At 48.2% G+C, this 273,812-nt stretch overlaps 20 protein-coding genes, 1 long non-coding RNA gene and 1 other non-coding gene across 80 annotated transcripts in view; 10 read left to right on the top strand and 12 right to left on the bottom strand.

The window, feature by feature from the left end:
• F11R (F11 receptor) overlaps positions 1–5,016 on the bottom strand; it is a 23,859-nt gene extending 18,843 nt beyond the window's left edge. The window contains exon 1 of one of the 2 annotated variants that reach the window (XM_063649733.1): positions 4,729–5,016. In XM_063649733.1, coding sequence (XP_063505803.1) covers positions 4,729–4,792 — 64 coding nt within the window. In that variant the 5' untranslated portion in view covers positions 4,793–5,016. The remainder of the gene's footprint in view (positions 1–4,728) is intronic. The other variant, XM_063649729.1, reaches the window with a different exon arrangement.
• A 15,266-nt stretch (positions 5,017–20,282) lies between these two features.
• TSTD1 (thiosulfate sulfurtransferase like domain containing 1) lies at positions 20,283–21,755 on the bottom strand. Of its 5 annotated transcripts, XM_054435571.2 has the most exons (4): positions 21,527–21,755; positions 21,199–21,321; positions 20,561–20,723; positions 20,283–20,480 (listed from the first exon to the last, which is right to left on the bottom strand). In XM_054435571.2, the coding sequence occupies exons 1-4, from the start codon at positions 21,600–21,602 to the stop codon at positions 20,429–20,431; spliced, it is 414 nt and encodes a 137-aa protein (XP_054291546.1). In that variant the 5' UTR covers positions 21,603–21,755; the 3' UTR covers positions 20,283–20,428. The 5 variants fall into 5 exon arrangements, with proteins under 5 accessions (XP_054291546.1, XP_054291528.1, XP_054291536.1 ...); XM_054435553.2 differs by having other exon boundaries at positions 20,283–20,723; XM_054435561.2 differs by having other exon boundaries at positions 20,283–20,723; positions 21,199–21,282.
• A 142-nt stretch (positions 21,756–21,897) lies between these two features.
• Positions 21,898–28,623, bottom strand: USF1 (upstream transcription factor 1). 4 transcript variants are annotated; one of them, XM_054435525.2, is made up of 11 exons: positions 28,483–28,623; positions 25,907–25,999; positions 25,458–25,507; positions 25,180–25,295; positions 24,741–24,842; positions 24,280–24,475; positions 23,953–24,040; positions 23,444–23,502; positions 23,206–23,300; positions 22,833–22,961; positions 21,898–22,640 (listed from the first exon to the last, which is right to left on the bottom strand). In XM_054435525.2, exons 2-11 carry the CDS (start codon positions 25,912–25,914, stop codon positions 22,551–22,553), a joined length of 933 nt encoding a protein of 310 aa, XP_054291500.1. In that variant the 5' UTR covers positions 25,915–25,999; positions 28,483–28,623; the 3' UTR covers positions 21,898–22,550. The 4 variants fall into 4 exon arrangements, with proteins under 4 accessions (XP_054291500.1, XP_063505770.1, XP_054291514.1 ...); XM_063649700.1 differs by having other exon boundaries at positions 25,892–25,999; positions 28,483–28,618; XM_054435539.2 differs by having other exon boundaries at positions 25,211–25,295; positions 25,892–25,999; positions 28,483–28,618.
• A 945-nt stretch (positions 28,624–29,568) lies between these two features.
• Positions 29,569–51,385, bottom strand: ARHGAP30 (Rho GTPase activating protein 30). Of its 4 annotated transcripts, none has more exons than XM_054435480.2 (12): positions 50,944–51,385; positions 42,013–42,115; positions 38,781–38,925; positions 37,166–37,248; positions 36,908–37,015; positions 35,824–35,951; positions 35,191–35,362; positions 35,005–35,108; positions 34,852–34,929; positions 33,926–34,327; positions 32,044–32,309; positions 29,569–31,954 (listed from the first exon to the last, which is right to left on the bottom strand). In XM_054435480.2, the coding sequence occupies exons 1-12, from the start codon at positions 51,038–51,040 to the stop codon at positions 30,338–30,340; spliced, it is 3,303 nt and encodes a 1,100-aa protein (XP_054291455.1). In that variant the 5' UTR covers positions 51,041–51,385; the 3' UTR covers positions 29,569–30,337. The 4 variants fall into 4 exon arrangements, with proteins under 4 accessions (XP_054291455.1, XP_054291465.1, XP_054291481.1 ...); XM_054435490.2 differs by having other exon boundaries at positions 38,781–38,921; positions 50,944–51,317; XM_054435506.1 differs by lacking the exon at positions 42,013–42,115 and having other exon boundaries at positions 50,944–51,024.
• A 1,032-nt stretch (positions 51,386–52,417) lies between these two features.
• On the bottom strand, positions 52,418–70,967 carry NECTIN4 (nectin cell adhesion molecule 4). Of its 4 annotated transcripts, none has more exons than XM_054435437.2 (9): positions 70,633–70,967; positions 61,002–61,361; positions 58,863–59,153; positions 57,770–57,890; positions 56,025–56,173; positions 55,634–55,790; positions 55,139–55,214; positions 54,644–54,718; positions 52,418–54,304 (listed from the first exon to the last, which is right to left on the bottom strand). In XM_054435437.2, exons 1-9 carry the CDS (start codon positions 70,709–70,711, stop codon positions 54,083–54,085), a joined length of 1,530 nt encoding a protein of 509 aa, XP_054291412.1. In that variant the 5' UTR covers positions 70,712–70,967; the 3' UTR covers positions 52,418–54,082. The 4 variants fall into 4 exon arrangements, with proteins under 4 accessions (XP_054291412.1, XP_054291403.1, XP_054291422.1 ...); XM_054435428.2 differs by having other exon boundaries at positions 55,634–55,793; positions 70,633–70,952; XM_054435447.2 differs by lacking the exon at positions 54,644–54,718 and having other exon boundaries at positions 55,634–55,793; positions 70,633–70,952.
• Positions 65,244–72,142, top strand: LOC129006121 (uncharacterized). Its single transcript, XR_008491922.1, has 3 exons — positions 65,244–66,213; positions 66,339–66,431; positions 68,315–72,142. It is a non-coding gene; the product is annotated as an uncharacterized LOC129006121 (long non-coding RNA).
• Positions 72,143–79,773: 7,631 nt separating this feature from the next.
• KLHDC9 (kelch domain containing 9) lies at positions 79,774–81,750 on the top strand. 3 transcript variants are annotated; one of them, XM_054435418.1, is made up of 5 exons: positions 79,814–79,894; positions 80,079–80,475; positions 80,760–80,919; positions 81,012–81,210; positions 81,465–81,750. In XM_054435418.1, the coding sequence occupies exons 4-5, from the start codon at positions 81,039–81,041 to the stop codon at positions 81,626–81,628; spliced, it is 336 nt and encodes a 111-aa protein (XP_054291393.1). In that variant the 5' UTR covers positions 79,814–79,894; positions 80,079–80,475; positions 80,760–80,919; positions 81,012–81,038; the 3' UTR covers positions 81,629–81,750. The 3 variants fall into 3 exon arrangements, with proteins under 3 accessions (XP_054291375.1, XP_054291393.1, XP_054291384.1); XM_054435400.1 differs by having other exon boundaries at positions 79,774–80,475; XM_054435409.1 differs by lacking the exon at positions 81,465–81,750 and having other exon boundaries at positions 79,826–80,475; positions 80,993–81,205.
• Positions 81,751–81,954: 204 nt separating this feature from the next.
• PFDN2 (prefoldin subunit 2) lies at positions 81,955–99,400 on the bottom strand. Its single transcript, XM_054435385.2, has 4 exons — positions 99,295–99,400; positions 83,683–83,771; positions 83,444–83,567; positions 81,955–82,257 (listed from the first exon to the last, which is right to left on the bottom strand). Exons 1-4 carry the CDS (start codon positions 99,367–99,369, stop codon positions 82,081–82,083), a joined length of 465 nt encoding a protein of 154 aa, XP_054291360.1. The 5' UTR covers positions 99,370–99,400; the 3' UTR covers positions 81,955–82,080.
• Positions 99,401–99,403: 3 nt separating this feature from the next.
• On the top strand, positions 99,404–102,416 carry NIT1 (nitrilase 1). Of its 3 annotated transcripts, none has more exons than XM_054435248.2 (7): positions 99,404–99,521; positions 100,130–100,225; positions 100,478–100,732; positions 100,853–100,956; positions 101,163–101,296; positions 101,451–101,576; positions 101,849–102,416. In XM_054435248.2, coding segments are annotated over exons 1-7 (984 nt in total). In that variant the 5' UTR covers positions 99,404–99,519; the 3' UTR covers positions 102,116–102,416. The 3 variants fall into 3 exon arrangements, with proteins under 3 accessions (XP_054291223.1, XP_054291215.1, XP_054291231.1); XM_054435240.2 differs by having other exon boundaries at positions 99,449–99,552; XM_054435256.2 differs by lacking the exons at positions 99,404–99,521; positions 100,130–100,225 and adding an exon at positions 99,842–99,894.
• DEDD (death effector domain containing) lies at positions 102,326–113,763 on the bottom strand. 8 transcript variants are annotated; one of them, XM_063649657.1, is made up of 7 exons: positions 113,615–113,741; positions 111,881–111,913; positions 110,549–110,613; positions 105,187–105,575; positions 104,888–104,995; positions 104,438–104,584; positions 102,326–103,887 (listed from the first exon to the last, which is right to left on the bottom strand). In XM_063649657.1, the coding sequence occupies exons 4-7, from the start codon at positions 105,509–105,511 to the stop codon at positions 103,511–103,513; spliced, it is 957 nt and encodes a 318-aa protein (XP_063505727.1). In that variant the 5' UTR covers positions 105,512–105,575; positions 110,549–110,613; positions 111,881–111,913; positions 113,615–113,741; the 3' UTR covers positions 102,326–103,510. The 8 variants fall into 8 exon arrangements, with proteins under 8 accessions (XP_063505727.1, XP_054291279.1, XP_054291290.1 ...); XM_054435304.2 differs by having other exon boundaries at positions 110,549–110,608; XM_054435315.2 differs by lacking the exon at positions 113,615–113,741 and adding an exon at positions 113,455–113,541 and having other exon boundaries at positions 110,549–110,608.
• Positions 113,727–141,614, top strand: UFC1 (ubiquitin-fold modifier conjugating enzyme 1). Of its 5 annotated transcripts, none has more exons than XM_054435359.2 (8): positions 113,727–113,850; positions 114,533–114,679; positions 136,648–136,842; positions 139,715–139,782; positions 140,019–140,082; positions 140,382–140,458; positions 140,885–140,975; positions 141,176–141,614. In XM_054435359.2, the coding sequence occupies exons 3-8, from the start codon at positions 136,720–136,722 to the stop codon at positions 141,263–141,265; spliced, it is 513 nt and encodes a 170-aa protein (XP_054291334.1). In that variant the 5' UTR covers positions 113,727–113,850; positions 114,533–114,679; positions 136,648–136,719; the 3' UTR covers positions 141,266–141,614. The 5 variants fall into 5 exon arrangements, with proteins under 5 accessions (XP_054291334.1, XP_054291325.1, XP_054291317.1 ...); XM_054435342.2 differs by lacking the exon at positions 113,727–113,850 and adding an exon at positions 114,334–114,408; XM_054435350.2 differs by lacking the exon at positions 114,533–114,679 and having other exon boundaries at positions 113,737–113,850.
• LOC129022019 (small nucleolar RNA ACA64) lies at positions 123,763–123,887 on the bottom strand. Its single transcript, XR_008496194.1, has one exon. It is a non-coding gene; the product is annotated as a small nucleolar RNA ACA64 (small nucleolar RNA).
• Positions 141,615–142,119: 505 nt separating the features above from the next.
• On the top strand, positions 142,120–148,486 carry USP21 (ubiquitin specific peptidase 21). 3 transcript variants are annotated; one of them, XM_054503972.2, is made up of 13 exons: positions 142,120–142,437; positions 143,125–143,265; positions 143,379–143,999; positions 144,797–144,856; positions 145,029–145,149; positions 145,374–145,485; positions 145,678–145,833; positions 146,314–146,378; positions 146,637–146,740; positions 146,924–147,010; positions 147,291–147,705; positions 147,792–147,906; positions 148,120–148,486. In XM_054503972.2, exons 3-13 carry the CDS (start codon positions 143,400–143,402, stop codon positions 148,208–148,210), a joined length of 1,926 nt encoding a protein of 641 aa, XP_054359947.1. In that variant the 5' UTR covers positions 142,120–142,437; positions 143,125–143,265; positions 143,379–143,399; the 3' UTR covers positions 148,211–148,486. The 3 variants fall into 3 exon arrangements, with proteins under 3 accessions (XP_054359947.1, XP_054359968.1, XP_054359957.1); XM_054503993.2 differs by lacking the exons at positions 142,120–142,437; positions 143,125–143,265 and adding an exon at positions 142,460–142,525; XM_054503982.2 differs by lacking the exons at positions 142,120–142,437; positions 143,125–143,265 and having other exon boundaries at positions 143,638–143,738; positions 143,881–143,999.
• Positions 148,487–148,595: 109 nt separating this feature from the next.
• On the top strand, positions 148,596–153,943 carry PPOX (protoporphyrinogen oxidase). 3 transcript variants are annotated; one of them, XM_054504014.2, is made up of 13 exons: positions 148,596–148,653; positions 149,601–149,695; positions 149,861–149,995; positions 150,132–150,247; positions 150,733–150,865; positions 151,175–151,319; positions 151,736–151,926; positions 152,390–152,450; positions 152,636–152,754; positions 153,134–153,244; positions 153,345–153,494; positions 153,632–153,674; positions 153,759–153,943. In XM_054504014.2, exons 2-13 carry the CDS (start codon positions 149,609–149,611, stop codon positions 153,899–153,901), a joined length of 1,434 nt encoding a protein of 477 aa, XP_054359989.1. In that variant the 5' UTR covers positions 148,596–148,653; positions 149,601–149,608; the 3' UTR covers positions 153,902–153,943. The 3 variants fall into 3 exon arrangements, with proteins under 3 accessions (XP_054359989.1, XP_054359981.1, XP_054291094.1); XM_054504006.2 differs by lacking the exon at positions 148,596–148,653 and adding an exon at positions 149,143–149,434; XM_054435119.2 differs by lacking the exons at positions 148,596–148,653; positions 149,601–149,695; positions 149,861–149,995 and having other exon boundaries at positions 150,133–150,247; positions 151,156–151,319.
• A 91-nt stretch (positions 153,944–154,034) lies between these two features.
• On the bottom strand, positions 154,035–160,676 carry B4GALT3 (beta-1,4-galactosyltransferase 3). 8 transcript variants are annotated; one of them, XM_054435144.2, is made up of 9 exons: positions 160,132–160,225; positions 159,624–159,818; positions 159,146–159,291; positions 158,515–158,802; positions 157,705–157,940; positions 156,599–156,789; positions 156,345–156,467; positions 154,952–155,056; positions 154,035–154,814 (listed from the first exon to the last, which is right to left on the bottom strand). In XM_054435144.2, the coding sequence occupies exons 4-9, from the start codon at positions 158,765–158,767 to the stop codon at positions 154,541–154,543; spliced, it is 1,182 nt and encodes a 393-aa protein (XP_054291119.1). In that variant the 5' UTR covers positions 158,768–158,802; positions 159,146–159,291; positions 159,624–159,818; positions 160,132–160,225; the 3' UTR covers positions 154,035–154,540. The 8 variants fall into 8 exon arrangements, with proteins under 8 accessions (XP_054291119.1, XP_054291136.1, XP_054291129.1 ...); XM_054435161.2 differs by having other exon boundaries at positions 158,515–158,781; XM_054435154.2 differs by having other exon boundaries at positions 159,624–159,815; positions 160,132–160,213.
• Positions 160,677–172,228: 11,552 nt separating this feature from the next.
• Positions 172,229–181,536, bottom strand: ADAMTS4 (ADAM metallopeptidase with thrombospondin type 1 motif 4). 2 transcript variants are annotated; one of them, XM_054503894.2, is made up of 9 exons: positions 180,458–181,536; positions 179,022–179,345; positions 178,636–178,768; positions 177,936–178,106; positions 176,416–176,702; positions 176,121–176,307; positions 175,698–175,873; positions 174,553–174,728; positions 172,229–174,052 (listed from the first exon to the last, which is right to left on the bottom strand). In XM_054503894.2, the coding sequence occupies exons 1-9, from the start codon at positions 181,088–181,090 to the stop codon at positions 173,626–173,628; spliced, it is 2,514 nt and encodes an 837-aa protein (XP_054359869.1). In that variant the 5' UTR covers positions 181,091–181,536; the 3' UTR covers positions 172,229–173,625. The 2 variants fall into 2 exon arrangements, with proteins under 2 accessions (XP_054359869.1, XP_054359880.1); XM_054503905.2 differs by having other exon boundaries at positions 173,438–173,891.
• NDUFS2 (NADH:ubiquinone oxidoreductase core subunit S2) lies at positions 179,862–196,951 on the top strand. Of its 9 annotated transcripts, XM_063649589.1 has the most exons (16): positions 180,652–180,709; positions 183,715–183,862; positions 184,586–184,919; positions 185,863–185,969; positions 188,875–189,065; positions 191,687–191,807; positions 191,977–192,089; positions 192,351–192,425; positions 192,605–192,682; positions 192,822–192,907; positions 193,109–193,228; positions 194,879–195,008; positions 195,926–196,021; positions 196,198–196,281; positions 196,413–196,470; positions 196,710–196,951. In XM_063649589.1, exons 3-16 carry the CDS (start codon positions 184,825–184,827, stop codon positions 196,745–196,747), a joined length of 1,392 nt encoding a protein of 463 aa, XP_063505659.1. In that variant the 5' UTR covers positions 180,652–180,709; positions 183,715–183,862; positions 184,586–184,824; the 3' UTR covers positions 196,748–196,951. The 9 variants fall into 9 exon arrangements, with proteins under 9 accessions (XP_054359904.1, XP_063505653.1, XP_063505659.1 ...); XM_054503929.2 differs by lacking the exons at positions 180,652–180,709; positions 183,715–183,862 and adding an exon at positions 179,862–179,951; XM_063649583.1 differs by lacking the exon at positions 183,715–183,862 and having other exon boundaries at positions 180,535–180,709.
• An 828-nt stretch (positions 196,952–197,779) lies between these two features.
• On the top strand, positions 197,780–201,713 carry FCER1G (Fc epsilon receptor Ig). Its single transcript, XM_054491724.1, has 5 exons — positions 197,780–197,924; positions 200,460–200,551; positions 200,715–200,750; positions 201,177–201,197; positions 201,347–201,713. The coding sequence occupies exons 1-5, from the start codon at positions 197,876–197,878 to the stop codon at positions 201,407–201,409; spliced, it is 261 nt and encodes an 86-aa protein (XP_054347699.1). The 5' UTR covers positions 197,780–197,875; the 3' UTR covers positions 201,410–201,713.
• Positions 201,714–204,740: 3,027 nt separating this feature from the next.
• APOA2 (apolipoprotein A2) lies at positions 204,741–206,106 on the bottom strand. Its single transcript, XM_054497402.1, has 4 exons — positions 206,040–206,106; positions 205,796–205,871; positions 205,362–205,494; positions 204,741–204,971 (listed from the first exon to the last, which is right to left on the bottom strand). The coding sequence occupies exons 2-4, from the start codon at positions 205,845–205,847 to the stop codon at positions 204,875–204,877; spliced, it is 282 nt and encodes a 93-aa protein (XP_054353377.1). The 5' UTR covers positions 205,848–205,871; positions 206,040–206,106; the 3' UTR covers positions 204,741–204,874.
• Positions 206,107–208,428: 2,322 nt separating this feature from the next.
• On the top strand, positions 208,429–213,163 carry TOMM40L (translocase of outer mitochondrial membrane 40 like). 4 transcript variants are annotated; one of them, XM_054497361.2, is made up of 10 exons: positions 208,429–208,568; positions 208,787–209,036; positions 209,312–209,379; positions 209,681–209,773; positions 210,059–210,160; positions 210,306–210,411; positions 210,603–210,725; positions 210,848–210,924; positions 211,136–211,238; positions 211,374–213,163. In XM_054497361.2, the coding sequence occupies exons 2-10, from the start codon at positions 208,922–208,924 to the stop codon at positions 211,511–211,513; spliced, it is 927 nt and encodes a 308-aa protein (XP_054353336.1). In that variant the 5' UTR covers positions 208,429–208,568; positions 208,787–208,921; the 3' UTR covers positions 211,514–213,163. The 4 variants fall into 4 exon arrangements, with proteins under 4 accessions (XP_054353336.1, XP_063505631.1, XP_054353352.1 ...); XM_054497369.2 differs by having other exon boundaries at positions 208,482–208,568; positions 208,887–209,036; XM_063649561.1 differs by lacking the exon at positions 209,681–209,773 and having other exon boundaries at positions 208,444–208,568.
• NR1I3 (nuclear receptor subfamily 1 group I member 3) lies at positions 212,100–220,823 on the bottom strand. 7 transcript variants are annotated; one of them, XM_054497340.2, is made up of 9 exons: positions 220,370–220,823; positions 218,789–218,928; positions 218,177–218,307; positions 215,597–215,766; positions 215,235–215,374; positions 213,744–213,889; positions 213,532–213,660; positions 213,231–213,336; positions 212,100–212,190 (listed from the first exon to the last, which is right to left on the bottom strand). In XM_054497340.2, the coding sequence occupies exons 2-9, from the start codon at positions 218,893–218,895 to the stop codon at positions 212,100–212,102; spliced, it is 1,020 nt and encodes a 339-aa protein (XP_054353315.1). In that variant the 5' UTR covers positions 218,896–218,928; positions 220,370–220,823. The 7 variants fall into 7 exon arrangements, with proteins under 7 accessions (XP_054353315.1, XP_054353314.1, XP_054353322.1 ...); XM_054497339.2 differs by having other exon boundaries at positions 213,231–213,351; positions 213,532–213,648; XM_054497337.2 differs by lacking the exon at positions 212,100–212,190 and adding an exon at positions 212,215–212,344.
• Positions 220,824–240,762: 19,939 nt separating this feature from the next.
• Positions 240,763–265,982, top strand: PCP4L1 (Purkinje cell protein 4 like 1). The gene is made up of 3 exons (XM_054497335.1): positions 240,763–241,024; positions 264,200–264,254; positions 264,870–265,982. The coding sequence occupies exons 1-3, from the start codon at positions 241,016–241,018 to the stop codon at positions 265,010–265,012; spliced, it is 207 nt and encodes a 68-aa protein (XP_054353310.1). The 5' UTR covers positions 240,763–241,015; the 3' UTR covers positions 265,013–265,982.
• The last annotated feature ends 7,830 nt before the right edge of the window (positions 265,983–273,812 follow it).

Below are 273,812 nucleotides of genomic sequence, written 5' to 3'. Positions count from 1 at the left end.
GAGGTCAGCAGATCGAGACCATCCTGGCGACAGAGCCAGACTCCATCTCAAAAAAAAAAAAAAATATATATATATATATATATACATATATATATATATATATATACAAAAATTAGCCAGGAATGGTGGTGCACGCTTGTGTCCCAGCTACTCGGGAGGCTGAGGCAGGAGAATCACTTGAACCTGGGAGGCAGAGCCTGCAGTAAGACAAGATCACACCACTGGACTCCTCCCTGGGCAACACAGCAAGACTCTGTCTCAAAAAAAAAAAAAAAAAGGCTGCAGTGAGCTATGATCATGCCATTGTACTCCAGCCTGGGCAACAGAGTGAGACCCTGTTTCAAAAACAACAACAACAACAACAAAACAAAACTCCATGAGATATATATATATAAGCAAGATGTAGAATATATGTAGTATGCCTCTTTTTGTGTCAGAAAGGGGAGAAAAAACAAGTATTATTTATATATACTTGTATCTGTAAAATGAAACACTGAAGAGACATAAGAAACTATTGGGGTTTGGGGTGAACAGGAGCAACATGGGAACGAGATACCCCACCCCTTTGATATCATTTTAATCATAAAACCATGTCAATTAACCTATTCTAAATAAATATTTTTTTAAAAAATCACAGTAGCTCTATCTTGAATCAGAACTGGGCTGGAGACTCCACAAGCCATGATCACAAACGAACTGAAGAGCAACATGGTGAGGTAAAAGTGGTCTGGAGTGGCCAGGTGCAGGGGTTCACGCCTGTAATCTCAGCACTTTGGAAGGCCTAGGCAAGAGAATTATTTGAAGTCAGGCGTTCGAGACCAGCCTGGCCAACATGGTGAAACCCCGTCTCTACTAAAAATACAAAAAATTAGGGGCCAGGTGCGGTGGCTCACGCCTGTAATCCCAGCACTTTGGGAGGCCGAGGCGGGCGGATCACGAGGTCAGGAGATCGAGATCCTCCTGGCTAACACGGTGAAACCTCGTGTCAACTAAAAATAGAAAAAATTAGCCAGGCATGGTGGCGGGTGCCTGTAGTCCTAGCTACTTGGGAGGGTGAGGCAGGAGAATGGCATGAACCCGGGAGGTGGAGTTTGCAGTGAGCCGAGATCACGCCACTGTACTCCAGCCTGGGTGACAGAGCGAGACTCTGTCTCAAAAATAAATAAATAAACAAAAAATACAAAAAATTAGCCAGGCGTGGTGGCGCGTGCCTGTAGTCCCAGCTGCTGGGGAGGCTAAGGCAGGAGAATCGCTTGAAGCCAGGAGGTGGAGGTTGCAGTGAGCCAAGATCATGCTACAGCACTCCAGCCTGGGTAACAGAATGAGACTCTGTCTCAAAAAAAAAAAAAAAAAAAAAAGTGATCTGGAGCCAGAAGGCAAAGACTAAAGGGCACTGGAATTCCACTGCCACTCATTTCCTAGTTCCAGGTAGAACTAGGAAGTGCCAGTCACCAGTTTCTAGTTTGGAGGGAACAATTCACTCCTGGGAGTAGAGGGAGAGGAAAGGAGGAGTGACTCACCAGTCTGCGGTTTTGAGGTATGCCTGCCCCTGAAAGGGCAAAGCTAGAAGGGCTTGAGTCAGAAACATCAGTAGGAAACAGTGGGACTCAGAGAATGACCCAGATGCAGGGCAGCAGGGCAGCAGTTCTGCCCTGCCCACCCGGAACTCTTCAGTGATGATACCACACTCAAGGAAGGGCAGGGGAGCAAATGCCAGCATTCCAACCCAGGTTTCCCTCTCTCCCCTGTAGTTACAGTGTAAGTTGACCTATCCACACTCACCTCCACTGTGTCTCTCCCTACCTGGTAGACAGCTGAACCTTTTCTAAGGGACAGGTTTCCTAGGGAAAGGGAGGCTAGTACTCTGGGTCATCAGTTTTACTTTTCCCAAGTCCAGCTCTCCCAGGGTCTACCCTCTGGATCTCTGCCCCGCAGGGTCAGGGTTTCCCCTCCATTAGGTTCCCCAAGCTGGGGCCAGGCCTTTGCCTGACTTGTCGGTCCTATCTTGCCTATTCTACTTCCTCCCTGACAGCAGAGCCCACAATGAGGAACAGGGAGAACATATGGGCAACCTATCCACGCCTCTCAGGGACAGTGGACAAGCTAGACACCCAAGAAAAAGCTCCTGCTTTTTGATTTCTGACTTTGGCCATTTGGGATCTCCCTGCTTCCTTTTTTACCTACTCGGCTAGGGACAGCATTCTGGCATTCTTCCATCCTCACAAAATCCATAGGGGATAATAGCTGCCCAAAAATAATCCCTTCATGTATATGTAATGTAACTATTATGCTGGTTGATCCTCATGACAAAGGTGGGACAAGTATTAGTCCTATTTTACAGATGAAAAGACTGAGCCTAAGATCACAAACAAGGCAGAGAGAAAGCCAAGCTAGAACACAGGTGTGGTGGCCCAGCTCCCATTTCCATCCTCATTTGCACTAACCAAATCACTCCCCTCCCCCAACCCAACCCCAGATCTAGCCTGATTTAAAAGTTACAAGGTCAGTTCCTCCATCCCCTGGACATGTCACTTCCCAGGACCCACTGTCCTAACAGGCTAATGCGACATCATCTCAGGTTCCCTCTGCACTACTGTGACTTGGTTCCCTGAAGGCACCTCCAAGCTCAAAATGGTGTTATCATGACCCTTCCAGTGCCAGTATATGATTATTTTAGGATTATCATAAATAATATAGGAAATTAGAAGGAGAAAAAAGAAAGGAAGCAGTGGCAAAGGATAGGGAGGAAGCAGCTCCAGGAAGCTTTTAAGCCTGACAAATACTGTCACAGACAAACACTGTTACAAATACAGTCACTCACCCAGAAGAAACTTCTGGGCTTAGGGGAAAAATACTGGCACAGTACAAAGGTTGGAAAAACCTTTAGCACCAGAACCACATAACCAAAAATTGACTATGGGTGTCACTAGCAGTTCTAAAATACGGGCAGAAGTAAAATAGGCAAGGGGTAGAGAAAAAAGGGAGATTAAAGAAAAGGGAACTCGAAGAGTAGAATAAAAGGGAGACATAGCCAGGCGCGGTGGCTCACACCTGTAATCCCAGCACGTTAGGAGGCCGAGGCGGGTGGATCACCTGAGACCAGGAATTCAAGACCAGCCCGACCAACATGGTGAAACCCCGTCTCTACTAAACACAAAAAATTAGCCGGGCGTGATGGTGCATGCCTGTAATCCCAGCTACTCGGGAGGCTGAGGCAGGAGAATCGCTTAAACCCGGAAGGCGGAGGTTGTGGTGGGCCAAGATGGCGCCATTGCACTCCAGCCTGGGCAACAAGCGAAACTCTGTCTCAAAAAAAAAAAAAAAAAGAGGGAGACATGAATGAAGAAGCTAGTGGGAAAGTAAATTTAAAGGTAAGTAAGACAGTAGATTCTGAAGCAGTATCCCAAACAGTTCTTGTGCTATAGGGTCCCTGAGATGCTGGATCCAAGAATGGAAAAAGGCAAAGCAAGTCAAGAGGGTTTGGTTCCATTCCCAGGTTCCACCCCTAACTCTATTGTCATTGAAGTCATTTCCTCTCTTGGACCTGTTTCCTTATCAGTAAAAGAGAAAGAGGACGAGATATGCCTCTGGTCCAATCTCTCCCAAGGGTTTATGTTGTGATAAGGTAGAAATGAGAAGTCAATCCATCTAAGGGCAGGGAATCTACATACACCAAACTGATTGTAATCATTCATTTATTTAACACTTTCTAAAACAAGAACCTTGGGGGTGGGGGGAGACTCATGTAGAACACATACTGACACAACTACTCACACAACGACACGCACACTCAAGAATCAGACAGGTAAACACACAGGTGCTGCCACAGGTTGACTAACGCACAAACCAACCGACTAAACGCTCAGCCCCACACAAACACATCTAGAGACAGAGGCATGCCCTAGCAAGTGAGCCTCATTGTTCCTCAGGAAAGGGAGTTTACAAAGGAAACAAAAACTCTCATACACAGCCAGGGGGAGGGCAGAGCTCTGGCTCTGATGAGAATCCAGCCAACCAAAGATACACTCTGCCCCAGGGAACAGTCACTCAGTCAACAACACGTATTAAGTACTCCTGAGGTAGTTATTCCAGAAAGGAACTTCGCTGGGACCTCTGCTGCGCTTAGAGAAATTTCAGGTTTCTATTGCATTTCCTCTTTAGACTGTGCACCCAGACATTTTCCCAGAGCAACCGCCGCAATTCAAAGACTCAGAGGAGCCAGAGACTCCTTCAGCGAAAGCTAGGGAAAGAGACTTCCACCCCAGACCACCTCCATTTGATTTTCTCCGAGGACCCTTAAAGGAGCCAAGGCTCCCGGCTGCGCAGCGGGGTTTGTGGATGCTGGGTGGGCGTTGGAGGGGCAGGCTGGCCCTTCCCAGGTGCGTGTGGAGCGCGCGCTGGGTAGATGAGTGTGGAAGGGTCCTTGGCCCGACGGCCCTCTCCAGTGAGGACGAGGAGTGTACCTCTGGTGTGTGCAGATGGGTCAGCTCCCTCCTGGTGGCCGTGAGGGGTGCGGTCACAACTCACCAGTGTGGGGGAGGAGAGCCAGCCACTCACCCAGCTGTGAGAGTGGTGAAAGACGGACCAGCCAGGGGTGGAAAAGAGAATTAGGAACGATGTAGGAAGGTTTCTGAGCTCCTCCCCTCCCGCGGGCTAGAGGCGTGGGGAGAGCCTTCCTCCAACCTCTGACCCGACCAGCCGATTCCTCCCGAAACTCTGGGAACTTACACGACAGGATCGCCAATATGAAGAGGCGCAACAGTTTCCTCTCGGCTTGCGCCTTTGTCCCCATCGCGATCAGGCTCCCGACACAACAGCCGCCGACGGGCTCCGGGGAACAGACACAGCTCCGCAGACTACAGAGCGGGGACGGAGAGCCAGCCGCCAGGTGGAACCCCGCCCGGCCCCGCCCTCCGCGCCTGATTGGCCAGCTCCCCACCCTTGCACGTTCCGATTGGTGTAAGGAACCGCTGCTCTTCAGAATGAGTCACCTCGGCCAGGTGTTACCCCGCCGCCACTCCTCGCCTCGGCGCACTGGCGCCTTTCCCCACAAGAGCTGCCTCTGATTGGCCCAGGAGACTGTCGCGTCAGGAGACGATTTCCGCACCTTCAGCAGGTGACGGCCCCCTGATTGGTTGGTGTTCCTGAAGTAGCGACTTCCTGACTGGCTGGGTTCTCAGTTGGAGCTGGAGGGCTGAGAAGTGCCTCTAAGGAGGAAGCAGGAAAGGCAGTCGTGGTGTGGGATTTACGGAGACCGGCTTGGCTTGGGGTTTTGTGTTTGTTTGAATGTAAGCTGCTTGGTGCAACTGCACCTGCAGTTTGGTGCTGCAGAAACTTTGGTCCTGTCTCTTGGCAAGTAAAAACCACATATTAATATGGGAGGGTAGGGGAGAAGACCCGGAGAGAAATGGAATGTTACTTTGACACCACCTCCAAACTGTTCCTCTGTCCACCCCACCGGCTTTGAGAGATTAGCTACGCTGGGAGGAAGAAAGGGAAAAAAAAAAAAAAGGGAAAGGGAGCACTCAACTGAAAAATGGGAGCCTGGGCAGTATAGTCCCAGCTACTTGGGAGGCTGAGGTGGGAGGATGGCTTGAGCTCGGAGGCAGAGGTTGCAGTGAACCTAGATCGTGCCACTGAACTACAGCCTGGGCGACAGAGCCAGACCCTGTCTCAAAAAACAAACAACAACAACAAAAAATTTAAAAACCCACCCACAACAACACAACTTGGGAAAAGCAGAATTACGTTATCTCAAGAAAAAAGTTAAACAGATGTACGCAAAACACACCCAGATGATACAAACTGAGCTGAACATGCTCTAGAAACATCTCTGGGTGACTGTGGATATGTCCTTTACGCATATTTGATCTGTGAACAGGTCCCTACATTTCAGAATTGTTTGTTTTCTCACTGTGACTAATAGTTGTGTGCTAAGCCACCTTTTTTCTATAGACAATGTTGATACTCAAACTTTGTTAATATTTATATTGCTAAATCATTTTTAATTGAAATTCATGCTCAACACCCTTGCTAGCTGTAGTTTCTTTTTTACGATGATTTAATTTTAACTGTACTAAGCATATGCAGACTGTGGGAAAAAAACTTCCTTAGCATTACCTCATTGCAAGGGAAAAGACCACATTTTTATCCAAAAGAATGATATTGTTTGACATTTTGCCTTTTTCACCTTTGCTCTTATTCCTTTGTCCCCATCTCTTTGGCCAAAGTTCTGCTTCTGGTTCCATTCAATGTAAACCACCTACTGGGTGCTTAATAGTCTTGGCCGGGTGCGTGGCACACGCCTGTAATCCCAGCACTTTGGGAGGCCGAGGCTGGTGGATCACCTGAGGTCAGTCTGACTAACATGGTGAAACCCCGTCTCTACTAAATACAAAAAAATTAGCCGGGCGTGGTGGCACATGCCTGTAATCTGAGCTACTTGGGAGGCTGAGACAGGAAAATCGCTTGTACCTGGGAGGAGGTTGCAGTGAGCCGAAATCGCGCCATTGCACTCTAGCCTGCCGGGCATCAAGAGCGAAACTGTCTCTAACAAAAAAAAAAAAAAAAGAAAAAGAAAGAAAAGAAAGAAATTTAAAGTCTTGGAGAAAGGTATATACACTGAACTGACAGCTGGGCTCTGTGACGTGTGCCTGTAATCCCAACTACTCAGGAGGCTGAGGCAGGAGGGGAGGATCACTTAAGGCCAGGAATTTGAAACCAACCAGGGCAACATAGGGAAAAGACTCTGTGTCTAAGAAATTTTATTTATTTATTTTTGAGACGGAGTCTTGCTCTGTCGCCCAGGCTGGAGTGCAGTGGCGCAATCTCTGCTCACTGCAAGCTCCGCCTCCCGGGTTCACGCCATTCTCCTGCCTCAGCCTCCCGAGTAGCTGGGACTACAGGAGCCCGCCACCATGCCCGGCTATTTTTTTGTTTTTTTTTGTATTTTTAGTGAGACGGGATTTCACCGTGTTAGCAAGGATGGTCTCAATCTCCTGACCTCGTGATCCGCCCGCCTCGGCCTCCCAAAGTGCTGGGATTACAGGCGTGAGCCACCGCGCCCGGCCTATTTATTTATTTTTATTTTTATTTATTTATTTATTTTTTTTTTGAGACGGAGTTTCACTCTTGTTGCCCAGGCTGGAGTACAATGGCGCGATCTCGGCTCACCGCAACCTCTGCCTCCCGGGTTCAAGCGATTCTCCTGCCTCAGCCTCCCTAGTTGCTGGGATTACAGGCATGAGCCACCACGCCCGCTAATTTTGTATTTTTAGTAGAGACGGGATTTTTCCATATTGGTCAGGCTGGTCTCAAACTCCCGACCTCAGGTGATCCACCCGCCTCGGCCTCCCAAAGTGCTGGGGTTACAGGCATGAGCCACCGTGCCCGGCCTTTATTTATTTATTTTTGAAACAGGGTCTTGCTCTGTTGCCCAGGCTAGAGTGCAGTGGTGCAATCATGGCTCACTGCAACCTCCACCTCCTGTGCTCAAGCAATCCTCCCACCTCAATCTCCTGAGTAGATGGGACCACAGGCGTTGCCACATCCTGCTAATTTTTTCTTTCTTTTCCTTCCTTCCTTCCTTTCTTCCTTCCTTCCTCTCTCTCTCTCTTTTCTTTGTTTTTGTTGTTTTGTTCTGTATACACGATGTCTTGCTATGTAGCCCAGGCTAGTCTTGAACTCCTGAGCTCAAGTGATCCTCCCACCTCAGCCTTCCAAAGTGCTGGGATTATAGGCGTGAACCACCATGCCCCGCCAGAAAATTAAATTTAAGTTTTTTTTAAAATAAAAAATTAGCTGGGTATGGTGGCGTAACTTGTAATCGTGTACTCCGGAGGCTGAGACAAGAGAATCACTTGTGCCCAGGAGTTCAAACCTGCAGTAAGCTATGATTGTACCACTGCACTCCTGCCTGGGCAAAGGAACAAGATCCTGCCTCTTAAAAATATAAAAATAAATAAAAATAAATTTAAAAAGCATGCATTCACAAATATAATAATAGCCATGTTACACTATTGAGTTATATTCAATTTACAGCATACTAAAATGGGTAAGCCCTTTATTTTCACTTGAACTACTATTCAGTTGGGTCTCCCACATCCTATACTTATGCATTTTTTTTTTCAGATGGAGTATTGCTCTTGTTGCCCAGGCTGGAGTGCAATGGCACGATCTTGGCTCACTGCAACCTCCGCCTCCCAGGTTCAACCGATTCTCCTGCCTCAGCCTCCCAAGTAGCTGGGATTATAGGCCACCACGCCCCATTAATTTTGTATTTTTAGTAGGCGGGGTTTTTCCATGTTGGTCAGGCTGGTCTCGAACTCCCGACCTCAGGTGATCCGCCTGACTTGGCCTCCCAAAGTGTTGGGATTACAGGCATAAGCCACCGCACCCAGTCACATTTCTTTCTTAACCAAAGTACATTTTGCATTTATTCAATTTTATATTTTCTGTTTTGAAAATATTAATAATGGACAAGTATACCTGAAATATTGTTAATAACTAAAATGAAAAAAGTAAATACAAATAGTGTGCACCTCAGTTATTACTATATAAAACATCTGCATATACAGTTACAAAGCATGAAGGTATTTTAGAGCATGCAAGTAATTTGATGTTCATCAGATTCTTTCTCCCATAAAGTTGCTTAAATGTATAATAAATGTTAAAATTTCATTGTCATTGACATTTGTTTTCTATAGTCCTTCAAAAAAGCAGATTTGCAAACTACAGACTGCTGAGTTTGTCTGTAAAGTAGAAAATTATAGAAGGAATTATTCAACAGCCCCACACACTCACAAAAAAATAGACTGTGACTGTAGACAGTTCAATAGAAATTCTGCAGAGAAGGCCAGCAGAGAAAAGGAGTAACAGCTGTAAGGGGTGTTGAATAAACGCAGAGTAGATATTTTGTTTAGATGGAAATACTTGTATGCTAATAGCAATGATCCAGTAAAGAGCAAGAAATTAATCATGTGTGGAAAAGAGAGGCCAGGCGCAGTGGCTCATGCCTACAATCCCAGCGCTTTGGGAGGCCAAAGAGGGAGTATCGCTTGAGCCCAGGAGTTCCAGACCAGCCTGGGGAACAGAGACCCCTGTCTCTACAAAAAAATAAAAATTAAAAAATTAGCCGGGCATGGCAGTGCCTGTGGTCCCAGCTACTCCAGAGGTTGAGGTGGGAGGATCCTTTGAGCCTGGGAGGTGGAGGCTGCAGTGAGCCATGCTCATGCCACTGCATTCCAGCCTGGGTGACAAAGCAAGACCTTCTCTCAAAAAGGGGGTGGGGGAAGAACAGTTGTGGTATCAAGTAATAGAGGAGAGAAGAGATGGCATCCTTAGCTCAAGTTGAGGGTTAAAAGAAAGCAGAGAAAACTAGCCACCACAACAAGAGAAGCATGTGGTACAGCTTGTAGATTTGTTGGTGAGAAGATAATGGCAATTTCTTTGATTTCTTCAGAGGTAAACTCATTAGCTGAGAGTGCAGAGGAAAAAGGAAGTTTAGGAAATCTAGAGAGTAGGGAGAAGTGGAGACTGAAAAGGTACACACTAGTGACTGGGCTCAGTGGCTCACACCTATAATCCCAGCACTTTGGGAGGCCAGGCCAGGCGGATCACTTGAATTCAAGACCAGCCTGACCAACAAGGCGAAACCCCATCTCTACTAAAAATATAAAAATTAGCTGGGCATGGTAGCTCATGCCTGTAATCTCAGCTACTTGGGAGGCTGAGGCACAAGAATCACTTGAACCCAGGAGACAGAGGTTACAGCAAGCAGAGATAGCACCCCTACACTCCAGCCTGGGTTACAGAGTGACACTCTGTCTCAAAAAAAAAAGGATACACACTAGAGAAGTGTGTTAGAAGCTGGGTGTGGTGGCTCACATCTGTAATCCCAGCACTTTGGGAGGCCAAGGCAGGCGAATCATGTCAGGAGTTCGAGACCAGCCTGGCCAATATGGTGAAACCCCCGTCTCTACTAAAAATACAAAAATTAGCCAATCGTGGTGGTGGGCGCCTGTAGTCCCAGCTACTTGGGAGGCTGAGGCAGGAGAATCACTTGAACCCAGGAGGCGGAGGTTGCAGTGAGCCAAGATCGCGCCACTGCACTCCAGCCTGGGTGACAGAGGGAGACTCCGTCTCAAAATAAAAAACAGAAAAAAAAAAAAAAAAACCCAGAAAAAAAAACAACAAAAAATTGCATATCTCTTATTACAAGTGACCTGAGCATCTCCCTGGATTAAGAGCCAGTTGTGTCCGGGTGCAGTGGCTCACGCCTATAATCCCAGCACTTTGGGAGGCCGAGGCAAGTGGATCACCTGAGGTCAGGAGTTCGAGACCAGCCTGGCCAACATATAGTAAAACCCTGTCTCTACTAAAAAATACAAAAATTAGCTGGGCATGATGATGCATGCCTGTAGTCCCAGCTACTTGAGAAGCTGAGGCGGAGAATCACTTGAACCCGGGAGGCGGAGGTTGCAGTGAGCCGAGATCATGCCACTGCACTCCAGCCTGGGTGAAAGAGCAAGACTGTCTCTCCAAAGAAAAAAAAGAGCCAGTGGTATTCTGTGAATTGTCGCTTCATATGCCTTGCTCATTTTTTAATTAGGATAGTTGTTTTTTCCTGATCCATTTGTACATGTTCTTTATATATCCAAGGAATTAGCTATTTGCATATGCTCTGAATTGATTTCCCCAGTTTGCTGTTTCTCTTTTGGCTTGACTTCTGCAGACGTGTGTGTTTCCCATGCAGAAGGCTTTGGCTTGTTTGTTTTGTTCTTTATCAGCCTTTTATGGCTTCTAAATTTTGAGTCATAGTTAGAAATATTTTCACCACTTTAAGGTAATGAAAGAGTTTGTACTAGTTTGTTCTCATGCCGCTAATAAAGACATATCTGAGACTGGGTAATTTATAAAGGAAAGAGATTTAATTGACTCACAGTTCCACATGGCTGGGGATGTCTCACAATCATGGCGGAAGGCAAATGAGGAGCAAAGTCACATCTTACATGGCAGCAGGCAACAGAGCTTGTGTAGGGGAACTCCCCTTTATAAAACCATCAGATCTTGTAAGATGTATTCACTATCATGAGAATAGCATAGGAAAGATCTGTCCCCATGATTCAATTATCTCCCACCGGGTCCGTCCTACAACATGTGGTAATTATGGGAGCTACAATTCAACATGAGATTTTGGTGGCGACATAGCCAAACCATACCAGAGGTCTTCTTAATAGTTTACATTTTTTGCTTGCTTTTTTTTTTTTTTTTTTTTAAGATGGAGTCTCACTCTGTCGCCCAGGCTGGAGTGCAGTGGCGCGATCTCGGCTCACTGCAAGCTCCGCCTCCTGGGTTCATGCCATTCTCCTGCCTCAGCCTCCCAAGTAGCTGGGACTACAGGTGCCTGCCACCATGGCTGGCTAATTTTTTTTTTTTTGAGACAGAGTCTCACTCTGTCACCCCGGCTGGAGTGCAGTAGTGGGATCTCGGCTCACTGCAACCTGCACCTCCCGGGTTCCAGCAATTCTCCTGCCTCAGGCTCCCAAGTAGCTAGGATTACAGGCGTGCACCACCACGCTCGGCTAATTTTTGTATTTTTAGTATAGATGGGGTTTCACCATGTTGTCCAGGATAGTCTCGATCTCCTGACCTCGTGATCCCCCTGCCTCAGCCTCCCAAAGTGCAGGGATTACAGGTGTGAGCCACTGCACCTGGCCTTTTTTTTTTTTTTTTTTTTTTTTTGAGACGAAGTTTCACTCTTGTTGCCCAGGCTGGAGTGAAATGGCGCAATCTTGGCCCACCCTTCCACCTCCCGGGTTCAAGCAATTCTCCTGCTTCAACTTCCCAAGTAGATGGGATTATAGGCATGCGCCACCATGCCCAGCTAATTTTGTATTTTTTTAGTAGAGACAAAGTTTCTCCATGTTGGTCAGGCTGGTTTCGAACTCCTGACCTCAGGTGATCTGTCCGCCTCATCCTCCCAAAGTGCTGGGATTATAGGCGTGAGCCACCATGCCCAGCCGACATTTTTCACTTTTGATCTTTCACCCGTTTGAAATTTATCTTAGTATAGAGTATGGGGTACAAAACCCATCTGTATATCCATTCACGTTGTTTTAATTACTAAGAATTTATTTCATTTCATTCATTTATTTATTTAGAGGCAGGGGTCTCACTATGTTGTCCAGGCTAGCCTCAAACTCCTGGTCCCAAGCAATCCTCCCACCTCAGCCTTCTGAGTAGCTGGGACTAGAGTTATGTACCACCAAGCCCAGCTAATGAATCATATATTCAGGGGAGTCAAATCTTTTGGCTTCCCTGGGCCACACTGGAAGAACTGTCTTGGGCTACACATAAAATACACTAACACTGGCTGGGTGCAGTGGCTCACACCTGTAATCCCAGCATTCTGGGAGGCCAAGGCGGGTGGATTATTTGAGGTCAGGAGCTCGAGACCAGTCTGGCCAAAATGGGGAAACCGTGTCCCTACTAAAAATACAAAAATTAGGTGGGCATTGTGGCAAGTGCCTGGAGTCCCAGCTACTCAGGAGGCTGAAGCAGGAGAATCACTCAAACCCAGGAAGCAGAGGTTGCAGTGAGCCAAGATTGTGCCACTGCACTCCAGCCTCACACACACACACACACACACACACCTCTTATAATGTTTTAAGAAAGTTTATGAATTTGTGTTGGGCTGTATTCAAAGCTGTCCTGGGCCATGTGTGGCCCACAGGCCGTGGGTTGGACAAGCTTGATATATATGAATAGCTGGTGGGGCTTGCTGCCCCTCATTGATGTTCTTTTTCAAGCTTTTCTGGTTATTCTTGTTTTCAACTAAATATCACGATATATTTACAAAGTTAAGTCTTCCTATTCAAGAACCTTTTAAGTCTTTTCTTTTTTTTTTTTTTTTTGAGACAGAGTCTCGCTCTGTTGCCCAGGCTGGAGTGTAGTGGCACGATCTCAGCTCACTGCAACCTCCACCTCCTGGGTTCAAGTGATTCTCTTGCCTCAGCCTCCCTAGTAGCTGGGATTACACGCACGCACCACTACGCCTGGCCAATTTTTGTATTTTCAGTAGAGACAGGGTTTCACCATGTTGGCCAGGCTGGTCTTGAACTCCTGACTTCAAGTGATCCACCCACCTCGGCCTCCCAGAGTGCTAGGATTACAGGCGTGAGCCACCGCACCCAGCCAAGTCTTTTCATTTTTACCAGTCTAATTTTAGGTATTTTTATTGTATTTTTACCATTGTCTTCATACAGGTCTTGAACTTTCTTAATAAGTACATTCCTAGTTATGCAAAGGAATGATGACAATTACGAATCATGTATAGAATCTATACTCAATTAGGAGGAAAATATGGGCATGAGGAAAGTTGTAAAAATTTGGTAAGGTCAATTAATTGAAGGATTTGATAGGTTCAAGCATATGATTAGGAATGGAAATGCTAGTAGAATGAGCTGGAAGGATTTCTTATTGGGAAATACCATTAGGCCTAGTTTCTTAGGACTTCCCATTTTCTTGGCTTATCTTCACTTTAAAGTCTCTGGCCATGAGCTCAACATGTAGTTTCTTTGAATTTTAAAAATCTGTTTTCCTGTAGTCTACTTCTTGTGTCTAACTGTGCTTAGTGGGTTTTTTTTCCTTTGGTTAATATGAATTTCAGGAGGCATGATCTATTATTTCTCATGTAGCTACTTACCAAAATCGAAGTGGTATAGTTGTACTAATAGCAGATAAAATGGATTTGAAGGTAGGAAGCATCCCCAGGGATAAAGAGGGACACAGTGAGAAAGGGATCAATCCAGGAGGGAAGCATAACAATTCTAAATTTGTATACATCAAATAACATAGCCTCCAAAATATATAAAGTAAAACTGACAGAACTAAAAACAAAAATGGACAAATCCAAACCATAGTGAGATATTTAAATACACCTCTGTAAGTAACTGGTAGAACAAGCAGAAAAAAACAATCAGTAGAGAGATAGATTTGGGCCAGGTGCAGTGGCTCATGCCTGTAATCTCAACACTTTGGGAGGCCGAGGTGGGAGGACTGCTTGAGCCCAGGAGTTCAAGACCAGCCTGGGCAACATAGCAGGACCTTGTCTCAAAAAAAAAAAAAAAAAAAAAGAGAGAAAGAAAGAAAGAAAAAGGGAAGGAAAGGGAAGGGGAGGGGAGGGGAGGGAAGGGAGAAGGAAGGCCAAAAAAAGGAAAGATAGATTTGAACAACATCATTTAGTAAATTGGACCTAACTGACATATATAGAACACTGCACCCAAAAGCTGCAGAATACACCTTCTTTTCAAGTGTTCAGTGACCATTTACAAAAACTGGCCATAAAGCAAATCTCAACACATTTTAAATGATTCAAATCATACAGTATATATTTTCCTACTGAGTACCTTTCATATGCCAGGTTATAGTTTTACTGTTGGCCATACAATAATAAAATAAACAGTCCCTCCTCTTAGAGAGCTCAGGCTATTTTGCTACCCCTCACCCCCACCCACTTCAATAAGCTGGTCTAGAAAGCTCAGTCTAAAGTGGGAAGAGCCATGCAATGTGATAAGTGCTACAACAGAGGTACATACTTTATCCATTTTTCCCATGTCTTATGTCCTTCATGGAATTCAGCTATATAATTTTATCTGGTTATTTTTCTCCCCTCTCCTTCAGTTTAAAAGCCATCTTGATGAGAACAACAAGTCTCATGCCAAAAGAATTCTGCTAATTCTTGTGAAATTCAGAGTGGTACAAAGGAGACTGGAAACTTCCCAAACAGGGAAAATGGCAAGTAAAGGCCAGGGTCAGGAAGGAGTAGGGCCTACTTAGGACACGAAGAAAACCAGCTTGTGGGGAGCAACCACTGGAAGATAAATTTGGAAAGGCAAGGTGACACCAGATCTAGACTACAGATTGCTCAAAAGGCCAGGCTGAGACAAGTGCTTGAGCCACTAGACAACAAGGACCTATTATAAATTATCAATTCTGACTAAGATAAAAATGTTATTTTAAGATCAGGCAGGCAGTGATTCTTCAGAAAGGCTGAAATTAGAAGACTCTGAAGGTTGGAAGGTTAGTGAGGCTCAGCAGACACCTACTGAGAAGTCATGTTTGAGGCACTGGAGGTAAGAAAGTGAAAGCCAGTCCCTGCCTTTGAGAAACTCACAATCAATTAGGAGAGACAAACAAATGAACAACAACAATGTGGTGTAATAGAAATGATGACACAGGTTTGTGGTAAATATAAACCTGGGAGAGATACAGGATGAAAGGGCAGAGTTTAATTTAGTATGAAAAGGAAGGTGTAAGGCAAAAGAGGTGCATATAGCTGGTAAACTCCAGGACTTCAACCTCACCTGCTGAAATAGTTGTGAGAAAAGGGAAAGAGAATTTTAAAAGGCAAGGTAATGGCTTGGAACAGCCTACCGGGGTTATGAACCAAACAGCTAATGAAGGAGAAAGAGGAATGTTCTCTTAATGTTGATCAAGCCAGAGGGCATGGTTATGTAATGAGCCAGGTCCATTTACTTCCAGGATTCTCTAAACCTCATCAGTTATAAAACTGAAGAAAGCAGCTGGGCGCAGTGGCTCACGCCTGTAATCCCAGCACTTTGGGAGGCAGGCGGATCACAAGGTCAGGAGCTCGAGACCAGCCTGGCCAATATGGTGAAACCCCATCTCTACTAAAAATACAAAAATTAGCTGGGCATGGTGGCGGGTGCCTGTAGTCCCAGATACTCAGGAGGCTGAGGCAGGAGAATAACTTCAACCCGGGAGGTGGAGCTTGCAGTGAGCCAAGATTGCACCACTGCACTCCAGCCTGGGTGACAGAGCCAGACTCCGTCTCAAAAAAAAAGACAAAAATCCTGAAGAAAGCAAATGGTCTAAGTTGACAGGCCAAGAAGGGGGCTTGAGAGCTACCTTTTTTTTTTTTTTTTTTTTTTGGAGACAGGGTCTCACTCTGTCACACAAGCTGGAGTGCAGTGCATAATCATGGCTCACTGCAGTCTCAACCTCCTGGTCTCAAACAATCTTCCTGCCTCAGCCTCCTAAGTAGCTGGGACTACAGGCGTGCACCACCACATCCAGCTAATTTTTTGTAGAGATGAGGTCACACTATGTTGCCCAGGCTGGTCTTGAACAATTTGCCTCAGGCAATCCTCTTGCATCAGCCTCCCAAAGTGCTGGTATTATAGGCGTGAGCCACCACACCTGGCTAAAAACTACTTTATGGTGATAAAAGATAAAGTGGTTACCTAGAAAGGGGGTAGGGTGGGATTGACTAGAAAAGGCCACCTAGAGATATTCTAGGGATTTCGGTGTTCAAGATTGTGTTTAGGATGGTGGTTACAAGTGAGTATATTCAAAATTCAATGAATTGAATGATTAAGAATTGTGCATTTCGGCCGGGCACGGTGGCTCACGCCTGTAATCCCAGCACTTTGGGAGGCCAAGGCGGGCGGATCACCTGAGGTCGGGAGTTTGAGACCAGCCTGACCAACATGGAGAAAACCCGTCTCTATTAAAAATATAAAATTAGCCGGGCGTGGGGACGCATGCCTATAATCCCATCTACTCAGGAGGCTGAGGCAGGAGAATCACTTGAACCCGGGAGGCGGAGGTGGTGGTGAGCCAAGATCGTGCCCTTGCACTCCAGCCTGGGCAACAAGAGCGAAATTCTGTCTCATAAATTAATTAATTAATTAATTAAAGACTATTCCAGTCGAGTGCGGTGGCTCATGCCTGTAATCCCAGCACTTTGAGAGGCTGAGGTGGGCGGATTACCTGAAGTTGGGAGTTTGAGACAAGCCTGACCAACATGGAGAAATCCCATCTCTACTAAAAATACAAAATTAGCCAGGCGTGGTGGCACGTCTGTAATCCCAGCTACTCGGGAGGCTGAGGCAGGAGAATCACTTGAACCCGGGAGGCAGAGGTTGCAGTGAACTGAGATCGCCCCATTGCACTCCAGCCTGTGCAACAAGAGCGAAACTGTGTCTCAAAAAAAAAAAAAAGACTATTCCAACTGGCCCACTATCCTCAATGGATACCTCAATGGCGAGTTTGTGGGGGGCTGTGACATTCTTATGCATATGTACTAGAATGTATACCTGGTAGAAGAACTGAAAAAGCTGGGGATCTGTTCTGCCCTTTTAGATGAAAAGAAAGACCAAGACTCCAAGTGAGGGCACCTGGGCCTCACTGAACAGAGAGGGGGCAGTTCATGTCAGAGACTCCCTGCCAGAAAAGCCTTACCGATTTTGGTTTTCATTACTGAGACAACAACTGCTTGCACTGATCATTTCAGTTCATGAGCAGTCTAGTGATTTTAGTTTGTCTGGTGTTTGGGTTAGGAATATTTTATTGTGAACTTAATTACAACCACTGCACTGTAATAATTAATGCTATATTATGATATTGTTGCAAACAAAATTCATTCTTATATTGTCATTTATTCTTTGCCTGATTCAGGAGTTAAAGTAGGAGCTTTGAAATCATTATTATTCATGACCCCTCTTGCAGACTGTGTCAGTCTGCAAGGACAGTATCTTCCTCCAAATTTTGTGTAGCTTCTTTTGTTATGGAAAATGGACTAAAAAGAAACTGTGATAAATGGGGTGTTGTTTTCTTAAAATAAACTGCCAACCACAGGATTAAAAAAAAAAAAAAAAGAATTGTGCTTTTTTTTTTTTTTTTTTTTGAGACAGAGTCTCGCTCTGTCGCCCAGGCTGGAGTACAATCTCGTGACCTCGGCTCACTGCAACCTCTGCCTCCTGGGTTCAAGCAATTCTCATGCCTATGCCTTAGCCACCAGAGTAGCTGGGACTACAGGTGAGCACCACCAGGCCCAGCTAATTTTTGTATTTTTAGTAGAGACAGGGTTTCGCCATGTTGGCCAGGCTGGTCTTGAACTCCTGGCCTCAAGAGATCCGCCCGCCTCGGCTTCCCAAAGTGCTAGGATTACAGGCATGAACCACCATACTGGGCCAAGAATTGTGCATTTTATTGTTAAGTAAATTATGCCTCAATAATAATAATAAAATGCTATAACCAAATTATAATAAAGACCTGTGGAGGGGAAAACAGAAGACTAGAAGAGTTAAGACAAAACAAAGAAGGAAACAGGCCCCAGAAGAAACTTCCCAACCTTTCTGAAAACCAAAACGTTTTGGGTATTTGGGGAAAGGGTAACTGACACTATTTGCCAGGCTCTTGGTTAGACTCTTTCATGTATTTCAACTTTATCTCCAAATTCAACAATGTCTGGCTAAACTCAGACAGTAACGTGGTAAGATGAGCCCAGGGAGAAAGTGGGATAGCTCTGTGACAGGGAAGCTGGAGAGGCCAGAGGAATAGCAGATTTCATTGTGTATGGAGTGCATACTGTGAGATAAAAGATGTAGGAGAGGCCAGGTACGGTGGCTCACTCCTGTAATCTCAGTACTTTGGGAGGCAGAGGCAGGCGGATCACCTGAGGTCGGGAGTTCAAGACCAGCCTGACCAACATGGTGAAACCTCGTCTCTACTAAAAATACAAAATTAGCTGGGTATGGTGACGCATGTCTGTAATCCCAGCTACTCGGGAGGCTGAGGCAGGAGAATTGCTTGAACCCTCGGGAGGCAGAGGCTGCGGTGAGCCGAGACTGCACAATTGCACTCCAGCCTGGGCAACAAGAGCAAAACTCCGTCTCAAAAATAAATAAATGAATGAATGAATGAACGAATGTAGGAGGGCTGGGTGTAGTAGAGAAGGCAGAAGGGAAGAAAAGGAGGTGAGAGACAGGCAAGGAATGCAGGAAATGCCTGAAAGAAGTTCTTCAGAGGCATGAAAAATCAGAAAACCGGATTCATTTCTGACTCAATCTTCTCTTCCACAGATTAAGGAATACATTTTCCAAAAATCAAACTTAAGAAGTGAAAACTCTGCCACGAAAATATTTAAAATGTGTTATGCATCAAACTATACACTATACTAGAAGGAAGTCATATACCTACTGTGTAGTGCTGAATTTTGTTTCAGTAAGCATGTGTAATTTCATCTTTTTAACCAATTAAATTTTGGTTTTTTTGAGACTGAGTCTCTCTCTGTCACCCAGGCTGGAGTGCAGTGGCACGATCTCAGCTCACTGCAACATCTGAGTTCATCTCCTGGGTTCAGGCAATTTTCCTGCCTCAGCCTCCCAAGTAGCTGGGACTACAGGTGTGCACCACCACACCTGGCTAATTTTTTTATTTTTGGTAAAGATAGGGTTTCACCATGCTGGGCAGGCTGGTCTCAAACTCCTGATCTCAGGTGATCCGCCGCCTCGGCCTCCTAAAGTGCTGGGATTACAGGCGTAAGCCACGGTGCCTGGCCAACCAATTAAATTTGTTAAATCCAGTATAAGAGCTCAGTGTTGATAAACACCGAAACCTGAGGCCAGGCGCAGTGGCTCATGCCTGTAATCCCAGCACTTTGGGAGGCCGAGGCGGGCGGATCACGAGGTCAGGAGATCGAGACCATCCTGGCTAACACAGTGAAACCCCATCTCTACTAAAAAAAATACAAAAAATTAGCCGGGCGTGGTGGCGGGCGCCTGTAGTCCCAGCTACTCAGGAGCCTGAGGCAGGAGAATGGCGTGAACCCAGGAGACTGAGCTTGCAGTGAGCCAAGATCGTGCCACTGCACTCCAGCCTGGGCAACAGAGCAAGACTCTGTCCCAAAAAAAAAAAAAAAACACCAAAAAACCGAAACCTGGTTTTGGTGGAACAGGAAAGGCTCCTCACACCTGTAATCTGTGCATGACACATCAGTAGGGATGAAGGGTTCCATCCATTCCCTCACCCAAAGGTCTGGGATTGCCCTTTCACCTCCTCAATCCATGGACAAAGCAGCCATAGACAATAACCAAAGTTCACAGCAGCACAGCCAGTTGGGGCCATAGTTTGCTGACCTCTGGTCTACAGCAGTGGTACCTGCTTCTGGCTATATATGAGAATCACCCCAGGGGCCCATAAAGCCACTAATGCTCAGGCTCCACCCTCCATATTCTGAATTAAAAAATAAAACAAACAAACAAAAAAACCTACTAGGTGATTCTGATGTGCATTCTGGGCTGAAAACAGCTATTCTAGAACTGTACATCGTAGCCTCTCAGGAAACTACTAGAATGTTGCATGTGGGGAGTGCTAGGGGGAAGCTGATGAATGCTGCGAAATGATGATCCAGGGCTGAATTGAGGTCTAAAGATTAGAACTGTTTTCAGTCCACCTGACACATTAAGCGCTTCCAATACTTTGATCAAATGTTCTTTATTTGATGCTTTTGTGTGCACAACACTATAAGGAGTTGCCCAATTCACCAAGTCAGCCCTTTCACACCCTTAGTTAAGGTGGCCATTAAGGGGCCGGGGGTGGCAATCAGTAAGCTGCCTCCTGCCTAACCCTCTTTCTCCAACCATTCTCTATAGGCCCCAGCGTAGTTGCGAGCCCTGTGGAGACAAAGAAGCGTGAGACAGGAATGACAGGCAGTCCCCAACACCTCCCAGCTAGCAGCCACACCTCCCCGTACCCAGTGTATCCAAGAGTCCGGGCCAGCTGCGTGGCCTGCAGGCCCCGCTTGCCCATCTGACAGAAGAAAACGAGATGCTCATCTTCCAGCTTTGGCTTCTCAGCAGAGTATAAAGCCTGGAAGGCAGCTGGCTCCATCTGCAGAGCACTCTCCAACTCGGACACTGGAGGAGTGGAAAGGGTAGAAGGGAAAGCCAGCAATTTGGCACTCGGGTTCAGAAGCTGGGCCTGGAAAGGCTGGGTCCTGGGGGCCCCCAAACAACATATGATAACCATCCCCTACCCCCACCCCAATTTCAAGGACAAGAAACCGACAACTTTTGAATGCAAGCCACTCCCCAAGCTGTGAGGAGGCGGGGCGGGATGCCCCCTCAGGTGTTCAGACTTGGGGAGGTGAAGAGAAGCTGGTCTGCCCCTCTCCTCTCCGCCTGCTGTCTTCTCAAACTGGATGGGCCAGTTCCGATGCCAAGATCCGCCCCCCATCAGTCCTTCCTACGGAAGCTGAGAGCTGGCTTCCGGGAATGCAGGGCCCTCATAATCAGTGCCTTCCCCATTCCACCCTAAATGAGGTCCCATTGGCAAAGAACCTCCTGAACGGTCTCTATTCCACCATCTGGGCGTCCCGTCTCCACCCTATACCCGGGATGTTGAGCGCCCCTGGGATGGTCCCAGCTGCCGCCTCCTCGCGAGAGCGCACGTCGAAGAGCCGGGCCCGGCCAGAGGCTAGGAGTGAACGGAGTTCAGGGAGCGAGACCGTGGGCGCTGAGGAAGGGGCGCGACAGCCTTCAGGAGAGGGGGCCTAGGAGTCACGGCCGCCATGGCATCCCCTCACCTGGCAGCGCCCCTCCCCGCTAGGGTGTGCACAAAGACCCCTCAGCCACGCCCCTTCGCTCCTCCACCCCACTCCCTGCCACGCCTCAACCCAGGGGACCAAGAGGACCGCGGACCCAGGAACCCCCGCAGGTACCTCCAGCCATGGTGCGCGTAGCAACCGCGAGCCTCCGAAGTGCGACCCTGGCCCGCCCTCTCGGCGCCTGCAGCATCTCCCGCTCCCACGCAGAGCTGAGACCGGATCCGGAAGCAAGGGCACCGCCTCCCGCGCCGCCCCCGCAGCACCTGTTCGCGGCGCCTCTAGCACCAACCCACCGCAGAAGCCCTTAACAGTCTCTAGCGTGGGCCAAAAACGACACACCGGTCTGGCCCAGGAACCAGGACTCCGGGTAATAAATGCATGAGCAGCACCCCACCCTTAACTTGGCACAGCCCTTACTGGTCAAAAAGCAATGTGCCCCTCCCTTCCAGCCCGTGGCCCACAAAAGGAAGAAAAACAGACAACTGTGGCTTTCAACAATTTTATCTTAAAAAAAAAAAAAAGAAAGAAAGAAAAAAAACGACCCCCACAAGGGGGAAGGCCCCAAGTGGGCCCCTGCCTGTTGTTCTCTCTGGCTCCAGAGATGTCTGCATAGGCCTCAGCTTCTCGCTGGCCAATCTCCTCTTCATGGGCACCAGCCACTGCTAAACATCCTTCCCCCACTTCTTGTGTAAGCTTGCTCCCCTGAGCCGCAGGGTGCACATCTAAACCTCAGCTCCAGGGAAAGGAAGAACCAATGGAAGTGCCAGAGTCCTGGGGCAAGCCAGAGCATCACCTGTCAGCAGACCTCTGCTGGGCACTCTAAGCAAGCACAGGACAAGCCCCCCAGTTTAGTGTGTCCAGTATCCAGCACGGAGACAGCACATGCAGTGTGCAAGAGGAGCACAAGGGCCCAGGGGCTGCATGGTGGGTGTGGGCAAGGCTGTCAGTGCACGTCCACATTGTGTGTTTCACACCACTGCAGGCTGCCATATCACAGGGCCTCAATTCAAGGACACACCTTCTGAACTTCCCCCTGTCCCATGCCAGAAGTGGGGCAGTGAAGGAAGGGGCACGGGATTAGGCTGTTGCTCCTGGGCTATCTGCAGTTCTTGGGCCCAAAGCCCCTGAATCCCCATAGTTAGTTGCTGTCATTCTTGATGACGACCTCTAATCCGTGGTGCCGCAACTGAGCTCGAAGCAGCAGATTCTTGTTTTTAAGATCTTCCACCTGACATGGGAAGGAGGCAGTAAAGGGAATGGGTAGTAAAGTTGGCACTTCCAAGCCCCTGAATGTATTCAGACATCCACTGGTGAGGGGGAAAAGATGAAGCCCTCTCCATGGAGAACAAAGTAGAGGGTGTCAAACTGGGTCAGTGGCTAGCAGAACTGAGAAGGGCTGCACTGGGGGTAGGAGTCTGACCTGTTGTCGAAGCACGTCATTGTCCAGCTGCAGCTGGTCAAGTCCCTGCAGTTCTTCAGACAAGCGGTGGTTACTCTGCCGAAGCTCCTGGATATAATCACAAGCTTTGGATAGAATCCCACCTTTACTCTGCAAGATAAGGTTAACAAAATGAGGACTAGGATTTCAGATACCCAGCTTGCTTTCCAAAAGTAGGTTCACACTTTGGACCTCATTTTCCTCTAAGGAAGGTGGTATAATATCTCCCAGGGATACAGGAACCTCAGGGAGAGATAAAACTACTGTCATGTGCGCCCCTCTCTCTACCATTTCTGGAAAAATACCAGGAGACAGAATTCAGGCATCCTGCCCACTACCAGGGTCTTTCCATGACCTGGCCAGACTTGGTGCTCTCCATAGAGCAGTCTGGGATTATCTTGGAGAGCTGCACGATCCAGTTGTTGATCTTATCTCGGCGGCGGCGCTCCACTGTGGGGCAAAGTAGAGGACAAGGTGACTCAGTGAAAACTCGCCACAAGTCCCGGGGTAAAATTACCTAATCCCTCCTCCCGTCAGACATCACTGCTGAGATCACACCAGACAGCTTCTAGCTCCACCCGGATCATACCTACCTTCATTATGCTGAGCCCTGCGTTTCTCATCCCGAGTCGTCCGGGGAGCTTCTGACTTCCTGACAACAGAGCCCAGGGTGGCCAGAGTAAGAAGACAAAATACATGATTGAAGTTTGGGGTTAAGGAATTATACATAGATTTAGCAGGTATTAGGACCACTTATGGTAGCTGGGTGTGGTGTCTCACACCTGTAATCCCAGCACTTTGGGAGGCCGAGGCAGGTGGATCACTTGAGGTCAGGAGTTCGAGACCAGCCTAGCCAACATGGTGAAACCCTGTCTCTACTAAAGATACAAAAATTAGCCAGGGGTGGTGGTACATGTCTGTAGTTCCAGCTACTTGGGAGGCTGAGGCATGAGAAACGCTTGAACCCTGGAGGCAGAGGTTGCAGTGAGCTGAGATCATGCCACTGCACTCCAGCCTGGGTGACAGAGCAAGACTCTGTCTCTAAACAAACAACAAAAAAAAAACCACTTACAGAATCTGAGAAGAAACAAGGGTCACTCACGGGGAATAAGGGTGAGTCCTAGGGGCAATTGAGCGCTGGCTTCCTCCCTGCAGTACTTCTTGTGGTGACATCATCACAAAGAATTGACCTGTGCAGATGCAGGGTAGGTTCTGTCAGGACATGGGTAGGAACCTCACCAAGCCCTGAGGTGAAGACCCTGGGCCCCTCCTCTAAAAAGAACATGCTAATAGAAGAGCAGCCCCGGACCCACTGCCTGTCCAGGTCTTAATGATCATTAAGAGTCATGAGTGAAGGCTCACTGCCTACCAGTCATGTCCCACAGCCTATTCTAGCCCTTTCAGCCAGCATCCTTATGCAATATCTCACCAGTGCCAGGAGGGGTCGCCTGCCCCAGCAGTGCCTCTGAGCCCTGGGTAGTAACAACAGCAGCTGTACTCCCTGATGTGGTACCCCCTGCCCCATCTCCCACTGCCGTGCTGGGGAAGTAAGTATAGTGCGTCTCAGCAGCTGTCCCCTCCGTGTCAACTGCATCATCACTGGTGAAAGCACCCTGGATCACCGCCTGGGAAGGGGAGCAAGAAAACTGATTCTGGTAACAGTCAAAAACTTCTTCCCACTACACCACTCTGCAGCTTCTATCCCTTGGGGTGGGAGGTAGGGTGGAGAGAGAGAGAGAGAGAGAAACATCCAGAAAAGGAGAGCCTAGTGCTTTGGGACAAGGCAGCCTTAGATGCCTCACTGTTCCTAGCTCCACCCCCATCCTACTGATTCCCTTCTTCATCTTACTTCTCAGAACTCTAGTCACCTCCCCAGCCCATATCCTGTACCTGGGTCATGGATTGAGTGGCAGGGTAGCCACTGATGGCGCCAGTTCCCTCAGTTTGGCCATCCAGCTGCCCCTCAGACACCTGGATCACCCTGTACATCACCTAGAAGTGTAGAGGAAGGCAGAGGGAGGGAAGAGAGAAGAAAAGATTAAGTGTTGGGAATCCTAGGGTCCCTCATAAAGCTTCCCTTGGATAAGGCCCCAAAACAAAGTCCTTCAGAGACATGGATTCAGCCATTCTCCCTTCTTTCCCCACACAGAGGTTTCAGCATACATCTAACCTCACACCAGTCTCTACTCCAGTATTAGCACCCCCCTCCCCGGCAACAGTCCACTCTTTCAACTCATCCTCCAAGCCAGGTCTCCCCAAGACATGTTCAATTACCTCCCTCAATCCCAACCCCAAATAACACCTGCAGCCACCTGGCCCCCTCCCTTACCTGGCCCCCATTCTCAGTTCGGAAGACGTACTTGACGTTGGGGTCAGGAAAGGTGGCAGCTGACTGGATGCTGGCAATAGCCACACTGGTTGGGTCTTCCCCAGTAGCCACTGCACCTGAATTAAAAGAACAAAGGAAAAGTCTGTGAGTTAACTGCCTTTCTCCCCCCATTCCATTTGCATGTCACAGAAGGAGGAGGATGCACAGGAGATGGTCTGGTGGGGAAGGAATGGAGGCCATGATGGGTTCTTAGTCTTGGTTCTGTTTCTAGCACTCACCTTCCTGAATCTGCACTGTCCCCTCTTCCGTTTCAGCTGTTTTCTGCTGCCTGTTTGTGGCGAAAGGACAAAAGGAAGAGTATGAGAAGAAGTCAGTGAGAAGCTCACTGACCTAGTAACATATGGCTGCAAACTCATTGGCATTCCCAACAGAAGCTGGGTCAGGTTAGAATAAACAACTAGTGTTTACTGTTTACTATGTAAACAGTAAACACTAAGCTAAGTACATCACATGTACTCTTATTTAATACTAAATAATACTAAAAACAGCACCACCAGATAGATAGCACTACTTCCATTTTACAGATGGAGAAACCAAATCACACAGTAAGTGATAGAGTAGAACCTGAATCCAGGTCTGCCTGACTCCAGAGGCAGTGCTGTTGGCCATTTTGCATTTTTCCAGGCCACCCATCTTTCATCCCAGACCCTACCTCTTCTTCACTCACCCCTTCATCTCTCTGTGAGGGGGCACATCCGAGGAACTGGTCCTTTTTTGGAGGTCTTTGTATCTCCTGATTCACAGGCCTGAGTGCTAAGTCCTGGTAGAAATCATGAAGTTTGCAGTGAGTCTAGGAAACGGAACAGTATCTCTGGTTCTAGAACTTAGGTTCCATGAACACATAGCCAGGAAAATAACCCAGTCATCTGCAGGGGACCATCAGCCTCCACCATACTGATGTTGAGGACTGGCCTACAGTGATTGAAAAAGCAATGCTACAAATAGTGCTCCTCATCCCTCCATTATCACTCCAACTCCTGGTGGAGAGTGGATAATTATACTGGAAGACAGAAACAACACTTTTTTTTTTTTGAGACAGAGTCTCACTCTGTCACCCAGGCTGGAGTGCAGTGGCGCGATCTCAGCTCACTGCAACCTCTGCCTCCCGGGTTCAAGTGATTCTCCTGCCTCAGCCTCCAGAGTAGCTGGGATTACAGGTACACACCACCACGCCTGGCTAATTTTTGTATTTTTAGTAGAGATGGGGTTTCACCATGTTGGCCCGGCTGGTCTCGAACGCCTGACCTTGTGATCTGTCCACCTCGGCCTCCCAAAGTGCTGGGATTACAGGTGTGAGCCACCGCACCTGGCCGAAACAACACATTTCTTTTTTTTTTTTTTTTTTTTTTTGAGACAGAATCTTGCTCTGTCACCCAGGCTGGAGTGCAGTGGCACAATCTCGGCTTACAACCTCCATCTCCTGGGTTCAAGTGATTCTCCTGCCTCAGCCTCCTGAAGAGCTGGGATTATAGGTGCCCACCACCACGCCCGGCTAATTTTTGTATTTTCAGTAGAGACGAGGTTTTACCATGTTGGCCAGGCTGGTCTGGAACTCCTGACCTCAGGTGATCTGCCTGCCTCTGCCTCCCAAAGTGTTGGGATTACAGGCATGAGCCACCGCACCCAGCCAATAACACATTTCTAAATGGATCATTAAAGCTATTATGACCTGCCATGACGGCAGCTTCATGGGAATCAGGAAGGGCCATGTATTGGCCCCACCATCAAAAAATACAGTGTCATGGACACTGATGCTTCTTCCAGTTTCTCAGCCACATATTGTCCACCAAGACATTTCTGTTTTCAAACCTAGGAAGAGGAAATCTGAAGTCCACTACCACTGGAAGAATGTCCCTGACCACAAAGACTAGACTTGGCATTTGGGCCTCATTCTATGACAGGACTCTTGTTTTGGGGTATCCAGATTTATATAATCTGTTAGAAACCCTAAAGCCCAAGTGGATGCTCTTCAAGCACCCTCTATTTTATCCATCAAGCCTTCCTGTAGAACAACACTGTTGCTAAAATGTTGCTATGACAAGTCCAAATCAACTAAGCCTGAGCAAGAAGCGGTAAAAAAAAAAAAAAAACAGGGTTCTAAAGAAAAGACAAAGGGGAAGAATCCACCTACAAGCTCTGCCTTAGGACCCTGACACCCAGCAAGAGGGCACGAAAAACAAAGAGCTGGGCAGACATGCCTCCAGAAAGAAACAGCTACACAGTACAAAGCAGTAAGATAATCCCAACACAAAAGGGGCAAGATTTTTAGAAATTCTCTACCCATAAGGTCCTCCAAACCTTTCCTATCCATGGAAAATTTTCAGTGGATAAGCCTCAGAAAGACCGCGTCCGAGAAAAATATTGAAAAAGGAACTGAAAGTGAAACCGTCCAGAGGAAGTAACGCTGCAAGGAGATCCCAGTCGATAAGGGGAAGTAGCACTAGTGTTTTGGGACCACCTACATTTCCATCTTCAAACCTGAAGAGGAAATGCCCTGCGAAGCTTGCCGCGCTGACTGCAGGGGAAGGCAATGAAATAGAGGGCCCAGCACAGGAGGCATCTCTATTGGCCACAGCTGTCAGCCGGGGCAGTCTCTGAGGTCACCCAGCAACGGGGTCAGGGTACTTATTCAAATCTTAGTTGGACATCCGGAAGCATTTCCTAGGCATTAGGGATCGGTGACACGGAAACAGGGATGGGACGTTGTGGTGTGCACACTCAGGCCAGAAGGGCCCAATAAGAGCCCTTGCTAAGTCTGGACACAAAGGGAAAAAAAATCAACTCCCGAAAGAAGTCAGGCGCCTAGACCTTGCCTTAGAATGAGGCGTCTCCCTGCAGGCTCACCAACCAGAAGGCGCTTACGGAGCTGAGCGCCCGCCAGGCGCGAGCCCGGGAGCCTGCGCCGTGACCCCGCAGCCCCGCAGTCTAGCCCCGCGCCCCAGCTGCTCCGCGGAGGAGGCAGGAAAGGGCCTCGGGGACTAGGGAGCTCAAGCGCCCGGTGCCGGCGGCTGCGGCGCGCAGCTGGACAGCGCAGCAGGGCTGGGACGCTCGCGCTCTGGGGAAGGGAGAGAGTTTGGCCCACAAAGCAGGGTAGGAGATAAAGAACCAGCACAGCCCCCTCCCCCAAAACAAAGGCTTCCTCCCCAGCAGTGTTCTCTAACCTGAAAAACGGAAACAAAATCAAAGCTGCCCTGCCTTGCCAGTCCACCCAGTTTCCAGACTTCTGCCTGGTCCTACACTCACCGGCCAAGGCCGTCTCAGCTGCCGATTTTCTCCAACTGTGTTCTCCCTCTCCCGACCTAGGTATCCCCATAGACAGCTGCTCATGCGCACTTCCAGCCAGCGGCCATGTTGGTGAGGGGCGGAAGTGTCGCTCTCGCCCCGCCCATAAACTCAAACTCAGAGCTGCCCCACTTCCGCTCACCCCATCTTTATGGGAGTTGATGTTTGTGGGTTATCTGTGAAGCCGGAAAGAAGCCGTGTCCTGGAGAATGTAGCTGAAGGCCTGGCCACTTTCGACAAGAACGGGAAAGAGACGACTAACTTGTACTAATATCTTAGTGCTTGGCAGGGCATTTTTTCATTCCAGGAAAAAAGAGAATCCAGCTGAGATCAAGGGAGGGACGTCCGACGGAGGCGCCATCTTTAACAAGGGCTATTTGGGAGGCCATCTTGGCTCAGGGCGTCTTTTTGAAAGGTTACCTGCTAGAGATTACGACCTATCAGGGCATGCATAGAATTGGATATGTTCCTTGTTATTCGTGTCAGCAGTCACTCACCCAAAGACCCCAAAGCTTCTAGTGTTCTAAAGGCTCACACCTTCTGTGACAGGAATCTTGATTCCCATTCTTCTCAATCAAGACCTACCCTGAATGGATTTGTAGTAGTGTGGTATAATGGGAAGAATTCAAGCGTGGGGGCCAGGCAGATCCAGGTTTCAAACCCATCTCTGCCACTTCTTACCTCTGAGACCTTTGGCAAACATTTTGACTTAATTGAGCCTTAGTTTCTTCATCTATGAACTAGAGATGCTAGCACCAACCTTCCAGAATTATGTGGATTAAATAAAATCAAGGACATAGATTTTATGAGCACAGGATACTTAGTCCAGTTCCTGGCACATAATGAGCATTATGTAAATATAAGTTTCTCTTCCTTATTTCCTGACCACCATGAACCTAGCTCTAGTTTCTAGCCACTAGTCTCCATGACAACAACTGAGGAAGAGCACCCAAACAACAAGAAGAAAAAGAATGTTTTGCCAAATATGTGAAGATATAATACCTATCACCGAAGACTTTAATAAGAATAATGAGACTCCACACTATGTGTAAAAATACAGCTTTTATTCTGAGACATTGACCTTCACTAGAGTGGGACCTGTGGCCCCAGCCTGTCTGGAGAAGCAGTCCCAGGGCCTGAGTGACACCATTTCCCTTTCCTGAAATAGGAAGAAGTTATTCTAAAGGAAAAAGGAGAGCCCAGAGAGATCTATACAGGACCTCTCTTGCACATGGTGATTGGAGGCAGAGGGTGGGGAGCTGGAGAGGAGTCCAGTCCCTCCAACAAATACTGAGGGCTTCAAAGAGCTCTTCCTGGATGTTTCTCTTAATCTGGATTTAAAAGGGATAGGAGGTATCTAAGGGTCCAAGAACATAACAGGAATGGGCAACTCTAGAAGTGTTTGTATGTGGAAGGCCCTAACCTGGCCCTGTCCTCCCTGTCTCTACCTTTGGCTTTGATGAAGAGAGATTCACAGCTCAGAGGAAGGGAGGAATTTCTCCAGTCTTCACTTTAACAAACTCTTTTAAGTTTTCTGCCTACCTTATGTTGCCTTTGGCCAATGACCCACTCCCTGGTAACAAGATCTTGTTGACTTTCTTGGGAATCTCCTAAGAGATAAGTGCTTTGTGTCTGAGACAAGTTCAGGTAAACCAACCAAGGCAGTGCCTCCCACAGTCAAACAGAGAAGCTGGAGAGCCAAAGCCTATAGAGTTGGGCACTACAGCTGCTCATGCTGCAGAAGAGACAGCTAGTCAGGAACCATGGAGATTCAAGACAACTTACTGGTCCCCTTTGCCCAGGGCTGTGGTCCTAATCACAGTCCCTCACCTTTCCCAGGGTTAGCCTGTGTTTCAAATGCATATGAGCTGCGCTGAGAGGACAACAGGGGATCAGAAACCTGGGGTTCTCTGGGGGGCAGACTAAGACGACTCCGGGATCCAGACCCTTCTGCACCTTCAGATGGGAGCTCCAGGCAGCTAAGAGGCCGAGGAGAATGGGCAGAGATCATACTACAAGGGGAGGTTCTGGGGATGAGGCAGTAATCCCCACCCTCAGTACAGGTCTGGGTTCGCCGAACTCCTTGAGCCTCAGTCCTTTGGCGGTCCCGGGCTAGGGCCACAGCAGCATCAAAGGAAAGACTACCCCCATTCCTCCAAGAGGATCGAGAAGCTCGGGACCCCCAAGCCCTTTCTCCAGGAGTCCCATCAAGCCGGCCAGGCCTCGGGCTTGGATTTGCAGGTGCCACATGAATCTTGCTACACATTGCACTGGGCATCTTGGCAAACTGTGGCTTTGGGGGCACCACAGGTACAGAGCGGACCTGTTGGACCTGAACCAGAGTGGAAGCTAGACGCATGCCCACGCCACCCAAGCCAAGGGAACAGGGGCATAGACAGCCGTCTGGACTGGGCTGCCCCTCAGGCTCCATCTCCTCTGGCTGGGGTGGCTGTGGGGCTACCTCTTCCATCTCAGAAGAGTGAGGATTGCCCTCTTTGGCACAGTCAACCTCCAGGGACTCTACACCTGAACCTTCAGAGAGGGTGTCCTCTTCTAAATAGTCCCCTCCAGCCCTCTGGTCTCCCTCAGCCTCTCCATCCCCACTCTCCCGTTCCTGGCTGACCTCCCCTGCTCCTCCTTCAGTTGCTGCTTCTGGGCTTCTGCTGTCTTCACCATCTCCTTGGTCTTTTCTTGCATCATGGTACCCCTTCTCCCTCTGTCCTTTGTCCTCATCCTGGCTGACTCCCTCGGCCTCTTGTTTGTGTACAACTTCCCATTTCTCCTCAGCAACTTGATCTTCCTGGGCCCCTTGCTCTAGGTCCCTTCCAGCTACCTGGGCTTCCTCTCTTTGTTCAGCCTCTTCTCTCTCAATTTCTTTTTCCTTCTTGTCTGTATACTCCTCTCCTCCTGATTCCTCCACATCTTTAGCCTCCATACTGTCAGCCTTCTTCTGACCTTTGGACTTCTCTTCCTTGGCCTCTGTCTCTTCCCTACTCCCTTCTCTCAAACTGACTTTTGTCTCTTGGCTTCCCCCAGCCTCCCCTCTATCCTCACTGGCCTTTCCAGCCTCCACCTTGGTCTCTGGACTTCCCTCTCCCTCTTCCCTGATGTCTAGCCTGCCTCCAGGCTCAGCTTGCTTGTCCTCCCCAACTTCCCAGCATGCCTGCTCTTCCCTAGACTGTCCCAGAGCCTGCCTTCCACATCCTGCCGCCTCTCCCTCCAGACTCCCTGAACCCTCCCAGATTGGGGGTTTAGGTCCCAGAAGGGGACTTAGGTCATCATAGGCACTCAGGAAAACTTCCTCCCCATTTTCCTCCTCAACTTCAGGCCTGGGGCCAGCGGAGTCCAGGGAACAGCAGCTGGGGGCCAAGACAAACTGTGCCTCATCCAGAGACAGGTCATCCAGGGGTGGCTCCACAGAGAACTCCTCCACCTGTAGGCACAGCATTGTGACTCAGGACCAGGAGGCCCTGTCCACCCTTGACTCCATGCCACCCCCAAACCCAGCACGGCTCTCCTTACCTGAGGCCCAACTCCCAGGAGCTCTTCCAGGTAGCCCATCCCAGGGTCGTCCTCCCCAGGGGAGAAGGCTGCTCCTGCTGCTTCTGCCTGGGCCACCTCCCCATCCTCTGCCCCCACCCACTCAGGTTCTGAGCTGCTTGAGTCCTCTAGGAAGGAGAAGGAGTCCTGCACCTCCTGGGACAGGGAGTCCTCCAGGGCAGGAGCCAAGTCGTCTGGGCCTGAGTCTGCCAGGGGACTTGAGGCTGGACTTGCTTCCAACTTTTCATCTGTTGGGGGAGAAGTAGTCCCAGGAATACAAAGGTCAAGCCCTGACCCTTTTCAGTGTGAGTCCTCCTAGCATTGATATAGCAGGGGCCCAGGACTCCCAGCATTGCTACTCTGCATGACTGATCCTTTCAGACCAATGTCCCTAGTTATTGGCTTGCTACCTTAACTGAGACCCTACCAGGTGCCAAGCACTGTGCTATACATTTTACAATGCATTGTCATTTTTTCCTCCAAACTATTTTGTGGGGTACTGTCCTCATTTTACATGTGAGGAAACTGAGGCTCAGAGAGATTAAGCAATTTGTCTAAGGTCATGTAACAAATAAGCAGTACAGCCAAAATTTGAACCCAAGTCTACTTAACTCTATAGCCCATGTTCTTACCCACTATCCTATCCTGCCTCAGGACTTCTCATGAGTGACACTTCAGGAACTGGAGTCAGAGCAAGGATCAGATCCTAGCTCTGCTACTTCTACCTAAATCAATTGCAAATTGATTAACCTAAGTCTCAGTTTCCACTGCTGTAACATAAGGCTAACAATACCTATGTCATAAGATTATGAGAAAATGAAACAAGCTAATTGCTGCAATCACAGCACTTAGACCTTTTTTTTTTTTTTTTTGAGACAGAGTCTTTGCTATGTCTCCCAGGCTGGAGTGCAGTGGCGCAATCTCAGCTCACTGCAACCTCCACCTCCTGGGTTCAACCAATTCTCCTGCCTCAGCCTCCTGAGTCTCTGGGATTACAAGCATGCCTCACCAGGCACGCCTGACTAATTTTTTTTGTATTTTTTTAGTAGAGACGGGGTTTCACCATGTTGACCAGGCTGGTCTGAAACTCCTGACCTCCAGTGATCCACCCTCCTCAGCCTCCCAAAGTGTTGGGATTACAGGTGTGAGCCACCGTGCCTGGCCTAGCACTTGGTACTTTATAAACTCTTTTTTTTTTTTTTTAATTTGAGATAGAGTTTTGCTCTTGTCACCCAGGCTGGAGTGCAGTGGCGTGATCTCGGCTCACTACAGCCTCTGCCTCCTGAGTTCAAGCGATTCTCCTGCCTCAGCCTCCCAAGGAGCTGGGACCGCAGGCACCTGCCACCACACCTGGCCAATTTTTTGCATTTTTAGTAGAGATGGGGTTTCGCCATGTTGGGCAGGCTGGTCTTGAACTCCTGACCTCAGGTGATCCGCCCGCCTAGGCCTCCCAAAGTGCTGGGATTATAGGCATGAGCCACGGCGCCCAGCCGGTACTTAATAAACTCTTGATAAATGTTAGCTGATAGTATTGATGTTACTATTATTGTTACCCATCCATCTATTATATATTCCCACATTTGTCCTTAGTAATCCCTGCTATATGTTTCTGACACAGGCCCCTATTCTTGGGTACATCAGTGTTCTGAAGGCTGCTAGAGATCTCCTCTCCATAGATTTCACATAGCCTGATAATATTACTGGATTTCCCTAATCCTGAATCTAGGGAGGCAGCTGAAGGTAACCACCCCAAAGCCCAAGGGCTGAGGCCTCTGCCCTTCCTAGGGTGGATCTTCCAGCATCAGAGCTTCAGCCTGGAGTTCTAGTCCCTTTTCCCAGTCTTGGTCAATCAATGGGTCCTCACCTGGGGGGCCAGGGCCGAGGCCAGGGCCAGGGCCAGGGCCAGAGGCAGGGCTTGGCCGGTGCTGTAGAGCAGGGCACTCAAGGCCACGGGTGAGCCTGGCCAAGGAAACGTTAGAGATGATGTTCGGGGGCACATTGAGGATAGAGGTGATGTGTAGCGGGAGGTTGACATTGTAGGGGTCTGAGATGTGGACACCAGCACAGCGCTCTGCACGGCTGCTGCCCCCAGCCCGGATGGCTGACCGCCCAGCTCGTGGTGTGCCTGGTTCAGAGTTTGTGCCACCCAATGCTTCTGCCTCAGGCTCCTGTTCACCCTCTGCTGCCTCTATAGAATCGTTCTCCAAGCTCTCAGGCAGCAATGGGCTTGGCCGGGGGCTGCTGGGCCCCACCAGCCCCTCTGGCTCTGTGGAGGAAAAAGAGGGCCAGGTAGGCAATGGCCTAAGCTCCAAGGGGCCTAGACATCTCAAGAAGGCTCTGGAGAATGCTCTCTGCTTTCTCAGGCCTGAAAGCAACGATAGCCTGGAAGGCACCAGGCCCAGCTTCTTTTGATCACTACTGCAAACTTTTCACTCAGCCAGTAGGTCAAAGATCAACTCACCTTCACATACCTAGGGAACTCCCTTCCTTCCCTGCAGATACAGTCACTGGCCATTGTCACCATCACCACCACCACCACCACCACCACCATCACCACATACCCATGCTGTCCCTTCCCATACGAACACTCATCAACAAACTCATAGATTAGACAATGAACTCACCGTAGCATTCAGCTACACTTACAATGTGGCTGGTATATAATAGGCACTCATTAAATATTTTTTGAAATTATTGAACACAGTTGGCTGCATGTACACACACACACACAAGCCCATGCTGGTCACATAGCACACACACATACACACAGAAATGCACCCCTATACTCACCATCACTGGCCCCAGCTGCAGCACTCAGTGAGTCCATGCTTTTGGCTGGCCGCAGTGTCCCCTTGTTGGATTTATCCTCTGTAAGAAGGGATGTGGGTACAGCCAGGGCCTTGTGCACCCTCAGCAGAGCTCCCCCCATCTCCCCAGACTTACCCCTGTCTTCAGCCCCCCGTGGAAGTTTACGCTTAGTCTCATGGCCAGAGCGACCTAAATTGAAGATAGACCTCCACTTCCTGACCTTCAAAGACCCCTTCCGCCTACAAAGAATGGAGGGGCATAATTGGAGGTTGGAACATGATGGTCAGTGCAGGGGAGGAAGGCCCAGGAAGGAGGCCTTACTTGTGCTCGGCAATCTCAATGATAGTATGGTAGGGCCGCATCTGTGGGGGTCCATCGCCAGCCTGAAGTATGCTAGGCAGGTGATAAGGCAGTGGCCTGGGCATAAGGTCCTCGGGGCTGCCTGATGCCCGGGTCCCTGGAAGTGATCGCCATCCACTCTCCACCTCACCACCTGGGAAAAGAAAAGGAATTGGCCAGCCAGGAACAGAGCTAAGAGAGAGACCTCAGGCACCCAATCTTTCATCACCCAATGCCAACTACAAGGTTAGGGATACATTCAGAAGCCCCTGAAGACAGTGCCTCCATGTCCATCACCTCAAAAGAGTGCCCTCATGGACAAAGAGGGCTGGGAGATCCCACGACGCTGGCCTGGTGGGCTGGGGGTGGGTATGAGCCATCACTAGCCTTGGGAGCCAGGATGGTGACTCAGAGGTCAAGCCATGCCCTGGACTGACAGCAGAAGAGGTCTTCTGAAGTCCTGACTGCACAATTATTTCCCCAGGGTTCTCTCCATGTGGCCACTACCAACATCCGTGTATGAGACTCAACTGAACTAGGTGATCTTCAAGGCTCTCTGTAACTAACTTGACTCCCCAAACAGTGGGATATGTGGAGGGCAGGAAGGACACTGACCAGAGAGGGCAGCACCCGCAAAGAGCTGGTCCACGTGTGTGAGGATGAACTCCACGACGATGGATTGTACCCGCACCTCCATGAAGGCCGCTGTCCCATTGAAGCCTGAGGCCTCTATGTCCTTAGACCTGTGGAGATGTGGAATTATTCTCCCCCTCAGCCCCACCAAACTTCCCAATCCAGATTCTCCCTGAAAATACCTTATTCTCTCTCTCTCTCTCTCGAATGACCTTAACCCCATCTCTACCTCTTAAATTGTATGCATAATTCTTCCAATTCTCAAATGCCACTTGAAGACTTCCAGGAAGGAAGCCTTCTTGGACACCCTCCTCAGGATTAATCTCTATTCCCTTTGCACACCAGGGTGTCTAGTTTATAATGAATTTTATAATGAATTACAGGACTTCTCATAGTCTGTCTTGGACCACAGTGAGTGATATGCACAGTGAGCGCAGCCAACAGACTGCAAGACGTTTTGCTCAACAAACATTTGGCATGAGGCCGGACACAGTGGCTCACACCTGTAATCCTAGCACTTGCACAGGGAGGAGGTGGGTGGATCACCTGAGGTCAAGAGTTCAAGATCAGCCTGACCAACATGGTGAAACCCCTTCTGTCTACTAAAAATACGAAAATTAGCCAGGCATGGTGGCTCATGCCTGTAATCCCAGCTACTCAGGAGGCCGAGGCACGAGAATCACTTGAACCCAGGAAGCGGAGTTTGCAGTGAGTTGAGATCGCGCCGCTGCTCTCCAGCCTGGGCAACAGAGCAAGACTCTGTCTCAAAAACAAACAAAAAAAATTGACATGGAACTATTATGTTCCAGTCCCTGAGCTCAGTGACACACTGTAGGAAAACACAAAAGTCCTGCCTTTTAGGGACTTTATTTGATCGCAGAGAAGGGACTAAAATGGATGGGGCCCATCCGACCCAACATGATGTTGAACCTTCTTTGCTCACTGGGCTTCGTGAGCGCCACACCCTTCTCCAGTGTACCCACACAGTCACACCTCATCCTGGGAGCAGCCTCCCAGAGGCCAGTGTCTCACAGGATCCCCATACACTGCTCACACAGGCACCTACCTCAGCAGGTTGGGAGCCCACACGATGGCCAGGTTGCGAGCATGCATGTTGGTCTGGGCACTGAACGAGGCCATGTGCACCAGGTGCCTCATGAGGAACTCCAGGGTCCTGCAGAAAGCAGGGGCAGGGATCACGCAGGGAATGCCCGGGGCAGGCATTAGGGCTGGGACCTGGGATCCAATAGGACCCAGTTAAGGCTCCAGGCAGCGAGTGAATGAGTTGTCTCAGGTTGCTGGGCAGATATGGAGTGCCACATACCTGTAGTTTGGGACAGGGAGTTCTCGAAGCACCTCTAGGATCTTGACCAAGCGCTCAGGTTCCAATTGCACTGCTACAGCCTCCTGATTGAGAAGAGTGCAAGAAGCAGGAATCAGTGACCCAGCAATGCCCCTGCTTACTCCCCAGAGCTCCTAACCAAGTTCTCAGGAACAATGTGCACTGGACTCTGTGCTACCCCATCCTACATCATCTGCAGTGCACTGACTTGGTAGAGAGAGCTCAGAATTTGGGGTCCATGAAGATGGCAGCTGAATTTTGGTTATGCCACTTAATAGCTTTTGTGAAGTTGGCAACTCGCTGTCTTACCATCCTCCATCTATAGAGCTCTGGTACTGGGATACTTCAGTGGTGCCACCTTGTGGGTGCCCCAGGGACCACAGAATTATTTCAGTGTGTCCAGGAAAGCTGTCCCCCACCCCAACCTAGCCGGTGTGGACTGAGCAGGGTGCTGCTAGGATTTAGGGTCTCTCAGTGCTGTTGTGCTCAATACAGTGCAACTTATTTTTAAAGTGTTACTCAATTCAAAATAGCATATTTTTCATGTGTTTTCGCATTTAAAAGATGTTCAGGCTGGGCACAGTGGCTCACACCTGTAACCCTAGCACTTTGGGAGCTGAGTTGGGAGGATTTGTTAAGCTTAGGAGCTTGAGACCAGCCTGGGCAACACAGCAAGACCTTGTCTCTACTAAAAATTTTAAAAATCAGCCAGGCGTGGTGGTGCACGCCTGTAGTCCCATCTACTCAGGAGGCTGAGGTAGGAGGATCACTTGAGCCTGGGAGATTGAGATTGCAGTGAGCTGTGATCACACCACTGCACTCCAGCCTGGGTGACCGAAGGAGACCCTTTCTCAAAAAACAAAAAACAGGCTGGGCGCAGGGGCTCATGCCTGTAATCCCAACACTTTGGGAGGCTGAGGTGGGCGAATCACTTGAGGTCAGGGATTCAAGACCAGCCTGGCCAACATGGTGAAACCCTGTCTCTACCAAAAATACAAAAAATTAGCCAGGCATTGTGGCGGGCTCTCCAGCTACTGGGGAGGCTGAGGCAGGAGAATCACTTGAACCTGGGAGGCGGAGGTTGCAGTGAGCCGAGATTGCACCACTATACTTCAGCCTGGGCGACAGAGTGAGACTCCATCTTAAAATATAAAATAAAATAAAATACCAAAGATGTTCAACACATAATTAGAGTGAATGGAGAGGCATCCTTGAAAAAATTTTACTTCTAAAAAGTATTCTCATTCTCTTAAGTGTAGGGAAGCTCTGGTCTACGTGTGCTTTCCAAGGCTCTTCCAGCTACAACAATCTGACCTCTACCTCCCCAAGTCTCACCACTGTGCTGTGTGCAATCTGCAGGCCTTAGGAGAAAGAAGGACATAGCAGAGGGAGAGTGAAGAGAAAAGGGATGAGGGAGGACAAAGGTAGTAGGGGCTAGGAGATTTGGGGAGGGGGGTCTTTTCCCCAGTAAGTTTTTCTGTGGTCTCTGTCATTCAGGATCGCTAGGACTCTGGCTGGTATGTGGCACACCTGGGATGTCAAAATCAGACTGTCCACCCCTGAGCCCTGTCTTCCACCCCTCCGCCTCTCAACTCACGGCAAACTTGTCATAGAGCCGGTAAGTGAGCAGGGGATCCGGCAGTTCTCTGAAATAGGCCTTGCACAGGGAGGAGACGCAGTGAATGTCTTGGAGGTAAACATCCCGACGCAGGTCTGGCTTCCGCTCTGACTCAAATTCCTGCCTGGGGAGGCGCAGTGTGGTCAGGAGTGGTAGGGGTTGGGGTGATGTGGGGAGAGGTAGGTCACTATAGAGATGGGTCCCGGCATGGTCATGGGTCAACATGTGTGGGACTTGGAAGGAGAATGTTGGGACATGTACACATATAAGCCAGTAAGTATAAGGTATTGCATATGTTGACATGTAGATGTGAATGTGAGGATGGGTACAGGTACAGGTAAGTGGATCTATGCATGAACAGGGATATGTTAGGGATGTAGCTGTAGATATGTGTAGCAATACAAGGGTATGTAAGAGTCAATAGGGTATGGTCCTAAATCTGTGCCACTGGGTACGTGTAAAAATGGATGGGTATAACTTTTAGAAAGAAAGGTAAGTGTAAATCTTTATGTTCTAGGATTAGGCAACAGTTTCTTAGATATGATACTAAAAGCACAAGCAAACAAAGAAATGGATACATTGAACATCAAAATTAAAAAGATTTGTAGCCAAAAGTCACCATTAAAAAAGTGAAGACAACCCACAAAATGGCAGTAATGTTTGCAAACAATATATCTGATTGAGGGTCTAGTATTCCAAACATATAAAGAACTCTTGTAATTCAATGACTAGAAAGACAAATAAGCTAATTTTTTTTTTTGAGACAGAGTCTCACTCTGTCGCCCAGACTGGCATGCAGTGGCACGATCTCTGCTCACTGCAGCCTCCGCCTCCCAGGTTCAAGCGATTCTCCTGCCTCAGCCTCCTGAGTAGCTGGGACTACAGGCACCCACCACCATGCCCGGCTAAACAAATAAGCCAAATTTTTAAACAGGCAAAGTCAGCACCATAGGAAAGAGGGAAAAAATGGGCAAAGCATTTGAATAAACATTGGTATTGCTCCAAAGAAGATATGCAAGTAGACAATAAGCACAGGAAAAGATGTTCAACATCATTACCTATTACAGAAATGCAAATATAGGCCAGGGGAGGTGGCTTATGCCTGTAATCCTCACTACTCAGAAGGCTGAGGTAGGAGGATCGCTTGAGCCTAGGAGGTAGAGGCTGCAGTGAGCCATGACCATGCCACTGCACTCTAGCTTAGGTGACAGAGTGAGACCCAGTCTCAAAAAAAGAAAAGAAAAAGAACAAAAGTAACTCAAATATAAATCACATTGAAATATCAGTTTACATTTACAGGGATGGCTATAATAAAAAAGGTAGGCCGGGCACAGTGGCTCATGCCTGTAATCCCAACACGTTGGGAGGCTGAGCCAGGTGGATCACCTGAGGTCTGGAGTTCGAGACCAGCCTGACCAACATGGTGAAACCCTGTCTCCACTAAAAATACAAAACTGTGGGCTGGGCGTGGTGGCTCACACCTGTAATCCCAGCACTTCGGGAGGCCAAGGCAGGCAGATCACCTGAGGTCGAGAGTTCAAGACCAGCCTGACTAACATGGAGAAAGCCCATCTCTACTAAAAATACAAAATTAGCCAGGCATGGTGGCACTCGCCTGTAATCCCAGCTACTCAGGAGGCTGAGGCAGAAAAATCGCTTGAACCCGCAAGGTGGAGGTTGTGGTGAGCCAAGATTGTGCCATTGCACTCTAGCCTGGGCAACAAGAGTGAAACTCCATCTCAAAAAAAAAAAAAAATTAACCGGACGTGGTGACATGTGCCTGTAATCCCAGCTACTCTGGAGGCTGAGGCAGGAGAACTGCTTGAACCTAGGAGTCAGAGGCTGCAGTGAGCTGAGATCACGCCACTGCACTACAGCCTGGGCAGCAGAGCAAGACTCCATCCCAAAAAATAAATAAATAAATAAATAAATACACAGGCCAGGGTGCGGTGGCTCATGCCTGTAATCCCAACACTTTGAGAGACTAAGGCAGGCAGATCACTTGAGGTCAGGAGTTCAAGAGCAGCCTGGCTAACATAGTGAAACCCCGTCTCTACTAAAGATACAAAAATTAGCTGGGTGTGATGGTGCATGCCTGTAGTCCCAGCTACTCGGGAGGCTGAGGCAGGAGAATCACTTGAACACAGGAGGCAGAGAGGCTGCAGTCAGCCAAGATCGCAACACTGCACTGCAGCCTGGGCAACAGAGGGAGACTCCATCTCAAAAAAAAAAAAAAAAATTGAAAAAAAAATATTAAGACCAGCCTGGCCAACATAGTGAAACCCCACTTCTACTAAAAATACAAAAATTAGCCAGGCATGGTGGTGTGCATCTGTAGTCCCAGCTACTCAGGAGGCCGAGGCAGGAGAATCACTTGAACCCAGGAGGCAGAGGTTGCAATGAGCCAAGATTACACCACTGCACTCCAGCCTGGGCAACAGAGTGAGACTCTATCTCAAAAAAAAAAAAAAAAAAAAAAAAAAAGAAATGTCCTGGAATTAGATCATGATGATTATTGTACTTCGTCACTATCTAAAGTAAATATACTATGTGAATAGTATGTGAATACACTAAAAACAATGGAATTATACATTTTTTAATGGTGAATTTTTTGACATGTAAATTATATCTAAGTTTTTTGTGTTTTGTTTTGAAACAGAGTCTCACTCTGTCACCCAGGCTGGAGTGCAGTGGCACAATCTTGGCTCACTGCAACCTCTGCCTCCTGAGTTGGAGCAATTCTCCTGCCTCAGCCTCCTAAGTAGCTGGGATTACAGGTGTGTGCCACCACACCCAGCTAATTTTTGTATTTTTATAGAGACGGGGTTTCACCACATTGGCCAGGCTGGTCTTGAACTCCTGACCTCAGGTGATCCACCCACTTCAGCCTCCCAGAGTGCTGAGATTACAGGCATGAGCCACCGCGCCTGGCCCAAGTTTTTTTTTTTTTTTTAAGCCGGGTGTGTGTGTGGGAATGGTGTATGTGAGAGTGGAGTTTGTGTGTGTGTGTGCTAAGTTTGGGGAGGGACCATGGTCTCCACCTTCCCTGAGGAGTTGTTAGAGCACCTCCCTAGGACCTTACCTAGTATCTGTGTTTCCTTCTCCCCACTGCCTCTCACTCTCCATCTCTGCTGTCCTCAGCAACTCTTACTATGACCTTCTGCCTCCCTGGCCTCCTGGTCACAGAGCCCTCCCACTCTGTTTGACTCACCGAAGCTTCTGGATGTTGGAGGAGACCCCTGAGAGGCGGTAGATCCCATCCACCACTCCATACTCCTCCACAAATTCTGCACAGCTCTTTAGCACCTGGGGCACTGGGGACACAGACGGGGCAGAGACACAGAAATCAGAGGATCTGGGTGGTCAGAGACTGCACTGGGTCTGAGAAATGGAATTTCTCAGAGAAGGGAATTTGGGGAGACCACGAGCAAAGCTCATGGAATAAAAACTTGTCAGAAAGATTCTTACAGATCATCTTCAGCTTCAACCTGCCAACCCCTCTACAGTATCTCTGCTTAGTGGGTCCTAAAGGTCCTGGGAGCTCACTGCCTCTCCAAACTACCCAATCAGCTCTTTGTTAGAAAGTTCTGCCTTTGTTAAAGTGAAATTTGTCAGGCTGGGTGCAGTGGCTCACCCCTGTAAGCCAGCGTCTTGGGAGGCCAAGGCGGGTGAATTGCTTGAGCCCAGGAGTTCAAGACCAGACTGAGTAACATGCTGAAACTCTGTCTCTACAAAAAATACAAACACAAATGGGGTGTGGTGGTGCATGCCTGTAGTTTCAGCTACTCAGGAGGCTGAGATGGGAGGATCACCTGAGCCCAGGAGGCAAGGGCTGCAGGAAGCCACACTCTGGCCTGCTAGGTGACAGAGTGAGACCCTGTCTCAAAAAAAAAAAAGAAAGAAAGAAAGAAATTTGTCTCTCTTGGGCCAGGTGCGGTGTCTCATGCCTGTAATCCCAACACTTTGGGAGGCTGAGGTGGGTGAATCCCCTGAGGTCAGGAGTTTGAGACCAGCCTGACCAACATGGTGAAACCCTATCTCTACTAAAAACTACAAAAACTACCTGGGCATGGTGGCAAATGCCTGTAATCCCAGCTACTTGGGAGGCTGAGGCAGGAAAATCACTTGAACCGAGAGGTGGAGGTTTCAGTGAGCTGAGATCACGCCACTGCACTCTAATCTGGGTAACAAGAGGGAAACTCCATCTCAAAAAAAAAAAAAAGAAAGAAAGAAAAGAAAAGAAAAGAAAGAAACTTGAAACTTGTCTGAAATTACTAGTTATTTTTAAAGGGGCAACAATCTGGTTGTAGAGGAGGCAGAGTCAAGGACTTTTTTTTTTTTTTTTGAGACGGAGTCTCACTCTGTTGCCCAGGCTGGAGTGCAGTGGTGCAATCTTTGCTTACTGCAACCTCTGCCTCCCGGGGTTCAAGCGAGTCTCCTGCCTCAGCCTCTCGAGTAGCTGGAATTACAGACGCCCGCCACTAAGTCTACAGCTAATTTTTTTGTATTTTTAGTAGAGACGGAGTTTCACCATGTTGGCCAGGCTGGTCTTGAACTCCTGACCTCATATTTCGCCCGCCTCGGCCTCCCAAAGTGCTGGGATTACAGGCGTGAGCCACTGAGCCTGGCCAAGGACTTATCTTAAAAGTGCATTTACTTAACACTCTACATAAGGTGAAGGAACATTAGTTGTCCCAACCCAAATGGAACAGGACTGTTGGGGATTATTTTGAAGTACACCCTCTGGTAAGAAAGCTCATGGCTATTAGTTCTTTGTTGTTGTTGGGTTCTGTTTGTTTGTTTTTTTGTGATGGAGTCTCACTCTGTTTCCCAGACTGGAGTGCAGTGGCACAATCTTGGCTCACTGCAACCTCCACCTCCGGGGTTCAAGCAATTTTCCTGCCTCAGCCTCCCAAGTAGCTGGAATTACAGACACGCGCCACCACGCCCAGCTAATTTTTGTATTTTTAGTAGAGACGGGGTTTCACCATGTTGGCCAGGCTGGTCTCATACTCCTGACCTCAGGTGAGCCTCCCAAAGTGCTGGGATTACAGGTGTGAGCCACCGCGCCTGACCTGCTTTATATATGTTCTATCATTTAATCTTAAAAATTAGATATTCTGAATGACAGACCTTTGGCAATCAAATACAAGAATATCTGAAAAAAAACTTTAACAATGAGATATTCTAGTCCCCATTTTACAGATAAGAAAACTGAGGGTCAAAGAAGTACCGAGTGCCCAGCAGCACCCAGCTAGAGCCAGGACTCAAATCAAGAGTGCAAAAACCTGTACTATCTTTCCCAACCCTGGGCCCCCTCCTGTTACTAGACTGTAGCTTTTTAAGGACAAAATCTAAGTGTGATCCATCTTGGTATTCCTTATATTATCTGACATGGTGTCTCATACACGATAGATCCTCAAAAACGGCCAGGCGCGGTGGCTCACGCCTGTAATCCCAGCACTTTGGGAGGCCAAAGCAGGTGGATCATCTGAGGTCAGGAGTTTGAGACCAGCCTGGCCAACATGGTGAAACCCCGTCTCTACTAAAAATACAAAAATTAGCTGGGCGTGGCAGCGCATGCCTATAATTCCAGCTACTTGGGAGGCTGAGGCAGGAGAATTGCTTGAACCCGGGAGGTGGAGGTTGCAATGAGCCAAGATTGTGCCACTGTACTCCAGCTTTAATGACGGAGCAAGACTCAGTCTTTAAAAACAACAACAACAACAACAACAAAAAACCATGTATTGAAACACATCTCCACAAGGCCATGTAGCTATCTTTCCAAAGCACTTCCCTACTTTAGATCCTTTGCCTCGTATACACCCCACTCTGCCCCACGTTAATCCCCATTGCTTACCTTACAAATACAAAATAAAACATAAACTCCTCAACCTGGTATATAAGACCCTTCACAAACCAGGTCCAGACACCATTTCAGCCACAGCTCCAGAAAATTCTTTGATAAATCCTATGATGCAGCCCTTTGCTAGTCCATTAACAAGCCTTGGTACCATCACTCATATTATTCCCTTGCCTGGAATTACCCTCCCTCTGACTCTGCCTGGTGAACTTCTATGCATTCCTTAAAACACATCTTAGGCCAGGTGCGGTGGCTCATACCTGTAATCCCAGCACTTTGGTAGGCCGAGGTGGGCAGATTTAGAGTTTGAGACCAGCCTGGCCAACATGGCAAAACCCCGTCTCTACTAAAAATACAAAAATTAGTCTGGTGTGGTGGCATGTGTCTGTAGTCCCAGCTACTTGGGTGGCTGAGGCCAAGTAGGTTCAAGAATTGCTTGAACCTGGGAGGTAGTTGTTGCAGTGAGCTGAGATTGCACCACTGCACTCAAGCCTGGGGGACAGAATGAGACTCTATCTCAAAAAAAAAAAAAAAAAAAAAAAAAAGCACATCTTAAATATAACCTCCAATTCCAAACCTTTTTCTTATATCTATATTATAATTCACCACAGTCTTTGTTCTTTTTTCTTTTTTCTTTTTTTTTTTTTTGAGATGGAGTTTCGCTCTTGTTGCCCAGGCTGGAGTGCAGTGGCACGATCTCGGCTCACCACAACCTCCGCCTCTCAGGTTCCAGCGATTCTCCTGCCTCAGCCTCCCTAGCAGCTGTGATTACAGGCATGTGCCACAATGCCTGGCTAATTTTGTATTTTTAGTAGAGACGGGGTTTCCCCACGTTGGTCAGGCTGTCTCGAAGTCCAGACCTCAGGTGATCTGCCCACCTCAGCCTCCCAAAGTGCTGGGATTACAGGCGTGAGCCACCGCACCCGGCCATTCATGTTTGTATTATACCACTTCTTGCAGTTTGTTGTGATTATTTTGTATTTATATCTCCTGACATATAATAACATCCTCCCAGCATCTGGCACAATGTTGAAACAGAGCAGGTGCTCAATGAATGTTTGTGAAATGACTCAGTGAATTAATCAATTATGAGAATCAATAACATCCCTTGGAGATTTAACAGAGAATATTGCCAATGACAGAACACTGGGTCCTATTAACTAGGACTCATCAGAGAAATTCGTCTCACATATCAGTGTCAGAAAAAGCTGTGTTTGGCATGGCAGCTCATGCCTGTAATCCCAACAGTTTGGGAGGTCAAGGCAGGTGGATCACTTGAGGTCAGGAGTTCAAGAACAGCCTGGGTAACATAGCAAGACCTCATCTCTACAAAAAATAAAAAATTAGCAGGGCGTGGTGGCTCACACTTCTAGTCCCAGCTAGTTAGGAGGCTAAAGCAGGAGATTGCTTGAGCCCAGGACTTTGAGGCTGCAGTGAGTGATGACGGCACCATTGCACACCAGCCTCAGCAACAGAGTAAGACAAGAAAGAAAGAAAGGAAAAGAAAGAAAGAAAGAAAGAAAGAAAGAAAGAAAGAAAGAAAGAAAGAAAGAGAGAAAGAAAGAGAAAGAAAGAAAGAGAAAGAAAGAAAGAAAGAGAAAGAAAGAAAGAAGGAGAGGAAGGAGAGAAAAGAGAAAAGAGAGAGGAAGGAAGGGAGGGAGGGAGGAGAGAGGGAGGGAAGGAAGAGAAAAGGAAAGGAAGGGAAGGGAAGAAGGGAAGGGAAGGGGGAAAAAGCTGTGGTTCTCCTAAACCATCTAACTTTTTTTCCTTATGGGCCCATGAGTCTTGCACTTGATTATGTTTATTTATTTATTTATTTTGAGTTGGGGTGCGTTCAAGCAGTTCTGGTGCCTCAGCCTCCTGAGTAGCCAGAACTACAGGTGCGCGCCACCATGCCCTGCTAATTTTTGTGTTTTTTAGTAGGGATGGGGTCTCACCATGTTGGCCAGGCTGGTCTCGAACTCCTGACCACAAGTGATCCGCCTGCCTCGGCCTCCCAAAGTGCTGGGATTACAGGCGTGAGCCACTGGGCCTGGCCTATGTTTACCTCTTTAACCACTAGGAAGCTCAGAGCCCACCTCTAAGAACCATATAGAACCATGTAATATGCATTTCTGGGTGCTGATCTTTCTCTTCCTCTTGTTTTTCCTTCAACCCAATTCCTTCAATCATTTATTCTAATTTTTTGTAAAGTTTTAGGTTTTGAAAGTCATTCCAAGCTCTTTGTTGAATAAAGTATGACAGAAATATGGAATGAAGAAAATAATCAATAAATTCATCAACCCCAATCTTTCCTTTTTCTTTTTTCTTTTTTGTTTCTTTTTCTTTTTTTTTTTTTTTTTTTTTTTTTTTTGAGACGGAGTTTCACTCTTGTTGCCCAGGCTGGAGAGTGCAATGGCGCGATCTCGGTTCACTGCAACCTCTGCCTCCCGGATTCAAGAGATTCTCCTGCCTGAGCCTCCCAAGTAGCTGGGATTACAGGCACCCACCACTCTCTCTGGCTAATTTTTATATTTCTAGTAGAGACAGAGTTTCTCCATGTTGGTCAGGCTGGTCTCAAACTCCCGACCTCAGGTGATCTGCCCACCTCGGCTTCCCAAAGTGTTGGGATTACAGGCGTGAGCCACTGCACCCGGCCCCTTATTTATTTATTTATTTATTTATTTATTTATCTGAGACAGAGTCTCACTTTGTTGCCCAGGCTGGAGTGCAGTGGTGCAGTCTTGGCTCACTGCAGCCTCAGCCTCCTGAGTAGCTGGGATTACAGGCACACACCACCATGCCCAGCTAATTTTTGTATTTTTAGTAGAGATGGAATCTCACCATGTTGGACAGGCTGGCCTCGAACTCCTGACCTTAAGTGATCCACCCGCCTTGGCATCCCAAAGTGCTGGGATTACAGGCGTGAACCACCATGCCCAGCCAATCACAATCTTTCAACTCTTCTCATACAACCTGGCTTCCAGACCCTTCATCCTCCTGCACACCACAGCCAGGAGTTGGGTGGGATTAGGGAAGCATCTAGTGTGCAAAATTTAAGGAAGCACTTATTCTCAGGGCCATGCAGATGCCAACCATGCCCATGCATGGTCTTGAGTACCTCCTTGAGAATGAGGCACCTAGGGGCCTGGCGTGGTGGCTCACACCTGTAATCCCAGCACTGTGGGAGGCCGAGGCGAGTGGATCACCTGAGCTCAGGAGTTCAAGACTAGCCTGGCCAACATGGCAAAACCCCGTCTCCACTAAAAAGTACAAAAATTAGCCAGGCGTGGTGGTGCGTGCTTGTAGTCCCAGCTACTCGGGAGGCTGAGGCAGGGAGAATTGCTTGAACCCTGAAGGTTGAGGTTGCAATGAGCCAAGATGGTTGTGATGCACTCCAGCCTGGGTGACAGAGCAAGACTGCATCTCAAAAAAAAAAAAAAAAAAAAGGCACCTAGGGCAATTGTACAACACTGAAAGTGAGCGCTTCCTTAAATTTTGCACCCTAGTCATGTCTCTTGCCTCGTCTTAGTCTCAGTCCTACAGTTCACCATCCATCCTTTCAGTACCTACTCCCATTTTCTAGGATCCTACTGACCTCAGGTTCCCAGCATTGAATGCAGAGATAGGCCCCTCCTTGTTGGAGCTGCTGCTGTACTCTTGGGTGCCTAATGCTAAGCCAACTCTTTTGACTCATAAATAGTCTGCTGTCACCTAAACCACCAGGTTTTTGTCACATGAGCAGCATCCAAACCAGGTCTTCTCTATCCTATCCTTCTCTGCTGATTTAGAACCTCTAGAGTCCTTTAAAGAGGACACTCAAAAGCCTAAGGAGTCACAGCCATAGAAGAACTGGGTCAAGGAGATAGGGGAAGAGAAAACAGGGTCACAGAGATGGGGAGTTAGGGAGATAGAGATCAGAGAGATGAGGTCAGAGATAAAAGCTACAGACAGGATTGGAGGGACGAAGTCAAAGGGATGGAGACATCGAGGAAATGAGAGTAGGGTCAGGGAGGAAGACCCAAAGCTTAGGGACCTGAGAATTAGAAACCTGAACAATTGGCCAGGCGCAGTGGCTCACGCCTGTAATCCCAGCACTTTGGGAGGCCGAAGCGGGTGGATCATGAGGTCAGTGTTCGAGACCAGCCTGGCCAACATGGTGAAACCCTGTCTCTACTAAAAATACAAAAATTAGCTGGGTGTGGTGGTGCCTGCCTGTAATCCCAGCTACTCTGGAGGCTGAGGCAGGAGAACTGCTTGAACCTGGGAGGCGGAGGTTGCAGTGAGCCGAGATCACGCCACTACACTCCAGCCTAGGACAGAGCAAGACTCCATCTCAAAAAAAAAAAGAAAGAAAGAAAGAAGGAAATCTGAACAATCTATCAAAGATTAAGAAAAGAAAGAATTCAGTACATACAGGGCTTAGGGAAGGAAGAGACCCATGTGGGGGCAAAGAGCTGGAGACAGGGCTGAGATGGAGCAAGGTTGTGAGGTTGGGGGAGACCAACGTGATCAGGGAGGATAAATTAACCAAAAACACAGATCTCTCTGCTTTCATTTTTTTTGGTGGATGTTGGATTAAAGAGAGGAACCATCACCAGCCTCTCTCGGTCCTTCCTTCCACTTTCCACCTCTCTGTACCAGGAAGACCTGAGGGATAGGGAAGGAGCCACCACTGCTACTCTGGTGCCCAAGATCAACCCACCCTTGGGTTCAGGAGAGGTTTTGGTCTCCTGCTCTGGGATTCACCTAGGATCAGGATTCAGCAATCAGATGTCTGTCCCCTCTAGAGAGCGTGCCCCTTCCCTGCTAGGAATGCAGGAAGAGGCCGGGAGGGTTCTAGGAGCAGGGTCTGGGCTGGCTATGGGTTCAGTGTTTCAAGATAGGGTTGGTTGGTTGACCACAGGAAAGGGCAGTACCAGGAAAGGCTGAACTGAGGGTTTGCATTGAGCTGGGAGGAGAACATCATCCCCAATTAAATCTCATGGTCATTGGCTAAGAATCATAGCTTTTGAGAGGAGTCCTTTAGAAAGGAGTAAGCCCTGCACTGATAGCTGTGCCACCTCCACTCTGCCCAGTGAGAAGAGGAAGGCTCAAATAAGCTCGCTTCAACTGTTTAACACTCTTCCTTGGGGTCTGGGCTTTCCCTTAACAAAGGGCAATGGAGATAGGGGTCGTCTCACTGGAGGAGAAAAGGGGAAGGAGGTGTCTGGGGATGCAGGGGCGGGGCTAAGAGCAGGAAATGATCTGGGAACCACCATCACCCTCCCTCCGCTGCAAGCACCACAGCCCAGAGCAGAGGAGGGGACAAAGAGGAAATGACAGATTGGGGTGGGGTGGAATGGGGTGGAGTGGGGAAAGAATTATGCCCTTCTCTAGGAGGAGCTTGAAGTGCCAAAAACAAGCTGGGCTGGGCAGCCAGGATACCTGGGTTCAATTTCAAATTGAATCAAGAAATTATTTTGAGTGGCTGCTCCATGCCAGGCCCTGTTGTGAACCAGATATTGTCCCTGGTCCTTCTGGCTTCAAAGCCCACTCTAAGGTAATCCAGGGAGGGAGCTGGGTGAGCTCCACAGACAGCTCCACACCCACCCTCCTTTGCACCCTCCACCTCCAGCTTCAAGCCAGGCCTCACACCCTCTCTTTCATTCTTCCCCATTTCAGCCACTTCTCCCCTTGCCCCCGACTTTGAACCTGTTTCTCTTTTGCACAGGGAGAACAAGAGAATCACAAAGACTGGGGGCAGAGGCTGTTTCCAGCCCCACATCCTCCCTTGCGGCCCAGCAAGGCTGCAGTGGGAACAGAGCCCATGACCTTGTCCTTGGGTGTTCTCCAGCCAGGAAACCACCCGCCTCAAGGGCCATCTTGAGACCCTTCTGGGGCCATTTCCCTGTCTCCTTTCATTCAGACCTAAGGATAATCATTTCCCCTTCAGCCACTCCTCTCCTGACCCTGTCGCCTCACCCTCCCTCTCCTGTTCCCAGTCACCTGCCCGCTGTTTCATCCACTCCTCCTTGGTTTCCAGTCTCTCCATCCTCCCCCTCACTGCTACCTGGGTACTCACATTCTCATCCCCTCAGCCACCCCATCCCCAGAAAGTTACACAAGGGAGCCGCCCTGCCTTCTTCACTGAGCCACATTTCCTGTCTTGCCCACTTACAGTTCTCTTGAATGGTGACCCCAGGCCACTGCCCCTTCCCCAGGAGCACTGGAAACTGCTTTTGCCCTTCAGGCTGGATCGGGCTGCAGATGCCCAGTGCCTCCCCACCCACCCCGCAGAAGCTGAGCCGGCCTCCTTACCCTCCTGGCCTGAGTGCTGCAGGTGCTCCTGCAAGTCGCACCCAAAAACCCGCTCCTTCGCACCGCCCTTCTTCTTTCCTTTCTGCCGAGACTTCATGGCCAGAGCCCCAGGGCACTGGCCCGGTCACCTCTGTCCCCCAAGACCTGTGCCCTACCAGTCCCCCATGGGATCCCAGCCAGCTGCTGGGCTTGGCCCGGCCCCAGGGGGGCAGGGCTCCCAATTGGGGGTGGAGGGTGGCCTGGGCAACGGGCAGCAGCTCCTGCCCCTGGGGCCCCGGCCACACGGAAGTGGCTGTTGAAGAGGAAGCTACCAGGACCCTGGCAAGAAATTGTGTCCTGTGTCTCGTGGCCCAGCCTGGCACTCGCCCTCCTCGCCCCGCGCAGCTTTAGGGGGCAGGAAGCAGTGCAGCTCCTTAACCCACTTCCTGTTAGAGCATCTTTGCAACCACAGGGCCTAGGGTGGGGGAGGTAGCTGACATTCACATCCTCACCCATTGCTTGGACTTCGTTCATTGGTCAGGGGAGGTGATGTCAGAGCCCTGGGGTGGGGTGATGGTGTCTGGGGTGTGAGCAGGTGACTGACTCCCTTAGAGACCAGAATTCTTGGGTCCAAGGTAGAGACCTGGGGCTTGCCTGGGAGCAAGTTGACACAGGGCTGTAAAAAGCACACTCACAAGGGAGGATGCCTGGGTTCTGCCTCTGATGGATCTAGCACCTCAGTCAAATCACATTACTTCACTGAGCCTCAGTTTCCACACCTAGGAAAATGAAGGGAGCAGACTAGAGGACCTTTAAATCCTCCCACCTCTAAGAGTCTGTAAAACTCATTTAACTTGAGTTTCAGTTTCTTTACCTGTAAAAAAGGGTACACTGCTGCCTATTTCACATAGCTGTTGAGTTTCCAGTACAATAAGGAATTCAGGCTGGGCGCAGTGGCTCACGCCTATAATCCCAGCACTTTGGGAGGCTGAGGCGGGTGAATCACCTGAGGTCAGGAGTTCGAGACCAGCTTGGCCAACATGGTGAAACCCTGTCTCTACTAAAAATACAAAAACTAACTGAGCATGGTGGCCGGTGCCTGTAATCCCAGCTACTTGGGAGGCTGAGGTGAGAGAATCGCTTGAACCTGGGAGTCAGAAGTTGCAGTGAGCCGAGATAGTGCCACTGCACTCCAGCCTGGGTGACAAAGCAAGACTTCATCTCAAAAAAAAAAAAAAAAAAAAAGGAATTTAAAACACTTTGCAAACTAAGGCATTGGCCATCCTCGAAAGGGTTCTTAGCTCCACTTTCCTACCAGGGGACTCTCAGAGATGGCCAAAGGCCTTGTGGAGGCCAATTCTTTCCCTTTCCCTCCCAGCTACAGGCATCCTAAGTCTTCCCCTACTTGGGACTACAGGAAGGATGGTACCGAGACAGAGAGTATGTGACTCAGAGTTTACACAGTTTAAGGGGCAAGACAGGAACCAGACAGAACAAGTTTTGTCTGTTTATTTAAAAACAGAGTATCATTTTATGTACAAATATGCACATATTTACATAAAATGTACATATTAGGATCTTAGATCTTCAGGCTCCACATTCAAAGTCCTCGGCTGGCTGGGGAACGAAGGATGGGAGCCTCTCCCTTAGGCCAGAAATCCAGCAGATTTCAGACTAAGAAGAGTTCGGGTACTAAATCTAGGTATTCTGGCTGAGTGTATCTGGGTGGGCCAGCTAAAAATAAACCTCATTGAACTCCAGCCCCAACCCAGAGAAACATCCAGAAGAGCCTTGAATTAGTGATCCAAAACCCAGGGGGAAAGGCGACATTCTCACCCCTAGCACCTCCTTCACCTCACCTGAACTCCTACTCTCTTGGTCTATAATCACTGCTCTCTCTCTCCCCAACACCACCATTGAACAGGAGCCCTTGTCACCAGGTCCAAGCAACTCCCCAAGGTATCACAAACAACGGTGGATGCAACTTTACCTTACCCAGTAACCACGAGGCTCACATCCCTAATTCCAGACTCCACCAGCTCTCAGGTGCCCTCCCAAGGGGCCGCTTGCTTGAAGATGCCTTGGAAGGAGCCCCTTTCACAATCACAGGAATTAACCCCCTGGTGTTGGAGGGGCCTCACTTTAAGTAATCCCAGTAGTAAACATTGGATAAATCTAAAGGCTTTCTTTAATTTTTTTTTCTCTTAGTAAAGGATTCAAAGCAGACACAGTGGTGTACACCTAAAGTCCCAGCTACTAGGGAGGCTGAGGCAGGAGGATTGCTTGAGCCCAGGAGTTCAAGGCCAGCCTGAGCAAAATAGTGAGACTCCATCTCTAAAAAAAATAAAAATAAAAATAAAAATAAATAAAAAATACAACTAATGGAAAGGGCAAGAAAAAAAAAGAAAAAAATTAAAAGTGATTTGGAGCAGTATTCCTGCAAGAAGCTCTCGGCGCATGTATATTTACAGAAAATATGTACATGCAGCAGGCCCAGAGGCCACCAGAGGGCAGAGGGCTTCTGTAACAGTTCGAGCCTCTGGCTGACCCGGGGCCTGGCTGCTTCACACTTGCCCCCACGGCTCCGACGTGGTAGGAGACAGGTTCCCTCACACCGGAGGCAGATTCCAGCTCCAGCTATGCCCGCACACCTGGGTCTGACCCACAGTCTCCACCTCTCACCTCCAACCTCTGCATCATTAATACTGCTCTGGGGTCTGAGAAAATACCTGCTTTTTCAGGCAGAGGTCACACACAGCCACATGACACACACGCCAAACCCTGACAGTGTTGCCCACGCAACCACTCAAATCCTGTGGCACATACCCCACAGTTCACTTGACTCTGATATGACAGCATAATACACACCACGGACACAGTCACCCCTCCAAGGACACAGTCACCCCTCCACACACACAGTCAGTCAACACTCACACAGGCACACATGCACACACACAGTGACCTGCATGCATGGTGGGAGAGACTCAATCGGTGGAGCCCTCCCGATGAACAGAAGGGTTGGAGGTAAAGGTCAAGCAGTCAGTGGGATGGGGAGCGTCTTCCGCAAGAAATGGGGGTGTTTAAGGAGGCCCCCAAGATGAGCTAAAATCTCCCATGTCAACAGAAGGAGCCAGGCCTAGGGAAGGGAGGCAGGCCTGGGTCAGACCAGGTGTCCCCGCCCATTGATATAGATGCCATTGCCTGTGGGCTTGGCCCGTAGGGTCCCATTCTCCTGAACAAAATGGTTCATGGCCTGTTTGATGCCTTCATCCTGATCCTCCTCCTCGGCCCGCCCAGAGCCTGGAGACAGCAGTTCAGTCTGCGTTTCTATCTCCCTCACCGTGGTCAGCGTGGAGTAACTGCGGCCCTCGGGCTCTTCACTCTGGAGACCAAGGGCAAAGGGCAAGTCAGGAACAAAGGCAGGGCAGCTGGACGTGGTGGGGCACGGCTGGGTCATGGTGGGATGAGAGGCCAGGCATAAGCAGGGGTAACGGTTGCCTCAGAAGCGTAGGGGCCCAGAGGTCGGGGACCAGGAACAAGTGTTAGGCATGGGGAGAGGGAGGCGGGAGAACAAAGATGTAGCAGAGATGCGGTGCTGGGCTGCATGAGCCAGGGCTAAGGCAAGAAGGACTGGTAAGGGGGCTGCTGACGCACCATATCTGGGACCAGGACAGGGGCCCGAGGAGAGTGGTGGGGACACCGGTGGGGCCGGGGGCCTCACCATCACAGAGCAGCTACTGTTGTCCTTGAGACTATCAGGGTGGCCCTCGGCTCTCAGCCCTACACTCTCCTCCGGCTGCAGGGCCCAGACACGGGGCAGTTAGAACAGGGCTCAGCCTCCTCCCCTCAGCCTCTTCCCCTCTTGTCCTCCACCAGCCTCCTCCCTACTTGCCTGTCCCCCAACCCAGCAGATCCATTCGCTCATGGAAACAAACATCCTCATTTCCCCACTGTGACCACAGACCCACCCTGGAAGCAGAACTGATGGTGGCTTCCCAGAGAAGGCCCTAGGCCAATGCTGAAGGGGGCCTTCTGGAGCAGCCCTAGCAGACCCAAAGCAGCTACACCCTCTCAACTCTACCCCGGCCAACCCCAGCTGTGAGTCAGTGGCTGACCCAGCAGAGAGCTGTGCTCCTGGTCTGCAGAGGGGCCCAGGCACAAGCAGACCCCAATGCGACCACACCCCTGCATGCATACACCCAACCTTGGCACACACCTGGCTCCTGGGGTCCGTGTGATGGGAATGCAGCCGCCGGATGGAGTTCTCCCTGGTCAGCGTCAGCTCCTCCTCACTGGGAAAGACACACCCTTGTCAGGAGCTGAGGGTAGTTGCAGCCTCCCAAGGTGAGCCTATCCTGGCTGAGCCTAGTGAGACAGGCCTGGAGGGTGTGGGTGCCGTGCTGGCCCTGCAAGTGTGAGTGTGTGGCTGCTGGTGGCAGTGCGGCTGGAGAGCGTGTGTGCTGTGTGCATGTGCATACTTGGCAACATCCAGGCACAGGGATCTGACCCTCACTAGGGTGGAAGGATTGAGTGCTCCATCTGTGCTCCAGACCCTTAGCTCCTCCTCAGCCCTAGAAAGACCCTGCCCACCTCTAGTCTGAAACTCCTCAGTTTTCAGCCCACCCAGCCTCCTCGGTCCCGGCCCACCTCCTGCTATCCTCTTCTTTGTTCTCAGCTTAGTTCTACCCACCCAGGAGTGCCCAGTACTCACTATTTCTGGGTCATCTGCTGGGCCTTGCGCCGATGGTATCGGGACATGAGCACCACCACCACCACCAGAAGGCAGAACAAGAGTGCGGCGATCACACCCACCACCACCACCGAGGCTGACACTAGGTCCACCTGCTTCCCAGAGTCTTCCTGGGGGTCTGCTGGAGACAGGCCACTGTCTGAGGTGGAAGCCTGCAGCCACAACCCACCCCAGACCTCACAGCTCCCCCGCAAAACATCTAAAACCACACCTCAGTTTGATTCTCTGCAAGACACACAGCGCAGCCCCCTCTGAATAAACACTTTCCCAATTCACTGTCTCTGTCTTGCTTCCTGCTGCCCCCACCAAGCCCTTGGCCCAGGTCCCTTGTCCCTTCTGCCCCAGTGCTTACCAAGAACATCCACAGTGACCTGAGAATCCCTCGAGGAGAACTCATTGCTGACATGGCAGACGTAGATGCCGCTGTGCTCAGTGGTCAGTGGGGGAAAGCCCAAAGTGTCCCCATCCACTTGTACCCCACTGGGCAGAGGCCCATCCAGCCTGGAAGACAGGGAAGCTGAAGGGTGCCAGCCAGGAAGGACTGAAGCCACCACCACCCAACGTGTCCAGACAGCTCTCCACCCTCCACCCCCATGACGTCACCCAGAGCCGCCGGCTGTTCCCACGGTGCCCCTCCCTCCACCAGGCAGGTCTAGGCAGAGGTCCTTTCTCCCTGCTGCCCAGCCTGACCTGGGCACTCCACACACACACCCGGGGAAGATCCAAACGTGTGCCATCCCACATGCTTCCACAGGCATCACGTCATCCAACACTGGGTACCAGGTACACATGTTATAAAGTCCACACAACAGGACAAATCCACTCCTAGCTGGGTGTAGAGATAATTGGAAGATGTGACTGCCTGCTCCAACACCCGTGATGTTGCATGGCAGGATACATGAACATAGCCCCAGGCACAAGACCACAGGCATCGCTCATATACTCACATGTGAGAACATGCCCGTCATGGGCTCACATACATGTGTACCCAACCTCTCCCTGACTCTCTAGATATTTCAGACCTTGGAAAAAGGCCAAGGATGCCTTGAGGGAACTGGAGGTAGTGGGTGTTTTTGAGGTGCTAGCAATATCGTGGTGGTTATAGGAGTGTTGGCTTAACAACAATTAGAAAAAGACACAGCTGTCTTGTGCATTTTATGCACTCACATAAATATATAAAATATTAATATCGAAATATTGTGTTATATTTCACAATTTAAAAGTCAGACAAGGCCAGGCACAGTGGCTCACACCTATAATTCCAGCACTTTGGGAGGCCAAGGCGGGCGGATCACCTGAGGTCAGCAGTTCGAGACCAGCGTGGTCAACATGGTGAAAGCCCATCGCTACTAAAAATACAAAAAACTAGCTGAGCATGCTGGCACACACCTGTCATCCCAGCTACTTGGGAGGCTGAGGCAGGAGAATCTCTTGAACCTGGCAGGTAGAGGTTGCAGTGAGCCAAGATCGCACCACTGTACTCCAGCCTGGGCAACAGAGTGAAACTCCATCTCAAAAAAATAAAAATAAAAGACAAGGGCCGGGCGTGGTGGCTCACACCTGTAATCCCAGAACTTTGGGAGGCCAAGGCGGGAAGATCACGAGGTCTAGAGATCAAGACCAGCCTGGCCAACATGGTGAAACCCTGTCTCTACTAAAAATACAAAAATTAGCTGGGGGTGGTGGCGTGCACCTATAATCCCAGCTACTCGGGAGGCTGAGGCAGGAGAACTGCTTGAACCCAGGAGGCGGAGGTTTCAGTGAGCTGAGATCATGCCACTGCACTCCAGCCTGGCGACAGAGCAAGACTCTGTCTCAAAACTAAAATAAATAAAATAAAAGACAAAAAATTTAAGGGCTTATCAATTTATTCCCTATTAATGACCATGTATCTTAGATTCCCTGGGCAAGCCAATAATATTTGGTGACCATACATATTCTTGTATGATGAGTGTAATAATACAAGAGATCTGAACACATACCCCAATTTATTTGGGGGCTCAGAATATATTGTCCCATTCCATAGTGGTATATCCTGGCCCTGCGAGGGGAGGAACCTAGTCTCAAGTTAGGCCTTCCCCAGGCTCGGGCCCTTACCGCGTCCAGTTGTATGAGGGAGGGGGCTGCCCTTCACTCAGGCACTTGAGCATAGCTCCTTCTCTGCCAACGTGCCACAGATTTTGGTCTTCAAGGCCCCTCACAGAGGCCTCAGCAAGGACTGGAATGGGAAGTGGGAGGAGAAAGAATGGGAATGATGCCTTTGATCATGTGGTACCTCAAAGGGCCCTACCCCCACCCCACCCTGCCTGAAATACCCTCCCCTTGCCCTTCTCCATCCTACTCCTGCTGCCAAACCTAGCTCAGCCCCACCCTGCTGACAGCTCCTGGCCACACTGTTCCCTCCCGTCTCTAAGCTCAGAGAGTCTATATTGGTTTACCTGTACAATGAGACCATAACTCCCTCAAGGTAGTGATCCATCACACATTTTCTGGATGTCCTGTGTTGCCTAGCATAGTGCTAGTTATAGAACAGGTGCTGAATAAATGTTGCCTGATTCTTCAAAGGTGTAACAATCCTACTAGTTCATTCATTTCTTCAACAAACATTTGTTGAGGTCCTACTTTGAGCCAAATGCTGAAAACAGTCTTATCCCCTCCAGAGGCTTGAAATCTAACACTGGGAAAACAATATCTACCATTTACCAAGAGCCTTCAATGCGCTAAGCACTGTGTGAGTTGCTCTGTGTTCATAGTTTCTAATTCCCATCAAAACCCTCTAAAGTTGGTATGAGTTATAAATAATTATACCCATTTTGCTGATGAAGAAAATGAAGCCTAACAAGATTGAATAACAGCTGGTAAGTAGAACTAGGGCTTGTCTAAGTTTATCTATTTCCAAATCCTAAACTAATATTTTAGAAAGTGCTTTCAATTCCGTGTTTATAATTGATTCTCCCAACAACCCTGTGAAACAAGGCAATCTCTTTTGTAAAGATAAGAACACAGAAGCTCAGAGAGGTCTATCCTCTGGGATCGGGCTCCAGGTCTTCCACATTTGGACTAGTGCTCTGTCATACTATAGCCTCCAGGACCCAGGCTGGCCAGCCTGGCATGGCTTAGGGACCTATGGCATCTTACCAATCTGCTGAGAACCCCTTGGGCCTCCCTACCCAAGCATCCAAGCACTTACAGGACACGTGGAGGATGTGGGTGATCCTTTGGTCCTGGAGCAGGCCAGGATGAGACACCACACAAGTCAGTGGCTGGCCATTCATGCTGCGGCTAGGCACCAGGTGGAACTCTGAGGTGACAGCAGCAGAGCGGGAGTGCTTGAAGGAACGGCTGGACGTTGTGCCTTTGACCTCCGTGTCCCAGGTCACGCTGGGGGCTGGGCTGCCCTCAGCTGTGCAGGAGGCTGCCAGGGTCAGGCCCTGGCCCTCTTCTAGTGCTGGACCAGGATTCAGTGAGGGCAGGGGAGGCACTGCAAATGGGGAAAGGCAGGGGTCACAGGTCTGTACAATCCCTGTCAGGAGGCTCACACTCATCGCATTTCAGTCTTGCGCAAGTACAAACTTTCAGGCCTGCTTTCCTTCTCTTATTTCGTGGAGATGCAGATGAATGGTAGAAATTCAGGTGACTTTGTATCCTTCTCTACTGTGTGAATTTTTTACAATGAACATAAGTTATTTTAAAAAATAAAATAATGAAGTAATTAAAAAACTAACCAGATATCATCTACCTAATAATAATAACCACCATCTAGTAAGAATTTACTATGTGTCAACTATTATGCTAAATACCTTATAAATGTTATCTCAAATTCTGTCAACAAACAGGGAGTTAGGTATTATTACCTCTATTTTCCAGATGAGGAAACCAAAGCACAAGGAAGTTAAGTGACTGTTCCAAGTCATCAGCTATTAGGTGACAAAGCCTAGATTTACACTTGGGTTTTTATTTTTACTCCAGGGCTGATATTATTAACTTGTATGTGAGTAAAGGGAAACTATAAAAACCTTTATTTATTTATTTATTTATTTATTTATTTATTTATTTATTTACTTTTGAGACTGAGTCTCCCTCTATCACCCAGGCTGGAGTGCAGTGGCACAATCTTGGCTCACTGCAATCTCCGCCTCCTGGGTTCAAGCAATTCTCCTGCCTCAGCCTCCTGAGTAGCTGAGATTACAGGTGCGCACCACCACACCCAGCTGATTTTTGTATTTTTAGTAGAGATGGGGTTTCACCATGTTGGCCAGGCTGGTCTCAAACTCCTGACCTCAGGTGATCTGCCCACCTCAGCCTCCCAAAGTGCTGGGATTACAGGGTGTGAGCCACCTCACCCAGCCAAAAACCTTTATTTTTACCTTCAAAATATTAACACAGAATGGAAAAGACTTAACTTGACCATAAGTCCAGAGTTCACCACAAGTGCCCACAATATAAAGTGATGGTTTAAAAAGTGATTGTGGCTGGGCGCGGTGGCTCACGCCTGTAATCCCAGCACTTTGGGAGGCCAAGACGAGCGGATCACGGGGTCAGGAGATCGAGACCATCCTGGCTAACACGGTGAAACCTTGTCTCTACTAAAAATACAAAAAAATTAACTGGGCGTGGTGGTGGGCGCCTGTAGACCCAGCTACTCGGGATGCTGAGGCAGGAGGATGGCATGAACAGGGAGGCGGAGCTTGCAGTGAGCCCAGATCGCGCCACTGCACTCCAGCCTGGGCGACAGAGCGAGACTCTGCCTCAAAAAATAAAAAAAGCGATTGTGATCTCAGACCACATTCACTGAAGGTCCATATCAAGGAAGGTATTAGCTCCATTGATCGTGTATGGCCACACCATAGCTGGGCCTGTGTTCACAATCAGGACCCACATTGTAAAAAATACCACGGAGCACAGGATGGTGAGAGAGGCTTTGAAATTGTCCTTGGTGGAACTGTGTCAAGAACCAGTAAGTTTAGCTTGGAGAAGAGTAGATTTGGGTGGGGCATGACAAAGGGCCTCTGCTTTTGGAAAGGTTGTTGTGCAGAAAAGAGAATAAGCCAGTGCCACATTGCCACAGGGCAAAAGTAACTGAGGGAGTTTCATGTCGTCGGAAGGAAGAACTTCCCAATAAATGGATTCTTCCCCAGCTTTTGGGGTTACTTGGAGAGAATTTCTGGATTGGGTGCGAGGATAGCTAGCTGGATGAAGCTCCCTCACCTGAACATGACCCCACTTTTTATTCCTGTTCTACTTCTGCCCCATCCATCTCTGCAGTCCCCATCTCTGCTTCCCCCTGCATCCACAGCGGCTCAGACCATACCCAGAGATCCCCTCTTACCCAGCACTCGGAGCCGCAGCCGCGCCTGGAAGCTGCCGGCGGGGAAGGTGCTGACCCGGCACTCGTACTCGCCCTCGTCCGCCTGCACTGCGTTGCGCAGGAGCACTGAGCCGTCCAGGGGGTTGCGTGGGGGCGGCGGCTGCTCCACGCGGCCCTCGTAAGCCGGGCTCACATGAAGCCCGTATTTGGAGTGCAGTAGCGCTAGTTCCTGGGCGCCTTCGCCTGCGTCCACCCGAGCCCATGCCACTTGACCCACTTGCTCGCCGGAGTCCCCTCGGTAGAAGCAGGGCAGTTTTGCGTCCTGGCCCAGCACCACAGTTACCACGTCTGAGGTCTCCAACTCACCCGCGCGGCATCGGCCTGCAGGGGGCAGAGAGGGACAGCCACCATTAGGGGTGCTGCCAGAGCTGGGGGAGCACAGTCATAATGATAATGACAGCAAAGGTGGCGGGAACTCCTGGAGCATTTTGTGCTTGCAAAGCACATTCAGTTCATTACCTTATTAAATCTACAAAACATTCCCAAGAGGTAGGCGTTATTATCACCATTTAACAGATGAGAAAACTGAGACCCAGAGAGAGGAAGTGGCTTGCCTAAGGCCACACAGACGATTTATGGAAGACTCACACCCTCTTGCAGCCTAGGATTGTATCCTGAGTAGTTGCAAGCTAGGAAGCTGTAACAGAACAGGAGACCCAGCCTCTGCACTCAGGGAGCTCACAGTCATCAGGGAAATGGAATTTATGCACAAAGAAACAGGGAAAGCCGTGAACAAACTTTCAGAGGAGGTTCAACCCACCAACCGGGAAAAAGTGGATAGTTTCAGAAAGTGTAGCCGGGAGCCACGGCAAGAATCCAAAACTGCTGGTATCTGGAATGGGGCACATAGGGTAGGAAGGGTCTATTCAGTAGGCCCTTTGGAACATTCTTTTCATGGCTTGAAGATGAGAGACCTGGATTCCCATAGCGCAGGAAGTGTTCCATGTGGGAGGAAAGGCATGAACCAAGGCTCAGAGGCAGGAATGAGCAAGCCACTAAAGACAGAAAGGGCCCAGGTCAGAGGCCCAGAGAGATGAGATCAGGGCAGACACACAACAACCGGGTCAGAATTGTAAGCCAGAATCGGAGGACAAGGGACAAAGGGCTAGTACAAAGGGCTAGTATTTAGCATATTAATGAAGCCCTCAGGGATTCTGGAATCAGAGCTATCCATCATGTTACTTTATCTGCAAATAAGGATCCACTCCCTTCTCTCATGGGACTTGAGTTCTGCTCAGGAGCAAGAGATACATATGGAGACACATATGGAAACATGTGATGATGGTTTCTGATTTAGTGCTCAGGGGTGTGTTACAGGCCAACTGCGGGATGGGGCAATCACTACGGGACTGAATCATTTGGGAGGGCCCCATGCATGAGTTGGGTAGGATTAGGAGGGAGAGAGAGGCCTAGAAAGGCATTCTAAGTCAGGGACCACGGTGAGCAAACACCAAGGAGATGGAGAAGGTGGCTTGTTTAGGAAGCAAAGAGGAGAGGACCCAGCCTAAGACAGGGTGTGTGCGTTGAGCAGGAGTGGAAAATATGGTTGGGGCAGGGTGGGGCCAAATCACCAGGGAACTTCCATACCAGCAACGGAATTCAGACTTGGTCAAGAGGAAATGGGGAGTCACTGAAGGTTCCTTAGCCAGGGAGTGCCATGAGCAAGTGGTGAGGGGCAGTCACTGAAGGCTGCAGCTGCAGCCTGGGTGCAGTAGTGCTAGGGTGGAGAGGAGGGGACAGTTCTGGGGGGAGATTTGACAGGGATTTAGTCACTGACCAGAAAGAGAGATGAAGGAGAGGAAAGACTCAAAGGCAGCTCCTACATTTCTAGGATGAGTAACTTATGAGGGAGACAGGGCCTGAGGATGTTCATTGCTGGGAATAAATAAATCTGGAGTCATGGAATCAAAAGTGAAATATGGGGATTGGGGCCTGGGGGCAGAGCAAAGGAACATGCTGGGATGGCAGGAGCTCCTTGCCTTGGAACGCGTGCCCCAGCAACCCCCAACAGTGTGTTGTCCGTGCCTCTGCCCAGCAAGCCACACACCTTGTTGTTCCTCACCTCTGCTCACACCGTACTCCCTGCCTGGAATGCCCTCCTCCCTATGTCTGGTAGCGCCTACTCATCATTTAAGACTCTGCTTAGACATCATTTCCAGCAGGAGTCCTCCCTCCTCCCACCCCCACCCCAGGCAGCATTAGGTGCCCTTCCTCTGTGCTCCCCAGCACCCTGCTTTCACTCCTGTCACAGCACTTTATCCCTGTTTTCTGGGCCTGACATCACATATGGAACCATTGTTTCTGATCTAGTGCTCAGTGGTATGTGGGTTCCGTCAACACTTATTGACCAAGTGAATGAATGAACCGGTGAATTAATAAATGAGAGAGACAGAAGGAAAGTGTAGAATGAGGAGGAACAGGCTGGGCACAGTGGCTCACACCCTAATCCCAGCACTTTGGGAAGCTGAGGCAGGCAGATCACCTGAGGTCAGGAGTTTGAGACCAGCCTGGCCAAAATGGTGAAACCCTGTCTCTACCAAAAATAAAAAAATTAGATGGGCTTGGTGGCGGGCGCCTGTAGTCCCAGCTACTCGGGAGGCTGAGGCAGGAGAACTGGTGAACCCAGGAGGTGGAGGCTGCAGTGAGCTAAGACCATGCCACTGATCTCCAGCTTGGGCAACAAAGCGAGACGCTGTCCCCAGCCAAAAAAAAAATGAGGAGGAACAAGCATTGGGCTGGCCAGGGAGGAACATTACATGGTAACCTTGGGGTGGAGGCAGGATAGGCTGGGCTAGCTAATTGGGTTCACTGCCAAAGGGAGCACCTCCAGACTGGACAGAGGAAAAAAATAGGGATGGAAGGAGGCAGGCATGGAGGGAGGAAATGAAGCCCCACCAGAATGGATCAGAGTTTTAGTGAGGCAGCACATAGAGCACAGGAAGGGGTTCCTGTGGCCCTGCTACCAGAAGGAGAGGGAAGAAGGATGCTGTTGGGTGCTGAGAGGGCCCAGATGGGACAGGATAGACCTGCAGGGCCAGATACCAGGGCCCTGACCTGCCTAAGCTAATGTTGGTCCCACCCAGCCCAGCCTGGGAGTCTAGCTAACCACCCGCACCCCTCCCAGGCTTCTTCTCCTCCTGGCACTGGAAAGAACAGGGCTGCCAAGGAAGGGCTGTGAGTGAGCTTGGGTAGGGGATCTCCAGCACAACATATCCTCTGCTTCAAACGCTGATGTCTGTGAAGGTCACAGGGATCCGAAGACCTGCCCCATTAGGACACTCAAACCTTTCTAAAGACTATTTCTGAGACAATATCAGATGGCATATTTTCCATCCCTATTCCTATACTAGCCAACCACCTGCTGCCTCCCCACCACTAATCACCTATATTTCCCTTGGAAAATACCTTCTTAGGGTACAGCAGGCATTAGATACCCAGCACATGCCTGAATCTCAATCCTCCGTGTTCTCACCTGTAAGTCCACGATCCCCACCCCTAGGGGACAAACTGAAGCTTCACAGACCGAGGAACCCAGTAAAACAGGAAATTCCCTTCTGGATATCTCCCACAGATCCTCATTGTTCTAAATCCACTATTTAGTAGGAACATCTCAGCCTGAGGCAACACCCTCCTCCAGCTGCGTACCCCCCTACTACCCTAGGGTACAAGAGAAGAGAAAATAGAATTTGGGCCCTAGAATCCCTGTCCTTGTCTAAACAGACCCAGAAGTCCAAGTTTCCAGGCCAGGGCAGGCCAGGACTGCCTCCTCCTTCTCTCCTCCACCCAGTGTCAGCCTGGCGTCAGCATGATGATGTCATCAGACCAAAGGAGACACATTGCCTGCCAGGTGAGGTCACCTTGAGGGCATGTGGTGGCCAGGCCAGGCCAAGCCCACGGACCCTTCTATTGCAAATTGTTTACTGAGGCTGGTGGACTCCGGCTGGTTGGACACTCCTCCCTCTGACCCTCCCACCCCTCCTCCCTGGAGCACCAGGACGCTGGTCAGGAGCCTTGGTGACTCAGAAGCTGCCTCACAGCAGCAAGCCTAGCCACAGCCACCACCACCTTGCGCAAGGGAGAGAACAGGCCCAACTGGCCAGACGGGATCCCTGCCCTTGGCCTCCCCCACCCTGGCTAGGCCCCCACGGGCCTCTTTGGAGCCCAGCCCTTTGTGTACCCCGCCCGCTCCCAGACAGGCCCTCCATTCCAGGTTTGGGCTGGCTGGCTGTTCCCCACCCTATGCCTGGGTCTCAACTTCCTTTCTATGTGAGCCTGGCCTCTGATCTCAGGAGGGGAAACTGAGGCTGTCACTTGCTGACACCCAGCCATCAAGAACATCTTTAAGGAAGTATCTTTTCTTTATGAGGGGCCTTTCTCCATCAGTATCCCCTGCTGGGACTTACAGGTGTGAATGGAGGGGATCCTAGAGGTGGGTCTGTGAGAAGGAGGAAGGGAGTAAGTATGAGTTTTTTGTGTATGGGGAGCTGCGGCTGAGGGCCTGGCCAATCTTAGTGCTGGTTCAAACGCATGTGAGGCTATCTCCTTGCATAAAATGGTGGGTGTTTGGCACATATATGTGTTCATGTCTTATCTTAGGGGCATATACGTACTTACTTGTCTGTGTCCAGAGGGAAAAGCTGTGTATCAGTATGTGTGAATGCGTGTGCACACTTGATTCCGTGTGCGTGTCACACCCTCTGTATGCATGGAGTGCATTCTTGTCTCGCGGAACTCTGCACACATAGTAAATATTTTGCTGTCAGTTTATCTTGGCTTCCACATGTCTCTCTGTCTCAGCTGCCCTTGGTCAGTGGTATGTGGCTGTGAGCCTTTGCCTCTGCATCCTGCCGGGAATGTCACCCCCAGCATCCTTCCCCACCTTACCCCAAGACTTGAGGACATATTCATCTCAGGCTCAAGGTGAAGTCACTGTCCCTCCAGGTGATGGGAACTTGCCATTAAGGACTCCCCAGAAGAACAAAACAAATGTTCCCTCTCCCCTTGCTCCTCAGGTTCCTACTAAAAGGACTCTCAACCTTCTCACCACTACCCCCAGCCACTCCCCTGGGCCCCTCAGCAGCTCTGGCCCCCCAAGGAGGCCTCTCCCTGGGAATCTCTGTCAGGGCTCTGCTGCTGCCACCACCAGAAAAACCAGCTCTGGCTCCAGGCCTGGGTAAGGGTTGTCTGGTGTGGGTTTGGGAGGGGTGAGGGGAATCCTGCCTGGGGCTAGGGGGAGGGGTCCAGGCTGTCTAGGGTCTCATGCTCCTTTGTTAACTCCTGCCTCCCCTTACCTGACAGCAACAATCTCCACCCAAGAGCTGGAGTATGCGGGTGAGTCTGGGGTGAGAAAGGACCTAGGAGGGACGCACTGAAGCTCCCCATCCAGGACAGGTGACACAAACAACCCAGCAAACCCCTTTCCATCCACTCTTTCCCCCGTAACCTTGGCCTTGGAGTGCTAAGGAACTTTAAAATCCAGAAGATTCCCTCTCCGCCTTCATCCACCTCCCTCACTTACCCCCCATTGTCCTAAGCCCCCCAGCTTAGTGAGAGCTTCCCAGCCTGGGCAAAACGCCCACCCACAGATTAGTGTCTGGGGAGGGGGGCCACACAATCACAAAGGGAGATGAGAACAATGGGGAGGACAGGCCTTGAGGCAGCCCCACTCTGGCCCAGACACAGCTCCCAGCACAGATAAGTCCCCTAAACCCCCCGGAGCCAGAGTCTGAGCCTGGCTGAGTCACCACAACAGCCACACTGTGGGTGGGAGAACCGGGATTCAGCTTCTCCCAAACTCCTGAGATCCTAACCCCTGCTCCACACTGCCTCTCCACCCACCATGGTCAGCTGTGCCCCATCCCAAATCACAGCCTCAACTCCAGCTCTCAAGACACACCAGATTTAGAGGGAAGGGGGTGGGGGTGGCCAGAAAACTATGAGAAAATCTCCTGAGGCCAGAGGCTGCCTGTTCCAGTGAAAGAGTGACCTCAGCCGCCTTCTCCACAGCCTTCCTTCAGGAGGCATGGCAGATGCCTCCCCAGTTCTGAACTTCACCTCCTCTTTTTTTTTTTTTTTTGACACAGAGTCTCACTCTGTCACCCAGGCTAGAGTGTAGTGGCGCGATCACGGCTCACTGCAACTTCAGTCTCCTTGGATTCAGGCAATCCTCCCAAGTAGCTGGGACCACAGGTATGCCACCATGCCTGGCTAACTTTTGTATTTTTTGTAGAGACGGGGTTTTGCCATGTTGCCCAGGCTGGTCTCAAACCCCTGGCCTCAAGGGATTCACCTGCCTTGGCCTCCCAAAACGCTGGGATTATAGGCATGAGCCACCATGCCTGGCCCCCTCCTCATTTAGATTCTCTTCCCAAATTAAGACCCTAGGCTTCTCTACTCCCTTCCCTTCTGACTTCGTTCCCCACATCACCTCCATCCCTTCTCTCTGCCTAGACTTCGGTCAGAGCAAGGGCAAGTTTTTGGAGGCTAGAACATCCAATCATTCTCTCCTCACTGGGCTTCTGCCCCAAAGTAGCTAATCCCCATTCACTTTGCCTAGAGGACCCCCAGATCCTGAGGCTGTGGTCCGGCTGATGGAATCATGAACTCTAACCTCCTCATCTCTGTAGCTAGGGTCTCCTTGGCCCGGCCTCCTTAAACACTAGGGTGGGAACAGTGTCACTGGGGTCACAGGGCTTCCCTGGGATTCTCCCAGTTCTCACCACCTCCCTTGCTGGCTTCCCTGGGTTTGGGTAGGTCCTACAGGAAAGGGCCTGCCCCCCTCTGTAAACAGGAGTAGAAAAGTAAGGATGGGCCCCTCCCTTTTGAGGAAACTAACTTCAGACAGAAAGCTGATCCTAACCCCCAGAAGGCAGACCTCAGAATGCAGAGCACCACTTGCCCTCTGGTCCTGCAGGGCTCCTGAACCCGACAAAGAGCTAGGGACTAGGATCCTAAAGGGGGGAGGGGTGTCTTGTGGATTTGGGTCCCTCAGCCCCAGGGCAAGAGATGGGGGAGGGAGAAGGGAGGAGACCTCACCCGGAAACTCAACCCATTAAGGAGAGACAAAGAGCTGTGGTGCTGAGGCGCCTCCCAAGCCTGGGCTCCTTTCCCTGTCAGGGGTGGGGCAGGGCCCTGGGGCTCAGAGCTCTAATGGCCCAGGATTTGGGTGGGGGGTGAATTTGCAGTAGGGCCAGGAAGTCAGTATCCTGGGGAAAGGTACTCTGGTACCCTCTGAGAGATGGGACCAGAACCCTTTCCTCCTCCTATCTCCACAGCCAGACCCACTGATCCTTCCAACACCCCAGCACCCCACTTCAGCCAGCGCTGGACCATCACAGAGTCATTGTATTTCAGAGCTGGAAGGTCAATAGAGATCATCTGGTCCTAGCTCTCGGTCTACTGAAGTCTGGTTTCATCGCTGCCCAAGGTTACTAAATAGATTAATAGCAGAAACGGGATCTGGACCCAAGACTCCTGACTTCCCAGTCCAAGGATTTTTTCAGAGACATGAAACATTCCAGGTTCCTGGGAGCCATTAAGGAGAGTCTACACACAGAAGAGCCAGAATGCGGGTGGTAGTGGAGGTAGGACCATCTGATCCTCAGGCTAGGAGTCTCCAGCCCCCAGAGCAACCTCAGCTCTGTGCAGGTTGTAGCTGCAGCAGCGGCAGAGTGGCCTCCTACCAGGTGCCAGCTTCCTGGGGCAATCTGGAGCCAGGCTTCCTCCCTTACTGCCAGGCATTGCACGAGGTCTAACTAGAAGGGGGTCTCCTTTCCCCTTCCCTGGGCCTCTCTTAGTAAGAACAGTTTTGCCATCATGGAAAAGGAAGGCAAGAACCATGTGATGCAGTCACCATTGCATCCCCAGCATCTAGTATCCAGGTTGTACCCAGTGTGCACTCAAATGTACTATTCTTCAATGAACTTAGAGTGAGAACACCAAGACACTAACCCTGGTTATGCTCCTAACACTGAGCAGAGGTAATCAGGGATTCCAGACATAGTGACCTGGCCTGGGGGCTGGGAGGGAACATGAAAGGGAAGGGCTACACTGGCTCTTCTGAGGGTACTGCTGGAAGCTGGGGGTGGGAGAGAGAGATTGGCTCCTCAGTTCAGAGTCAAAGGAAAGAGATGTTTGTGTGTGTGCGTGTGTGTCTACTCCTAATATTGAGTAATCTTGCAGATCTCACTTGCTTATCTCTCTCAGTTTTTTCATCTGTAAAATGAGAGAGTTGGAGTAGTGATCTCTTTGATCTCTTCCAAGTCCTGAGATGGCATGACTCCACTCTTTAGGTGTGGGTAGATCCCACAGGAAAGTGACTGCTGCTTCCCCAACTCCAGCAACTAGACTCCACCTTTTTGGCCTAAACAAGTGAGAAGGATTATCTGGAAGATGGGAATTAAAACACAGGTGGTAGGGGACTGTGAGGGGATGGCAGGGGTAGGAGCTCAGTATCCTATGACTGGAGGCTGGGCCCATGACCTATAATAAAATCAGAGTTGGAGCAGCCCATACCTCCACCAATCCACACATCTAGGCCTTATTCTCCTCCTCAAAGCTTTGGCTGGAGACAGAAGTAAGGGAATCACTGCCAGATCTTGCTGGGGAACAGAGGCTCCCTTGCTACTGCTCCTGGGCCTGAGAATCAAACTGTCCTGTCCAGATCAGGCCCTATCTTTTGAAGGAGAAATATTTCTGTTACTCATTACCCTAGGAACAGCCTATGGAATCCCACTGAGGTCTCACTGTGCACACACACGCACACACACTCTCCTCCACTCTGAAGATGATACATTCCTATAATTCATATTTGCTCTATATGCATTAGACAGATAGGAGGTAAGGAGTAATACAAGGCATCTAGTTAAGAAAATGGGGGAACAGGAGATGAACAAATGGGGACCACACCCTATCTAGAAGGTTCCCTTCCTTAGACCCCCACCCATCTAAACCCCCTTATTACCACCCTGGCACCTAATACTGTGCCCAGGGAAAGGGAGGGGTCAGAGTGACAGGCATTCTCAGCTCTCCTATAGTCCCCAACAGGTGCCCCAGTCCTGGTGCTCTAGAACATCATGGAGAGATGAGAAGGAAATAAAAATCCCCCATCCACTCTCTGGGCATCAGGCTTCCTGCACTGTGATGACTGCAGAAACCAGCTGAGCCCTGAGTCAGCCCCAGTTCCAGGCAGCCGTTCCAGAGCCCAGGGGGTAGGCCAAGGCACCTCCAGGAAACCCTGGGGTGAACAGGATCCTCACAAGTCCCACCTGCCTGCCCACCTGCACTGGGTCACCATGTCTATTCCCCCAAGACAGCTCAGGCCTAGGCAAGGCTTTGGCAGAGGCATGAGGGATCCCAGACATAGTGACCTGGCCTGGGGGCTGGGAGGAAACAAGAAGGGGAAGGGCTATACTGGCTTTTCTGGGGGCACTGCTGGAAGCTGGGGGTAGGAGAGAGAGACTGTCTCCTCAGTTCAGAGTCAAAGAAAGGAGAATATGTGTGTGCGTGCGTGTGTGTCTATGTGTTTGTGCATGTGTGTCAGTGCCAGGTTGGTCTCAGAAGCAAGTGTCCTGATGGTTCAGGCAAGTCCTACCTGTAAATGATGCCAGCAGTAGCAGCAGCAGCAGCCAGGCCTCAGGCCCCCACATCTCGGCTCCCAGGGACAGGGGCATGGTTGAAAGGCAGACTGCCCAGCGTTTCTGAAGTTCCACAGAGATCTCCCTGGGAGCCGGCTGCAGACTTGAATAAGGAACTGACCCAGAAGGCAGGAAGCTTCAGAGTTCTTGCCTCTCGCACTTGGATCTCCACTAGGGGACCCAGCCCCGGCCCCGTTCTACCCACCCAGCCGTAGCTACCCCCAAGAAGCCGTGATCGGGAGCTCCGAGCTCCCCCAGAGCTGCTTCCCACGCTGTGGCCAACAACGACGGCAGAAACCTGGGAACCTGCTCAGCAGGTCAGAACAGGTGCGTCTCTGGGGGCTGGGCCTGGCACGGAGACTCAGCAGCCACCGCCCCCATGGCCTGGGCTAGCTAATGGGCGCCAGCGAGGGAGGGAAGGAGGGAAGGACCTGGGTGCGGGCGGTGGGGTCCCATCCTCAGCTCCAGGCTTTACCTGCGAGTATGTGGAAGGGGCTATGAAGGGAGAGGCAAGGGTGGGGGCTAAGGGAGGCCCAGGGCACCAGGCCAGGCCAGGATGAACAGGGGCAAGGCCCTTGTGGGTAGAAAGGAACCCAAGCGTCCCACACCCCAGCTAGCCTTGGTACCTCCTGGGGGCCTTGACAAGTTCCCGGATCTCCTGGAGGGTCTCAGCTTTGGAGCCACAGAATCGGAGAAGGCCAGAACTGAGGAGGAAGGAGTCTGTTAGTGCTGCGCTGTATACTTCATTCTTCAGAAGAGAAAACCAAGGCCCAGAGAAGGGGAGGGACTTGCCAGAGGACACACAACTTAGTCTCATGGTTTGCTCAGACACTTCTATCCCTGAGGTAGGGAAGTAGTTCAAAGACCCCTGAGAAAGAACTTACGTAACTCCTCTAACTCCAACTCCATATAGAAGAGGCCAAGGAAGTAGCCAAGGAATTAGCCCTAGGGGTTCCTGGCTTCCCTATCCGGGCCCTCTCTCAGCTTCAACACCTTGTTACCTGGCCAGGAGTCCCAAAAGCACGGCAGCACAACTTGAATGGAGAGAGGTTCCTCTCTACCCTCTCCATGGTCATTTTACCCAGTTTACTCCAAGGGCATTGGACAAGACCACATGTCTGGACTTTGCAAGGACAATCTTAATTTCAAGTACTCTGGCCCTGTATTCCTATAAGTACATCCTTGTCAGACCATGTGTTTCCATTCTGAATGCATAAAAAGTGACCGCCAAGTTACACAAAACCTTCCTGGCCTCCCTGGGATAGCCAGAGGAAGAGGGCATATTCTGAGCCCACTGAATATTTAGTGAAGGGGAGGGGCAACATCACTTGCAGACTAGGGCTAAAACAAAAACCAGGTAAATATAGAGATAGACATGGGAGAAGAAAAAAATCAAGGTTAAAGTTTTGCAATAGGACCCTTCCATCTGGAGAAGGCAGAAAGGAGGAATAAAGAAGCCATAAGGAAGAGTTGTTCTATGTAGATTTTCTACCACCACCATCCCCACCAACTCTACCTGTCAAACTCTTATTCATCTTTCAAAGCTGACCTCAAATGCCACATCTTCGTGAAGCCTTCTCTGCTCCTCCCAACCCAAATTAATCTTTCTTCTATTCTTCCTCAGCCTTTGCTAGTCCTTTTATTATAGCTTATGTGCTCATAATTTGTGCACATCTTATCTCCTAAACTAAATTGTAAGCTTCAAGTCAAAAAAACATTGATTGAGGCCTGCTGTGTGCCAGGGATTCAGTAAATGTATTAAATTGCGGGACAGGGCAAGAGTTGTAGCCTGTGAACTCCTTGAAAGTTGGGCTTGTTTTATGATCTTGTCTCAGTCTTCCATGCTAGGACAGGCCACAGCATTTCATGGGAACTGACTACATTTTGGTGAAGGCATGAATTTCTGAATAAATGAGTTGTCCGGATGGAAAGGGTGGTGAAGTAGGATCAGTAAAGCAGAGATCCTGACTGGCCATGAGTTACTATCCTGAACTGGGCTTGTGACCTGGACTTTACTCCTGTCGCTGGACTATGACCCCAGCTCTGGCTCTAGATGCCAACTGTCAGCAATGACCACGGCAGTGACCTCTTCTTCAGGGGCTATTTCCTGCAGGTCAGAGGCCCTTAAAGGCCAGGCCGGATGCCAGAATTCCCCAGTTTCTCTCCACCTCCAACCCCTTCCCTTCTTCAGGTCCCCACCTGTGCCAGGGGAACAGCCCCACCCAGATGCTGCTTTGAGATCCACTGTGGCAGGGGTGGAGTAGGGCCAGCGGGAATGGGAGGGGGAGCATCCTGTGTTATAATTATAATTATCACACCTTGGATCCTATCGCATGCTTTCGGAGGAGCTGCTTTCCTTCCCACGGATTCACCCCTCCAGGTCCTGGAAGCCACAGGAGAAACTGAGGCACAGGAGTGGAAAAGCAGTTAGTTCTCAAGATGGATATCCAATCTCCTTCAGCCTATCCATTCACAGTATACCCCTGTGAAAGTACTACCAGTCAGGATGTCTCTGAACCCCTGGTTGGGCCCCTTAATCACTCACCCTGAACTCTAGCCATATGGAGCATGGAAGGGGGGCAGAACTGTCCAGAGGTGGAGTTAGGGTATGGCTATACTCATTTTTTCATGGGTATGATGCAGCCTTGAAGTAGGCTAAGGGCACCACAGTGCCTGAGAGGGAGCACTAGAGTCCAGTAGCCCACTCCAGGCCTTTGACGGAGGTAGGGATCTCTCTCCTCATTTCACAAATACCTATCTCAAGTCCCTCTCTCCCCTCCTTCCCCTCAGCCCTGTATGTCTCACAAGGGCCATGCTCTTGGAGAATATGCCCTCAAACTTAGGCCTTTTCTACCCTCTCCTAGGATGAAGGCTGGGGAAGGCATATTCTAGGATTGAGGCTGGAAGGAAATATTGGATGAGGAAGATTTTCAAGACCAATGCCTGGTATCCTGGTTCGGTTCTCCCTTCCATATTGAATTCCCATTCCCCACATGCTCACTCCTACCCTCCTCCTACCCACATTGTGGTCCCTAAGAATGAGAACCATTCAAGCCATGATAGTGTCTTTATCATGTGTGTTTGTCTGAGTGACATTGCTGCGTGCGCGCCTGCACCCATGCATTCCTTCAACAGACATAAAGTGAGTGCCACTATGTGTCAGGCTCAAGGGAGGAGACCGAGACACATAACACATAGTCCCTGCCCTCAAGGAGCCCTCAATCAGGAGAGGCAGACACAGAAACAACTGTAACATGCTATATCCCACCATCATGTGTTCTCTACGTATCTCTGTACACATACATGCTATGCACATATGTGGGACTGTCTCTGTGTGCACAGCAGCGGATGTTCTTCATGATCTGCATGCATCCAAGCATCCGCTTATACCTGTCTCTGTCCCCATGACAGGCTGCACGCCTCAGCCAAACCGGTTGGAGTGGGTTGTGCTGAAATTTTTGTTTGTGTCAATGGGACTTGAGGTGAGTCAGAGAGGGACAAGGATGGGTGGGGTGGTGTGGGGGAGAAGAAGAGTGAGAGTGAGGGTCAGATTGAGTGGGGGAGGGAAGGAGTGGGCCCATGTTGGAAGGGGTGGGAGTGAGAGTGGGGTGCAGGAGGATGAGTTGGGGGTAGGAGTAGATGAGAGAGCTCCTTGGTGAGTAATATCCTGTCTGTCTGCAGTGAGGTCCCAGGTCAGAGAAGAGTCAGAGGCTGGGGGAGAGTCCCTTGTGCTTAGGGAGAGAGGAGGGTGAAAGATAAATCAGAGTAGAACTAGTTGGAAGCATGAGTGTGGATAAAATATTTGTGATCCATTTCTGTACAGCTTTGTCTCTGTGATAAGCTATTCCTAATCTGCTCATTGCAAACTTTCTGCAGTTTGTACAGAAAGGTGTTGGGGAGCTGATGACGTGGTGAAAGATTACCAATATGGGCCTTGATCTCACCCCCCAGGACCAAGGCTTCAAAGTCACTCCTCCTGCTCCTCCCTAGGATCACCCCTGCTCCATCCATGGAGGTATGGGCATACCCCCATACAGAACACAGGGGCTCCAGCAGCTTTTCTTCCCCTAGAAAACACCTTTACTCCCCTCCAGATGGAACTTCACTATGCTCAATATTAGGATGGTGGCCTCCTGTTTTCTAGGAAATTACATCGAAACATTGCCATGTGCTATGTTGTTCTTTGCCTATCCTGCAGGCCCACTGATTCCCCAATACCCAGCCCCCAGCCACATCCTTTAATGATAACCACATTTCTTGGTTGCCTAACAACCCTTGGAGCTCAGGGGGCTGAATTTGCTTGTTCCTTGAGGGCCCTAAAGCTGGAGTGTGCCATCCAGGGGAGGAGGCAGCTAAATGCAAGGCATATTCAGATCCTATTTCTCAGTAGGTCCAGTTGTGTGCAGAGCCCCATCCTCCTTGCTCTCACCCCATGAACTTCCCAAGTTTCCATGAACACACTACCTCGAAATCCAGGACCAGAGTATGGGTTAAGGGACAAATGTCTTTATTTTGACACTAAGACCCCACTGTGGGGAAATTCTACTCCCTGAAAAGGCCCTACGTATTGAAGCTCACTCAGGTCCTCATCAAAAATTGAGACTGTGCCCGGGGACCCCAAACTGGTGCTATAGTTCTAGAAAGCAGCCAAAGGGAAGAAGTCTGGCCACTTCTGGAAAGTTCTAAAGCTCCTTGCAGGAAAGTCAGATGGCTGGCTCTGGTCAGCAGGAAGAAAAGGGCAGTAACCCAGAGAGAAAAACACAGAAGTCGAAACAGTGAGAGACAGATCTCAAGGCGCAGTGAGAAAAATGGAAACTTAGAGACAGAAAAATATACAAATGCTCCTTGACTTTTATGATGGGGTTATGTCCTGATAAGCTCATTGCAAACTGAACATATAAGTTGAAAATGCATTTAATATGCCAGTCGCTAGCCCTAGAAAATATCAAAATTCAAAATTCAAGTATTGGTCCTACCGAACACGCTATCATTTTTGCATCACTGTAGTTAAAAAATTATAAGTTGGGTCGGGCATGGTGGCTCACACCTGTAATCCCAGCACTTTGGGAGGCTGAGGCGGGCGGATCATGAGGTCAAGAGATCGAGACCATCCTGGCCAACATGGTGAAACCTCACCTCTACTAAAAACTCAAAAAATTAGCTGGGCTTGGTGGTACGTGCCTATAGTCCCAGCTACTCAGGAGGCTGAGGCAGGAGAATCGCTTGAACCCAGGAGGCGGAGGTTGTGGTGAGCCAAGATTGTGCCACTGCACTCCAGCCTGGTGACAGAGCAGGACTCCGTCTCAAAAAAAAAGAAAAGAAAAAGAAAAAGAAAAATTGTAGGTTGAACAATCGTAAGTCAGGGATTGTATTGGAGACACACACACACACACGCACACACACGAGTTATTGAAGGGGGAGAATTCAAAGAGACAAAGTGGCTGAAGTGGCCAAGATAAAATCTGAAACAGAGACAGAAGGACCCGAAGAGAAATTTCTGGATGCCATGATTATCAAGTCTTTCCCTCTTCTGCCCTCAATTCCCACCACTCAGCAATGACCCAATGATACTTTCCTACTCAACATTGCCTACTCTCTCAACAACATGAGCTCCTCCCCATCCCTATCCCACCTCTCCATCATTCTCTAACTTGGCTGATTACCACTCCCCTCCACCCTAAAGCCTGCTTACAATTTCACCTTTCTCTCAATCTCCTTCTAGCTCACATCCAGTCAAAGGAGCTCTCAAGATCTGACCTCATGCAGTCTCTTTGCCTGGTCATTTCTCTGTCCTTTTGTCCCTGTCTTTATTCTAGCTGAGCTGAAAGCAAAGAGTCAGAATTGAGGACAGGATGGCATAGGGCCAGGAAGTCAAGCAGCCAGAATGAGCTGTGTGAGAAATAGAGAAGGGTCAGCGTACAGCAGAAGAAGAGTCAAAGAAAGGGCCTGAAGGATGGGGACAGCCTGGGAGACATGGGCAGAGGGAACTGTGGGAGTCTTGAGTGCGACTAAGACCCTTTGGTGCAATTGTTGGTCTCTTTCTTTCTTTTCTTTCTTTCTTTTTCTTTCTTTCTTTCCTTTCTTCCTTCCTTCCTTCCTTCTTTCTTTCTTTCCTTCCTTCTTTCTGTCTTTTTCTTTCTCTCTCTTTTTCTTTCTCACTCTCTCTTTTCTTTCTCTCTCTCTTTTCTTTCTCGCTGTCTCTTTTTCTCTCTCTCTCTCTTTTCTTTCTTTCTCTCTCTCTCAGTCACCCAGGCTGGAGTGCAATGGCACAATCAAGGCTCACTGCAACCTCAGCCTCCCAGGTTCAAGCGATTCTCTTGCCTCAGCCTCCAGAGTAGCTGGGACTACAGGCATGCACCACCACGGCTGGTGAATTTTTTAATTTTTTTTTTAGTAGAAATGGGGTTTCACCATGTTGGCCAGGCTGGTCTTGAACTCCTGGCCTCCTCAAGTGATCCACCAACCTTGGCTTCCCAAAGCGTTGGGATTACAGGCGTGAGCCACCACACCCAGCCCAATTGTTGGTTTTCTGTATGTACTGAATAATGCTAAGAACCAGAGATGGTTCCAGGGTCAGAAAATGGGGTTAAGGAAGGGAGAAGATAGAGTAAGAGCTTTGTGAAAGTTTGAGGTAAGGGGGCGTAGATTTGGGGCTGGGACAGACATCTAAGGCTAGGTAGGAAGCTGAGTGCTTGCTTGCTAGAGATCACATAGACTCTTGGCCAACTGAGACAGAGCCAACGTCAGAGGATCACATCAAGATTACGAGACTTTCAGGATATCCAGTCCCTGCTCTCATTTGTGGACAGAGGTTGTCCCTGGGTATTATTAGCAGGTGAAAGCAGGTTCACAGCCCTGGCTGCCCTTTTCCCTGTCTCTCACAATTTTCTCTCAGTTCCCCCTTTCACTTATCTTAATGCCCTTTCAGTTTGTATATCATTGACAAGGACATTATAGACCACTGCAGATGCTGTCCTGTGGTGTGAAGCATGTGTCATACAAGTCCAGGTTGGCTGGTTTGCTTTCTTCCTCTCTCTGTTTCTCTCTTTCTGGCTTCTTTTCTCCCTCCTCCAAAATATAGATTTGGTTCAAACTAACCTAAGAAGGTAGGAGTCCTAGGCAGTTCCTCTCCCAGGGTCTTGGGATGGCAAAGCAATGGACAGATGCTTCCAGCTCTTAGGAGGAACTGGAAGCATCTAGGTACAGAACTGGAGAGGGCACAGCCAAGGAGTATGTGAGGTTCAAGCTCTATGTCTAACGAAGATGCCTACTGCTAAGGACTCAGAGTCAGAGAGGAAGCTGGGAGAGAGGAGCTGGAAAGGCCCGTGGGGTGGGGAGTTCCCATTTCTATCCAGGAGAGGCAGAAAGTAAGTCTAACAGAACAGCCAAGACTTAGGCAAAAGCAAGAGCCTAAAATGGACATATAGGCCAATAAGGTTTAAGCAAAATTGCCCCACCCCTGAGGCAAGCCCTTGCCTAATCCTAGGAGTATGACAGATCTGAATCCAGCTGTTGGGAGGTTAGCCAGTGAGAAGCTTGAGGGGAAAGACTGACTTTTAAATTTCAGCCAAGGACAGTAAAAGTTAGTGACTTTTTAGAGATTCTTACCATGATTTTGGAAAACTGAGAATACTGCCTGTCATACTCAGGGAAAGCTATAGGTGGGAGGGCAGAGACTTTCAAAGCTATTGTTGAATCTTGGCTTTAAGGTACAGGTGGGGAACAGGTCCTGGTAATCTTCCAGTCTCTATAACTGTGGCTTTCCTGCCCATGCCATCCCCATGCTGTGTTCTCTGAGGACCAAGAGTTGGGAAGAGGAGGGGAAAGCCCTGCTGTGCTATCAGACCCTGCATTACATGCCCATCCTCACTGCAGCCCTGGCCACTGTCTCCTTTCTTCCTTTCTTTATTTCTTTTCTATTTTTCTTTCTTTCTTTCGACAGGGTCTCACTATGTTACCCAGGCTGGTCTTGAACTCCTGAACTCCCGGCCTCAAGTGATTCTCCTGCCTGGCCACTTTCTATGATCTCAGTATCTCAGGTATGATGGGGAGCAAGGTGATGTGTAGAAACCAAAGGCCACAAGTGGCAGTCATCATTCCCACTTACAGCCCAGTCCCAGAGGACACAGATCCTGTTTTTGCCCCACCCCAGCTGTGTTGGGAGGAAAATTCTGTCTGTATTTCCTCCTTCAGCTGAAACCAGAAAGCTTGCATCTGGGCCTCTTCAGTTATCACTTGGTCCTGGCGGACAGAGTTAATATCTGGAAACTGGCTTAAATAAAAGATATCAGGGAAGGGTAGGAGTCTGTTTTTCTCATTTTCTCACTTTTCCCCCACTTTACCCTTCTAAGGCTGCGTGGGTTCTCTCTCTCTTTCTCTCTCTCTCTCTGTGTCTCTGTCTGTCTCTCTCTCTCTTTCTCTCTCTCTCTCTCTCTGTGTGTGTGTGTGTGTGTGTGTGTGTGTGTGTGTGTGTGTGTGTGTGTGTGTGTGTGTGTGTGTGTGTGTGTGTGTGTGTCCCCTGAGAGACTGGGTTCTGCTACCCTCTAGTGGCCAGAGCTGAAAGGACTCTCCCACCCAATCAATCGGGACCTTCAAGCCTTTGGGAATAAACCAACAGCCTATTTGATGAATGACAAAGCTGAGAAGGCCTAGAGAGAAACAATGCCTTTGAGGGTCAGGGTCATAGTTGGGACTAGAACCCAGGTCTCCTGTCTCTCGGGCCAGTGCTCAGTCCACTTTCACTTCCCCACCCTCTGACTTTTGCTTCTCCTTCCTTGCTCATCCCTGAGGTGGTTAGCCCGAGTAAGACACCCTGAAGCCAAATGATCCCTCCCGGCCCTAGTGGAGCAGCACCTGCACCTCAAATGTCAAAATCGCAAATCAGTTCACAGCTGAGATCACAGGGGTTTATTCTGAGGACCCGACTGTCCTCCGACTTTCTGAGGTTAACAATCTTGCAGGATTTTTATTGACCTGATACAGCTCCCGTAGCCTTGGTGGCACCACCATACGGTTCCCGATAGTCACCCAGGTGTCCTGTCTCCACGGTAACTGCTGCTTTGCGACCTTCGGTTTGCAGCGGTCGCGCCGCAGCCGCTGCAGTGGTTGCTGGGCGACCACGGAGAGAAAGCCGGGACTTGAGGTGGGAACCCTGGCTGGCGTCCGGTAGGGGGAGGTTCCCGGGGAAGCCCGCGGAAGGCGAGGTGCCTGGCCCGCCATGTAGGGGCTCGTTCCAAGCCGCAGACCCCACCGCCCTCCCTCTCCCCGGGGCCCATGGCGGTGGCCGTGCCCCCGGGTCGGGCCGCAGGTTCAGGCTGGGCCTGGAGGCCAGTGGCGCGGGACGCGCTTTTGGCTAGGGCTTTCCATTCATGCACCGAACTGCGGGGACGGTTCTATCTCGTAGGTGGTCTCCTAGCAGGAAGAGCGAGAGAGCCCAGCAGCGATACGGTGGTTTTCGACCCGGCTAGGGGCCAGGCCGTACGATTGGGAGCCCGGGGCAGCCCTCCGCGCAGTCACCACGACGCGGCACCCGTGGGCGGGCGTTGGCTTTGCGTGGTGGGCGGCTGGGACGGGTCTCGCCGCTTGGCCACAGTGACCGCACTGGACACAGAGCGCGGTGTGTGGGAGGCGTGGACAGCGACCCCTGGTGACTGCCCCCCCGCCGGCCTCAGTAGTCACACCTGCACCCGCATCTCTGACCGAGAGCTGCAGGTGGCTGGCCGGGAGGGCGGTATCCACACTCAGCGACGCTATGGAAGCATCTACACATTAAGGCTGGACCCCAGCGCCCGCACCTATTGGTATGGCCACCCCCTGCCCAAAACCTTTCACTCTCATCTACACTCTGGAAAAACAAAAGCCTAAGCAGATTTCTCAGGCAATTTATCCACGTCCTCACTCTAGCACCCTCCTCCCAGGGGAACCTACCATGTTTAAGCTAGCTGAGCTCTCTACAGTATTACCCTCCCTCTTATCCCACCTACCGCACTGCCCTATGCCTCTTCTCCATCCATCCTTGGCAAGGGCGGTGGCATTTACATTTTCCAGAAAACCCACTCAGCCCTGAATTTCTGCATGTCCACAGCTACAAGCAAGAAGGCTGCCACATAGCCTCACGCTCAGGTCACTGTGCGGCCCTGCTCCAAACTCCTGGACCCCATCCAGGTCATCAGCTATTGCTCTTTGGAGGTTGCAACTTAGCTGAACCAGAAGTAGCTGGGCATTGGAGTCATGGGAAAATTAAGGTATTAGCTCCTCACACATCTTGTTTAGGATGGGAAGAGGCTAAAATTGTGATGCCCAGGTCTCTTTGGACAGTCCTTTCTTTCTCCCCAAGGAGGAACCACCTGTTGCTCCTCATTTGATGGAACAGCTTGCAAGGCTTGTGAACAGTGGGCAGGGGTCCCAGAAGGGGCCCCATGGACTACGGCATCACTCATGTTCTGTGGTCGGGCCCTTTGCTGTGCTGTTTGGTGGAGAAACTCTGACCAGAGCTAGAGACACCATCTGCAATGATCTCTACATCTATGATACCCGTGAGAGCCAGACTAATGGCTGAAGGGGGGAAAGGTGGGAAGATGGGGGAATCTGAAGATTACAGAAAGAGGATGGAGTGATGGGGTAGGGAGGAGGAAAAATTAGTTGACAGGAGTTAGAGTACACAGAATATTAAGCATTTGAAGAGGCCTACAAATCAAGTGAGAAAAACAATGGGCAAGCCCTTGTGTTGAGTTCTGTGAATGACAAAGTGCTACTGCCTCAATAACCACCCTCTGCCCGTATCCAACAGGCACATCTCCTCCTCTGTGGTTCCACTTCCCCTGTGCAGATCGCGGGATGAAACGCGTGGGCCATCGCACCTGCCTTTGGAATGATCAGCTTTACCTGGTTGGGGGTTTTGGTGAGGATGGCAGGACAGCCAGTCCACAGGTTTGCATCCTGGACTTTATCTAAATAATGCCAAGACACATCACTAAGCCTCGTTTTGTTTTGCTTTGTTGCAAACCTATAAAGCGTTATCACCAGAGCTATCTGCTTCACTTCAAATGCTTATTAAATTTCAATCTGAGACTCAAGATTTGTCTCTGAAATTTTTTGGGGGAGGGGGAAGGGCAGTAAATAAGTGGACATACCTTTATTTGCAAGGAAAGGATAAAATAAATATGGGTCCTACTCTCATGAGTCATTAACCTGATGGAAACAAAAACCACACATCATATGCTGTTCCGTGTCTCAAAACAATTTCCACCCCCAAGTAGGAGAAAACTTCAGGCTACAGCTAAGATTCTGACCAAAACATTTAATTAACAAAAAATATTACAATAGCAGAGAAAATAATAATAATAACAATAAAGAGAAATTAGAAGTGGGAGTCAGGGTAGAAAAAAATGCAAAGGCCTTGGTCCCTAGGAGACCAACACTCCAGCTGAGCTGGCCTTAGCCCCAGCCCCTTCTGAGTTTTCCTTGGCTGCTGGCTTCTCATCTTCTCCCATGAGACGAATGTTGTGCTTTTCCCGGAATTCATTTAGTTCTTTTCCCTTTGCCTGAAGCTGCTGTGTCAGTGTCTCAATGATCTTCTGTATCTAGAGGACAAGTAACAGGGATTATATAAGGAATTCAGGAATCCTTTCCCCCACCTGGAATGGACTATGGTTGGAGGAAGTGTTAACACGTTTAATCTTACCTTTAACCAAGTAGAGGAGCCCAGACATTAAAATTATTCCTTTCTTGAACACAGTGGTTTATACACTTTAATGTACTTAGAATCACCTGGGCTGCTTATTTTTTATTTTTTACAGAGACAAGTTCCTACTATGTTACCCAGGCTGGTCTCAAACTCCTGCCTCAAGCAATCCTCCTGCCTCGGTCTCCCAAAGTGCTGGGAATACAGGCATGAGCTTATTTTTATTTTTTCATTTATTATTATTTTTTTTTGAGATGCAGTCTCGCTCTGTTGTCCAGGCTGGAGTGCAGTGGTGCGCTCTCGGCTCACTGCAAGCTCCGCCTCGCGGGTTCACGCCATTCTCCTGCCTCGCCCTCCCAAGTAGCTAGGACCACAGGCGCCCACCACCATGCCCAGCCAATTTTTCATATTCTTAGTAGAGACGGGGTTTCACCATGCTAGCCAGGATGGTCTTGACCTCCTGACCTTGTGATCCGCCCGCCTTGGCCTCCCAAAGTGCTGGGATTACAGGTGTGAGCCACTGCAACCTGCCTAGCTTATTTTTAAAATGTCACTTCATGGCACTCCCAAAGGTTCTAATCCAGTGGGTCTGGGAAGCTGCATTTATAAATTAGTCCTTCAGATGATTTTGATTCATGTATCCGTGAAACACACACTATGAGAAACACTACTCTAATCCCACCCAATCCTCCCACCCCAATTCAGCCAGGTCACAGAGCCCACAGCAGTCAGCAATTCCTCTTGTCTAAGAGTTGGACTTAGCATAGCATAATGAGCATAGGCTATTTTATGCTGCCCTCTTTTTTTTTGAGACAGGGCCTCACTCTGTCACCCAGGCTGGAGTGCAGTGAGGTGATCACAGCTCACTGAAGCCTCGACATTTTAGGCTCAGGTGAGTAGTTGGGACTACAGGCACATACCACCATACCCAGCTAATTTTTTGTATTTTTTGTAGTGATGTGGTTTCACCATGTTGCCCAGGCTGGTCTCGAACTCCTGGACTCAGGGAGTCCACCTGCCTTGGCCTCCCAAAGTGCTGGGTTTACAGCCACTGTACCCGATCCTATTCAATGATTCTTGCTCACCTGCTCCTTGTTGTTCTCCAAAGCAGGCAGCACCTCTTTGACAGTTCGCTCCACCAGCACTCCTCCAACCATGCGGTAGCACTTACGAGTTTCATCTACCTCCTTCAGTGTATCGATCACTAGGCTGGGATAGGAGAACAAGGCAGGACCTGAGGATTCAGCCCCACTCTACTACAAATCCCCCTCACGGAGTAGCCCATACAGCTGTCCTACTGTTTGCCTCTCCCTGACTTTCTCACCTGTGCTCATTCAACTCCATCTCCAACTCAGCTGCTTTGGATGCCAGGCCTCGCTGTTCCTGCCGAAGGCGGTTGAAGCCAGCAATTACCTAACAAGGTGAGAGAAGAGGTGAAAGAGGGGATAGTGGAAATGGCAGAGGGTCCAGACAGCACATAGGGTGGCAGGCTTTACAAAGGTGCAGTAGTGGGCACCTACCTGGAAAAGGAGTAGAACCACAAGTTTGCGATTTCTACCTAAAATTTTTCTGGAATTCCATTCACCAAACATGGAGGGCCTACTATTTTTGAGATATTTGAGGGCCTACTGAGGGACATCACAGAATAGATTTGGCCTCTGACTTCTCGTAGCTTATAGTTTGGTGGGAAATAGGCATTTAATATAAGAATGGGGGCCAGGCGCGGTGGCTCACGCCTGTAATCCCAGCACTTTGGGAGGCCGAGGCGGGTGGATCACGAGGTCAAGAGATTGAGACCATCCTGGCCAACATGGTGAAACCCTGTCGCTACTAAAAATAGAAAAATTAGTTGGGTGTGGTGGTATGCGCCTGTAGTCCCAGCTACTTGGGAGGCTGAGGCAGGAGAATCATTTGAACCCGGGAGGCGGAGGTTGCAGTGAGCCGAGATTGCACCACTGCACTCCAGCCTGGCGACAGAGCAAGACTCCGTCTCAAAAAAAAAAAAAAGAATGGGGTTGGAAAGCTACTGGAGTACCTACAGGGGAGCCTAGACTTGCAGTGAGGGCTGTCAGGAAGGGCTTTGTAATGAGTAACTTTTGTTTGGGTCCGCTCAGTATCCCATCCACTGGGGAACTGCCCCTCCTTAACTTGGTGTGGTTCTTTTGGGGCTACTAACCACATGACCCCTGACCCAGGGGCAGTGACCTACAGAGTCTCTCTACAGGAACTGGAATTTTGCAGACAAATGGGTATAGAAGACAGCTGGAGTTAAGATTCCTATTGGTTCTGTAGAGATGACCTTCCATTCCTATTCCTAGATTCCCTAAAGCTGCCCCAGTTCTTGAACTTTGTTCAGTCTAGTTATTTAGCCTTTTTTTTCATTCTGTTCAATTCTGTGAAATACCCACTATTATTCAAAAATAGCCCTTAAAAAAAAAAAAAAAGGGCCAGGCATGGTGGCTTACGCCTGTAATCCCAGCACTTTGGGAGGCCGAGGTGGGCGGATCACCAGGTCAGGAGATCAAGATCATCCTGGCCAACATGGTGAAACCCCATCTCTACTAAAATACAAAAAAATTAGCCGGGCATGGTGGCATGTGCCTGTAGTCCCAGCTACTCAGCAGAGGCAGGGGAATTGCTTGAACCCAGGAGGCGGAGGTTGCAGTGAGCCAAGATCACGCTACCGCACTCCAGCCTGGCAACAGAGCAAGACTCCGTCTCAAAAAAAAAAAAAAAAAAAAAAAGAGAAAGTTGGTCAGAGTTGGTTTCTGTAGCCTATAAACCCTAACTGATACAGAACTGATACAGGCTTCCTGAGGGATAATGTAATGGTCTTAAATGAAACCTGAAAAATCAGAGTGTGGGGGGAAAAAAATGAAAAATATGAGGCTCAGAGACAAAAGCCAGGTTTCAGGTTCTGCCTCTGCTACTTTATTGGCTCTATGGCCTGGGACAGACATTTAACCCTGTGGTTCTTAACCATGGCTATATGTTAGAATCACCTGAATCATTTTAAAAACATGAATACTGGAGCCTCAGAACAACTACACAACCACTGGGGGTAGGGCCCAGGCCTCAGTATTTTTAAAAAGATCTCCCACATAATTCTAACGTGTAGTGTGAACTGAGAACCACTGGATTAACCCCTTTAAGCCTTAGTTTTCTTACCTGCAAAATGCAGATAATGATTCCTACTGCATAAGGTTGTTGTATCATGTGAACCAATGAGTGTGAAACATCTTTGTGAACAGTGAAGTACATTAATACTATCATGGACTTCTCTCCAAGTCCAGAATTGTCCCTTTAGACTCTCTCCTGGTCATCTGACAACAGTGGACTCAATCCATTCAAACCATTACCAAATACGAGTGTATTTGCAAATATCATCTCCAGTCACACAGCCAGAAATTTTGCCCTAATAAAGATGATTAACCACTTCATCTTTACTAGGGCCCCATCTCTTTTTTTCCTTTTTTTTTTTTTTTTTTAATAAAGGTCGCACTCTGTCACCCAGGCTGGAGTGCAGTGGCACAATCACAGCTCACTGCAGCCTCAATCTCCCTGGGCTCTGGTGATCTTCTTGCCTCAGCCTCCCAAACAGCTGGGACTACAGGTGCACACCACCTGATATTTTTGTAGAGACAGGATCTTACTATGTTGCTCAGGCTGGTCTCAAACTCCTGGGCTCAAGTGCTCTGCCTGCCTCAGCCTCCCAAAGTGCTGGGATTACAGGCATGAGCCAACATGCCTGGCCTGGCCCCTTAGCTCTAGTGTGCCCTCTGCAAGGATCACATACAGCAAATATTATCCAAATGGCCGACCTGCACCACCCTTATATCCCTTCTACTGCTAATAAACCAAGGAATAATACTTCACCAAAAACTTGTCATTCCAGCAACCTCCTCCTTTCTCCCATCTATCACCCCTTCATCTCAATCTACTTTAGCCACTCATTTCAACAAATGCCTTGGAAATCTAACTTATCTACAAGCTGTTTTTCCTTAACCTTCATTGCCTATCTCAAAACCATCCCATTTATATTAGCTTTTTCTCCACTGTTAATATTCTAGATCAAAATAATTCCATCTAAAAAAAAATTATGACTAAAGCAGAGTCTAGATGTTCCCTTAGCACCCAAATGATCCACTTTTCTGGATGTATGTTGTTAAATACATCAAAGAAATCAGCTTAAGTGTCTAAAATTTCTGATGCCCCAACTTTTAACTCCTGGGCTCAAGTGATCCTTCTGCCTCAGCCTCCCAAGTAGCTGGGACTACAGACATGTGCCACCACAGCAATTATTTTTATTTATTTTTATTTTTTGTAGAGACAGGGTCTCACCATGTTGCTCAGGCTGATCTTGAACTCCTGGCCTCAAGCAATCCTCCCACCTTGGCCTCCCAAAGAGCTGGGATTACAGGCAGGAGCTACCATGCCCAGCAGAATTTATTTTCCTTAGTAATTAATAGGAGTCTACTTTTCTTTTCTTTTCTTTTTTTTTGAGAGGAGTCTTGCTCTGTTGCCCAGGCTGGAGTGCAATGGCATGATCTCAGCTCATTGCAACCTCTGCCTCCCGGGTTCAAGCGATTCTCCTGCCTCAACCTCCCAAGTAGCTGGGACTACATGTGCACACCACCACACCAAACTAATTTTTGTAATTTTAGTAGAGATGGGGGTTCCACCATATTGGTCAGGCTGGTCTTGAACTCCTGACCTCCAGGTGATCCACCCACCTCAGCCTCCCAAAGTGCTGGGATTACAGGCGTGAGCCACTGCACCAGCCTGAGATTTTTTTTTAATTCCAACTTTTCTTCAACATTCTTGCTAATAACTAATTTCCTCTTGTTCCATTTTATGAACTTTTAATCAAATACCAAACTAAAATCTACTTAAACATGTTGAGTTATCCACAGTTATTATGGAAAATTTCAGCCATAAGTGCACTTAAAGGAAATGAAATCTCTTAGCAGCTGATATAGTTTAGGTGTCCCCTCTAAGTTTCATATTGAAATATAATCCCCAACCTTGGAGGTGGGGCCTGGTGGGAGGTGTTTGGATCATGGGGGTAGATCTCTCATGAATGACTTGGTTGCCATCCCCTTGATGATAAGTGAGTTATTGGTCTGAGTTCACACAAGATCTGGTTCTTTAAAAGTATGACACCTACCCCTCTTTATTCCTCCTGCTCCCACCATGCATAAGACACCTGTCCCCCCTTTGCCTTTCATCATGATTGGAAGCTTCCTGAGGCCACCCCAGAAGCACATGCCATGCTTCCTGTACAGCCTACAGAACCATGAGCCAATTAAACCACTTTTCTTATAAATTACCCAGTCTCAGGTAATTATAGCAACACAAGAACAGCCTAATACAGCAGCTAACTGCAACTTAACTGTAGACTATATGAAAATAAGCCAATATTAAGCCATTTCTGGGGTCTGCCAGGTAATGAAAACAGAGAAGCTATCCTCTATTCCCACATTTTTCCTTTTAAAACAAAACTTTTCTAATAGTCTTCTCCCCTATGGCTAGGACCTAATTATCCTTCTCTTTCCTTATTCCTTATTCTCTTTAAGTTGTCTGCTGTAAGCACAGATTGACACGTCAGTGTTGCATCTCTCAATCCTATTAAATCATCATCTATGTACAAACAATTTTTTTCTTTTCTTCTTGAGACAGGGTCTTACTTGAACTCCTGATTCATCTGTTGCCCAGATGGAGTACAGTGGTGCAATCATGGCTCATTGCAGCCTTGAACTCCTGGGCTCAAGTGATCCTCCTGCCTCCACTTCTAGAGTAGTTGGGGACTATAGGCACCCATCACCACTCCTGGCTAGTTTTTTTAACTTTTTGTAGTGATGGGGTCTCACTCTGTTCCCTAGGCTGGAGTGCAGTGACACAATCATGGCTCAATGCAGCCTTGAATTCCTGAGCTGAATGAAGCGATCCTCCCACCTCAGCCTCTTGAATGATGGGACCATTGGCATGTGCCACTATGCCCGGCTAATTTTTGTATTTTTTTGTAGAGACAGGGTTTTGCCATATTGCCCAGGCTGGTCTCGAACTCCTGGGCTCAAGTGATCCTCCCATCCTAGCCTCCCAAAGTGCTGGGATTACAGGCATGAGCCACCAGGCCCATACCCTATTGATATATTTTTAAAAACTGCTTAACTAGGGCCAGGCATGATGGCTCAAGCCTGTAATCCCAGCACTTTGGGAGGCTGAGGTAGGTGGATCATGAGGTCAGGAGATCCAGACCATCCTGGCTAATATGGTGAAACCTGGTCTTTACTAATAATACAAAAAATTGGCCGGGTGTGGTGGCACATGCCTGTAGTCCCAGCTACTTGGGAGGCTGAGGCAGGAGAATTGCTTGAACCCAGGAGGCGGAGGTTGCAGTGAGCCGAGATCATGCCACTGCACTCCATCCTGGGTGACAGAGCGAGACTCTGTCTCAAAAAAAAAAAAAAAAAAAAAAAAAGCTTAACTAATCCTCTGCTGTTAGAACATTTAGGTTGTTTCCAATTTTTCTGTAATAAATAGTACCAATATAAAATCTCTTTGGACAGGCCTGGCACGGTGGCTTATGCCTGTAATTCCAGCAGTTTGGTAGGCCAAGGCGGGCAGATCACTTGACGTCAGGAGTTCACAACCAGCCTGGCCAACATGGTGAAACCCCATCTCTACTAAAAATACAAAAATTAGCCGGGCGTGGTGGTGCACACCTGTAGTCCCAGCAACTCGGGAGGCTGAGGCAGGAGAATCGCTTGAACCCGGGAGGTGAAGGTAGCAGTGAGCCTAAGATCATGCCACTGCACTCCAATCTGGGTTACAGAGTGAGATTCTGTCTCAAAAAAACAAAACAAAGGCCAGGCGTGCTGGCTCAAGCCTGTAATCCCAGTACTTTGGGAGGCCAAAGCGGGTGGATCACCTGAGGTCAGGAGTTCGAGACCAGCCTGGCCAACATGGTGAAACCCCATCTCTACTAAAAATACAAAAAATTAGCTGGACGTGGTGGCGTGTGCCTGTAGTCCCAGCTACTTGGGAGGCTGAGGCAGAAGAATCGCTTGAACCCAGGAGGCAGACGTTGCAGTGAGCTGAGATCACACCACTGCACTCCAGCCGAGGCAACAGAGCGAGACTCTGTCTCAACAAAAAACAAAAATTAAAATTAAAAAAAAAAAAAAAAGGCTGGGTGCGGTGGCTCACCCCTATAATCCCACCACTTTGGGAGGCCAAGGCCAGCAGATCATTTGAGGTCAGGAGTTCAAGACCAGCGTGGCCGACATGGTGCAACCCTGTCTCTACTAAAAATAATACCAAAAAAATTAGCTGGGTATGGTGGTACATGCCTGTAATCCCAGCTACTCAGAAGGCTGAGGCAGGAGAATCGCTTGAACCCAGGAGACGGAGGTTGCAGTGAGCCAAGATCGCGCCATTGCACTCCAGCCTGGGCACAAGACCGAAACTCCGTCTCAAAAAAAAAAAAAAAAGGAGAATCACTTGAACCCAGGACATAGAGGTTGCAGTGAGCTGAGACTGCGCCACTGCACTCCAGCCTGGGCAATAGAGTGAGACTCCACCTAAAAAAAAAAAAAAAACCTCTTTGGTCTTTGGACAAATAATGCACAATTTACAGCCACTTTTCTTGAATTTCTTGAATCGTATTCAAAAGTAAGATCAATGAGTCAAAAAGGCATTAGCATTATTATAGCTTCCATTGCATGTCGCTAGAAAGCTCTCCAAGATGACCAGATTAATTTATACTGCTACCAGCAATATCATGATTATATCTCTTTCCCCACAGCCCTAATGGTAGCTTTTATTATTTTTGTTACTTTAATAAATTTTAGAGTTGGAATGTAACTCCAGAAACCCTGGAATCATCCTTGATTCACTATCCACATCAAATTAATTACATCTGTACTACTTATTATACCCTCCTGATTTCTATACTGCCTCCTGATTTGCCCCCTTTAATCTACTCCCCACACTGCAGCATAAGTGACCAAAAATATAAATCTAACCAATTATTCCTATGCCTAAAACCTTCTCGATGCTCACAGGATAAAATCTGAACTCCTCAAAAAGTCCTATAAAGACTGGGTTCCAGCTTACCTCTCCCAATCAGTCGTTCCCTCCACATCTTAACTCAGCACTCAGTGTCCTAAGTCACTGGTAGTTTCCCTTAACAGCTGTCTTCAGGCATCTGCATAGAATCTTCACCCTACCTTTGGTATACTTTCCCAAACCTCTCTCATTCAGTTTTTCTCTGCTTAAGTCTAATTCTTTCTTCAGGTTTCAACTTAGATTCTTCTGGGAAGCAGAAGAATCTGGCCATCTTCCACTCCCATATGTTAACCCTTCATATGTGCTCACATAAAAATGCATATTAGTTACTTAAATAATTTGACAAAATCTTTTCTATTTATATTGTGTTATTTTCCACCATGCAGACTGCCTTCTATTCTTTATCTTCTTTTAAAATGTTAAATATGCAAATGCAACCTATTTTAAAATATCTATTTCTTTCATAGTCCTACTATAATCTGCCTTCCACAGTCTCAAGAGTAAAGGAACACCTACTATATGCCACGCACTGTGCTAGACTATCTCATTTAATTCTAAAAAACAAAAAAGACTGTAAGACCTGTACCTTCAATTTGTAAATGAGGAGACCAAGGCTGGTGGAGTGTTGTGTGGTGGTCAAAATAACATAGTGTGGGTCCAGGCACGGTGGCTCATGCCTGTAATCCCAACACTTTGGGAGGCAGAGGCGGGCTGACCACTTCAGGCCAGGAGTTCCAGACCAGACTGGCCAACATGGTGAAACCCTGTCCCTAATAAAAATACAAAAGTTAGCTGGGCGTGGTGGGGGGGTGCCTGTAATCCCAGTTACTCGGGAGGCTGAGGCAGGAGAATCGCTTGAACCTGGGAGGCGGAAGTTGCAGTGAACCCAGATTGTGCCATTACACTCCAGCCTGGGTGACAGAGCAAGACTGTCTCACAAACACAAAACAAAATAGTGTGGGATGGGCGCAGTAGCTCACGCCCGTAATCCCATTACCTTGGGAGGCTGAGGCAGGCAGATCACTTGAGCTCAGGAGTTCGAGACCAGCCTGGCCAACATGGTGAAACCCCATCTCTACTAAAAATACAAAAAATTAGTCGGGTAGGGTGGCTTATGCCTGTAGTCCCAGCTACTCGGGAGGCTGAGGCAAAAGAATTGCTTGAACCTGGGAGGTGGGGGTTGCAATGAGCCAACACCACACCACTACACTCCAGCCTGGGTGACAAAGCAAGGCTCGTCTCGAAAAATGAAAAATAAAATAACCTAGTGAACTGCAGAAATCATACCTGTACCCAGGTTTGTCTAACTCTAAAAATCTATCTCTGTTAATATATTATTCCTGGCTTGTCAAATATTAATTTCTTATAAAAGTAAATTTATATTCCTGTTTTCTTTTTTGTTTACCATATAGTTTTAATAATTTTAGGAAAAAATCTATAATCATTACCTTTCTCTCCAAAATGTCCTAGGGTCTTCTTACATGACATTTACTCTTACTGGTTTCAATAGAAGAATAGAAGAGGTAGAGAATTATGATCGGATGAACCTGGAAAAACATGATCTGGGATACTGCTCCACTAATTACTTTCTTTTCAGTTCAGTGCCCCCTTTTCTGAAGAACATACTCAACTCTCTGTCAAAGAAAACTTCTTTGACCTTATTCTCCATCAAATAATAGTACTCATCCCTTCTCTTCATGAAATTTTTATTTATTTTTTTTTTTTTTGTAGAGACATTTTTTTTTTTTTTGAGACGGAGTCTCACTCTGTCACCCAGGCTGGAGTGCAGTGGCATGATATCGGCTCACTGCAACCTGCACCTCCCAGGTTCAAGCAATTCTCCTGCCTCAGCCTCCCAGGTAGCTGGGACTACAGGTGCCCGCCAACACGCCCGGCTAATTTTTTTGTATTTTTTAGTAGAGACGGGGTTTCACCATGTTAGCCAGGATGGTCTCGATCTCCTGACCTTGTGATCCGCCCGCCTCAGCCTCCCAAAGTGCTGAGATTACAGGTGTTAGCCACTGCGCCCAGCCTGAGATGGGGGTCTTACTATGTTGCCCAGGCTGGTTTCAAACTCGTGGCTTCAAGAGATCCTCCTGCCTCAGCCTCCCCAAGTACTGGGATCCAAGTAGCAACATAGTAAAGTGGAAAGAACCCAAACTTCTTATTCTGACCTGGGTTGAAATCCCAGTTTTGCCATTTACTTGCTATATGACTGAGTCACTTAACTTTCCTTGTTTCCTCATTTATGAAATGGACTTAATATAATATACCACAGGGCAGGGTTTCTCAACATTGTCACTACTGACATGTTAGGCCAAATCATTCTTTGCTAGGAGGGCTGTCTCAGGCATTAGAGGATGTTTAACAAATCCCTGGACTATACCCACTAAAAGCCAGTAACAACCCCTTTTACTTGTGACAACCAAAAATGTCTCCAGACACTGCCAGATGTCTCCTGGGAAAAGATAATGCCAGTTGAGAATCACTGCTATAGGGTAACAATGAGAACTAACTGAGATAATAGGTCAAGTGCCCGATACAATGTAGATCTTCGACTCCCCTTTGGTTTCCAGGTCCCTTCAGTTCTCCTTCCTATCTCAAGCCTCCTTCTTTCTCCTTTCTGAAAGTTCTTCCTCTTTCACTCCCACAATGGCCACAGGATCTAAGATTCTATTCATAGCACTTCTTCATTACCTATATTATTTTTGAAACTATATTTTATTGATTCATAATCATTCATATTTTCATGGTATATGTGATAATTTGATACATTCATATAATCAAATCAGGGTAACCTATACTATTTCAAGTGGCATTCTTAGCTACTTCTATAGTTCCAGCAATTGCCTTTATTCTACTTGCCTGCAAAACCAGGCCTTTTCAGAAATTCTAGTCCCACATTTACAAGTTAGAGGAAAGAGCTTTTTTGTGCCTGACAGAAATGGCTTAACGTCAGACCATGACAAGTTACTTCTTTTCTGAATGTTTCTTCACCAATAAAATACAGATTAATACCTGCCTCACAGAATGTATAAGGATTAATTACTTCTTTTCTGATGTTTCTTCACCAATAAAATACAGGTAATACCTGCCTCACAGAATGTTGTAAGGATTAAGTAATTACATCAAGAACTTAGGACAATATCTATCATATAACAAGTTTTCAATAAATAGCTGCTATTATTACAGATCATCTCCACCTAAATGTCCCATGGATATCTTAAACTCATGTTGTTCAAAGCTGAAGTGATCTTATCTCTTCTATTTCTGCTACTGACATCACTCTAGCCCTCCTGGTAGGAAACCTTAGTTTCATCTTTTGTTTTGTTTTTAAAGATGGGGTCTCCCTATGCTGCTCAGACTGGTGAAAAGTGGTTATTCACAGGCACAATTACAGCACACTATAGCTTCAAACTCCCAGACTCAAGTGATCCTCCTGTCTCAGCTTCCTGAGTAGCTGGGACTACAGGCACTTGCCACCATACCCAGGTTCATCTTTGAACATACCATAATCCCATGAACTGCCAAATGTACTGCACTTAGTATAGCAATTTCTCTCAGGCTCACTGACATAACCCTAGTTCAGATGTTCATTACCTTCTTGTCTGAATTACTACAATAGTCTTCTAAATGATCCTATTTTTAGACTCCCCAAACCTACACTACACACTGCTAATTTAATCTTCCTAACACTTAGATGACATAGAAAAATGTTCAACATATACTATTAGGCTTAAAAAAACAGATTACAAACCAGTACATACTGTAGTATAATCCTAATTTTATAAAATATGTAAAAAAAAAAAAAAAAAGGCTCCCCCTTCCATCCACACATATATACACAAAAAGACAAAGGAGGGGGGAAAAATCTCTCAAAGGATATACTCCAAAATGGCAAGAAAAGTTATCTCTGGATAGTTGGATTATGGGCAATTTATTTCCTGGTTTGAACTTTTTCCTTTGTTTTCTACAGTTCTGACAATAAATGTATTATTTTATATAAGAGTTAAATATTTAATAATATAACATATATCCTTCTGTGACTTCCTCACTGCTTATGTTAAAAAGTTATAAATTCTTTGCCATGCACTCAAAGACCTCTATGGCCTTATTCAACTACTCTCCTCTTATCATATTCCCTACTTTCTATTCCCACTGCTACCTGTTCAAATCCATCCACTCCTTCAGGGTTCTGCTCAAATATCTCTAATATAATCATGGCATAAGTGGAAAAAATAGGTCTGCCTGATTCTTAAGTCCCTTATTTAAAAATCCTGCTCTTCCAGTTACTGACCTTGGGCAAGTTAACTAAAGCCTCTGAAATTAAGATGTCCTCACCTATAAATGGAGGACAATACAACCTGCTTCAAATGGCAGTAATTAAATAACAGAAGGTAGGCCTGAGCGGTGGCTCAGCTCATGCCTGTAATCCTAGCACTTTGGGAGGCCAAGGCAGGTGGACTGCTTGAGCCCAGGAGTTCAAGACCAGCCTGGGCAACATGGCAAAACTCCATCTCTACAAGAAATACAAAAATTAGCTGGGCAGGGTGGCACACGCATGTAGTCGCAGTAACTTGGGAGGCTGAGGTAGAAGGATCACCTGAGCCTTGGGAGGTTGAGGCTGCAGTGAGCCGTGATCACACCACTGCACTCCAGCCTGGGCAACAGAATGAGACCCTGTCTCAATCAGTAACAGAAGGTAAAACAAGTGTCTAACACAATGTGTTATTTGCTTCCATCTTGTTTGTAAGGGACATATGTGGCTCAAATTTGCAGCAGTGATAAATCTTGTAATGTTTTACCCAGTGTTCTCTCCAGAATAAACAAAGGCAAGAGAATGTTAATCAAGGAACAGCCTCAAAACTCAATTATCACACTTCCTCAGTTTCCTGAGGGAAGTTTGAGGGCTTCTCTTTAGCTCCCCTAAAACAGTGGTTCCACTCTTGTTCTACTTCTTTTTTCACTTTCTGTACAAACTATGGAAAGCGATCATTTTTATCCATAACCATGGCTTTATCATCCATAAACTCAATTCTCAAATCTGTATCTCCAACTCATTTCTTACTGTATCTCAAGATTTAAAAATCAAAGTGTCTACTGAATGTTTAACCTGGGTGTCCCACAAGAAACCTAAACTCAAAATTCTAAAATAAACTTATATTTCCCCTAAAATTGTCTGTGTCTTCCTACATTCCCTATGGCACCATTATCCACCGAAGACAGAAACCTGAGAGACATCTTATATTCCTCTTTTACCCCCTTTTCTCCATATTCAAGTTCTGTAATCCACCTCAAACATTAAGTCCCACCTGCATCCCAAACATGCCAGGCAGTTTCATGCCTTAGTGTTTTGGAACACATTATTCCCTCTACCTAGAAAATCTTCCACTTCCTTCTTTGCTTGACTAACTTCTCTCATCCTTTAGAATTGAGCTGAAGGATTTTTCTCCTCTAGAAAACAAAAGCTAACTAGCATTTACTAAACACACACTATATTCTCATCACTGTGCAAAACACTTTGCATGCATTGTCTTGCCTAATACTCTAAATTCAGTGATGAGGTAGGTACTGTTATGTTTCTACAGATGGGGGAGGCCAAGATGTAACTCATGGGAGGTCATATATAAATAGTAAATAGTAGAAATGAAATTCAAACTTAGGTCTGACCCTAGTGCGTAAGAATGCTCTTAGCCAGCCTACTATACCACAGCTTCCTTTTTCCAGCCCCTACCCCCACAATCCTACAACCTCGTGATTAGTTAGGGGTCTCTCCTCTGCTGCCATAATGAAGGGATTGTGCAGCACACTATAAATCTTTATTGTTTGGTTTGTTTTTTCTCAAATGAGTCTGTGAGTAAAGCAATTTGAAGACAAAGTCTGTTTCATTTACAATAGTCTCTCATTATCCAGAGTTATCCAATGTCTGAAAATAAATGGAAAATTCCAGAAATAAACAATTCATACTTTTTGTGTGTTTGTTTTTTGAGACAAGAGTCTCGCTCTGTTGCCCAGGCTGGAGTGCAATGGCACAATCTTGGCTCACTGCAACCTCTGCCTCCTGGATTCAAGCGATTCTCCCTGCCTCAGCCTCTTGGGTAGCTAGGATTACAGATGCCCGCCACCACACATGGCTAATTTTTTTATTTTTAGTAGCGATGGCGTTTCGCCATGTTGGCCAAGCTGGTCTCGAACTCCTGACCTCAGATGATCCACCCACCTCAGTATCCCAAAGTGCTGGGATTACAGGCGTGAGCCACGGCACCTGGCCAACAATTCATCAGTTTTAAGTTGCACACTGTTGTGAATAACGTAATGAAATCTCGAGCCATCCTGCTCAGGATGTGAATCATCCTTTTGCCCAGCCTATCCATGCTGTATATGCTACCTGCCCTTTAGTCATCAACATCTCCTGCTCAACATTGTCATGGCTCAATGATCTGAGATCACCTAAAGCAGATGATTCTCTTTCTGACTTATCATCAATAGTGGCCTAAGGCTATATCACAATGCTGTCATTCACCTTACCTCATCAGGAAGGCAGTTTATCATCTCACATCATCACAAGAAGGGTGAGTACAGTACAATAAGATATTTTGAAAAAGAGAGACCACATTCATGTAACCTTTATTATATTGTCATAACTGTTCTATTAGTTATTGCATCTATTATATAAATTAGACTTTATCACAGGTATGAGAAAAAACATAGAGTTCAATACTATCCCAGGTTTCAGGCATCTACTGGGGTCTTGGAATATGTCCCCCTCAGATAAGGGGGAGCTACTGTATCTGTATCGCTGTACCCAGCAGAGTGCTTGGCCCATGGTAGCCTTAAAAATTATTAGGGGGAGCCAGGCAAGGTGGCTCACACCTGCAATCCCAACACTTTGGGAGACCAAGGCAGGTGGATCACCTGAGGCCAGGAGTTCAAGACCAGCCAGAGCAACAAAGTGAGACTCCCATCTCTACCAAAAAAAAATTTTTTAATTAGCCATTCAAAATGGCTTATGCCTATAGTCCCAGCTACTCAGGAGGCTGAGTCAGGAGGATGGCTTGATCACCCAGGGATTTCAAGGCTGCATCAGGCTATCATCACGCCACTGCACTCAGCCTGAGCAACGAAGTGAAACTCTGTCTCTAAAAAAAAAAGTATTGTGGCTCATGCCTGTAATCCCACCAGTCTGGGAGGCCAAGGCAGGCGGATCACTTGAGGTCAGGAGTTCGAGACCAGCCTGGCCAACATGGTGAAACCCCGTCTCTACCAAAAAGACAACAATTAGCCAGGTGTGGTGGTGCACCTGTAATCCCAGCTACTCGGGAGGCTGAGGCACCAGAATCGCTTGAACCTGGGAGGCAGAGGTTGCAGTGAGCCGAGATCACGCCACTGCACTCCAGCCTCGGCAACAGAAACTCCGTCTCAACAACAACAAAAAAGTATTAAAAAGTATTAGGTTCCTTTTCCATTCCCCAACCCCAAGTCAGAAACCATATTCCATAGCACTTTATACTTCTCTTAGGACACTTATCTTCTGCCTCATATAAGCATTTTGCTTCTCTTATTTACCCCACTAGACTATGCTCTTCGAGACCAGCATGGGCAACATGGTGAAATCCTGCCTCTACAAAAATTAACTGGGCGTGGTGGTGCGGGCATGTAATCCCAGCTACTCGGGAGGCTAAGGCAGAAATGCTTGAACCCGGGAGGTGGAGGCTGTGGTGAGCCCACATCCCGCAACTGTACTCCAGCCTGGATGACAGAGTGAGACTCTGTCTCAAAAAACAATAAAAATAAAAATCTTTATGCTGATACATCTGCTTGTATTAATTGTTCAACAAAAACTGAACCTATAATTAAGACAGCTGTAGGCCGGGCGCGGCGGCTCACGCCTGTAATCCCAGTACTTTGGGAGGCCGAGGCATGCGGATCACTAGGTCAGGAGTTGGAGACCAGCCTGGCCAATATGATGAAACCCCGTCTCTACTAAAAATACAAAAATTAGCCGGGTGTGGTGGCGGGCGCCTGTAGTCCCAGCTACGCGGGAGGCTGAGGCAGAAGAATAGCTTGAATGAACCAGGAGGCGGATTGCAGTAAGGCGAGATCGCGCCACTGCATGCACTCCAGCCTGGGCGACAGAGCGAGACTCCGTCTCAAAAAGTAATAATAACAATAAAATAGCTGTTAACTGTTTTCATTTCTATTGTGTAGCTTTCCTCCCACTCCTATTTTTCCACTTAGCAAAACACGGTTCCCAAGCCACAAAGGGTTTTCTAACTAACTTAGCAAACGCTTCCTGATGCTAGGCACTGGGGAAAATGCAAACTCGGATCAGAAAGGGGTTTCTGGTCTCTAAAGAAATTCGATCTAGTAATGAACTCCCGAATGAAAATAGTATATAGAACACTAGGCTGTTCGAGTATGAGAGTCACGTGGCTCTGCAGCGTGACGGCGATTGTCAACGTGGGTTCAGGATCACGTAACAGACTACACAGCCAGCCCGTTAACTAATTCTCTAGGGTTAGTTTCGAGCTGTCTTGCCCAGCCATAACCTGTTTGGAGGGGCTGAGGAGAGAGAGAGAAAGCAGCAAACCATCTCCCCTCAGACCTGTGCATCTTCCCAGACCCTGCATGTCAGGGCTTTCCCCTTGCTCAGGCTCACCCACCACCCCACGGAGGCGTGGCTCTCACCTACCCACCCGTCTACCTCTCCGAAGGGGCTCGGCTAGCTTTTCCGGGGACCCTTCCCTCTCTAGCTGCCACGCACATGTGGTACTGGAGTAAAGGCCTGCACAAGCCACAGGCTCCCCCTTCTCGCTAGTATTCCAGACCCAGGTGGGTGCCCTCCTTCGCGTTAGCCACTCCTCACCTGCTCTGCGGACACCGCCCCCTTCCCCGCGCCGCTCCCGCTGCTCTTGCCGGCGCGACCGCTGTTCTCCGCCATCTTCGCCTCCTGCTGGGTTTCCGGCCGGCGCAGCTCAGCCCCCGCCTTGCGTCACGTCCGGCCTGCGAGTTACCGCCCACTGGCTGCGGCGCTGCTGGCTCCAGGCCGCCCTCCGGATCCGATCCTGCGAATGGTTTTGGCCACATCTTCATGTAGGACCTACTGCCTATCCCGTCGGCCGCGGTGAATCCCACCTGCGGTGCTTTAACTTGTGCAACAGAGATGCTGCCCCTGGGAGAGGCGGGGAGGGACGGGCCAACTGGAGCGGGCGGCTGGAGGGTGGAGGGCGGGGCGCGGCTTGGGGCCTGGGTTCCTTTGCCCCTTGCCCACCAGGGAGGGGTGGGAGACGAGGGAGGGTGAACTTTCCCCTGAGAGATTCTTGTGAAAGGGGAAATATGCTTCGAGTCAGTAAAGCTGCGCAAGTGCACAGTCAAGGAGAGAGTCTTGGGAAAACCAAGGATAGTTCCCGGAGATGACTTTTGGACTGCGGAAACGTTTGTCAGAGGAAAGAGGCTTCAGTTTAATGTGAGATCATTGGAAGTTGAACTATTCAGGCGGCGAGCAGAGCCCCTTCCTCCATCTTCCCACTGTATGATCTTGTCCCTTAGCCTATAATTTCTTATATAGTAAAGAGCGTTTTGAAGACTAGGTTTTTACTGGCAGGGCCCTGATTCAGGCTCACAGTATAAAGACAGAAGTCAGAGAATCCTAGAAATTTATTGAAGAAGGGGTTGGTGTCCTCATGTCTCACCTTCCTCAGGCTGGGCTTCATCACCAGGCCTCCTCACAGATTCCTGTCCCTTCTGTGTCCCGGACTCCGGATACCTCGACTCTCAGTACTTTGTGCTCAGCCCAGGTAACACGTTTTGTTGTGCCCTCAGTGCCTGGCAGTTAGATGCTCAGTTTGTTAAATGGATAGTAGGAGACACAGGAGTGTCAACTATCCACACATTTGATTGGTGAGCCCTACTAGCCCTGGGTCAACGTGCCCTGTAAGAGCATGATCAAAAGGAAGTCCAGCTTTCCTGCCTCTCCACTTGCACCCCTTAGCATTAAATTTCTTTCCCCGTGCTGTGAAATCTGAGAATCCTGCCTATGCTATTCACAGGCCCAGAGCCATGGCTATCTCCTCTTCCTCCTGCGAACTGCCCCTGGTGGCTGTGTGCCAGGTAACATCGACGCCAGACAAGCAACAGAACTTTAAAACATGTGCTGAGCTGGTTCGAGAGGCTGCCAGACTGGGTGCCTGCCTGGCTTTCCTGCCTGAGGCATTTGACTTCATTGCACGGGACCCTGCAGAAACGCTACGCCTGTCTGAACCACTGGGTGGGAAACTTTTGGAAGAATACAGCCAGCTTGCCAGGTATCAGGGAAAGAGCGAGGGAGAGGTAGAATCTCTGTTGGACGGTGTCCCTGGGTTGCCAGATACGAGGGTAGAGCCTTGAGAAGTCAGTGAAGAGTTGTCAGTGTCCCTTCCCCCCAGGGAATGTGGACTCTGGCTGTCCTTGGGTGGTTTCCATGAGCGTGGCCAAGACTGGGAGCAGACTCAGAAAATCTACAATTGTCACGTGCTGCTGAACAGCAAAGGTGAGACTTTATAACCCTTTAGCCTGCCTCTTCCCATGCTCTTCTACTTAAACTTAGATTCTCCAGAATTGTTTCTCAACTCATTTCCTTGACCCAAGGATTTAGGGGTGTTCCTACTTCAGTTCGTAGCCTATAATCTCCTCCTTGGGAGGAGTAAGCAAGGCTTCTAGAACACCAGCACTGATATTCCTTCTTTCTTACTGTAGGGGCAGTAGTGGCCACTTACAGGAAGACACATCTGTGTGATGTAGAGATTCCAGGGCAGGGGCCTATGTGTGAAAGCAACTCTACCATGCCTGGGCCCAGTCTTGAGTCACCTGTCAGCACACCAGCAGGCAAGGTGGGAGTTGTGAAAGGATGAGGGAGGGGAACAGGAATACTTTGAACTGGCAGTAGAGGATAGAAAGCCCTAAGAAAGGGGGTAATGGAAATATGACTAGATGCTGTGACAAACAGAGCAGGAAGACTACTAAGTAGGCTGTTTTTCATTCCAGATTGGTCTAGCTGTCTGCTATGACATACGGTTCCCTGAACTCTCTCTGGCGTTGGCTCAAGCTGGAGCAGAGATACTTACCTATCCTTCAGCTTTTGGATCCGTTACAGGCCCAGCCCACTGGGAGGTAAGACGATGCCTTTTTAAAACATAAGAGCCTTTTCTTAACCTCATCTTCCCCCCTTGGCCCTACCAGTTAAATTCTTTCCCCTTTCCACCTAATGGGAAAACTCATTCCCCAGATATTTCTCTCATGTTACAGAACAGTTAAAATAGTAAATCATTCCTAGGCAATTATCAAAATAGTCACAATGGGTAGATTGGTCTGTAATGTCCCTCACCTGTCACTTCCCCACTATTTCCTACATGTACTTAAGTGAACACACATCTCATGCCCAGGTGTTGCTGCGGGCCCGTGCTATCGAAACCCAGTGCTATATAGTGGCAGCGGCACAGTGTGGACGCCACCATGAGAAGAGAGCAAGTTATGGCCACAGCATGGTGGTAGACCCCTGGGGAACAGTGGTGGCCCGCTGCTCTGAGGGGCCAGGCCTCTGCCTTGCCCGAATAGATCTCAACTATCTGCGACAGTTGCGCCAACACCTGCCTGTGTTCCAGCACCGCAGGCCTGACCTCTATGGCAATCTGGGTCACCCACTGTCTTAAGACTTGACTTCTGTGAGTTTAGACCTGCCCCTCCCACCCCCACCCTGCCATTGTGAGCTGGTGCTCATGTGACTTGGAGGCAGGACCCAGGCACAGCTCCCCTCACTTGGAGAACCTTGACTCTCTTGATGGAACAAGATGGGCTTCTTGGGAAAGAAACTTTCACCTGAGCTTCACCTAAGGTCAGACTGCAGTTTCAGAAAGGTGGAATTTTATATAGTCATTGTTTATTTCATGGAAACTGAAGTTCTGCTGAGGGCTGAGCAGCACTGGCATTGAAAAATATAATAATCATAAAGTCTGTGTCTGGACATTGCCTTTGGGAACTAGAAAGGGAGTTGGTATTGTACCAGCTGGATTAAGCTCCAGTTCTAGACCACCTGGCTCATTCAACATGCCTCCCTACCTAAATAAAAGTGCAACACTCAGTGCATGTCCCAGCCCCATTCTCCCAAGCATGGGAGTGGGCGTAGGAGTGGAGGAGGGGGAAGGAAAAAGGAATTACTTCACTTTCACCTATGATGCCCTTTGCGCAAGCCAGAAGAAAGCAAAGGGGAAAAGGGCTGCAGGGTACATTATTTATTTTCACTTGAACATGGAAAGAAAGTGTCACACTCCCCCTTCCCCTTTATAGGGGGAGTGTATTTTAATCAGCAACCTCTTCTCCATCCACCCTGTGTATGTGTGTACACATATACCACCACAGTTGGGAGGCATGACTAGGCTGACCCAGTCTTCTTATCTGTTCCTCCTTTGAAGAGGGTTTGACAAATGGGGAAAAGGAAGGAGCCACACATCAGGCAGAGGTTTCAAGCCATGGAATGGAGGAAAGGCGGCAGAGAGGAGCAGCACCAGAGGCCAGGAGAGAGTGGAAAGGGCCACAGCTTCTTTGTTTTTAAAAAATTCTATAATTTGGAAGAGGGTGGTGATTAATTTTCAAAATACACTTCAGAGTCCCACTTTCCACATAGCTCCCTTACTCACAGCCCTTTGGTTTTTTAGACAAAATTTAAGAGCTCTCATAAAGCCAGAAGTATTGATAACTCCTTAGTGCATCCAAAAAAAGTGTTCACATCAATCCCTTAACAAAGACTATGTGCTGTAGACTTTGCTTCTCCCTATACATTTGTCTTACGGCTCAGTGGTAAGGTAGCTGTTGAGACACACAATAGGGGGTAAATGGAAAAGGGAAACAAAGGGGAAGCCCAGGCACATGGGTGCAGGGAGGGGTGGGGAATACCACTTCCACTTTCTTTTGTCTTTTTCTTTAAAAAAAAAAAAAAAAAAAAAGGCAGGGGTGTGATTGTTTGGAAGGGTAGAGAACAAACCCCAGAACAGTGTAAGCTCCAGAGGTGGGTGATGGGAACAGTCCCCAAAGTGAGAAGAGGGAATAGGTCAGGGCAATGCTTGCAGCATCAAGTTCCTCAGGAGTTTCTGTCGGCCCAGCTCATAGTCCTCCTCGTCTACATTTACCAGCAGCTTGATGGCTTCATGGCCCACAGCTTGCTTGAGGGAGTCTGTGATGAAGACACCTTTAAGTGCCTCTAATAAAGAGCCATTGATGTAGTCGCGCCAGAATGCGTCGAGGTAGGTGAGCTCAGAGAACTTGATGTCACAGATGATGGAGCCCAGGTCCCGGGACTTGAGGATGGTGTTGGCCTGGTTAAAGCGCTCAAACTGGCGCTCAAGTGGGTCCTGCTTGTTAGAGAAGACATTGCCCTGCAGAGCAGTCTCATGCTGGCAGTATTCAGCCCGAACCCGCAGTCTGATGTCTGTTGGAAACAGAAGATACAGAGCAGAAGAGGTTACAGTAAGGGATGAGTTTACAACCCAAGCTTGAAAAGTGAAAAGCACAACAGAATAAAAAAGTAGGGAATATCACCTGACAGCTTCTCTACTTCTTCCCCAGGACTATTTCTATGTATCTCTGAAATCCTTGCCTGAATGCAGGAGGTTCCCTTAAACGGGACATGCCGAGGTCAGCACTGTTCCCATTACTCACAGGTAGCAACTTGTTTATAGGAGATATTTTCCTAATTACCAGGCATAGAAGTTCATTTTAATACTCGACTTGGCTCATCCTACAATAAGGATGTCATAACAACATCCCTGTGATGTAGTATTAACTAAGAAGAGTTGAAATGTACCCTGCCACAATTATAAAGAGCAGTTCTTCCACCAGACACCAACCATTCAGCCTCACTTTGCAATGGCAATCAAAGTGAATCTCACACTGAATAGCATAAACTGCCCAGTGTCCCAGCAGTTCTTTATATTCTCCTCCAAGTCTGCTCCATCTCTGGAACCCTTGAACTTCCTCACCACATGTCTGCTTTTCCTTGGGATCTGGTGTCACTGACTTCCGGCGTTTTCGCTGGCTCCCAAGTGTGGCTCTCCCTCGGGCTGGCCGCTTGCTACACATCTGAGGACCCGAAGTGGGGCAGCACACCACAGGATAGTGGGGAGGCACTGACCAGAAAGTAAAAGGGAAGAAAACACAGTAGGGTAAAGGCAGAAATTCAAATACTTCTCTTGGAATGAGGAAGGAATCATTTAGACTTAGCACTAAAAGCAGTGGAAATAATGTGACTTGAAAAGACATGTGAGAGCAAATACGGGACCTAGGAGAAATGTCACCTCACCTGATTTTTTTTTTTTATGGGGCACGATGTGGGGGCACAGCATCCTTTAAGCTGGCAAGGCCCAGAATGTGATGGGATCAGTGTCCTTTTACTTGATGATGGAAAGTAGGGGGAGTTAATATCTTCTCACCTGTTTTAGAGGGCTGGGGAGGCCTTGGTTCTGGATCACTGAGGGCTCTGGGGGTCACATAGCGAACTGATGTCTCCTCCAGATACTTGTCTACAAGATCAGGGCACACTGTAGGAGGAGAAGTAATCATTCAGGAAAATATACACCCTTCCCTTCTGTCAGTCCAAACCCCCAGTGGGCCTCACAAGTTACTCTAAGTACTCCCCAGGATCAATGTGTCCTCCCCTTTGGACGCCTATGTTGCTGCTTCCTGGCCTCCCACAACTCTTCCCTGATTCCAGCCCCTAATACTTCCTCACCAGCCCGTCTCCTCTTGAGGGTGACGTAGGGCAGCAGGTCGTGGCGAGTGATGATGCGCAGCAGCTGCAGCACCTGGCGAAAGTTACTTTCATCACAGCGGCCCTGGCGCTCCAGTGCCAATAAGAAGTCACGTCCATTTCGGATGAGTCCACGCTCGTGGTCATCAATGACATCAACAAAGAGGAAAGAAAGCACGCGCACATCTCTGTGTGTCAGATGAGTGCCCACGATGTCAAACATGCGGTGCAGGCTGTACAGCCCATGTTCCTGCTCACCATGCTCTTCTGGCCACACCTGGCTTGCCCGCCGCTTTAGGCCCGCCATGCTGGGGGCTCAGGTACGCAATGCTTTCCAGAATCCCTGCTCAGCAGCTGCAATCCCCACCGTACTGAAAGGGCAGGGAAAGAACCGATGAGACACTCAAGGGCAGGAACTAGTCTTATGCATTCCCATATTCCCAGTCACTAACAATGCCTGGCACAGTATAGTGCTTTATACATGTTTATTAAATTTTTAAAGTGTTTGTTTAAAAATAAACACTGGCTGGGCACAGGGGCTCACACCTGTAATCCCAGCATTTTGGGAGGCCAAGGCAGGAGGATCACTTGAGCCCAGGCGTTCAAGACCAGCCTGGGCAACATAGGGAGACCCCTCTTTCTACAAAAAAAGAAAAAATTAGCTGGGCTTGGTGATACACGCCTGTAGTCCCAGCTGCGCAGGAGGCTGAGGTGGGAGGAAGGCTTGAGGCCAGGACTTCAAGATCAGCCTGGTCAACATAGCAAGACCCCATCTCTACAAAAAAGAAAAAAATTAGCAAGGCATGGTGGCATGCGACTGTAGTCCCAGCTACTCAGGAGGTTGAGGCAGGAGGATCACTTGAGCCCAGGAGTTCAAGGCTGCAGTGAGCTATAATCCTGCACTGTAGCCTGGGTGACAGAGTGAGTCCCCCATCTTGAAAAAAAAGAAAAGAACTAGTTTACACTGAAAGGCTGTGTAGCTGTGTGACCGTAAGCAAGTCACTTAACTCCAAATTCTCAGTGCTGTCATCTATAAACAGGGATGAATGAAGCTGCACCTCAGAGTTGTTAAGAATCCAATGAGAAAATCACTGGGTAACCCTTATATAAATGGTTGTGAAACAGATTTCAAAGATACAAGCATCCTTGGCCTTTGCAGCCCAGAATCATCCCTCCACATTTTTCCTACAATCCAACCACATCGAGAAACAATAACTGCTCAGAAAGTTTATCAATATTTACCAAAACTCATGGATTTAAAATAAACATTAAGTTTCTACAATAAGCATTCTTGTAATTCTATGCCATTTGTACTCCCTTGATCTTCACACTAATTGGCAATACCAACTTTTATTTATTTATTTATTTTGAGATGGAGTCTCACTTTGTCACCCAGGCTGGAGTGCAGTGGTGCAATCTCAGCTCACTGCAACCTCCGCCTCCTGGGTTCAAGCAATTCTCGTGCCTCAGCCTCCCAAGTAGCTGGGATTACAGGCACGCGCCACCACGTCTTGCTAATTTTTGTATTTTTAGTAGAGACGGGGTTTTACCATGATGGTCAGGCTGGTCTTGAACTCCTGACCTCAGGTGATCCACCCGCCTCGGCCTCCCAAAGTGCTGGGATTACAGGCGTGAGCCACCGTACCTGGCCTTGGCAATACCACCTTCTAAGCTTTCCTCATGGATGTCATTTACCAATCCCCTATCAATGACCAATCACAGCCCCACATTCATTATATAGCTTGGCTCTTGATTCACAAAGTTCCTCCATCATTATGGGCTATGGGTAATACTAATGACGCAGCCATTAATCAATTCTCAAATTCAACAATTTTGACTCCACTCAAGTCACTCATACTTACTACTCCACCAGATAGTACCATCCTATACTGTGCACTCTCTGGTCACAATCTCCAATCACACAATCAATCCTAAATTCCTGTTAATGCTACTTCTAGATATTTCTTAAATCTATCCTACCTTTCCACCTCCACTGCCATGGTTCAGATTACAATAATCTCTCACCTGGACTACTGTAACTTTAAAAGTTCTCTGCAACACCAATCTTAACCTACCTAAATCCATCCACTGCCACATCTAGTTCAGTTAGCTGTCTAAAGTCCACAACTGACCAAGTCACTTTCCTGCTTCAGACCCATTGATAGCCCCATCATTATCTATAAGAACACTCCAAACTAATTTTTTTTTTTTTTTTTTTTTTGAGACAGAGTCACTCTGTCGCCCAGGCTGGAGTGCAGTGGCGCGATCTTGGCTCACTGCAACCTCCGCCTCCCGGGTTCAAGCAATTCTCCTGCCTCAGCTTCCCGAGTAGCTGGGACTACAGGCACCCACCACCACGCCCAGATACTTTTTGTATTTTTAGTAGAGACAAGGTTTCACCATATTGTCCAGGCTGGTCTTGAACTCCTGACCTTGTGATCCGCCTGCCTCGGCCTCCCAAAGTGCTGAGATTACAGGCGTGAGCCACCACACTTGGCCGAACACTCCAAATTCTTTATACACACATCAAGCCTTCTGAGATCAGGCCTACCTTCCCAACCTCATCTCCCATCACATCCGCTTTTTATTCTCTAATATTATCAGTTTGTTTATGGTTCACATACATCATGCAATTTGTTTCTCTATACCTTCTTCAGGCTCTTCTCTTTGCCTGAATGCCCCTCTCCCTTCTCTATTCCACACCCCCATCATCACTCTTTTTCAGATGGCTAACTCCTACTCATTCTTTAAGAGTCAGCTCAGATGCCATCTTCAAAATGCATTTTCTACACCCCCATGCTGAGATAAGTAGTCCTCTTCTGTGCTCTTATGGAACAGTATGCATATCTCCTTTACACCGTTTATCACCATGTACTAACATTATTTGTGTATTTATTATCCCATTAGATCCTACTCAACTCATAGAGAGGGACTATGTCATATTCATCTTTATATCCCTAGTGCCTAGTAACGGACAGAGCCTCAAATATAGTAGGAGCAACCCACTGTTGAACTGAACTTAATCTCCAAGAGATCACCTCAAGCAATTCCAATTAAGAAACAAATTCACAAAAGTCCAAGAGAGGACCCCATTAAAAACAGATACAGGTAATTCAGTTACCATGCATATATTCTAACTAGCCATAGCCTCCTCTGCAATGTCCAGAACTACCCACACCATACCACACCACTCTACCCTACTCAACAATAAGACAGGTTGCTCTGTCCATTTTATACAAAAAGGAACTGAGGCTAGACTAGGAAACAGAATAAAATAATAAGCTTCTTTGGAAAAACAAAGCTGATAGAGAAAGTTGAAGAGTAAGTAGGAACTGGTCCTTTCTTCCTCAGATGAAAAACTAAAATGAAAGCACAGAGGAACTCATTCCCTTAAGAAAAGGTGAGGTACACTCTGGGATCACTTAACCCTATACCATGGGTTCTTATATGTAGACAGGAAATGTAATCCATATATAGTTTTGAGAGCCCAGATGCCCCCACTCAAAGCATGGGAAATAGCTATTCACCTATAGACTGGTATTCCTTGTCTCTTCCTCTCGATTCACCTGTTGCTGTCACTGGGTACAAATGAAGGTGCTAAAGGAAAATAAGTTCTTACTCATAGCAGGCAACATGAGAAAACTGAGCCTCCTCAGAGCCCCTGCAACTTCTCTTTGTTCCCTATCCCACCTGTTCCCTTGGGCCAGCTGTTGATTATGAGGCTCTCAGATAAAGCAGATGGGTAGGTTTCATATTAAACCAACCAGAAGAGCCGGTTGCTCCACAGTTCCCTAATTTAAAGTGTGCTTAAACCCCAGGAAATGAAGAAACACTGTCTCCACATACCCTCACAATGGAAAATAAGGCAAAATACAGGAAAGCACTGTGGTCCTAATTATGTATCAATGGATGTAATTCTATAAGCTTCAATCCCTTGAAGTTAACTCCCTACATTTGAGAGGAAACAAACACACTAGCCACCTTTAAGTCCTAGATCCCAGGCTGGATCATCAATGTACTAGGAATTATAATAGCTTTTAGGTCAGTGGTTCTCAACCAGGGGCAAATTTAACCCCTGGGGAATATGTGGCAATGTCTGGAGACATTTCTGATTATTATGCCTGGTGGGGAAGGGGACTGCAATCAGCATGTAATGAGTAGAAGCCAGGGATATTTAGAAACATCCTACAGGACAGGTGCAGTGGCTCACGTCTGTAATCCCTGCACTTTGAGAGGCCAAGGTGGGAGGAACACTTGAGCCCAGGAGTTTGAGATCAGCTTGGACAACATGGTGAAACCCCATCTCTACACAAAATATAAAAATTAGCCTGGCATGGTGGCATGCACCTGTGATCCCAGCTACTTGGGAGGCTAAGGTAGGAGAATTGCTTGAGCCTGGGAGGTCAAAGCTGCAGTGGGATGTGATAGCGCCACTGCAGTCCAGCCCAGGTGACAGAGTGAAACCCTGTCTCAAAAAAAAAAGAAACATCCTATAATGCACAGAACAGTCTGCCACAACAAAGAATCATCCAGCACAAAATGTCAATAATGCCAAGGATGAGAAACCCTATTCTAGGTGGAGCATGGTGAAGGGTCAAAAGAATGCATGTCACTTTCCACACTAGATCTAGAAAAAGCCATTTGGTCCCTCCAATCCAAACCCATCAAACAACATTCCAGAAGAAAAGAAAAGCCTGTCAGACATACATGTTCATTTAACTCCCAAGTCCAACTGCACTAAGGTGTTTCATGCCACTCCAACCTTGGGTCCTCTGTCACCTGCTGTTGCCATTCAGCTAAGGAACAGGTGGTAGTTCTACATCCACTTCTGCCCCATCCCAGGAGGTCTACTTTGACCTAGTTCAATCTGGAGTTCTGTGGGGATATTAGAAATGTAATCCTCTGCAAGACAGACACAAAGGATCCTGCTCGTAAGCCTCAGGGTCATCTTTAAAGTCTTGGAACTGGATGAGCAGCAAACTCTCCTTGTTAGGTCACTAATCAGACTTTTATTGCTTATTCAATGAAGCAAAACATAGAAATATGTAAGTTCCTCAAGGCCATGTCCTTGGGAGAAATATGAGGATACTGTCATGCAGGTTAAGAGGCAGCCCTCTCCACTTAATGCAACGCAGATAAGGGTTCCAAGAATCTATCTAACTTTAACATTAAAAGAATGTGATGAGGCCTGGCATGGTGGCTCACACTTGTAATCTCAACACTTTGGGAGACCAAGGCAGGAGGACTGCTTGAGCCCAGGAGTTTGAGACCAGCCTGAGCAACATGACACAACTCCATCTCTACAAACAATAAACAAAAATTAGCTGGGCACAGTGGGACATACCTGTGGTCCCAGCTACTCTGATCGCGCCACTGCACTCCAGCCTGGGGTACAGAGTGAGACCTTGCCTCAAAAAAAAAAAAAAAAAAAGTGATGAAAGTTCAGCTGATTAGTAAAATTAGAAAAGAAAACATGACCAATTTCCTCTAAAACCAAAATATACTCATATTTCTGTGGCAGCGAAGCAAGGGAGCTCAACTTAAAACATACAGAGATTCTAGATGACAGGTATCAGAATGGTGAGGAGAATGTAACCCTCTGAACAGAAGATTAGAACTAACTCAAGTCTTGGTATCTGAAACACTGCCAAATACCAAGAGACAGAACTCCAGCACACAGAAAGTCCTGATCTCACTGACTGGTCTGGTTGTATTTGAGATAGTAACACATGAATTCTCCCCTACAGTTTCCCAAGAATAATTGATTCTGAGGAATTGTATTTCCTGGAGTTTTGCTTTTTTCTTTAGAGAAGTCCAAGTCAGCCAAGGGCCAACAGTCTATAGGTATCTTCAGGATTTCCTCCTGATTGGTCCTTCTCTACTGTTTCTCCTTCCAAGCAAAGTCTGGTCTCATCCCAACCAGGAATATCTGTAGTTTTTGAGGTACTTGGCTCTCTCAGAAGCCCTTAGGGGAAAGCGACGTGAAAGAAATAAAAAAGAGTGCTGTCTTGAAATGAAAATGACAGTCATCTTTTCTGAACAGGGATGATATTTGTAATTTCATAGAATCAGAGATATCTGACTCTCTCAGAAGTCCTCAGAGGAAAAGTCATGCAGAAGAACTACAAAAAAAGTGGTATCTTGAAACTTGAAATGAAAACTACATAGAAAATCTTAAAGATGGTTAAGAGAACATTCTTGCTGGTGGGACTAGGAAATGTAATCAAATATCTGGAAGTCAGAATTACATAGTATGTTTTCAAAAGAAAGATGCCAGGAACCCCCCAACAGCTGGAAGAGAAAGTTAGAGGAAAAGTTTCCCATGGAAGGAAGGTGTCCCAGCAACCCTCCAAGGGCAACATTTAGTAGACAATGTACTAGAATACAGCCTTCCATATGTTAAAAAAAAAAAGTTTCAGAGCTGACCAAGAAGACTAGACAATAACAAACCAAAGCTGGGGGATTGTCCCAAGACATCTAAATCTCCTTCTCTTTCACCTCCTATCTCCAATTAACTAAAGACAGTGATTACAAGAGATCTCATGCACTCGGATGAATGATAACTCATTTTCCCTGGCATTCTCCTCCTCATTAATGGACCCAACCTCAAAATAACTCCCATGCTATTTCCATTCCCTTCCATTGTTTTAAAACAATAAACAAGTTCCAGACTTACCTCCGCAAGAAACTTAATTTCCCAGGTCTCTTCCTAGCACAAGTTTCACAGCCAGCAGCAAAACAAAAACAAATAAGGAGGGGAAAATAATTAATTTTCAAGTTTTACTTTGAAACCTCAAAGGCCCATAGAATTAGACAATCTCGTTGCAAAAGTACACAGACAAGCCTAAAGCCATTTAGAGAACTCACCCCCAACAAGTCTCCAGGCTTCCCTAACTCTCTATTAGTCAATTTACAAAAACAATACCAACTCCAAGAATTTCCAGTCTCAATGGCTTGCGGCAAGACAGCTCCCAAATTTAAGAACTTCTGGGAAAACCAGTTACCCTCTGGCAGCTTCTCATCTTCCTCCACAATTCCTTATTCCTATTTTGTTACAATATTAATGTTAACTTTCATCTTTAGAAAAAACTGGGAGGAAAGTGGCTACAGCAGACCAGCACTATCCTCCAAATTCTACCTTTGGCCCTTTCCCGTAACTAGCACACAATGAGAACAAAGTATCTAATGGCGCAGCATCCACTCATACATCTATGTTTCACCAGGGAAAGTTTTTCTATATACAGTATCCATGTTACCCCCTCCCTTCTAGACTTAAACAGCAAAAGGGTCTGGAAACTACAGCACTCATTTAATTAACCTGTCTAGATGCCACTCTATCTTTTCTGTTTCCCTCCTCAGACTTCCAGAGCCTCCACCTTAGCATATAGGGTTCCAATATAGCCATGTCTGCTCCCCGACTCTTGTATTGCTAATGCTAAAAACTAGAAAAGTCCTTTGCTCCTCCACACTTGGGCAACACCGGCTTCCCCATTTTCCCAAGCAGGAAAAACAAGGGAACAGTAAGCTAGGGAGTCTTTTGGAAAACAAACCCAGTTGAATTCTCATCCAACCCCAATTCTGCAAACCCACATGACCATTCCCTTCTGCCCTTCCCACCCTCTTAAAAGCTAAGGGCCTGGCAATTAGAATTGGCTGCAACTGATGCTGCTTAACTCTGTTCTCTCCTCCTCTCCACCGGGGAAAGGGAAACCCCCGAACCTCTATCACCCGTGCAGCTCCACTGTCCTATCTCCCATTCCACTCCCCTTCCTCCCAAACTTTCTTCCTCCCAGTCTCTCACTTTCTCCATTACCTCCTCCCACCGACACTCTCTCCATTCCCCAAGCCTCCGTTCTCTCCTTTTCCACCCAAATTCTCCCCTAGGCCCTTCCCCCTCCCACCTTGAATTTAACACTTTCGAAGTCCCCCAGAAACGTCTTAACTCCAATTCTGACCTTTCCCCACCTCCTCGCAACACCCCTCATCAGAGTCCAGTCCTCCCTCCAACCACATGCCACAGCCCCCTTCCCCTTCACACCCTCAGCCTCTCCCTCCTGCTCCTACCCCCTTCAATACGAGCGGATCGCAGCCCCACTCCCCACCTCGGCCTCTCTAATACCCCTGGCTGGGCCCAGTCTCAGCCCTTGTTTACGCCCCTCCCCATGCCCTCACTCCTCCGTCTCGACCCCTGCCCTCTCCCGCAGTTGCCATCTCCCCTGCACGCCCCCCTCGGCAGCTCCCCTCCCCCACCTCTCAGCGTCCCGTCACCTCCCTCTCTTGAGGTTCTCAGGCTGGACGTCGCCACCGCCTCCCCCTCCACTTTCCTTCCCCAAGCCCTTTGCGGCCCCGCCCGGCCCCGCCCCGTCCCGCTCGACTCCCTCTCCCCACTCCGGCCGCCCCTCCGCCTCACTCTCGGCTCAGGCTCGGCGCCGCCATGTTGGATCCATCCGCGCCGCTCTCCCGGGCCTGCCTCACGGCGCCGCATCCGGGCTCCAGCAGCAGCCGCCGCCGCCGCCGCCGCCGCCGCGGGCGTGGGGGAGGGGACAGGCGGGCGGGGGTGGCTGCATCCTGAACGGCGCCTCCCGGAACCCGGCCGGTTAGTGGCGGCTTCGAGGCCATAGTGAGACATGAGCCGGAGTAGCCATAGTAAGTGAGGGCAGCCTGGCAGCGGCATTAAGTGGGGAGTGGATAGCTTCACTTCGGGAGGAGAGCTAGAGATTGGCAGCCATCTTGCTTTGGGGCAAGCTGGCAACGCCGGTTTTTCTTGACGGCTGCTTAGGGCGGTAATAAGGAATCGGAGAGGATAGCATTCTTGAATGGGAAACATTGGTGGCGCCACAGCTGGCTGGTGGCGACTTCAAGACCCACTGAAAGGCTGGGATTAGCAGCCATGACTCATAAGGGCGGAATACCACAGGGATCGGTTTGTCTGGCGAACTTGAGTGAAGGGTCAAGATCTGGATTTCACCTTTCCTCTGAGCTTCCTGATAACCCGGACGTTCCGTAAACCCGGATCCGGAGCCGAAAGCGCTGCCCAGATCCCGTCTCGGAATTCATTCGTTCAGCATTTACCTTTTGAACGCCGGTTTCCTGTAGGAAGTGTCGCCTAGCTGATCCGCGTAGGGCTGTTGGGAATTGGGGGTGGGGAGGATGGTGCGGGTACATTCTGGAGCTGCCAACAGCCTGGTGTGGCTAAAGAAAGAGGTAATAGATAGGGGAAGACCAGATTATGCGAAGGCTTGTAAATTAATTGAATTTTATCCTTAAGGCAATGAAAAGTCTTTGAAGAATCTCAGCAGAGGTGTGAACAATTTTATTTGCATTTTAGATCGCTGCGTGCAGTGTGAAGGATGAATTGAGGGGACAAAGTGAGAATCAAGGAGAGCAGTTGTGAGGCTCTTTTCCAGGCAAGGATGATGATGGTCTGCCTGTGGAAGGGAGAGTGCGGATGGGGAGATACAGATTGGTTTAAGAGGTACGAATGTTGTGACTTGGACAACTGGGGAATAATGATACCATTTTCTTTCTCGTTTAGTGGGGAGATAATGAGTTTTAGGTGCCCCTGGGATATTAGCTAATGTGGGTTGGGAACCCAAAAGAAAGGTTTGAGGTGTGTGTGCGTGTGCATATAGATAGCTGTTGAAGCCATGAAGTGGGCTAGAGAGGATACCTGCATTTGCGGGATAGGATGAGGGAAGCCGAAAAGAGAACACTGAGAAGGGGCAAACCGAAAGGAAAGAAGAAAACCATAGAGAACTATCAAGGAAACTGGTTAAAGCGTTTAGTGTAACAGAGATAAAGTAAAATGCTAACTAAAATATACCCATCAGGGCCGGGCATGGTGGCTCACACCTGTAATCTTAGCTTTGGGAGGCCGAGGCGGGTGGATCACTTGAGGCCAGGAGTTCAAGACCAGCCTGACCAACATGGTGAAACCCTGTCTCTACTAAAAATACAAAAAAAAAAATTAGATGGGTGTGGTTGCACATGCCTGTAATCCCAGCTACTTGGGAGGCTGAAGCATGAGAATTGCTTGAACCCAGGAGGCAGAGGTTGCAGTGAGCCGAGATCGCGCCACTGCATTCCAGCCTGGGCACCAGAGCAAGACCCTGTCTCAAAAAAAATAAAATAAATAGGCCGGGTGCTGTGGCTCATGCCTGTAATCCCAGCACTTTGGGAGGCCATGGCGGGCAGATCACTTGAGGTCAAGAGCTGGAGACCAGCCTGGTCAACATGGTAAAACCCTGTCTCTACTAAAAATACAAAAATCAGCCAGGCATGGCAGTGCGCGCCTGTAGTCCCAGCTACTGGGGAGGCTGAGGCACAAGAATCGCTTGAACCCAGGAGGCAGAGGTTGCAGTGAGCTGAGATCGTGCCCCTGCACTCCAGCCTGGGTGACAGAGTGAGACTGTCTCCAAAAAAATAAAATAAAATAAATAAAATGTATCTATCAGGTATTGCAACAAGGGCCAGGCACAGTGGCTCACACCTGTAATCCCAGCACTTTGGGAAGCCTAGGCAGGTGAATCAGTTGAGACCAGGAGTTGGAGACCAGTGTGGCCAACGTGGCAAGACCCCATCTTTACAAAAAATACAAAAATTAGCTGGGCATGGTGGTGCGCACCTGTGATCCCAGGTACTCCGGAGGCTGAAACAGGAGAATCACTTGAACCCAGGAGGCGGAGGTACAGTGAGCCGAAATTGCACAACTGCACTCCAGCGAGACTTTGTCCCCCCAAAAAAGATACTGCAACAAGGAGGTCATTTAGGAAATTTGGAGAAAGCTGTTTTGTAGTTATGGTGGATAGAAACCAGATTGCATTGAGAGGGCACAACGTATAAAGACGGTTTTTTCATGGTGTTGATGTAAAAAGGAGACTAGTGGTAGGGTGTTGCAGGAGGGAGAATTCCAAAGAAAAGGAAGAAGTTTTAGGTACCTGTGAGATAGCTAGATAGATATGTCCTAGTGGCATGTTTAATATACAGATCTAAAACTTAACAGAAAAATATAAGTGGAGAAAAAAAGCAAGCACAGAATAAATATGACACATTTACACATGCATTAAAAAATTATGAAGAGTGGGCCTAGGAGGGATAAGACTTACTCTTTTCATTTTACATCTATCTTTATTGCTTGAAATTATTTTATTATGCACATATTATTTTATAGAAAGCTACTTTTTTTTTTCTTTTTTGAGACAGAGTCTTGCTCTGTCACCCAGGCTGGAGTGCAGTGGCACATCTCAGCTCACTGCAACCTCTGATTCCCAGGTTCAAGCAATTCTCCTGCCTCAGCCTCTCGAGTAGCTGGGACTACTACAGGTGCACGCCACCATGCCTGGCTAATTTTTTGTATTTTTAGTAGAGACGAGGTTTCGTTATGTTGGCCAGGCTGGTCTCAAACTCCTGACCTCGTGATCCACTCGCCTCGGCCTCCTAAAGTGCTGGGATTACAGGCGTGAGCCATGGTGCCTGGCCAGAAAACTACTTTTTAGAAAGTCCTGTGATATATAGGCCAGAAATTCTGAAACATCAACATTTCAGTGGTAGTTGAAGCCATAGATTTGGATAAGCTCCCCAGAAAAGGGCAGAGGGCTAAGAAGAGTGCTCTCAGAAATTCCAACATTTAAGGCACAAGTAGAAAAAGAGCTTTTGGAGAATCTATGAAAAGGAACAGCGAGTGAAGAAGAAGAAAACCTGGGAGATAATTGTCACAGAATCAAAGGGAAGAGTATTTCAAGGGGGTGGATGTTGAAAGTGTCAGATGTCCCCAGAGAGGCAGCTAATAGGAAAGGTGCTCTTACCTCTGAACCTAGGTTTCTTGGAAGCTTGGCACAAGAGTCAAATCCAGATCTTGAACCTTTCCCCAAGTATCACTGGGCAGTACAACCCCCAGGCTATTCTGCCCTTATGCATCATGGCTGCCAGTCCCAGTCTTTCGGTGAGTCTTCAAGTCAACACCAGCCAGTGCTGGCACCATCAATCTTACTACACTCAATAATGCTACCCTGGCTGTGTGTGGTGGCTCACACCTGTAATCCCAATACTTTGGCCAGGAGTTCAAGATCAGCCTGGGCAACATAGTGAGAGACCCCATCTCTACAAATTTTTTTGTTTTAATTAGCTAGGTATGCACTTGCCTGTAGTCCCAGCTATTTGGGAGGCTGAGGTGGGAGGATCACCTGAGACTGAGGAGTTTGAGGTTGCAGTGAGCCCTGATGGCACCATTGCACTCCAACCTGAGTGACATAGCGAGACCCTGTTTCAAAAAAAAAAAAAAGAAGAAGAAGAATGCTACCCTCTCCCAGTCCTTACTATGGCCCTGAAGCTGCCATCAACAAAAACCTGTTTTTCTAGAAATGGTAAAATTAAGGAATTGAAAGTGGGAGTATTCGTTGGAGTTGGAGGTCAGGAACTAACTGTATTTTTCATAGGTTTTTCTGAAACCTCCCAGGATGATAGTAAGGGTTGGCACAAAAAGAGGTTAATAGGTGCTGAAGGCTGGGTTTGGAGGATCACTTGAGCCCAGGAGTTTGAGGCTGCAGTGAGCTATGATTATGCCACTGCACTCCAAAAAGAAAAAGAAAAAAAAAGGTGCTAAAGGGCAGTAAAGCCAGATGGCATAAGCTTCAAAGGGAGAAGAATTTTTGCAAGAGGATGGAAGCACAGTGGTCTAAAAGTAGCAGTGGGTAGCAAAGAGAAAGCTGATACCTTGCCACCCCTTCCTACAGGAGCAAGAATAAACGGCCTGTAGAAGGTTGAAGGGAAAAGGTGTTCATTAATTGGGAAAAGTAAAAAATTTCTACCTCACCTCTGACCATTTTTTCCTCTATACCCACTGGAACACTTTTCTTTTGTAAACAGTCTCCCTTATGTATTCATTGTCTTCGCAGATTGCTCCTTAGCTTTTCCTAGAGGAATAGCCATCAGGACAGAGGTAGCTGTGATGTGTGGAATGCAGATGTAATCCACATAAGCCCGCAAAAAAGGCAGACACAGGCACTACTTCTTAAAGGAGAATAATATTCTCCCTCCGTATCCATATTCTGAAGTGGTTTGACACCTAGTAGTCTTGGCACCATGATGGTAATTCCTTTGCATGAACCCACCTCTCCTCTCCAAACCTAACCCAATTCCATTCAGAGGATTAGAGAAAGCTGAGGATTGCCTTTTCTAGTTATAGTATGATGTCCAGTCTGCTCATTGCAGCCAATGGGGAAAAGAACAGATCACTTTCTTCACTGAGAATGGAAAGCTTAGCCAGGCACGGTGGCTTTTGCCTGTAATCCCAGCACTTTGGGAGGCCGAGGCAGGAGGATCACTTGAGGTCAGGAGTTCGAGACCAGCCTGGCCAACATCTACTAAAAAATACACAAATTAGCTGGGTGTGGTGGCATGCACTTGTAATCCCAGCTACTCGGGAGGCTGAGGCAGGAGAATTGCTTGAACCTGAGAGGTGGAGGTTGCAGTAAGCCGAGATCACGCCACTGTACTCCAGCCTGGGCAACAGAATTGAACTCTGTCTCCAAAAAAAAGAATGGAAAGGTGAAGGAAGGGCTGAGATTTGCCTTCATTAGGCCTTCTGAAGTAATCTCTCTTCCCCTGCAGGACTCACAGAACTCAGTTCTTTTCCCTGGGGCCAGACTTCAATGACCAAATTTTCCAAATTCCAAACATTGGGACAGTTGCCTGGCCAGCTGTTCCTAAACTAGTCAGTTTATTTGGAGGGATATTTTCTGCTTGGGGAGCCCTGGAAGTTCACTCTTTCAACATGAAGTCCTAAGATCATAATGCCAACAAAGAGAGCTGTGCAGATTTCCTGAGCTAAGCCAAAGGGACCTCCTGTGTAGAGATGGGCACCCTCATGTCCATCACTGAGAAAAAAATATTTCAAACAATTTAGAGTTTTTTGTTAGCTATAGCTAGACTGCTGTTCCTCCTTAGCTTAAACTATACATCATCTGTACAGTTAAAACAAAAACTTCATCTCTTGCCTTATGAACCACCCTCCCCTTGATTCAACTAAAAACTTGGGGGAACTTCCTCTGAGAAGATTGAGAACCCTGTGTAGAACTCTCTTCCTTTACATTAGTTCCTATCCCTTCCTCGGCTGAGAAAACATCCCTCCAGCTTTCAAAGACTGGCCCCTTCAGCTCTATCCTGATGACCATCCTTTTCTACTTATCAAAACACTACTCCCACAGTTACCTCTTCCTTCACTGGAATCTGTAACCTGGAACCCTTCAGCTATCTCTCCACAGGCTCACATTTCCACTGTGTCCTTAACTGTAGTTTTCAACTCCCTGTAATTCACAGTAATTAGAAAGGCCTTTTTACTATCCTTAGATAAATCTCTTTGTAACTTCCATTTATTGGTTCTGTTTTTTCTCTCTGGGTCAATACATCATAGCCACATGTCCCTACTAAATATTTTTTTACAAGTCAGTGGTAGTACCAGTTTAGAGTAAAGCAGATCTGTTCTCTTTCTTGATGTGAATACTCTATTAAGGCTGCTTGTCCTAGTCCATGTTCCTTCCCAGGTCTGCCAGATTAATCTTTTCAAACCAGATATTCCCTTAAGAAGTCTATATCTTGCTAGCACTAGCCCCTTGTCACAAGTATCCTCTTGACTCTTCCAGGGCCACTCGGATCCCTGTGTCCCTACCAGGGCTTTACTCTTCTGCTTTACCCTGCAGGGCCTTGCTGACCTGATGATCTGCTCTATTCTTGGTTTCCTATTAACTCTAAGCTGCCCCAGTTACTCATTTTCATCCAGGCATTATACTACTGGCTCCTCCTAATTTCAGTTCAGCTTGGAACCTAGCTCTAAGTCCTTAACTAGAATTCTGGCTTCTATGGCTCCTGAATAAAAGAGTAGGGACCTCGGCCACGCATGGTGGCTCATGCCTGCTGTCTCAGCACTTTAAGAGGCTGAGGCGGGTGGATTGCTTGAGTCCAGGAGTTCAAGACCATCCTAGGTAACGTGGCCAAACCCTGTCTCTACAGAAAAAAATACAAAAATTAGGCATGGTAGCATGTGCTTGTAGTTCCAGCTACTCAGGAGGCTGAGGTGGAAGGATCACTTGAGCCTGGAAAGCGAGGTTGCAGTGAGCCAAGATCGCACCACTGCACTCCAGCCTGGGTGACAGAGCCAGACCCTGCTGCCTCAAAAAAAAGAAAAAGAAAAAGAAAAAAGGAGTAGGGACCACAATCAGTTGCTGAATCCTAATGATCTGCTGTTCAAGTCGCCTCAACCTGTTCCCTTTTCTTCATTCCCCAGCTCTGACCCTCACTAATATGACAGGCAAGTTCCTTAACTTCTCTAAACTTGTTTTTTTATCTGTGAAAGAAATATAACATCCACCTTACAGATCATTGTTTTAATGATTATATTAAATGATGTATAGAAAGTGTTGCACAGGGCCTAGTGCTCGATAAATGTTACCTAATATTTATTATTGTATTATATATAACAAGTTTCACCAGGTTTCAGAAATTCAGCAGGCTCTTTATCAATGACTCTCTGCTGCCCCCATGGGGATGACTTTTTCCAAGTCATTGGTTATTCCAAAGACCGTAACATAAAACAACCCTGTCTCACCAATCCCACCAGTTAATTAGAGAATTAACCAATTTTTCTTTGGGTGGTTGTTCAATTAAGTAAAAATGCTCTTATATTCCAGACCATTCTTTTTCAAATAACATAACAGGCTGGGCGTGGTGGTTCATGCCTATAATTGCAGCACTTTGGGAGGCCAAGGCAGGTGGATCTCTTGAGGTCAGGAGTTCGAGACCAGCCTGGCCAACGTGGTGAAACCCTGTCTCTACTAAAAACACAAAAATTAGCTGGGCGTGGTGGCAGGCGCCTGTAATCCCAGCTACTCCAGAGGCTGAGGTGGGAGAATCACTTGAACCCGGGAGGCAGAAGTTGCAGTGAGCCGAGATCATGACACTTGCACTCCAGCCTGGGCGACAGAGTGAGACACTGTCTCCAGAAAAAAAAAAAAAAGATACACCGCATCTATGATCTTCTCCTGATCTGTTAATCTAGTAACACTGACAAGAAAGGAAACTCATTCAGTCATTTATTTTTATTTTATTTTATTTTATTTTTTTATTATTTTTTTTCCAAGACAGAGTCTCACTGTGTCGCCCAGGCTGGAGTGCAGTGGCGCAATCTCGGCTCACTGCAAGCTCCACCTCCTGGGTTCACGCCATTCTCCTGCCTCAGCCTCCCGAGTAGCTGGGACTACAGGTGCCCACCACCACGCCCGGCTAATTTTTTTGTATTTTTAGTAGAGATGGGGTTTCACCGTGTTAGCCAGGATGATCTCAATCTCCTGACCTCGTGATCGTCCCGCCTCGGCTTCCCAAAGTGCTGGGATTACAAGCTTGAGCCACTGTGCCCAGCCATCAGTCATTTATTTAATAGATATATATTAAGCATTTACTAATGTTAGGTATTGTGATAGACATGTAGGATAGGATACACAGTGGAGAACAAAGCAGAGGGTGCATGTCTTCATGGAGCTTACCATTTACATGAGTAGACAGATATTAAGGAATAAAATAACAAATACATAATTCTAAATTGAAATAGGTGCTATGAAGGAAAATAACTGAATGCTATGTCAAAAACCAGGGAAAGCCTCCCTTTGAGGAGGTAACATATAATAGAAGCCAAAAGACATGAAGGAAGGGCCTGGTGCAATGGCTCACACCTGTAATACCAGCATATTGGGAGGCTGAGGCAAATTTGATACCAGCCTAGGCAAGATGGTGAGACCCCTGTCTCTACAAAAATAATTAAAAATTGGCTGGGCTCACGTGGTGGCTCATGCCTGTAATCCCAGCACTTTGGGAGGCCGAGGCTTGTGGATTACGAGGTCAGGTGTTCAAGACCAGCCTGACCAACATGGTGAAACTCCATCTCTACTAAAAATACAAAAATTAGCCAGGCATGGTGGCGCACGCCTGTAATCCTAGCTACTCCGGAGGCTAAGGCAGGAGAATTGCTTGAACCTGGGAGGCGGAGGTTGCAGTGAGCAGAGATCGTGCCACTGCACTCCAGCCTGGGCGACAGAGGGAGACTGTCTCAAAAAAAAAATTAAAAATTAAAAATTAGCTGAGTGTGATGTCATGTGCCTGTAGCCCCAGCTACTCGGCAGGCTGAGGTAGGAGGATTGTTTGAGCCCAGGAGTTCAAGGCTGTAAAGAGCCGTGATTACACTACTGCACTGCCCTCCAGTCTGAGTAACAGAGCAAGACCATGTCTGTCTTTAAAAAAAGAAGAAGAGGAGGAGGAGGAGAAGGAAGAAGAAAGAAGAAGAAGACGAAGACATGAAGGAGACATCCGTTTTGTGGAGAATGGGGAGGAATGTCCTAGGCTGAGAAAGGATACCTGCAAAAGACCTGGAAGAAGAGCTGACAACTGGGACTGAATCATATCCTGATGAAACATTGCAGGCTTCTGGTGATCACTGCTTTTTCATCTCACTGTTCATAAATTACTCCTTTTAAAAAATAATAATAATAATGTGGCCAGGTGTGGTGGCTCACGCCTGTAATCCCAGCCTTTGGGAGGCCAAGGCGGGTGGATCACAAGGTCAGGAGTTCGAGACCAGCCTGACCAACATTGTGAAACCCCGTCTCTACTAAAAATACAAGAATTAGCCGGGTGTGGTGGCACGTGCCTGTAATCCTAGCTACTCAGGAGGCTGAGGCAGGAGAATCGTTTGAACTCGGGAGGCGGAGGTTGCAGTGAGCTGAGATTGTGCCACCGCACTACAGCCTGGGTGATAGAGGGAGACTCCGTCTCAAAAAAAAATTTTTTTTTTAATAAATAACAATAGGCTGGGCGTGGTGGCTAACGCCTGTAACCCCAGCACTTTGGGAGGCCGAGGCAGGCAGATCACGAGGTCAGGAGATCGAGACCATCCTGGCTAACAAGGTGAAACCCCATCTCTACTAAAAACACAAAAATTAGCGGGGTGTGGTGGCGAGTGCCTGTAGTCCCAGCTACTCAGGAGGCTGAGGCAGGAGAATGGTATGAACCCAGGAGGCAGAGCTTGCAGTGAGCCGAGATCGCGCAACTGCACTCCAGCCTGGGCAACAGAGCAAGACTCTGTCTCAAAAATAAATAAATTAAATAAATAAATAAATAAACAATAATAAGGTTATCAAAAGGTTGAAAGTAAAAGTATAGGAAAAGATAAGCTATGCAACATAAACCAAAAGAAGCTTATATTAAAATCAGACACAGTTGACTTGAAGGCAAAAAGCATTACTAGAAATAAGGACATTTTATACCAATAAGTTTAATTCACCAGGAAGTTAAATTATTTATTTATTTATTTGTTTATTTATATTAGACAAACAGCTTTTTTTGAAAGACGGGGGACAGCCGAGTCCCCCTGACCCTGCGGTCCTGGCAACGTCGGTCTCAGGCGTGGGAGGACCAGTGTCCTGTGGTGAGAAAAATAGGGTTGGGGTCTGCAGCCGGGGTCTGGAGTCAGGGGTCAGACCACGCGAGCGGCCGCACCCTGGGGGAGGCCGCGGCGCCTGTCGGGGCCTGGGTTTCACTGCCACACATGGGGCAGTGCGGTGAGCTGAGGCCCGCGGAGGCTCTGGGCGCCAAATCTCACCCGCAACCACGGCCAAAACCGGGGGTGATTTTCAACCAACGCCAGAAAACATTTCTAAATTTGTATGTACTTAACAAAACCTCAAATAATATACAGCACCGAGCTACAAGTTCACAATCATTGTAGGAGATTTAGCACACCTCTCTCAATTAATAGAGTATACTTCTTTCAGAACTGATAGAAAAAGTCAGTAAGGGCCAGGTGCAGTAGCTGATGCCTGTAATCTCAGCACTTTGGGAGGCTGAGATGGGAGGATTGCATGAGACTGGAGTTCAAGACCAGCCTGGGCAGCATAGGGAAACCCCCATTTCTACAAAAAAAAAAAAAAAAAAAAAAAAAAATTAGGGCCGGGCGCGGTGGCTCACGCCTGTAATTCCCAACACTTTGGGAGGCCGGGGCTGGCAGATCACCTGAGTTCAGGAGTTCGAGACCAGCCTGGCCAACATGGTGAAACCCCGTCTCTACTAAAAGTACAAAAATTAGCTGGGCGTGGTGGCAGGCACCTGTAATCCCAGCTACTCAGGAGGCTGAGGCAGGAGAATAGCTTAAACCCAAGAGGCGGAGGTTGCAGTAAGCCAAGATCACGCCACTGCTCTCTAGCATGGGTGACAAGAGCAAGACTCCATCTCAAAAAAAAAAAAAAAAAAAAAAATGCTGAGCGTGGCGGTGCATGCCTGTAGTCCCAGCTACCCAGGAGGCTGAGGTGGGACAATTACATGACCCCAGGAGGTTGAGGCTGCAGTGAACTATGATGGCACCACTGTACTTCAACCTGAGAGACAAAATGAGACCATCTCTTTCTCTAAAAAAAAAAAAAAAAAAAAAAAGACAGAGAAAGAATAAGAAAAAATCAGCAAGGATATAGAAAATTTAAATAACACGAGCAGCAAATTTGATTCAACAAGCGTATAGAGTCCACTATACCCAACGACTTCAAATTACAAATTATTTTCAAGCACATTTGGAACATTTAAGAAACTGACCAGATTGTTCTATAAAGCAAGTTTCAACAAATTTCAAAGGCTTCAAATGATACAAAGTATGTTTCTTGCCTACATTACAGTGAGGCTAGAATCAGTAACAAAAAGGTAACTGGGAAGTCCCTATGTTTACAAGTTAAATACAGCCAGGCACAATGACATATGCCTGCAGTCCCAGCTACTTGGAGGCCAGAGGATCCCTTGATTCCAGGAGTTTAAGACTGTAGTGTGCTGAATACATTTTTAAATGACCCACAAAATAAATCACAATTGGAGTTAGAAAATATTTTGACCTGAGTGATAATTTAAAATGTCACAAAGCAGGCCGGGCACCATGGCTCAAACCTTTAATCCCAGCACTTTGGGAGACTGAGGCAGGTGGATTGCTTGAGGTCAGGAGTTGGAGACTAGCCTGCCCAAATGGTGAAACCCTGTCTCTACTAAAAATACAAAAACTTAGCCGGGAGTGGTGGTGGGCACCTGTAGTCCCAGCTACTCGGGAGGCTGAGGCGAGATAGTCGCTTGAACCTGGGAGGTGGAAGTTTCAGTGAGCCGAGCTTGCTCCACTGCACTCTAGCCTGGGTGACAGAGCGAGATTCTGTCTTAAAAAAAAAAGAAAGAAAGAAAGAAAAAAGGGCTGGGCGCGGTGGCTCATGCCTGTTAATCCCAGCACTTTGGGAGGCCAAGGTGGGCAGATCACAAGGTCAGGAGTTTGAGATCAGCCTGACCAACATGGTGAAACCCTGTCTCTGCTAAAAATACAAAAATTAGCCAGGTATGTTGGCGCGTGCCTGTAATCCCAGCTGCTCGGGAGGCTGGGGCAGGAGAATCGCTTGAACCCAGGAGGCAGAGGTTGCAGTGAGCGAAGGTCACGCCACTGCACTCCAGCTTGGGTGACAGAGTGCGACTCTGTCTCAAAAAAAAAAAAAAGAAAAAAGAAAAAAATGTGCTCAGAGGAAAATATATAGTCTTAAGAGCACATAAGAAAAAAGAGCCTAGATGTGGTAGCTTACACTTGTAATCTCAGTGCTTTGGAAGGCCAAGGAAGAAGGATTGCTTGAGGCCAGGAGTTTGAGACCAGCCTGGCCCACATAGGGAGACCCCTGTCTCTTTTAAAATAAGTAAGTAAATAAATAAAAAAAAATTTTAGGATGAAAGAAAAGCTGAGAATTTGTGAGTTCTGCATCCATCTCAAGAACCTAGAACAGTAAATTAAACTGAAAGGATTTAGAAGATTGGAAATGTATACATACAGATATCTGGAAGAATATATACCTAAAATGATAGTGGCTTTTTAAAATCTCTTGGGGTGGTATTTTTGGGTTAATTTTATTTTTCTCTATTGTTCAAATAAGCTAAAACAAATAATAAAGCCATTGTAATTTTTGGGGGTAAAAACACAGAATTTTTTTTTTTTCTAGACTGAGTCTCACTGTGTCACCCACGCTGGAGTACAGTGGCACAATCTCAGCTCACTGCAACCTCTGCCTCCCAGATTCAAATGATTCTCCTGCCTCAGCCTCCCGAGTAGCTGGGACTACTGGCACCTGCCACCACACCCGGCTAATTTTTGTATTTTCAGTAGAGACGGGGTTTTACCATGTTGGCCAGGCTGGTCTCGAACTCCAGACCTCAAGTGATCTGTCTGCCTTGGCCTCCCAATGTGCTGGGATTACAGGCATAAGCCACCGCACCAGGCCTGAGGAAAATTTTTAAAAAATAATCGAGATTGTTATGGTGACACCACCACCAGAAGCTACAAGCAAAATACTGATAACCTCATATGTGAAAATTTTTCACATTGTTTAAAATACTATGAACAAAAGAAAAGACAAATAACAAACTGGGAAAAATATTTACAACTCATCACAAATGGCTAATCTTTTTAATATTAATATTTAAAAAAAATACAAATCAGGTCAGGCACAATGGCTCATGCCTGTAATCCCAGTACTTTGGGAGGCTGAGGTGAGAGGATCACCTGAAGTCAGGAATTTAAAACCAGCCTGGCCAACATGGAGAAACCTGTCTACATTAAAAATACAAAAAGTAGCCGGACGTGGTGTGGGCACCTGTAATCCCAACTACTCGGGAGGCTGAGGCAGGAGAATCGCTTGAACCCGGGAGATGGAGGTTGCAGTGAGCTGAGATCGCACCACTGCACTCCAGCCTGGGCGACAGAGCAAGAATCTGTCTAAAAAAAAAAAAGGCTGGGCATGGTGGCTCACACCTGTGATCCCAGCACTTTGGGAGGCCGAGGCAGGTGGATCACGAGGTCAAGAGATGGAGACCATCCTGGCCAACATAGTGAAACCCTGTCTCTACTGAAAATACAAAAATTAGCTGGGTGTGGTGGCAGGCACCTGTAGTCCCAGCTACTCAGGAGGCTGAGGCAGGAGAATCGCTTGAACCCGGGAGGTGGAGGTTGCAGTAAGCTGAGATTGTGCCACTGTACTCCAGCCTGGGCAACAGAGCGAGACTCCATCTCAAAAAAAAGAAAAAGAAAAAAACATGGCATGGTGGCTTACGCCTGTAACACGCCCAAATCCCAGCACTTTGGAGGCCAAGGCGGGTGGATCACCTGAGGTTGGGAATTCGAGACCAGCCTGACCAACATGGAGAAACCCTGTCACTGCTAAAAATACAAAATTAACTGGGCGTGGTGGTGCATGCCTGTAATCCCAGCTACTCAGTAGGTTGAGGCAGGAGAATCGCTTGAACCCGGGAGGCGGAGGTTGCGGTGAGCTGAGATCGCGCCATTGCACTCCAGCCTGGGCAACGAGTGAAACTCCGTCTCAAAAAAAAAAAAAAAAAAAAAAGCAAATCAGTAAGAAAAATGAATAATAGGCTGGACGCAGCGACTCACGCCTGTAATCCCAGCACTTTGGGAGGTGGAGGCGGGCGGATCACAAGGTCAGGAGATCAAGACTATCCTGGTTAACATGGTGAAACCCTGTCACTACTAAAAGTACAAAAAATTAGCCGGGCATGGTGGTGGGCGCCTGTAGTCCCAGCTACTCAGGAGGCTGAGGCAGGAGAATGGCGTGAACCCAGGAGGTGGAGCTTGCTGTGAGCCGAGATCGCGCCACTGCACTCCAGCCTGGGCAACAGTGCAAGACTCTGTCTCGAAAAAGAAAAAGAAAAGAAAAGAAATTTTGAATAATAATTTAAAAGGGGGAAAGGAGGTAAGACTTTACAGAACAGAGCTGGGTGTAGCATGCACTTGTATGTAGCTGCTTGAGAGGCTGGGTCCCTTTGTGCCAAGGAGTTCGAGACCAGCCTGGGCAACATAAGGAGATTCCATCTCTAAAATAAATGAATAATAATGAAATATTGTACAGAACAGGAAATACGGATGGATACTAAACATCTGAAAAGATAGTAGGCCAGGTGCAGTGGCTCATGCCTATAATCTCAGCACTTTGGGAGGCTGAGGTGGGCAGATTGCTTGAGCTCAGGAGTTCGAGACCAGCCTGGGCAACATGGCATGAAACTCCATCTCTACAAAAATATACAAAAATTAGGCCAGGCGTGGTGGCTCACGCCTGTAATCCCAGCACTTTGGGAGGCCGAGGCAGGTATGAGGTCAGGAGATCGAGACCATCCTGGCGAACACAGTGAAACCCCGTCTCTACTAAAAATACAAAAAATTAGTTGGGCGTGGTGGCGGGCGCCTGTAGTCCCAGCTACTCGGGAGGCTGAGGCAGGAGAATGGCGTGAACCTGGGAGGCGGAGCTTGCAGTGAGCCGAGATCGCGCCACTGCACTCCAGCCTGGGCCACAGACTGAGACTCTGTCTCCAAAAAAAAAATATATATATATATACAAAAATTAGCTGAGCATGGTGGCATGTGCCTGCTGTAGTCCCAGCTACTCGGGAGGCCGAGGTGAAAGGATCACTTGAGCCCAGGAGGCAGAGGTTTCAGTGAACTAAGATTGCACCACTGCACTCCATCCTGGGTGACAAGAGCAAAACTCTGAAACATAGGTTTCACTGTATATTCTTTTGTCCTTTTTAAATTTGGGGCAGGTGCATGTATTATCTATTCAGAAGTAAATATTTTAAAACCAAATATATGTAAAAGTTTGTTCTCATTTTATCATATTTGTGCTTTCCCTGCTCTCTCCTTGCCTGCATGTTTAATGTATTTATCCTAAGAGTTCCAGTTCAAAGGCCATCAGCCATATCTGATTCTCTCAGGCATAGTTACTCAGACAGTACTTTGTTTATCTCCAGAATAGGGATTTCTTATTTTATGGTAATTGTCACCATATTAGTTTCTCCTACCCAAAGGGGAGGTAGAGATGAAGTCCCATTAATGGTTAAACGCAAAGTCTGTAGTTCCAAAATCCCTAAGGGTGATACCAATACCACAGAAGGTGCTGCGCATACCGCAGCCCATTCAAGGGAGGGGGTGGTTTAGAGTCCCTGCAGTTCTACTGTGCTTAATGCAGAACCACGAGGCTCTCCTTGTGTTTTCAGAAACAGGTTCATTATTGATCACTGTCTGCCATTTAGGGCCATCAATAGCCCCCTGCTACTGCTCCTAATCCCTCAGATCCCTGCTGCTAATTTTATATTGGCCTAGAGATGGTAGAAAGGTATATCAATTGGTTAAGTGTGTGACTTCTAGAGCCAGGCTGTGCTTGGATTGAATTCCAGGTCTACCATTTAATTGCTGTGTGATAGGGCTTTCTTTCATTCAACTTGTGCTTCAATTTCTTCACGTGTAAATGAGGATAATGAGAGAACCCACCCCAGGGTTATAACCAGAAATAAAGGAGCTGATGTTTGTAAAATGTTTAGGACAGTGCCAAACACATAATAAGCACCGTATTATTATGTGCACGTTAGCTTAACATTATAATTCTTTTTACCAAGTGATTCTAAGTGTGAACCCAGTTTCTCATAGCATAAGAGACCAAGCTATAATTTACCATAATTCTTTGTTGAAGTCTCCAGGATAATTAAAGGTAATAACAAAAGAGAATAACTTCCAAAACTGGCTATCCATCTACACTAATCTTCTATAACGTGGCTTCCTCCGTATAGCAGAGCCATCATTTCTTTCACCGTTCTGAGTTATTTTCCAGCATATTGGAGTCCAGACCAATGCCTTAAAGAACAGAGGAGCTGGGTGCGGTGGCTCACACCTGTAATCCCAGCACTTTGGGAGGCCGAGGCAGGCAGATCACGAGGTCAGGAAATCGAGACCATCCTGGCTAACACAGTGAAACCCCATCTCTACTAAAAATACAAAAAATTAGCCGGGCGTGGTGGCAGGTGCCTGTAGTCCCAGCTACTCGGGAGGCTGAGGCAGGAGAATGGCGTGAACCCGGGAGGCAGAGGTTGCAGTGAGCCGAGATCATGCCACTGCACTCCAGCCTGGGCGACAGAGCGAGACTCCGTCTCACAAAAAAAAAAAAAAAAAAAAAGAGAACAGAGGAAAAGCTTCCTCTTTTTTCCCTAATCCAAGATTTATTTCTCTAATCCAGTATTCACTTCTCTTTCTGTCCCAGGAGCTGCCTTTTCCCATGATGACAGACAGTGGGGCTTTCAACTACCTTCAGGGGTTCTCCGATGCACCCAACTGTCCTATTGCATTGCCTACATTTCCTAGAATTGAGCTATTTAATCAATCCTTTTCTATTCCTTTTTTTTTTTTTTTTTGAGATAGAATGTTGCTCTGTTGCTGAGGCTGGAGTGCAGTAGTGCGATCTCACCTCACTAAAACCTCTGCCTCCTGGGTTCAAGCAATTCACCTGCCTCAGCCTCCAGAGTAGCCGGGACTACAGGCACACACCACCACACCCTGCTAATTTTTTGTATTTTAGTAGAGATGGGGTTTCACCATGTTGCCCAGGCTGATCTCAAACTCCTGAGCTCAGGCAATCCACCCGCCTCGGTCTCCCAAAGTGCTAGGATCACAGGCGTGAGCCACCACGCCTGGCTGAATTCCTTTTTATAACTATTTAAGGATAATTTCCATGAAGACAGGGAGTCCACCTGCCTATGCACTACTGTATTTCCAATGCCTGGAACATATTAGGAACTCCATAAACATTTGCTCATGAATGAGTTCTTCCTCTGAAAAACAGTGAGGCTCAGGCCTGCATACTCTTCCTTCATTTTTTTTTTTTTTTTTTTTTTGAGACGGAGTCTCGCTCTGTCGCCCAGGCTGGAGTGCAGTGGCGCTATCTCGGCTCACTGCAGGCTCCGCCCCCCGGGGTTCACGCCATTCTCCTGCCTCAGCCTCCCGAGTAGCTAGGACTACACACTTTTTTTTTTTTTTTTTATTTAAGAGATGGAGTCTCTCTCTGTCGCCCAGCCTGGAGTGCAGTGGCGCGATCTCGGCTCACTGCAAGCTCCGCCTCCCGGGTTCACGTCATTCTCCTGCCTCAGCCTCCCAAGTAGCTGGGACTACAGGCGCCCACCACCACGCCCGGCTAATTTTTTTGTATTTTTAGTAGAGACAGAGTTTCACTATGTTAGCCAGGATGGTCTCGATCAGCTGACCTCTTGATCTGCCAGCCTTGGCCTCCCAAAGTGCTGGGATTACAGGCATGAGCCACCGCGCCCAGCCCCAGTCTTCTCAATTTTAGTTTCTTGTCTCATGTGAGCATTACTTAATAGTAAGTTAAATCCATAGTTTAAACCTTTCTCTAAAAGAGGCATGTCCTACTGAGATGCAACTATGCCTATAATAGAGGCAGGCCTATGTTTATAACAGAGACAGTGCTTTGTATTATCATACATTATTATGTGCTATGCTTTACTGAATGGTTTAATAAGGTGGTTTTCCGGCCCGGTGCAGTGGCTCAAGCCAGTAATCCCAGCACTTTGGGAGGCCGAGGCAGGCGAATCACCTGAGGTCAGGAGTTCGAGACCAGCCTGGACAATATGGTAAAACCCATCTCTACTAAAAATACAAAAATTAACTGAGTGTGGTGGCGGGCGACTGTAATCCCAGCTACCGGGTAGGCTGAGGCAGGAGAATTGCTTAAACGCAGGAGGCGGAGGTTGCAGTGAGCCGAGATTGAGCCATTGCACTCCAGGCTGGGCATCAAGAGTGAAACTCTGTCTCAAGGAAAAAAAATAAAAATTAAAAATAAGGTGGTTTTCCAAAACTATGAAACAAAAACAACATGCAGCTTTATAAAGACAGCTTTTCTGGTGCTTACTTTATGTATCAAGATACTCATTGATGTTAAAAATATTGATTGAACATTTAATCTGTGGCAGACGCTATATTAGGTTTTAGAAGCACAGCGTTGAACAAGATAGATACACAATCCCTACCCTGATTGAGCTTCCAGGCTATCAAGACAATTATACAATTAATAAAGTGTGATGAGTAGTTACCATAGAAGTATTCTCAGGGATAGATGTCTTCTGCCTGCACTTGAACAAGAGCAGCGCTATATTGATTATTTTTATAATTTGGTACTCCCGGTAAGATTTTGTTTGTAAACCTGGCTTCACTACCATGTAAAAGTTTGAATACTGCCATTTATTTATCTGAATTTCATCCTGACAGCCTATTATGTAAATGAATGGCCATTGCGTATATAGTTATAACTATATAAGCTTTTTTTTTTTTAAACTGAGACAGAGTCTCACTCTGTCACCCAGGCCGGAATGCAGTGGTTCAATCACGGCTCATTGCAGCCTTGACCTCCCAGGCTCAAGTCATCCTCCCATCTCAACTTCCCAAGTAGATGGGGACACAGGTGCACGCCACCACATCCAGCTAATTTTTAAACTTTTTGTGGAGATGGGGTCTCTCTGTTTTGCCCAAGCTGGTCTCGAACTTCTGCGCGCTCAAGAAATCCTCCTCCCTTAGTCTCCCAAAGTGCTGGGATTATAGGTGTGAGCCACCATGCCCAGCCTTATAAGCCTTATTATCCTCATTTTATAGTTGAGAAAATACAGTTACCAGAGTTAAAGAACAGAGTTAAAGTAACTCTTTTTTTTTTTTTTTGAGATGGAGTCTCGCTCTATCGCCCAGGCTGGAGTGCAGTGGCCTGATCTCGGCTCACTGCAAGCTCCGCCTCCTGGGTTCATGCCATTCTCCTGGCTCAGCCTCCCGGTAGCTGGGACTACAGGAGCCCGCCACCACACCCGGCTAATTTTTTGTATTTTTAGTAGAGACGGGGTTTCACCGTGTTAGCCAGGATGGTCTCGATCTCCTGACCTCATGATCCACCCGCCTCGGCCTCCCAAAGTGCTAGGATTACAGGCGTGAGCCACCGCGCCTCGCCGGCTAAAGTCTTACAACAATTAAATTGCAAAGCCTCATTCCAAAGCTCTGCTCTCTATATCACACCACAGTGCCCACACCCAAAGTGGAATAAATCTTATTTCCCCTAGAAGAGAGATCTCTAGTTAAGAAGTACAAAGCTTTGCCTTAGCCTTATCCAATATCCAATTTTTTTTTTATGAAAGAGATATATAGCATGCTAATAAAAAACAAAAAACACACCATCATCTCAAATCAACATGGAAAAAGCATTTGAAAAACTCCTTTATAAGGCTGGGCGCTGTGGCTCATGTCTGTAATCCTAGCACTTTGGGAGGCCGAGGCAGGCAGATCACCTGAGGTCAGGAGTTCAAGACCAGCCTGGCAGACAGGGTGAAACCCCGTCTCTACAAAAAACGCAAAAATTAGCTGAGCATGGTGGCCTGCGTCTGTGGTCCCAGTTACTGGGTGGCTGAGGCAGGAGAATCACTTGAACCCAGGAGGGGAGGCAGAGATTGCAGTGAGCCGAGATCACACCACTGCCCTCCAGCCTGGGTGACAGAGGGAGACTCCGTCTCAGAACAAAAATCAAAAAACAACTCCCTTTTGAGAAAAACCGTCAACGCCAGAAGGGAACTTCCTCAACCTGACAAGGGCATCTGTGAAAAATCTGCAGCTTAACCTCATATTTAATGGAGAAAGACAGCTGGGCGCGGTGGCTCACGCCTGTAATCCCAGCACTTTGGGAGGCCGAGGCGTGTGGATCACGAGGTCAGGAGTTCAAGACCAGCCTGGCCAACATGGTGAAAGCCCGTCTCTACTAAAAATACAAAAAATTAGCTGGGCGTGGTGGCGGGCGCCTGTAATCCCAGCTACTCCAGAGGCTGAGGCAGAGAATTGCTTAAAACCTGGAGGGGCGGAGCTTGCAGTGAGCCGAGATCGCGCCATTGCACTCCAGCCTGGGCGACAGAGCAACACTGTCGCAAAAAAAAAAAAAAAAAAAAAAGGAGAAAGACATTGATTTTCCCCCTAAAGGCAGAACGAGACAAGGATGACTGCTGGTAACACTCTCTTTTTTTTATTTTGAGACGGAGTCTCGCTCTGTCGCCCAGGCCGGAGTGCAGTGGCGCGATCTCGGCTCACTGCAAGCCCCGCCTCCTGGGTTCACGCCATTCTCCTGCCTCAGCCTCCTGAGTAGCTGGGACTACAGGCACCCGCCACCACACCCGACTAATTTTTTTGTATTTTTAGTAGAGACGGGGTTTCACCATGTTAGCCAGGATGGTCTCGATCTCCTGACCTTGTGATCTGCCCGCCTCGGCCTCCCAAAGTGCTGGGATTACAGGCGTGAGCCACCGCGCCCCGCCAACACTCTTACTCAGTATTGTACTGGAGGCTGAGCACGGTGGCTCACGCCTGTAATCTTAGCACTTTGGGAGGCCGAGCAGGGTGGATCACCTGAGGTCAGGAGCTCGAAGTCAGCCTGGCCAACATGGTGAAACTCCATCTCTACTAAAAGTACAAAATTAGCCGGGCGTGGTGCTGCGTGCCTGTAATCCCAGCTACCCGGATGGCTGAGGTAGGAGAATCGCTTGAACCCAGGAGGTGGAGGTTGCAGTGAGCCGAAATCATGTCACTGCACTCTAGTCTGGGTGACAGAGTGAGACTCTGTCTCAAAAACAAAACAAAACAAAACAAACAAACAAACAAAAAACTTACTGCCACAGGCTGGAATGATTCACTGGATAAACAGTGAAATAAACATAAATAAAATAATATATTTTTTAAATTTTTGGTCTTACTTTGACCCCCAGGCTGGAGTGAAGTGGTATAATCTTGGCTCATTTGCAATCTCGACCTCTGGGGTTCAAGAGATCCTCCTGCTTCAGCCCCCAAAATAGTTGGGACTATAGGTGCACACCACCACTCCGGCTAATTTTTGTATTTTTTGTACAGCTGGGGTTTTACGACGTTGCCTAAGCTTTTTCGAACTCCTGGGCTCAAGCCATCTGCCCACCCCGGCCTCCGAAAGTGCTGGGATTACCTGCGTGAGTCACCGCACCCGGCCAAACAAGATATTTAAATCTATAATTAACGTGTTTAGGTTTTATTTATTTTTTGAGACGGAGTCTTGTTCTTGTTGCCCAGGCTGGAGTGCAAAGGCAGGATCTCGGCTCATTGTAACCTCCGCCTCCCGGGTTCAAGCGATTCTCTCCTGCCTCAGCCTCCAAGTAGCCGGGACTACAAGCGTGCGCCACCATGCCTAGCTAATTTTGTATTGTTAGTAGAGACGGGTTTCACCAGTCAGGCTGGTCTGGAGCTCCTGACCTCAAGTGATCCACCTCCCTTGGCCTCCCAAGGTGCTGGGATTACAGGCTTGAGCCACCACGCCAGCCAAACAGGATATTTAAATTAAAGCCAAAAATTGCCGGCGTGGTGGCTCACGCCTGTAATCCCAGCACCTTGGGAGGCTGAGGCAGGCGGATCACCTGAGGTCAGGAGTTCAAGACCAACCTGGCCAACATGGCGAAACCCGGTCTCTACTAAAAATACAAAATCAGCCGGGCGTGGTAGCACATGCCTGTAATCCCAGCTACTCCGGACGCTGAGGCAGGAGAATCAATTGAACCCGGGAGGCGGAGGTTGCGGTGAGCCGAGATCATGCCATTGCACTCCAGCCTGGGCAACAAGAGTGAAACTCCATCTCAAAAAAAAAAAAAAAAAGCAAAAATTAAAGTGTTTAGATTTTAAGACCAACTGGAGTTTATTTATTGTTTCTCCACAAGTAATCCCAGCACTTTGGGAGGCTGGGGCAGGAGGATCGCTTGAGCCTGGGAGATGGAAGATGCAGTAAGCTATGATCGTACCACTGTACTCCAGCCTGGGCAACAGAGCGAGACACTGTCTCAAAAAAAAAAAAGTCTAGGACTCAGTGAATGGCTAGACTAAGACACAAATCTTGCAGGGATTTGTCTTTTGATTCTGCATGGTTTCTAATCTTTATCAGGAGTTAAACATCCTTCTACAGGATAACTGCGTCTAGAGGCAGGACTATATATAAGCAAAGGAAAAATTCTTCGAAGAGGAAACACGAATCGCTTGTTTTAGGAAGGCAGTGCCTTGAAAAGCGCCTTGGGGTTGGGGGCTTGGGGCTGGGGGAGGGATAGCATTAGGAGAAATACCTAATGTAAATGACGAGTTGATGGGTGCAGCAAACCAACGTGGCACAAGTATACCTATGTATCAAACCTGCACGTTGTGCACACGTACTCTAGAACTTAAAGTATAATAAAAATAAATAAATAAGTAAAAATGCCTTCAGCAGCCTTAAGTTCTAAGAGCTTTCCAAGTTTGGGAAGGTGTCCGGGTTTTCTGCGATTACTTCTCTGAGCATGAACGGAAGTCACCCTTTGTGCCTTATGCGGTGATTTTAATGACAGGTGTCATATATAGGACGGAGTAATCTGTTTATATTCTGTTTTTCTCGATGCACTCACGAGCGGGTAACTAGGTGACAAGAAAACAAAGATCTTATTCAAAAGAGAAGTCTTACAGCAACCCAACGTCTTATCTTCCCACAGTGAAGATGACGGCGCCTTGAGGTAAGCTACAGGCAACACCACTTCCGCGTTTCTCTTGCGCCCTGGTCCAAGATGGCGGATGAGGCCACGCGACGTGTTGTGTCTGAGATCCCGGTGCTGAAGACTAACGCCGGACCCCGAGATCGTGAGTTGTGGGTGCAGCGACTGAAGGAGGAATATCAGTCCCTTATCCGGGTTAGTTGTGTTTCTGCAGTCTAACGCGTAGCATAAGGGTTGGGAGAAATCAGGTGTCCTCAATAATAGGCTCCGTGTGGAAGCCGCTTCCGGTTTTTAAGTTTAACGCCCAAATTCATAGAAATGGGACTGTTGTGGGGCTCGGGGACTAAGGAGGGATGGTGGGGAGAGGGCAAAAAAGACTCAGGTGAGGTGCACAGTGGGGCCAGACCTTGCGGCTAAAAGCAGCAGTTATTTTAGGGATCCGCTTCCCCGGAAGGTGACGTGTCTCCCTGGCTCCAGGTGTTTGTTCACCTGGATGTGAACAAAAATCCTCAGGGCGCCAACTCCCAGTCCGCATCTGTCTGCCCCCTCCTTCACTCTTCACTCTTTTGTTTGTTTGTTTGACGGAGTCTCGCTCTGTTGCTAGGCTGGAGTGCAGTGGCGCGATCTCGGCTCACTGCAACCTCCGACTCCTGGGTTCAAGCGAGTCTCCTGGCTCAGCCTCCTGAGTAGTTGGGACTACAGGTGCGCGCCACCACACCCAGCTAATTTTTGTATTTTCAGTAGAGACGGGGTTTCGCCGTGTTGGCCAGGATGGTCTCGATCTCCTGACCTCGTGATCCTGATCCACCCGCCTCGACCTCCCAAAGTGCTGAGATTACAGGCGTGAGCCACCGCGCCTGGCCTCACTCTTCACTCTTTCAAACCACATTAGGGCTGAAAATTCAAGTAGGTGTTAACTACAGAGATTTGGGGAGTTTAGCTCATAGTTAGAAACGGGCTGTCTTCTCAGCTATCTCTCTACTGTGGAAGGTGAAAAAAGTTTGTCTTCCTTATAGTTTCTGCCTGCTTCAAAGACCAGCAGTTCTAGTTCTCCTACCTCATGTATTCATTCACCAAAGAAAAAAAAAAAAAAAAAATTACTGTGCATATAGAACCTAGGGAGGAGATACCAAGCCGAATAAGGAGGAACTTACTCAGGTAGACAAAACCAGATCATTATAATACAGTGTTTAAGTGGAGAGAGACTGAGACAGATATGGACAGATATAAAGCGAGAAATGGCTAGGATGTTTTGAGAGCATAAGGGGAGACATCCAGTTTGCATTTGGTCACGGAAGGTTTCCTGGAAGAGGTAATGCTTGAGCTGAAACTTAAAGAATAAACATAAGTTAGCCTGATAAAACATAAGAGTAGAAGGACATTCAAGCCAAAAGGGACAGCATGAGCAAAGGCATAGAATCTAGAAAGGGCACAGGCACCGGCATGATGTGTTTGAAGAAACAAAGTAGCTCGGAGTTGTTAGAGCATCAAATGTGAGGCAGGGAATGGTAGACAAAGCTAGGAGACATATTTGAGCACTTGAATTTTCTCTTGGAGGCTTTGGGATGCCGTTAAAGGTTTTTAAGCTGAGGAGTAACATGGCCAGATTTGGGTTTAGATCAGTCACATTGGCAATAAGGGGAAAATACAATTGACAGGGACAAGACTGAAGGTAAGAGACAAGTTAGGAGGCTGTCATTAATCTCAGCGAGACAAAAGGCAATCTAAACTAGGCAGTTGTGAGGATAAAGAGGAGAGGTAGATTTGTAGAATATTCAGAAGGTAAAATTAGCATGACATCATGGATTAGTGTAGTAAGGGATAGGGAGGGTCAAGGATGATTCCCAGGTTTTTGCCTTGGGTGAATGCTCATACTGCCACCTGAAATTGATAATTCAGGAGGATAATTCAGGAAGTGTATCCAAAGGAATATTATAAATTCCAGATGGAAATGCTGAGTTTGAAGTACCTGTGAAATGAAGGTCAAAATGTCAATATACAGTTGGATACTAAAGGCTGAAGTTCTGAGGAAAGATCTGGACCAAAGATAAAAATCTGGGAGTCATTAGCCTGTGGGTGCTAGTTGAAACCAGGACTATATGAGGCTAGAAGGAAGGGAGTTACCCAGGGAAGGAGTCTACCATTAAATGAGTTGTGGGCTGAGGGCAGACACTATCAGAGAAGTGAGAGGAGAATCCAGATGATATCTTCAGGTCTTTTGTGCTTGCTAAATTGAGTGGAGCTCAAACATTCTATTCTCTGTTCTGGGCAGACCCCCACTGACCAGTATAGCCTTGTCTTCAGCTTTGCTAATGTTAGAAAAATTAGGTAAACATATTAAGAAAAAGTAGGCTGGGCGCGGTGGCTCACGCCTGTAATCCCAGCACTTTGGGAGGCCAAGGTGGGCTGATCACGAGGTCAGGAGATCGAGACCATCCTGGCTAACATGGTGAAACCCCATCTCTACTAAAAAAAAAAAATACAAAAAATTAGCCAGGCATGGTGGCGGGCACCTGTAGTTCCAGCTACTTGGGAGGCTGAGGCAGGAGAATGGCGTGTACCCAGGCAGTGGAGCTTGCCGTGAGCCGAGATCGCGCCACTGCACTCCAGTCTGGGTGACAGAGTGAGACTCTATCTCAAAAAAAAAAAAAAAAAAGTAACCGGCTGGGTGCAGTGGCTCATGCCTGTAATCCTAGCACTTTGGGAGGCCAAGGCAGGTTGATCATCTGGGGTCAGGAGTTCGAGACCAGCCTGGCCAACATGGCGAAAACCCATCTCTACTAAAAATACAAAAATTATCCGGGCATGGTGGTGCACACCTGTAATCCCAGCTACTCAGGAGACTGAGGAAGGAGAATCGCTTGAACCTAGGAGGTGGAAGTTGCAGTGAACCCAGATCGCGCCACTGCACTCCAGCCTGTGTGACGGGAGCGAAGAAACTCCATCTCAAAAAAAAAAAAAAAATATATATATATATATATATATAACCACATACTTTTCTTTCGAGGAGAGAGGGACTGCCCTTGGCCCCAACTACTCTCTCAAAGACCTCATTCTCTGCTTTCAGTATGTGGAGAACAACAAGAATGCTGACAACGATTGGTTCCGACTGGAGTCCAACAAGGAAGGGACTCGGTAGGTAGACCCTCTTGGGAGGTGTGGGGTGGGAGTCTTATATGAGTTAGGTAATTTGGTATCCTAGCGCCCACTACCAAAGCTGCCCTGTCTCATGTTAGCTGTCTCCACTCCCACAGCTCCAGAGTTCCCCAGTTCTCATCCTATGAGTTTCCCAGGTTGGTGGCCTAAGCCAAGATGTCATTTGAGTATTGGAAGAATAGGCAAATTGGGCTAAGGTTTGGTCTTTGTTACAGGTGGTTTGGAAAATGCTGGTATATCCATGACCTCCTGAAATATGAGTTTGACATCGAGTTTGACGTGAGTGTGATAGAGTGGGAAATATGAAGGTTAGTAGAAGGGGAGGGATTAGATGATTGGTAACAAGCTATCCTTTCTTGAAGGGACCAAAGAAAACTTTAAAAATGGGAGAGAAAAGCTGAGGTTTGAGGCAAGCATAAGTTATATTTACTCATCTTCACATCCAGAATCCTGGTATGGATGTGCTGCTTGGGGAGTTTTACTTAACATTTCAGTTTAACCAAGAAATATGTATGTATGATTATATTAGTTCCTTTCTATCCTGATTCTGTTTTATTAAGGTTTTATAATTTCTCCAGATTCCTATCACATATCCTACTACTGCCCCAGAAATTGCAGTTCCTGAGCTGGATGGAAAGACAGCAAAGATGTACAGGTAGGACTGAATAGGAGATGGCAAAGAGTCAAAGAAGGCCTTAAGGAAGAACTTCATGGCGGGAGGGAGAGCATCAGGAAGAATAGCTAATGGATGCTTGGCTTGATGTCTGGGTGATGGGATGATCTATGCATAAATCACCATGGCACGTTTACCTATGTAACAAACCTATACATCCTACATGTGTACCTCTGAACTTAAAAGTTGTAAGGAAAAAAAAAAAAGGAAGAACTTTGGAGGCAGAGATTTTCCCAGGGTCTGCTGGCCTAGTGGGGTGTCAGGCCCTCCTCTGCTGAGCCTAAGCAAAGTACTTAGCTGAACTTGTTCTCAATTCTGATCACTAGTAGTCTTCCTATGCCCCCAAGAGGCTGCTGTGCTTTATGGTAAACTTTGCATGTCAACACTTTCTTCATGTCCCTCTCATAGGGGTGGCAAAATATGCCTGACGGATCATTTCAAACCTTTGTGGGCCAGGAATGTGCCCAAATTTGGACTAGCTCATCTCATGGCTCTAGGGGTAAGTTTTGTATATTTGGCATAAAAGGAGAAAGAGGGACTCAGGCCCTGAGCAGTACAAGAAAAGCAGCTAAGAATAAAAGGAATAACAGTGATGTCCCTTAAGCATGTTCCCCCAGAATCTGTCTCCAGGAGGGAGCTTCTAATGGAACAAGAAGCATTGACTGGTAATAATCTCACAGGATTTTCCTTGTATTGCAGCTGGGTCCATGGCTGGCAGTGGAAATCCCTGATCTGATTCAGAAGGGCGTCATCCAACACAAAGAGAAATGCAACGAATCAAGCCATTGAGGCAGGGCAGAGGGACCTTTGATAGGCTACAATACTATTTTCCTGTGCATCACACTTAACTCATCTAACTGCTTCCCCGGACACCCTCCACCTCTAGTTGTTACTAAGTAGCTGCAGCAGGCATTGCTGGGGGAGAAACAAACAAACACCAAACAGTATTGCTACTTAGGTTCTAAGGCTGCACAGGGAAGGGAAAGACTGGGCTTTGAACAATCTAGAGGTAATTTATATCCGCCCCCAGGTGGAGCAACATGCGATCCTGGAGGCATAGAGGGTAACTGAAAGTGAGTACATATAGTCTTTCTGGTTTCTGGAGAAAACCCATCAATAAAAGCTGCTTCCTCTGGTAGCCTGTGGTTCTCATTGGGAGCTGTTAACAGAGGGCAAGTGGCCTAAAACCTGAGGCACATGAACAGCTACGCCGGGTCGGGTTGGGAAGGAGTCGGAAATAGAGGATGCTGTGGTCAGGAGTGGGAATGAAATGTTGACTGTTCCACCTGCTGCTCAGATCTGCCTTTGTCCTTTAGTGGTGAGCCATGCTTCGCCCTACCGTGTTAGCCTGCAAGAAGTGGTTTTGCCGGACCAGCACTTCCCGCCCTCCAGGGATCTTCCCAGCCCTCTGTGAAGTGCTAGATGCTTCTCCACTGGTCTGCGGGCTGGACCCAGGCCTGCAGCTTGCCATACTTGCACCCCTGCTGTTTGGGAAGGATCTGTGCTGTAAGCCTCGCGACTGTACTATGATTGTCAGATCTCCATCCCTATGGGCTATAGGATGGGGCGACGGCACCCTATACCTCAGTGACTTGCTGTGGAGTCATGGATTAAAGACCACTCTGGGCAGCGTTGAGAACCAGCGACCCTAAACTTGGCTGCGTTTCCATGGTGTCGATCGCGGAGCCGTGGGGGCGGGCTCACGCAAGCGCCAAGGGACCGAGTGGGAGGAGTTCGGGTGTGGCTGCGCAGGCGCTTTGAGAGACGGTGAAGCCGGTGGCCGGTGGCCGGGCGGGACCAACAAAGATGGCGGCGGCCCCTGCGGCGGGAGCGATCTGGGCAACGGCTGCGGCCAAAGCTGCAGCCGGGCCCACGGGGGGGCTGCACGGGGGTAGTAGGGGGTGGCCCTGAACTGGGGCCTGGCCCCGGCTGGCCTCTCCCGCCGCCTCACCGGGGGACAGGTACGGGCCGGGGCGTTATGGCATGGCGGGGTGTGGGGGGGCGCAGAAGGAAGACTGCTCCAGACCCGAGAGGACACTCTCCACAAAGGCGCGTGGGGCCCGGCGGGGCCTGGGAGAACTGGGCTGGAGGGACAGCATCCCTGGACCGCGGGGAATACGCCGCCGGATTCCGTAGCCAATCAGCGGTCTCGGCCTTTCTGCCCTCGAGGGGGGCGGACCCGGCTAAAGCCCTGCTGTGGTGGGAGAAGTGCAGAGATTAAGGGTCAAGGAGTTGTTCGTTCTCCATCCCCGACCACTGCTTCCTGAACCTCGACACCATGTCGGAGGTCGGAGGTGGGGGAGGGAATGGATCGTAAGTCACCCATATAGTCTGCTGCATTTGCAGCCCAGAGAGGCAGGGATTTGAGGATGGAGGGCTGTCTTTTGGGCTGTTATTCTTGCATCTACACTACCATTTGGCTAGAGGTCTTAAGTGACCCGAGGCACATCCTACTTTACTAGCCGGGTATGGGGTCTCATGTTACGTTAGAGCCGAGATAGGAGTTATCACTGGCTTTTCAATAAAGCTGTATTCTGCAGGGAGGGGACGGGAGTATAGAAAGGGTCAAAGCCATGGGCTGTTATCTTTCATTCATTTGTTTACCCAATAGATACTAAGTATTTACTTTGTACCAAACACGATGCCAGGTACTGGGGATACGATGGCTGATTCGATAGATCTGGTTCCTGCCCTCAGTGCATATACTGCTCCCCACTTTCGTTGATGTGGTAGTGGTGATGACTGAGCCAACCATCTAATGTGGAAATGAGAGGACAGCAAGATTGTGGGTATGGAATGGGGCAAAGCAATAAGGGAAAATTAGTGTGGCAGGGTTCAGTACAGCAACCTGGCTTCCCATTTCCCCCCATATTCAAATGCTGACACTCTCTTCTCCTCCCAGGTCCAGCCTGTGGTGTCCACAATGCCCCAGGCCTCTGAGCACCGCCTGGGCCGGACCCGAGAGCCACCTGTTAATATCCAGCCCCGAGTGGGATCCAAGCTACCATTTGCACCCAGGGCCCGCAGCAAGGAGCGCAGAAACCCAGCCTCTGGGCCAAACCCCATGTTACGACCTCTGCCTCCCCGGCCAGGTCCCCCTGATGAACGGCTCAAGAAACTGGAGCTGGGACGGGGACGGACCTCAGGCCCTCGTCCCAGAGGCCCCCTTCGAGCAGATCATGGGGTTCCCCTGCCTGGCTCACCACCCCCAACAGTGGCTTTGCCTCTCCCATCTCGGACCAACTTAGCCCGTTCCAAGTCTGTGAGCAGTGGGGACTTGCGTCCAATGGGGATTGCCTTGGGAGGGCACCGTGGCACCGGAGAGCTTGGGGCTGCACTGAGCCGCTTGGCCCTCCGGCCTGAGCCACCCACTTTGAGACGTAGCACTTCTCTCCGCCGCCTAGGGGGCTTTCCTGGACCCCCTACCCTGTTCAGCATACGGACAGAGCCCCCTGCTTCCCATGGCTCCTTCCACATGATATCCACCCGGTCCTCTGAGCCTTTCTACTCTGATGACAAGATGGTGAGGACTTGCCACACACATGGCCTTCATGCCCATGGTCCTCTATGCTTTCCTGCCATCCTCTGCCTTTTCTGTCCCCCATTTCCCTGAAGTTCCTTTCTCAGCCCTACATTACAGCAGTTTGGACACGCCTCTCCCTTACTTAAGTACCCTTGAGCCTCCTAGACCCTTTTTTGGGTTGTTGGTGACTCTTCAGCCTGGTGTGCCATTTCGGTCCCCAGGGAATTAGCCCAACTATTTAGAATTCTTCTTTGGGTCCCCAGGCCCTTCCTTTCCCTTGCTTGCACCTTCTCTACTGGGACTCTGCCTAGGCCGAATTAATCTCTGGAGCTAAAGAGAGGCAGGCACAGAACATCTTAGCAAACGTGTTTGCATATTTTCTGAGCTAAGTAAGCTAGGCTGATTGCAATTGGAGCCAGCAGGAGAAGGGCAAGAAGGGGCCACGGGGGCAGGAGGGGGTTTTGGGGGCAGAAAGGTGGGAGTGGTGAGCACCTGGGCAACCATGCCAGTGCTGGGGGAGTTGCCCCAGCAGCTGCAACGTCAGCTAGCTGAGCAGAGGAGTAAGTGGGCAACAGGTGGGACAGCCATGGCTGAGTCCGTGGTACATTCAGCTGTGATGGGCTTACTGCTCATGACCAGTGAGGTAGGGAGACTAGAATACCTAGTGAGGGGAATAGGGTAGAGTTTGGGGATGAAACATGCATGGGATGGGGGAGGCAGTGGGCAGCATGCTGTTGAAAGGTTAAAGTGCCAGGTAGGATATATAGGAACTTGCCAATTGTACTCTGACCTTCCAGGCTCATCACACACTGCTTCTGGGCTCTGGTCATGTTGGCCTTCGAAACCTGGGAAACACGGTGAGAGCCATTCTCCTATCTTTCCTCTCTAAAAGGAATGTGAAATGGTGCTGGGGGTGGGGAAAACCCACGAGCTTGGGGAAGGCATGTGGAAGGAGAGCTCTGAAGCTCTTCTAAGGCTTCCTGAGCAGTGGTCTGGAGAGATAACAGCAGTGTCCCTACTGCTCCCCAGTGCTTCCTGAATGCTGTGCTGCAGTGTCTGAGCAGCACTCGACCTCTTCGGGACTTCTGTCTGAGAAGGGACTTCCGGCAAGAGGTGCCTGGAGGAGGCCGAGCCCAAGAGCTCACTGAAGGTGAGGCAACAACTCCTGCTCCCTCTGTTCAAGTCCCTTTTTCCCCAACCACTTGCAGGTCCATCTGCCAGTGCTGGTGGCCCCCAACCCTTAAATCTGGCAGTTGTATCTACTTTTCCCAGTGCCTACTTTCCTAAAGGTTATTTTCTACCCTCTGAGCCACCTCTTGCTTGCCTCTTCCAGACATTAACCTTTGTTTCCCTTCCCCACTCCCATCCCAACAGCCTTTGCAGATGTGATTGGTGCCCTCTGGCACCCTGACTCCTGCGAAGCTGTGAATCCTACTCGATTCCGAGCTGTCTTCCAGAAATATGTTCCCTCCTTCTCTGGATACAGGTGGGAGAGCTGGAAGCTATGGGATTTCTCTCTGGCCGTGTCTGGGGGTAGGGCCAAGCAAGGGCCCTGGCAGCATTGTTCTGAACCTTGAGATGTTCTTCATCCAGGAAGTGGGCACCAATATCTGGGCAGGGAATGGTGTCTGTGGACTAGGAGAGGAGTCAGTTGCCCATACTCTTTGTCTGGCTGTAGCCAGCAGGATGCCCAAGAGTTCCTGAAGCTCCTCATGGAGCGGCTACACCTGGAAATCAACCGCCGAGGCCGCCGGGCTCCACCAATACTTGCCAATGGTCCAGTTCCCTCTCCACCCCGCCGAGGAGGGGCTCTGCTAGAAGAACCTGAGTTAAGGTAAGGGTCGTTCCCTCTACCACCTCTCCCCAGTAGTTTATCAGCATCATTCACACTTCATAGAACTGAACTAGTAAAGATTGAAAATGTAGGGTCCAGGGAAACCCTTTAGTATAGAAAATAGTGTGAGAAGCAACATAGAAGTAGAAGGAAGGAAGGAAGAGGGGGAGTCTAAGGGAGCAGATGGAGGCAGAAGATCATGCTAGGGATGTCACCAAATTGAAGAAGGGGATAATTCATTTATAGGTAGAGGAAGACAGCATATTCTTCCCTTGTGTACATTCCTTTCTTTTCCTCTCACCTCGGATTTCCCTAGAAAGTTCATTGAGGCATTATTCCTTTGACTTTTCTTGAAATTTAGGGAAGGAGCAGGGGTGTGGGTGGGGAGTAGGGTTCTGTGGGTTGTTTCAGTGGGTGTTGGGGGAGCCCAGTGTTCCTGCTGTCTCATGGGTGCTCCCCACTTCGTTTGATCTGTGGTAGTGATGATGACCGAGCCAACCTAATGTGGAAACGTTACCTGGAACGAGAGGACAGCAAGATTGTGGGTATGGAATGGGACAAAGCAATGAGGGAAAATTAGTGTGTGAGGGGGGTACAGGCTTGGGGGGGGAAATCGATACTATCAAGGGGTATGGGAACAAGACTGGATGATGCAAATGTGAAGTTGTGTGAAGAGTTGATTAGGAGTGTTGGTAGTGGGAAAGGAAGGGTCAGGCAAAGGGGCAGGAAGAGATGGAAATCCAAGAAATCATCTCATAACATCCAACAATGACCTTTTCTCCTGTCCCTGTGCTTCTGTCTAGACCTGTTTGTGGGCCAGTTGAAAAGTTGTCTCAAGTGCCAGGCCTGTGGGTATCGCTCCACGACCTTCGAGGTTTTTTGTGACCTGTCCCTGCCCATCCCCAAGGTGGGATTCCAGAGGATTCCGGGGTGGACAGGACAGGGGCTCTGTGACCCAAGCCTACCCACCCCCAGAGTGTGGGCGGGAACCCTGTGGATTTCTGGAGCAGAACTGAAGCCTGGATTGATTGAGAAGAGTTGGGAAAAGGAAATTCAGAACATGTTGACCTTTCTTCCCTTTTTCCCCCAGAAAGGATTTGCTGGGGGCAAGGTGTCTCTGCGGGATTGTTTCAACCTTTTCACTAAGGAAGAAGAGCTAGAGTCGGAGAATGCCCCAGTATGTGGAGGTTCACAAGGGATACAGTAAGGGTGGGAGACCTGGGGGGACTCCATGTGGATAAAAGGGATTGCATGATGCCTTAATATGGGGAATAATATTTAATGTATCTGGGTTTGTGTTGGAGTCTCAGATATGTTCTAGTACTCCTAGAGCAAAGGGGAGAAGCCAAGAGGATCCAGCCGTAATGAAGAGCATACCAAATTTGTGGATCGGGGTGTCAGAAAAGCCAATTGAGGTTAGGAGCATATTAACCTGACACTGTTTGCCATTTATTCAGGTGTGTGACCGATGTCGGCAGAAAACTCGAAGTACCAAAAAGTTGACAGTACAAAGATTCCCTCGAATCCTCGTGCTCCATATCCTAATCTTCAGATTCTTACTTCTCTTAGGATACCTCCCATACATTCTCTTTCCTCACCCTCCATGTTTCCAGAGAATTGAATTTTCCTTAGGAAAAGTCTGCCACCCACTTTTCCACAAGCTGCTCCCAGTGTGTCGGGAGTGGGGAGAGGACAGCTTTCAGGATAGAAGAAGTCCCCCTCAGAGGCCCACTGCCTCCCAAATGCTCCTTAACCAGGGCTTAGATCTGAATCGATTTTCTGCCTCCCGAGGCTCCATCAAAAAAAGTTCAGTAGGTGTAGACTTTCCACTGCAGCGACTGAGCCTAGGGGACTTTGCCAGTGACAAAGCCGGTGAGTCTGGTGGGGAAAGCCCTAAGGAGCCAAAGGAGTGGGGGCACAGCTCTGATTATAGAACTTGATCATCTCCAACCCCGCAGGAAGTCCTGTATACCAGCTGTATGCCCTTTGCAACCACTCAGGCAGCGTCCACTATGGCCACTACACAGCCCTGTGCCGGTGCCAGACTGGTTGGCATGTCTACAATGACTCTCGGTGAGAATAGCCTCCTATTTACATCCTGCCCCATTCCCACTCAGCCCTGACACCCTCCCCTTCTATGAAGCTCCAGGAGAGCAGAGTGCCAGGTGAAAGGAGAGGTGGAGGTCTTGCCTGATCATTTCCTGGATACTCTGAGGTTCGGTCTTGTAGGGAGAAGGGAGTAAACAGGAATGACCACAACCCTTTCCCGATCTCCCTTTTTCCTAGTGTCTCCCCTGTCAGTGAAAACCAGGTGGCATCCAGCGAGGGCTACGTGCTGTTCTACCAACTGATGCAGGAGCCACCCCGGTGCCTGTGACACCTCTAAGCTCTGGCACCTGTGAAGCCCTTTAAACACCCTTAAGCCCCAGGCTCCCCGTTTACCTCAGAGACGTCTATTTTTGTGTCTTTTTAATCGGGGAGGGGGGAGGGGGTGGTTGTAGCTCCATTATTTTTTTTATTAAAAAATACCCTTCCACCTGGAGGCTCCCTTGTCTCCCAGCCCCATGTACAGAGCTCACCAAGCCCCTGCCCATGTACAGCCCCCAGACCCTCTGCAATATCACTTTTTGTGAATAAATTTATTAAGAAAAAATGGTGTGCTTATTTGTATTTTTGCTTAGGGGGTGATAGAGAACTGGGCCAAATTGGAGTCTTCTTGGGACCCAAGTTCCCTCTCTAACAGGTGGGGGCGCTCTCAGAGCCGAGGGGGAAGGTTTCGGGGATGTGCCGGATCCGGACCTGTGTCCCCCAGCAGTGAAGGTTAAGTACTGGGAGGAAAAGAGGAAAGGCATACTTGAGTGAGGCTGCGTGCAGGCTCTGGGGCAACTGGTTTGGTCGGCGATGGGGGGGTGCCGCTGTTGACAAACACTGGGTACGTTGCCGGGCGGCTCTAGCTCCCGTAAGCCTGGTCTGTTGCTAACATCAAGGAGCTGTTTATGGAGCCGCCTCCCCGTGGACTGGCCTCCAGTGTCCCTATCTATTCTCCCTACGACCAAAGCTCCTGGGGCCTTCCCTCTAGGGTTATCACCCTAGCTGGACCTGGGAAGCTTGTGCTGGGGAACGCTAACTCCAGCATTAAGCGCTCGCCGCCTCAGTCCTGACGAGGGCAGTGCCGGGCACGGCCTCTCACTCCCAGCTCGGCGCTGACACGGTTAAACTCCAGCTCTTACAGCGCCGTCGCTGCGCCTCTGCCAGTTCAATGTTTTCATTGGTGAACGTGATCCGGAGCCTTCCAGGGCCCGCCAATCCAGATGTAGGAGAGATAGGGTCAGGCGCGTGCCGCGAGAATAGAGTGGACGGAGAGTAGGAGAGACCGAAAAGTCTGGGGGTGGGAGTAGCGGATTTGAGGCGCTTGTTGGCCTACAGCGGTGTGGCAAGCAGAGCGCCTCAGAACTCAGGCGTACTGCCCGCCGCCCGAGCCCTGCGAGGGCCGATAGCGAGGGTGTGGCCCTTATCTGCACCCAGCAGAGCGCCGGCGGGGTACGGTCTTAGGACCTCGACCTCCTTCTCCCTCATTTTCTCTCATCCCTACCTCTTGTGGGTGAGTCCTGGCCCCTGGACGGGGACCTCACTTTCCACCAGCCCATCCGTGCACACTTAGTTTCCCCTAAAGCAGTGAGTGGCCGGGACAGAAGGCAAAACAGGCGGGGCTTCTGGAGCGCAGGGTGTCCCCGGTCTGCCTGTCCATATCGCCCCCTTTCCCCCAGGTTTCCCCATGGGCCGGACCGTGGTCGTGCTGGGCGGAGGCATCAGCGGCTTGGCCGCCAGTTACCACCTGAGCCGGGCCCCCTGCCCCCCTAAGGTGAGTGCTCCACCTGTGCCAGAGGGAGCTTCATTTAATGCTCTTCCCATTTCCATCAAAAGCTAGATGGATCCTGGCCCTCTGAATGTGCCTCTTCCCCTCCCCTCCTGACCTCTCGCCGGCGGCTACAGGCGGTGCTGCAGTGTCTCTCCCTCTTGTCGCCAGGTGGTCCTGGTGGAGAGCAGTGAGCGTCTGGGAGGCTGGATTCGCTCCGTTCGAGGCCCGAATGGTGCTATCTTTGAGCTTGGACCTCGGGGAATTAGGCCAGCGGGAGCCCTAGGGGCCCAGACCTTGCTCCTGGTGAGAGGCTTGTGGGATGTCTAGGAGAGGTTGTGGAGGGGGCTTCCATTGGGGTATAGAGTTTAGGGGAGGAAGTATGTTTGGTGGGTCAGAACTTCCCTTAGTTTCTCCTCTTCTGACGGCATGTGGAGAGCAGGTTTCTGAGCTTGGCTTGGATTCAGAAGTGCTGCCTGTCCGGGGAGACCACCCAGCTGCCCAGAACAGGTTCCTCTACGTGGGCGGTGCCCTGCATGCCCTACCCACTGGCCTCAGGTAACACCAGGACCTCTGCTCCTTTTACTGTGCCCTCATCCTCATATGCCTTCCATTTCTTTCTTTTTTTTTTTTTGAGACGGAGTATCGCTCTCGCCCAGGATGGAGTGCAATGGCGCGATCTTGGCTCACTGCAACTTCCGCCATTCGGGTTCAAGCGATTCTCCTGCCTCAGCCTCCCGAGTGGCTGGGACTACAGGTGCCCACCACCACGTCTGGCTAGTTTTTGTATTTTTAGTAGAGATGGGGTTTCACCATATTGGCCAGGCTGGTCTTGAACTCCTGACCTTGTGATCCGCCCACCTCGGCCTCCCAAAGTGCTGGGATTACAGGCGTGAGCCACCACGCCCGACCTACCTTCATTTCTTCATGTCCCTGTCAGCCTTCCCAGCAAAAGGAAGCCAAATGAGTGGAAATTACCCCAGCGCCTGGAGCTGGGGAGGTATGTCAGGAGCTTCCCCCTCACTATGCCTTTCTCCATGCAGGGGGCTACTCCGCCCTTCACCCCCCTTCTCCAAACCTCTGTTTTGGGCTGGGCTGAGGGAGCTGACCAAGCCCCGGGGCAAAGATCCTGATGAGACTGTGCACAGTTTTGCCCAGCGCCGCCTTGGACCTGAGGTGACACTTGCCCAGAGGCCCCAAACCTCTTCCCTCCTAAACCAGCTGCAGAGCTCCCTGTTCAAATCTACCACCTAGGGGCTCTTCTGTATCATTTGGGGATGCCCTCTTTCTCTTCATACCCCACCCCCTCATAATTCCCAAAACTCATTATTGGGAGTGAAGGCCTTCACTTCCATCCTTCTGTCATAGTGGGAATGTCCCCCAACCCAAACCCTATCCCACCCTCATTCCCTACCAAATAGGGGCTGTGGAAATCAGTCAGTGTAGATTATTTTTTGGCTCCTTAGTCCTAGTCTCACCCTTAAGGTGGCGTCTCTAGCCATGGACAGTCTCTGCCGTGGAGTGTTTGCAGGCAACAGCCGTGAGCTCAGCATCAGGTCCTGCTTTCCCAGTCTCTTCCAAGCTGAGCAAACCCATCGTTCCATATTACTGGGCCTGCTGCTGGGGTCAGGTGAGGGGGGATTGATTCAAAGGGTGAAGATATTAAGGACTGCCAAAGTGAGGGAGTGGGGACAAGGGATGCTATTCAATTATTCTTTTTTTCTTTTTTGAGATGGAGTCTTGCTCTGCCGCCTAGGCTGGAGTGCAGTGGCGCAATCTCAGATCGGCTCGCTGCAACCTCCGCCTCCCAGATTCAAGCAATTCTCCTGCTTCAGCCTCTTAAGTAGCTGGGATTACAAACATGTGCCACCACTCCCAGCTAATCTGTGTATTTTTTTGTAGAGATGGAGTTTCACTATTTTGGCCAGGCTGGTCTCAAACTCCTGACCTCAAGTGATCCACCCGCCTCGGCCTCCTAAAGTGCTGGGATTACAGGTGTGAGCCACTGCATCCAGCCTCAATGATTCTTGTTTGCTTCCTCTGCAGGGCGGACCCCACAGCCAGACTCAGCACTCATTCGCCAGGCCTTGGCTGAGCGCTGGAGCCAGTGGTCACTTCGTGGAGGTCTAGAGATGTTGCCTCAGGCCCTTGAAACCCACCTGACTAGTAGGGGGGTCAGTGTTCTCAGAGGCCAGCCGGTCTGTGGGCTCAGCCTCCAGGCAGAAGGGCGCTGGAAGGTAGGGGAACCCCTGGAGTGTAATGAACCTGTCAGTGTTTCCATCTTTATCCAAGTAGTTTAGGCCAGGGCCGATAGGACTGGAGTTCCTCATTGTTTTTGTGCCTTAGAAGCTACTTAGACATGGGCTACCCCAGAATCCTAGGCCCTATTTGTGAACCTTCCTCAAAGAGCCTATGCAAGTCTGTGGATAGAAGTAGTACTTATAAGTGGCTTAGAGGTAGGGGAAAGAACCCAGCTTCACTGAACATTTCAGAACAGCCACACTGGCCTGTCTGGTCCACTTCCTGGAGTACACAGACGAATGATTTTTTGTGACGTCTACATAGTCACCCAATCTCTTCATCCGGGGTCAGTACACAGTCTCCCTGGCCACATGGGTGCCTGGGAAACTGAGAGTGAAGTCTATTTTCACTCATCAAATTCTCACTTTCTGGGTCTCTCAAATGTTTTCATGCTCTCAGGTATCTCTAAGGGACAGCAGTCTGGAGGCTGACCACGTTATTAGTGCCATTCCAGCTTCAGGTAATGGGATAGCCACCTTCCCCTTCCCCAACCCCTACCAGTGAGAGGCAAAAGCTGTACCTTCCTGGGTCAGCAGGACCACACCATGCCCCTGAACTGGTCATCTCTATGGGAGTCTAATCCCAAAGAGGACTGACAACTGTAATGGGAATGCCTTCTGAGTCAGGCCTCTGCCTGATCTCTAGTGCTCAGTGAGCTGCTCCCTGCTGAGGCTGCCCCTCTGGCTCGTGCCCTGAGTGCCATCACTGCAGTGTCTGTAGCTGTGGTGAATCTGCAGTACCGAGGAGCCCATCTGCCTGTCCAGGTATGATAAAGGGACGGAGAGGCTGCGCATGGTGGCTCACACCTGTAATCCCAGCATTTTGGGAGGCCAAGGTGGGCAGATAACAAGGTCAGGAGTTCGAGACCAGCCTGGCCAACATGGTGAAACCCCATCTCTACGAAAAATACAAAAATTAGCCAGGTGTGGTGGCTTGCACCTGTAATCCCAGCTACTCGGGAGGCTAAGGCGGGAGAATCGCTTGAACCCAGGAGGTGGAGGTTGCAGTGAGCTGAGATCTCGCCATTACACTCCAGCCTGGGTGACAGAGTGAGACTCTGTCCCCCCCCCAAAAAAAAAACGGGAAGGAGACAGGCTCAGCTAGAGCCCTTTCCTTCTGACGCATGAATGTCCTTCTCTCCAGGGATTTGGACATTTGGTGCCATCTTCAGAAGATCCAGCTGTCCTGGGAATCGTGTATGACTCAGTTGCTTTCCCTGAGCAGGATGGGAGCCCCCCTGGCCTCAGAGTGACTGTGAGGAGGAGGAAACTTTGCCTAGTGGCATTTCCAGAGGGCTCCTCTGTGCTCCAGTGTAGGCAAGGCCAGACTGATCAGTGCTATATTCCCTCCTTAGGTGATGCTGGGAGGTTCCTGGTTACAGACACTGGAGGCGAGCGGCTGTGTCTTATCTCAGGAGCTGTTTCAACAGCGGGCCCAGGAAGCAGCTGCTACACAATTAGGACTGAAGGAGATGCCGAGCCACTGCTTGGTCCATCTACACAAGGTAAGTTGGGATAAACTTCCCTCAGCTCTCCACTGAAGGCCTTGAAGACAGGGACTGGAACATTTGTCACTGTATGTCAGCCAAGGCCTAGGACATCAATAATAAACTTTTCCCTGCATCCTCTCCTCTCTTCTCAGAACTGCATCCCCCAGTATACACTAGGTCACTGGCAAAAACTAGGTAAGTTGGGAAAACAGCTGGGCTGAGGAGGGCCAAGGGCATCAGACCCCCAGCTAAAACATACCTTTCATCCTTTCCTTCCAGAGTCAGCTAGGCAATTCCTGACTGCTCACAGGTTGCCCCTGACTCTGGCTGGAGCCTCCTATGAGGGGGTTGCTGTTAATGACTGTATAGAGAGTGGCCGCCAGGCAGCAGTCAGTGTCCTGGGCACAGAACCTAAGAGCTGATCCCCAACTCCCATTCATGAAAATAAAAACTGCTGGAGCTTGGCTTGGTCTGGCTGTTCTATCACCTATAGGCATAAGAATGCACGGCAGCAAAGAGGCAAAGTGTGCCTGGGATGCAGAAAGCAGGAGCAGATGCGAGACAAAGTCCTTTATTAGAAAATATATCAAAATCCCAGCCCCCTGAGCCAGGACCAGAAGAGGGAGCTATTCCAGCATGGGCAGAAAATGCCCAGGGAGGGGCTTCCTTCACCAAACAACTTCCCGGGAACCATAAATAGAATAAATATTCACAGAGGTCCCAGGAGAAGCCAGATCACTCTTCTCTCCATGGAAGAGGGAGGGGCTTGGGGTCCAGCTGTGCTCCTACTCTAGGGGCAGGGACTCCCAGGAATCGTCACATAAAATCATGACATCAAGGATTCACAGTCATAAGCCCTACAGGAGACCCTAGAGAGAGGGACCCCTCAGGTCTACAGGAGCCCAGCTCCAGTCCAGCAGTGAGGGAGAGGCCCCTGCCCCCTAGCACGGCACCACAGTTCAGTTCCCCCACATCCGTCTGAGAACAGTGAGGAGCTGAGGGTGGGGAGAATGCAACCCCATGAATTCAGTTTCATGATTAAGGTAGACAGGAAGGAGGAGTTAATGTGAACCTCGGAGGGCTGTGTGGTTGGCAGTAGGTGGAGGCCCAGGCCTGGCTGGGGGCCGGCGTTGCAGCATTTCTTGACGGAAGGCTTGGGAGGAACCAGGTGGGTAACGGGGCCCAGAAGGAGCCCGAGGACCCCGAGGGTCAGTCCCAATGTCTGCTGTGATGTTGGTATAAAGAGGCCCCAACTCTCGAGCCAGCAATTGGTATGTCAGTGAGTTCATCCCATCTTGCGTCCAGGAATTCTGGGTACGGACCAGGAGGTCAAATCTGAGGGTTAGAGGTTGGAGACTAAGACCCAGAAAGGAACAGCCAGAAATCTAGGGACCTTTAGGATTTTCCTGGCTAGGGGTACAGAACCCTGAGGATCCAGTAACAATTCCCAGGCAGTCCTTCCTTCTTCCTACCTGTGGGGATTTTCCTCGTTGCCCTTATCTCCTCGGTGCTTCACCATCTTATAGTGTCCTACAGATGTGGGGGGCCGAGAGATCTTCATCCCAGCCAGGCGCACCCTATGGGAAAAGTGAGGGGATCATGGGGGATCCAGAGTAGAGAAAAGCAAGGAAGGGATTAAATGTTTCTGTACACACAAAAAAAAACAACTATTACTTAGTAGGCAAAAGAAAAAAAAAAGCCCAGGATGGAAGTCAAACAGAAAGAAAGAAATGGCTGAAGAGAACATAAAAGCTGGATGTATCCAAATCCTCAGGGCCCAGTGCCAGTCACCCTAGGGCCTTTAAACAGTTGGCAACCTACTCCCTTGGCTTCCTAAAGGGCTCCTAGGAGCTGCCCTTGCAGTCTAGGAAAGACGCAGAGAGAGGCCATTCTGTCAAAAGAATAAGAAAAGACTGGGAGTTGCTGAGAATCTTAGTTAGAATAGTGACTGAGCTACCCCAGCTTCTCTCCCACATCCCCCATGTTAAGAAAAAGGTAGGCCAGGTGCAGTGGCTCACACCTGGAATCCTAGCACTTTTGGATGCCAAGGCAGAAGGATCACTTGAGGCCAGGAGTTCAAGACCAGCCTGGGAAAATAATGAGACCTTGTCTCTAGAGAAAAAGAAAAAAAAAAAAAAAAAAAAACGAAAGAAAGAAAAGAAAAGGGTAGAACCAGGTAATCAGGACCCTAAAAGAAACAAACTCCACCTCTGACACACAGAAGCATGGAATGCAGATGGCCTGGGAAGGAACTAGAAGAATACTTATGTATATTTACAATTCACTGGGTATTTCACACACATACAGAGGATGAGAATTCACAGAGATGTCATCACAGAGGACACAGGGGGAACGGAAGCAATTGGTCCCGCATACCAAGCCCAAACATTCATACCACAGACATGAAATTGGGTCAGCTGAGGCTGAAGGTCAGAATGTTTCACATGCCAAAAATGAGTTGGCCCTGTGCCAATGGCACAGGCCTTTTACAAAGTGATTCTGGGAACATGGAGCAGAGCCCCTCTCTCCTAACCCCATAGGAAGTGGCCTGACTGGAACCCCAGCAGAAGGCAAGACTAAGCTGTCTCTGGGCCCCTTTCCAGTTCTGGAATCCAACGATAGTATTTCCTATTGGATCTTATGTCCTCTCCCAAGAACAAACTAACCAGGAGACTGAAGGATGACACAATGGGCAATAGCATGCAAGCCTGACCTGGGTATCCTAAAAAGACTAAGGGAAAGGAATGGGCTCAGTGCAGGACCAGGGAGCTAAAGGTTAGTGTTGAAGGGCTATGGCCAAAGGTGGTCTTAGAGGACAGGGATCCAGACTGGGGTCAGGAGGGAGGAAGTGGCAGGAAGTCTGACCTGGTAGCAATGTCATCATCCTCACCACCCCAGCCCCAGTATTCATTGGGGAAGCCATTCATCTTCAGGTACTGGTCAGGAGTAAGCGCCGAGACTCCTCCGAAGTACTGGGGGTACGGGAGGCTAGGGAGAGAAAGATCCTTGCATACCCCAAGTCTTCTGGGGAGACATCCCCAACCACAATCCCCTTGGCTCTCCTCCTTCCACAGGATAGTAGGCTTCCCTGTCTCCCAGTACCCTTCCATGCCCTCTACCTGTATCCAAACTTGTTCATAGCAACGGCAACATGGCGGGGTCCCCGGGGGTCACACACATACAGATTGTGGTCATTTTCTGGCAAGAGGTCCACATCATGCAAGAACAGGCAATCCCACTCTTCATCACGCAGGGCCTCTCGCACCCCAACGTTCAACAGTTTTGCCCTGTTAAATGTTCCATTTCCAGCCTGGAAGATAATGGAGGGGGACCAGACTATGTCTGTAGGTGGCATGGAGAAAAGGGGGCTAAAGAATAAAAGTGAAGGCCGGGCGCGGTGGCTCACGCCTGTAATCCCAGTACTTTGGGAGGCCAAGGCGGGCAGATCACAAGGTCAGGAGATTAAGACCACCCTGGCTAACACGGTGAAACCCCATCTCTACTAAAAATACAAAAAATTAGCTGGGTGTGGTGGTGCATGCCTGTAGTCCCTGCTACTCAGGAGGCTGAGGCAGGAGAATGGCGTAAAACCCAGGAGGCGGAGCTTGCAGTCCGCCGAGATCGTGCCACTGCACTCCAGCCTGGGGGACAGAGTGAGATCCCAAAAAAAAAAAAAAAAAAAAAAGAATAAAAGTGAAAAGAGGGAGAGAATGAAAAATAAAGACTATCTTTTTCATTTTTCCACTTAGTCATTTGACAAATCTTGCTTGTGTATTGGTATGGGCCTGATACTTAGATGCTGCTGTCTAACATTTAATCCTGACAATTGGCAACCAACAATGGTGTGGTGTGGAACAGGTGGTATATTAGTTATCTTTTGCTCTTTCCTCACGTTAGATGTTTAAGTATCTTGCTCAGAGTCATAAATGTAACAAGTGACGGAACTAGAATTTTAGCCCTATTGTGTCCAATTCCAACTCAGCACAAGCCATTCAATAAAGAAAAAATCACAGAAGAGTGTAGGACAGTGGGAATAACCTAAGCAGATTAAGGAGAAGTATGGGACTAACAAAGTTGGAAGAGCAGTGCCAGGTGCTTCTCCACACTCTAGCAGTCTGGCCTTCTTAAAATTATTCTAGGGACCCATTAGATGAAAGTGGAGTGGCATGTGCTTGAGGCTTCCTTAGAAGAAAGTAAGTCAAAATGAGGTGGAGATTGGGGGTACCTGGTGGATGACATAGATGCCATAAGCAAGCTGCTGGCGCTGCAAGAAGGGGTGCAGGTGGTAGAGCAGCAGGCGCAGGTGGTGCTCCCGGGCACGATGAGGCACAATGATGGCTGTTCGGGAGCGGGGCTCACAACCTGCAGGGCGGTACCGGCCCCCTGGTTCTACCCGGGGATTCCGCTCCACAATCTCTGCCAGTGATGGCACTGGGCTAAAGGACACCGACACAGGACCCACTGTTGGGAAGGAATGGCAAGTAGAGGGATCAGAGGGGCAAAGAGAAAAGAATCAAACTAGGGTCTGGGAATACCTCTGGCACTGGCAGTCTGATTCTGGGGCTTAGTTCTCAGGGCTCACTCAGAAATCTCACATGCCTTGGATTACCTATCACTGGGACAGCTCTACAAAGGCTGGAAGGTGCAGGATCCTTACCTAGCCTTCTCTTCTTATTTTAGGGTTGCATAACTTTCTCCTCTCTTACAGGGTTGGAAGCTATAGTTGAAGGCTGGAGAGACTTGCAACTAATTAAACCAGGGCTCATCTACAAGGAAAACAATTCCTAGCCTGGGGCAGGAAGAGCCCATAAAGGGGCAAGCAGTAGAAAGTGGAAACCCAATAGTCTAGTCTAAACTCCAAATTCAGAGTCTACTCTATCTCAACCTCAGCCCTCTATCTCAACCTCAGCCTACCTGCAGAGTCCATTATCCTCTTCTAAGTTCCACTTCTGCCACTCCATGCCTCCCTATCCCCAAGCCTCCCTGTCCCTGCACCTTGTCCTTCCTTTCACCACCTCCTTCCTCCTGCACTTACCTAAGAGAGGAGATCGTTCTGGACAGTAGGGCAGACCTTGAGGAGCTGGAGGACCCCCTGGGGCCCCAGGCAGGTGACTGAGGTTACTGTAGACATCACGAGGGTGAGAATAGTCAAATGTCGGCCCCTGATCTCGGCCAAATAGGGCACTGAGACTTCGGAAGCCCCCCAGTGACAGGTACATCATGACAGCCAGCTGGGAGCCCACAAGCAGGGCCAGCGTGCAAGGCCGCTCCAGCAGCCTCCGCAACATCCTGGGGGTGAGATCTAGGGAGGGAGAGGGGAATTCTGGGGGTAGGCAGGAAGAGAGCAAGCCAGCAGAGAGGTCAGTAGGTAGGGTTGAAGGTGGTGCCAGGGGTAAAGAGGAAAAAGCAGAAAACAAAGTCACAGAAGGGAGCACACAGGTGCACAGTCACGCAAGGAAACAAAATAGAATGTAACCACCAGTAACCCTACCACCTGTCACTTCAGCCCAAGTTTCGCTCTCCTCTACCTCCCCCCAAACCACTCCCACCATCTACTGTCAGTCCTCACCCCCAAAAATGTTTACATCATTCAAATCTCATGTTCATTTCAGAAGAGTCTCTAGAGAACCCCTCTTCCAATTTTAGAAGGGAAGAGATAGACTCACCTAGGTTCAAGCTGTCTTCTTAGGGATCATGGGGGCTCCAGGGGGTCCCGGGGGGACAGAGATGTGAGGCATTATCTAAAATTGGAAATGTCACAGAGGGCAGAGAAAGGCTCCATCCAGCACTCCAGCAGCGAATCTGGGACCAGCTGGAACAGAAGTGGTAAAGGATAACTAGCTACCTGCACCGCCAGAGATCAGGATCAGGGTGAAGCCGGTTTCCTAGCAGGCGAAGTGAAGGAAAGTGGTTGGAAAGGAAGAGGAGGAGCAGGAGATGGTAGGTCCCTCGCCTGTCTCCCGCGCTACCCTGGAATGATAAGTGTCAGGTTCATACTTAACCACCCCCGTACCCCCACCCCAACAGGACAGATTGGGGAGTGGGGACAGGACAGCTAATGGAAACACTGTTTTCCCCCAGACCAAGAACCAGTTGAAGTGGCGACAGAGTCATGACAGGACCGTGGAGTGGCCTAAGGAGTACCCAGGGCGAAGTAGGAAACAGGCTCCTTCTATTCTTCATGTGCCTGGGTGCCAGCTCCTCAGGTGCAGGGACCGTGACCACCTGGGGGCTGTAAGCGAACAGCCCCGGAGCTCGGCGGAGAGTAGGGTGGGGGTGGCGTCCTCTACCTTTTCTACCTTTCCCCTCTTCTAGCGGGGGTGGGGACGAGGGTTACTGCTGAAGAGAAAGGGAAAGGGAGAGCAGGGGCAGAGACAGTCAGGGGTGGCTGGAAGGGCTCACCTGGAGAGGCGTGGTCCGCGCTGTGGAGGGGGTTAAAACCCAGCTCTTTCGGAGCACGCCCATCCTATCCCAGTCTCTTGCTTTTGCCCTACCTAGCAACGTGAGCCCGCCCGGCCCCGGTCCATACTTCCACCTAGGCCCCCGTCCCTGCTCAGGCTTGTCTCCAGGCGTTACCCAAAACTTCTCACTCTCTCGAATGCCCAAACCTTTATCCCAGGCCTCCGTGCCGACGCGTCCCCAGCGCACATACCTGGTCTTTTGCTGCCTGTCGTCACCGCCACCCCAACAGCCGGGCAGGCATCGCTGCCGCCATCTTGGAAGCGGGCACTGCGGGGGCGGGGTCCGCGTCATGGGGCGGGGCCTCGGGGCGGAGCCACCCGGGCTGACTAGGCACCGGGTCCGAGACACCGCGTGGCCGGGGGCTTGTGAGGGAGCTGCGCTTGAGCCTGCCCGCCTGGAACGCGTTGTAGGCGACCCCTTGGGGAGCGGGTGCGAGTGCTCAACTCCACTACGCAGACTGCTAGTGGGATTTAATTTCCTGCCCCTCAGATTTGTAAAAGCAGAAGCTCAAGCCCTTCATTTTCCTCTGGGCCGAGACTGATCAGGAGGCTAGTGAGCCGGTTTCTGGTGCTCCGCTGACCTCGTTATCACCTTGTGGTTGGCTGAGCCCTCTCCTAGTGTGTCGGTGGCACCCCCTGCAGCCTAGTGCCACTTAGTATCAATTGTTCCTTACGCAGGCTACAGCGTTGCGGATCGCTCTAGCGCATTTTTGTATTCCCGTGGTATCCCGCAGGCCTGGAAATAAAAAGCGATTAGTTAATAAAACAATGAAACATTGAATGTGGAGGGAAAGACAGCGTCTTCTTTAAAGTCAAATGGTGTTTCCCCAGATATTAGAGTAAAATGGATGCTCCGTTAACATGCAATATGTTTACCTTACGACAAACACTACCCCCTAGCATACTGTGTTCCTTAGAAGCAGATGTTCACGCTGAAGAAACAATCAGAGACTTGAATAACTCACAGAATCTGCCCCAAAAAGCCCATGGTCTTGTGTATCTTGTATGGAGGGAGGGATGTAAACAATATAACGTGATAAATATGCTGGCCTAGAAGTGGCAACTCATTCATACGTGGGGATTCTAGAAAGGCTTCCCAGAAGTGACGGCTAATGGGAAACCTGAAGGACTTGTCTATAGCATATCCTTCTGCTTTAAAGATTCTGTTTTCATGGGAGTTATTTTACAATTCATGTAGGTAACTGATCTGTATGCAAATTCTGTCCTGTCTGGTAGAGGTTCAATTAACCTGCTATTCCCCACACTGTGGGGGAAAAAGCAGTTTTGGCGTCCATTTTCATCTTCATTTCTGTTTTCCTGATCCATAAATATGTCCGTTCTCTAGATTTTCTCTTGTATTAATTATAACATCTGCTAGTTTCTTCATGAGTTAAGTAAAATCAACACGTGTTCATTTTTTTCTTAATTTTTTTCTTTACTTTTTTTTTTTTTTTGAGAGGGAGTTTCCCTCTTGTTGCCCAGGCTGGAGTGCAATGGCGCGATCTCGGCTCACCGCGACCTCTGCCTCAGCCTTCCTCGGTAGCTGGGATTACAGGCATGCGCCACCACACCCGGCTAATTTTGTATGTTTAGTAGAGACAGAGTTTCTCCATGTTGGTCAGGCTGGTCTGGAACTCCCGACCTCAGGTGATCCACCCACCTCGGCCTCCCAAAGTGCTGGGATTACAAGTGTGAGCCACCACGCCCGGCCTTTTTCTTTACTTTTTTTTTTTTTAATTTAAAAATTTGTGACAGGGTCTCACTCTGTCACCCAGGCTGGAGTGCAGTGGCAAGATCACAGCTCACTGCAGCCTCAACCTCCTAGGCTCAAGGTATCCTCCCACCTCAGACCCGCGAGTAGCTGGGACAACAGCACATCCAGCTAATTGTATTTTTTGAAGACACAGAGTTTCGCCATGTTGTCCAGGTTGGTCTCCAACTCCTGGGCTCAAACTGTCTGCCCACCTTTGCTTCCCAAAGCGCTGGGATTTACAGACGTCAGCCACAGCATCAGGCCTCTTAATTTTATTTCTCTTTTTCCTTCCTTCCGTCCTCCCTCCCTCCCTTCCTCCCTTCCATTCCCTTCCTTCTTTTTTTCCTTTCCTTTCCTTTTTTTTTTTTTTCCCAAATACCCAGTCTTCAAGGATAATTTTTTTTTTTTTGAGTCGGAGTCTTGCTCTGTCACCCAGGCTAGAGTGCAGTGGCATGATCTCAGCTCACTGCAACCTCCGCCTCCCGGGTTCTAGTGATTCTTCTGCCTCAGCCTCCCGAGTCGTTGGGATTACAGGCTCCCGCCACCAAACCCGGCTAATTTTTGTATTTTTAGTGGAGACGAGATTTCACCATCTTGGCCAGGCTGGTCTTGAATCCCTGACCTCATGATCCACCTACCTTGGCCTCCCAAAGTGCTGGGATTATAGGCATGAGCCACTGCACCTGGCCTATGTGTTCATTTTTATGTTGGTATTGACAAAGACCATCTCCTTAACCAAACTTTCAACAGGCTCCTCTAAGACCTCTTTTTGGCTAGGTCTTGTCCTTATGCCCTGTCTTGGGCCTGCCTAGCCAGTTATAGCAAGAATCTTGCCAAGTCAGTTTAGGGATAATTCCCTGCCCACTTCTCCACCCTTTATAGCTGATCTATCTGATCACCCTCATCTGCCTTCAGGAAAGATCCTGTTAGGTCAGTTTAGCAAGAATCCTCCTAGCCTTAATGTAATTTTCCTTCCATCCACTGACTCTGATTCTGCTTATTGACTATTGCAATAGTCTTCCTTACTGTTTTAACAAGTGTCAGAATAATTTTTTCTTCAACAGTTTAAGGGTCATAATTTTACCTTCTTCTGAAAATTACCTTTTTTTTTTTTGAGACAGAGTTTTGCTCTTGTTGCCCAGGCTGGAGTGCAATGGCATCATCTTGGCTCACCGCAATCTCCACCTCCCGGTTTCAGCCAATTCTGCCTCAGCCTCCCGAGTAGCTGGGATTACAGGCATGTGCCACCACACCCAGCTAGAAAATTAACTTTTAACAGATGAATAGTGTTCCAGGCAGAGGAAACCATAAGTGCAAAATTCTGGAAATGAGGAAGAAATTAGGGAGTTTGGGAAATTAAAACTGGGCCCGCAAGGCTGGACAGTAGAGTGAAGGGAATGTTGAGATATGAGACTGGAGAGGTAAGCAAATGCCAAATAATGAAGGACTCCACAAACCACATTAAAAGAGTTTGGGTCTTATCCAGAGGGCAAGAAGAAGGCATTAAAGTGCTGTAAATAGAGAGTGCTATGATCAGAACTTTAGGAAATGTGGAGCACTAATTGAAGTAGTCAAGACCGGAGGCAGGGAGACTATTTAGAAAGTTACTGCAGAAATCCAGGAATAAGATGAAGCTCATGCAGAATAGGTAATACCCGTGGGACTGGAGGGAAGAAAGTAACTTTGAGAACTTTCAGGAGGCAAACAGGACTTGAAGATTGACTGAATGTGCCAAGTTAGGGAATTGGACTCCAAGAGGACACCCAGATTTCTAATTTGGACCACTGGGTGGTGCCATTTAATGAGAAACAAAACTTAGGAAGAAGCACATTTTGGGGAAAGGGTAGAGATGACAAACTTTAGACATAATGAGTTTGAGGTGCCTGTGAAGGCTCAAAATGAGATAATGCTGGGTTTAAATACAATACCAACTTTGAAACCCTTTGGCTGTGTACTGAGCAATACGTTCTCTGGATTTCATCTGTAAAATGAACTCTAGTCTTAAGGAGTTTTGTGATCATTAGTGAGAACTATGGAAAACTTTTGAGCACAAATAGAAGCCAAGACAAAGCCTTGATTTTTTTTTATTATAATTTTTTTTTTTAAAGAGACAGTCTCACTATGTTGCCCAGGCTGGTCTCAAACTCCTTGGTTGAAGTGATCCTTCCGCTGTGGCCTCCCAAACTTGATTTTTTGTTTGTTTGTTTTACTTTTATTTATTATTATTATTATTTTTAGCTTCTGATATAGTATAACTCAAAAAGCCTTGATTTTTTAAGAATCTCACTGTGTAGTGGAAAAGACAGACTTAAACAGATCATTGAAATGTGGTTCTTGGCCTGGCATTATGGCTCACGCCTGTAATCCCAACACTTTGGGAGGCCCAGTTAGGTAGATCAGTTGAGTTCAGGAGTTTGAGATCAGCCTGGGCAATATGGCAAAATTCCCTTCCAAGAAAAATACAAAAATTAGCTGGGCATGGTGGCTCATGGCTGTAGTTCCAACTACTCACGGGGCTGAGGTGGGAGGATCACTTGAACCCAGGAGTTCAAGGCTGCAGTGAGCTGTGATTGCACCACTGCACTACTCCAGCCTGAGTGATAGAGCCAGATCCTGTCTCAAAGAAGAAAGAAAGAGAGAAAATGTGGTTCTCCCAGAGGACCTTTCCTTTAAGCCTCTGCTCCTCCATCGCCTTCTGTTTTACAGCACTGACCCTCACTTTCTTTTTCTTTCTTTTTTTTTTTTTTTTTTTTTTTGAGATGGAGTTTCTCTCTTGTTGCCCAGGCTGGAGTGCAACGGCATGATCTGCAGCTCACCGCAATCTCCGCCTCCCGGGTTCAAGTGACTCTCCTGCCTCAGCCTCCCAAGTAGCTGGGATTACAGGCATGCGCTACCACGCCCGGCTAATTTTATATTTTTAGTAGAGACGGGGTTTCTCCATGTTGGTCAGGGTGGTCTCAAACTCCTAACCTCAGGTGATCTGCCCACCTCAGCCTCCCAAAGTGGTGGGATTACAGGCTTGAGCCACCGCGCCCAGTCTTCACTTTCTATTTCCTTCTGTATCTAACCATCTTCTTTTTTTTAGAGTCAGAGGCTCACTCTGTCACCCAGGCTGGAGTGCAATGGCATGATTATAGCCCACTGCAGCCTTGAACTCCTGGGTTAAGGTGATCCTCCTGCCTCAACCTCTCAAGTAGCTAGGACTACAGGTGTGTACCCAGCTAATTTAGTTTATTGTGGAGATGGAGTCTCACTCTGTTGCCCAGGCTGGTCTTGAACTCCTGGCCTCAAGTGAGCCTCCTGTGAGCCACCACAAAGCCCTATCTACTATCTTCTGACCATTCCCTTACATTAATTTGTAAGCTCCCTGTTTTCAAGAACCTTCCCTTCTGCTCTGTCTCACCCTGGCCACACCCTGGACTTAGTCATCACCTAGAACTGTTATGTTTCTGAAAACTTAAATTTTAATATGCTGGTTTCCACCACAACATCCTGTCTTTCTATATTCTGAATAAATCCTGGGGCCCACACTGGCCCAGTCATGACGCATAACACAATAGAAGAAACCGAGTTTAGTAATCAAAAACTAATTTAAATCTCTACTTAATTTCTCAAGGAAATATCAGAGACAGGGGAAAGGGGCAGTGGATTAGGAGCACATTTTAATGGACAGCCCAATGTCTTTAAAATCCTCTGTCTCGGCCGAGCGCAGAGGCTCATGCCTGTAATCCCAGTGCTTTGGGAGGCCGAGGCAGGTGGATCACCTGAGGTCAGGGGTTCGAGACCAGCCTGACCAACATGGTGAAACCCTGTCTCTACTAAAAATACAAAAATTAGCCAGGTGTGGCAGCACATGCTTGTAATTCCAGCTACTCGGGAGGCTGAGACAGGAGAATTGCTTAAACCCGGGAGGTGGAGATGGCGCCACTGCACTCCAGCCTGGAAAACAGAGTGAGAGTCTGTTGCAAAAAAATATATATATATATTCCTCTCCCTCTTCCATTCAACATTTTCTACTTGGATGTTATTTCTCCCCAAAACTATCCCTTCCAACTCCCTTCAGCCCACACTGTTGTTCCAGATCTCTCTCCCACTGAGCTCTTTCTGTTGCCATATTATCCTCCAGTTTCTGGTTTTCTGGTCTGTTCTCTTTACCTCTTTACCTCACTTTGGTTTTGTATAACATAGAAGAACCTGAACCTGACCTAGCAAACAGAAATCATGCCCCCCTGACACCCTTCCACCATCCATGGGTTCCCTGCAGTCTTCCAGCTTTTTTTTTTTTTTTTTTTGGAAACAAGTTCTCATTGTGTCACCCAGGCTGGAGTGCAGTGGCACAATCACAGCTCACTGCAGCCTCCACCTCCTGAGTTCAAGTGATCCTCCCACCTCAGCCCCCGTCCCATTCCCTGAGTAGCTGGGACTACAGGCGTGCACAAGCACACCTGGCTAATTTTTTTTTTTTTTTTTTTTGAGATGGAGTCTTGCTCTGTCGCCCAGGCTAGAGTGCAGTGGCGTGATCTTGGCTCATTGCCACCTCTGCCTCCCAGGTTCAAGCAATTCTTCTGCCTCAGCCTCCCAAGTAGCTGGGATTACAGGTGCCCACCACCGTGCTGGCTAAATTTTGTATTTTTAGTAGATATGGGGTTTCATCATCTATCTACTAGTAAGGCTGGTCTCGAACTCCTGGTCTGATCTCAAACCAGAGACCAGATTCTCAAACCAGGCTGGTCTTGAACTCTGACCTCGTGATCCACCCGCCTCAGCCTCCCAAAGTGCTGGGATTACAGGTATGAGCCACTGCACCCTGCCTTTTTTTGTATTTTTTGTAGAGACCAGGTTTCATCATGTCCCCCAGGCTGGTCTTGAACTCCTGCCCTCAAGTGATCCTCCCACCTTGGCCTCCCAAAGTGCTGGGACTACAGGTATGGGTCACTGTGCCCAGCCTTACTGCTCACTTCTAGAAGGAGAGACAGGTACCTCCCCCAGAAACACTTCTGTGGCCTCATATTCGTGCTAGGTGCCCTTCCTTGATCATGGCACCTATCACAGAAGTCTGAAATTTTTGTCCTACTTGACTGTCTCAGCCACCAGATTGTGAACTCTCTGAGGACAAGGACCATGTCTTTCCTTTTATCATCCCTTCAATGTAAGCCAGAATTTTTGCACAAATTTACAAAATGGCCTTTAGATCTCACCTAGACAGTTCCTTGATATAACTGTTTTCTCACGCTAATGCAGGGGTTAGAAGTCAGGGAGCAGACAAAGGAAGAGATATAAGGAAAGGAGAATTGGCCTTTATTGACCACTTACTAAAAACCAGACACAGTGCCAAACATTTACATCATCATATTCTTAAGTCTGGACCTCTCTATAAGGCAGGTAATAGTACAAACGTTTTGTAGGTAAGGAAACTGAGGTTTACAGAGATCAAGTAATTAAGGTTGCATCATTACATGTAAGTAAGTAGCAAGGCTTAGATTCAATTTGACTCCAAAAATCCATGTCCTTTCCACACGCTGTGGAATGTTTACAATGTTTACAACCCATTGGCTTATTTATTGAACAAATAAATGGTATAAACAGTCAATTCTCAATGCATGATTAGGTCAATTAATATCTTTTAATCTTCAGATCGATTTTCAGGTGAAAATTCTTATATTTTCAGCTCCCTACTACTTATTTGCATCTATATTATCAACAGAATGTGTTGGCCAGGCACCCTGGCTCACACCTGTAATCCCAGCACTTTGGGAGGCTGAGGCAGGCAGATCACTTGAGCCCGGGAGTTCAAGAACAGCCTGGGCAACATGGAAAACCCCGTCTCTACTAAAAATACAAAAAATTAGCTGGGCATGGTGGTGCATACCTGTAATCCCAGCTACTTGGCAGGCTGAGGCAGGAGAATCACTTGAACCTGGGAGGTGGAGGTTGCAGTGAGCCGAGATCGCGCCATTGCACTCTAGCCTGGGTGACAGAACGAGAATCTGTCTCAAAAAAAGAAAAAGAAGAAGAAAAAAAAAGAGAGAGAGAATGTGGTAGTGTGTCTCTGTGAAGTTGGATGTGTGTATGTCAATGTGTCACTGTTGGTATGGGTGTATGGTGCCTGTTTGTTGTCCCAAGACTGTGAGGGATACTTAATCTACTTCCTCCCCTCCCTTTCCTTCCTAATGCTACTTAAGTACCCTGGGTCTGTCCCCATGTAAGATCCTGCCTGGGGAAGTTGTTCAGTGTTGTTGCTCCCCCGCCTTCCCTGACCCCCCTCTTTCTGAGCATTTTTAGCACTGGTGGTTTCCTCCAGCTGTCATCTGGTTTCTCGTGGTGCCAATGATTTTAGCTTGGCCTCAGCAACAGTCAATGGGGAAGGTACTCAATTGGTTCAGAAACATCCTCTCAGCCAATAAAATGTTAATACATTGAAATCCACTTTCTTCTCCCTTCCTCCCCCACAAGCCTGACCAATCAAATGCCAGTTTTGTCACTTACTGCCAATCTGGTATTTTAGAAAACAAAATACTGTAATACTGTATGAAGATGACAGAAATGGGACTAGAGATGGAATAGAAGTGTAAATGCCCATTCCACAGCACCCTCCAGGAACCCTGGCTATCCCACCTCCATTACAAAAATAGTGGCTGGACAAATGTCCAGATTTCCTCTGTTCGAACCACAGAAGCAGAGAATCTCAGGGGCAGAAGGGGCTTTAGGAAATTGGCCCAACTTATTGCTTCAACTTCCTCCCCCACCTCAAACACATACTCATGCACAACACTTGCCATCTCATAAAATGGTTGTCCAAACTCTTCTTGAACTTCTCTAGGGACAGGGCTCTAATCCCTTGTCATTCAATGCCTTTTCTTTTTCCATTTCCTCTTTTCACCTCCAGAACCAGATACTTGAATTGTTTCAGTGCCTCCTTACTTCCTGTTATTACTGTTTCTGTTCCTCCTTATATATCTACACCCCAGCTCAGGCCCATGAGGGCAATAAGTAGGCAGTTGGGAAACAGAGCTCACTGTAGCTCTTACAGGGAGATATGTGCCCCCCCACAACCCCATCCCTAGCAAGAACTTGTTGGACTCCTATTAGGTAAAGCCTACCTACAGCCTGGGTCTTGGAGGTGTGGTAAGGCAGAGACCGTTCCAGAAAGGGGTCAGGCCTTGCCTGGGATTGAGGGCTGAGATGCCCATCACTTCTCTTTGATGAGCTAGCTCTCTCTGCCCCTCTTTCACTCTAGCTCCTGCTCACTTACCCAATCACAGAGGTGGCCCCTAAGCTCAGTCTCATTCTCAGAAAAACTTACTTATGCCAGTGAGAACCCTACTTGGTGAGCGAAGGGCTTTCTCTTAAAATAACAGGCAGAAAAGTGATTTAAAAGTGAATCTACACCTGTAGTCCAAGCTACTCAGGAGGCTGAGGTGGGAGGATTACTCAAGCCCAGGAGTTCAAGGCTGTAGTAAGTTATGATGGTGCCACTGCACGCCAACCTGGGCCACAGAGTGAGACTGTCTCAAAAGAAAAGCCCAGGCATGGTGGTTCACACTGGTCATCCCAACACTTTGGGAGATCGAGGTGGGAAGATCCCTTGAGGCCAGGAGTTCAAGACCAGCCTGGGCAATATGATAAGACCTCGTCTCAACCAAAAAAAAAAAAAAAGTAAATTAGCTGGGTGTGGTAGCTCATGCCTGTAGTCCTAGGTACACAGGAGGTTGAGGTGGGAGGGTTGCTTGAGCCTGAGAGTTCAAGGCTGCAGTGAGCCAAGATCACACCACTGTACCCCCGCCTGGTCAACAAAGGGAGACCCTGTCTCAAAAAAAAAGTGTGTCTCCATGAACATTAAAGGAAGGTGAGAAGGGCTATCATGATGACCTGTTCTCCAGGGCCCAGCCCAAGGTAGCCCTCCATAACCCTCATAGTCCATTCAGTTCGGGGCTCATTAGGCTCTTATCTTCTAGTCCCTTTTACTGTCCCATTGTTTCTCTTTGCAGGGAAGGTGGAGTGGGAGCCGTATACAACCTCCCCTGACCAGAATGCAGTGTGAACCCCTTTAGGACAGTCATATATATTGTTTGTATTTGTACCTTACATCTACTTATCACAGAACTCTGCTCATTGTACCATCAACTCATAGTATCAAGGTCCATAAACATACTATCTGTGGTCTCATTTTGCTAACTAGATGAAACGAGTAAAGATCACTCTTGTCTTGTCTCCATCTTCTTCAGCCTGGTTAGTAGGAGGACCACAGGAAGGGCCAGGGGGCCAAGCCTAGCAGTGGGAACCGTGTTTACTGGAGAGAAGAGAGTGTGGGCAGTCTTTTCTCGCTGCAGAGGAAGCAGGCACTGTGCTGGCTGGTGTAGAGTACAGGGTGCTGTATAAGGCACTGCCTGGTACAGAACTTGATTAGCAAAGCCCAGATCCAGTGAGCATAGCACATATAACCACTACAACCTCTGCAGCCTGCCTCAACCCCATAGTCCCAGCTTCACATTCCAAGCAGTGTTTGGCATCCCAGCTAGGGGCTGCTATGGCAGAGTGAAGTGCCTTTGGCTCCCCCATTCTTCACTCTTCCACCTCAACCTCAGGGTCTTCTTTACCTATAGTTTCTCCCTCAACCCCACATCCAGTACCTTCCCCAATCCTTAGCAGTCCTGCTTCTGCCTCTCAAAACTCCAAATTCTTGCAGGGTCTACCTACCACCCTTGCCCATCCCTGTTCCATCCATGACACATGCAGGACTGCCCAAGTTCTTTTTTTTCTGAGATGCAGTCTCACTCTATCGCCCAGACTGGAGTTCAGTGGTGCAATTTCGGCTCACTGCAACCTCCACCTCCCAGGTTCAAGCGATCCTCCTGCCTCAGCCTCATGAGTACCTGGGACTACAGGCACTTGCCACCACACCTAGCTATTTTTTTGTATTTTTTTTAGTAGAGATGGGGTTTCACCATGTTGGTCTGGCTGGTCTTGAACCTCAGCCTCCCGAAGTGCTGAGATTACAGGTGTGAGCCACCATGCCTGGCCTTTTTTTTTTTTTTTTTTTTTTTTTTGAGTTGGTGTTTTGGTCTCTCACCCAGGCTGGAGTATAGTGGCATGATCATAGCTCACCATAGCCTCGAAATCGTGGGCTCAAGCAGTCCTATTTTAGCCTCCCAAGTAGCTGGGACTACAGGTGCCACCACACCCGGCTAATTTTTCAATCTTTTTTTTTTTTTTTTTTGGTAGAGATAGAATCTTTCTGTGTTGCCCAGGTTGGTCCCAACCTCCTGGCCTCAAGCAATCCTCTTGCCAAAGTACTGGGATTACAGGCATGAGCCATCTCATCCAGCCCAAAATTCTTTCTCAAGCAAAGGCACCTTGCCCAGAGGGGAAAATGCAGATGTTTTAGTCCCTCCCTCTCCTCAGGCATCAGGTATTCTGCCATTTTGGGGCACCTGGCTCCCTCACCTCAGATCCTTTTACGGGTTATTCTTTTTGCCTTCTTGCCTATTTCCTGCCAAACCATATCCTGTTTTTGTTTTTGTTTTTGTTTCGAGACGAGTCTCGCTCTGTCTCCCAGGCTGGAGTGCAGCGGCGCAATCTCGGCTCACTGCAAGCTCTGCCTCCCGTGTTCATGCCATTCTCCTGCCTCAGTCTCCCAAGTAGCTGGGACTATAGGCACTTGTCACCATGCCTGGCTAATTTTTTTTTTTTTTTTTTTTTTGTATTTTTAGTAGACACGGGGTTTCACTGTGGTAGCCAGGATGGTCGGTCTCAATCTCCTGACCTCATGATCCACCTACCTCGGCCTCCCAAAGTGCTGGGATTACAGGTGTGAGCCACCATGCCCAGCTGTTTTTGTTTTATGAAATTTTATTCTAATCTCACATCTTCTAGGCATTCTGCTGGGTTTACACTGGCAGATTCTGGAGACTCTGTTCCATCTTCAGGTAGTCACAGGGGTAACCTCTCACATGGCCATGACTATAACCTTTACTATTTTGAAAATATTCTAGCATTTGTTCCCAGAACAACTCTGTGGGAGTAGATACTGTTAGTCCCATATGAGCAATCTAAGGCTTAGCATCAGTGACTTACCCAACACCACCCAGCTAATAAGACGCCGAGCCCCAAATCGAATCCAGACCCGCTGGCTCCCACTCCAGTGCTCTTTCTACTGTTGTGAAACCCAGACCCCTCAACTATCAACCTTATTACTAAGCACTCATTTGTGTTGATGCAGTTGTTCTTGTTATTTGTTCTTGTTATCCTGCACCTTCATGTTCTTGTCAATTGTATTTGTAGCCACGTGCTTACTATGTCTCCTTCCTGTGATTGGGAACCTCCAGAGGTGAGGGGTGGAATTTTCCTTTCTCTGTTGGTCCCTCAGAACCCAGGATAGGGGTCTGCCAACCAAAGGAACGGACCCTGAGGATAAAGGCAGGCACCATGGATGTGGATCTTTGCCACCTTCAAGTGCATATGGAGAGTGGACGTGGACAGAAATTTGATAATAGTAAGTAACAGCAGCTGCCATTTGTTGAGCACTTACTAGATGCTGAGCGTTATGCTAGTTCTTTATTTACATTATTTAATCCTCACAACAAACTTCTAAGGGAGGTATTATTATTGGCAAATGAGAAATCTAATGCTCGGAGACATGGAGTTAGGATGCAACCACATCTGTCTGACTCCAAAAGGATCACATAAATAGCAGAATTCAATTTAGAAAATATGTACCGGGCGTGGTGGCTCACACCTGTAATCCCAGCACTTTGGGAGGCCGAGGCAGGTGGATTACCTGAGGTCAGGAGTTCAAGAGCAGCCTGGCCAACATGGTGAAACCCTGTCTCTACTAAAAATACAAAAATTAGTTGGGCGTGGCCAGGCGCAGTGGCTCACGCCTGTAATCCCAACACTTTGAGAGATGAAGGTGGGTGGATCACCTGAGGTCAGGAGTTCAAGACCAGCCTGGCCAACATGGTGAAACTCCATCTCTACTAAAAATACAAGAATTAGCCAGGCGTGGTGGTAGGTGCCTGTAATCTCAGCTACTCGGGAGGCTGAGGCAGGAGAATTGCTGGAACCCAGGTGGTGAAGGTTGCAGTGAGCTGAAATCATTCCAGCCCTGGTGACAACAGCGAGACTCTGTCTCCAGACAAAACAAAACAAAACAAAAATTAGCCGGGCGTGGTGGCAGGAGCCTGTAATCCCAGCTACTCAGGAGGCTGAGGCATGAGAATCACTTGAACCCGGGAGGCGGAGGATGCAGTGGGCCGAGATTGTGCCATCACACTCCAGCCTGGGCGACAGAGCGAGATTCTGTCTCAAAAAAAAAAAAAAAAAAAGAAAGAAAGAAAAAAAAAAGATAATCCTTCACTCCCTGAAGGCCCACCCTACCCTTGACTTTTCTTTTCCCAAAAAATAAAATTCAGGAAGAGGAAAGCAGAACAGGTTGTACCTCATACATAAGCACACACACATTTTCACACACACACACACACACATACACACACCACTTACACCTATCACCACCACCCTGGATTTTCTAGCCCCAGGGTGAGGGCTATGAGGGGTCAGGGGTCAGGTTCCCCAGGACCCTAGTCCTTGTCCCCTTCCCTGGTGCTAAATAAAAGTGAATAAATACTAAATAAATACAACTGGGGCCCAGGCCCACCCTGCCTTCCCCCTCCCTCCTGTGACCCGCAGGGCAGAGGGGGCAGTTTAGATGGAGGGCTGTCTGTCAGCCCCTTCCATCCACTAACCCTTCACTGCCTCCCAGGGCAGGAAACCAGGGCAGGGCCAGCCTGCGCATTAGGGCAGAGAGGAGGGGCAGGTCTCACGCCCACAGCCCCTCCCCACTGAGTCTTAGCATGAGGCAGCAACAGAAGCTCTCTCTTTATCCCAGCTAAGTCCGAGGCCCCGGTGCCCAGAAAGGGCAGCCGGGATAGTGAGGTTATTTCCTGCCCACCCAGGGGCGCCGCCGAAGGATCTCCAGAATCTGTGCTCTTCGGTGCAGCCAGTCCTGGGGAGTGGGGTGTGGCGTTGAAGGGGTCGGCCGGGGCACGAAGAAGCTGTATCGGAGGCGTGCGTCCTGGGGGTTGCCAGCCACTAGGACTTGCAGTGTCAAAGGCTGGGCCAGTGGCCCGTGGCCTGACAGTGTCTCTGAGGCCGCAGTGGCCCCGCTGTAGCGCAAGCTGACTGCCCCAGGCAGTACCACATCTGTGGGGGAGGGCATCAGCGTGTATTCACCATTGAGGGCATAGGAGCCATCTGGCAGCTTCAGGGCCAAGTAGATGCTCCGGTGGCCAGGGTTTCCCTGCTGCCGGACAAGAATGTGGGTGGCCCCCGTGGGGATAGTGACCACATTGTTGTATCCGTACCTGTGTGGAAGGAGTAGACGGGGAGCTCAGGATCACCTGAATCCCCTCAGTCTTCTGAGCTGTGTTTATGTGACTGTATGTGTGTACATGTGTGTAGATGGTTGTCACCCAATCCTATGTGAGCTGTTCAGTCTGGATCAGAGCTACATGCACATGTGCCCTACTGCCTCTTATCTCTGGACCTTTACACCCACTGCCCCCTTACTGAGGTGCCCTTCCAAGCCCCACTTCCTTGGTACCTGTCTAATTCCTACCCTCCTTCTGAGACTCAGCTCAGAGGTCACCTCCAAGGAAGCCTTCCCTGATGCCCACAAGGGCACTCACAACACCCTGTTCCGACCTCGGATGAATACACGGGACACCGCACTGTAGCTGCCTACTCGTCTGTCTCCCGCTAGACTGTGAGCTCTTCGAGAGTGGAAACAGTGCTGACTTCCCCTCTGCATCACCAGGACCCAGAATGTCCAGGAAGGTAGAGGGAGGAATGATGGTGAAAGAACCTGAATTTCCTGAAGGAGCCTGACTGCTTGCTGCAGCCAGAACCGTCCCCTCCGCACACCATGCACTTGTCAAACTTCTTCTTGGAGCCAATGATGCGGTCACAGCCAGCATGGATGCACCGGCCCTGGACACAGACCGAGGAGCTGTCCGGGGAACAGGGGGTCCCATCTACCACCTGAGGAAAAGAGAAAGAACAATGCCAAAGGTTCCTCCTAAGTCAAAAGGGGTTGGTAAATCAAACAAGACCCATGTCTCATCAGGGAAGCAATGTCGGAAAAGTTGGATGAAGTAGGGGATGTAGATGGGTGAGTGCCAGCCACCATGTGGGTGATAATCATAACAATAATAATTATTATCACATATAACATCTAGCCAGCATTTTCAGAGCACTGAGTATGAATCAGGCAGCATGCTAAGTGTTTTACAAACACAAACGTAAATCTCACCACCACTATTTGAGGTTTTTAGGGATAGAACGTTGAGGTTTAGAAAAGTTAAAGAACCTGTCCAAAAGCCACACAAATGGCAAGCAGAGGAGCCAAGATGGGAAGTGCAGTCTGTCTGGTCCCAGCACCAAGCCCTAAACCTTGATGGCACTGTCCCTAAATGGACGCTAGAGGGCAGCCAGCCTGTAGAAATTCTCAGGCTGGGGAGAATGGAGCAAAATGCTGCTAGGGCTTGTTTTTCTTCGTGCAGCCTTCAACCCACCACCCTATCACAGAGAGGGAGTGTAGGGACTTCAGTCATCTCCAGGAGGCCTGTCCATTGAGGGACTGGCTGTCCAGGAGCTGAATGAGGCCACCACTATAATTTGACAGAGGAGCCCATGGAAGAGGGGTCAAGGACTTGCCCCAAAGGCCACACATTCGATTCTCACCAAATGCAGCACTAGAAGATGGGGAGTCAGAGGAAAAGAAACCACGGGAAATAGGATAGGCTAGAGGGACCTATTGGCCACATATCTGGAGTCTGGGGCTCGTTTTCCTGATACCCATGTACAGATAAGTCTGAGTGGGATCCTGGACTGGGCTGGCGTGGCTGTGGGAACAGGGTTACTTTGGGGGATCTTTGTCATCAGAAAGCAGAGGAAGCACTGGGGGTGTGTGTGACCATAGACAGGGCCTGGGGGTGTCCTGACCCTCACCCGTGGCTCCAGTACATAGTAGTAGCCCAGTGCCCGGGCCTGGCAGGTGAGTTTGCACTGGTCCTGGGGGGCCACGCCTGTGTAGCGAGGAACCCAGTCCATGGGCCCTGGGAAGCTCTTGAAGAGGTCGGTGCGGTGGTTGTAGGCAGCACACTGCTCCTCACGGAAGGTCAGGGCTGGAGGGGTAAAACAGTCAGAGCCCCTCCTTCCTCACATCACCCCACATCCCTCCACCCAACCCCTGAGAGCTCTAGAGAGCACAGCTCTGTTCTTCCCTGCAGACGGCCATGGACAATTCCCAGAGGTTAAAGGCACTCCCCACAACAGCAGGGGAATCAACACCCCCTTGGTCTTGCACTTAAGGGACAGTCCTTCCTGCTCTACTGTCCCCTCCGAAGGGCTCCCATCCCCCCTACTCCTCACCTGAGCCAGTTGGGCAGTCCTCAGTGTTGCAGGAGCGGAAGCGGGTACGGCGGCCTTCACAGTACTTGCCACCATTCCGGGGGACAGGCCTCGTGCAGTCTCGGGAGGAGAACTGGACACCACCCCCACAGGTCCGAGAGCAGTCGCCCCATGGTCCCCAGGGACCCCAGCCACCAGCCTGTGGAATCTGCAAAGGCACAGAATGGAAGTGGGGCATAAGTGAACTCTCTCCCGGGCTTAGGGCCAGTCCCCACACCCCCGGGCCCTTTACCCCACCCCTGCCCTAGGATCTCACATTGAAGTCCTGGAGCTGGTCCATGTGGAGGCAGCGACCACCCATGCAGGCCTGTGCGGGCCCGCAGGGCGTGCCATCGGCCCAGGGCGAGTGTTTGGTCTGGCACATGGCATGGCCATTGAGGTGGCCAGAGCACCAGAGGGCAGCACAGGGCGGCGGCAGCTGTGGACAATGGCGTGAGTCAGGCCCGAAGGTCAGCTGGCACTGGCGGTCAGCATCATAGTCCTTGCCAGGGAAAGTCACAGGCAGATGCAATGGAGCCTCTGGTTTGTCTAAGAGACAGTGCCCTGGGAAGGGGGTTGGGGCACAAAGTCAGCAACGGGCTGAGGGGAGCATTCAGGATTGCCAGCAGAAAGCTTAGGCTCCCTGGGGCCTGATGGAGCCTAGAAAAACAATCCTAGGACTATAAGAGGATTTAAATTTTTTTATTTATAATTTTTATTTTAATTACTTTTTTTTTTTTTTTCTGAGACAGAGTCTTGCTCTGTCACTCAGGCTGCAGTACAGTGGCATGATCATGGCTCACTATAGCCTCAAACTTCTGGGCTCAAGCAAACTTCCTGCCTTGGGCTCCTGAGTAGCTGGGATTACAGGCATGTGCCATGTCCAGCTAATTTTTTGGAATTTTTTATAGTGATAAGGTCTTGCCATGTTGTCCAGGCTAATCTCAAACTCCTGGTCTCAAGCAATCCTCCCACCTTAGCCTCCCAAAGCATTGGGATTACAGGTGTAAGCCACTGTGCCTAGCTCTGTAAAAGGCTTTAATGGGCAGCTATAGTTTATTGGATGCTTATTATGAGATGAGCATTGGCTAAATGCTTGACCAGCACGTATTTAATCATGGCAAATACCTATGAGATAGGTACCGCTATTATACTTATCTGACATATCCACTACAAACACAGAGAGGTGAAGTAACTTACAGTCACACGTCTACACCTGCTTAAAGAACAGAATAAGAGGCCAGGCATGGTGGCTCAATGTCTGTAATCCCAGCATTTTGGAAGGCTGAGGTGGGAGGACTGCTTGAGCCTGGGAGTTTGAGACCAGCCTAGGCAACACAGTGAGACCTCATCTGTATTTAAAAAAAAATTAAAAACACAGAATAAGGATAGGAACTCAGTTCTGCCTATTCTAACCAACTATAGAATATTTGAGTTTGCTTCTCATCAACATCTCTGCCTAGTGGCAGTCATCCTGCTATTCTTGCATACCTCACTGCGTGACAAGGTAATCACCTCCTTCACAGCCAGCCCATTCCAGTGGTGGACAGTTCTGGCCCTCAGAAAGTCAGTTCTAATTCTACTGAGCCAAAATTCGCCACCTCTAGCTATGCTATTTATTCTGGGAGGAAGTGAGAACTACACAAAGACAGCAGCATTTCTCACCCCTTCCCACACTGCAGAGGAAGCACACTTGGGGGAGGCAATTTGGTCCATGCAGAATGCAGCGGAAGTGAGAGTGCCCTGGAGGACAGGAATTGAGTGCTACTCAGGGAAAGGTAAGTGCCATCTGCTTACCATAGCCATTGTCCAGGAAGTCAGTGATGAAGCGGGCACTGCAGGGGGACCAGGGCTCCTCAGGATCCACATGAGCCATCACAGGGGCCATGACATGGCGAGAGGTGCTCAAAGGCCCATTCAAACTGATGCATGGCTTGGAGTTGTCATGGAGCATGTTGAAGACATGACCTGTGGGAGCAAAGGCCCTGATAGGATCTGAGGGTCCCTTCCCCATGCCCTGAGGGACTCCATCATAAATCTGCTGCAGCTGTGGGTGATCAGATCCATTACCCACCTCACTCTGCCCCCAGTCCCTTCCTTTATGGTACTCTCAGGGCTCCCAGTATGTAGCCCTGTCTCTTTCTCTGTCTCCTCTTCCCCAAAATATACTCAGGGTCCCTCCCTACCCACTTTTCCTTATAGCCAGCATTCCCAACTGTGACCCCACCCATTGTCTCTCTGACTCCCCCTCCAAATACACACACACACACACACACAGAGAGAGAGAGAGAGAGAGTTCACAGTAGTTTCAACCAACTAATTTATTTAATAGAAAAATGTAAACGTATGTCTACACCTGGAGCAGAGAGGAGTAATAGCCCTATACCTAGGCCTGGGGGAAGAATACCTTGGGACCCCCATTGACACTGTGGTGAACTTGCTACCCCCTCCCCCACCTTCTCCTCCCTAATACCTTTCTCATCTACCCCCACTTTACCCAGTTCATGAGCAGCAGTGAAGGCTGACTGGAGCCCATCATCCTCCACAATAGCACAGCTCCGAGCTGGGTCACACACGGTGCCCACATCAGCCATACCCAGCGTGTCGCAAGTGGAGACTCCACACAGGTCCTGTGGAGAGGGATCATAGAAGGTGCATAGAGAGCCAAGACACCTGGGTCCATTGGGTTGAGATCCAGATTCCCGGGGACCTGGGCACTGAGGACCCAGCACTGTCAGGGCCTAGGTAGCCACACATGGTAGTGTGGCTGGGGCAAGGCACCATGTCACACAACTCCAGGAACATCATTTGCATCATAGTCTATGTAGTGGCGCTTCTTAGAATTGTGCAGTGCATAGCCTGCGGTGCTGACTGGGGCCTCACCTGACGGGTGAACAGAATGGCTGTGTCAAAGTGGTCAGGGTCCGAGTCCTCAGGGGTGTTGAGGCCCCGCTGCCAGGCACAGAAGCTGCGCAGGGTCTGGGCAGCACTGGGCCCCACTTGGGGCCCCTCCTCGCCTGACCCCAGGATCACTAGCCGAGTCACCACCAAGCTGACAGGATTGCGGATGCTTGGGTGCTTAAAGGCCTTGGCCGCTGCTGCCATCACTGTTAGCAGGTAGCGCTTTAGCCCTGCACCATGGAATGCGGCCATCTTGTCATCTGCCACCACCAGTGTCTCCACAAATCTACTCAGTGAAGCAAAGCGCTGGAGAGAAAAAGGGAGAAGAAGATCCTGAAATAGCCTCTCAGACCCATGGGTCGGTCGATTCTCCAATCCCTCACTTTCTGGGTCTGGAACTCAGCATAGTCAGCTGGGCCCCACACACCCCACAGGATTCCTGACTCCTGGCAGGTCTTGGTTGGGCCCTTCCCCCAACGCCAAATCTCAGGGCTTTTGTGGTAACTCTGAGGAGTCAGCAGCTGGTTCTAAGAAGGGGAGGAGAAGGGGACGCCACATCCCAGGGCTGCGGGAGCCCCAGAGGTGAAGGCAGCCTGGACTGCCGTCAGGAGGGACTTTGGGGTTCTCCAGGCCTGAGTGTGGCTGGGGCCTATGGGACCAGGGCTAGAGGGCTGGGCTGCAACGTGTCTGCCCTGTGTGGTTGGAGGAACGATTCAGTCAGCAGCTAGGGCCAGGGCCAGAGCTCAGCGTGGCGGGTGTGGAGGGAGCGTCTGGTCTGGATTAAAGCTAGAGAGGGAGGAGGGAGGAGGGAAGGGAAGAAGGGGGAGACCAGAGTGGGAGGGAGGAAAGGATGGAGCCTCAGGCAGCCTCGCAGTCCGGCCACAGTGTGGGAAGGGGATTGACCAGAAAGAGGTATGGGACACCCTCCCTCTCTTGCCACTCCTGCCCTAGTTTGCGGTTTGCCACAGTGATTTAAAGGCAGCATCAGAAGCCAGACACCAAGCCCTAGGGCCTCAAACCTCACTCCTTTAGCTGGGAGTGGGGGGTGAAAATCAAATTTGGAGCAGAGAAAAGAGCCAAGGCCAAGGGACTGTTAGGAGACCTTTACTGCTGGGGACTGTGTCAGTAGGAGATGCCATGGCCAGGAAGGGGTGGGGTGGGGAGGGGGAGCAGTTATTCCCAGCCCAGAGTCTGTGACCCACCTCTGAGAACCCTCGGTGGGTCTGGCTAGGAGAAGGGTGAAGGGGAGAGGTCTGAGCCTTACCAAGAAAGGAGGCTCATGGAGAGAGGAAAGGCAGGCAGAAGGGAGGGAAGCAGAATGGCCAGAAGTGGAAGTGGGTGGAGAGAGGGTGAATAGGGGTCAGTAGGACAGACATGGCGGGAGGACACCGCAGGACACAGACTCCAGAGATGCCTACCTTGGCTCTTCGGGGTCTGGGGCTGGGGCTTCCAAGAGGAGCCTTGACGTTGCACATGGGACCTTGACCGCTGGCAGGACTCTTCCGGCGTAGGATGTGAGCCCCAGGTCCCCCAGCGGAGTTAGGGGTGCCTCCCTCCAGGGGCTGGAGGTGGAGTTCAGCCCCCCGATATTGTAACACGCCTAACAGGGCTCCCCCATCCCAGTGCAGAGATGCCACCGACTCCGGATCTCCATTGATGGTGCCAGTCAGGTAGGTGCCAGGCTCTGCTCCACCCAGCAGCTCAGGTGCCTGGCCCAGGTACTGCACTGTCAGCCCCTCGACCTGCACACCGGAGTCCTGCTCCAGCTCTAGTAGCAGCGTCTCCCCAAAGGCCTGCAAGCGGCACAACAGCCTGGCAGGGGCGCCCGAGCCAGGCAGGACGCTGCCGTTGAGCTTCTCTGGAAACACGATCTCCTCCTCCCGGGGGAGGGGGCTGGCCAGCCGGGCTGAGGGCAGGAGAGAGGCCAGCAGTAGCAGAAGCAGCCACACCAGCCAGGAGAGCGGCACAATGGGGAGCAGGAGGCAGGGTTGGGCTCCCCACAGCCAGCGCCCCGCCAAGCCCCTCCCGGGATGCGAGCCTGTCTGGGACATGGCACTGGTACTGCAGCTGGGAGGGACTGAGGCCGTCTGGGGCACCAAGTCCTCCACACCCTAGCTTTGGAAAGCTCCTCTCTGTAGCCTGGGGGCTTGGACTCCTGCCAAGGTCAGAGGCAAAGTTTTCAGAAGGGCTGGGGACCGTTAAAGGAAATGGAGAAAACTTAGTCCTTGGGCTTGGGAGAGGTGCCCAGGGGTCTGGCTTCTCCAAACTCTCCTCCTGAACCCTCCTTTCCTGGATCTTTGTCTCTCCCTGCCTGTGTCTTCTGCAGCTTCTCTGGCCTCTCCCTCTGTAGGACTCTGTCTGGGCCGCTTCTGTGCCTGCCCTGTCTCTGCCTTCTTCCGCTGTGCCTTTGTCTCTGTCTCTTTCCTCCTCTGTCTCTCTCGTGCATATGTGTCTGTGGGTCTCCCTGTGGGTTCTCCCCAGCCTCTCTCCGCGCCAGCTCTTTTAAGCATGGTGAGCCTCTGCGATTGATTGGCTGATCTCTAAGCCACTCAGCTGAGCTCTGCCGGTGGGACTCAGATGGGTGTATCATCACTTCCCAAAAAAATGGGACTTGCCCAGGGGAGGGGAATCTCTAGCAGCCGAATGGATAATAGGCACTGGGCCAGCTGATGACATAGCCTTTTCCCAAACCCCACAATCAGCCCTCAGCTGTCTCTTTCCCTTTTTGGTGGGACAGAGCCCCAGGAGAGGCAGAGAGTGAGGGAAAGGGCCTGGCCGGCATGCACAGATAGGATCACGGTCCTGGGAGAATTCCTGCTCTTATAGTCTAACCTACCATGGCTTCTCTTTTCTCAAGGCTCCCTCATGCTGCCCTTTGGCCCTAGTGGCTGGTTTCCAGGGCTGAGGGGACTGAGTGAGCTGCCTGAGAAAAGAGGGTAGGGAACAGGTAAGGAGGCATCAAGAGGGAAGAACAAAGAAAAGAGGTAGCTTGACATGGCTCAGGATAGAACTGAGCAGCTGGGAAGAGTAAAAAAGGCAGAACAATGGGGGAGGCAAGGAGACAGTTATCAGGGAGTTGACTGCCCAAAGGTAGGATGATACTGCTTGGAATGAACATACGGAGGCGGCAGATGACAAGGCAGGAGGGGTTAACGACTTTTCCTTTTATAGAAGGCGGATCCAGGGTGGCACCTCCTCTTTTCTAACGTCCCTTCTCTCCCTCAGGATCCCCCTTCCTGAGTTACCACTACCCACCCCCTCCAAAGCCCAGAACAGCCATTCCGCCTCCATTTCCCCCCAGGGTTCCCCCTCCCCACTTCCTGACTCCCCATTTCCCTGGCCCAGCTCCCAGTAGCTTCCCCCAGGCTTTTGGCCCTGCTCCTACCCACTCCCAACTGCCCTAAACCCTCCCCCAGCCTCAAGTCAGCCAGCCCCCAGCATAGGTAAGACTTGCTCTCAGGAACCCAGATTCACTCAGTATCAATCTGGGAGAATCCCCACCTGGCTCCCACCATCCACCCCACCTTGCTCTGAGAACCCAGTGGTTCCTGGAATATCTAGTAATCTTTTCTTTTTAATTCTCCCTGGGGCAGGGAGAGGGTGGAGACAGCATTGTGCATATAGGGAAATTAGGGTACTGGGAGAAATCCATTGCCTGGGGTGGGGAAAGTGGCTGGGGAGGAAGAGGTGGTGTTAGGGAAAGGAAGCAAATTATTCCTTTGGCTTTGGATAGGAGGGAACTGGTATGAACTCTCAAGGCAAGGAAGCGTTCAGAAGTAGGGGCAATTTCTGCTCACCCCATCCTCTGGCTGCTTGTTTCCCCAGGAAATCCCCAGGAAGGAGAGTGCAGTCAGCAGTCTCTTTCCTTTCCCAGAAGTGGACCACCTCCTCCTGCCTCTATTCCCCTATTCACTCTGCTTTGTCACCTCCTGTCCCCCGCATATCATATCTGTCAGAATACTTCCTTTCCCCCTCCCTTCCTGCTCAGGTCGGTAATACCTGCCCTGGTGCCTATCACTTCCTGGATCACCCACCCCCTTGTGACTGCCAGACCCACCTCTTGACCCACCACTGGTTCTAAGCCAACGGGGCTGGGACTAGAGGAGTCAGACAAGGGGTGGGAGACCAGAAGGGGCAGGGGCAAGAGGAGCTATCACCAGAGAACTCTACTGCCCCTTTCCACTCCCCTATTTGAGATGAGGACAAAGGGGGTGACTAAGCAGTGAAAGACAAAGGGCTTTAGAGTGGCTGCAGCAGTGTGTGTGGGGGTGTTGGCAGTAAGGAGAAGGCACAAAAGCTGCAGTGTCCTAGGCAGCCCCTCAGGAGCCCCCCACCCCAGTCCCAGCTCAAGCTGCCTCCAGGGCCAAGCAGCCCAGAGTCTATCCTGACTTCTCCCAGGCTGGATCAAGGCAAATAAATGCAGTCCTTCCCATCCCCCACCACCATGGCCACATTTGCTGTGTTTCAACAATAGACAGAAACAAGGCCCAGGGAAAGAGCAAGGAATGAGGACAACAGAGGGATCAAACCTCTGCCCTGGCTCTGTGGCAGCTGCCTTGTCTAGCCCAGATCCTGGTCAGTTCCCACAGCTAAGGATCTGGCCCCACCCTTTGGTACAGTTCCCATTAGGTCAATTCCCAGGCCAGAAGTCTGGCTTTCCCCTCTTTCTCTGCAGTGAAGAATTCCTCCGTCTCTGCTTCCTGGTCTGTCTGCCTCACCCTGCTGCACTGCTGGTGGGCTGTGTCCCAGGGATCCTGTCTAGGGGATATCTGGGGAAGGCCTCTTTCCAGGCTCAGAGTTGGAGAGTTGTACAAACTCTACAGGTGGGTGGCCCAGCTGGAGTTGGGCTTAGAGGCAGAGGGAGAAAACAGGAACTAGCCTCTAAGGCTGGAAAAATCTTTGTCCATACAGAATTGTGATCAGACTCCTGGTGCTACTACATTTCCATGCTGTTGGCCATTACCCAGGAGGGCTATAGCAGGGTCAGAAAGACGTTAGGGAAAAGAAGCTGACGCAAGACGGAAGTGGGGTGTGAGGCATCTCTAAGGGCGCTTCCTGGGTCTGTGATCCTGTAGGTTCGGGAAGCCTGGCGGATGTCAGGGTCACCCACAGAGGACCTCCACTCCCCCATCTGGGATGAGGTGGCTCCTACACACCCCGACACTCCCCTCCGCACCACCAATGCCGGCGGCCTTGGCATCCTATTCTTTTTTGTTTTGGTTTGGCGGGAGCTCTCAGACCCGCCCAGCCCCACTTAGGCTCCTTTCTCCAATCTCAATTTATGACATCTGGAAATTAGCTGGCTTTCCCAACTCCTGTCTTTTGGATTCAGTGATGGGAAGGTAATTGGCAAAGCCTGGGGCTACCCTGTAAGGGCAGGGCTCAGATACAATCCGAGAGCAGGACTAAAGCAGGAGGGCGGCCAAGGCGGAAGGGAGTAGGGAAGCAAGCGCCGCGCGTTTCCAAGATACGCAGGCGGGCTCGGCGAGAGAGCACGAAGTATTTGCCCCACGCAGGAACGGCAATTTTCCCTTGCTCGCTCCTAGAGAAGCCAGCCAGGAGCTGTGGGAGGAACCGCCCTCAGTAAAGATGACCGCAGTCACTGTTATCTAAACGCAAGTGAAGCCGAGTCACAGGACCCGGATGTTGTCGGTTCGACGGTAAACGACCCTGCCAGCTTCCAAGAGGGCGGCTTCACTGTGCGAATAGGTGAGAAGCCAACAAGGAGGCGCGCTGGAGTTACTTCCGCCCGGTTCTCCTTCCCGCAGTCTGCAGCCGGAGTAAGATGGCGGCGCTGAGGGCTTTGGGCGGCCTCCGGGGCGTCGCGGCCCAGGTGCTGCGGCCTGGGGCTGGAGTCCGATTGCCGATTCAGCCCAGCAGGTGAGATCGAGGGCAGCCCTCGACACACTTTCTCCAAGGCTAGAGTTTCTCAGGTTGGGGATGCTTTACTCCCCAAGAAAATAATAACCCAAGCCTGTGACCCCATTGTCCATCCCTGATTTCTTGGGCTACGGGATGCAGTGGCTCCCACTCTGGCGAGGGAGGGGAGAGGGTCTAGAGTTCGTTCGTGCAGAGGTGAAATCAGCGGAGTGGGAGACTCTGCTTTTTAGCTTCATAATTTGAATGCATCTCTCCTGTCATACCTGAGTAGAGCTCAGCTAAAGAGCCATAGAATGCTCGCTGTCTCTGTCGTTGACCTTGAACACTTTTCTCACGATCATATTCACCTGGTTGATAATATCAATATGATGAAAATATGAAGAAGCTAGGATCCCAACCTTGCATGCCCGGGGTGATGGGTGGAGTTATTCCAGGAATAATTTGTTAGTAGGAATGGAACCTCTAGAGTTCCAGTTTATTTTGCCGAAGCTACATTAACTTCAGATCAGTGACTTGGCATTAAAAAATCCAGGACGTTGGCCGGGCGCGGTGGCTCACACCTGTAATCCTAGCACTTTGGGAGGCCTAGGCGGGCAGATCATCTGAGGTCGGGAGTTCGAGACCATCCTGACCAAAATGGAGCACCTCCCGTCTTTACTAAAAATACAAAATTAGCTGGGCTTGGTGGCGCATGCCTGTAATCTCAGCTACTTGGGAGGCTGAAGCAGGAGAATCGCTTGAACCCGGGAGGCGGAGGTTTCAGTGAGCCAAAATCACACCATTGCCCTCCAGTATGGGCAACAAGAGTGAAACCCAGTATCAAAAAAAAAAACAAAAAAAAAAACCCAGGACATCCTTCCTGGGTCCCCTTGAGAGTGAATGGGAACACAGGAACCAAACACTGTTCAGGCCCTTTGTCTAGGATCTGTCTTTAACTCCCCAGAGGTGTTCGGCAGTGGCAGCCAGATGTGGAATGGGCACAGCAGTTTGGGGGAGCTGTTATGTACCCAAGCAAAGAAACAGCCCACTGGAAGCCTCCACCTTGGAATGGTGAGTGACCAGAGTTGCTGTCCCAACCCACACCCATCCCTGCCCGCAGCTGATTTCCTTTTCTTTTTTTGAGACAGGGTTTCCCTCTGTCTCCCTAGCTGGAGTGCAGTGGTGTGAAAGTGGCTCACTGTAGCCTTGAACTTCTGGGCTCAAGGCAACCTTCTGTCTCAGCCTCCCCAGAAAGCCGCAACAACAGGCCTGTGCCACCACAACTGGCTAATTTTGAAAGTTTTCCTTTTGTAGAGACAGAGTCTTGCTATGTTGACCAGGCTGTTTTCAAACTCCTGGCCTCAGGTAATCCTCCCGACTCAGCCTCCCAAAGTGCTGAGATACAGGCTTGAGCCACCATGCCTGGCCTCCAGCTGATTTCTAAGTGCTCTTGAGCTCTCTGTCTTAGGCAAATTTTAGCCCCTATCCTGTTTGCTTCTTTCACCACGAAATTCAACAGACATAACAGTGATAACAACAGGTATTTGTGAAGTAGAGAAGGAAAGGAAGGATGTTGCAGAAGAAAATAAAGAATGGGTCCCAGTAAATACCCAAAAGTCCCTACCAATTTAAATCTTAATGCCAGCTTTTCCCATGTTCAATACATTTCAGGTTCACTACATTATCTCCCTCTCCAGACAAGGTGGTGGTTTTCCCGTTGGTAACCAAATGAAACCTACATGAATACAAACCATTTTTTTTCCTATCAAAACTAGCTCTTCCTTTTGACTTTTGATTTTGATCAGTGGCACCCTCATTCTCCTAATCCCTCAGGATTGAAACTTTTTAGTCATCTTTGGCTGTTTTATCTTGCCCTCCATGTCTATGTCCAGTAAGTTATCAAACCACGTAGGTACTTTCATAATGTCTCATATCTGGTTATCTCTCCCTTTTAATTTTCATTGCCATCATTCTTATTCAGATTTATCTTGTATTAGACCCTGATTATTTTAGGAGTCTATTCACTGAGTTTTTGCCACTGAGTTTTCCCCAAAGGGGAAAGTTGTTGTCCCCTTTCCATCTATCCTATACAGTGTCATCACCTTCATCTTCCCCAAACATTATTTTACCATGTTATTCATACTCTTGCTCAAAAACCTTCAAAGACGCTTCCAGTTACTTTCCACAAACTTACAGTAACAATAGCTGAGTGCTTACCATTTGCCAAACATTTTCGTATGCATTATTTTGTTTAATCTTTACAACAGCTTTATGAGAGTATTACCCCAGTTGTGAGGAAATTATGGTCTAGGGAGATTAAAACTTGATTAAAGGCCGGGTGCGGTGGCTCACACCGGTAATCCTAGCACTTTGGGAGGCCGAGGTGGGCGGATCACCTTAGGTCAGGAGTTCAAGACCAGCCTGGCCAACATGGTGAAACCCCGCCTCTACTAAAAATACAGAAATTAGCCAGGCGTGGTGGCACGCACCTGTACTTCTAGCTACTCAGGAGGCTGAGGCAGGAGAATCGCTTGAACCTGGGAGGCGGAGGTTGCAGTGAACCGAGATCGCGCCATTGCACTCCAGCCTGGGTGACAGTGCAAGACTGTCTCAAAAAAAAAAAAAAAAAAAAGTTAAGGACACACAGGCAGATTTGTACTCGGGTCTGTCAGACTCCAAAGCCCATCATGAAGAATTTTGGTGGTAAAGATGGGCTCTGGTTTCAAATCTCCACTCTCAATTTACCAGTGAATAAAGCATCTATTTATAGCATTATTTTAAGGATTAAATGAGATAACATGTGCCTGGCACATGTAAGTCCCCTATAAGTGTTCATTGTTATTAATGATATGTACAGATAATTGAACCACTACCCCCTACTTTGTCCCAATACTTATCATCCCTCTCTTGGGAAGTCCCAATAAGAGTTCCACGGATGTTTCCTTCCTTGTTTTTAAGATTTGGCCCATGTTGATTTCATAGCCTGGAATGCCTCTTCTCCCTTCTAGCTATCTAAATCATTTCCTATATTTAAGCTCAGATCCCACCTACATGAAGTCTTTGCAGTGTTCTTTCCTTCTTTTAAAAATGTAATGGCTAAGCTACTTTCTTGGTTACTTATAAATGTGACCTCTGTTCCTAGTTTTTCACATGTACTTCTTTCCCAAATTAAATTGTAAGCTTCAGATTAGGTGGGCATGGTGGTGTGCACCTGTAGTCCCAGCTACTCTGAAGGCTGATGCAGGAGAATTGCTTGAACCTGGCAGGCAGAGGTTGCAGTGAGCCGAGATGGTGCCGCTGCACTCCAGCCTGGGTGTAGAGTGAGACTCTGTCTCAAAAAAAAAAAAAAAAAAAAAAGGTAATCTTCTTGAGGGTAAAAGTTCATTTAGTGGGAGTAAGCGTTAGGTGTACATTTCCTGACTGGTTGGCCATTCATTGGATACATTTGGAGGGCAGTATATCATAGTAGTTAAGATGTTTGGATCCTGGAGCTAAACAGGCTGGGTTAAAATCCTGGTTCTGCCACTTACTAGTTTTATGATCCTGGAAAAGTCATTTAAGCTCCATGGCCTCAGTTTATCCAATGAAATGGGGATAATGATAGTACCTATTACTCATAACAGTTGTTGTAAGAATTAAATCAATTAAAGTGCCTAAGGTAGTGCCTGGCACATAATAAAGCTATATAAGTGTTGTCTATTATTAAAAAGATATTCTATGCACACTGACTATGAACCATGAAAAAAAAAAAGGTATTCTAGGAGACATAGAGTGAGATTCATAGTGTCTGTCATCAGAAAGTTTAGATCTTCCTTTTCCCTATCTAAGGGTCCTCTTCCTGGTTATAGTGGAGATTAGGAAATTAACAAAGTATGGAATGGTGAGTTAGAAAATCTATAGGGAGAGGCTAACTCCTTGCTGTCTTTTGGGGGATCCCAAGGGAATAACCATGTGGCTCTGAACTATTTCTTTTCAGATGTGGAACCTCCAAAGGACACAATTGTGAAGAACATGACCCTGAACTTTGGGCCCCAACACCCAGCAGCGCATGGTGTCCTGCGACTAGTGATGGAATTGAGTGGGGAGATGGTGCGGAAGTGTGATCCTCACATCGGGCTCCTTCACCGAGGCACTGAGAAGCTCATTGAATACAAGACCTATCTTCAGGTGTGGGGGGTGAACAGGGGCCTTTTGGCGGGATCTGGGGTTGCTTTAGCCTGGGGCTTTGCCAGTTTGCTGCCCTTAAAACGTGAGGAGAGGAAGGTATTGAGAGGAGTAACCCATTGAGGTTACTCTTGGTTGGGTGGATGGAGGGAAGTGGCAGGGGATGCTTGAGTCATTAGGATTTGGTTTATTCAGCAGCAGTGCTTTGAAGCTGGAGCTATACTCAGCTTTTCTCTGGCTGACTTTTTGGCTGGCCCCTTTGCCATTACTTGAGTGCCTCAGTTTCCCTGCTCTTACGTTAGACTAGTGCGTCAAAGCCAGTGTCCCTAGGGGCAGGGAAAGAGAAAAGACATTAGTTTGCTAAGTTTAACAGCTGATTCTTGTATCTTCCAGCTGTCGACGTTTGTTTTCAAAACATTCAATGAGTCAGAGCAACTGAGAGGGGGTTTATGACAGAGTTTGCCATTTTTAGGAGAACTGTATAACCCAAATGATGAAGGTCAGATTTGAAGGAGTTGGATCTCTAATAGGAATCTGAAGTTTTTTTCTTACTGTCATGAAGAAAGGTCCTGATAACAGGATGGTAGGATTAGGATTTAGATCCCAGCCCAGTGTTGGGGTGAACAGTGACTAGAATGTGATTCCCCAAGAGAGCTTCGGCGATGACAGTTTCTGGTCCCAGAGTCTATGGGTTAACCCCTGTAGCATTAGCCCCCGTCACAGTGACATCAGAATAAGAACAGGCTGTCCCAGCTAGTAGCGTCTTAGCTCCACCCTCTTCCTGGAAGCTGAAGCTGGTTCAGCAGACAGCTAGGACTTGGCTTTTTAGCATTCAGGAGGAAGGACCATTTCTACCTGATGCTCTGTCTTCCTTAAATAACTCACTCTGGCCAGGGGTGGTGTCTCACGCCTGTAATCCCAGCACTGTGGGAGGTCGAAGCAGGTGGATTACTTGAGGTCAGGAGTTCGAGACCAGCCTGGCCAACAAGGCAAAACCCCATCTCTACTAAAAATACAAAAATTAGCCAGACGTGGTGGTGTGCGCCTGTAGGAGAATCACTTGAACCTGGGAGGCAAAGGTTGCAGTGAGCCAAGATGGTGCTACTGCACTCCAGCGCCTGGGCAACAGAGCAAGACTTTGTCTCAAAAAAAAAAAAAAAAAAGATTAAAAAAAACCCCTCCCAGATCCTCTTAAGACTGATTGCCTTTCTCCTTCAGTATCTGAGGTTTTTTGTTTGTTTTGTTTTTTCCCTTGAAATGGAGTCTCACTCTGTCGCCCAGGTTGGAGTGCAGTGGCGTGATCTTGGCTCACTGCAACCTCTGCCTCCCGAGTTTAAGCAATTCTGTTTCAGCCCCTGGAGTAGCTGGGATTATAGGCATGCACCACCATGCCTGGCGAATTTTTTTTTTTTATTTTGAGACGGAGTTTCGCTCTTGTTGCCCAGGCTGGAGTGCAATAGTGCGATCTTGGCTCACTGCAAACTCCACCTCCCAGGTTCAAGCCAGTCTCGTTCCTCAGCCTCCCAAATAGCTGGGATTACAGGTACCCACCACCACGCCCAGCTAATTTCTATATTTTTAGTAGAGATGGGGTTTCACCATGTTGGCCAGGCTGGCCTCAAACTCCTGACCTCATGAGCCACCCCGACTTGGCCTCCCAAAGTGCTGGGATTACAGGTGTGAGCTACTGCGCCTGGCCAGTATGTCAGTTTTTAAAATTTTTATTATTTTTTGAGATGGAGTTTTGCTCTTGTTGCCTAGGCTAGAATGCAGTGGCATAATCTTGTCTCACTGCAACCTCTGCCTCCTGGGTTCAAGTGATTTTCCTGCCTCAGCCTCCCAAGTAGCTGGGATTACAGGCATGCGCCACCACGCCCTGCTAATTTTGTATTTTTAGTAGAGATGGGGTTTCTCCATGTTGGTCAGGCTGGTCTCAAACTCCCGACCTCAGGTGATCCACCCGCCTCGGCCTCCCAAAGTGTTGGGATTACAGGCGTGAGCCATGTGCCCGGCCAAGGACTCTTGACAGTGATATCCTGGAGCTAGCTCATACTGGCTTGCAAGAGTGCAGTTGTTACATTTTCAGGAGTTTTGTGAGCCAGTTGTTGAACATAGCCATTGTTAGAAATTAATTTATATAAGCTTATGATTTAATACATTATACTAAAAGCAAAGGTAAGATTAAATATTCAAAGCTCATCACTTCATTATTTTACATTTTACTATGCTCTGCCTTTGAGGTATTTGCTTTGAATGTGTCTGTATGGTGGAAATACCGTATAATGGTGTGGTATTCTTCCCAATGCTGCGGTATTCTTCCCAATGCTGCATTCAGTTACATGATATTGGTAACTTAAAATTGGCCATTGTGGGAGTATTTTTACCATGGAAATTGGCAAACATGACAAATCAAAGTCCTCCCTCACTTTGGAGAGCCAGTTTTTAAACATTTACCAGAATACTACTGGTTTTTGGGATATTTTACCTGCCTTTTTGGAGCTCCTGAGACGAGAAAGGCTTATACAGCACCAACTTCTGGTGCCCACTGAGAGCAAGGCTTCAGGCAGCCAGACTGTGGGCTCCTGAGCCTGTTAGATGTGACCCACGTTCCTCCCTCCTCCCAGGCCCTTCCATACTTTGACCGGCTAGACTATGTGTCCATGATGTGTAACGAACAGGCCTATTCTCTAGCTGTGGAGAAGCTGCTAAACATCCGGCCTCCTCCTCGGGCACAGTGGATCCGAGGTATGTCCCCCCGGCTTTTTCTGCGGCCCACTGTGAGCATAGCATAGTGTCTTTTCCACCACTTCCCCCTTGAACCCAAGCTTAGTGTTCAGACCCCAGGCTCTGCCCAGACCTTTCTGTCCGCCTCAGTGCTTGGCTCCTATATCCTTTCTTCTCCTTGTCTTCACAGTGCTGTTTGGAGAAATCACACGGCTGTTGAACCACATCATGGCTGTGACCACACATGCCCTGGACCTTGGGGCCATGACCCCTTTCTTCTGGCTGTTTGAAGAAAGGGAGAAGGTAAGAGCGAGAGGAAAGGATAGGAATAGGGAATGAAGTGCAGGAAGTAGAGAAGGTATAAAGGAGACAGGAGATTAAAAGAAGAGAGAGAACATGGGAGAACATTTACAGGGAGAAGGTATGTTTAACTTGGGTTATATTTGTGGAAACTGTATCATGAGGGGTTGGTTGGGCACAAGAAGGCAGAAGGTGGGGGAGTAGGCCATCATAGGACCTGGGGGCCTGGGACTTTGACACTAATTCCCAGCACGTTCTATGAAGATGTTTGAGTTCTACGAGCGAGTGTCTGGAGCCCGGATGCATGCTGCTTATATCCGGCCAGGAGGAGTGCACCAGGTGAGCAGGTCCCCGGCTTCCCCAAATGTCCAGCCCAGGCCTATTTTCCCTGTGGCCACTGGAGGGCAGTGCTGGATGATGGAAACTCCAAACCTGTATCCCTGGGGGAGGGGGTGCTGAGAGGGCTCTCCTTAGTGGAGGCTATGCCACATTCAATAGCACCTCCGTTTGACTTCTAGGACCTACCCCTTGGGCTTATGGATGACATTTATCAGTTTTCTAAGAACTTCTCTCTTCGGCTTGATGAGTTGGAGGAGGTAAGCTAGGAGTCAATGGGAAAAATCTCTCCCCCACAAGAAGGGCTTGTGGGATTTTATTCCCCAGTTGTAAAGAAATACAGAGATATTTGAAGAGTGTGAGGAAGAGTATTAACACACCAGTTTTCTTGATCAATAGTTGCTGACCAACAATAGGATCTGGCGAAATCGGACAATTGACATTGGGGTTGTAACAGCAGAAGAAGCACTTAACTATGGTTTTAGGTGAGGGGAATATGACTTCTCTCCTTAGGAGTGGGGATGGGAGTGGGGGAGTTCCAGCCTAATATCTTGTCTTTGAAGACTTGTTGGCATCCTCCTAGTCATACCCTGAATGTGAAGGATCAACAAGGGAGGCTAAGGAAGAATGAGCCTCCTCACTTAGTTTGTGGAGAGTGGCCCTTATTCCCATTATGCTCTCTACAGTGGAGTGATGCTTCGGGGCTCAGGCATCCAGTGGGACCTGCGGAAGACCCAGCCCTATGATGTTTACGACCAGGTTGAGTTTGATGTTCCTGTTGGTTCTCGAGGGGACTGCTATGATAGGTAAGGCCCCAATCCTTTCTTGGCTGATATTCCAGCTAGTTTCCCCTGCCTCATTCTTCTCTTTGCCACTTCCTTCTTTTTCTCTTTGCCACTTCCTTCTTTACCCTACTTCTCAGTGTCTGTGGGAGCTCTTGTGTGTGTTAGACGAGGTTGCTCTCAAAACACTTTCACATATATGGAATCTTACTTATTTTTTTCTTTTTTGAGACGGAGTTTTGCTCTTGTTGCCCAGGTTGGAGTGCAATGGCGCAATCTCGGCTCACTGCAACCTCCGCCTCCTGGGTTCAAGTGATTCTCCTGCCTCAGCCTCATGAGTAGCTGGGATTACAGGCATGAGCCACGACGCTCAGCAAATTTATGTATTTTTAGTAGAGACGGGGTTCCTCCACGTTGGTCAGGCTGGTCTCAAGCTCCTGACCTCAGGTGATCTACCCGCCTCGGCCTCCCAAATTGTTGGGATTATAGGCGTGAGCCACCACACCTGGCCTGTGGAATTCTTTTTATCTTTACATTATCCTTGTCTTAGATGGAGCTAGCTTTGGCTGCATTTTATAGCTGAGAAAGCTGAGGCATAAAAGTTAGGGATTAGCTGGGATTATTCTTCAGGAGTGGTTGAGACTAGAATCCTCCTGATCCAGTGTTCTTTCTAGTAGATCCTAAGCTTCAGATTCTCCTCCTGGGCCAGGCACAGTGGCTTATGTGTGTAATCCCAGCACTTTGGGAGTCCAAGGTGGGTGGATCACTTGAGGTCAGGAATTCAAGACCAGCCTGGCCAACATGGTGAAACCCCGTCTCTACTAAAAATACAAAAAATTAGCTGGGTGTGGTGGTACATGCCTGTAAGTCCAGCTACTTGGGAGGCTGAGGCAGGAGAATTGCTTGAACCTGGGAGGTGAAGGATGCAGTGAGCTGAGATGGAGCCACTGCATTCCAGCCTGGGCGACAGAGCGAGACTCTGTCTCAAAAAAACAAAAAGCAAAAACCAAAAACAAATTCTCCTCCTGTTTTCTCACCCTGAGTCAGATTTGTTACTGTGTATTTTTTGTCTGTTTTATTTTTTGAACGTGGTAGCTACTGTATATTTTTGTTTGTCCATTTGACTCTCACCCATTCTGTGGTCCAAAAAGTGCTTAAGGAGGTAATTAAAGAAATAAATACTACAGGCCATGTTCTGAGAAAATAAGGAGAGGGTTTGGGGAAGCACCCAAGAGTAGAAGCAAAAGATTACAGGGGGCTGGGCTTGGTGGCTCATGCCTATAATCCTAGCACTTTGGGAGACCAAAGCGGGCAGTCGCTTGAGCTCAGGAGTTGGAGATCAGCCTGGGCAGCAAAGTGAAACCTCGTCTCTACAAAAAATATTCGGATGTGGTGGTGCACGCCTGTAATCCAAGCTACTCTGGAGACTGAGATGGGAGGATCATTTGAGCCCAGGAGTTCGAGGCTGCGGTGAGCTGTGAAACCCTGTTTCAAAAAAAAAAAAAAAGACTACAGGGTTTATATGGGTGGCCAAGCCAAGCAGAGATGCTGTACTTGGAGAAAAGAGTGGGGAGAGTTGACCTAACCCTTCTGAGGTTGGCCAAAGAGCATCCTTCCTAGCCCCATACCTGCTCCTCTGACTGTTCTTCTCTTGCTGTGTCTCATCTTCTTGAGGTACCTGTGCCGGGTGGAGGAGATGCGCCAGTCCCTGAGAATTATCGCACAGTGTCTAAACAAGATGCCTCCTGGGGAGATCAAGGTTGATGATGCCAAAGTGTCTCCACCTAAGCGAGCAGAGATGAAGGTTGGCTGCAGGGAGGGGGAAAGTGTGGGGTGTTGGAAAGGGGCCAGTGGCTGGGGAGGAGTATCCTTGGATTAAATCCTATCTTTCGGTTTTCTTTCTTTTTTTTTTTTTGAGACAGAGTTTCACTCTTATTTCCCAGACTGGAGTGCAATCTCGGCTCACTGCAACCTCCACCTCCCAGGTTCAAGCAATTCTTCTGCCTCAGCCGCCCAAGTAGTTGGAATTACAGGCATGTGCCACTACGCCCAGCTAATTTTTTGTATTCAGTAGAGACAGGGTTTCACCATGTTGGTCAGGGTGGTCTCGAACTCCTGACCTCAGGTGATCCTTGGCCTCCCAAAGTGCTGGGATTACAGGCGTGAGCTACTACGCCCAACTCAGTTTTCTTTTTATAGAGAATTCACTGTATAATAAGAGATTCGGGTTTTTTTAAATTTTTTTAAATTTTTTTATTTTTTTTGAGACGGCGTCTCACTCTTTCACCAGGCTGGAGTACAGTGGCATGATCTCGGCTCACTGCAACCACTGTCTCCTGGGTTCAAGCGATTCTCCTGCCTTAGCCTCCCGAGTAACTGGGATTACAGGCACCCACCACCACGTCCAGCTAATTTTTGTATTTTCAGTAGAGATGGTGTTTCACTGTGTTGGCCAGGCTGGTCTCAAACTCCTGACCTCTTGATCCGCCCACCTCAGCCTCCCAAAGTGCTGGAATTACAAGCGTGAGTCACCGCACCCAGCCATATAAGAGATTCTTAATCTCCCATAGCTCTCCTGTTTTATTCTGTATCCTCTCTGCTTACTGACTGACATGTGGCTTCAGTCTCCCTGAGGGTAGAGATTATTTTCTATGCTGGGGGAAGGCCTAGGAGACAGAGTTTGGATATGGTTTATTGATGCTCCCTGTTTCCTCTCGTCAGACTTCTATGGAGTCGCTGATTCATCACTTTAAGTTGTATACTGAGGGCTACCAAGTTCCTCCAGGAGCCACATATACTGCCATTGAGGCTCCCAAGGTGAGGAGAGGAGGGGAAGGAAAAGACCATATGTAGAGTAGGTAGCTAAAGATAGATGTTTAACAAAACGCTCATTCATCAATGAGAGAGAAAACAGGAGAATTAATAGAGGTTTTGTTGGCAGAGAAAAATACTCTTCATGTTAATACAGACACCCAACCTTCTTCCTTGAACAGGGAGAGTTTGGGGTGTACCTGGTGTCTGATGGCAGCAGCCGCCCTTATCGATGCAAGATCAAGGCTCCTGGTTTTGCCCATCTGGTAAGAATCAATCCCAGTAACTATAACTCCAATGAATTAAACCTGACCTTGGTTGAGGTTTTTATGAACTCTTCTTTCTCCTCCCACCTCGGAAGTCTTACCTAACATTGTTGCCATCTCAATCTCTCTAGGCTAGTTTGGACAAGATGTCTAAGGGACACATGTTGGCAGATGTCGTTGCCATCATAGGTACGAGGCCTATTGTGTAGTAGAGGTATCCTAGACAAAGGAGTTCGGGACGCCCACTGGGGACAGAAAGAGAACACTTCCTGTTCACCATAGGCCATGGCATGGACTCGGGTCCTCAATCTTTTGAGCACAGTAATGGGTTCTGGATCTTGGGTAACACCACTTTTTTTGTTTGTTTGTTTTGCCTCACAACAGGAAGATAAAGTAACACCACTTTTTTCCTCCATCCTCTCACCTAGGTACCCAAGATATTGTATTTGGAGAAGTAGATCGGTGAGCAGGGGAGCAGCGTTTGATCCCCCCTGCCTATCAGCTTCTTCTGTGGAGCCTGTCCCTCACTGGAAATTGGCCTCTGTGTGTGTGTGTGTGTGTGTGTGTGTGTGTACACGTTCATGTACACTTGGCTGTCAGGCTTTCTGTGCATGTACTAAAAAAGGAGAAATTACAATAAATTAGCCGCTTTGCGGCCCCTAGGCCTAAACTTATGGTATCTTAGTGTCTCAGTATCTTAGTGTCCTTCACTCGGACTGTAAACCTAAGAGTGTTCATTAACCCTCCATTCCTGTTAGATTCAGTCAGGTCTTTGCAATTTTTCCTGCTCATCTCCACCCCCTTCTCTGACTCTTGTCCTTTCCACTTCTCTATTCCCTGTTTCCTCTTTCCCCTCAGTTCCCTCCTTGCCCAAACCTTCTCGGTGCCCACATAACTTGGTAAACCACTCAAATCAAGACGTGGGGTAAAGTTGGGAGGGAAAGGGCTATAGTGGGGTCTGAGGGAATGTTGACGGGCAGTTTAGCACAGATAAATCTCTGAACCAGCCGGGCGCAGTGGCTCACGCCTGTAATCCCAGCACTTTGGGAGGCTGAGGCGGATGGATCACCTGAGATCAGGAGTTCAAGACCAGCCTGATCAACATGGCGAAACCCCATCTCTACTAAAAATACAAAATTAGCCAGGCATGGTGGCGCATGCCTGTAATCCCAGCTACTCAGGAGGCTGAGAGAGGAGAATCGCTTGAACCCGGGAGGCAGAGGTTGCGGTGAGCTGAGATGGTGGCATTGCACTCCAGCCTGGGCAACAGAGCAAGACTCCGTCTCAAAAAAAAAAAAAAAAAAATCTGAACCAGGTGGAGTGGAAAATAGCAGATATAGACAGCCTTTCCTGAGCGTGAGAGTCTCATTCTGTGGGTTAGGAGTTGGTCATTGAAGGGCTGACGCTTAAGAGCCCAGATCTCCCAACTCCCTTAGTTAGCCCTTCCGGGAGCCGCCCGGTCTCTTGTGCAGGAAGGGGAAGGGGCCAAAGCGTGGGGGAAGGCGTGGCAGGAAGGGGGGGACTCTGTGGTCAGGGAACTGCTCGCTGAGCACAGCTGCACAGTGCTGTCAGAACGGCCGATCTCCAGCCCAAGATGATTCCAGCAGTGGTCTTGCTCTTACTCCTTTTGGTTGAACAAACAGGTAAGAGGGTTTGGTGAGGGATAGCATGAGCTGGCTCCAGGGTGGAAGTCCAGAGCTTGGGTCTGAGGACCAAGTCAAACACAGATGAAGGAAGGCTGACAGTGGGTAGGTGGGCATAGGGAGACCCTGAGGCTAGTCCTATCCAGCCCCGACCCAGGGCACTAGTCTCAGTTCCCTTCTTTCTTGTTGCCTTCTTACTTCATTCCAGACTTTTCTCCGTATTATTATTATTATTATTTTGGAGATGGAGTCTTACTCTGTCACCCAGGCTGGAGTGCAGTGGCGCAATCTCTACTCACTGCAACTTCTGCCTCCTGGGTTCAAGCGATTCTTCTGCCTCAGGCTCCCGAGTAGCTGGGACTACAGGTGCCCGCCACCACGCCCAGCTAAGTTTAGTATTTTTAGTAGAAACTGGGTTTCATCATGTTGACCAGGGTAGTCTCGAACTCCTGACTCAAGTGATCCACCCACCTCGACCTCCCAAAGTGCTGGGATTACTGGTGTGAGCCACTGCACCATTAAAAAAAGACAGGGTCTTGCTATGTTGGCCACATTGGTCTTGAACTCCTGGCCTCAAGCAATTCTCCCACCTCGGCCTCCCAAAGTGCTACTGTGCCTGGCTGACTTTTCTCTTTTCAGGGTTGATAGAAAGTGGCAGGGGAAGGGTCTGGTTGTATGGCATGAAGAGCTGGTCTGGTGAAAAGCTTCATTTCTCATGATGAGCATTTCCCATGGGTGCCTTTGGTCTTGTCTGCTGGGAGCTGATCTCTAGCTGGTTTAATATACAAAGCACCCTTGGCGCCTGTAATCCCAGCTACTCAGGAGGCTGAGGCAGGAGAATCACTTGAACCCAGGAGGTGGAGGTTGCAGTGAGCCAAGATCGCACCACTGCACTCTAGCCTGGGGGACAGAGTGAGACTCTGTCTCAAAAAAAAAAAAAAAAAAGATTTATATATATATATTCAGAGACAGAGAGAGAGAAAGATAACCCTTTAGGAAGGTAGGGCTCTGTTCTTGTGCTTGGGAGTAAGGCAAGGATATAGCCAAGACAAACAGATGGGATTGCTGTTTCTATGGGTCATTGCTAATGCTCCATTCTGTCAGCAGTTGATATGAGGGTGGGCAGCATGAGATGCCCAGTTCCAGAGACCTGAGCATCAGCTGAGAAATAGAGGCAGAAATGGGAAGGTCTCTGAAGCTCTACAGCTCCAGTCACTGTCTAAGAATTCTCACTCCTCGTTCACTCTGGGTTGTCTGTGCTGGATTGGTGTGTGTGTGTTGGTAGCAGCTGGGTGTCGGGGAGGAGGAGGTCAGTAAACTTCAGGGAAACTGTGGAAATTGAAAGAGAATGACTGGGGAGGAATTCCAGCAGCCTAGCTGAGAAGGTGGCAGCAAGTATTAAGTTAGCCACTGGTCTGCTGCCGTGGGATGAGGAGGGAGGAGGCCCGCTGAGGCACAAAGGAAAGCATGGGCTTCAGAGGCAGAAAACCTGCATTTGAGTTCCAGCTCTGTCACTTAACTCTGTGGCTCTGAGTGAGTTACTTAGCTTTTCCGAGCCTTGGTTTCGTCGCCCATAAAATGGCGATGATGATGTTTCCCTCACAGGGTAGTTTTAAGATTTGTGCAATATCGTGTGTGTGAAAGAGTGTTGCAGAATAAAAAGTACTTGACCGATGTCAGCAATTGACTGACGTTAGTCACATGTTCCCTACTGGTCCTCTGATACGGGGTGAGAGCAGTCTCTGGAGCCCAGACTTGATTTGATTTTTTAAATTGCACAAAACTTCCCCTCTCAGAGGCCCAGAGAGTGAGTAATAGGGCAGAGTAACAGGAGCTGGAATCCATATAGCTGTGGTCATTCCCCCAGCCTTGTGTTCAGGGCCAAAGGTATCTGTAAGGTCTGGGAAAAACAGACACACTTTTTTTTTTTTTTTTTTTTTTTTTTTTTTTTTTTTTACATATTTAAGTGTCTTGTGGTGGGACAGAAAGCAACAAGGCTGAGGCTAGGAGATGACCAATGATAGAGTAATTGCCTTCTCTCCCTTCCCCAGCTCACATCCTTCCTGTCCAGCCCTCAGCCACAGGTCATAGGACTTAGTAGAGACACTTCTGTGGTTTCTTCACTGAAATTTGCCACTACCTTCCCCCGCTACTACCCATCTTGGCTGAGGTTTTGGTTTCAGTCCAGTGGACTCAGATGGGTCCCTTGAGGTGGATAAAGTGCTCAATGGTGCCTGAAGAACCCACAGTGCTAAAAAGAAAAGGTTGGGGGCTGAGGGGGAAGGCCTCAATTATTAGTCCGTGTAAGTCCCATTTCAATAGAACCCTCACGCTTCCTATCCTAGCCCAACCCTATGGTGTGGGAGAAGAGGGAAAGGTAAGTGCAGTGGAAGGCCAGAGAGAAACAGAATTTCTTCCCTTAGACGGCTCCCCTCCAGGCCCTGTCCTACCTTCCAGAGCCCCTTCCCTTCTCTCCTCTGAGTACCAGATCCTCCCTGATGCCCCTGACCCCATGGGCATCCTCTATCCCCTCAGTGGCCCTGGGAGAGCCTCAGCTCTGCTATATCCTGGATGCCATCCTGTTTCTGTATGGAATTGTCCTCACCCTCCTCTACTGTCGACTGAAGGTAGCGCTGGGCAGGGTGGGGTAAGGGCTGGAAGGGGAAGTGGGAGGTGGGCAGCAGCAAGGATTCGAAGAGAAGGAATAAAAGGGGATCCCCCGCAAAGTTTGGAGGGAAGGGGGATGGGCCACTAACTTACCCTTTACTGATAACCTTTCCCCCATTCCAGATCCAAGTGCGAAAAGCAGCTATAGCCAGCTATGAGGTATGGACCCTCCTACACCTGGTGTCGACAACTTTTCAGACCCTCAGCCCTCCTGGGGCTCTAGCCTGGGTTTCCAGGCCTCTGGGAGGGCATGCCTCTCAGGTGCTGATCTGCATACACCTCAGAGGCCTCCCTCCCACCTTACCTAGCCAAGCCACAAGTAAAATATTCAGCAGGTGACAGGGAAGAATCAAGCATAGAGTGACAAAGAATATGTGAGAGACTTGGATGTAGTATGTCGGGTTTATATGTGTGCCTGTAGCCATGTAGGCAAACAGGTATCCATGGCCCAGAGTGTCCATGTGAGTGTCCTCTAGCCCAAGGTGGCTGGCTGCGCACCCCCCATGCCTCCCTGGGTGGGGCAGATGCTGAGGGGCCCTGGAGAAGGTGTGGGTCTTTAATGTTTTGCTTCTTTTGTCTCTGCAGAAATCAGATGGTGTTTACACGGTAAGTGTGCCTGCCTCCCCCACCCAGGAAGTCAGCAGAAGAGGGTGGGATTTTGAGCGATCTTTGGAAGTGGGGGGGGCGGTCTGTGGAGGTGGGAGGGGCCTCTGATGGACTCCAGCTCCTGATCACCCTTTGACTCCCACCTCCAGGGCCTGAGCACCAGGAACCAGGAGACTTACGAGACTCTGAAGCATGAGAAACCACCACAGTAGCTTTAGAATAGATGCGGTCATATTCTTCTTTGGCTTCTGGTTCTTCCAGCCCTTGGGGTTGGCATCACATATGCCTGCATGCCATTAACACCAGCTGGCCCTACCCCTATAATGATCCTGTGTCCTAAATTAATATATACACCAGTGGTTCCTCCTCCCTGTTAAAGACTAATGCTCAGATGCTATTTACGGATGTTTATATTCTAGTTTCACTCTCTTGTCCCACCCTTCTTCTCTTCCCCATTCCCAACTCCAGCTAAAATGTGGGAAGGGAGAACCCCCAATAAAGCTGCCATGGACTGGACTCTATTCATTCATTCATTCATTCATTTATCATATATTTATTCAGTCTCTACTAAGCTCTAGATACAGTTTTTCAGTTCCAGAACTCACAGTCTAATGGACTTCAGAGCTATTTTGCTCGACTGAGGGATAAATGCTGACTATGGCTGGGGGAGGGATAAAAACCTTTGACCTGTAGGTGCTCTGAGGATGGAGCTGGAGCAGGGACTAGTGTGTTGGGAGTCTAGGCATATTTGGAAACGTAAGAAATGACTTCTGTATCAGCATGGCCTTCTGTGTTCGACAATTAAACCAAGGTTGGGTTGTAGGGGAGCCTGGGTGTCCCCAGATGGCCACCAATCCAGACAGCATCAATCCAGTACATGCATATGGGAATTAGCATAGCTGAAAAGCCAAATATGCAGAACGGATGGTGTAACTAGGGCTGTGTGAAGCTCCTAATGGAAGGTTTTATAGGAACAGTGAATTTTCAGGGCATCTGGGGCAAGTGGGACCTTAGAGGGCCAGATGGGTTAGTGGTAGGTAAGGCAAAGGGAAATAAGTTGGGTCCAAATGGGGGGTCATCTCCCTCAAGTGCATGGGTGGTGGTCAAGGCCCTGTCAATGCCTGTCCTGTTTCCAGAGCTACGAGGAATATTTGCCTGGAAGAATTTAAACCTCAGGAGATGCTGCCAGTCCTACTCATGACCCGCAGTCTTTTCAGAATGGGTCTAGAGACTCCAAGCTTACCCCTGGCATAACCCCCAACCTCCACAGTGCTGCACAACACTTCACACTGCATAGTGGCTTACACTTTTTGAAGTATTTTCCAGCTCATTGTACCATTTGATCTGCTAATTAACCCTGTGAGGAAATTCGGGCTCTTTAAAGTTAATTAACTCGTCCAAGGTCACCTTGCAACGAACCGACTGAGATCACTTTCGTCTCTGCACATTTTGCCACATGAGAAGAAGCAGATATTGGGAAAGAGAAGAGGTAGTGAGTAATCATGAATGGCGAGGGTCTTGAAGGCCAGATGAAGGAGGTTGATCAATATCTGGAAGGAATTGGAGCCATCTCCGGTGTCTGGCGGGGGAAAGGTGATTTCAGATGAGATAAGAGAAATGAGCCAGGGTAGGAAAGTAACTTTTTTTTTTTTTTTTTGAGATGGAGTCTCCCTCTGTCACCAGGCTGGAGTGCAGTGGCATGATCTCGGCTCACTGCAACCTCTGCCTCCTGGGTTCAAGAGATTCTCGTGCTTCAGCCTCCCGAGTAGCTAAGACTACAGGCACCACCATGCCCAGCTAATTTTTTTTGTATTTTTAGTAGAGACAGGGTTTCACTATGTTGGCCAGGATGGTCTTGATCTCTTGACCTCGTGATCTGCCCGCCTCAGCCTTCTAAAGTGCTGGGATTACAGGTGTGAGCCACCGAGCCTGACCTGGAAGTAACTCTTTTAAAGATAAAGTGGGAATAAACTTTTATTGGAAAATGTTTCATTTTCCTTTGCTCTGCCTTTTGGGATTGTAAGTCTCTCCCCATCAACCCGGACTGATTTCCATTCCATTTTCATTTAATCCAGGTATCACAGCTCCCAAAGTTTTTCTAGTCCCACATGTCCACCAAATTGGATACTTGTACTACTTCCAGGCTCCAAGATGGCTACCAGGCCAGTTCTATGAATAGTGCCTGGAGAGCAGTGGAGGAGAGGTTTGGAATGGGTCTTCCACAGACAGTGTCTAGATAAGAGGTTTTTTTTTGTTGTTGTTGTTGGGATGGAGATTCACTCTTGGTGCCCAGGCTGGAGTGCAAAGGCGTGATCTCGACTCACTGCAGCCTCCACCTCCCAGGTTCAAGTGATTCTCCTGCCTCAGTCTCTTGAGTAGCTGGGATTACAGGCATGTGCCACCACTCCCGGCTAATTTTTGTATTTTTAGTAGAGACAGGGTTTCACCATGTTACCCAGGCTGATCTCGAACTCCTGACCTCAGGTGATCTGCCCGCCTTGGCCTCCCAAAGTGCTGGGATTACAGAGGTGAGCCACTGCACCCAGCTGGTCTTTTGTTTTTAATTAAAAAATATATATATATTGGGGGGGTCTCACTGTGTTTCTCAGTCTGGTCTGGAACTCCTGGCCTCAAGTGATTCTCCCACCTCAGCCTTCCAAAGTGCTGGGATTACAGGTGTAAGCCTCGGTACCTGGTCTAGATAAGAGGTTTTAAATGGAGAAATTAGAGCACTTCTAGGGAGAGGAGCAAACTCAAGTCTTTTATTGTGGGAAGGGGGAAACACAGTGTTCCCCTGGTTCATAAAGGAAAGGAGGGCCTCAGGTGACACCTTGGGAAGCTTTCTTTTCTTCATAGAATGACTAACAGGAAATTCTGAGGGGTACCCTCATTTTCTTTTTTTCTTTACTTTCTTTTTTTTTTTTTTTTTTTTTGAGATGGAGTCTTGCTCTGTCACCCAGGCTGGAGTGCAGTGGCACAATGTTAGCTCACTGCAACCTCTGCCTCCGGGGTTCAAGCGATTCTCCTGCCTCAGTCTCCTGAGTAGCTGGGATTACAGGCACGTGCCACAACACCTGGCTAATTTTTGTACTTTTAGTAGAGCCGGGGTTTTACCATGTTGGCCAGGCTGGTCTGGAACTCCTGATCTCAAGTGATCCACCTGCCTCGGCCTCCCAAAGTGCAGGGATTACAGGTGTGAGCCACTGCGCCCCACCAGGGTACCCTCATTTTGCCTATGACCTCCAGAAATCGAGGGATTCAGTTTGTGAATCCAGCCTTCCTCTCCTAGTTCCGTGTGCAACGCAAAGCCTCTTTAGTGTTCACCTGCAGAGTCGTGCCCAGCCTGTAGGAGACTCTTTGGGTTTGAAGAAGAATCATGGCACCCTCATCCTGTCATTTTCATCAGTTGTGTCTTCAATCCTTTCTTTACCCCTCCACACCCAAACTTCTCTCCTTCTAGAAGCAGATTTTTCCTTTTCCTTCTTCTTCTCCTCCCTTACTCCCCTACTTTTCCCAGTCCCCCAAACATACCAGGCTCAGAGCTGGATTCATTCAGCATTTATTGTAGCAAAGAGTGGGTAGGGAGAGGAGCTCTAGGCCTGGCCAGTGGGTGTTCTAGAGGCCAGCTGGGGTTGGAAGACAATGGTCTGGACACTTCACTGGGTGGCAGGCTGTGTTCAGAGTTCCAAGAAATAGTTCAAGAAGTTAACCAATTCTGTTCCAGCCTTCTTGATCAGGGGTGTTAGCTGCTCCTTTGACTTTTCAAAGTAAGACCTGGATAGGTGAAGGAATTAGAGTTTAATCTGAGGGACCCTAGGCACTGGCAGGGGCCTTGGTGGTGATGGGAGGTCAGAGCAGGCTGACTCAGGTCCCCAAACTCTAGTGCCTGGTCCATTGCATGGCAAAGCCCCTAGGTAGGAGTAGAGTCAAGACCTTTGCTAGGTAGAGGAACAGACCCTAGAGACTGAAATTCAAGGCCCAGTTCTTGCTGTTCCTCTCTATCTAAGAGACGTGTGGGAACTTTGGGTGATGAAGGACTTTTTCTCTGCAATTTAAGCCTAATCTGCCCTAATCCCCACCCCTGGGTTCAGTCTTCTGTGGGACCTCTCATCTTCCCTTCTTTCTCTCCACAGTTCCACAGCCCCTGAACTCCTTGAGACTTACTTGGCCTGGGCCTGAAGCTCTGGGCTCTTGACCTTCTCCATCAGGTCCTTGCCATAGTCAGTCACGGTCTGGAAGTACTGAGAAACCGGGCTCTCCACACATGGCTCCTTTGCCTGTCTCCGAACCAAAGCTCCTGCACACACACACACACACACACACACACACACACACACACACACACTCTTCAGCTGGGTCCACAGCAATGAATCCCGGCCTCCTGCCATACCTCTGCCAGTACCCACCCCAGCTGTCTGCCCCCTCCCCAAAAAGGTATCCAGCCAGATCTTTGGATGGGCTTTCTGGGCTTTAGAGAGAGAATGATCTTCCTTTTGAGCCCTCTGGTTGACAGACCTGGATATAAGAGCACAGCCAGATAGGTAGCTATAACCGCCAGCACATTCTCCCTTTTGGCCCCCTCTCCATATCACACCCACCTTCAAGGCTGCAGATGGTGAGGAGCAGCACAGTTGCTGCGAGCAGCTTCATGTTGGTAACAGTGGGGAAGGCAGCCTAGGAAGAGGGTGGTGGGGGTGGGGGGACACTGAAGCCAAATGGGCTTCAGCTCCTCCCCAGGGATCTCCCTACCTGCTGCCCATTCCAACCTGGCTCTCTCCCTCTCCACAACTGAAGCCCAGGCCTCTTTGGATGCTGCTCACACCTCTTGCCTCCTTATCTTACCTAGTCAGCGTCTCTGTCCTTGGCGTCTGTGCCTGCCCTGGCTGGAGAGGTAGGGGCTATATACCTGTCTGTTTACCCACCCCTGTCAGGTGACAGGGACTATGGATGGGCCCAGTGGGGCAGGGATTATGTGAGGATAAACAAGTTGGAGAAATGGGGGAGGAGAGGACAAGCACATGGAAGACTTATGGTGATGGGGTGAGAGGCAGGGGGTACAGCTCTTAGTGGAGGCTAAGGGGGTATACTTCAGGTATATTTGAGGTTCATTCTTTTGAGATCTGAGGTCCTTGGACTTGAATGCAACAGGAAGCAGGATTCCAAGTTATTTCTCTGGAAAGCTCTGACATATCAACCCATGGAATACCATCAACTCATCATACCATGGAAAGCTCATGGTGTCTTTATTCCATTATGGGTAGATCTCATCTCTCAACCTTATTCCACTTTACTGAAACTTGGCAGAGAGATATTGGGGAGCAGAAGAAAGGAGAAAGGAATTGAAATCAGGGACAGGGTTGAGGGCTATGGGGGTTAGGGGAATGAGGGTCGGGTAAGAGGGCAAGTATAAATGATTTTGTCCGTTTTTGAGTTAATGTGTAATGAGACGGGGAGAAAACAGGAGAGCCCAGAATGACCTGGATGCTGATCAGTGAACATACCCTACCCCCAGTAAAACAAATTCAGAAAACAACTTCTGCCCGTCCCCTCCCAACGGAGGGCTCTGGCAGGAAAAGAGGTGAATAAGAGGCTTCTGCCAGGGTAAAGGTTGAAGGCGTCTGGTCATTTGATCACCTTATCAGTTCTAGGCAGTGATCAGCCAATATTGAGTCAGCAGGGGCAATAGCCCTGGCCCTTGTCTCACTCCTGTTGGGGGTGGGGGAGGGGGAGAGGTACATTCCCAGGTTCAAAGCATTTGGGTGAAATCAGTTAAATAGATATCAGAAGCTTTTGTATCTTTCACCCTTTTGCCCCCCAGGAATGTGGAACATTCCTGAGAGGTGAGAGTGGAGGCGCAGAGCTAATGAGGGAGGTAGTGACCAGAGACCAAGAAATCTTTGTTTTTTAACTTTTGTTTTAAATTCAGAAGTATATGTGCAGGTTTTTTTGTTTGTTTGTTTTCCTGAGACATAGTTTTGCTCTTGTTGCTCAGGCTGGAGCGTAATGGCATGATCTCGGCTCACTGCAACCTCCACCTCCCGGGTTCAAGCGATTCTCCTGCCTCAGCCTCCCAAGTAGCTGGGATTACAGGCATGTGCCACCACGTCTGGGTAATTTTGTATTTTTAGTAGAGATGGGGTTTCTCCATGTTGGTCAGGCTGGTCTTGAACTCCCGACCTCAGGTGATCCGCCTGCCTCGGCCTCCCAAACTGCTAGGATTACAGGCATGAGCCACCGCGCCAGGCCTATATGTGCAAGTTTGTTACATACGTAAACTTGTGTCATGGGGATTTGTTGTACAGATTATTTCATCACCCAGGTATTAAGCCTAATATCCATTAGTTATTTTCCCTGATCTTCTCCCTCCTCCCACCCTTCACCCTCCAAGACCAAGAACTCTTACTCCATTTTCAATTATTCCCCTGTGGAGCGCTTGGTGCTTGAGGTCAGCCCTTTGGCTTGTCCCTGGTCCTGGGATGGAGTGCCTTTGGGGGCCAGGCTCCATATTCCTAGATTTTATTTGCCAACTCTGCCTTGGGACTCAGGGAAGGAAGGGTTAAACACAGAGAGCAGCTGTTTCAGCGAATAGTTCTAGCTAGAACTTAACTCCTCTGCGCCAAACTCTCACACCTGTTTCCATTCCACCAAGTGGTCAAGAGCGGGGACTTCGAGAGATGTAGACCTCCAGAAGAGAAGGGTGGGTCCCTGTTCTAGGGAGTGCTGCGCTTAATGAGTAGTACTCATTTAGAGGTGTGCTGTGGAGGGCTGTGAGGAGGATTTCCCATGGGCTCTTTGGGGAGAGGGGAGAAATAGAAATGAACCAGGGTTCCAAAGAAGTCTTCATAATCGTTCTTTCTGCCACCCTTCACACCATGCCAGTCTACAAGCTGTAGTTTCACTTTTTTCATGGGTGAAACTACATGGGTGGAAGGAGCTTCAGTGGCCCAAGCTACAAGATGCTCCCTCTAGTGTCTTGCACGCTCACAAGTTTTTTTCCGACCTTGGAAAGGCCTAGTGATCTAAAGCCTTCCACTGAAGTCTAAGGGGCCACCAATCAAGTCCTGCCCGCCTCTGCAGCTCCGGGGTTGAAGCTCTTGGGCCGTCAGACCTGCCACTCATTTTCTTCCTCCCTTCCCATTGGCCTATGGTAGATAGCGAGGCTTTTTTTTTTTTTTTTATTGATTGGGCGGGGCCCAATCAGGGGTGGGTTAGGTCTTTGACAGCTTTCTTTGCCAGATTCAAAGATGGCGCTTACGGCCACGCTAAGAATACAGCGTGAAGCTGCAGTTCTGCCATCACTCAAGATGGCTGCCCCCATCAAGATGACCGGGGTGTGCCGGGGGGAAAGGGGCAGCATGATTGTCTGAGATGGTAAGGGATACTGCACCATTGCGGGCCTGGTCTTGGGGCCTGGGAATGAAGAATAGAGAGACTAGGGAGCTAGGTGAGGGCTGTGGTGGGGGCTAGGATCAGAGAAAGGGAGAGAGGACAAGGGTGACAGGTGGGGGTGAGAGATCAAAGATGGGGCGGGAGTGTGCCTAGGGTTGTCTCTCCATGAGTGCTCTCCTTCCCTACTCTTCCTGTTCCAGGTGTAGCGTCGGACCATGTGGAAGTTTCTGAGACTGGGGAGCCGGATAATGGGGGGTGGGGACCGTTGGGGGGTAAAGGGGCAATAGCGTCCTTTCACAGGCTAACCTCGGCCCTTCCCAGTCCTCTGGACTAAAATGGGGAACACATTGGGCCTGGCACCAATGGGGACTTTGCCCCGCCGGAGCCCCCGCCGAGAGGAACCCCTGCCCAACCCTGGGAGCTTCGATGAGCTGCACCGGCTATGCAAAGGTGAGAACTTGGCATTTGGGTGTCTCAGGATGAAGGGGCAGAGTAGTGGAGGGTCTTGAATGCCGGATGTCCGGCGATGGGAGCAGGAAAGGGGAGATCATAGCTGGGGCATGCAGCCTCAGGATGAGGTGCCCAAATGAAGTGGAGCATTTCATTGCAGGACTTGAAAGGAGGTTAATTCCTCCAAAGTGTTCCCTATGGGATTGAAAGGGGAGACTACCTTTTGGGGTAGAGGTTCTTTGTGCTTATTCCTTCCCTTCCCCTACCCCCTTCAGATGTATTCCCAGCACAGATGGAGGGCGTGAAGCTCGTTGTCAACAAGGTTCTGAGCAGCCATTTCCAGGTGCTCCCACTTGTCTGGCCCCTCCTTACTATTCCCCCTTTCCTGTCCCTGGATCATCTTTTCCTTTCCTTTGTACTCCAGCCCTAGCCAGTCTATGTGGGACAAATGAGGGAGGATGTGGGGTTCTCTTTACCTCCGTGCCTGTGGGACTTGTTGCTTTTAATCCGATGACCTTCTCTGTATATGTTGGAATATTTGGGATTCTTAAGAGGCCCTCTGGATGGGGAAAAGACTAAGGATGGGATGAGGGATTGAAGTGGAGCAGGAATGCTCTTTTCTCCACTGAATCCTCTTTCCTCAGGTGGCTCACACTATACACATGAGTGCCCTGGGCTTGCCGGGATATCACCTCCATGCGGCCTATGCAGGGGATTGGCAGCTCAGTCCCACTGAGGTGAGGGCTCCACACACCTGGGTCATCTCCCTAAAAACCAATCTGGGACCCAGGTCTGGAGGAAGAGGAATTGTGTGTGTTATGGGGAGGAATCGGCCGTAACCTGATTCTCTGTGTCTCTTCTGAATGGGAGAGGGTAGAGAAACATTTTCTGTGAAGAGCCCAGAGTGTGTCTTTGTGACTCCACCAGGAGTCGCTGTGCACTCTTAATGAAGTTCTATATTTGGGTTTAGGCTGAGTGGTGCCATCCGGCTCAGCCTTACTACTGTGTACACCCTTCCACAGGTGTTCCCCACTGTGGTAGGGGATATGGACAGCAGTGGCAGCCTGAACGCCCAGGTCTTGCTCCTCTTGGCAGAGCGGCTCCGAGCTAAGGCTGTCTTCCAGGTGACCACAGTTCTGCCTCCATCCCCTGAGGCACTTCCTCTTTCTCCTCCACGGGTTTCCTGCTCTGAGGGCTTGGAAGGAGGAGCAGAGTCTATAATGATCATAAAGAGGGAGGGAGATTTTACTTCTTGCTCTTGCCACCCAGACGCAGCAGGCCAAGTTCTTGACATGGCAGTTTGATGGCGAGTATCGGGGAGATGACTACACAGCCACTCTGACCCTAGGAAATCCTGACCTGATTGGGGAGTCGGGTGAGGAAATGGGACAGGGTTCTTTTTATTTTGGCTGCCCATTTGCTAATGTTACTGTGCCTCTTCATCTTCTGTACAGTTTGGAGTTTAGAAAAGGAACTTCTTGGGCAGGGTGGCGGTTACTGGGGGTGAGGGAGCAGGTCTGGATATTGTTTCTATGACTGACTCCATGTCTCCCCATTCCCCCACAGTGATCATGGTTGCTCACTTCCTGCAGAGCCTCACTCATCGGCTGGTGCTGGGAGGAGAGCTAGTTTATCACCGGCGGCCAGGCGAAGAGGGGGCCATCTTGACACTGGCTGGGAAGTACTCGGGTATGGGGCGAAGTGAAGTAGTGGTGGGTGGGGGGGGGGGCAATTCTGGACTTTTCTGGGGTTCCTGGCCTGTGTCATACTACAGTTAACACTGCTTCCCCTCTGTATTTTGGATTTTACAGCTGTACACTGGGTAGCTACATTGAATGTGGGATCAGGCGGGGCCCATGCAAGTTACTACCACAGGGCAAATGAACAGGTGAGACCTCTGAGCTCATTCCCCTCCTTGTCAGCAAGTCAGTCATGAACTTCTGTTCATCTGGACCTCTATCGCCCTGCTGACCTATTTTTCTTCCTACCACTCTGTGTATATATTTCCATGTATGTCTCCATTCTGCTGATCCCCCATCAGCACCCTTCTGGTCTTCACTGATACTGATCTCTCTCTCATCCTTGCCCATGGTTCTCAGGTTCAGGTTGGAGTGGAGTTTGAGGCAAACACAAGGCTACAAGACACAACATTCTCCTTTGGTTACCACCTGACTCTGCCCCAGGCCAACATGGTATTTAGAGGTGAGGGTTATTGGGAGACATTTGGCTATGCTGAGGAATGGGGGATGCAGAGGGAGGGAAGCTCGACCTTACTTCTGGTGACTATTTCCTCCAATCCCTGTTAAATAATCTAGTGGGTATTCTCTCCCCCAACAGGCTTGGTGGATAGTAACTGGTGTGTAGGTGCTGTGCTGGAGAAGAAGATGCCCCCTCTGCCTGTCACCCTAGCCCTGGGAGCCTTCCTCAATCACTGGCGCAACAGATTCCATTGTGGCTTCAGCATCACTGTGGGCTGAGGTTGTCCAGAGCCAGCCCCCACAGCAGCTGGAACCTCTGAGTCAGGTGCCCTAGGGCCAGAGACTAGGCCCCTCTCCAGAGCCCACCTTGCTGGGTGATCTCTAGGACCCAGAAGCAGAGTGGCGGACAGGACCATGCCCTCCTCAGAACTGGAGCTGCCACAGGGGCAGTTGATGAGGCAGAGGTTTGAGGATCCCTCCCTCTGCTACCAGCCCCAATATCACCTTCCCCATGCTCTTGTGGCTGTGGACTAAGGGAGAACGATTAAGGGGTATGGCTGAATTCCCCCGGCACCCCTCGCCCTCAGGCTTCCTTCTTCCTTTCCCTTTGGTTAATCCTGCATGGGATTAGCTGACCATCCTGTTTTCCATCCCAGAGCCTCCCAAGGCTGGGAAAGTAGGGCTGAAGGGCTAGATGTTTGGTCTCAAAAAGTGGGGCCCACCCATTCCCAGAAGGAGCTTCTTTACCTCTTAGCCCTGAGGTTTCCTCCTTCCCATCTTCTGTGCTTCCAGAGAACAACTTTGTTCCTGTGGTCACCCCCACTATCCCATCACCACATGAAGAGGCAGTTATCGCTTTAGTCTTTCATTGCAACCACTGGGCTCCCTTTGAACCTGGCCCAATCTTTGGTCCCAGCATTTTCCCACTCCAGTGTATCCAGGGTGTCCCAGGTGAGCTGGGGAAGGAAGTGAGCCTGGCCTCAGCTGCAGATCTCCTGGAGCAGCGGCATCATGGCAGACAGGCCCTGGATGTGCTGGATTTGGTACCCGTAGGCCTCATTAATGCTCCGGAGCTCAGCCAGCAGGCCCAGCAACTTCGCATACAGAAACCTTTGGAGGAAGTAGTGGGGTTGCCAGGAAAACAGGAGGGAAATAAGGCAGTTGGGAGTCTTGTCTTTAGGCCCTGATCCCCTGAACTATTCCTCAGCAAAGCCAGGTCTGAACATTAGAGAAAATCATGCTCTGGTATGACAGACTATCAGAGGTTCCAAAGGTCCTCCAGGGGGCCTCGGTCTGACACTGTCTTCTCTCACCATGCTCAGTTTTTTCTGAACCCAGAGCTCTGAGGGCTGAGTGTGAAGAAAGCTCCAGACTTGGCCAGAACTCCAACTGTGTGGAATCTGAGGGCCTGGCCTTCTAGAGCAGGTTCTAGAAGGTGGATGTGTTCTATGGTATAAAGCATCCCCTTTCTGGCCAAACTAGCTCTTGGAGGAATGAGCAAAACAGAAGCGGTGCATACCTCAGAGCCTGGATAAATCACAGACTATTGAACCTGGAACTGGCTTTGACCATGAAACTGTGAATGGCCCTAACTTCAAGGGAAACGAAAAATCGAAGGAATTGGCCCAATGGCGAGGAGAGGAAAGGCCAAGGGAAGAGAAAAGTCTGCGTTAGTCTGGAGAAGTTGGACTAGTGAGGTAATGGATGTCATCAATCTCAGGAATGCTATTACCCAGAGCCTCTGAGCTACTACTTTGCATCTGTACTGAATAAAAAAAAAAATCTGGAAAAAGTGAGATGAAACAGCAGTATCCAAATACAGCAATTTGGATGCTGAAACGATGTGAGACAGGGATGGCCAGGGGGAAGGACTAGACCCCAAGATACCTGAATTCCCTAAGGAAAGGACAGTAAAAAACATTCCTCCCAAGCTCAATGTTTCGCCAACCCCTTCCTGCCCTGGTGTGGCCTCCAAGCCCTCAGTGTCCCACCGTACCGATCCCGGGGCCTTCGCTGCTGGCCCTTGATGTAGCTTTGCAGAGTCAGTGCCATCTCCTCTTGCAGCTGATCAATCTCATCTCTCTGGGTAACTCCAGGTCGGTCTGTAAGATAGGGAGCTGGGAAGGACAAGGTGGGTGGCAGGGGTGGGCCTGCATGGTGCCCCGGGGACTGAGGCTGGGATAGACCTAGTCTGCAGGTTTGACGGCTAGGCTAGAAGGCCTGGGTGGATGGACTCAAGGAGCTGAGTGTTTGGGCAGAGGTGGTGCAAAAGGCTCTGGGCTTTGGGGGATGCTCACCAGGAGAGAAGAGGGCCATGGCAGCCAAGAGCACATACTCAGGCTCTTGGAGCTGCAGTTTTCGTAGTGTTCCATGGAAGTGAAAGAGCAACTCCAAAAACTCTACCTGGAACCCCACTGCGGGAGATACTAGGATTAGGAGCCTCTAGGTCACCTGACCACATACTGTACCATGAGGACACATGCCCCCTACTGCTCTAGCACCATCTCACCACGGGCTCCGTCTTCAATTGTGTAGCGAAGAGGCCCGCAGAGAAAGTTTTGTGTTTGGAGACAGAAAGTGGTATTGAGTACGATGTGACAGATTTCCACAGCTGCTCCCTTGAGAAGGGAGATCTGGTCTTCAATGGGCAGGGAACTGTGGAAAGCAGGAAACAAGGGCACTTTTCAATTTTTTTTTTTTTTTTTTTTTTTCTGAGACAGAGTCTCGCTGTCACCCTGGCTGGAGTGCAGTGGCACGATCTCTGCTCACTGCAACCTCTGCCTCCCGGGTTCAAGCAATTCTCCTGCCTCAGTCTCCCAAGTAGCTTGGATTACAGGCGTGTGCCACCATGCCTGGCTGATTTTTTGTATTTTTAGTAGAGACAGGTTTTCACTATGTTGGCCAGACTGGTCTCCAACTACTGACCTCAGGTGATCCACCTGCCTTGGCCTCTCAAAGTGCTGGGATTACAGGCATGAGCTACCGCGCCTGGCCCATTTTTTAATTTTTTGTTTGTTTATATATTTTTATTTTTTGTAAAGATGGGGTCTTACTGTGTTGCCCAGGCTGGTCTCGAACTCCTGGGCTCAAGCAGTCCTCCTGCCTTGGCCTTCCAAAGTGCTGGGATTATAGATGTGAGCCACTGTGCTCAGCCGACAAGGGCACCTTATTATTATTCTTATTAATTAATTTATTTTTGAGACAGAGTGTTGCTCTGTCACCCAGGCTGGAGTGTAGTGGCCTGATCTCGGCTACAGCAAACCTCCGCCTCCTGGGTTCAAGTGATTCTTCTGCCTCAGCCTCCTGAGAAGCTGGGATTATAGGCGCCCACCACCACACCCAGCTAAGTTTTGTATTTTTAGTAGAGACGGACTTCACCATGTTGGCCAGGCTGGTCTCAAATTCCTGAGCTCAACTGATCCACCTGCCTTGGCCTCTCAAAGTGCTGGGATTACAGGCATGAGCCACCGTGCGTGGCCTATTATTATTATTTTTAGCTTTCATTTTTTGAGACAGAGTCCCACTCTGTCACCCAGGCTGGAATGCAGCAGTGCTATCTCAGCTCACTGCAGCCTCAACCTCCTGGGCTCAAGTGATCCTCCCACTTCAGCCTCCTGAGTAGCTGGGACTACAGGCACCCACCATCATGCCCAGCTAATTTTTGTATTTTTTGTAGAGTTGGGGTTTTGTCATGTTGCTGAGGCTGGTCTCAAACTTCTGGACTCAAGCGATCTGCCGGCCTCCACCTCCCAAAGTGCTGGGATTACTAGTGTGAGCCACTGTGCGGCACCTCAAGGGCACTTTAGATGCAAGCCTGTACTTCAGAGATGGAGAAGAACTCCCAGTTCTGATGGGCACATTTAAAACCAAAGCTGGGAATTCAAGACCTAATGCTTGGAAAGGCTGAGGCATGTGTTAATTTGTAGTCAGTGACTTTTCGGGGTGGATATACAACTTACTGAAGTGTTTGCCTCCTGAAAGATGAGGGGAGGTCACTCACCGGAAGACGGGCAGGTCCTTAGTAAACTTAATGACTTGCAGTACCATGAAAGTGTTGATGTCTGCGAAGTGTGTGACCAGAGGCATCACAGGGGCCAGGGTGGGCAAGGGCTGGTGATGGATGAAGAGATGAGCTGGAGGCTGCAATGATCAGAAAATTAGCTAAAGGCCCTGGCCCTAGGGCCCTCCTTTAGACCTCGCCAGCCTTATCTTGGAAGAGTTCCTTGCTGAGAAGCCTGCTCAGGCTGGGGTTCTGGAGATCTGTTCTCAGTATCGGTGCATGGCATACACCCCTCTCCTTCAGACCAGCATTTTTGAGTGCCCTTTTAGTTGTATTCCAACCCAAATCCTGTCGGTGCTCACCCTAAACTGCACAAACTGTTCAAACATGGTGCCCATGTGGCGGGTGTGGGCCCCCAGGAGTGTCCGGATCAGCTCTTCTTGCTCCTTACTCAGTTGCATAGGTGTTTGCTGTGCCCGCCGCTGGGCCTGCTTTGCTCGCCGCAATGCCAGGGCTTCTGCTGACAGTATCACTGTGCCAGGCAAGAGATCATGACAAAGCTGTTGAGACCAGCAGGGCACTTCTCTCTGCTGGTCCCTGATCTGGGGCCCCTCAGCCGCCCTGCACAATGAAGGATGGGGGCAGTGGGGGGAATTCCTGAGACTTTCTTGGGCTTGGCTAAAGTCCTAGAGGCTCCAGGAGGCAGGGGGTTCCTATACACTTCCACCAACCTGTGAAGAACTGCAGCAGAAAACTGCACTGTAGGGGAGAAGGGAAGGGTGGCGAGGAAAGTAGGAAAGATGTGAGGAAAGGTGCGAGGGCTTTTGGGGAAACAGTGTAGAGGGAGGGGTCTTGATACCTAGAGCATCACTTTATGTGATGTTTTCAAATAATCCTTTCAAATAAACCTTTATCTGATGTTTTAGCAAAATTTCAAAACTTCTGAGGTTAAATCCCACTGAATGAAACAACCCCAGAATAGGCAGGGCTGGTATTCATCATATATATATATATATATGACATATATATATATATATATACACACACATATATATTGCTTGTTTTGTTTTGTTTTGAGATGGAGTCTCTCACTCTGTCGCCCAGGCTGGAGTGCAATGGAGTAATCTCGGCTCACTGCAACCTCCACCCCCTGGGTTCAAGCAATTCTCCCTGCCTCAGCCTCCTGAGTAGCTGGGATTACAGGCACCCACCACCACGCCCGGCTAATTTTTTTTTTTTTTTTTGTATTTTTAGTAGAGACGGGGTTTCACCATGTTGGCCAGGCTGGTCTCGAACTCTTGACCTCAAGTGATCCACTCACTTCGGCCTCCCAAAGTGCTGGGATTACAGGCGTGAGCCACTGCGCCCAGCCCAATCACATTTTTTAGAAATGTAGACAGGCTTAGATTCTGGTGACAGGACCAAGGTCACAAAATAAGTAATATAGATTGAATTCAAACCAAAATCTTTTGACTTCTACAAAAAATCCAAGATCGAACCAAGATCTTGAATTCAGACCAAGATCCTTTGACTTCTACAGTTTCCTTTCATTCTTCCATAGTGAGAATCGTGTGATATCGAAAAAGCAAGAGTTTGGGGGTCAGGTAAACTTGAGTTTGAATACTGACTGTACAACTTCTTCTTCCTTCTTCTTCTTTTTCTAGAGAGGGCATCTCACTCTGTTGACCAGGCTGGTCTTGAATTCTTGGCCTCAAACAATCCTCTTGTCTCAGCCTTCCAAAGTGTTGGGATTAGAGGCATGAGCCACTGCGCTCGGCCTGCACAAGTTTTTAGTTGAATTAACTTGGGCAAATTAATTCTGTGAGCCCTAGTTATATCCTCCTTTGGGAGCATAGCACAGTTACCTGGCACAGAGAAAGCATTAACTAATTAAATTATTGAGCACCTACTAGGTGACAGGCACTATATTCAAGAGATAGAAAATAAAAAACACACCTGTAATCCGAGCACTTTGGGAGGCAGAGGTGGGCAGATTGCCTGAGGCCAGGAGTTTGAGACCAGCGTGGCCAACATGGTGAAAGCTCATCTCTACTAAAAATACAAAAAATTAGCTGGGTGTGGTGGCACATGCCTGTAATCCCAGCTATGCAGGAGGCTGAGGCAGGAGAATCACTTGAACGCAGGAGATGGAGGTTGCAGTGAGCCGAGATGGCGCCACTGCACTCCAGCCTAGGCAACAGAGTATGAGACTCTATCAAAAAAAAAAAAAAAAAAAAAAGAGAAAGAAAAGAAAAGACAAGACTAGCCATGTGGATATCTAGGAGAAAAGCATTTCAGGTAGAGGGAATGGCAAGTGGAAAAGCCTTGGAGAAGAGTGTGCTTGGTGTTTCTTTTTTTTTTTTTTTTTTTTTTTTGAGTCGGATTCTGGCTCTGTCGCCCAGGCTGGAGTGCAGTGGCACGATCTCGGCTCGCTGCAAGCTCCGCCTCCCGGGTTTACACCATTCTTCTGCCTCAGCCTCTTGAGTAGCTGGGACTACAGGCGCCCTCCACTACGGCCGGCTAATTTTTTTTGTATTTTTTTAGTAGAGACGGGGTTTCACCGTGTTGGCCAGGATGGTCTCGATCTCCTGACCTCGTGATCCGCCTGCCTCAGCCTCCCAAAGTGCTGGGATTACAGGCGAGAGCCACCGCGCCCGGCCTGGTGTTTCTAAGAATGACAGTGAAGTCAGTGTGGCTAGAATTGATTGAGTAAGGGGGGAAGAGTATGAAATAAAGTCTGAAAGATGTTGTGGGAGAGCTAGATCATGAGATCATGTACTTTGAGATGGAGAGCCATTGGATGTCTTGAGTGAATAGTGACATAATCCAACTAGTTTCAAAAAGAGTACTGTGCCTGCTATGTAGAGAATGCACTGTTGGGAACAAGGACGAAGCAGACAGACACAGTCAATGGATTCTTGGGATGTAGGGGGCCAACTCACTGTCTTTCCTCATGCCAGCATCTAAGCACTTCTGCAACCTGCAGGCTGGGCAGTGGCGCCTCTGAGTCTTGCTGACTTCACAGCTTCCAGCAAAGGGGCAGGTGGGACCAATGCTTTTGCTGACCGTCCTCCTGTGAGACACAGAGATGTTGTTAGAGTCTGGGATGCAATGGATAGGTGAGGGGCTGAGATGACATGGTCTAAAAGACCTGGGAATCTGGTGAAATGGACTAATCTGAGCTGTGCCCAAAGGTCCCCGGGGGTGGATAGCATCCAACACATCTCAAGCATTTCCATGGCAACACAGGATCACTCCGGAAAGCCTAGTTGATGTAGTACTAGCTAGGTGCTTCACAGGCAGTGGGTATATAAGAAGTGCTCTTGACTAATGGGCTGTGTCCATCAGACAAACATTCAGCTTTCCCTCTGTTATGCCACCAGTTTATACAGTGATGTGTTTGGCAAGATGTAGGATGCCAGCCACAGGGTAGTTAGACTCTAAGATAAAGGAGTAATGTAGGTGGACAGGCTTGGGCACCAGTGAGGGTGTAAAGGCTGACTAATAGGGAGTTTGATTTGGAGGGCTATTTCCATTGGGGAGGAGACTCTCACCTGAAGAAACCCTTGCAGCCCTCACAAGTCAGCGCATTAAAGTGGTAGCCTGTGGCTTGGTCCCCACATACCACACAGTTCCTCAGCTCATCTTCCCTACTGGCCATGACGTCAGGTGTTGGGGTGGCTGTCACAGACTCCTGAATGTAGGAGGGGTCAGCAGTCAGTTTTGGGCCACCCTTGACCCTTTTCTGTCCCTTCTAGAGAGTCTCTTTCCAAACCAAACCAAACATGCCCTTGACTTGATCCCTGGCATTAACTTTTGTGGTTTTTTTTCTTTTTCTTTTCTTTTTTTTTTTTTTTCTGAGACAAGTTCTTGCTCTGTCACCTAGGCTAGATCTCCGCTCATTGCAACCTCCGCCTCCTGGGCTCAAGCAATCCTTCACCTCAACCTCCTGAGTAGCAGGGACTACAGGTCTGGACCACCATGTCCAGCTAATTTTTGTTTATTTATTAATTTTTTTTTGTAGAGATGGGGTTTTGCCATGTTGCCCAGGTTGGTTATTTTGTTTGTTTGTTTTGTTTATTTGTTTGTTCTGTTTTTTGAGATAGAGTCTTACTCTGTTGCCTAGTGTTGCCTAGGCTGGAGTGCATCATAGTTCAATATAACCTCACACTCCTGGGCTCAAGGGATCCTCCTGCCTCAACCTTCTGAGTAGCTGGAACTATAAGTACACACCACCACACCAGGATATTTTTTTCTTTTCCTTCCTTCCTTCCTCCCTCCCTCTCTTATTCCTTTCTTTCCTTTTTTTTTTTTTTCCTGAGACTGAGTCTTGCTCTGTCACCCAGGCTGGAGTGCAGTGGCGCAATCTTGGCTCGCTACAACCTCCGCCTCCCAGGTTCAAGTGGTTCTCATGCCTCTGCCTCCTGAGTAGCTGGGATTAAGGTGCTCGCCACCATGCCCAGCTAATTTTTTATTTTTAGTAGAGATAGGGTGTCACCATATTGGCCAGGCTGGTTTCAAATTCCTGACTTAGGCCGGGCGCGGTGTCTCACGCCTGTAATTCCAGCACTTTGGGAAGCCGAGGTGGGCGGATCACCAGGTCATGAGATCGAGACCATCCTGGCCATCATGGTGAAACCCTGTCTCTACTAAAAATACAAAAATTAGCTGGGTGTGGTGGCGTGTGCCTGTAGTCCCAGCTATTCGGGAGGCTGAGGCAGGACAATCACTTCAACCTGGGAGGCAGAGGTTGCAGTGAGCCGAGATCGCGCCACTGCACTCCAGCTTGGGCGACAGAATGAGACTCCGTCTCAAAAAAAAGACAAAAAAAAACACCAAAAACCAAAAACCAAAAAAACAAATTCCTGACTTCAAGTGATCAATCCTCCCACCTCGGCTTCCCAAGGTGCTGGGATTACAGGCATGAGCTCCTGCGCCTGGCCTCTTTTCTTGCTTTTTTGTAGAGATGGGGTCTGTTATGTAACCCAGGTTGGTCTTGAACTCCTGGGCTCAAGCGATCCCCCCATCTTGGCCTCCCAAAGTGCTGGAATTACACACGTGAGCCACTATGCCTAGCCCCCAGCATTATCTGTACTTTATTGCATTTAGTCTTTGGCCCCCAACAGATTTCCTACCTGCTTCTCTTAGGCAGCATGTCACCTGCAGGCCACAGAATCTGGTATGGAATGCCTCTCCCCAAACTCCCACGCTGTTGCTGGTTTTCCTCTGATGTCAGGAGTTGCCAGTGATTGGAGTTAGGGATTATGACCCTTAGTATCTGGAAAACAAGAGATGTCTGTTTTATGTGGCCTCCAGTTGCTCTCAGTGACTGTGGGGTTAGGGCACAGACCCTGGACTCAGGGCAAAAGGCCTGGGTGGGAGGTTTTCCCAGCATGACAAAAGTGCTGGTTGGTGGCACATGGGGAGGGACTCCGGTGGGTGGGAACCTTGTGACTCATTGGAAGCTGCTGCTTATTAGACTCATCGAGATTTTCCCTGTTGATGAGTTTAAGGCTACATCTGCAGCCTTCTGTGTACAGAGATCCTGAACAAGCTGGGAAGAGAGAGAGAGAGAGAGAGACAGGCAGACAGACAGAGCAAGCTTTTTCACACGCAGTATGTCAGTACTAAAATAAAAGGTGTAACAGTTCCACAAGGCTCCCCCAAAAAAAGTTTTTAAGAGACTAGGGGCCGGGCACGGTGGCTCACGCCTGTAACCCCAGAACTTTGGGAGGCTGAGGCAGGCGGGTCACTTGAGGTCAGTAGTTCGAGACCAGCTTGGATAACATGGTGAAACCCTGTCTTTACAAAAAATACAAAAATTAGCCAGGCATGGTGGCACATACTTGTAATCCCAGCTACTTGAGAGGCTGAGGTGGGAGGATTGCTTGAACTCAGGAGGCAGAGGTTGCAGTGAACTGAGATCATGCCACTGCACTCCAGCCTGGGCACAGAACAAGTGAGACTCTGTCTAAAAAAAAAAAAAAAAAAAAAAAGTGAGAGAGAGAGACTAGGATCTAAGTAAGAGCTTACGGAAAGAGCTCTCTCACTTCCTAACTAGGGAGGGCTGAGAATTAAATCAGAGTGACCACAGGGCACAGTGACATGCCCTGTACATCCCCCCTACTCTGGAGACAGGTAGAGAATGGTTTGAGCCCAGGAGTTTGAATCCAACCTGGGCAACATAGCAAGACCCTATCTCTAATAATAATAATAATAATAATAATAAAGAGTGCTATTTTTAAAAAATATATATATTTTTTTGGCTGGGTGGGGTGGCTCATGCCTGTAATCCCAGCACTTTGGGAGGCTGAGCTGGGCAGATCATGAGATCAAGAGATCTGGCCAACGTGGTGAAACCCTGTCTTTACTAAAAATACAAAAATTAGCCAGGCATGGTGGCGCGCACCAGTATTCCCAGCTACGTGGAAGGCTGAGGTAGGAGAATTACTTGAACCTGGGAAGCAGAGGTTGCAGTGAGCCGAGATCGCAGCACTGCACTCCAGCCTGGGTGACAGAGTGACCACGCCCGGCTAATTTTTGTATTTTTAGTAGAGCTGGGGTTTATGTTGGCCAGGCTGGTCTCGGACTCCTGACCTCGTGATCCGCCTTGGCCTCCCAAAGTGCTGGGATTATAGGTGTGCGCCTGTAATAATAGCCACTGTGCCCGGCCTATTTTTCTTTGTTTTGCTATTATGTCTTCTGCTTCTTCAGTTGCATTAAATTATAATTAATGTTCTCTAAAGATGAGTTAAAACCCCAAGTGCAGGCTGGAGTCATACACACACACACACACACACACACACACACACACACACACAGAGAGAGAGAGAGAGAGAGACTGAGTTAAAAAGATCCTTGTTTAGGTTACCAGAATGAGTTGGTAGAATCCCTAATCTCAAGTGGTATAGCATCTAACTATGCATAACTTTGTATTTTGAAATAAACTGAGTTCCAGAGAGCACAGATGCTTGGATCTGTTCCTTGGGAGATGGTAAGAATATTTATGTGTATGTATCTGTTGGTGTCTCTGTGACTCTGACAATTCATACTAATTCATTCAACCAACAAATATTGACCAAGAATCCACCTATGTCTTAGATACTAGAGTTAAAAGATGAGTAAGATGCTCTCCTACCCTCATGAATTTTAATCGCTAATGGGGGAGACAGACCTTTACACAGATATAAAGAAATACGGTCAGATCAGTGATGGTACCATGCACAGAGCATTATGGCACTGAAAAAGTGGGGCACCTAATTCTGCTTTGGCAAAGGGGTGTTGAGGAAGAGGCAGGAGAGGCTTTCTGGAGGTGTGGCAACTGAGTTGACTTTTAAAGAGTAATGATGAGTTAGCTAGGGGGAATATAAAAGGCAGTTCAGGCAGAGGGTGCAACCTGAGATGGTCAAGAAGCCAGATACAAAAAGGTAGATATGGTAGAACCACAGATTGGCCTCTCTTGCTGGAGCATAACATTTCAAGCTGGAGTGGGAAGAGATAAGGCTGGAGAGGTGGGATATAAGGCTGAGATGTAGGCAGACCACAGGAGACCTCATGTGTCAGGCTAAACACTTTGAGTCCATCAGGAAACTTTGAAAGAGAAAGCTGTGAAATGACATTGTCATATCTATATTCTAGATAGTTTACTCTGCTGGCTGTTGGATTTGAGGGGGCAGGACTGAAGGCAAAGAGACCAGTTAGTAAGCTATTGCCTGCCGGGTGTGGTGGCTCACACCTGTAATCCCAGCACTTTGGGAGGCCGAGGTGGGCGGATCATGAGGTCAGGAGATCAAGACCATCCTGGCTAGCGCGATGAAACCCCATCTCTACTAGAAATGCAAAGAATTGGCCGGGTGTGGTGGCGGGTGCCTCCCAGCTACTTGGGAGGCTGAGGCCGGAGAATGGCATGAACCTGGGAGGCGGAGGTTGCAGTGAGCCGAGATTGTGCCACTGCACTCCAGCCTGGGCAACAGAGCAAGACTCCATCCCCCCCCGCCCCCCGCAAAAAAAAGAAGAAGAAAGCTATTGCCATAATGTAGGTGAGAGAAGATGAAGCCGGAGCTAGGATAATGGAAGGATGTAGGAGAGGAGAGGGTTTTGGGAAATACATGGAAAGTGGTATTATTGGAATTTGGTGACTACTAGAGTGCCTGGATTAAGAAAGAGGACGAGGAATTAAAGATGACTCCAGGTTTCCGGCATGGGTGACTGAGTGGATGGTAGTATCACCAATTGGGAGACAAACTACAGGAGGAGGACAAGGGCCCTCCATACTTGGGTGCCAATCCATTTTCACAGTTGACAATTTACTCCAGCAATAAGTTATCAAGTGTCCACTCATGATTAGGCACCAGAAGGAGAGACAAAAGAAGAGTCCCTATTACAGAGACACTTCCACATTAATTATAAAGACTGAATACATAAATTGAATTCGTAGGTCTTAAAAGAAAATATATAATCAAACCTTAAATATTTGATTTAAGGTTGTGGTAAAGACTATGTATAATATTATAGGTATTAATTGCTCCCTTAATTTATTCTTCTTGTGTACCCAGTATGAGCAGAGTACTATGTAAAAATCCTTGCCTGTGTTAACACTGTAAGATAGGTAATATCATCATTTTACAGATGAGAAAACTGAGGCTCAGAGTGTTTAGATAACTTATACAAGGGCCAATATACCCAACAGTTTATTAGATGACTCACTTGGATGTCACATAGACGCCTCAAATTCAATATGTCTCAAATTGAATTATCAACCCCCCACAAACTAACTTCTCCTATATTACCTAACTTAGTGACTAGTCCAACATGAGAAAGTGGAAAGAACATGGGCTTTGGGGTCATATAGACTTAGGTTCAAATTCTGACTGGCTCTTGCTAGTTGAATTACTTATTTTTTGCCACTTCTCTAATTGTTTGACATGACTGAGACCCAGCTCCATGGGGCCCTGGGAATCAGATATCATCAGGCTGAGCCAATACTGGACCAGGGAAGGGAGGCATACTTCCTCTTCCTACATCAGCTTTGAACGCTTAGGGAGAGGCTAGGCCTAGAAAGATGTTCTGGTCCAGGGCTGCCCTTCACCTGGGGCCAGGGATTACACCGAGCCTTGTTCTTCTTGGAGAAGTCCACCTTGAAGTTCTTTGAGATGGGGTTGCCTTGGGAACAGACTGCTTTGAGTTTACTCTTCTGTGTATGGAAACCCTCCCCTGGCTTCAGGGTCTCTGCTGTAAAGCAGATGGAGAGTGGAATCTGCTGCAGGATGCCCCTGGCATCCATGGTGAACAGGCTTTCAGGGTTAACTGATACGCTCACCCTCTTCCAACATGCCTCTTCCAGGCCAGGGTCTGAAAAACACCTGTGAGGATTGTGACCTGATGGGTTAAGCTCTCTGAATTTCAGTTTTCTTACCTGGAAAAAAAAAGGGTTAAAACACTCATTATCCAGGTTTGCTGTGAAGATTAAACAAAGTAATAAAATAGTAAAATATAAAATTCTTTACACGGTGCTTGAAACATGGAAGGAAATCAACACATATTCATTCTCTTACCTCCTTCTTTTCCTTCCCCTTTTACTGCTGTCTTCTCCCAGATGCCAAACCAGAAACTGGTGAGTCACCTAGTCTCCTTTCTCTCCCTCACTCCCTATAAATGACCAAATGCCATGACCTGTCATTCCTGTCTTCTGACCTCTACATGCCCACTACCTCTTAGCTGAGTTTAGGCCCTCATCATCTTTCACTTACTGCTGCAGTAGACTATTCAATTATTCTCCCTGCTCCCAGCCTCATCTCCTTCCAACCCATCCTCCATGCTGTTGCTATTTCTAAAATGCAAATTTGATCATGTCTCTCCCCTGCTTAAAATTCTTCGTTTGCTTTCCATCACCTTCACGATAAAATCCAATCTCTTTAGCATGTCACACAAAGTCCTTTGTGATATGGCCCCTATTTAATCACTCTGGCCTCGTCTGTTCTGTCCCCACTTCCCTCCCCTGACCTAGCACATCACACTTTGGCTCTAGATGTGCTTAGGCATTTAGAGTTCCCTGAACAAGCTGTGCTCACTCACCCCTGAACATCTGCCCTTGTTGTTCCCTCTGGTTGGAATCACCTCACACACCCTTACTTTCAAACCCTCCTTCCCTGATCCTTCTGATCCTCTTGGTCCTTCAGGCCTAGGTAGAGCAGATCACCTCTGTGAGCCTAATAGATCTACACCTCTGTACACAAATTTGTCACAGCACTTATCACATTGCAGAACAACTGTCTGTTTCTTTTTGACTCTGTCAATCAACTGTGAGTTGATGAAGTCAAGGGCTGCACCTGTCATTTGGGGATCCTTAGGGTCTTATGTACTCCAAGCATATATAATAAATATTTATGGAATGAATAAATGGGCTAGGATACAAATTAAGATCTGATTTCAAACCCATGCTCTTTTCATGTGACATCATGTGCTACTGTTTGTGAATGAGCACACTCATTCATTCAATAAATATGTAATGGGTATCTACTTTGTGCCAGGCATTTTGCTAGCACTATCATCTGAATACATTTCTATTTCCCTTTTAGCTGCTTTCTTTTTTAATTTTTTAATTTTTTTTTTTTTGAGATGGAGTTTTGCTCTTGTTGCCCAGGCTGGGAGTGCTGTGCAGTGGCGTGATCTCGGCTCACTGCAACCTCTGCCTCTTGGGTTCAAGCAATTCTCCTGCCTCAGCCTCCCAAGTAGCTGGGATTACAGGCATGCACCACCACACCTGGCTAATTTTTGTATTTTTAGTAGAGACTGGGTTTTACCATGTTGGTCAGGCTGGTCTCGAACTCCTGACCTCAGGTGGTCCACCTGCCTCTGCCTCCCAAAGTGCTGGAGTTACAGGCGTGAGCCACCGCACTTGGCCTAGCTGCTGTCTTTCACAGCTCTGTCACCCAGGAGAGAGTGCAGTGACTTGATCTCGGCTCACTGCAACTTTTGCCTTCTGGGTTCAAGCGATTCTTCTGCCTCAGCCTCCTGAGTAGCTGGGACTACAGGCGCACGCCACCATGCCTGGCTACTTTTTGTATTTTTAGTAGAGACTGGGTTTCACCATATTGGCCAGGCTGGTCTTGAATTCCTGACCTCGTGATCCACCCACCTCAGCCTCCCAAAATGCTGGGATTACAGGCATGAGCCACCGTGCCCGGCCTTTCATAGCTTTTTTTAAAAAAAATTCTGAGACATGATGGGCGTGGTGGCTCATGCCCACTCCGGGAGGCAAGACAGGTGGATCACTTGAGTTTGAGAACAGCCTGGCCAACATGGTGAAACCCCGTCTCTACTGAAAATACAAAAAATAGCCAGGTGTGGTGGTGGTGCCTATAATCCCGGCTACTCAGGAGGCTGAGGCTTGGAAATGCCTTGAACCTGGGAGGCGGAGGTTGCAGTGAACTGAGATCGTGCCATTGCACTCCAGCCTGGGTGACAGAGGGAGACTTTGTCTCAAAATATATAATTAATTAATTAAAAAATAAAACAAAATAAAATAAAATAAACTCGGAGACAGGTCTTGTTCTGTTGCCCATACAGGAGTGCAGTGGTGTGACCACCGCTCACTGCGGCCTCCACTTCCTGGGCTCAAGTGAATGAATTTCCTGCCTTGTCCTCCCAGGTAGCTAGGACTACAGGTGCATGCCACCACACCTGGCTAATTTTGTTTATTTTTTGAAGAAACAGGGTCTCACTATATTGCCCAGAGTGGTCTCGAACTCCTGGGCTCCAGCAATCCTCCTGCCTGGCCAGACTTCCGTTAGTCTTCTAGTCCTATTCGTGAGTCCTTTCATAATTCTGAACTGTTCCTACCTGCTGTTCCTACTTGCCATGTTTGCATTTGCTATCTGGCTGACCTCATTCAGGTATCTATTGAGCCAAATATCCAGTCTGGGCCTGTTGTGTCCTGTTTGGCCTCCCAGATTCTGGCACAAACACTTCTTTGAACAGGAAGAGTTCCTTTCTTTTGAGCCTTATAATCTGGTTTTAATCTTCTTTCTTTAAATTTACCACCAATCTCCTGTGGTCTTTTGAATTCAATGGGCTTTCTTTCATGTTTCTCCCAATCAACCAACCTCCCTTCTGCTTTTGACCTCCTAACAACTATTTTCTTTTCTGAGAAACTTAATCTCCCTAACCTCTATGATGTTATGTATTCTTGGTTCTCCATTTGTATTTCTAATAGGTCTTTTTTTCTTTCTTCTCTAATTGATCCTCCTTTTTTCTAGGCCCATGGGTTAGGAAAAACTATGGAAACTATGGGGCTTTTTTGTTCCCAAATGCTCTTTTTTTTTTTCTTCTTTGAGACGGAGTCTTGCTCTGTCAGTGAGGCTTGAGTGCTGTGTGCGATCTCAGCTCACTGCAACCTCCACTTCCTGGGCTCAAACAATCCTTGTGCCTCAACCTCCAGAGTAGCTTGGATTACAGGCACCTGCCACCACACCTGGCTAATTTTTGTATTTTTAGTAGAGACAGGGTTTTGCCCTCTTGGTCAGGCTGGTCTCAAATTCCTGGCCTCAAATGATCCGGCTGCCTTGGCCTCCCAAAGTGTCAGGATTACAGGTGTGAGCCGCCACGCCTGTGACCTAAAGCTCGATCTTAACCTTCCTACCCTTCTTTCATATTCTTCCCTAAGGCTTAATTTCTACACGATGCTCTGGTAAAAGGTAAAAATGTCTAATATTTTAACATCACAGTTTACAGAGTTTATATGCTTCATTTTGTTCACCCTCATCTCAGTATGTGAATGTCTCTAAAATCTACAACTCGTTCCAGGAAATCTTGCTGTTCTTTTTATTTTTATTTTATTTTTATCTTTTATTTTTTGTACAGACGGGGTCTCACTATGTTGCCCAGGCTGGTCTTGAACTACTGAGCTCAAAGGATCCTCCTGCCTCGGCTTCCCAAAGCGCTGGGATTACAGGCATGAGCCACTGTGCCTGGCCAAATCTTGCTGTTCTTAGTAGTCACTCTTTTTTATTTTTATTTTTTTGAGACAGGGTCTCACTCTGTCACCCAGACTGGAATGCAGTGGTGTGATCATGGCTCAATGCAGCTTCAACCTCCTGAGCTCAAACGATCCTCCCGCCTCAGCCTCCTAAGTAGCTGGGACTATAGGTGCACACTACCACACTCAGCTAATTTTTATTTTTATTTTTTTGTAGAGATGGAGTCTCACTGTGTGGCTCAGGTTGAGTAGTCACTTCTAATGCCTCTGCAGATTGCATTTCATTCTGTTCCTTTCTCTGGACTCCCACTGCACTTGTCCAGACTTCTATCAGATAACCTATAACAATATCATGCCTTTGCATTCACATGACTGTCTCTCCCCTACTACACCATAAGCTCTATGTTGTGTAGGTTTTTCTATCCAAACACTCAGCATCTGTCCTGGCCATAATGTGTGCTTAATAGCCAATGAAAGTTTGAAGAATTTTCCCAATTTCCCGATCTTGAATTCCAAAATCACTGTGAATCCTCCTCTAAATCTTTCTAGTCACCAAGTCTTGTAGATTTCTTATGTCATGTGTTTCTTGATGCTTTCTCTTCTCTTCTGTTACTGTCACTACACTCACCCAAGATCCTACACTTTGTACAACTGCACCGTCCCCATCTTGGCCTTCCTGCTCTTAGTCTTTCTCTTGTCAAATCAGTCCTATGTTTCTTCTGCAAGAATAAACTAAAGGTGCTATTTGTATGAAGGCTAAATTTAAATTCCTTACTCTGATATTCAGGACCCTGCCATATCTCCTGCAATTTCTCCATTTAAAACCTGAGTTTTCTTTCACCATTTTTTTTCTTATTGTCACTCAGATACTGGAGAGACACATCTTTTCCTCTTTCTTCTCTCCCGTTCTCCATTTGTTTATATTCTACTCTTCATTTAAGGCCTAACCCAAATTTCACTTTCCCCAGGAAGTTTTTGATTCTTTTGGTCCCGGCTGATGTCTGTCTTCTTTGACTTATTTATTATTTATTCATTTATTGAGACAGAGTCTTGCTCTGTCGCCCAGGCTGAAGTGCAGTGGCATGATCTTGGCTCACTGCAACCTCCATCTCCTGGGTTCAAGGGATTCTCATGCCTCAGCCAACTGAGTAGCTAGGACTATAGGCGTACGCCACCATGCCTGGCCAATTTTTGTATTTTCAGTAGAGGCAGGGTTTCATCATGTCGGCCAGGCTGGTCTTGAACTTCTGGCCTCAAGTGATCTGCCTGTCTTGGCCTTCCAAAGTGCTAGGATTACAGGAGTGAGCCACTGCACCCCACCTGTCTTCTTTGACTTATTACATTTTTTTTTTTGGAGACAGTCTCTCTCTATCCCCTAGGCTGGAGCGTGGTGGCACGATCTCGGCTCACTACAACCTCTGCCTCCTGGGTTCAAGCGATTCCCATGCCTCGGCCTCCTGAGTAGCTGGGATTACAGGCACCTACCACCACCCAGCTAATTTTTGTATTTTTAATAGAGACGGTGTTTCACCATGTTGGCCAGGCTGGTCTTGAACTCCTGACCTCAGGTGATCCACCCACCTTGGCCTCCCAAAGTGCTGGGATTACAGGTGTGAGACACCACGCCTGGCCTGACTTATTACTATGTATTATTATACAATTTACTGTTGGAGCATACTTGGGCATTTAGTCGTCTCAGGCAGATATTGACAATTTATGGCCTATGAGCCAAATCTGGCCTGCTGCCTGTGAGCTAAGAATGGTTTTACATTAATATTAAACATTTTTTAAAGTAGGATATTTTGTAACACATAAAAATTATGTGAAATTTGAACTTTAGTGTCCACAAATAAAGTTTTACTAGAACATAGCCACAGCTATTTGTTTACATATTGTCTATGTCCTCTTTCTTTTTTTTTGAGATGGAGTCTCACTCTGTTGCCAGGCTGGAATGCAGTGGCAGGATCTCAGCTCACTGTGACCTCTGCCTCCCTGGTTCAAGCGATTCTCCTGCCTCAGCCTCCCAACTAGCTGGGACTATAGGCATGTGCCACCACACCCGGCTAATTTTTGTATTTTTAGTAGAGACAGGGTTTCACCAGGATGGTCTCGATCTCCTGACCTTGTGATCCACCCCCCTTGGCCTCCCAAAGTGTTGGGATTACAGGCGTGAGCCACCTCGCCTGGCCGTCTGTGTCCTCCTTCAAGCTATAATGGGAGACTTAAGTAGTCTTGACAGAGAGCATAGGTGGCCTGCAAAGCCTAAAATATTTATCATCTGGTTGATACAGAAAAAGCTTACTGATCCCTGATCTCAGATCTTGAATTCTCTTTATAATCTTTTCATAGCTGTTTAAGAACTTTGGAAAGGTCTGCTTCACTAAAGATAATCTTTTGACGCTAATTAGTGGTTCATTAGAACAGTGGGGGAAGCTGGAGGAGTAGGCTTTATAGAGTGTGTAGGAGCTATCCTAGTTAGAAACTTAGTAACTTAGGCAACTGGATTTCCATTGGAAAGTGAGAGTCAGAGGATCTCAGGTGGATGAGGGAAAAGATGTGCTCTTTTTTCCATCTTCTCTTTTTTTTTTTCTTTTTTCTTTTTTTTGAGATGGAGTCTCACTCTGTCACCCAGGCTGGAGTGCAATGGCGTGATCTCTGCTCACTGCAACCTCCGCCTCCCAGGTTCAAGCAATTCTTCTGCCTTAGCCTCCTGAGTAGCTGGGATTATAGATGTGCACCACCATGCCCAGCTAATTTTTGCATTTTTTAGTAGAAACAGGGTTTCACCATGTTGTTCAAGCTGCCTCATGATCCGCCCGCCTCGGCCTCCCAAAGTGCTGGGATTACAGGCATGAGCCACCACACTCGGCCTCCATCTTCTCTTTTTCTGACTTAGCAGAGGAAATGTAAAAGCAAATGGGATCTAGCTACAGAAACGACTATCTGAGGTCTTACCTGAATCTGGTTGTTGAGAAGAGATCAATGGTTGCTGACTGAGAGAAGCTCAACTATTAATGATACAGTTATAACAGGCAATGAAAGAAATCATCAAAAGGGTATACTGCTAAAGCTGAAAGTGGCCTTGGCTGACTGAAGCTCTAAGTAGGCTAAGAGGTTTTACAATGCCTAGGAGTATTATAGGCATGATAATTTCAAGGATTTCTTTAAAGAAGAAAAGAAAGCTAGATATTTAGATAAACAAGAATAGCAACTGAAGTTATCAGAAAGTTCATGCCTTTTACCAGGTGTTCTATTTCTTCTCATCTTCCCCTAATCATATTTTTTCCTTAAAATTATTCAGCACCGTAACTTTTTTTTTTTTTTTTTTGATACGGAGCTTCACTCTTGTTGCCCAGGCTAGAATGCAATGGCATGATCTTGGCTCACCACAACCTCTGCCTCCCGGGTTCAAGCAATTCTCCTGCCTCAGCCTCCCTAGTAGCTGGGATTACAGGCATGCACCACCACGCCTGGCTAATTTTGTATTTTTAGTAGAGAGGGGGTTTCTCCATGTTGGCTTGGCTGGTCTCAAACTCCCAACCTCAGGTGATCCGCCCGCCTCATCCTCCCAAACTGCTGGGATTATAGGCATAAGCCACCATGCCTGGCCCACAGCATAGTAACTATTTAGTAATAAATTATAGAGATTGGATTGTGGGGCCCATCTTTCACATCTGCCCCATACACCCTGACAGAATCCACTTGGCTAGTTTGGGTACTCAAATATGGACCACCAGATGGTGAATTGCTGCCTGAAATGTGTGAAGAAACAAGCTAGACTCTAGGAGACAGGACTTGCATATTTTAATGGAAACAATAGATGCAAGGTCATAGGAAGTGTCTTTTTAAAAACAGCTTCACAGCCTTGGCACAGTGGAGAGCACATTGTCAGACTGAGATTGAATGAATAAACAGTTGGAAATTAACTTTTGTGGGGCATCATTTACCTATTCAAGTGGACACTGGAGACCATCATTTTGTTGGAGTGAGTTTTTTGTTTTTTTGCATTGTGTGGGAGGTAGTGAGAAGTGAAGCCAGCTGGACTTCTGGGTTGGGTGGGGACTTGGAGAACTTTTCTGTCTTACAAGAGGATTGTAAAATGCGCCAATCAGCACTCTGTAGCTAGGATTGTAAAATGCACCAATCAGCAGTCTGTAGCTAGCTAGAGGTTTGTAAAATGGACCAATCAGCATTCTGTAAAATGGACCAATCAGCACTCTGTAAAATGGACCAATCAGCATTCTGTAAAATGAACCAATCAGCAGGACATGGGCAGGGACAAATAAGGGAATAAAAGCTGGCCACCCCAGCCAGCAGCAGCAACCTGCTCGGGTCCCCTTCCATGCTGTGGAAGCTTTGTTCTTTCACTCCTCACAATAAATCTTGCTGCTGCTCACTCTTTGGGTCTGTGCCACCTTTAAGAGCTGTAACACCGTGAAGGTCTGTGGCTTTGTTCTTGAAGTCAGCGAGACCAAGAGTGCACCAGAAGAAACCAACTCTGGACACATCTTGGCAACCCAGATGGGACTATTGCCAAGTGGTGAGTACCATTGGACCCCTTTTGCTTGCTAGTCTGTTCTATTTTTCCTTAGAATTCAGGGACTAAACACTGGGCACCTGTCAGCCAGTTAAAAGCGACTAGAGTGGCAGCCAGACTAAAGACTTGGGTGTCAGGCTTTCTGGGAAAGGGCTCTCTAACAACCCCCGACTCTTTGGAGTTTGGAGTGTTGATTTGCCTGGAACCAGCTTCCACTTTTCCTGTACTTCTGGGCTGAGCCAAGGGTTGACAGAGAGGAAAGCCATTCAGCTCCAGGGTCCCGACAAAAAGTTAGTTGACCCTGTAGCCATGAGCAGAACTCTCGAAGTCATGTTGCCCAAGCGAGACTTGCCCATCTATCCTGTCTATCCTGACCTTTGCCTCCTGGGTCCTAACACCTGTCAGACAAACTTCCTTCCGCCTCTCTTCTCTGAGGCTAGTCCCGCTTCTAAAAACCACTCCCTGCCTCTGGTGCTTTTCTAGTTTCTCCTATAAGAATGACTTCTAGTATAAATTTTGGGACTCTATTCCTTTCTTTGGGCACCCAGGCTCACCAATTAAACATACTTTTTGCCCAAAGCCCTGTCAGGTGGGGAGACCAACTATCCTTTTAGGATCCCTCCTCAAACAAGCAGGCCTAACAAAGGCTATTCCTGAAGCTAGGATATGGGGAGCCTCAGAAATGATATTCTTCCTATTCGTATGATGAGAAGTGAGGACAAAAGGCATCACTCTTCCAAACTTGGAGATCCCTTCCCTCCCTCAGGGTACGGCCCTCCACTCCATTTCTGGGGCATATCATCTTTATAGGACAGAGGTAAGGTCCCAATACTACCAGGAGATAACACTTAGGACTGTAACAGGTTTTCGAGAATGTGTTGGTAAAGGCCACTAAATCTGATTTTTCTTGGTCCTCTTTGTGGTCTAAGAGGAAAGACAAGGGTGCAGGTTTTCAAGAATGCGTCGGTAAGGGCCACTAAATCCGATCTTCCTCAGTCCTCTTTGTGGTCTAGGAGGAAAACTAGTGTTTCTATTGCTGTGTCAGTGAGCACAACTATTCCAATCAGCAGGGTCCAGGGAACGTTGCGGGTTCTTGGGCAAGAGGGGGATCTGCTGCTGCATCGGTGAGCGCAACTATTCCAATCAGCAGGGTCCAAGGGCCATTGCGGGTTCTTGGGTGGGGGTGAAAAACAAACCAAAACTGTGGGTGGTTTTATCTTTCACATGGGAAACACTCAGGCATCAACAGGCTCACTCTTGAAATGCATCCTAAGCCAATGGGACCAATTTGACTCTCAAACCCTGAGAAAGAGGTGGCTCATTTTTTTTCTGCACTATAGCCTGGCCCCAATATTCTCTCTCTGTTGGGGAAAAATGGCCACCTGAGGGAAGTATAAATTATAATACTATCCTGCAGCTTGACCTTTTCTGTAAGAGGGAAGGCAAATGGAGTGAAACACCTTACGTCCAAGCTTTCTTTTCATTGAAGGAGGATCCACAACTATGCAAAGCTTGCAATTTATATCCCACAAGAGGACCTCCCAGCTTACCCCCATATCCTAGCCTTCCTATAGCTACCCTTCGTACTAATGATAAGCCTCCTCTAATCTCCCCTACCCAGAAGGAAACAAATAAATCTCCAAGGGATCACAAAACCCCCCGGGCTACCGGTTATCTCCCCCTTCAAGCTGTAGGGGGAGGGGAATTTGGCCCAACCCAGGTACATGTCCCCTTCTCCCTCTCTGATTTAAAGCAGATCAAGGGCTGGGTGTGGTGGCTCATGCTTGTAATCCCAGCACTTTGGGAGGCTGAGGTGGGTGGATCACCTAAGGTCGAGAGTTTGAGACCAACCAAGCCAACATGGAGAAACCCTGTCTCTAATAAAAATACAAAAAAATTAGCTGGATTTGGTGGTGCATGCCTGTAATCCCAGCTACTCGGGAGGCTGTGGCAGGAGAATCGCTTGAAGCTGGGAGGCAGAGGTTGCGGTGAGCTGAGATCGTGCCATTGCACTCCAGACTGGGCAACAAGAGTGAAACTCCACCTCAAAAAAAAAAAAAAAAAAGCAGATCAAGGTAGATCTGGGGAAGTTTCCAGATGATCCTGATCCTGATAGGTACATAGATGTCCTACAGGGTCTAGGGCAAGTCTTTTGACCTCACTTGGAGAGATGTCATGCTATTGTTAGGTCAAACCCTGGCCTTTAATAAAAATAATGCGGCTTTAGCTGCAGCCTGAGAGTTTGGAGATACCTGGAAGGGGACAAATTCCCTACCAGTCAGCAAACCATCCCCAGTACGGATCCCTACTAGGACCCCGACTCAGATCATGGGGACTGGAGTCGTAAACATCTGCTGAGCTGTGTTCTAGAAGGACTAAGGAGAATTAGGAAAAAGCCCATGAATTATTCAATGATGTCCATCATAACTCAGGGAAAGGAAGAAAATCCTTTTGTCTTCCTTGAGCAGCTACGGGAGGCCTTAAGAAAATATACTCCCCTGTCACCTGACTCCCTTGAGGGTCAATTGATCCTAAAAGATAAGTACATTACCCAATCAGCCACACATATCAGGAGAAAGCTCCAAAAGCGAGCCCTGAGCCCTGAACAAAATCTGGAGGCATTATTAAACCTGGCAACCTCGGTATTCTATAACAGGGACCAAGAGGAACAGGCCGAAAAGGAAAAGTGAGATCAGAGAAAGGCCACAGCCTTAGTCATGGCCCTCAGACAAACCTTGGTGGTTCAGAGAGGACAGAAAATGGAGCAGGCCAATCACCCAGTAGGGCTTGTTATCAGTGTTGTTTGCAAGGACACTTTAAAAAAGATTGTCCAACGAGAAACAAGCCGCTCCCTCACCCTTGTCCACTATGCCGAGGCAATCACTGGAAGGCGCACTGCCCCAGAGGACAAAGGTTCTCTGGGCCAGAAGCCCCCAACCAGATGATCCAACAACAGGACTGAGGGTGCCCGGGGCAAGCACCAGCTCATGTCATCACCTGGGTATGATTAACCATTGTGGGCCAGGAAATTGACTTCCTCCTGGACACTGGCACGGTTTTCTCAGTGTTAATCTTTTGTCCTGGACAGCTGTCCTCAAGGTCCATTACCATCTGAGAAATCCTGGGACAGCCTGTAATCAGGTATTTCTCCCACCTCCTCAGTTGTAATTGGGAGACTTTGCCCTTTTCACATGCCTTTCTTGTTATGCCTGAAAGTCCCACACCCTTATTAGGGAGGGACATATTAGCCAAAGCTGGAGCTATTATCTACATGAATATGGGGAACAAGTTACCCATTTGTTGTCCCCTGCTTGAGGAGGGAATCAACCCTGAAGTCTGGGCATTGAAAGGACAATTTGGAAGGGCAAAAAATGCCCACCCAATCCAAATCAGGCTAAAAGACCCAACCACTTTTCCTTATCAAAGTCAATATCCCTTAAGGCCTGAAGCTCATAAAGGATTACAGGATATTGTTAGACATTTAAAAGCTCAAGGCTTAATAAGAAAATGCAGCAGTCCCTGCAACACCCCAATTCTAGGAGACTAGTTCAAGATCTTAGACTTATCAATGAGGCAGTAGTTCCTCTATATCCAGTTGTACCCCACCCCTATACCCTGCTCTCTCAAATACCAGAGGAAGCAGAATGGTTCATTGCTCTGGACCTCAAAGATGCCTTCTTCTGTATTCCCCTGCACTCTGACTCCCAGTTTCTCTTTGCCTTTGAGGATCCCACAGACCACACATCCCAATTTACGTGGACAGTCTTGCCCCAAGTGTTTAGGGATAGCCCTCATCTGTTTGGTCAGGCACTGGCCCAAGATCTAGGCCAATTCTCAAGTGCAGCCACTCTGGTCCTTCAGTATGTGGATGATTTACTTTTGGCTACTAGTTCGGAAGCCTCATGCCAGCAGGCTACTCTAGATCTCTTGAACTTTCTAGCTAATCAAGGGTACAAAGCATCTGAATTGAAGGCCCAGCTCTGCCTACAACAAGTCATATATCTAGACCTAATCTTAGCCAGAGGAACCAGGGCCCTCAGCAAAGAATGAATACAGCCTATACTGGCTTATCCTTGCCCTAAGACATTTAAACAGTTGTGGGGGTTTCTTGGAATCACTGGCTTTTGCTGACTATGGATCCCTGGATACAGTGAAATAGCTGGGCCCCTCTATACTCTAATCAAGGAGTCCCAGGGGGCAAATACCTATCTGGTAGAATGGAAACTAGAGGCAGAAACAGCCTTCAAGACCTTAAAGCAGGCCCTAGTACAAGCTCCAGCCTTAAGCCTTCCCACAGGACAAAACTTCTCTTTATACATCACAGAGAGAGCAGGAATAGCTCTTGGAGTCCTTACTCAGACTCATGGGACAACCCCACAACCAGTGGCATACCTAAGTAAGGAAATTAATATAGTAGCAAAAGGCTGGCATCACTGTTTATGGGTGGTTGTGGCAGTAGCCATCTTAATATCAGAGGCTATCAAAATAATACAAGGAAAGGATCTCACTGTTTGAACTACTCATGATATAAATGGCATACTAGGTGCCAAAGGAAGTTTATGGCTATCAGACAACTGCCTGCTTAGATACCAGGCACTACTCCTTGAGGGTCCAGTGCTTCAAATACACATGTGTGCAGCCCTCAACCCTGCTACTTTTCTCCCAGAGGATGGAGAACCAATCGAGCATGACTGTCAACATCTCTTATGACTGCTAACAAATTATAGTCCAGACCTATGCTGCCCAAGAGGATCTTTCAGAAGTCCCCTTAGCTAATCCTGACCTTAACCCATATACCAATGGAAGTTCATTTGTGGAGAATGGGATATGAAGGGCAGGTTATGCCGTAGTTGGTGATGTAACAGTACTTGAAAGTAAGCCTCTACCCCCAGGGACCAGCGCCCAGTTAGCAGAACTAGTGGCACTTACCTGAGCCTTAGAACTGGGAAAAGGAAAAAGAATAAATGTGTATACAGATACTAAGTATGCTTATCTAATTCTACATGCCCATGCTGCAATTTGGAAAGAAAGGGAGTTCCTAACTTCTGGGGGAACCTCCATTAAATATCACAAGGAAATCATGGAGTTATTGCATGTAGTGCAAAAACCCAAGGAGGTGGCAGTCTTACACTGCCAAAGCCAAAGGAGAAGGAGAGGGGAGAACAGCAGCATAAGCGGCTGCCAGAGGCAGGGAAAGACCAGCAGAGAAAGAAAGAGAGAAAGAGAAAGAAAGTCAAAGAGAGAGAGAGAGACAGACAGACAGACAGAAAGTCGGAGAAAGAGAGAGGGGAAAGACAGAAAGTCAGAGAAGAAAGAGAGAAAGACAGAGAGAGAAAAGTAGTAAAGAAAAAACAGTGCACCCTATTCCTTTAAAAGCCAGGGTAAATTTAAAACCTATAATTGATAATTGAAGGTCTTCTCCATGACCCTATAGCACTCCAATACCACCTTGTTGTCAGTGTAAACAAGAGCATAGTCCAAAAGTACTGAGGCCACTGACAGCCCACAGTCTTCCTATCAAAAATCCTTAACCCATTAGGTTTCCTATTAGGGAATCTAAATCTTAATTAATTACCATACAAAGGTCTAACCAGACCTAGGAAGAACTCCCTCCAGGACAGGATGATAGATGGTTCCTCCTGGGCGATTAAGGGAAAAAGACACAATGGGTATTCGGTAAGTGATAAGGCAATTCTTGTAGAAGCAGATTTAGGAGAATTGCCTAATAACTGCTGTGCTCAAACATGCAGGCTGTTTGCACTCAGCCAAACCTTAAAGTACTTACGGAATCAGGAAGGAGACATCTATCTATACCAATTTTAAGTTAATATGGACTGAACGAGGTCTTATTAATAGCAAAGAATAATTGAAATCCCAAATTTACAAGGTTTTCAACAAAAGTAAAGTTTGCTAAAAGTTAACAGTGTAACATGTATTATCCTAACTTCTAATCTTATGGAAATCAGACCCTATAAGTGCCCCTCAAAGCTCCTGTCAGCACAGGGCCATACAACTAATACCCCTAGTTATAGGGTTAGGAATGGCCACTGCTACAGGAACCAGAATAGCAGGTTTGTCTACTTCATTATCCTACTACCACACACACTCGAAGGATTTCTCAGACAGTTTACAAGAAATAACAAAATCTATCCTTACTCTACAATCCCAAATAGACTCTTTGGCAGCAGTGACTCTCCAAAACCACTGAGGCCTAGACCTCCTCACTGCTGAGAAAGGAGGACTTTGCACTTTCTTAGGGGAAGAATGTTGCTTTTACACCAACCAGTCAGGGATAGTAGGAGACTCCGCCCGGTGTTTACAGGAAGAGGCTTCTGAAATCAGACAACACCTTTCAAACTCTTATACCAACCTCCAGAGTTGGGCAACATGGCTTCTCCTCTTTCTAGGTCCTGTGACAGCCATCTTGCTATTACTCGCCTTTGGGCCTTGTATTTTTAACCTCCTTGTCAAATTTGTTTCCTCCAGGATCGATGCCATCAAGCTACAGATGGTCTTACAAATGGAACCCCAAATGAGCTCAACTAACAACTTCTACCGAGGACCCCTGGACCAACCCATGGACCCTTTGGCTGGCCTAGAGAGTTTCCCTCTGGACGATACTACCACCGCAGGGCCCCTTTGCCCCTATCCAGCAGGAAGTAGCTAGAGCAGTCATCGCCCAATTTCCAACAGCAGTTGGGGTGTCCTGTTTAGAGGGGAGATTGAGAGGTGAAGCCAGCTGGACTTCTGGGTCGGGTGAGGACTTGGAGAACGTTTTCGTCTTACAAGAAGATTGTAAAATGTGCCAATCAGCACTCTGTAGCTAGCTAGAGGTTTGTAAAATGAACCAATCAGCACTCTGTAAAATGGACCAATCAGCAGGACATGGGCGGTGACAAGGAAATAAAAGCTGGCCACCCCAGCCAGCAGCAGCAACGTGTGGGGTCCCCTTCCATGCTGTGGAAGCTTTGTTCTTTCGCTCTTCACAATACATCTTGCTGCTGCTCACTTGCTCACTCTTTGTGTCGGTGCCACCTTTAAGAGCTGTAACACTCACTGCGAAGGTTCCCAGCTTCATTGTGGAAGTCAGCGATACCAAGAACCCACCAAAAGGAACCAACTCCGGACGCAGTAGGATTTGATGAATCCTAAAATGTCTTCCAACTCCTAAGATCTATGATCTTCCACATCGAATAGGCACTTCACAATTTCCCTGTTCTTTGCCAGAGAAAACTGTCCATTTGCTCCAGTCTCTCTCTCATTCTGTCTCTCTCTCTTCCCCCAGCCTTCCTCCCTCTCTTGTGCTGTTCTCTGGTCCAGGGTGCTATTCTTTTTTTTTTTTTCTTTTGAGACGGAGTCTTGCTCTGTTGCCCAGGCTGGAGTGCAGTGGCGGGATCTTGGCTCACTGCAAGCTCCACCTCCCGGGTTCACGCCATTCTCCTGCCTCAGCCTCCCGAGTAGCTGGGATTACAGGCGCCCGCCACCACGCCAGGCTAATTTATTGTATTTTTAGTAGAGACGGGGTTTCACCGTGTTAGCCAGGATGGTCTCGATCTCCTGACCTTGTGATCTGCCTGCCTCGGCCTCCCAAAGTGCTGGGATTACAGGCTTGAGCCACCGCGCCCGACCTCTAGGGTGCTATTCTACTAGGAAATCTTAATCTGCAACATCTCTTGGCTTTACCCCTTTCATTCACTGTTTCCTGTTTTCCGTGTACCCTCTTGATTTCTTTCCAGCTCTTCTCTTTCTCAGACACACACTCCTTCCATTCCACTCCCCCCTTGCCTTCTTCGTGTACATCTCCTTTCTCCCTCTCTTTCTTTGCTCCCCCTACTTCATTTTCTGTCCCCGCAACCCCCGATGGTCTCCCCCTCCTTCCCGCTCTCTGTCTTACCCTAGTTTGGAAATGCAGCAGACCTCTAAACCTGCCAGCATTGGCTGCAAGAGGCTGTCATTCTACGGTAGGAGGAGCTTCTATTGGTCGGGCTGGAGGAGGGTACCGAGCTGAGTATAAAAAGTGGGGCCGAGGCGGCGATCTGAGCGGCTCTGACAGGACGGGTCGGAGAGGGTGGCCTGGCCGGAGCTGGGCGCCGAGAATCCCGGGTGCCAGCACCAGAGCAGCGGCTCTCCGCACTAACTCTCCTCTCCTGGTCTGCTGTAACCCCTGCCGCAGAGCCCGGCAACTCTCAGCTGTCGCCCGCGGAGCCCCGAGGGCCCCTCGCCTCACCTGTGCGTGCGGCGCCTCGCGAGCCCTGTCCGGCTGCGGAGATGAGCGAGGTGAGCGGCGCGGCCAGCGGCGCTCTCGGCAGGGCTGCGGCGGGGAGGGGGCTGCGGCGGGGAGGGGGCTGCGGCGGGGAGGGGGCTGCGGCGGGGAGGGGGCTGCGGCGGGGAGGGGGCTGCGGCGGGGAGGGGGCTGCGGCTCGGGATCCCAGGGAGGCTAGGGAGAGCGAGGCAGACCGGAGCCGCGAAGAACCCTCCAGGGGCGCCCCACTGCCCTCCTAGGAAAGCTCCCACCTCGGGGCGCTGGGAAACGATTGGAAGACGGGGTGCTTTCAGTCTCCCCACTGTGGACGGCGCTTTTGGGGGTAACTGGAATCGGCTGTAGAGTCGGGAAGCGGGGATGCTGAGCTCTCAGGTGGTAGGTCATCCCCTCGGGATACTGCCCCCTGCATCTGTCTTACTACCCGAGGTTATTCTGGCTCCCCTTACCGCCCTCTCTTCGCTTCTGTCCTCTCTCTCCTAGGGATGTAAGGCACTCACATTCCTTCTGTAGCATCTAACAAGAACTCCATCCCTGGCCCCCGGGGAGGGCCACTATGCCCCTTTTAGAAAGGTGGCATCCTGCCCTCCACTAATTTAGTCAGGAACGTTGGAGGGACCTTTTCCGGTATTTAGAAGCCCCTGCCAGCTGCTGGGGAGATTTCCCCTTCAAGAATAGACCTCCCTCTGCAGTGCTTGTTACAAACTAGGTCTTCCGGCAGGCTCTGTGGTGTTCATCGTGGCCAGACCCAGTCCATTAACTGATTTACCGTTTTCAAAGAACACTGTTCATGGGGTGGGGGAGTGGGGGGTCAAAGCAGAGACTTTGGAAAGACGTCTCCTATTGTCTATTTGTAGGCACAGTCTCATCTCCAGAAACAAGGATCAGCCTTCCCAAGTGAAGTCAGTCTGGTTAGTGGCATCACAAGCTTGCCCTCTGCAACCTCTTTCCTAGTACCCACGTCATTGTGTTAAATCCAACTCCTCTGCTATATGTCGGATATGTATGTAGGTCTGCTGCTTACCTGTGATGTAGCCTTAGGCAAAGTACAAAACCTTTGTTTCATTTTTTGTCTGTAAAATGGGGATAATACTGGTTGTTGTAATAATTAAATGAGATAATATATGCCAAATACTTCAAACAGGACCTGGCACTCAATCTATATTAGCTATTGTCTTTCTGTTTCTTTTTTTTTCCTCTCCCATTAGAGTATTACAGAAATTTAACAGAATTCCCAAAGACATTAGATTACTGAAGGAATAGGACCCTGGAGCCTGGGTTCCAGTTTAGATACTAAAAATGAAGATCTCTACTGACTCCTACCAAAAGTTGTCACCCAGGGAGCTAATTAGTGCCAACTGCTGTGTTGTCTTGGTTGCCATGTTCACTAATTTTATCCTGGAAAATTCGGCTAGTCTGGGGGCTGCAGATGAACCAAAGTGGTTTCCAGTCCCTCAGCTGGTTGTGACTCTGACGATGGCAATCTTTCAGAAAGAAAAGAAAAAAACGCATCAACCTCCTCTTTCAGCTCTAATGTGGGAAGAGAGGTTTTCTTTGCCCTCTTTTCACTGAGGTCTAGGGTTCATACTACTCCTCCCACTCCGAGCATTTCTAAATCTGCAAGTTGTAATCCAAGCCATCCCCTGGGAGTTTGTGATCTGAAGGCTATGCCAACGTGAGGATTTGCGGTTAGCCTGTTTTCTGGGGGAAGTGCACAGCCCCTTTGTAGGACACACTACAGGGGCTGGCATTTAGGGTGGTATTTGGTGGAATGAGAAACCTGTTTTGTAGCAAAGGAAACAATTTGGTGTTTGAGGGGAAAGCCAAGTCTGCTCCCTCCTGACTCAGCACCTGAATTTGGTTAGCCTTCATCAGGGGCTCAGTAGAATGATAAGAGAAGGATCCACGGATGGAGACTATCAGTGTACCCAAGTCTGCCCAGCCTCCTTGGCTATCAGAGCAAACTGGTTTTAACTAGCAATTGAGTCATAGAAGCTGTCTCCTAATACGGAGCTGAGCCTGGTCTTAGGGATGAGTACTTACAAAATCCAGAAGCAGCTGTCTCTGAATCAGGTCACAAAGGGGTCTCTGCTTCTCTAGAGGCTGAGATCCAGCCTGTTTTCTTCCTCTTGTAAAAGCTATGGTAAAAGGTGGAAGTGTTGCCCAGAGCTCTAGGGAGACTCCAAACTGCTTCATTTCTCTCAGGCCAGCCCCATGGGGCTCCTCTTTCAGGCAGAAGAGCCCCACCCAGGAAAGCCCTGTGTACCTTGAATCTTACGTAAGTTTCACCTCCCCCAACTGCTTATTTTCTTGCTTCAGAGAAAGTGCATGAAATGAGACAATTTGGGATGTCTTTAAGAGACTCCTATTTCAACTGAAGAACAAAACCAGGGAGGAGTCTCCAGACCTAGAACAACCAACAGTGCAGGGGTTCTGGTGGGGCTGCTGGGGAGGATCTCTGGCTCTGCCTTGCCTTTGTGGCTGTTTGCTGTCACTCATTACTGCAGTAGAGCATTTCCCTGTGAGTGTGTGTGTGCGTTCGTGCATGAAGGAGCTGCAGGGACTCATCTCCAATTTGTCTGCATTCACAGCTGCAGGCAGGACTTGATTGCTGTGGATCGCACTCTATCTCCTGTGGTTTAATAACTTTTCCCTAGTTTCAGTGACGGATGGGAATGAGAGATGTGTTCAGTCCCTGAGGGCTCTTTCCTATAATCCTTTTTCATACAGTGTAGCTGGCTGCTTAAAGCAGAATTGCAGGTTCTTTTGTAATCCTGTTGCATTTCTCATCTGCGAGGACCCTAGCTGGGGGAATCCCTTGGTCCAGCAGTCGTTCTGCTGAAATGGGAGTCATGGACCACTGGTGACAGTCTTCATGGTGTCTGTCCTGTGTTTTGGCTGGCAGGGGCTGGGGCAAGGGACAGATCAACTAGAAATCTCATTTAGGGGAGAGCTTAGACCTGGTGCTCCTTCATTATCCTGTTTGCTCTCTTCTTACCTAATGAGAATGGGATATCACACTTTGGAGATCCACACACTCTTTCCTGTGCACATCTGTCTGCATCTGCCACCTTCCCAACAAGGGAAGTTCAGTCAGAGTGATACTATTCTGTTATGTCTCCTGTGAACCAGTTGTTAGAGAACCTGGTGTGGACTTGGAGGAGATCCAAGTTTATCTCTCTCATTGGTATGTCACTTTTATTATGGTTATATTGGATATATAAAATAGAACGTCTAGTCACTTAATGCTATTGAAATGCCTTCTACTGGCCAGGCGGGGTGGCTTACACCTGTAATCCCAACACTTCAGGAGGCTGAGGCGGGTGGATCATGAGGTCAGGAGATCGAGACCATCCTGGCTAACATGGTGAAACCCCATCTCTACTAAAAATACAAAAAGTTAGCCAGGTGTGGTGGTGGGCGCCTGTAGTCCCAGCTACTCGGGAGGCTGAGGCAGGAGAATGGCGTGAACCCAGGAAGCGGAGCTTGCAGTGAGCCGAGATCGCACCACTGCACTCCAGCCTGGGCGACAAAGTGAGACTCCATCTCAAAAAAAAAAAAAAAAAAAAAAGAAATGCCTTCTACCTCTGGAAACATCTGCCTTGGAGTGAGGAAGATGAGAACTTGCTCATTCCTTTCTTAGTCTCCCATTTATGTTGCTGGTTTTAGCTGCTTAGGCAGGAGCCTCTGGTTGGTAGAAGTGGATGACTTTGTCATCCTGTGACCTGGAAATATGGATGATTCTTTCTCTCAACCACTGCTGTGATTTGTTAGCTCTGAGAATGTCATCTTTATAGGGTCAGGCAGCCATAAGTAATATGGCTGAAGTCCAGAAGCGCAAACTTGATGCATCTTTCATGTTTGCCTATGGAGGGTCTTAACTGATGGAAGTGGTGGAGATAGAGTTGCAGGCAGAGAGGATGAAGAAAGATGAATAATTGTCTTTTCAAGGTGGTGGTTCTATGAATGCCTCCCGCTATTTTCTTTTTACTTTTCTATATTTCTAAATTGTCTTTCATGAGTCTATTTTATCATAGAGAAAAATAAACTTAGTTCTGCAAAAAATTCTTCAAAATAGAAAGATATATCTTTCACCAAGAAAACCTCAAATAAAATATCAAAACATTTTAGTGATGCGATTTTAGATTTGTTAAGGAACGCTGAAGATCATCTGGTCCAATATTCTCATTTTACAGGTGAGAAAACTGGGGCCCAAAACGTATCTAAGTTTACACTGTACTAGAACCAAGACTAGGGCACAGTACTTCTGACTTGCTCCAAATGGAGCAAGTTCCAAAAGAACATTCCACAGGACTCCTTTAACATTTCACTTCAGTAAATACAGGATTTTTTTTTTTTTTTTTTTTTGAGTTGGAGTCTTGCACCCTTGCCAGGGCTGGCTGGAGTGCAATGGTGCGATCTTGGCTCACTGTAACCTCCACCTCCAGGGTTCATGCAATTCTCCTGCCTCAGCCTCCCAAGTAGCTGGGATTACAGGCACTCGCCACCACGCCCGGCTAATTTTTTGTATTTTTAGTAGAGATGGAGTTTCACTATGTTGGCCAGACTGGTCTCGAACTCCTGACCTCAAGTGATCTGCCCACCTCAGACTCCCAAAGTGCTGGGATTACAGGGGTGAGCCACTGTGCCTGGCCACAGAATTATTTGATTAGCATGCAAACTTTTAATAAATATATTTCGAGTACTTTTTTTTTTTTTGAGACAGTATCTCTGTCACCCAGGCTGGAGTATAGTGGCACGATCATGGCTCACTGCAGCCTCAAGCTCCTGGACTTAAGCAGTCTTCCCACCTCAGCATCCCTTGTAGCTGGGACCACAGGTACACGTCACCATGCCTGGTTAATTTTTTTTGTATTTTTTGTAGAGACGGGTTTCACCATGTTACCCATGCTGGTCTCGAACTCCTGAGCTCAAGCAGTTCACCCATCTCAGCCTCCCAAAGAGCTGGGATTACAGGCATGAGCTACCATGCTTGGCCTCAATACTTTCTTTCCTTTTTTTTTTTTTTTTTTTTTTTTTTTTTTTTTTTTTTTGTGAGATGGAGTCTCACTTTGTCGCCCAGGCTGGAGTGCAGTGGCGCCATTTTGGCTCACTGCAATCTCCCCCTCCTGGCTTCAAGCGATTCTCCTGCCTCAGCCTCCCGAGTAGCTGAGATTACAGGCGTGTACCACCAGGCCCGGGTAATTTTTGTTTTTTTTTTAGTAGAGATGAGGTTTCACTATGTTGACCAGGCTGGTCTCAAACTCCGGGCCTCAAGTGATCCACCTGTCTTGGCCTCCCAAAGTGCTGGGATTACAGGCGTGAGCCACCATGCCTAGCCTCAAGTACTTTCTATAAGAAATATAGGCTGGGTGTGGTGGCTCACGCCTGTAATCCCAGCACTTTGGGAGGCCAAGGTAGGTGGATAACGAGGTCAGGAGTTCGAGGCCAGCCTGGCCAACATGGTGAAACCCCATCTCTACTAAAACTACAAAAATTAGCCAGGTGTGGTGGCAGCCACCTGTAATCCCAGCTACTTGGGAGGCTGAGCCAGGAGAATTGCTTGAACCTGGGAGGCAGAAGTTGCAGTGAGCCGAGATAGCACCACTGCACTCCAGCCTGTGACAGAGCGAGACTCCATCTAAAAAAAAAAAAGAAATATAAGCAATGTGGCTGAGTGTGGTGGTTCACGCCTGTAATCCCAGCACTTTGGGAGGCTGAGGCAGGATGACTGTTTGAGCTCAGGAGTTTGAGACCAGCCTGGGCAACATGACAAAACCCTGTCTCTACTAAAAATTAAAAAATTATCTGGGCATGGTGGCGCATGCCTGTGATCCCAGTTACATGGGAGGCTGAAGTGAGAGGATCTCTTGAGCCTGGGAGGTCAAGGCTGCAGTGAGCCGTGATGGCACCACTACACTCCAGCCTGGGAGATAGAGTGAGACCCTGTCTCTCACATACACGAAAAAGAAATATAAGCAGTGTGATCTAATAATGCTGAGCAAGAGGATAGAGACAAGAGACCAACATTAGATAATATTTTATCAACAGGGTACATTCTGGTAGAATACTAGTCAGGGCAGGTACTATCCATCTTTACACAGGATGCCTACTCACCTTAAAAATGGGTGCAGAAAATGGGGTGGAGTAGGTAAGCTGATAGGAGTGAAGGAAGTAGGGAGCCTGGAGGCCCTCTTTTCATGAGTTCTTAATTTCGATGTTCATCTTTGATTCCCATAATTGCAGGAAAGCAGGTGTCTAAGTAAAATTGGTGCACCTGATGAACAAACAGCCTCTGGATATTCAGTCCTCTTTCGTTTGGCCGTTTGACTTCCAAGTCAGGAGTTCAAAGGCTTTGGGAAGAGAATGATAAGGCCAGATGTGATGGCTCATACCTATTATCCCAGCACTTTGGAAGGCTGAGGTGGGAGGATTGCTTCAGCCCAGGAGTTTGAGACTAGCCTGGGCAACATAGCAAGACCCTGTCTTTACAAAAAATAAAAAATTAGCCAGATATGGTGGTGTGCATCTGTAGTCCCAGCTACTTGGGAGGCTGAGGTGGGAGGATTGCTTGAGTCCAGGAGGTCAAGGCTGCAGTGAGCCGTGATTGTGCCACTGCACGACCCTGTCTCAGGAACAAAAAAAAAAAAAAAAAAAAAAAGCAAGAAGATGGGGAAAGAAGAATAAGAAGAATGCATTAGGCTGGCAAGGTAAGTGATGAAATCTTACTGGGATTCAAGCATCCTGAGTGCATGATTTTCTAAATCCATACTCTGACCTGCTGCTCAAAATGGCTTGACTTGCGTTGGAATTATTTTAGTTACAAAAGTAAGCTAAATCAGAGGAGATCCAAAACCACTTTTTTTTTTTTTTGACAAAGTTTCACTCCTGTTGCCCAGGCTGGAGTGCAGTGGCATGATCTCGGCTCACTGCAACCTCACCTCCCGGGTTCAAGTGATTCTGCTGCCTCCGCCTCCCAAGTAGCTGGGATTACAGGCACCCAACACCACGCCCAGCTAATTTTTTTGTATTTTTAGTAGAGACTGGGTTTCATCATGTTGGCCAGGCTGGTCTCAAACTCCTGACCTCAGGTGATCCACCTGCCTCGGCCTCCCAAAGTGCTGGGATTATGGGTGTGAGCCACCACGCTGGCCTCAAAAACACTTTTCTAAGAGATCTGCATCCCTGAAAGGTGCCCATAAACAGGTACCTAGAAATCTAGATCTTGTCACAGTCTCCTCACTGAAGCCTGATTTCTATTTCCCTCCAGGCTTATTCCCGAAGGCATGCCCAGTACCCCACCCAGGGAAAAGGGTTACATTTATCGTTCTGTTGTCCTTGGTGCTGCCTCCCTCCCACACAAAGCCCTCCAACTGAGTGTTTGCTTTGTAGGCTGCAGGGGGGATTAATACGTTTATTTTGGGACATTAACACGATGGGTGGGATGCACATTGAAGATTATAGTAATAAATGATGCTATGGCACTACTCTCTCTCCCCCATTCCCTAAACCTCAGTGTGGGGTGAAGGCACAGCTCTAAGCTGTGTGCAGAGCACCACAAATAACCACTCATTAAACTGTGGCAGCCCATGCTGGGGGGAACAGGCTGGGGCTGTTGACTCACTGCATACCATGAGCTGGCATGGCCAAAGAATTCTGCCTCTGACTCCAGTTGGGGGTACTTCTATTCCAGGAAACAGGGATGGGGTGGCTAAGAGGGGAGAATCAGACAAGGGGGCTTGGGAGCTAGGGCTGTTTAGGTTCTATTTTTGTCTTAGGATGCATCTGAGATATAGGGCATCGGGGGAAATAGTATATATATTAAGAGAGGAATGTGTGTATGTAGAACCTGCAGTAAGGATTCCTAGTTCTTTTTCTGTTATTATCTTGAGGGTGACCTTGAGCAAGTCTTTCTGAAGCTGTTTAAGGATTGCAGCTGGTTGCTGCACTGAAAGAATTGAAACGGTTCCAACAGTGCTCCAAAAACAGCAGTCTAGGGTCTTCCAGGGGCACTAGAGGATCCCAGAGGCCTCTGTAAGGTTTTTTAGCAGTTACCTTCATTTAACATTGGAGGAGAATATGTCAGAAGGGATAAAAGGGTCCCAGGGGTGGAGTGGGAGGGTGCAAAGCCTCTTTGTCGCCACTTGGAATCAGATCCACTAACTCTCCTGTCCCCCTTCACTTCCTGCACCTCTATAACAAGCAGGGAGCTTAGGAAGCCTAGAATTTATGTCAATACAAAGGCAAGGAAAGGGATTTTTAAAGGCTAGTATTTAGGATTTTTAGGATTCAGTCCCTTTTTAGGTTTTTCTGCCTTGGACTGTAGGACAGGATTCTGAGTTCCTGTGTGTATTCATCTAAACTAAGTATTCTGGTAGTAAGTACAAAAATGTGTTTATAATGTGTTTTTATTTACACAGCATCCAAGCTATGTCATGCAAATACAGGTATAGGTAGTCTAGGTATGATGAGGTGATCCTTGTTCCTGTCTGTTGCTGCTGTTGACAGCCTGTGATCTCTCTTTAAAGAGCCCAGTGGGCTGAGGAATATGGGGAAATCTGGATAGTTTATCCTTTCCAAGGTTCTAACTCACTGCTTGGAGCAGAAGGGGCGACACTATCTTCCCTTTTCTGGTGACAATGGTTGCTGTGGCAACGCTATTAAAGATGAAAGCCACAAAGGAAGGAGGAAACACAGCCCAAGAAGGGAGCAGGGAAGATTGGGCCTAGAGTTATAGGGTATCTGTTCCCCAGTAGTGGCAGCAGGAAAACAGCACCAAAGTTGCTACCGTTTTGAATGTCTAGGTGCTTGCTACCACAATACTATGTTTTGTTTTTGTTTTGTTTTTTTACACAGAGTCTGGCTCTGTTGCCTAGGCTGGAGTGGAGTGCAGTGGTACGATGTTGGCTCACCGTGACTCTGCCTCCCAGGTTTAAGCAATTTTCCCACCTCAGCCTGCTGAGTAGCTGGGATTACAGGTGCCCACCACCATGCCCAGCTAATTTTTGTATTTTTAGTAGAGACAGGGTTTCACCATGTTGGCCAGGCTGGTCTCAAACTCCTGACCTCAGGTGATCCCCCTGCCTTGGCCTCCCAAAGTGTTGGAATAACAGGCGTGAGCCACCGCACCTGGCCGACAATACTATCTGGTGAGGCAAGGAATAGACTTACACAATCATTTTCATGACACAAAAGTGGACGAAAGGACTCAATCAAGGAGTATAGTTTGTTTACTCCTAAGTGCTAATCTCCTTCTCCCTGTGGTGTATAACTTAAAAAAAGAGATGTCTCAGGGTTCCCAGAGGTTTAGAGCCATTCTCAGCACTTTTAGGGACAGACATTGGGAAGACAGGGAGATTGTGATTTCTAGGGCTTGTTTAGAGGGGAAAAAAAAGAGCATTTATGAAACTCCTACGGTAGCAGAATAAGCCTCCAGGGCCCTTCGAGCAATCCCAGGTATTCTCTTCCTCTTTCAGTTCCACTTAGAGAAGAACTGCTCTGCGGCAACTCCACTCTCTGATTCTAGTACTTTAACCCTGCAATAAATACCTCAGCATCTTGACCTAAACCTATTCTTATATTCAACCCCAGGTTATATTACTTTGGAATAATAACTATTTATTGCAATATGTGCTAAGTATTTTACATACATTTTTCTCTGGTTCCTTTTACCTTTTTTTTTTTTTTTTTTTGAGACGGAGTCTCGCTCTTGTTGCCCGGGAGTGCAATGGCGCGATCTCAGCTCACTGCAACCTCTACCTCCCGGGTTCAAGTGATTCTCCTGCTTCAGCCTCCCAAATAGCTGGGATTACAGGCATGCGCCACCATTTCTGGCTAATTTTGTATTTTTAGTAGAGGTGGGGTTTCACCATGTTGGTCAGGCTGGTCTCGAACTCCTAACCTCAAATGATCCACCTGCCTTGGGCTCCCAAAGCCCTGGGATTATAGGTGTGAGCCACCATGCCCTGCCTTTTTACCTTTCAAGATAGATATTATCTCTCTTCTGCAGATGAGAGATCTGAGCACAGCAAAGCTAATTAATTTACCCAGTGTCACACAGCTAGGAATGACAGAGCTGAGATTTGAACAGATAGTCAATGCAGATGCAGGGTATGAATCCAGATCTGTCTGACTAGTGTGCCACATTGCTGCTCCCAGGAATTTGAAGCCTAACAGAATTTTATTTTATTTTTTTTCTTTTATCCTCATCCTCTATGTGATGGTAAGGCCTAAGCAAATTTTAATTCACATAAATATCCATTAAGTACCTACTATTACAAGACATGGGTTGTAGTTATTGTAGCCTAGACATAAACAAATGGAAAACATGGACTGTGCTTCAAAGGAAATAAAACCTATCAGGGTGCTGAGGGTGGGGAAGGGGAGGTAAGACATATTACCTGTACCTGTGGTACAGGTAATATGAAATATACTTCATGAGAAGGCCTTTCCTTCATTCTCTGCTCTTTTTCAGGCACATATGTTAAAGTGAAGGAAAGCAATGACCTGGCTTCTGATTCCCTTTTCCATAACCTCTGAACTGGCTACAGAATGGAGGCCTTCAACTGTCTGAAAACAAATTTGATTTCAGAAGTTTAGATGAGGTTGCAAATAAAACAGAGAGCTCCCTTCATTTATTTAAAAAATTCTTAGTGTAAATCATGTGTAAAGGATCAAAAAGGATCAATAGGAATTAATGATACGAAAAGGAGGCAGAGATAAGAGAATATGCCAAGGTCCTGAGGTGGGAAGGAACATAGTATGTTCCAGAGGTGAGGTTATTGAGGTAATCAGAGGCTGAATAATGTAGAGCCTTTTAGGCCGTATTAAGGATTTTGGGCTGAGTGTGGTGGCTCACACCTATAATCCCAGCACTTTGGGAGGCCGAGGCAGGAGTACTGCCTGAGTCTGGGAGTTTGAGACCAGCCTGGGCAACATGGCAAAAACCCATCTCTACAAAAAAATACAAATATTAGCCGGGTGTAGTGGTATGTGGCTGTGGTCCCAGCTACTCAGGAAGCTGAGGTGCGAGGATTGCTTGAGCCTAGGAGGCCAAGGCTGCAGTGAGCTGAGATTGTACCATTGCATTCCAGCCTGGGCAACAGAGCAAGACCTTGTCTCAAAAAAATAATAAGGACTGGGCGTGGTGGCTCATGCCTGTAATCCTAGCATTTTGGGAGGCTGAGGCAGGTGAATCACCTGAGGTCAGAAGTTCAAGACCAGCCTGGCCAACATGGTGAAACCTGGTCTCTACTAAAAATACAAAAATTAGCCGGGCATGGTGGTGCGTGCCTGTAATCCCGGCTACTCGGGAGGCTGAGGCAGGAGAATTGCTTGAACTCAGGAGGCAGAGGCTGCAGTGAGCTGAGATCATGCCACTGTACTCCAGCCTGGGCAACAGAGAGAGACTCTGTCTCAAAAAATATATAACAAAAAAATAAAAATTAAAAAGAATTTCATCTTTTATCCTAAGAGCATCAGTAACCACTTGGGTTGTTACAATTGCTCATGTCAGAGCCAACTGTGTTAGGGTGTGCAATGGTCTGAATGTTTGTGTACCCCCAAAATCCATATATTGAAATCCTAACCCCCAAGATGATAATACTAGGAAGTGAGGCCTTTGGGAGGTGATTAGGTCATGAGGGCAGAGCCCTCATAAATGGGATTAGTACCCTTATACCCTTATAAAAGAGACCCCAGGCTCAAAAAAAAAAAAAAAAAAGAGACCCCAGGCTAGGCACGGTGGCTCTTGCCTGTAATCCCAGTACTTTGGGAGGCTTAGGCGGGAGGATCACAAGGTCAAGAGATTGAGACCATCCTGGCCAACATGGTGAAACGCTGTCTCTACTAAAAATACAAAAAAAATTAGCTGGGCATGGTGGCATGCGCCTGTAGTCCCAGCTACTTGGGCAGCTGAGGCAGGAGAATTGCTTCAACCCAGGAGGTGGAGGTCACAGTGAGCTGAAATCGTGCCACTGTACTCCAGCCTGGTGATAGAGGGAGACTCCGTCTAAAAAAAAAAAAAAGAGACCCCAAAGAGATCCCTCTCCCCTTCTACCATGTGAGGATATAGCAAAAAGATGGCCATCTACAGATGGAAAGTGGGCCTCACCAGTCATTGAATTCAGGTTGTTTCCAGTTTTTGGCAATTACAAGTAGAGCTGCTATAAATATTAATTTACAAATGTATGTGTGAACATAAGTTTTAATTTCTCTTGGATAAATAACTAGGAATAGGATTGCTGGGTGGTATGGTAAACGTATGCTTAAGAAATTGCCAAAGTAGCTATACCTCTTGCAATCCCACCAACAATGTATGAGAGTTCCAGTTGGTCTATATCTTTGCCTCTACATGGTATTGCCACTAAACAGAAAATTTTTAATAGGTATGTGGTGATATCTCATTGTGGTTTTAATTTGCATTTCCCAAATGATGATGATGTTATATATCTTTTCATGTGCTTATCATCCATGTATCTTCTTTGGCGAAATGTCTGTTCAAATATTTTGCCCATTTAAAAAAACTGTTTTTATTATAGAGATTTAAAAGTTCTTTCAAAACTTATTCTGGATGCAAGCCTTTTATCAGATATTTGATTTGCAAACATTTTCTTCTAGTCTGTAGTTTGTTTCTTTTTTTTTCCCCTGCCCCCAAGACAGAGTCTTGCTCTGTTGCCCGGCTGGTGTGTAGTGGCACGATGTTGGCTCACTGCAACCTCCGCCTCCAGGGTTGAAGCAATTCTCCCGCCTCAGCTTTCCGAGTAGCTGGGACTACAGGCACGTGCCACGATGCCCGGCTAATTTTTGTATTTTTAGTACAGACTGGGTTTCACTATGTTGGCCAGGCTGGTCTCCAATGCCTGACCTCATGATCCACCTGCCTTGGCCTCCCAAAGTGCTGGGATGATGAGTGTGAGCCACTGTGCCTGATCTTTTTTTGTTTTTTCTTTTTGAGACAAGCTGTCACTCTGTCACCCAGGCTGGAGTGCAGTGGCGTGATCATAGCTCACTGCAGCCTTGATCTCTGGGTTCTAGTGATCGATCTCATGCCTCAGCCTCCTGAGTAGCTGGGACTACAGGTACACGGCACCACACTTGGACTAATTTTTTTTTTTTTTTTTTTTTTTTTTTAGTAGAGACAAAGTCTGTGTTGCCCAGGCTGGTCTCAAATTCTTGGCCTCAAGTGATCTGCCTGCCTTGGCTTCCCAAAATGCTGGGATTACAGGTGTGAGCCAGCATGCCCTGCCTAATTGTACATATTCATGGGGGTACATAGTGAGTGATATTTTGATACATATAACATATAGTGATCAGATTGGGGTAATCCCTAACTTTTTTTTTTTTTTTTGAAGCAAATTCTTCTAGATCCTGATTTCTTTTTTTCTTTTTTAAAGCATTTCCCTAAACTTTTAACATTGGTATTCCTGGGCTGGGCACAGTGGCTCATGCCTGTAATCCCAGCACTTTGGGAAGCCGAGGCGGGTAGATCACGAGGTCAGGAGTTCGAGACAAGCCTGGCCAACATGGTGAAACCCTGTCTCTACTAAAAATACAAAAGTTAGCCAGGCATGGTGGTGGGCACCTGTAGTCTCAGCTACGCGGGAGGCTAAGGCAGGAGAATTGCTTGAACCCTGGAGGCGGAGGTTGCAGTGAGCCGAGATTGCGCCACTGCACTCCAGCCTGGGCAACAAAAGCGAAACTCCGTCTCAAAAAAAAAAAAAAAAAAATTGGTATTCCTCAACATTGACAATTCCTATTGTCTTAGACCTGCTTCTTTCCTCTCTAATGGTAGTCGGAAAAGAAATTCAGGTTGAGAGAGGCTTTTATTTATTTATTTTTATTTAAGGATAAATATATTTATTTATCCTAAGTCATATTTATTTACTTCTTAAGGAGAGAGGGAAGCTTTATATATGAGAGAGTAAAGGGAACTGATTGTCAAGATTCCTGAGGAGGAGAAGGGTGATGGGATCTAGAGCTCAGATGGAAGGACAAGACATCATCTGACAAATGCTCTGGGAGGAGGCAGATAGGCAAGTGTGTGGTGCTTCTATTTCCTGGAAGTGGGAGGAAATGAAAAGGGTAGGCACTCCTGGGGAAAGTATTAGGGAAAGGGAGAATGTTACTATGTCATGTTCCTCTCTGCAATCTCAAAGCTGAAAGAAAAAAAGACCCTTAAGCCAACAAGACTCTCCTTCCTTTCCTTCTTCCTCATGGGAAGGGAGAATCTGCAGCTTTGAGCTGCAGAGGAAACAAAAAAGTACTCATGGGGAATTGGCAGTATCACCAAGATGATGGAATGGAACATTGATACACATCAGGCTCAGAGGCAAGGAGAAAAGAAATATAGGAAGGTAGGCAAGGAAAGCAACTAAAACCCTCTAGGGAAAATAAATTAAGGAAAAGAAAGAGTTGATGGGCCTCACAGTTGCTAATTGGTGTTTGGTTTCTATTGAGAAGTGAGAAACATTTAGTCCTGGCTGGGGAGGGTGTGGGTGGCTCACACCTGTAATCCCAGCACTTTAGGAGGCTGAGGCTGGAATATTGCTTGAGTGAGAACCTGTTTCAAAACAAACAAACAAACAAAACCCCTAAAATCCCATTCAGTCCTGTGTGGGCAGCGAGGCTGAACGAACCAAGCTCCAAGCTCACTAGAAACTTGGAATAACAGGCTTGAATGACAGTGAGGGAGGCATTTGAAATGGAAGCCAGTAGAATGATCCTACACATGGAATTCTCAGACTCTGAAGGGCTGGGTTCTTGCTCTGTGAGTAAAGAATGTAAACTATGGCTGTCCTCCAGGAGTCAGCCGTGTGTGTCTGGAGGCCCACTGAGCAAACATTAAGATGAAAACCAGAATCAGGGTGATTAGATCAATTAGCAGAGCAGAAATCTGAGTGATAGGCATGGTCTGGGATCAGGTTGTCAAATATTAATAACATGTAAAATTGCCCCATAATGGCAGGACTGGACCCTGTTCCCCAAGTTCCCTTTGGAGTATATGTGAAGATAGCATTGCATACGCATGCACATACATACCCCTACACGCCCATACTTTTGATAGGAGATTGAGAGATAGTGTAGGATAATGATCAAGAGCATGGATTCTAGAGCCAGACTGCCTGGGTTCAAATCCTAGCTTTGTGGTTTATTCCGTTCTATGGCTTTGGGCAAGATAACCTCTCGACTTCAGTTTCCTTCTCTGTGAAATAGAAATAGTAATTATACCTATTTTATAGGGCTGTTAAAATCATTCAACGTGTTAGTGTTTATAAAGTACTTAGAAAAGTAGCTGGCACATAGTGTATTATATATGATTGTTCATAAAGTAAAGCGAGGTGACATTCTGAAATCCTTGATTTCTTCCAGTTCCCCCAGTTGGGTCCTATAAGGAGAAGGAAGGATTTGCTAAACCATTTCATTGTTGTTATTTCTGGTCAGGAAAGCTCAGTATCGAAAGGAGTAGAAGGCTAGGCACTCCAGCCTCGGTGACAAGAGCAAAACTCCGTCTCAAAAAAAAAAAAAAAAAAAAAAGGAGTAGAAGAGCACCTGAGAGGTTTCTGATCCATACCTGGCTAGAATGAGGAGCTGCTGAGAAATGCTGACCTGTTACAGCTCTTGCAGTTTGGCCTCACTACTCTGCAGGTATGAATTTTTGTGAGAAACACTAGAGTACGTGGTCTCTGGTCCCAGAGTGTACCTCCATGCCTCCTTTGTTTATGTGAAGTATGGTTAGTCTGATGGCTTGCAGATGCGTATACCAGACGACCTTAATTCATCTAAAATTGCTGCGTTTCTGGAAGATAAACAGGAGGGTTGAGGCAGAGACCAGGGACTAATAAAGGACTGAGCACCACATAGAGGGTGGGAGCAGACAACTTGTGATCTAACTGCCCCCACCCCTAACCTCAGCAAATCACAAACAACTAAATCCAGAAGAGTGTCTAGAGTGGCTGTTTCGAGAACTGGCTAGAGAGAAAGAGGGAAGAGGGGCAGGAGGTAAAAGCTCCTGCACCCCTTTCAGCGGAAGGTAAAAGGGAGATTTCAAGGGGCATTGTGAGTAACAGGAGTTTTCTTCTCCTTACAGCATCCTTTGCTGGTTTCCCAAGTGGAGACCCACCACTTTTAGATTATTATCTCTCATAAATTTAACCTAAATGGAGCTAGAAACCCCGGGGGGTGGGGCAACCAGATGGCAGCTGAGCCACTGCTCCATTCCGGGGCCGGTGATCTCCAGAGAGACTTGGGAGGAAAGCGGCTGGCAGGGCAGAGGGAAAGTGGCAGCTTGTGTGGTTTAGTCCTGATACACATTCCTGCTTATTCTCAAGGTCCGCTGATATGAGAAGGAATGTAGAGGAAACAACCACCTGAGGGAAGACATTTAGAATCAGAGTCCAGTGGCTGGGCGCGATGGCTCACGTCTGTAATCCTAGCACTTTGGGAGGCTGAGGCGGGCGGATCACGAGGTCAGGAGATCAAGACCATCCTGGCTAACACGGTGAAACCCCGTCTCTACTAAAAATACAAAAAATTCGCCAGGCGCAGTGGTGGGCGCCTGTAGTCCCAGCTACTCGGGAGGCTGAGGCAGGAGAATGGCATGAACCCAGGAGGCAGAGCTTGCAATGAGCAGAGATTGCGCCACTGCACTCCCGTCTGGGCGACAGAGCAAGACTCCGTCTCAAAAAAAAAAAAATCAGAGTCCAGATTTTCCTTCAAAGAGGAGGGGTTGGGGTGAGAGAAAAGATCTGATGGATTAAGGGAATAGGCTTAGAGTCAGACAGAGGGATAATGGCTAAATCATGGATCAGAGTCTGAGATTTACTAGCAAAAGAGAGCATAGGATTTGCAGTCAGAGATCATGAGACTATAGAACTTGCCTCTTAACCTATGGTCCTCTTGTCTGGACAGTTGCTGTTATCCTATTAACTGCATACTCCATCTAGGTCATACTTTTTTTTTTTTTTTTTTGAGACAGAGTCTTGCTCTGTAACCCAGGTTGGAGTGCAGTGGTGTGATCTCAGCTCATTGCAACCTCCGCCTCCCTGGTTCAAGCAGTTCTCCTGCCCCAGCCTCCCCAGTAGCTGGGATTACATTTGCCTGCCACCACACCCAGCTAATTTTGTGTTTTTAGTAGAGATGGGGTTTCGCCATGTTGGCCAGGCTGGTCTCGAACTCCTGACCTCAAAGGATCCACCAGCTTCAGCCTCCCAAAGTGCTGGGATTACAGGTGTGAGCCACTGTGCCCGGCCAGGTCATATTTTTACAGTGTGGACAAACCTCTTGTGATGACAGTATTCCTGTGGAAGGTGTCACCTCAGTAACTATTGGGACATTTTATCGATTATGTGCAAAATTAAGAAAAGAAAAACATTTGACCACAGGGGGATTATGCGGAGAGAAAGAGTAACAACTGGATCAGTCTCCTAAGTCTCAGGAACAGTCCTTCCTCTCATGGAATCTTTCTTTTGGTCAAAGGGGAACAAGCAGGAATTCCATAGGGTTTCAGGAACACCTTTATGTATGTTCTTCCAGATTTTAAAATGAAAATATATATGGGCCTGGCGTGGTGGCTTGTGCCTGTAATCCCAGCTCTTTGGGAGGCTGAGACAGGAGGATTGCTTGAGTCCAGGAGTTTGAAACCAGCCTGGGAAGCATAGCAAGACCCAGTCTCTACAAAGAATACAAAAATTACCCAGGTATAGTGGTGTGCCTGTAGTCCCAGCTACCTGCAAGGCTGAGGTGCGAGGATCACTGGAGCCTGGGAGATCGAGGCTGCAGTGAGACATGATTGTGCCGCTGCACTCCAGCCTGGGTGACAAAGCAAGACTTATCTCTTAAAAAAAAAAAGGAAAATGTGTGTGTGTGTGTGTGTGTGTGAGTGTATATGTGTATATATATGTATGTATATATATATAAAATATACATATAAATATAAACACATATGTATCTTACACAAAATTTGGACCATATAAAGTTATAAGCGAGTTTGAAAAACTTGCCTATGTCAAATACAATATTGCATTAGCACTTTTAATAATTTTTGCTCTAAATTATTATTTTCTTTCCCCCTAATGTTTTATTGGAACCATTTACCAGAATTGAAAGAATAGTTCAAGCCAGGTGCAGGCATTGCATCTATTATCTCAGCTATTTAGGAGGCTGAGGAGGAAGAATTGCTTGAGCTCACCAGTTTGGGACCAACCTGGGCAGCATAGTGAAACCCCATCTCGAACAAACAAATAATTAGAGTTAATAAATAATTTCAGCAAAGTTGTTGGATACAAGATCAATATATAAAAATCAGTGGTGTCTCTAAACACTATCAATGAAAACTCCAAAAAAGGAAATTAAAGCAATTCCTTAAGGAAAGAAAAAATAGTTCAGTACATATCCATATGTCTTCCACTTAGATTCAGTAATTGTTAACATATTAGCATATTTGTGTCAGCATGTGACATATTTGGTCTTATGGAGATAGTACAGCCTGTTGGCTAGGAGTATGGAGTCGGTCTACCTGGGTTCCAAAGCCAGGTTCACTGTTTTCTATTGCGTGATTTGACTTGGGCAAGTTCCTCAACATCTTTCTAAGCCTGTTTTCCTCAACTATAAAATAGGGTGCCATCTTCTTAGAGATTTCAGAGGATTAAATGGGATAATGTTTGATATATAATAAACAATAAATATTATTTGGGTCCTTATCTCCTCTAAAATCACTTAGCCTAGAAGATAGGAAGAGTATCTTGATTGGTTTCACCTTAAATTCATGGCCATTAACCCCCAATGTGCCCTTTGTGCTATCTGGTAATCCTGCTACATCTTTAGGGTCTAGTTGTGTTGCCTCGGCTGGTCTTGGACCCCTGGGCTTAGGTGATCCTCCTGCCTCATCCTATATCTCACCAGCTCACTCACTCTCTTACTCTCTTAGATAATCCTTTCAGTCATTCTCCTCTTTCTTCAAATATTTAATACTTCTGTGCCTTCTTCACTCTCAGCTGACAACTGTCTTTCGTGTTTCATTGAGACAATGGAAACAATCAGAAGAAAACTTTTATACATTTCTACATCTGCCACCTTTCCTGCATCTATTCCTTCATTTCTATATTGTAGATAAACTGTCTGTATTCTTATCGAAGGGCAACCCCTCCATTTATGCACCAGATCTATTTCCTCTTGCCTATTCAAGACATCACTCTGGTAATTATCCCCTCTCCTGTATCATCAATTTTTTTCTTCCTTACTAAATCATTTCCATCAGCATTTAAAATCCCCCATCTTACCAAGCCCTCCCATAACCTCACATTCATCTCTAACTAATGTCCAATTCCTCCGCCGCCCTTTGAAGAAAGGCTCTTTGATAGAGCTCTCTGTACTGAAAAATATACAGGCAGATCCAACTTATTTTACCATGAAACTTGTCTCAAGTCTTAGTATTTCCTATTATCTCCATCACTACCACCCTAGTCCAGGCCCCATCATCTTGCTTGTACCATTGCAAGACCCTCTTGTTTTCCCTGGTTTCTTGAACCTCTATTTTCTTTCTTTTTTTCCTTCTTTCCTTCCTTCCTTCTTTTTTTTTCTTTTCTTTTCTTTTCTTTTTCTTTCGAGATGGGGTCTCACTGTGTTGCCTGGGCTGGTCATGAACTCCTGGGCTCAAGTGATCCTCCCATCTCAGCCTCCCAAAGTGCTGGGATTATAGGCATGAGCCACCACACCCAGCCAGTAATCTTTTTTCTACCCATCTGTCAGAACAATCCTTTAAAAACATGACAGACCATGTTTTCCTCTGCCCCAAAACCTATAATGCCTTTTCATCAGCTCAGAAAAAAAATCTAAATTCTTTGTCCTGTTCCAAAGACACATATTCTGGCTATCTACCTAACCTCATTTCTTATATTCTCTCCCTTACATAGCTCCAGCCATGATGGTCTTTCTTTCTCTTTCCTCTTCCCCTTCCCTTTCCCTCACTCTTGTTGCTCAGGCTGGAGTGCAGTGGCGCAATCTCAGCTCACTGCAACCTCCGCCTTCCAGGCTCAAGTGATCCTCCCATCTCAGCCTCCTGAGTAGCTGGGACCACAAGTGCACGCCACCATGCTTGATTAATTTTTGTAGTTTTTGTAGAGATTGGGTTTCACCATGTTGACCAGGCCGGTCTCGAACTCCTGGACTCAAGCAATCCGCCCACCTTGGCCTCCCAAAGTGCTGAGATTACAGGCATGAGCCACTGAATCTGGCCCATGATTATTTTTTTACTCTTCCTTGAACATACAGGCACAAACCTGCTTCAGGGACTTTCTACTTGATATTTCATCTGCCCAGAGGATCTTTTCCCACACATTCACATAGCTTGTTCTTACATCGTCATTAAAGCCTCTACTCAAATGTCAGTCTTCAGAGAGACTTTCCTAGACTACCCTGCTTTATTTTCTTTCATGGCATTTGTCACTAACTGATGTATTTGTTGAATAAGTGCAGGGACTTTCTTTTGCTCACTGCTGTATGCCCAACGCCTAGAACAATACTTGCCATGTGATTAGGCACTGACATATTTGTTGAATGAATCTTTTGCTTCTTTTATACCTCTTTAGTGTATAGAACAGTGCTGAACACAAGTAAGTGCTTGATAAGTATTTACTGAAGTGAGATGGAAACAGCATAATCTACAGAACATTAATTGGATTCTATCAGTTTCTTAAAGCAGAACCCTTAAGTCTGGCAGTCATTCAACAGAGGTTTGCATCTGTAAAATGGGGGATAATACCAAATACTCCACTAAGCTGTTCCAAGAATTAGATGAGAAGACATTTATGAAAGCACCCAGTTTTTGTATTTTGTTAAATATAAAGTACTTAAAATTGTGAGGTGAATAAACAGACTCCAAACGTACCAAGTGCAGGAATGACTCTGTCTCCAGATGAGCCATACCTTGAGACTGATGAATGTCCAGATGATGTAGCCTTATTAATATAATTTTGAGGAAGGGGAATTACTATGTTTTTTTAAAGAGCTGGGGTCTTGCTATGTCTTGCCAGGCTGGTCTTGAACTCCTGGGCTCAAGGGATCCTCCCAAGTAGCTGAGACTACAGGTTTATGCCACTGTACCTGGCCTTACTATTACGTTTAACTCTCCATCTGAGCAGGGAACCTGGAAAAAAGCATAGACATCAGCTGATTAGTCTCACTTCAAATTCATGACCTCCTGCCTTATGAGGGGCCTTATGTCTCCAGCAATCCTATCACTGTTCCTTAGTCCATTTACTCTCCTACTCGCCTAGGTGAGTATTTCTCCCTTCCTTTCTTTAATACCTCTTCCCTCCTCCTCTTGGATGATGACCTTGTTACACATTTTACTTCAAAAAATAGAAGCAGTTAGGGAGACCCTCCAAATGTTCCCTCTGCTTGCACCTGGGCCTGTAAGCTTTGCCTTCCCTCCAGTTCCTGTGGGTATCCTAGTCTAGCTCTTATTCAAAGCCAGCCCTCTACTGATGCACTAGATCTCACCCCCTCTCTCCTATTCCAGTAATGATCCTCTTTCTCTCCTACAGTTTTTCATTGTCTACTGGATCATTTCCATAAGAACGCAAGCATTCTGTAATTTCTGTCATCTTAAATAAAATCTTCTCGTGACCTCATATCTGCCAAAAGTTATACCCCCATTCCCATTTTTGGAATTCCTTCTATATTTGCTGCTGCAATTCCTCTCTTCCTTTTCCCTCTTGAGCCCATTACAATCATTCCCTCCCCTTGCTCCCCTCCTTCATGGACACTTCTCTTATCAGTGTCACCAGTGATCTCCCCATAGCAAAACTCAATGGTCAATTCAGTTCTCATCTTACTTGGCTTACCTGCAGAATTAGACATTGTCATTCTCTACTCCCTGAAATATTTTCTTCACATGGCTTCCACATTACTGTAATCTCTTGGCTTTTCTCCTACCTGGCTTCTTCTCCATCCTGTTGATTTTTCTTAATTTCTACAATTCTAATCACTGGGATACCTCAGGATTTTATCCTCTTCTCTATCTGAACTCACTTTCTTGGCGATCCCATTCAGTCTCATGGCTTTAAATGCTATCCATATATCAATAGCTCCCTAATTGATATCTGTAGCCCAGGCCCTTCTCTTTAACTCATGTTGAATATTCAACGTTTATAAAAGCATCTTCTCTTGGATAATTAATAGCCATCTCAAATTTGTTTAAAAATAAGCTCCTTATCCTCCCCCTAAAACCTCCTCTCCCTGTTTTCTACATCTCAGGAAATGGCAGCTCTATTTTTTTCAGATCATCAGGCCAAAATTTGGAATCATCCTTGACCCCTCTCTTTCTCACAATGCCATTTTTCGAATCAACAAATCATATTGGTCATAGCTGGAAAATATACCCAGAATCCAACCATTTACCATCTTCATCGCCACCATGCTGATTAAAGCTACCATCGTCTCTTGCTTGGTTTTCTGCAATAACCTCTTAACAGATTTTTCTGCATCCTTTCTCATTTCCCTTTTATGCAAATCAGAGGTCTCCAGCAACTTCTCATCTCACTTGTAGTAACAGTCAAACTCCTTAAAAAGACTTCTAAAGCCCTACATAATCTGCTTCCACACCCAGTTAACTCTGTTCTCATCTCCATTAATCTTTCCTCTTTCCTCTCTCCACTCCAACTACACTGGTCTGCTATTCCTCAAACAGGCTAGTCACACTTCCAACCCAGAGCCCTTGAAAACTCCTGCCAGATATCTATGAGCCTTACTTCCTCATCTCCTTCAGCTATTTGGTCAAATGCTGCTTTTCAGAGAGGCTTTTCCTGACTACTCTATGTAAAACTGTATTCCTCCATTTCCACCCCAGTACTTACTATTTCCTTTCCCTGCCTTTTCTCCATAGCACTTATCATCATAGTAGTCATTTTATATGCTTTATTTGTCTCTATATACACTGGAATGTAAGCTCCATGAGGGCAGAATTTCTTTGTCTGTTTTGTCCTCTACACTTTCTAGCATCAGTAAATCTTTGCTGAATGAATTTTGATAACTTTTCCTCTGGTCTCTGATCTCAAGACTTGCTTCTTCAAAAGACTAAGGGAATGCACCTGGTAATAGGAGGGTTTGAGAGTATATAAGAGGTCTAAGGTGATGACGCCTTCAAATTACTTCCATGAATATCTAATATTCTGATATTCTAATATTTTTTCCAGCTTAATACCAAAACATCCCCAGCAACCAACCAGGCAGCTGGCCCAGAGGAAAAAGGTGAGTGGGGTTGGGCTAGGCAGTTTGTAGAGCAGGTGACTGTAGAGACATGAAGACAAGTGGGGTGAGTCTGGAATTTCCTAAACTCAGACATGAAAGGAATAAGAATGTGGATAAGTGAAACAAAGGACTAGTTTGGAACTATAGTACTATATCTATAGGCTTCCTTCTATTTTTCCTAGGAAGTAAACGATCAGTATTTACTCCTTGATTTTAGAAACTGGGTCTGGAGTGTTGGGGGAGAGAGGTACAAGATAAGAAGAAACTCATCAAAAGTCCCAGCATTATCTTCATCAGAAATTGAGAGAAAGCTGAGGACAGTGAGTGTGCATTGGAACTTGAACCGTAGGATTTATGAATAAATGAGGAAAGAAGACGTTTGTTGTTTGGTCCAAGAGTAGCAGAGCTCCCCTAAGTAACTATAGCTAATTCCCAGCCTAAGTACCTTGACTCAGACTTCTAGGGGAATTATTAGGCATTCATAATCCTAGCAAAAATTGGGGGACCCCACGGAGTCTGGCACAAGGTGGACCTTACTCACTGTACTGGGGACCTGGAGAAAGGGTCTAGAGCAGGTCAGATTAACTCATTAATGAGTCTCCCAACTATCTGCAGGAAAAGCTGGCAATGTCAAGAAGGCGGAGGAGGAGGAGGAGATTGACATTGATCTGACAGCACCAGAAACAGAGAAGGCTGCCCTTGCTATTCAGGGCAAGTTCCGGCGATTTCAGAAAAGGAAAAAGGATCCCAGCTCCTGAATGGCCAGCCTTGCCCTTCACCTTCACCTTCACCCTGGTCCCTTCTCTCCCCTTCTCCACACCCATTTATCTTTATCCCTTGTCCCTCTAGCCATTCCTTGAGGCAAGTTCAGCCCTTATATACTCTTGTATCTGGCCCCCTCAAGCCATCACAGAAGTAGAGGCACAAGAGAGGTGGAGAAGATGAAGACTTCAATCAGCAGTCACTTGTCTAAGGGTGGAACAATTTCTTCTTGGGATAAGGTTCTTCGATCAGTAGCTATGCCTGCCCTGTAGGGTTGAACAAGAGGCTTCGAGGCTGAGAGATCTCCCCAAAGAACAATGTGGGAAGGAGGGGAAGGCCTTCAGAGTAGGGTGCCTGAGGGTGGGACATATGCACTGTTCTGCTAGTTACAGCATTCACACTTTAGGTAACATTTTTTTTTCCCCTTCAGATCCTTCTGCACCAACTCTAACTTCCCCTCCCAGGATCTAAGCCACAGTGGGGACTTGAGCCTCCCTTTCCCCCTAGGCAGACCTAAATCAAGCAGCTTACCACAGTAGTGCATGCTGAGTAGATTAGTTCCAAGGAAGGGAGACTGGAATGGTGGTGTCAAGGAAAAGCCTCCCTCATCATCTAGTCAAGGACCATAACGGGCAGATGCAGAAGAGGTTCCAGGGCCATAGGGGAATGAGAAGTAGGGCACATATAGGGAGGAAAGAAAAGTGAAGAAGGGGGAAATCTCTGAATTTTTTTACTGCTGGAAAAAGTGTACTACATGAAGGATGCTTGGGGCTTTGCTAACCTGCTCACCTCTAACCCCCCAAGTCTAGCCATCCCCAGAGGCCACACAAACCAAGTGACTCCTGTAGTTCCCATTTGCCCCACTATGGAGTCAGGGCAAAAGTGGAATAGCCACTCTATGTGATTTTAGCATGTTTAATAATTTTAACAATAAACCACCCCACAAATGGGGTCATTTAACCACTACTGATGTTTTTTTCTTGGGAGGAATGTGATTATAAGCCTGAGCTGGCCTCAGGGAGTGGGGTGGAGAAGCAACTGCGTTGATTGCGTTGATTGCGTGGTAGCACAAGAAACTAACACTGCCTGAGCAATTTTCAGACTGAAGCCAATCCTCCCTTCCCCTACCCCTACTGACCTTGCCCTCACCTTGATTTGCCACCCACATTGTCTCTGCTGCTGTCACCGCCCCCAGGGTTCACCTGCAAGAGTGCTCATTTTTCCTTTCTCCTTCCAGCTGAGAGCGTGCTGGGTACACATCCCTCTGAAAACAAACCTGGTCTTCCTTGCTCCGGATTCCCAAATAACCTATCCTAGATTTCCTTCTTGCTTTGTCTCCTTCCCACATTCTCCCCTTCCCTCCCTCTTGTTTATCAGATGCAAGGAAAGGAAAAGACTGGTCACTAGAGAGCACCACTGTTACACTAAAATTTTAATCCACTAATTACATAAAATTATGGCTTTCAAGTAGCTTAAATTGCTGAGAAATTACCTCTATATGCTAAAACCAGAAGCCAAATGTTTAAAGATTGAGCAAAGAATTATCTTTTTTTTTTTTTTTTTTTTTTTTGAGATGGAGTTTCGCTCTTGTTGCCCAGGCTGGAGTGCAGTGGTGCAGTCTGGGCTCACCGCAATCTCCGCCTCCCAGGTTCAAGCAATTCTCCTGCCTCACCTTCCCAAGTAGCTGGGACTACAGGCATGTGCCACCACTCCTGGCTAGTTTTCTATTTTTAGTAGAGATGGGGTTTCTCCATGTTGGTCAGGCTGGTCTCGAACTCCCAACCTTAGGCGATCTGCCTGCCTCGGCCTCGCAAAGTGCTGGGGTTACAGGTGTGAGCCACAGCGCCCGGCCTTTTTTCCTTTTCAGTTGTTTTTGTTGTGGTAAAATACACATAACAAAATTTTTCATCCTAACCATTTTTAAGTGTACAGTTTAATAGCATCAAATATATTCAATAATACTGTGTAACTATCATTGCTATCCATCTCTGTAACTCTTTCCATCTTGTAAAACTGAAACTGTACACCTATATCCTTTAGACAGTAATCCCCATCTCCCCTCTTCCCAGCCTCTGGCAACCACCATTCTACTTCCTATTTCTAAGTCCCCTTACTACTTCATATTTACCCTTCCCTTCTTGATTTAAGAATACAGAAGTCAGGCCGGGCCCAGTGGCCCATGCCTGTAATCCCAGCACTTTGGGAGGCCAAGGTGTGCGGATCACCTGAGGTCAGGAGTTCAAGACCAGCTTGGCCAACATGGTAAAACCCTGTCTCTACTTAAAAAATACAAAATTAGCTGGGCATGATGGCAAATGCCTGTAATCCCAGCTACTTGGGAGGCTGAGGCAGGAGAATCGCTTGAACCCAGGAGGCAGAGGTTGCAGTGAGCAGAGATGGCACCACTACATTGCACTCCAGCCTGGGTGACAAGAGTGAAACTCTGTTTATATATATATATGTATGTATGTATATATATGTCAGCTGGAGGCCAAATGCGGTGGCTCATGCCTGTAATCCCAGCACTTTGGCAGGCCAAGGTGGGTGGATCACCTGAGGTTGGGAGTTCAAGAACAGCCTGACCAACATAGAGAAACCTCATCTCTACTAAAAATACAAAATTAGCCTGGCATGGTGGCACATCTTTGTAATCCCAGCTACTTGGGAGGCTGAGCAGGAGAATCGCTTGAACCCAGGAGGCAGAGGTTGTGGAGCTGAGATCACACCATTGCACTCCAGCCTCGGCAACAAGAGTGAAACTCCGTCTCAAAAAAAAAAAAAAAAGTCAGCTGGGCATGATGGTGCATGCCTATAATGCCAGCTACTTGGGAGGCTGAGGCAGGAGGATCGTTTGAGCCCAGGAGTTCAAGGCTGCCATGAGCTATGATCACACCACTGCACTCCAGCCTGGGTGACAGAGGGAGACCCTGTCTCTGAAAAAAAAGTATGTGTGTGTGTGTGTAAACCATGTGGCAGCTATGAATGGGAAACAAGGGACAATATCCCTAGAAGGTAACCTATAGCTCAAAGTTTACTCATGCCTAGCAAGCCCGTTGCCATAGGCTATTAGGAGAATTGACCAGTAATTCATGGGAAGGTCATATGTTAAAGGAATTACCCCCTTCTTCTGATGCCAGGGAAAAGGAGGAAATTTTACTGTTACTTTTGGAATCTGTTCAGAGTACAGTATGGTAATGATGGTGGCCTTTGGTCCCAGCCTCATAGGCAAATAAAAGGATAATCTCATTGCCACACCTGCTGTGTGTCCAGTGTGTCTGATAAAGCTGGAGTATTCCCCCTTCCCTTGTTCCATGGACATAAGATGAGAATTGATGGGTGCTGTACCTTGTCTGCCCCTGTGGGCACTAAGATAAGGCAGGGGCTTCCTCTTTCTGGTGAAGTGAACTTTTGTGGCTGGTGCTAAGGCAATGCTGGAGTTCTTTGCCACCAGCTCCTCTCTTGCAGACTCTGCTGCTTGGGGGTATCTGTTATTTGTTTTTTGCCACACCGATCTGGAGCACAGTGCTGAAATGATTTTTCCCTTTACCATCTCTTACTTTAAAAATGTTATGCTTGTTCTCATGCTCATCCTCATATTTTTAATAAAGGGCATGGTAGCAAAAACATAGTCATTGCTTTGGGAAAGAGTTTTGACCAGAAAGAGAGACTTGGGCATCTTTTGCTGAACAAATGGTAGTTCTCAATGAAGGTTCTGAACACTGTTTTCTCTCTGCCAGCCTACTTATTCCTATCATGGGTACTCAAACTGAGCCTCTTTTCTCTAGCATGCCTATAATTCCTCCTTGGGGCCCTGGGCTGAGGCTGGGATCTTGGGGCTCTAGAACCTTGCTTCACGTCCCTGTCCCTCTAGTACCTACTACTGAAGAACTAATCCTCAAATACTAATCACTGAGGAATTATTCTTGGGTGCTTTCTTTCGTGGAGCAAAAACTGAGTATTTGGGGAATTGGTGAATGCCTTTATAAATGGCTTAGCAGAAAATACAAGCATAAGAAACAGTCAAGGAAGAAAGTTAAAAAGAAGAAACTCATTTTTCTTATATTCAGCACTTCCGACACCAAATGTTTGAGTTTTCTCCTCCCATTAGGCAATTCTCCAACTCTGGACAGCAACTGGGTGTCCTGCAATCCAATTATGACACTACCCAGACTTCACACTAGTTGCAGGTCTCAGATTGTGACCTATACTTCTGGCAAACTGGCTGTACATCAGGGGTTCCCATGACCATGCCTCAGGTTCAGTAATTTTCTAGAATGGTTCATAGAACTCAGAAAACTGCTTTACTTACTGTTACTGATTTATTAGAAAGGATACAACTCAGGAACAAACAAATGCAAGAGATGCATAAAGCAAAGTGTGGGGATAAGAGGTGCATGGGGCATCCATGCCCTCTCTGGTGTGCCACCCTCTCAGCACCTCCATGTGCTCACCAACCTGAAAGCTCTCCGAATCTCAAGCCCCATTGTTTAGGGTTCTTAAGGAGGCGTTATTATGTAGGTATGGTTGACTGAATCATCGACCATTGTTGATTGAGTCAATCCCCTCTGCCTTTCCTGAAGGCCTGGTGGGGTCTGGGGGGCGCTGAAATTTCCAAACCTCTAATCACAAGGTTGGTTTCTCTGGCAACCAGGCTTTCATCCTCCGAGAGTTGCCTCATTAACATAAACACAGGTAAGGTTGAAAGGGGCTTATTAAGCCGGGTGCGGTGGCTCACACCTGTAATCCCAGCATTTTGGGAGGTCAAGGCAGGCTGATCACCTGAGGTCGGGAGTTCGAGACCAGCCTGACCAACATGGAGAAACCCCATCTCTACTAAAAATACAAAATTAGCCAGGCATGGTGGCGCATACCTGTAATCCCAGCTACTCGGGAGGCTGAGGCAGGAGAATTGCTTGAACCTGGGAGGCGGAGGTTGCGGTGAGCTGAGATAGCACCATTGGACTCCAGCCTGGGCAACAAGAGTAAAACTCCATCTCAAAAAAAAAAAAGAAGAAAGGGGCTTATTACAAATAATAAAGATGCTCCCCTCCTAACAGGACATTCTTTAATTTTTTTTAATTAAAAAATTTGTTTCTAGAGATAAGGTCTCACTATGTTACCCAGTCTTCAGTACAGTGGCTATTCACAGGTGCAATCCTCCCACCTCAGCCTCCTGAGAAACTGGGACTACAGGCATGCACCACTGCACCTGGCTCACTTAGGAAATTCTAAGGGTTTTAGGAGCTGTGTGCTGGAACCCACTGTGCCAAAACTGAAGGAGGAAAACCAAATATATATTTCTTATTATATCACAATATCACATCCATATCGCTGATATCTGTTTTGGTATTTTTTTCAACTGCGTAGGGATAGCAGAGCTGGGATAATAGTCCCATCTATACGTGGGAGAGGTCTGGCAATCCAAGCAGGGGATATACTTGTAACTATGTTCCTGAAGTCCAAATATGTACGTCTTGGTGAAGTTTCAGGCAGCTAAAGGTAGAAGGATTCTGCTCCCTGGATGATCCTGCAATTCTAATTTCAGAGACTTGGTGTTGCTGCTGGGTAGGACCCTTGATGTCCCCTTCATCTTGCCCCAATCTAGAGTCAGCTCTTTCCGCTTTCATCTCTTCCATCTCCTCCTCTTGCAACAAATCCCTGCCCTAATATCCTTTTTGGGAGCTGCCCTCTGTGCCCACCTCTTTGCCATTCTCTCCACCCTCTTGCCCTTGCTGAGTTTCCCTTATTTTTGGAACTGTTTGCAGTGGGAGTGGCTTCTGGCAGCTTGCTTGTCCCTGCTGTGCTCGGTCCCTGAAAACTCGCCCTCAAAGGAATCACTCTCCAGTGAGCTGCTGTCTTCCTTCATCATCTTCTCTCCAAATGTAGCTCCTCTGCTGTCTGTGCCTCTGAAAACTGAGGGTGGGGGTCAGGAGGTTTGCTTTTTTTTTTTTTTTTGAGATGGAGTCTGGCTCTGTCGCCCAGGCTGGAGTGCAGTGGCGTGATCTCAGCTCACTGCAGGCTCCGCCTCCCGGGTTCAAGCGATTCTCCTGCCTCAGCCTCCCAAGCAGCTGGGACTACAGGCGCCTGCCACCAGGCCTGGCTAATTTTTTGCATTTTTGTTGAGATGGGGTTTCACCGTGTTAGCCAGGATGGTCTTGATCTCCTGACCTCATGATCCGCCCGCCTCGGCCTCCCAAAGTGCTGGGATTACAGGAATGAGCCACCGCACCTGGCCTGAGGTTTGCTTTTTGTGGTAAGATGGTGCCTCTCTTTCTGGTTGTTTAGGTGGCAGCTTTGACTCCAGATCTACAAAGGCAGAGATTCACAGTCTACAGATAAGTAGAAAGTCAGCCTGTTCACTAGGGTGCAGGAAGAGCTTCCTCATTCCTTTGTTGGCTCTTTCTCTCCTGCAGTCATCGGGTCAGGGTGAACCCTTCCTCTCAGCATCATGCTTCAATCATCATCATCATCATCAACATCATCATGGTCATCATCATCATAGGCTTTCCTTACTCACCAATCCTCATGAAGCAAGGGGAGCCACCCCCACTAGATCACTTGAGAGTATCCTTACCTGCACATAACTCTTTGTTGGCTCAGGTTACATCAGACTTAGGATCTTCAGGGATGCTCACCCCCAAGTTGGGGTGATTCCTCAGCCTTATGCTAACTACACAACATGAATGGTGATGATAATAGTAATATCTAAGATTTGTAAGTTGTTGTGTGTCAGATCCCATTCTAAGCATGTTTACATATATTAACTCATTTACTTCTTGCTGCTTTATGACATAGATACCATTATTATCCCCATTTTATAAATGAAGACACTGAGGCACATGAATATTAAATAACCTGCCCAAAACAAATAAGTGTTTGAGCTAGGACCAGAACTCAGGCAGTCTGGCTCCAGAATCTGGGCCCTTTGTATTACCCTGATAAGGGGCTAGATAAGTGAAGGGCAATAGATTGGTTGTCAAGAATGTTGTCCAGCCTAGCTTATAGGGCAGAGCTTTCCTTAGCTGAGCTCAGGCATATCCATTTGGTCCCTCATAACCTAGACGGGTAAAATCTGTACCTTCTCTGGTCCCTCATCCTTCCAGGGAAGAACCAGTGAGTAGGTGTGGATATCCTGAAGCTAAGCTAAACTCTCCTCTTAACTCATGGGAAGGCCCTAGGCCTTATTTATTCTTCGAAATCAGTTCTCAACAAGGGGGTGCACTGTGCTCTAGGAGATGTTTTGGGTATCTGTGGGGGTATTTTTTAGTTGTCACTGTGTGTGTGTGTGTATGTGTGTGTGTGTATGTGTGTGTGTGTGTGTGTGCTTTGGGGTGGGGGGTGGGGTGGTGATGGTGGTGGTGAAGGTTCCTGGTATTTAGGAGCCAAGGATGCTAGACAATACTGCAATGACCAGGACAGTGCTGCACAAAAAAGAACTGTCCCACATCTCACATGACTTTTAAAAGTCCCATTGGAGGCCAGATTCTGTGGCTCATGCGTGTTATCCCAGCACTTTGGTAGGCCGAGGCGGGCAGATCACCTGAGGTCAGAAGGTCGAGACCAGCCTGGCCAGCATAGTGAAACCCCGTCTCTACTAAAAATACAAAAATTAGCTGGGCATGGTGGTGGGAGCACGTAATTCCAGCTACTCGGGAGGCTGAGGCAGGAGAATTGCTTGAACCTGGGAGGCGGAGGCTGCAGTGAGCTGAGATCGTGCCACTGCACTCCAGCCTGGGCGACAGAGCAAGACTTTGTCTTTAAAAAAAAAAAAAAAAAAAATCCAAAAATTAGCTGTCCATGCTTGCGTGCACCTGTAGTCCCAGATACTTGGGACGCTGAGGCAGGAGAATCGCTTGAACCAGGGAGGCGGAGGTTGTAGTGAGCTGAGATCGCGCCACTGCACTCCAGCCTGGGTGACAGAATGAGACTCCATCTAAAAAAAAAAAAAAGTCCCATTGGATATTAATTTAGGTAAATAAAGCCTGTTATAATTGGAAGGAGCCTAGAACACAACTCCATTTTACATATAAATGCAAAGTATTTTTGTCATTGTTTTAGACCCTGAATTTCCAAGAAAGACAAGTAATGTGTAGACTGAAGGGACATCATAATTTGTTTTGTTCAGAACTTTACCAAGAGTTGTTTGCCATTTCAGGAATCCATGTCATAAGACAATGCTATCTGTGGTATTTGAGTCTCTAATACCTACCTATCAGTTTGCATGTATTACTGTTGCATTCACAGCAGTTTTTTGTTTGTTTGTTTTTGAGACTGTCTTGCTCTGCCTCCCAGGCTGGAGTGCAGTGGCAGCATCTCGGCTCACTACAGCCTCCGTCTCCTGTGCTCAGTTGATCCTCCTGCCTCAGCCTCACAAGTAGCTGGGACTACAGTCATGTGCCACCACACCCAGCTAGTTTTTGTATGTTTTGTAGAGAAGGGGGTATCGCCATATTGCCCAGGCTGGTCTTGAACTCCTGGGCTCAAGTGATCCGCCTAATAAAAATTAGCCGGGCATGGTGGCGCTTGCCTGTAGTCCCAGCTACTCGTGAGGCTGCGGCAGAAGGATCGCTAGAGCCCAGGAGACCAAGGTTGCAGTGAGCCAAGATCGTGCCACTGCACTCCAGCCTGGGCAACAGAGTAAAACCATGCCTCAAATCAATCAATCAATCAATCAATCAGTCAATCAATCTGACTTAAAATTAGCCAGGTGTAGTGGCGGGCACCTGTAGTCCCAGCTACTCAGAGAGGCTGAGGTAGGAGAATGGCGTGAGCCCCGGAGGCGGAGCTTGCGGTGAG

The sequence above is a fragment of the Pongo pygmaeus genome, chromosome 1 (genome assembly GCF_028885625.2).
Source record: "Pongo pygmaeus isolate AG05252 chromosome 1, NHGRI_mPonPyg2-v2.0_pri, whole genome shotgun sequence".
NCBI lineage: Eukaryota > Metazoa > Chordata > Mammalia > Primates > Hominidae > Pongo > Pongo pygmaeus.
The sequence above is the reverse complement of the archived record's forward strand: the minus strand, read 5'-3'. Positions and strand labels throughout refer to the sequence as shown.

Coding starts and splice junctions, on each gene's coding strand:
- TSTD1 (XM_054435553.2), bottom strand. CDS start 21,602: ATGCTGCAGGCGCCGAGAGGGCGGGCCAGGGTCGCACTTCGGAGGCTC. Junction 21,322..21,526: donor TACGCGCACCATGGCTGGAG/GTACCTGCGGGG, acceptor CCCCTTCCTCAG/CGCCCACGGTCTCGCTCCCT. Junction 20,724..21,198: donor AGGGGCGCTCAACATCCCGG/GTATAGGGTGGA, acceptor CCACTCCTCCAG/TGTCCGAGTTGGAGAGTGCT.
- USF1 (XM_054435525.2), bottom strand. Junction 24,843..25,179: donor GAACTGAGAATGGGGGCCAG/GTAAGGGAGGGG, acceptor CTACACTTCTAG/GTGATGTACAGGGTGATCCA. Junction 24,041..24,279: donor GGCGACCCCTCCTGGCACTG/GTGAGATATTGC, acceptor GCATCTGCACAG/GTCAATTCTTTGTGATGATG.
- ARHGAP30 (XM_054435480.2), bottom strand. CDS start 51,040: ATGAAGTCTCGGCAGAAAGGAAAGAAGAAGGGCGGTGCGAAGGAGCGG. Junction 38,926..42,012: donor TCCAACATCCAGAAGCTTCG/GTGAGTCAAACA, acceptor GCGCCTCCCCAG/GCAGGAATTTGAGTCAGAGC. Junction 37,016..37,165: donor CTCCCTGTCCCAAACTACAG/GTATGTGGCACT, acceptor TGCTTTCTGCAG/GACCCTGGAGTTCCTCATGA.
- NECTIN4 (XM_054435428.2), bottom strand. CDS start 70,711: ATGCCCCTGTCCCTGGGAGCCGAGATGTGGGGGCCTGAGGCCTGGCTG. Junction 57,891..58,862: donor CCACATCCTCCACGTGTCCT/GTAAGTGCTTGG, acceptor TTCCCATTCCAG/TCCTTGCTGAGGCCTCTGTG. Junction 54,719..55,138: donor ACACGGACCCCAGGAGCCAG/GTGTGTGCCAAG, acceptor TGGGCCCTGCAG/CCGGAGGAGAGTGTAGGGCT.
- KLHDC9 (XM_054435400.1), top strand. CDS start 79,949: ATGGCGGTGGCCGTGCCCCCGGGTCGGGCCGCAGGTTCAGGCTGGGCC. Junction 80,920..81,011: donor GGAGTCATGGGAAAATTAAG/GTATTAGCTCCT, acceptor TTTCTCCCCAAG/GAGGAACCACCTGTTGCTCC. Junction 81,211..81,464: donor TCTCTACATCTATGATACCC/GTGAGAGCCAGA, acceptor CGTATCCAACAG/GCACATCTCCTCCTCTGTGG.
- PFDN2 (XM_054435385.2), bottom strand. CDS start 99,369: ATGGCGGAGAACAGCGGTCGCGCCGGCAAGAGCAGCGGGAGCGGCGCG. Junction 83,772..99,294: donor GGGCGGTGTCCGCAGAGCAG/GTGAGGAGTGGC, acceptor TCACCTTGTTAG/GTAATTGCTGGCTTCAACCG. Junction 83,568..83,682: donor ATGGAGTTGAATGAGCACAG/GTGAGAAAGTCA, acceptor CTCCTATCCCAG/CCTAGTGATCGATACACTGA.
- NIT1 (XM_054435240.2), top strand. CDS start 99,500: ATGGTTTTGGCCACATCTTCATGTAGGACCTACTGCCTATCCCGTCGG. Junction 100,226..100,477: donor GTACTTTGTGCTCAGCCCAG/GTAACACGTTTT, acceptor TGCTATTCACAG/GCCCAGAGCCATGGCTATCT. Junction 101,577..101,848: donor CAGGCCCAGCCCACTGGGAG/GTAAGACGATGC, acceptor TCTCATGCCCAG/GTGTTGCTGCGGGCCCGTGC.
- DEDD (XM_054435271.2), bottom strand. CDS start 105,511: ATGGCGGGCCTAAAGCGGCGGGCAAGCCAGGTGTGGCCAGAAGAGCAT. Junction 104,996..105,186: donor CCTCAAGAGGAGACGGGCTG/GTGAGGAAGTAT, acceptor CTCCTCCTACAG/TGTGCCCTGATCTTGTAGAC. Junction 103,888..104,437: donor CAAGGAAAAGCAGACATGTG/GTGAGGAAGTTC, acceptor TGTTTCCAACAG/ACATCAGACTGCGGGTTCGG.
- UFC1 (XM_054435359.2), top strand. CDS start 136,720: ATGGCGGATGAGGCCACGCGACGTGTTGTGTCTGAGATCCCGGTGCTG. Junction 136,843..139,714: donor AATATCAGTCCCTTATCCGG/GTTAGTTGTGTT, acceptor CTCTGCTTTCAG/TATGTGGAGAACAACAAGAA. Junction 140,459..140,884: donor AAGACAGCAAAGATGTACAG/GTAGGACTGAAT, acceptor TCCCTCTCATAG/GGGTGGCAAAATATGCCTGA.
- USP21 (XM_054503993.2), top strand. CDS start 142,460: ATGGCGGGGTGTGGGGGGGCGCAGAAGGAAGACTGCTCCAGACCCGAG. Junction 147,011..147,290: donor TAGAGTCGGAGAATGCCCCA/GTATGTGGAGGT, acceptor CCATTTATTCAG/GTGTGTGACCGATGTCGGCA. Junction 147,907..148,119: donor CATGTCTACAATGACTCTCG/GTGAGAATAGCC, acceptor CCTTTTTCCTAG/TGTCTCCCCTGTCAGTGAAA.
- PPOX (XM_054504014.2), top strand. CDS start 149,609: ATGGGCCGGACCGTGGTCGTGCTGGGCGGAGGCATCAGCGGCTTGGCC. Junction 149,696..149,860: donor GGGCCCCCTGCCCCCCTAAG/GTGAGTGCTCCA, acceptor TCTTGTCGCCAG/GTGGTCCTGGTGGAGAGCAG. Junction 151,927..152,389: donor AGGCAGAAGGGCGCTGGAAG/GTAGGGGAACCC, acceptor TCATGCTCTCAG/GTATCTCTAAGGGACAGCAG.
- B4GALT3 (XM_054435129.2), bottom strand. CDS start 158,767: ATGTTGCGGAGGCTGCTGGAGCGGCCTTGCACGCTGGCCCTGCTTGTG. Junction 157,941..158,514: donor AGAACGATCTCCTCTCTTAG/GTAAGTGCAGGA, acceptor CCTTCCCAACAG/TGGGTCCTGTGTCGGTGTCC. Junction 155,057..156,344: donor GATGATGACATTGCTACCAG/GTCAGACTTCCT, acceptor CTTTTCCCATAG/GGTGCGCCTGGCTGGGATGA.
- ADAMTS4 (XM_054503905.2), bottom strand. CDS start 181,090: ATGTCCCAGACAGGCTCGCATCCCGGGAGGGGCTTGGCGGGGCGCTGG. Junction 179,346..180,457: donor CCAGACCCCGAAGAGCCAAG/GTAGGCATCTCT, acceptor TTTTCTCTCCAG/CGCTTTGCTTCACTGAGTAG. Junction 173,892..174,552: donor GGCTCCTTCAGGAAATTCAG/GTTCTTTCACCA, acceptor CCTCCCCCACAG/ATGTGGTACTGCCTGGGGCA.
- NDUFS2 (XM_054503929.2), top strand. CDS start 184,825: ATGGCGGCGCTGAGGGCTTTGGGCGGCCTCCGGGGCGTCGCGGCCCAG. Junction 189,066..191,686: donor AATACAAGACCTATCTTCAG/GTGTGGGGGGTG, acceptor CCCTCCTCCCAG/GCCCTTCCATACTTTGACCG. Junction 195,009..195,925: donor CTAAGCGAGCAGAGATGAAG/GTTGGCTGCAGG, acceptor TCCTCTCGTCAG/ACTTCTATGGAGTCGCTGAT.
- FCER1G (XM_054491724.1), top strand. CDS start 197,876: ATGATTCCAGCAGTGGTCTTGCTCTTACTCCTTTTGGTTGAACAAACA. Junction 197,925..200,459: donor CCTTTTGGTTGAACAAACAG/GTAAGAGGGTTT, acceptor CTATCCCCTCAG/TGGCCCTGGGAGAGCCTCAG. Junction 201,198..201,346: donor AATCAGATGGTGTTTACACG/GTAAGTGTGCCT, acceptor TCCCACCTCCAG/GGCCTGAGCACCAGGAACCA.
- APOA2 (XM_054497402.1), bottom strand. CDS start 205,847: ATGAAGCTGCTCGCAGCAACTGTGCTGCTCCTCACCATCTGCAGCCTT. Junction 205,495..205,795: donor CACCATCTGCAGCCTTGAAG/GTGGGTGTGATA, acceptor GTGTGTGTGCAG/GAGCTTTGGTTCGGAGACAG. Junction 204,972..205,361: donor GAGCTTCAGGCCCAGGCCAA/GTAAGTCTCAAG, acceptor TCACCTATCCAG/GTCTTACTTTGAAAAGTCAA.
- TOMM40L (XM_054497361.2), top strand. CDS start 208,922: ATGGGGAACACATTGGGCCTGGCACCAATGGGGACTTTGCCCCGCCGG. Junction 209,037..209,311: donor GCTGCACCGGCTATGCAAAG/GTGAGAACTTGG, acceptor TACCCCCTTCAG/ATGTATTCCCAGCACAGATG. Junction 210,412..210,602: donor TGACCTGATTGGGGAGTCGG/GTGAGGAAATGG, acceptor ATTCCCCCACAG/TGATCATGGTTGCTCACTTC.
- NR1I3 (XM_054497336.2), bottom strand. CDS start 218,895: ATGGCCAGTAGGGAAGATGAGCTGAGGAACTGTGTGGTATGTGGGGAC. Junction 215,767..218,176: donor TGCTGGCATGAGGAAAGACA/GTGAGTTGGCCC, acceptor TGCCTGGCACAG/TGATACTGTCAGCAGAAGCC. Junction 213,352..213,531: donor CATGGCCCTCTTCTCTCCTG/GTGAGCATCCCC, acceptor TGTCCTTCCCAG/CTCCCTATCTTACAGACCGA.
- PCP4L1 (XM_054497335.1), top strand. Junction 264,255..264,869: donor AGCTGGCCCAGAGGAAAAAG/GTGAGTGGGGTT, acceptor AACTATCTGCAG/GAAAAGCTGGCAATGTCAAG.